We start from the raw sequence: 203,532 nt of genomic DNA on the forward strand, positions 1-203,532 counted from the left end.
AATTATGGTAAGAAAAAATAACCTATTTAGTAATTCTAAAAACATGAAGGGATGTGATATTTTATCTTTTCTGATCTGAATATAAGTTAAGAGTATGATTTCCCTCTGATGAAGACTATGGCTACCACTGATGTTAGTAGGCACTGGATTAGCCTAAAAAGTTAACAAAGGAATTGGTTCATAGCTCAAGTTCACATTCAGTCTTTGAATTCTGCTGTTAAGATCTACATAACACAAGATAAAAATAACAAAAAACTAGCAAATGCCTTGTAGAAATGAAAGCATTCAAGGTGTTCTGATATCTTTACCCTGGTAAATGGTCAATACTGCCATGTTCTGCTTTACAAAGCACGTCTTATCTGTACAGCAAACTGTGAACAAGTGAGAGGTCATCCTGGTTCCCGCTCACATCCCACCCTAAACTGCCGTGCAGAGGAACAGATCTCAAATCTGCTGATGTGAAGTCTAAATGACTAAACTTACTAAGCTCTCCAGCTCTGCGAGGTGTATTAGCAAATGTAAAAGAAGTGAAAACAGCATCTGGAAAGGTGGAAATGTGAAACAGTGGCAAGATGGTTGTTTCCTTTTCAGGCCTGATTATCAGTGCCTGGTGATAAAGACTGCTAAAATGAACTTTCCCAGTCTTGCAATCTTAAGATAGAAAGAAACCATGCCTGGCTTGCAGGTTAACAACTAAGGTACCACAATATCTTCAAATAAAACAGGAGTCTTCACTTAGAGACTGTTACAATACCACAAATTTAATTTTATATTTATGTATATTTATATTTAATACTTATTTTTATTATATTTCCATGCTTATATAGATTTATATTGTTAATGATAATCCACATAAATAAGAAGCCAGCTATAAGAACTAACCTCTCTATCAAATTCCTATGTTCTACCTTCTTATTACTAAAAATATTTCTAGGCTGGCCAGTGGTAGTTAGCCACCAGAGGGAGCCGGCACAACTTCAAGAATTCCAGAAAGACCGTAAGATTGACAAAAGAAAAATTGGCAGTTATTTGTATAGAGAATAAAGAGGACAAATGAAGTCTTTCTCAGGATCCACAGAAATGTTTCACATAGAACCCAGGCTCCAAGTGACATTATTTTACTGCTTCACTTGGAAAAGATAGGAAGCTACTCAAAGCGGATGAAGACACTGAAAAAAGTTACAGTAATCATGTAATAAAGGGGACAATAAAGAGCTAACAGGTTCAGCTTCATATAAAACGACTAACGTAGGAAAATCATAATTTATAACGTTATTATGATATATTAGAATATATTCCATCATATTCCTGTTTCTGTCTGAGTGGGGCTAATCTGCCTACAGTGGAAGTCATTTCAGAAAAGGAAATAATCTCATTTTGTATAGGCACAAGTATGGACAATATGGGTATCATGAAAAAGAAACAAAGCAATGGACTCTCTGTACTTGTACTGCTCTAAATATTTAATATTACTTCAACAAATGTCTTTATGAATGAAAAACAAATACTTCTGATTATTATAAAAATAAGAAAACTGAACATGCCTTGAGAATAAATTCACAGTTTTCACCATCCACTGGTCAGATTTGCTTCTCTGAAGAAGATCGCTGTCCTTTTGGATACCTTATATTTATAGCTGTAGCATTCTAAACGCATTCAGTGATTTCTTCTCAAGCAACCCTGTGAAATGCCAAGTTGACATTTATGAAAGCAGTAAGATTTATGGAACACTCTTTCAGAACAAATTAGAAATTTCCTGTGATGACTTTATTGGAAAAAGATCAAAGAAACATCTCTCTAATAATATTGATGTTGTTACAATGGTAACTGTTTATTTTCCTGCAGTGCACAGGAATGAAGACGCATCAAAAGGAAAGTGGGGGCAAGAGACAAAGGATGGAAGGGAAATGAAGGCAAATGGCAGGGGGGCGCTCCAGGTAATCAAACTGATCAGAAACTATGTAAAAGAGGAAAAAAAATGAGTAAAAGAGGAAACAAAAAGGACAATGTGTATGTGAGATGTCTGCATGTTGAATTCGACCTATTACACAACACCCACCAGTGAAACTACTGGCGGCTCCTGACACCTCACCAGAGAGGCCTGCTGCGGTCGTGAGTTACAGCCTTAGTGCCAACATGACTATTCTTGCTGACTGCAACAGATGCAATATGAATAGATGGCCACATACTCCCTCCCTGCTCGTCACAGAGGGCAATTAAGCTCTTTAGAGGCCTACATCCAGGTTATGATTTCTGTTCAATCCAGTAACTGTTGGATGTATGGCAGACGTCAGAAGATATATGTCTTGAGGCTCACAATTAGTGGGAACGAAAGTATTGGGGTATCCTACAGTCAAGTATCTTTGCTCACACCTTCAACTCCAGCTGCTGGTAGGCTACCATGAAATTGTGCTTGCTTACACTACTGTTGTAACGCCTCAAGTTTTATATATCTTTCCTAATGTCATCCCACACTACAAATGTCTCAGGTAATTGAAAAAATTGTCACAGGCAAAAAAAATTGAAAGGTTTGGTTTCTCATTTCTACACTTTTGAAGAAATAGCTATGATGATTGGGCCAGTTTGCCACTTATGAGTTTAAATCTGTTGGGAAAATATAATTTCAAGCATATTTCTTCCATTTCTCACCACCTACTACAGCATAGATTGGCAGAATGAGCAGTACAGATAGCTAAGAAGCTTCTATTAAAAAAAAAAAAAGTTCCAATATTACCTCATCCTAACTACAGAACATCCCTTGTGCAGTGACTAGAACAGCCTCAGTTTAATTGCTTCTGCAACTTTGCCAATTTGCAGTGTTACTGGAAAATCTCATAGTATTTATTTATTTTTTCTTATGGGTCAAGTACTGCAGTCAGTAGAATGTATGAGAATCTCAGTTTTCACTTCTAAAGAAACTGTAGCTTCTGCATGGTGCAGTTCTGACTTACCTCTATGAGCATCCAGGATTAGAAAGTAATTAGAATCAAACAGCTCTTGTACATTTTAAGTTTTGTGTGATTCTTTGGGGCAGACATATGCTGTGGGTTTCCTCTTTGCCTTTTTGATTTTCTGATGACTTTCAGTTTTCATTGTTGGATGTGGTGATGCAGGACTGACATAGCACTGATAGCCACATGGATCGTGTTTTACCCAAAGTAACCCAGGGTTCGGAGCCTCGGAGGGGTGACAAAACACCACACAGGATTTCTTAGGCTTTCTCCTTCGACTTTTCTGACGGACATTTCAAGTGGCCAAGTTACAAATGCAAGGAAAGCACTCAACTCTATGGAAAACAAAAGAATGCAGGCATGGGCTTTGCACTGAGCATTTTAGTTGCTTCGGAAGACTTTACATTGTTCAGATCAAACAAAAGATTTGACTCAGAGAAGTCAGTGGTATCTTCAGTTCCTACTTTCCTAATCCAAGTAATAAAAGAACGCAGGAGACATTAGGATCTGACATCATGGCCACCTTCCAGTGAGGCATTCATCTCTCTTCACCCAGCTGCTTCTTTGCACATTTAGTATGCATCGCAGGGTCCTTTTGTTCTCTCCCTTGCACTAAGACACTGAAATGTTTGTCACTGTGCCCCACATAAATGTAAGTGTTGTTCTGTACCCACCTGCCTTGCTACAGCTATGCAACCCACTTAAATAAAAAGCAGAATTCTTCAAATAGGACAAAACAGCAAGAAGTTAATTTTAAGAATTATTAACTTGTTACCTGCAATGTTTTAATAATTGGATTATGTCCTGAGGCCTGGCGCAGTTTCACATTACAAATTGTACTGGTAGCTCAGGACTCAGGTTGGAGTTTCTAACTCTTTAAGTTAGAGAGATACATCTCTTTAAGTGTAAACTCTTCACACCACTTGTGACAAGTATTAGAATGTGCTGCTATGTTTTGATATCAAATTGTATCTGCATATATTTTTCATATTTATACAAGAATGTCCAACTGAGATGCAATGTTTTGTTGATAGGAACACCTGCTGGGTTTCATTACAGCATACTAATAATGGGAACATGCCTGAAGTATTTAAAAAATAGAAGAGTTTTTCCCTACAGTTTAATTGGAATGGAAAGTTGAGAGAATACGGCCTTCACTGAATAAGGAGGTAACTCAGCAAAGGAGATGTATGTGTGTGCTTCATAAAGGTATCACTTTTCTTTCCAAATATAAACTGGCAGCTTTGGAGGTAGGAAGAAGTGCTATGTCTATTTATTTAAAAACATGGGCAATATTTATAGCATTCATGTATTCACATTTTTAGATCTCTACTCAAATATAATTGTCTACCATATACATAATTCTAGCTACTTAACCCAAACTTATTTTCCTCTTCAATTTTTAGACAATAAACAGGAGACATAAAATCAGTATGTGTAGCCAAAAATCCTGTGAATATATACACCACATCTATGCAGTATCCACAGATATACATAAATCTATGTATATGCTGTTGACATTTTACAAGAAAAAAACTTGTAAAAATATGTAAAACTACTTAAAGAAGTCAATTAAAAAAACCCCAAACATCTCTAATGTATTTCAATTCTGAACTGCCCTGATTTTATTTAATCAAAGATGTAGGAAGAAAACCATCCATTACAAGGCTTAAAAATACTTTCAAGGTATTGTCCAAGCATGTGTGGCCCAAATATGAAATAGCTGTGTAGTGTGACATGAATTTAGCTGGCAAAAAATGCACAAAATTGTTCATGAACAGCATAGAGATTAAAGTGTAACAAATGACTAAAACCATTACTCTGCAAACACCATTTATTCTACACAATTTTTTCAGAAATGCTTTAAGAAAGTTTATGTATATGTATATGTGTATATGTGTGTATGTATAAGCATTTTTAATGCATACATGTACATATATTTTTATATTTTGACATTTATTTTTGCATCCCTCTGTATCTAAAGCCAGGTCTTAAGGACTGATTCAATATCCACGCTGACAAGAATCTTTCCACAATTTTCAGTGGACTTGATTAACTACATTGGTTTCAAAAGGAGAGAAAAAGAATAATTAATAAAGCACACCAAAATTCCAGAAAGAACAGTTGTCTGGAACACAAGTATGCCATTGTTTCTAGGTTTACTATTGCCTGGCTTTTTAAGCTATATCTTTCATTTCTAGTTGCTTTAATCAAACACTAGGAAACAGACATTGCACCATAGCTTCCACTTAAGCTGTCTGCCTCAACATTAATTCTTATTCTTTCTCTTAAATCAACACTAGCTACAACCAGAGACAAAACCCATATGATTAAATGGCTCCTCAGTGTTCACCATAACTCTAATTTTGGTGATAAAACCATGGCTATAGCTTTGAGGATTTCCAATATACAATATTGCATACAGTTGCTGCACATCTTGTCTCATCTTCCCTGTTCTGCACATACATCATGGGTTAAATGGCTCAGAGGAACAATAGTTTGTTTTCTACACCACAGAAGTCAGCAACTGACTGCCTTCACTTTGTAGCATTTATTGCATTGCTTGCTTGGTGTCCAATAATCCCTATGAGCCATGATGCTGGAGTTTCACATCTCTGAGCCACTTTCACACAGCCCACTCACCACTCAGCATCCTGCTGCCACAATAGTTATTTCAAAAACCTGTTTTGAAACAGTGTATTTAAAAGGCAAGCCCCACAGAACTGCACTGTACTAACAGACAACACAGCACCATTTATTCTGAAACAATGGAACATGACAGGAAAGTCAGTATTGCCTGAATCCTTTGACTTTGTATTGGCACATGCACCACAAAGCTGCACAAGACTGAAAATTGCATAAACTGTTTGTTTATAGGATACTAAAGTAGGTGGGTGAGAAATATCACCCTTACAAGACTCTTGCTTGCAAGAATATATGTATGTATTCCTGCATATATGAACTGATGGAAAAAGGTATGATGAATTACTAACAAGGAAGCAAATCTAACTTCTGTTCCCTGCTGGAGCACAGAGAAGCAGAAAAGAACTGTACTGTAATTCTGTATTTGACTTTTTGTGCATCCAGTCCAGAACATTGCCCCTGATCATAGTTAGCATTAGGATTTTGAAATAAAGGTGACAGATACCTTCCGTCATCTATATCTAAGGTCTTGTCCTAAACTCAGTACCCCAAATTCAATCTCACTTCCAAAATTTTTATTTGTAAGTACTGTAACTTGAGATGTGTTTCCAACAGTCTTCAGATCTGCCTAATTTTTGACCTTGATACCATTCTGTTTAGCTAGAAGTTGCATGAGAATATTTAATGAAAGTCACTTTTGGTGAACTATGACTCAGTGGTGTAGCTCTGAATCACTGTGCCCCTGAGGGTTACTCACAGGGTATGATGAGGACAGTTTCTGGCAACGTGGGCTTCCCAAAGTCTGGAAATAGATAAAGGTCAGTGGTTTCCCCTCCCTTACAATACCGCATCCTTTTTCACTTCAGCTTAGCCCGTACCATGCTCTTTTTCCCTGAACCATTAATACACTCATGCCCTGGTCCATTAGAGCTTGCTCTGTGTTGTGGTTTAACCCCGTCTGGTAATTAAGTGCCACACAGCCACTCACTCACCCGGAGGGATGGGGAGGAGAATCGGAATGTAAAACTCAAGGGTTGAGATAAGAACAATTTAATAATTGAAATAAAATAAAAATGAAAGAGCAATAATAATAATAACAACAATAACAGTTATAACGAAAAGGAGGGAGAGGGGGAGAAGAATGAAATCCAAAGGGAAGGGAGGAAAGAAAAAAAGTGATGCACAATAAAACTGCTCATCACCTGCTGACCGGTGCCTAGCCAGTCCCTAAGCAACAACCAGCTTGTCCTGGCCAACCTCCCCAGTTTATATACTCATAATGACATCCCAAGGTATGGGATACCTCTTTGACTAGTTCAGGTCAGCTGACCTGGCTGTGTCCCCTCCCAATTTCTTGTGCCCCTCCAGCCTTCTGGCTGGCAAGGCCTGATAAACTAAAAAGTCAGTGACTTACTGTAAACATTGCCTAGCAACAACTAGAAACATCAGTGTGTTATCAACATTGCTCTCACACCAAAGCCAAAACATAGCACCGCACTAGTTATTAGCTACCAACAAGAAAATTAACCTTATCCCAGCTGAAACCAGGACATGCTGTGACTCTGCACACTGCAAGACATGGCAACACTCAGGTTAGATCAACACTGGTAGGCCATGATCTACCAGTTCCCCTAAAAGAAATGGGAAGGAGGCAGCATTAAAGGTAATACAGAGGTAAGAAGAGTGACGGAGAGAGACAACTATTGCACAAGGTCTGTGGAGGCCTTGGAAATCCTGTTTTTTTGCCTAGTTACAGCCCTCCTGTTGTCAACCACTGCAAAGCAGCCAATCATGTGGGTACATTGCAGGCCAAAGTTAAGTCAATTGAAGTAGCATTACAGGGCGATTACATTGCTTTGCCCATGCTGATTGCATGGGCAGGCCGCCATCAGCACAAACCACAACTGCAACTGCTGAATCAGCTCCTTCTTTAAGGAAAATTAAGCCAACCAACCTGTAAGTCCCAGCAGCTACCCCATTACAGTCCAAGAGAATTACCCCCTCACAAGCCCTTCCTTCCCTTTTCATTTAATTGGCAATGAAATGCAGGGAGGTTATTCATCGGAAAATAACTCATTCAAATATTCACAAGGGCTGTTTGATAGCTGGACTCCAATTCATACACAAGATGCCTGCATAGAAAAAGGAGTGCGGTAAGGCAACTACTTCCAAGCACAAGAGTGCTGTGCTAGAGGGTGGTGAAAAATTGTTTGGATCATCAGCAGATGGCATCTATTTTACCTTCACATCACTAAAAGAAAATAAATGGTTGTTAGTCCCACTGCCTGAGACGAGTTTCCCTGGGTGAAATCCTTAAAGTCATCAAATTTTGTTTTAATTTATCATGTATGCATATTGGAGAGTTGAGTCTTGCTGTGATAATTCCCCTGGAGTCTTTGGAAACTTTGCTTAAGGAAGCTGTGACAAAATCTGGCTTTTGAGACAACACCTCAAAACTGTATGGGTTTTGAAGGAGGTCCTTTCCACAGACAATGATTTCTCTGTTTCCAGTGCAGGAGCTATAGGATGTGTGAAGCTCTCATTCTAGTCTAGTTTTTGTAGCTTGCATTTATCTTCATTTGTATTGTCTGCCTTTTGCGTAAGATTCATAGCTCTTCTGTGTAACAGTCCCAGCATGAACAATTCTGCCAGCAAAAATGAAAAACTACAAACCCATGTATTACTGTAAAAGCTACAACTGATTCATAGAATGTAAACAAAAATGCAACCATCTGAAGGTCTCCATGTAAAACTAGTACAAAAAAAAAAGTTAGGTGAAGATTTGGGCAGACATATTCTGTTGACCGTTCATTTTGTGATTGTAGATGTGTCGGATATTAACTTTTATTTACTTTGCCTTACAGAATGAATCCAAGGCTGTTTGTCAATTATAGCACATCCTCCTCAGAATATGAGAAACAAGCAATGGACATTCCCCGAGTACATTCTTCAATATGAATCTACAATCACTAGCCAACATCTCAGCCATCTATGATGGGCTGTTCCCATTTTGACATAAAAGGAATTGCTGCTGGCATGCTGTGTTATGTATCTCTCTGATTTTACTTCAGAAGCTCAGCTATTAAGAATATCAGGCAATTTTGGTTGTCTTCATCATTTGCTCTCTAAACCTGTAATTGAGAAAGAATCCAACAGGCAACTACAGCACCCATCAAACAACATTAAAATCTATTGTAAAGAGATGGGATGGTATGAGGGAGTGAGGGACAGAAAGAGAGATCTCCTAGAACACACTGTGCCATGTGGGAAATTATATAATCCAGGCAAAGCATGATACAAATATTTCTTGTTTGTGTCTGTGTGTGAAGGAAAATATAGCATCACCTTCATTCGTGTTCACGCCTCCTCTTCATAAAGCAAAAATCTTGTGGTCCACTGTAATAGAAGGTTCGTGAGCATTTCATGTACTGAAATGCTACCCATAAACAACAAAAAGGCAGCATTTTATTGCATTCTGTCTGGGTTATATAGTACCCAATGCTATAATGTGTTCTCCAGTGGCCTAGATATCAGGGTGTAACTTGGATGTAGAAGATCTTTAGTTTTTAATTAATAATACATAGTGCAGAATCTGAAAGGCTATCTATAATTTATGTATCAGTGTCTCAAAAGCAGTCATTCATACATTATATATTCAGACAGAAAATTATCTCGCTTTTATTTTCCAATAAAAAGTATATTAAGATGTTATTATGTGCCCGCCAAAATGGATCAGTGCTACCCAGAGCTTCACAGCTCCCAAAAATGCCAGGTTCTGTTGGGTTCTGCTTGCTACAAGACGCTGAATGTACAAAAGCATTACCGACTGAGCACCTCTCCTGCTCTTCTGATGGGCTTTTAAAAATGTTCAGGCCACCTCTTGGATATGTGCTCATTTACCCATAGAGGGACAGATAATGTCAGGAAAAAAAAGTTTATAAAAAGGGAAGGAAATTATTTACCAATACGAGGTTTCTAAACTGGACTTATGGACAGTTACCAAACTGATTATGGTAATATATCACAACTCCTATAAAACAGAGGAAGAAAAAAGTCATTTTTGAAATACAACTTTTAGCAAAGCTACTGCATATAAAGCATGTTTGATATTAACAGTCGTTCTCATCATGCTGTCCCATTTTGCAAGCACCCACCTACTTATGGGCACTTTAAAAAGTAAAAATAAAAAAATGCATAGTGTATGCCGAACATGCAACTCTTAAGAGTTGCTTTCAATGCTATATTTTCTCCCTGTCTCTATCAAGCTACAAAGCCTAAAATAGCGATACCAGGCTACATGGTGCAAAGTCAGTCAGCCTCTCTTAAAACTCAGTCTTTGTTCTGCCCCTTTTATGTGTAAAACAATGCCAGCAGGATCAAACAAGCCCTCCCTCCTGCCTCAGGCGCTGGGGAGTCATTTCTGGGTGGCTGGGAGTCCCAGTTACCTGACAGACTGTCTGAACGCCTTCACTCCAGGACAGAGGCAAATGAGTCACATGCATACTGGCTTTGCTGCATCTCCACCACAGCAGATGTGGGACCAAACAAAGTATGAGTTGTGTTTCTTTCAGATCTCCCTCTCTTCCACGTTCTGCACTCCTAAAAACCTATTCACTTTTTTTCCCTAAAGTACTGAAATAATCCAGCCTCAACAGATTTAATAGAACTGAGATAAACAGTTTCCAATCTCATATGGGCAAGGAGATGATAAACTAAATAATATTTGTGACGCATCTGGAAGTATGATGATTTGTATGTAGTGAGACTGTGAGCTAGGAGATCAGAATTCAAAAGACAACTTTCAACAAAGTGAGAAAAGGAGTAACAACCCACATAGGATACAAAAACTATATATTTTTAAATGTGGATCTAAAGTTGCTGTCTGAATTTTATTTCCTCGGTACAATAATATTTTGGAGAAAACAAAACAAAAGAGTTCAACATGACCTACAAACAAACAATCTAGAAAAGAAACATAATTCCTTGAGATTAACATACTTTCCTTTATGAGAAGAGCCAAGCATTAAGCTGCTCCTGCAGGTATGTCATGGGGGAAAAGACTGGTCATAGATATTTTTGGGTTAAACCTACATCTCCCTCTCTACCTAGCACAAGACAAAACCAGTTTGTGCAGTATGTACAACTAAAATTATCACCTCTCAGAACTGAAATTTGGGGATGGAAGGGCTTCTGAGAGACGTGATTATTAGTAGACTGAGGTGTTATCAAACAGAATATTTAATTTGGGTAGTCTAAAATCACAGCATATTTTTCCCCCACAATTTGTGGCTCAATAACTAGGATTATCAATTGGCTCTTGGCAGTTATTTTGAACATTATGGTAATTACACTTCAATGAATCTCTTCATAATCATCTGCTTCTTAGTATAATAAAATTTTAGAATATTACAGAGTATGAATTAGCAGGTAGTTACCACAGATCTCTGAAATACAGCAGGCCAAATCCACCTCTATTTGAGTTTTGAAATACTATTTCTTAATCTTGTAAACTGTCCACTCTGGTGGTGAACAGTTTTTCTATTTATTTTTTTATTCTCTGCTGCTAATCTTTTGTTTCTATTCTGTAAACTTGCATCACTATGTATTTTAAATAATGTTTTTTCTCATGGGACCTTACTGACAGTTTTTGCACAGTGGTCTATGCTATAAAGTTGTATTTCTGTGATATGAAATTAGTAAGAGGAAAAAGGACACTGAGAAAAAAAATGTCTATGTTACATTTATCAGTTATTTTTTAAAAAAAGCTTTAAAAAAGCCCTGTGAAACCTCAAGCTGAGGCAAATATGAAAAAGAATTGTATCTTTGCAAGTAGTTAACTGCAGGCAAATGGCAAGGTAATGTATGCTGAAATTGCTTCTGCAACAGGAACTGTTAGATTTTTCTCATTAGTTAAAAAGTAAAATATTGGCAAATTAGACTACAATTTCAGCAAAAAACTCTTAAGTCACATGGTCTATTTCTTCTATTCTGACAGGACTGAGCTGTTCATTTTGAAGGAAGTGTTTTGTACAACCTCATTTTGAGTAATTCCAATTAAAAAGTGAGTAAGATCATTCCAGTGAAAGGTTCTTTACAATTCATTTGCCACCTGACAAGGTGTCTTTGAAGACTATCACAAAGTACTTAAACTTCATGCTATTAGAAAATATTCTTTAATAGACATGTTATTGGTTTCTTCATAATACTTCAGTTTTATATGAAAAGGAATTTCTTACTTGAAGAATAATGCCTATAATCTGGATTACATTAATTCTGTAGTCCACGGTCAAAGGTATGCACATTATTAAATTAACAGGAAGAGGCTGTAAATCATTATTGTTTTAACAAACCATTACAGTACAATAATGGTTTTCTTAAAAATTACAAATAGTCCTCAATGAATCAGTTGTCAGGACTGCATAATGTTACATGGGCTACTGAGAAGAAAATAATGTTACCTTAGTCTCTAAGGCACATGCAATCAATACAAAGCAAGTGCTGACTATTGGTCAGGAACTATGCATCACCTTTGCTCTGGTTTCATTCTTGGATAGCTCTCTTTCCAATCCCAAACATTGAAATCAATAGCCTCATTGGTTTTAAACCTCCACATGTTGCTACAGTCCTATTAAATTGTTTTAAATTAGTCCTTCCCTGTTCACAACACATACATTAGCTATTTTTCAAGAATGCAATCCAAATGTCCCCTTCCTTTATCTTCCAGACCATTCTTAACAATTGCTTTTAAAGAGGAGCCAAGCATCACTCCTTTGTCATTCAAGCAGTCGCTACTTCGCTAAACATATTAGCAGATATTTTACTAATTTGAAAAGAACATACAATATGATAGAAAGGAAGAAAGAGTGATGTATAGGAAGGTATGTCCATAGACTTTGAGAAGAGTGAACAGGGAATAAACCTGACTTGCATCAGCCAAGAATACAGGCCAAAGACTGTGAGTAATCTAGGTCTAACAAATCCAGTATGTATGCATCCAGTTACACTTTCAGTGAAGCGAAGAAACACTGAATTCTGCTACTGGGGATCTGAACTGACTTCAACAACTATTAATTGTCTTTCCAGTCATTCCTTTGTTAGAGGTTGCATATGGGAAGACAAACCAGCAGTTCATTTATGACCAAGCTTTACTTATAATCCATAAGCCACTCTGTTGTCTATCTAGTAGGATTTGAGTCCAAATCAATTCAATCTCAGTTTTACTAGCATCCTGTGGGGCACTGCATCAAGTGATTTATTAGCAGTGTAGTTCTTCAATACAGATTTCCAAATAAAGGTATAAAACAACCATGATGGCAGACATTAAAAATTCATCTTTACCAACAATTACCATAAGGCATAGACAAGACACATCAGGTATTACCTTCCTAAGTATGTAAGAGCAGTTTGCTATATAGCATTATATTGTGGCATTGACTTTCTTATGCTATAACCAGTATTTGAACTGATTTCTAATCACAACATGCATTAATTCAGTTTGTTACCACTGAAGTAATCCTTAATCTATGAGGACTGATGTGACATGTACATGCATAGCAAAAATTAAATCACAATAACAGGTACATGAGATTCTATTCTGGGGGGGGAAGAATTTCATTTCTGCTCTGTTACACCTGTGAAGAGACTTTTTTTCTTTAAATCCACACAGATGTATAATGTATCTGAATTTCTTCAAAACTACATAAAACCCTGTTGTGACCACCAAGGACCCTATGGAAGGCAATAGATTTTTTTTTTTATTTAAGAATGAAATTAAAGAATGACACAATTTTTATGACATACTGGCAGTGCTTTTATGTTCCAGGGCACCTATTTTATATTCTCTTATATTTCACCTGTGTCATTAGCCAATTTAATCATAATGGTACTAGAGAAAGAAGCTATTAAATTTGTCTCACTTGACCCATTTTTTCCTTAACTGATAGTGTTACTGTATACAGTAACATTTTCTTTTGGATTCATCTTCCCTTCTAGATCTTCTTTATTATTATTTTAGCAGGCATTAACTTAAGTAACAAAACGAAGGTCTCAAGCACTATTTTCTTGCTTCCTTGAAAGCTATCATACAAACTGAGTTACATTCTTAACGCTTTGATATCCCTTCATAAGATTTAACCAATATTTAGAAATATATCACATACTTAGTTTCTTCTTTTTTTCCATTAGACTTAACGAGAGTGGACACTCAGCTAATTCCATGTTAATTCCTATAGTAACGTCTGAAATGAAGTATCTGTGTGCACAAGCAGATAAACTAACATGATGACAGCATGTATCTAAAAAACCCCACATATATGCAGACCCCCGTTAAAATACAAAACCAAATAGTATCCTGCAAAATGCAATAGTCCCAACTGCTTGTATTAGTGATTATATATATATTATTTTCATTGTTGTATAACCTAGAAATATTATCAGTGAATTTTACAATGAAAGCTGCAGATAAAATTAAGAGTTTATAATGAACTGTGAATAAATCTTCCAAGACTACTTCAGCCTCTTCAATAGACAAAAAGCTGTTCCAAATTTAGCAGATCTGTAGGAAACAAATGTGTAATATATGCATGAAATTATACTGGCAATGTATTGAATATTAATTATATCCAGTCCAGAAGCCACTATTTCAATAACAGCAGTATATTCATTAAAGGAAAAAGAAAACCAGTATTAATAAGAAATCAGTTCTGAGAATATTAGTGAGAAACCAAAGCTAAAAAGCATTCTAGAAGTATATAATTATCCCCAAATTAGTGCCACGAATCTAGGACCTTTGGAGGTAAGCTTATACTTGAAGTAAATTTATTAAAATTGAAGCTTGAAATTCATATCAAGCACACCCAGACAACTTGGACACAACACTGACGTAATTCCCAAGACATGTTCTTCATGTTTTAACATGGGTTTTCTGTTTGTTTTCCCTCTCATATAGCACTGCTGCATGACAAGTACTGAGGTTGCTTAATAATTTAACTAGTTTGTCCTTGCCTAGAAACAGTGAGTGTTCTTACACATCCAGTGTGAATTATAAATTCCTTGAATTTATGACACATACAAAGTGCAGTGATTAGGAAGCTAAAGAACTGGGGAAACCTAATTCTTCTGCTGGGCTTGTAGAGAAGACCTCAACATGAGAGACTTCACAGTAAAGTTATTTTGTCAGCAGGAGTATTTGCTGGAAATGGCATTGGCAGTAATATCTAGTCACATGCAGACATTACACCTCATCAGAGAAAACCTTCATAACTGGGCTGGTATAGGAAGAAGTATAAACTGATGGCAATAACCCTCCTTTGTTCTTAAAAATAAGGCTGCTGGTTGTAGGCCTTCCTATGCCTAATACTATCTTGAGTTGCAAATGGTCCAGCTGACCAGCACCACACTCACTGTTACCTCTGTTGTTCTTATTGTTGTCCCAGACAGGCCAGTATCACTGTCTCAAAAGCTGTGGTGGCAGCACCATAGCTCAGGAAAACCATATTCAAGTGAACACTAGTTCAGCTCAGTAGCAAAGGCTGAATCAGATTCAACTAAAAGCACAGACCCAACACATCCAGCCTAATCATCATCAGATAGGGGTTAAAGTGCATGTACCATGACAAATGATTTACACTACACCAAGCAGTCCTCCTTAAAACTGCTACAATCCCCTCCAAGTTTTATCCTCCTTTAAACTGTGATCTAACAACACAGCTCCTACATTATGTTCCATCTCTGTCTTCATCTTCTCAGTAACCTGTCCTAGGTGGTCCCCTTCCAGCCTTATCCAGATCATCCTACACATAGCACCACAGTTCCTTCTTCCCCCCAGATGAGAACAAACATTTTGCTCATACCATTGCAAGCCTCCGTGTGTGCCATACGCATTGACCAATGTTCCAGCAAGGCCTCCATGTGGAGCAGAGCTTCTTGCTTTTGGACTCTGCCGATGGCTAATCTTTCTATGACTAGTAGAAGCCTGCCTGTTCTTGGTTTAAAAATATGAGTAGGACAAACCTTATTCTTCCTTTTAGGACTCATTTCCACAGTGCTGGATTACTTTTATTTCTTCTCAAAATGTAAAGAACTGGCTTATCACAATTCCATTTTGCCCCTCATCGTAACACCCAGTGAAAACTAGTTTTGCTTCGGTTTAGTAGAATAACAGAGTTCCAAGCTTCATTTTCGTTATTTTTATTTTTAAATACATTTATATTAATTATCTTTTCTATTTTTCTGAATTCTTATTCTTATTCTTATACAGTGAAGACCATCTTCAGACTGCTAAATCATCCCAACTGCTTCCAACCACATTATCTAATCTGTCTTTTAAGAAGCAGAAATCATTATTGTCTTGGCAAAATAGTCAGATACAATATTTCCAAATGTTTAACTTTGACATATTGGTTCTTCAATTATATCTCATACCTGTTCATCCCGCTCACGACTCAAGACTATTGACGCTCTAGTGCTGCGTCCCTTGTGTCTAAAAATACAGTACTGGAATGAAGTATTGTTGAGATACTTGTCACTTCAATGAATGGAACATGAAGGGAAAAATGAGCAGAAAGGAACAATGGGAGGTATTCCAGGCTCCTCCTGATGCATCTGTAGATTGACACAATTGGTTCTAGTTTGGATTTTTCCTGTCGTCCTGGTTTCAGCTGGGATAATTTTCTTCTTAGCTGGTGCAGTGGTGTGTTTTTGATTTGGTGTAAGAACAATGCTGATAGGACACTGATGTTTTTAGTTGTTGCTTGGTAATGTTGATACTAAGTCCCTCTGCCAGGGAGAGGGCTGGAGGAACACAAGAAGTTGGGCGGGGACACAGCTGGGACAGCTGACCTGAACTAGCCAAAGGGATATTCCACACCACAGAACATCATGCTGTGTATATCAGCTGGGGGAAGAAGAAGGAAGGGGGGGACATCCAGCATCATGGTGTTTGCCTTCCCAAGTAACCATTATGTGTGATGGAGCCCTGCTTCCCTGGGGATGACTGAACACCTGCCTGCCCGTGGCAAGTGGTGAATGAATTCCTTGTGATGCTTTGCTTGCTCATGTAGCTTTTGCTTTACCTATTAAATTGTCCTTATCTCAACTCTCAAGTTTTACATTCCTTTCTGATTCTCATCACCATCCCTCTGGGTAAGGGGGGGAGTGAGCGAGTGACTGTGTGGTGCTTGGTTGCTGGCCGGGGTTAAACCACAACACCTGCATATACGTAGCTAGAGGTTTTCTTGTTTCCTCTGTGTGGTAGGCCAGGCCAGAAATTCACCAAAACTACCCACTCATTAGCAAAAGCATACTGACCCACCCCAACCCCGCTAAAAAAACCCCACATACCAAATAAAAAACCAAGTATCATCTACCTGTGCAAGAAGAGAAACAGGAACAGCTCACGATGGTTCAGTTTTTTACATATTTCAGTTGGACACAGGCCCTGAAGCGTGCAAGGGCTTTACAGAAGTAGTTCTTTGACTGAAGTCCAGCCTCCTGCAGCTGTGTGGTTTGTGGCTGATAGCAAACGGAAGGTTTAAAGACTGCCTCTATGTGGATTTTCCTTTCTCTAATACTGCTTGAAGTTCACCCTGCAGCCTTTCCTTCAGGCAGAGCTGCACATTTGTCTCCTCTATTTTGGACACCCATCTTCCTGAAACTTATACTTAGCCACTTCACCTTTGAGATCTCTTAAAACCTTTGATAAATTTCAACAAAATCAGTCACAAGGCATTAAAGTTCTGGTAGGGAAGGGGAACACTTCAGGATGTTCAGATGGCCGAGAAGCACATACTCATGCATAAAGTGCAGTTGGTTAAGCTTTGCTTCCTTTGGACACCAGCTCAACACTTCTTTCTTCCAGAAAGTACTTTCAGTTTTCCTGCAGTCCTATTTTAAAGGGCAACTCCGGCTCCTCGTGGTAGGTCAAACCTTTATTTTGAACTTGAAAGATGCTACCTTGATCGATGGCTCCTGACTAAATTTTGCAGACAGAACAGCAGTGAGCTGGTGCTTGCAGTCTCTCTCATTGGCTACTTCATCTTACTTCTTTACATTTTGGTTCTCTTCTGTGCCACATTAAAAAATAAATATATGGCACAGTTATCACAGAGATACTAAGTCAACGCTGCATCACGCCACCTTGCCAGCAGGGCACAGGGACCGCCATACTACGACAGAGATCTCTGGGGACTATTGCCCAGGTGCCCTCCGCCCTCGGGCTTTCTGTGCAAGGCGGCGGGTCCCCGGGATGACCTGGGGTCCCTGCTGCAGCAGCGCACTAAACCCAACTCTCTGCGGAGCTAGAGAGGCTCACCTGCCTTCTCATTTTCTCTCCGCATCCCACCAACTTCGACGGCCGAGGGCTCTCGACCGGCGTCTAATGAGGGAGGCGGGGGCGGGGGGCGTACTGCCGGGGTCCCCTCACCCTTCCCACCAAGAGCCGGGCGCAGGCGCTGCCCGCCGGCGGGAATATGGGGGGGGCGGCGCGGGCAGCGGAGCCCCATGGCCGGGAGGAGCCGGGGGCGGCCCCACGTTTCCGGCCCGGAGGCGGCAACCTCAGCGGCCGGGACAGCGCGCTCTGACCCGGGGCCGAGCGAGGAGCGGCGGCGGCGCCATGCGGCCGGCAGGTCGGTGAGGGGCGGGGGGGCTGGGCGGGGGTGTGAGGGTGGGCGCGCGCCCGTCCCGCCCGCTGCCTCAGCCGTTGGCGCAGGGCCCGGGGGCCGCCCCGCCACAGCCGCCAGCCCGCACGGGGGCGAGCGGAGGTGGGTCGGGTCGGGTTGGGCTGGGCTGCGGCCAGGCCAGAGCCGTGCCCAGGTAGGCCTCGTGGGTGAGGAGTAATTTCGTGAGGGGTCGGCGAGCAGGAGGGCATGCCCGCGGGAGCAGGTGCGGTGGTTTCCTCTGGGGCTGCTGTCGGGCTGTCGGTGAGGGGCGGTGGCCGTGGTGTGGCAGTGAGGTTCCTGTGGAGAAATGGGATGCGCTGCTCCCCGGGAAGTGCCTTGGCTTCCTCAGGTTGTCGTCCAAGTGTCACGTTGGTGCGTGGAGAAACCTACCTGAGGTATTATCTGCTTTTTCTTGATAAGGCTGCGTGCTTATTGGGTGCATACCCAGTTAGCATGGCTGGTCCAAAAAAAATTTTTTTTCCTTTTGGTATTTCAGCTTATGTTACCAGTTTTCATGACAAATTATGCCAGAGCTTTTATTGAGGTAGCTGGTCCTGGTACCTCAAGGCAGTTTTAGATAACTTTTCCTTGAAAATAACCCTGAATTCCAAGTAGTATTCAATGCGCCTATTACTGTCTTGCAGTACAGAACGTAACTTTTCTGAAGAGCAGGAAGTCTGGCACTGGAGAGTTAGGACATGAAAGAATAAAAGTTGTATGAGCAATGTTAATTCTGTCTTACCTGTATATTCACTCTGGGATAGTCTCAACTGGCTAATCATATGCTATGGTATTAATTAAAAACTGATCATCCTTTTCCAGTCTTTCAGCATTCAGGATCCAGCCTTATTTTATACCATACAGTAAAACCTTGCTAGACATTGTACAAAAATACTCATTTCCTTATTTATGTTTTTATGGGTGTTTGTCACGTTATCTTGTGTTCCTCAAAACTGTTACTGTACCTTCCATTAGTCCCTTGGTAGTATTGGGCTGTATTATCATCCCATTTACTGGTGAAAAAAAATTGATGAAAAGATAAATGACTTACAAAGGTCATGTGTAAAACAGAGGCAGTCCTGAATCAGAACCAGAAAGCCCTGACTCCATGTCCCTGTGTTCATTCTTCCCAGTCATGTTTCCTTATTCACAGAAATACTGTGTATTTACTGCTCCTGTTTTCTTCATGTGCGTTTGCAAGGCTCAGCAACACATAAATCAAACCAGTGACAGCAAAGCTGGGCACTTATTAAAGGGGAAATGAAAGATGTGCAGCTAGATGCTAGAGGTTTGACATGCTTGCAACAGGGAGCTCAGCTTTACCTTTGTGACTCCTCCATTAGATGGGACGATGTTTTATCCTTTCTTTATGAATGAGGAATCAAGAAAGAGAGATCTGAAAGCTTGACTCTGCAAAGGTGACTCAATGCATTGGTTTACTGTTCTGGTTCACCATTTTAAATGACTACTTCAGATGTCAAGGCAGGTTTTTTCAGAGTAACTAATATTTTATATCCTTTTATAACATCAAAGTAACCATATAATATATTAATTATCAAATGCAGCATTCTAATGACGTTAGCATTGCAACCCACCTTTACCTACTACTCTCATTATACAGATGAAAACACTAGAGAGGAAAGGCAAAGTGATTTTCCCAACTGTTGTGTAATACATTCGCTTTAGATAAAATGCCAAAATTCAGGACTGCTTTGATTTCTGCCCAAGGCTGGTTGTAAAATGGATGTAGTTGTTTTACTACTACCTAGCCTTTGACAGGTAGGATTTTCTATCTAGACTCGCAGTATTTCACAGTTCTTTAAAGAAAAAAGTAGTATGCATGAGCAAAACCACATGTTTAACAGCATTTCTAAATATGCATGTACTATCCCAGTTATTAGGCAAACATATTTCTAGATGTGACTGGTCAGTTGTATTCTGATAATCAAACGTTTGCTTAGTGATCATTTTGTATAAATGATGGTATAGAATTGTGCATGGCCTGGGGACATCCAGTTTATAAAGTCTGTTTTTTGTTGAATAAAGGCAGTCAAGCTCAGAGTATGCATGTGAAATTGTTGGAGTAATTGCTGAGCAAATACATAAGGGCACCAAAGAGGGATGTCTAGTTTCCCAGCTGCTGGCAGCCAGTTCCACACATTGGCAGGGAAACAACTAACTGTAGGTTCATCCAGCAGTGAATATGCTGGCCTTCTACTCTGTCGTCATCTGTCTCTGTCATTTTTTTTTCATGTATTGCTCTGCACAAGCCTCAGTCACCTGGGTCCTCAGTGCATAGACCCCTTTATTGCAGTTTTACTGTGGCACCAAACCTTTCTTTCCACAGTGATAAGAGGTCTGTTTTCTCCTGATGAAACACTAGCTGTGAGGTATTGAAGTTGCTTTGGGTGGGTTGCCCAAATTTGGGTGGATTTGTCTAGCACAAATCTGAAACCTGTTTGGGATACTTGATGTGAGGGACAAACTTGTTATTTGTCAGTACTTTGTAGGAAACTGTAGCCTAGATAAACTCCTTTATGCAAATTCCATTAAACATGCTGTACCTAGTAGAAATAAAATATCCATTATGCATGATCCTTGATGACATCTGTCTTCACTTGAGGTAGGAGGTAGTGGCAGTATAACTTGCAAATGGCTATGCTGTGTTTGAGTTGTCACTCCTCTCCATACTTATGAACATAAATACCAGCACTGAGGTCTTCCATTGTGAACTCTTTTATTTACATGATGTACATTTCTGTGCATCCAATTGTTTTTGGGGCAGTGTTTACATGACAGATGTTCTGTGAGGGAATCTGGCCTGTGAATAGACACAACTAATACTTGACTTTTGTTTTTCCTGAGAATTGGGGATCACTTGAATTTTTAATAGCCTTAAAAAATTTTAAACCCTTTCACTTTCAGGGACAAAATAGGTCTCAGACCATGACTTGATTCAAAATCTAAGGGGTCTAGTGGTGGAACTTTGAAGCATATTCAGCAATAACATCATAATATGAATAATTAATATTACTACCAATAATGTATTAGTAATTTGAGTGTCAAAGAAGCCCGTACTGCAAAAAGATACTGTCATCTGTTTACAGTCTTATTATTCTGAAAGGAAGTTCCTATTTTTTGTTATTGATGAAACATTTTGGTATTTCTGCAGTGAGAAACAAAGATATAATATTCAGATATTTTAAAGCTGAAATCTGTCTCCTTAGAATGTATAAATAGAGATCTTCACTGTGGGTAAAGAAATTATTCCGGTGTGTACTCCAGGCACACCATTTTCAGGCGAGTGGTGGCTAGAAACTAGATTTTGATATTTTAAAAATACATTGCGTAAGGAAGAAGAAAAATGGATCCATTAAGCTTTGAAACTCAAGTACCTTATGATTAATACAAAGCTACCATTTGTCCTCAGAAGTGTTGGGTTGCTGATTCAAGTTCAAAAGTTGATTCTAAGGCATTTTCCTAATGATAATCCTCTCTGGTCTCCCTTCTCTTCCAAGCAGTGATTACTGAAGTTTGCATGCAAGCAATTGACCACTCACATTTGAAAAATTGTATCACTGATGCCACAGTAATGGTGGAAAAGCAGTAATCTCAGTTTCTGAAAAGAAGAGTGTTTGTGTCCAAGTGTCCCTATTTTCTTGTCTGTGTATCTTTTGAAGCTGGTCTTTGAGCATTAGGTTAGCTTATATACTTGCTTGTAGGTAATAAAGAATGTTTTAACTCCTCTAGTAAGCTTAAGTGCCACAATGCAAACAGCAGCAATAGCTTGTGATATAATTATATCCTCCTGGAAGGTCCAGTCATTTCTGGCTATCATTAAAAAATAAAGTTGACTTAACCTTTTGTATAAATTAAAATCAGACTATTACAATGTGATCTGTGATAAACAGCTAGGTTTTATTAAATGTAAACAAAAGTAGTAAGTTCAGAATGTTATTTTAAATATCTAGGCATTTTGAAACCACTGTGAAGATGATAAGAGTCACAAATACCAGGATCTAAATTTTAAACTAGGACCTATTTCATGTGATAATATTGATTATTATTTAGAGTTTATTGGCTCCCTGCATAGTAAGAAAGCGAGTCGTTGTACTAAGCCACAGAGTATAATTTGATGCAATTGCAGGCCTGCCAGTTAAAGCAAACTAGTCTTAAGCAGTCCCCATCATTACTTTATTTTTCAATGTTTTTGTGAGTCTTTGTGTACAATTAAGGCTTACACATTTTTGATGTTGAGATAGTTCAAGCAGAGGTATAGCTGAGTCTGGAAAGCACTGTTTTGCTTTCAGATCACATGCTTAACAGCTGTAAATAACTTGCTACTTTATACAGGAGATTATAAATAGCTTCAGTTTGTGGCTGTGTTTCATTGCTCCTTGTAAACTTAGGGGTGATGAGCAGTCATTTTTATTATATGACCAATTGCCAACTAATGATGCTTCATTATTGCCAAATATTACATGCTATTAAAAACGAATTTACAACAGTAAGTATAAATCATTTTAGCAGTATCTTGAAATTGCTTTTATGGTGAATGAGACCTCAAAACACCTATAGGAAATACAGTTACTGTCTGAGTATAGACAATTTGGAATATCTGCGTTCAGTGATACTTTCATCAGAGAGCAATGTTTTACTAGTATACCATCTGAGCATTGATTCAGAGTATTTTAACCCTGAAGTACACAGTAATGTATATTGCAATTAGGAAAGGAAAGCTTCTTCCTTTTTGATCATGAAGGTAGTATCAGTGTAGTTCAAAAATATAAGTGACAGATGTTATTGAAAAGATGCCAAGGTTTTTTAAGAGCATGTAGTGCCAAGTAGTTCCCATTATTTTCAGGAGACGAGCTTTTTTGAAAATGTGGGACAGACAGTTCATGAATAGATTTTCTTAAATGTCCATGTTTTTTAAAAGCCTGTTTGTTTACCTTCTTTGAAATACTTGGGATTTCTTTTCAAAATACTTAGGAATTACTGTTGCATTTTACCACAGGTGTGTTTGTGAGTACTCAGTCTTTTGAAAGTAAAATCTTGGATAGGTAATGCAGATACTGAAAATATGCAGGTCTGTAGTAAATGTTAACTGATCAGCTGCATGAGAACTTTCAGGGCAGTACCTTTCAACCTGTGGGGAAACAAAACACGAAAAGGATAAAAATAGATTTATTTATTCATTTATTATTACTTGCTTCTGCTGTCTGTTTATAAAAACTGACTTAAACATGATTGGTAGAGTTGTAGCTCTCTTATGTGTATGTAGAATGCTGGAAAACTATTGTTAATGTTGGGGCACATGTAGAAGATACATTTGTGTCTTCTGTCAGGTCAGAGCAAGAATTGTTGTGAATACACTTAATTATAGGTCCCATACTATTTTAAGCAAAGAAAACGTAGTTCTGGTGAGGGTAGAAAGAGTCAAATGTTCAGGGTGCTGTAATAGTGTGCAAAAACCCAAAGGGTGAGTCTTTGTACAGCAGTTCTTTGCTGTGCAGATAGACCCAAAACTAAATCTAGATAAAGAATATGATAGTTGTAGCAATAGGAATTCCCTTGGGTGGGATGCTGCACAGAAAGATTTTGATCTTTTTGGTATTTATGATGGTCCATTGAAACTTGTTGTCTTGGTGCTGAATTACTCTCTTTAAGACTATGATAATATTTTTTAAAAAGGAAGAAAGATAATACGTCCTAAATTAAACAGCTTGTCTAGGAATGACATAGAAAACTAGGAATGTTACCCAAGGTAGGAATGTCTTAGTGCTACAAACCCAGGACCCTTATTACTAAGTAAAAATAAATATATAAATAGTAGTAATAGTAATGTTTGCTTTTAACTGAAAAAAACAAACCTATTTTCAAAGCCTATTCAACTCTTTGCAGTCTTTGAGCATCTATGCAGAGTTTGGACATAGTGGTGGTTTGTAATGTGCAGTGCAGGGCTTAGCTTTCCTGTCTAGAGAAGCTCTTAAAGGATGCTGAGATGAAAGGAGATGGTTTTACAAGTGTATGTTCCACCTTTCCAGTGGTCAGTGCAGTAGTGGGTTCCTCAGATACTAAGAGTAGTGAGCTTCTCTTGGAAATGCTGTCTGTAGCATGTCCAGCTGTCTTGATGTATACTACCTTATAGTTTTATTTCTGAGTTCTATGATTATATCAAGTACAGATTCATACTGCAATACTTCATTATTATTATTGTTAAATACACTGTTCAAATAAGGAAATCAAAAAAGAAAAGCAAATAAAAAAAGGGTGAAAAATTGTTAAAACTTCATTGGTGACTTGGCATTTTAAATTTTTCATTTGTGTGTGGTAAATGTGATGTGCTTATGTCTGTATATGCCTAAGGATGTTCTTTAGAAAAAGGGAATAGGGATTTTCATAACTGCTGTTGCTTCTGTTTAAGAGCTAGACACAATTAATGTAAGGCTGTGAAGCTGAAATGCAATATCTTTTCTCAAGTTTTGTATTTTTCTCTCTGTATGTACTGGTAAACTTCAAGTGAGTTGCTGAATCTTGTGGGTTTTCATAGCTGAAGAAAAGAACTGCAAATATCTTCCCCCTTTTCCAATAGAATATTTTAGTAGGTGTCTTTATTTCTTCATTCCTTTATTTTAGAGGAAGAAAAGTTTTCTTGTAGCTCTGAAGTCCATAGGTCCTGTATGCATTTATTGTTCTTCTCTTTACCCTTGTGAAACATGTTCTAGCAGTTTCCTGATTTTGCACATGACTTTAGGGTAAAGAATTTGGAAGGAATGAGGAGAGTACATTCTTACAAGGTTCTCCATCTTACTCTATTTAGCAAAACCTCTTAAAACCACAAGGAAAACACCTATCTCATCATTCAAGTGACTTAATAGCTGTGCCTGGTCTTCCTGCTGAAGTGTACTACAGCTTTTGTCCAACTTGCATTCTTGGGTTTTCTTTCTATGGAAACCAACATCAGATGTGAGAAGGAAGAAAGTTTTTCATGGATGCCTGAGTTTTGCTGTGACACCAAGTTAAGGTGCAACTGAATACTGCAACTGGATCTAGGAACTAATACCTGATCCAAGATTCCCTACTCTATATATACCATATTAACCAGGTAAAACACTTATTACAAGAAATAGACTAAAAGATAAGCAATATTGTCCCTCCAGACCTCACTGAGATCCTGTCAAGGGCTCTCTAATCTATTTAAGTCCTTGTGTGAATACACATTTCAGTTCATGCCTTAAAATACTTTACCCGCCAAGTTTCTCAGTGTTGAGGACGTGCATGTGTTCTGTCTCTCAAACAAAGCAAGCTATTTTCCTGTAAAAATGTAATGAAGTAATATTTTTCACTCGCTACTTATCATTATACTTTCTTCCAAATAACCCCCCCCGAATACTACATTTCTTAGTTGTTCTCAATGGCATAGGGGAATGCTAACTCATGAAGAATAAATAATTCAAGTTTGACTGTATTCAACAAAAAGTGGTGGGGTTTTGTTTATTTTTTTAAATAGCAGATTAGAGGTATGGTTGAAATAGTAAGCATTATTTATATTCTAATGGAAAATACAAAACATTATAAAAGCTTTTTTAAAAATAGAAAAATGTATGGTATAGCGTTTATGAATTGAACTTTTAGGAAATTGAATAATATATGTTAAAATATACATTCATATAGTACACCCTTCTATTATTCATAATTTTCATTTATTCATTAAACATTTACAGTTTAAATAGCTGAAAGGAAAAAAATATGCCTGGATTGAATTGAACAAGGACCATTTAGAGCTATTTGAGGACTGAAAATAAAAGCCCCCATCTTAAGTAATGCCAGTGTCTTCTGTAAAAATGAAAGGCTAAATACAGTATAGACTTCAAAGCAGTTTAATGCTGATATGATAGTGGGAACTAAATGAAAACAAGCAGTACTTATAGCAGAAGCCCACAAGTGTGGTGTTCCTCTGATTTATTAAGATTTATGTGATTGAAAAGACTTGGGCACTTGCTCTTTCTTAAACTGTAATATGCATGACTGACAGAAATCACTTTTTTTTTTTTAACAAAACCATACAAACAGCAAAAACCAGGTATCTTCTGACTTTGATTAGCTTCCTTTTTAAAAATAAGATTTAAAAAAAAAAATTAAAAAGAAATGGTGGGAAATTTGGTGAATATTAAGTATTCAGTATAAAATCAATATGCAGAAGAATGGAAGCTTACAACAGCAAGTAGCCCTTAGGAGGAAGAGACTTTCCCCAAAGCCTGAGTTGCCCTTGCAGAACCACTTCACTGCTCTGCAGACTGAAGAGGAAAGACCCGTCACATCAGGAGAGACACTAGAGCTGAGTAAGGCAGCCTGATCTGCTCCCCCTATAACAATCAGCACAACTAAGAGAAGGTGACAGGTGATATTAGTAGGTAACTCAGAGGGGTATGGAGGTGCCCCTCAGAGCTTGAGAGGTGGGCCCGTGCAAACCTCATGAAGTTGGGCAAGGCCAAGTGCATGGTCCTGCACATGGGTGGGGGCAATCTCAAGCACAAATAAAGGCTGGGTGGAGAATGGATTGAGAGCAGCCCTGAAGAGAAAGACTTGGGGGTGGTGGTTAACAAGAAGCTCAACATGACCCGGCAGTGTGCACCCGCAGCGTGGCCAGCAGGTCAAGGGAGGCGGTTCTCCCCCTCTGCTCTGCTCTCGCAAGACCCCACCTGGCAGACTGCTTTCAGCTCTGGGGCTCCCAACATAAGGAGGACATGGAAGCTGCTGGAGTGGGTCCAGAAGAGAGCCATAGAGATGAGAAAGCTGGAGCACTTCTTCTATGAAGACAGACTGAGAGAGTTGGGGTTGTTCAGCGGGGAGAATAGAAGGCTCCAGGGAGACCTTACTGCAGCCTTCCAGTACGTAAAGGGGGCTTACAAGAAAGCTGGAGAGGGAGTTTTTACAAGGGCCTGTAGTGACAGGACAAGTTAATGGCTTATTACTGGAAGAGGGTAGATTTAGATTAGATATTAGGAAGAAATTTTTCACTGGGATGGTGGTGAGACACTGGAACAGGTTGCTGAGAGAAGTTCTGGATGCCCCATCATCGGGAGTGTTCAAGGCCAGGCTGGATGAATTTGCTCTTTGAGCAACCTGGTTTAGTGGAAGGCGTCCCTGCCTTCCACTCGATGGAGTCATCATAGGAACTCGATGATTTTTAAGGTCCCTTCCCACCCAAACCATACTGTTCTGTGATTCTATGAAAATCCTTCATCACACTGATTTCACAAAGGTTTTGTTACTGAGATTTTTTTGAAGTGTTTGCAGTAGCATTCACAGAATTTAATTATGACCGATAATCATGTATCGGTAGCCAGGAGTGTGTGCTTGAGCATATGTATGAAAAAATTTTAGAAGGTGGCCAATATGGTTAATGGTGTATGAGTGGACTATATCTACCTTGAACAAGTTCTTTGCATTATATGCTCAGTTTAGCTGAGCATTAAAAGAGAAGGTGGCTCAATCAGTTCTAAGATGTTTACAACTTTAGATCCAACTTAAAAAAAAAATATAAAAAGAGCCCTCTGAAAAATAACTATTTGATCATCCTTAATTTTCAAATGCCTTTTTTTTGTTCAGGAAACTGAAGTAAACAATCGGTGTGATTTATGAGTCTCCATTCACTTTGATTTCAAAGCAAGTCGATTAGGCCTTTAAGTAAACCAGAGAGACCACACAAACATCTTTATGAGTGTCTAAATGATTTTAGTTATATCCAGAAAGTAATTTCTAGCAGCTTAATTTTACTTTTAATATCTAAAGATAATTTACGTGTCAATTTTTTCTGAATCTTTTAAATAGTACTTTTAAAAGGTAGGGATACGTTACCTGAAAATTCGATAAAGGTTGAATCAAAGAATTAAAAACATCTTGCTTGGAATGAATGTTCAATATCATCTAGAAAATCCAATAAAAATGCAGAGAACTCAATAAATCTTTTTTCCTCCCTCCCCCCCCCCGATGTCTGCTACTAGAGCATTTCACTTAAGCTGATTCCCCAGGCTAGTATGTCAGAATAACTCTATTTAATCAATGAAGCTTAGTTGCTGTGCACTGTCGGGGGAAATTTTGCCAGTTTTTAATCAAAACTTTTTAAGGTTTTCATACTTGCATTCTGGTTTTATAATGCTATAATCTTATCATCAAAACTTCCAAATTTGTTCCTTTCCCTTATAAATTCTGTTCCCTGTTCAAGATTGACAATTTTAGAGGATGCCAAATCTAATTTGGCCTTTAATGCATGAAAGAGTCTGTAATGATTGAACTGGAGAAAATATATTTTCTGTGGAAGTTTGAGGCAGATCCTACATTTATCAGTTTGGAAACAGAAATATTTTCTGCTTACAGGGTACATTCAGAACAGTTTCATTTTAATGTTCTTGTAGTGCTCTTGCCAAGCTATTGTCAGTTGGTTTTCTATGGGAGTTTAAAAACAGTTCTGTTTCATTGGCAAGCTTGCAGCCTGTATTTCAACACCAAAGCTTATAGAATTCATTAAAATGGCAATCCATATTCTTGTGCTTTAGCTTGCAAGCAGATAGTGTATACCAGAAATTTTGTACTCCCACATTCTGTTAAGTCCATGCTGTTCATGGTGGAAGATGTATAATGATCATTATTATTATTAATCTTGTACACAACCCCTTCTTTAAAACATGTATTAAATAACGTCATAAAAAGGCAGAACTATCCTTTGAAGCTGTGACAAGTCATTCATTGGATTTAATGTTTTGGAGACTTTTGTGAAAAGCTAGTGCTTTTAATCAGAAATCAAGGGTTGAACATTAATTTAAACTATCATAGAAGTCAATTATACTATTTTATTTCTATCGCCACGTTTATGTCACAGATGAGCACTGTAAAATTTAAATTGCCAAAATGTATATACTCTCCTCAAAAGTGTATTTTGCTCAGTATACTGAAAAGGGCAAAGTTTTCACACTCACCTAGCAAAAAAAACCCCAAAACAAACAAAAAAGCTTGCCTGAAACAATCCAGTACTGAATAAATTATAGTTAAGAATCTAAGTCTTCATTAAAGCAGTAGGAGTCTTTAGAGGAGTGTTTCCAAACGTAAATTCCTCTTTTTTTCTGTTTTCTTTTTTTTTTTTTAGTCGTTTTATGTTTCTTGCTGGCAGATCAGGTTGATGAAAAGTGTCATAAGATATTTAAGCAACTGTCAGTTCTTGAAAATGACTCAAATATGGTTTCTTTGTGGATATTTATATTCTTATTATATTGTTAAAGTCTTGTTCACTGAATTTTAATGTCTTAATAAGCGTTTCATTTAACAAGTGTTTCATTTTGTTATAGTCCTAATTAGCCAATCCAGGTACCTATAAATGCATTAAGGACTACAGGATCATATAGCATTACAGTCTGTACAAGCTATGAATTGAAAGTAGCCGTGTTACTTGAGGAACCTGCTTTGGCACAAACATGCAAGAGTGAGTGGGAGCTCTGATGCATGCTCACATTACCTGCAGTTTAGCACTGAGTGTCTGTGGCCAAGTCAGCGAGCACTCTCAGGTCTTAGTTTCCCAGATGCTGTAAGGCTAGTTCCACACTGGTAAATAGTGTTCCATAAAGAGGGGGAGTTGTACATGCCAGCAGTAGGTGCTAAGGACCTCAGACATGCAGGATACATTAGAGGGAGCTTATTTTGAACTCGCTGTAGTCTCACCCTGTGGCATTAGAAGGTGGTGAACATTAGGTGCAATTCCAAAGCACGTTGTTTGGCTTTACTTTCGTCTGAATGGTATGCGGTTTATGTGCTTTACGGCTAGTTGGTAAGGTGAAGCAAAGCCTGGTGAGGTTTAAAACTCTCATTTTTTTTATGAGATATAAAAACAATGGTGGATTGGTTTTAAAACATTCAGATGATGTGTTTTAAAAGTATACGCATGATCTCAACTGAATATTAATGTTGACTAAGCCATAGTTGTTGCTACAAGTGGCCATCTTCCTCTCTCATTAGTTTCAGAGGTTTGTATTTATTCCATGCCTCATTTTCCCTTTTGTCAACTGAAGTGCTTAGGCAACTGCAAGGCAAAGCAGGCTGGAGAGTTGATCAAAGTGGTGAATAAAAAAATAGGTTGCCAGAATGGGTATAAACAACTGTATATTAGAAATGTGTAGGATTGCCTCTTCTGATAGCAGTGAGGGTTTTTTTGTGGTTTTGTTTGTGCAGTTCTAGCAGTAAACTATAACTAGTAATTATATAACTAAGAATAATCTGTAAGATGGAGCATGGGAGGTATGCACTTCAGAGGAGGAAATGTAAGACTGCACATTTTATTTCATATCTATACCAAACATGCAAGCAGTTACTGGTGAGCAGGTGGCATATAGTAGCATGTTAAACTGTTGTATCTTGAGGAATCTTAGATTAGACAGTAATAAAGTGTATGTGGAAAGAAGGCGGTGACAGACCTATGTGGTGGGTTGACCTTGGCTAGATGACAGGTGCTCTGTCACTCCCCTCCTTAGCAGAACAGGGCTAGATGGAGAAAATAAGATGGAAAAAAACTTGTGGGTCAAGATAAAGGCAGTTTAATAAAGCAGTAGCAAAGGTTGTTTTCCTTTGTTTCCACATACATAAAAGATGTTATTCTCTACTTCCCATCAGCAGGCGATGTTTGGCCACTTCCCAGGAAGCAGGGCTTCAGTACGTGTGGCAGTTGCTGTGAAAGACAGATGTTGTAAATAACAAATGCATACACACACCACACACACCCCCCCCACCCCCCCCACCCCCTTTCTCTTAGCTTTTATATCTGACCAGATGTCATAGGGTATGGAATATGCTGTTGGTCAGTTTGGGTCAGCCATCCTGGCTATGTCCCCTTCCAAGATCCTGCCCACCCCCAGCCTACTGATGACAAGGGGAGATGTTGGAGAGCCAGCCTTGATGCTGTGTGAGCGCTGCTCAGCAGTGGCCAAAACTCTGATGTGTTATCACCACATTTCTAACTACTGATACAAAGCAGAGAGCACTATGAGGGCTGCTATGGAGCTCAGCCATACCCGATACAACCTATGCTATCTTCAGCCTGTTTTTTCTTTTAAGATTTTTCTTTTTTTGGATATTCAAGAGGGAAGTAAAGATTTGGTTATTTAGATTTGGTCAAACAGTGAAGGGCTTGATCATGTAAAAAACCAGCACGTTTCATCATTCCTTGGTCCTGTTCTGTGCCCCTCAAGCTTCTGAGTTTTACTGTAAATTTGAACTATACAGGTTCTCTGACTGTAATGAGGTAAGGGTTAGTTTTGTTGCAGAACTGGTTCAAGAAGGATTTGGTTTTCCTGTTTCTATCCAACAGTGAGAATATACAGCAATGACAGTAAAGTATAATAGGTATGTATATATGGTGTGGTAAATCTGTTTGCAAGAATCAGAACATACAGAAGTTCCAATTGGTTCATTTCCAGGAAGCAACCCATTTGGTCAAAGGTAGTAGTAATTACATTAAACTTTTCTGTGAGGGCTGTCTGCTAAAGGAGGACTCAAAATGGGTGCTCAGGTAACTCTCTGGTTTGGTCCTATTTTCGGACTGGTAATAATTTGAGAATTTATATTTTGCAGGGAGGAGACATAAATTGTATGTATTAAACTTATACTGAGGAGATAGGCTTGCTGGAAAGACATTTTTTGAATCTCATGTAAGCTTTATGGTATTTGGGCATCACGGTTAATTTTGTAATCCTGTGGGTGAATTGTGTGAAGGTAGGCTTGCACTCATGTGACTAACTTGATTTCTTTCTGTCTGACAGGCAGAAATAAAAGTAGTTTGTAACATAGCTAGTGTCGAGGATCTTTGTCTTAAGGCAGTAAAGAGGAAGCTGAGATGGGTTTAATATAGAGAGGTCAACTTTCTATTGAGGTTGTTGCTGAATCTTTTATTTAGCTTGGTTTCTAACTCACTGTTGGCTCTGTCATTGCTCATTTTATGAAGCCACACATATTTATGTAATAGTTTTATACTTCATTTACTTTCTTCTGTGTGAATCATTACCATAAATGCTGTTGAAAAGGTCAACACAAAAATATAAAGTGCTTGCCCAATGCTGATTAGAGATTTGTCTTGTTGGTTTTGGGTTTTTTGGCTATTGTTTGGGGGGGAGGGGTGTTGGTGACTGTCACGTATTTGTCAGAAAGGGACAGAAGAAATGAGCTGAAATGGGAGGACACTTCTACAGCCTCATGGCTTAGACATGTTATACATCAAATTGAAACTGCTTCTCACACTTCCTTTAATTTCTGAGTGAACGCTCAAGTAAATGAGATGCATAACAAATGAATTTAAAACCAGTCTGCAAAAGGAGGAGAAGATCAATCTATTTGATTCATGGGGTGTCAGAAGCCCTTCCTGGATACTCTGCTGACATGCAGCAAACAAAACTAGTTTTAGAAACCTAAAGAAGTATGGGTGAGACACCGGAACAAGTTGCCCAGAGAAGTTGTAGATGCCCCATCATTGGAAGTATTCCAAGTTAGGTTGGATGGGGGCTTTGGACAGCCTGATGTAGTGGAAGGTGTCCCTGCCTATGGCAGGGAGGTTGGACTAGATGATCTTTGAAGGTCCCTTCCAGCCCAGACTGTTCTGTGATTCTGTGACTGCTTTAAGAGAGTTCTACCAGACAGTTTTCTTGTGTCAATGATAGTCTTAACTTGGCAACTGTTGAGATGTCATCTATGGTTAATTCAGTGCATTTGACCACATTACAAATTCAGGGAATGCAGAAATATCTCAGCAGAAATTGCAGTAAGTGGTGATATTTATTGAAAAACATTGTCATATAATGGTGATTGTCTGATGATCGGTGTCTGCCCAGTCCTTGGTGTACAAATTACACTACTTAATGTGTAAGACACCTTCTTTGTGTTTGATACAGCAGTGCTACTGTGTGTCCTCCCCAGATCACAGCAGTTGGAACCACAGCAACATGCCCAAATTGTTTTGCTTGCAAGATTAGCGCTTTCTGTTTTGGTACTTAGGCACTGTTTTCTGAGGTATGTTCTCTTGTGATAGAAGTAAATGTACTGGATTTTATGAGACTGTTTCCTCTAGCATAGTTAGTATCTGCAGAAAATGTTTTCCATCCTCTGTTTCTTATTTTGAAGAAATTTGAGGTAAGAATTTGTGAGGAACTGAAGTAACAATGGAATCAAAGGTGGCAGAGAAAAAAACAATAGAAAGCAGAACAAAAAGCTAAGAAGTTGAATTTAAACGAGCAGAGTTTAAATGTAATCGTAAATCCAAAAATCCCTGGAGTAAGTTAGACATCTAGAGAGAGCCTGAGAAGAGAAACACTGGCAAAAAAACCCAAAAAATAAGTAAGGTCACTTTGGTATACCCTAACAGTGAAATTTTGAAATTGAAACTTCTAAAAAGGTTTCATGTTTATAGATCTATAGTTACAGTGATAGTATAAGGGCATTGGTTGTTCTTAGTAGCAATAGCATCAGTTAATACAAACTTGATACAGCTTGTTCAGGTTTTCACGTGACCTAAAAGACTTGTTCCACAGCAATCATAAAAAAAGTAGTGTATATACTTCCTCTTTATCCTGTCATTATAGTATATTTTTCTCTTCATGATTTGTATGTGTCTAAAGCATTTCTGAATTATCCAATTATATTGTGCTAAAATCTACCAAAGGTGTGGTTTTTCTCTCAAAGAAGTGACTATAGTGACCCAAAATTTTGTCTTGTGGTGGTGGTGGTGATACAGGATGAGGTATACCTTGAAATAGAGAACTGAGTTCTGATCTCTGTATCACATGTTTATGTTTAGTCTTGTTCTTTAGAAATGAGAGCACGTGTCAATCAGTAGGTATTCAGCTGTGAATGACAAGATGTTCACAGGTGAAGATGCTGTGATAATCATTACACTTGCGTATGTATTCACAGAGAGGCCTAAAGCAGGGAATAAGGCCATTTCACTCTTCAGGAGAAACAGCTTTTTGGGCTGTCATGGTTTAACCCCAGGCAGCAACCAAGCACCATGCACACACTTCCTCACTCCTTCCCACCCCACCCCCCCCACCCCCCCCCCCGAGGGATGGGAAGGAGGATCAGAAAGGAATGTAAAACTTGAGGGTTGAGATAAGAACAATTTAATAGGTCAAGCAAAAGCTGTGCACGCAAGCAAAGCAAAACAAGGAATTCATCCCCCACTCCCCATGGGCAGGCAGGTGTTCAGCCATCTCCAGGACAGCAGGGCTCCATCATGCCTAACGGTTACTTGGGAAGACAAACACCATAATGCCAGTTGTCCCCACCTTCCTCCTTCTTCCCCCAGTTTATATACTCAGCATGATGTCATATGGCATGGAATATTTCTTTGGTTAGTTTGGGTCATCTGTCCTGGCCATGTCCCCTCCCAATTTCCTGTGCCCCGCCCCCCAGCCCTCTGGCTGGCAGGGCCTGAGAAACTAAAAAGTCCTTGATTTAGTATAAACATCACCCAGCAACAGCTAAAAAATCAGTGCGTTATCAACATTGTTCTCACATCGTAGCCAAAACCCAGCACCATACTAACTACTAAGAAGAAAATTAACTCTATCCCAGCTGAAACCGGGACATGGGCCTAATGGTAGCTTTGTCAGGTTGGGTATCTTTGTAATCAACCTGTGTCAGGTCCATGCTGTAGAAAGGTACCTCAGGAACTTATCTGGCTCTGTGTTCCTATTGTGACTGTAGGGAAGGTCAATGAGACTTCTTTACAGAGAAAGCCCACAAGACAAAGCTTAAACTCATCCCATTTGTAGGAACCTTTTCCTCTCTGTAGAACCTCATTTTGCCCACTCCAGACCTCACTGAGCTTAGTGAGAAGAATGATGAAGACATGAGGCTTGATTTTATATAGAGCAAGTACTTGTTTTCACACACTGCTTAGCAATGAGTGATAGATGGTATGTAAACAACGAAAATATTCTTATTATGTGCTAGTTAAATAGGCATCTGAGAATAGAAGTGCAGCCGCTCTGCTGGCTGATAACAGTGATGGCAGGAATGTCCCATGGTTTAGGATAATTGCTTTAATTGAAACAGGTGTGCCACAGTGCTGCAGCAATTTAGGTGCTTTTTGATCTCACTCTAAAGTTTACAAGCAGGCTTTTATAATTTTCATTTCCATTAGAGGAACATCTCTGAGAAGCAACATAACGTTTTCCATTATCTGCAAGTAGTTCTAAAGTGCTTTCTGCTGTCCTTCCCGCGATGAATCCATTTTGGCTTGCTTCAAGGGATTTGCCTTGCAGGATTCCAGCAACCAAGAGCTAGAGATGCATTTTGAGATATATTTACTGGATGTGTGTCCGGTGTGCTGCCTGGGAAAATCAATGCTTTCTTGATGGGTGAGGGGCAGTTCATTATGCTAAGACAACTGATTAGTGCTGAATTAAATGTTCTCATTCTGTTTCCAAATACTAAATTGCAGGGGTTGTTTGAAGTCCTAGTGGAACTTCTTCCATAGTTCCTTATATCATTTTAAGTAATGAGGGCAAGCAATATGAGGAGATGAACGGCTGAATCCTTGTGAAAAGATTGCAAAGGGGCCAAGAGACTAAAGGACTTCTGTTTCTGAAATCTTATTTGACCTACTATATGTGGTTGCCATTCTCATCCTACATACAGCCCGAATGGAAATGGATCTTCTTGAGATTAGAAGAAGGGTTTTGCAAATGTCTGAGCTTATGTTTCTCATGCTCCGGTCTTTGTCATTGTGTCATTACCCTTGACTATACCTTTAGTTTTATCCTACAGGGCAAAAGCAATGTGGGGAACAGAGAGAGCAGATGAAATGCCTCAGAGGGAAAACAGACATTTTTCAAACCTAGCAGTCTTAAAAACCATCTACTTAAGATTCTCTAGATGAAGAAGGCATGTTTCTGTGAAATGGGAGCTTATGGAACAATGTTATTAATTTTCTTTGGGTGACATTTGATTTGTAAAGTGAAACGAGAATCTTAAGATACATAGGAGTCTAATCAGGTAAGTGTGGTTAATTTTAAAATCTTGACTTTCCCTACCCTGGTTCTCTTTGCCTGGAAAAAACTACTACTTCTTTTTGTGTAAGTTTTTAACATGGGAAGATACTCATGGTAATCCTAGAGCGTAGTCTGCTATTCAAAAAAGTATTGAAGATGCAATGGGTGTCTTTCTGTGTTGCTTATGTCACCTCAGGTTTTCATCAATATGTTACGAGAAAGTGACCAAAAACTTTCATTTTGTGTTTTTCCACTTCTTCTTTGAAATATTCAGCAACTGTACTCCAACAGATTTTTGCTGATGGACAGTAGCTCATTACATACTGACAGAATTAATACACATCTTTCTCAAATATCTTTTCTTTCAAGACTGGCATTAAAAAAAACAACAGTAAAACAACTTCCCCTTCCCCAAGTGAAAATGTCTGTGACAGGAAGAAATAAGAGGTGAATTTTCTTCTTTCTCTAGCAGTTGATCCTCTCCTTTCTCAACACAGTGTTTGAGAACAATTTGAAAGGGAGTTTTCTTCACACAGATATCAAAAGCCAGTGTGCTTGAGGCAATGATTTAAGGAAACTTGGATAACTTTTTCGTTAGAGTTGACTGTGGCAAGCTTGTTGGGTGGTTACAGGAACTCTGGGGCAGCTGAATGAACAACAGAGAATGCCAAGGTCCAGCACCCCAAGTGCAGAAGGCTGTAGATGACCCCAAGAAAGAAATTGCCATGAGAAATGTTGCTGTTCAAATGTTGCTGTTCAAGTGTCACCTTTTTTTTTTTTTTTTTTTTTTAACAAAGCATCCTAAGGCAGTGGGACTGTAGAACCAATTTTTAAACCCTAGCCTAATTGAAACCAGCCTTACTTAGTCAAAGTACGTTAATGCTGAATTGCTGGAAAAAACTATAGTAAAATGCAGGCATATACAAGTAAAGCATATCATCTATGAACATTAAGTCTTTAAAATGTGGGGAATAAGTTGGCATCTGTGCAGAGATCTTGCTTTTCTGGATCTAGCAGTGTTATTATCAAAGGTGTGTTACCAAGTACTACTTGATCACTTCTAAACGCACAGAAATTCTTTTACAAGATTGCAAGATTCATAAACAGAGGTACCTGTTTAAGAGTAGCCACCAGCCCCCAATCTTTGATTTGTTTCCTTTGCCTGCCTGATGTTTAGTGCATTACAGAGTTCTGAAGATTTCCTTTCATTTTCTAATATGTTTGCCTTTTTTTTTCTCCATACTGTGTCTTTTAATTGTTGCCATAAAAAGATGTTCTGTTGCCTTATGTAAGTTCTTACTGCTTGATCACACTAGTCTGCAAAGATGTTTTCATCTCATTTGGTTCTCGTAACATTCAGAAGGTGTTTTCAAAGAAGGTTTCAGGTGGCATGTTTCATGAGATGTGCTTTTTGGGGCAGCTACATTCCAGTAACTAGAGAATAGTTTTGCTTGGCAGAAGAACCCATTCAGGTTGTGGATGACTGCCTAAATTCTCTTAGTCTTTCTCATTGCCCGTTTCTCACTGCTGAACTAATAATACATTTTATTTCTACCTTTGAGTCAGTTTCCAAGCACGAGTAGTTGAAGCATGGCTTAATTTTTTCAGGATATGATAGTTCCTATTACATTAACTTTCAAGGGAACAAAATTCATCTCAACTTTTATTATATTCCAAGTGCAGTAACTTCAAAGAAATATTCAGTGAAAGATGAAAATAACGAAGGGAAAAAACTCTAGCTGAGAAGTTAAGCATTGTTACTGTGTATTCAGTATTGGGTAGTGTCGCATTAAAGATAGGCCAGTTTTTGTTGTTTGAGGTTAAAATGGTACTGTTTTGAAGGCAGAGTTTTAGGTGGGCTTTAATTTTCAAGTAAGATGCATTCAAGCATCTACACGTTTGCAAAATTTCTGAAGGCAAAACCATTATTTAATTGGAAAAAGCTAAAGGCACATGGAGTAGGTTTTAGACAGGGGACTTCATAACTATCCCTAGGGTAAGCTTTGACTCTACATTTAAAGTCAGGCAAGCATTTTGAAATACCGATATTTGATCTCTTAAAATAATTTTGGGGAAGTAAGATGTAGTTCTTGCATTCCTGCTTAATATCGAAGTTAACTTTCAATACAGAAGGCAGATCAATAGCAGGAAAAAAAAAAATACAAGCATGTAATTCAAAACAAACCCACATTTGGTTTCCCACAGGTGACTTTATAGCACTAGCTGTTTTCTTCAAACCAATAAACATTGCACCAAAGTCCACTGTGAAATACCTCACTCATATGAGTCTCTCCTCAACAGTATGGCTCTTCCCTTTACGTATAGACAGACAAATTAAATATGGCAGCCATATTAAATTAGTGTTTTATGAGATGTATGTTGCATAGTCTTTCTTCCATCAAGTATGGTGTTAGGTGTATTTTGCTCCCTTTTCTTATATAAATAAAGCTTTCTTATATATAAAAATCAATATAGTTAAAAAGAAATAAAGTCGAGCCTACAATAAACGTCTTAAAACACTCATGCATACTTAGCTAAGATCAAAGCTGTGGACTTGGGTGTAGATACGCTGAATGGAAATAGAATTACTGTGTCTTCTTTTAGCATTTCAATGCAATTTGCTCACTTTTATCTTTAGCATTTCTTGAATGCCCAAGCCTTGTACTGTCCATTTGCACAGGGGTGAACTTTATACCTTATGTATATTTTTATTATGATTATTACATAATGTTAGCTCTTTAAGAATATTTCTACTGAAGGAATTACTCCTCCATGCCCAGCACACAGAGAGCTCTTCAGCTGTGCCTGAATGTTTGAGTCCAGCAGTTAATTCCTGCTCTGGCATATGGGAATGCTTCGTGGGTGCTTCCAGTCTTCACAGGGACGAGGCGCAGTTGTGCACTATTTCTTACTAATGCTCGCCTTCTACATGGAGAGGATACTTAGGCTTTTGGTCAAGTGGGAGACACCAGCAGATCCCTCTTCAGCACAATCAGGACACGAAGATTCTGTGAGGCTATAAAAAAACCAAACATTTTTACCATTCAATTTAAATATGCTTTTTTATACCCCCCTGCAATTCCATTTAGCTATGTCTTTACCCAAGTCCATGATAATAGAAGGAAACACAGATGTGCGTGAACTTAAAATGAGACTTTTTAAGTTAAAGAGTTAGTATGAACTTTCCATGAACATCCAAGGTAATCTCAAATGAGATTATTTTATTCTTCCCGTACACTTTATCAAGGAGCTTCAACGCTGTATATGTTTTTGGGTTCCTCAAAAAGTATTTTGAAGGGGTGGGAGTTCACAAAAGTGCAGAAAGAATGGTAGGAGTTCTGCAAAGCCTCTCTTGTAGTGGGAAGAGTAATAATTCCAATTTACAAACTGTAATGAAGGAAAGGCTAAGAGTCACTTCATGGGAGTCTGAAGACTTTAGGGGACAGATTTCTGAGAGCAGGTACTTCTTTAAGCTTGCAGAAATAGATAAAATTATATTCTGTGGCTGGAAGTTGAAACTAAGCAAATTCAAGCAAAATGTAAAGAATGAATTCTTGAATCTTCATGGACTAAGCATCCTCTTTAAATCCTTATTTTTGAAGGACCACTACAGTACTTTTAGTAAACAGGGACTGAAAATAGAAGGTGCAAGGTGATTCCATTTCCTGTGATGTGGAATGGTGTGATAAGACTGGAAGAGCTTCTGGCCTTACAGCTCTGTTAACATAATTTCTTCTTTTGAAACTGTGCAACAAGCTTCATAGCTTTTTGTCTCTTTATTGTGAGACAAATTTATGGAAAACCAAATGAGCTGCTGAAAACAACATTGCAACAAGCAAGGTTTCTTATCCTAGTGTCAAAAACCACATAGTTTTGCTGAGTTAAATGAGAAATATGCTACTATTTATTTTTATTTCAGCAGAAACAGGAATTTGTCAGAATGCTTTTACCATTGAAAATGTAGCGGTTACCTTTCCAAATACATTTTGACAAATACTACCTTGCTCTAATGTATTGGGCAGGGTCAGTTATCTTGAAATATCATCACCCACTACCATATTGAGCATGGCCCTATATGATTTCCAATGACTTTGAAAGGAGGAGTAGTCACAAATGTTTAAAAGATAGCAGCAATTCTCCAAGCAGTTTATATACATATAGCAATGTGAAGAGACTAAGCCACAGTGTCCCCCTATGGTACAAGTTTTAGTCAGCCTTCAGGTGGGTAGACTTTGAAACATCTCCTGAGTAAAAGATGAATGAACAAAATTTAGATTATATTAAAATTTAGAAAGAATGTATTCTAAAAAGAAGGGAAGTCCAATAGATAAAGCACTGATCCTAGACTGGAGATATAGGTTCGTTTTCTTCTTTTGTACAAAGACTTATGTGGGATCCTTGACAAGTTTTTATTATCATTAGCTACATCAGTATTATGCTTCCAACGGCGCATCCCACTATCCAGATCCATTGTGCGCCCAAGAAACACTTTAATTCTGTGTATGCCCACCATTTCCTTGCTTCTTTGTGACTATCAAGAGACAGCTTAGATGCTCACCTGCAAAGAAGCTCTGGTGCACTGCAGACAAGTGTCCATCGGGTTGCCTGACCCATCAGGAACCTGGGAGACACAGTCAAGTTCAATGGAGGGTTAAGTGCAGCAGCTACTTCTATTCCCGAGTCTCTTACTGTTGCTCGACAGGGCTGTTACTGTGAACTACCCCAGGGGTATTTTAGTGTATACTACCATGGTGTTTTAATGTATATTTTATTGGTCAGCAAATCACAGGTTTTCTATTGTTTCACAGAATCACAAAATGCTAGAGGTTGGAAGGGGCATCAGGAGGCTGTCTTGTACAACCACCCTGCTGAAGCAGGGCCACCTAGAGCCAGGACCATGTCCAGGTACCCTCTGTACCTTCAGGGATGGAGATTCCACAACCTGCCAGTGCTCACAACAAAAAAATAGTTTCCTGATGCTCAGAGGGAGCCTCCTGTGTTTCAGCTTGTGCCTGTTGCCTTTTACATACTGTCACCCTAGTTAACATGTGGAAGAGTATTAGTCATGTTTTACATTTTGTGGCATCATGCTTTACATCTTGAAAGGAAAGCAGAACTAAAAAAATGTAGTTCTAGATTTATTTTTGTCAGGTTCGTAAATAATTTTGTTAGAATAAGGACAGGAAAGAGAGATCGATAACAACTGTCTTAATACCATGCTGCCAAAATATCCTGAACATACAAATCGTGTTTCTAATGAAGTCAGATCATGTCCAGTGTTCAAATATATATGCTTTACCTTTACCATTGATAGCTAACTGTTGCATTTTTAATAGTATCACCTATTTGTCAAGAATCTAGGAGTAAGCAGAATGTGTGAATACGCTCTGCTTTCTACACTGCAATTTCAGTATTTATTCTGAAATACTAGTTGAAGCTATGCTAAACATATATTATTTTGAGGTATTTTACCAGCATTTTTGTGGGTGATCTTTCTGCCTTGGTCTAGAAATAAGTAGATGGTTATCATTTCAAGGTGATAACCTGTCCAGCACCTCAAGGTTTTTTAAGAGGGGGGGAAAACATAACTATCTGTCTTCTGATATTTATAATCGATTCAAAATGCATTTGAAATTATTTTTTAATATTTTTTTTCTCTCTAGGAAATACGAAGGATATTCTCGTGATATATGAACAAGAAGCAGAAGAGTGGGCTTTGTATTTAAAATGTCTTTTTGGACACATAGTGAATGAAGGAGGAATCTTACTCTACAATCTAGAGACTTCATCTTTCAAGCACCAGGAGCTGTTCTCTTTACCCTGTTACAAATGTAAACTCCTGATACTATCGTGTGGACTTCTTAACTGCCTGAATCGAAAGAGGAGTTATTTTCTGGAGCAAGTTCTAAAACCTCCAGATAACGTGGTGATTCTACTTTGTGGGGTGGAGAACTCGGAGATTCTTTATGAGATACTGACCTTAGATGGAGGCAGCAAAGAGATTTCCACTGATCAGGAACCTGAGGAGTATCTCTCTGTTGTTACTGGAATTATTCAACCAGGTAATCTAAAACTGAAAACTTTGTATGGTTATTAAAAGTTAGCTGTATTAGTATCATTTGGAAGAAAAAGTGATATTTTTTCCAGAAAATCTGAATTATGTCTCTTCAGCTTGGTCCAACAGTTTTAGTTCTGTGATGCATTTCTTATTGAAGTGTGATGAGATAGTGCACTCTTAGTCCAGCTTCATTTTTGCAGCAAAGCAGTTTTGGAAAGCCTCAAATCTGCTGCTGGCACCTGTGATCCTACCATCGCTTCATGGTCAGATTGAAGACCTGATATGCACTTGTTTCTCTGTTTCTTGGATTTACAAATCTCAGAAACTGTACAAAACTAGGGGTTTATGTTTTATCTCTTTCAAAATGCCGTAATGTGACAGTGTATATATCTCTTTAGATAAATCTGACAGTGAAAAATAATTACTAAGACCCAGTTTTGTGGATGGCATCATTTTCTGTGTGACACAGAAAATAAGAGCAGAAGTTTCTTCCCCTTTTGCCAACCCAAGTAGTAAGGACTAAAACTATCCAGTTTGTATGTTTTCACACGTCCATGGAAACTACAAAGAAGCATTGTTGTAGAGATTAGCACTTCTGGAACGTAAGTAAACCTCCTCTCGTGAGAGTGAGAGGTACTGAAATGGCAGTCTGTACACATGGTTTAGTTTAACCTGCAGTTTAACTTTGTCAGGCTGCACAAATATAAAGAAGAAATAGCTTTAGAAAGATAGATGCATGGGCCATTTTGGCAAGGTGATATAAGTTGTGTACAGGTTTCAACTAAATAGCTGTGTGTTTTGCTTTAAAAGCATACTTACTACTAGTTCTTTGTAGTCTATAGATCTCTTACCTCCTCTCAGCTCTTGCTATGTTATCATGATTTTATCTAAGCAGAACATTGTGTTCCTGTCTTTGTTACCTGCAAGGTGCCATTTTACTGGAATGGGAGTTTGGGCTTGAGAAAGACATCCTGCAGTTCAGGGTTCTTACTTAGAAATTAACCAGGTTTTGGGTGCAGATGAACAACCAAGAATATTCTTTTGAACACAGGGATAGAGAGACCCTAGTTCAGTCAGTGTGACCTATCTAGATGTCCCTAATGCCTTGTGCTTGAGCGGATAAACTTAAGCGTACTATGAGGCTTGCAAACCTGCCCAGAATATGTCTACACACAGTGTGGCTAATATCATATCAGTGTTTTCAAAACAAAGTTTTAAACTTCTCCTGCCTAACCATCTCCTGTTCTAACATTTCTTGCTGTCCAGTATTTTTTAACCTTTTCCTCAGTATATCTTTTCAAGTGTCTCTCAGACTTTTTAAGTTTTGGGGGTCATTACAGCTTTTTACTGGAATGAAAACAGCGGGTCTATGCTCTCTCTATGTGTGTGTATACAGCAGGGAGCTGGGTCCAGAAGCAGTCAGTTGCACAGGAAATTGCAAACTTTTCTGATAAAAGTGTTTCCTAGAAGACAGATGATGGTTCTTTTCTTAGGTCTGTGCGTTCGCAGAAGTATTTATTGCATGTGCCCTTACTTTGTAATGTCGAAAGACTAATTTTAATTACATTGTAATGTCGAAAGACTAATAAGTGCTCAAATGACCTTTTCTTTGGCAGTGGTCACTATCAGTAACTTCAGAGACGAGTACAAAGCTCAATTAGTGAATAGTTGTTGAAAGCCTCAGTGTCAATGTGTACACCTATACCAGGGATGCACAGACTGTAGCTGGGACAAGTTAAATTGACTGAACTAGGTCCAGGACTGGGATTAGTGTTGCTGCCTGTGGTGCCTCAAGCTGTAAGCCCTCCTCCATACACATAGTTGAGAACTGCCTTGGCCCTGTTTTTTCTATATTGGTGTGCCCCGGTCATCAGGCAGGCCAGCTCAGATAGGTGCTTGCTAGGAGACCTCTGCACTGCTCTGTGTTGCACAGTGAAAGTATTCCAAGTGCTAGATTTGCTGTCACCTGGGTGTTGATTTAATCTCTGAGGGATGAAGATGTGCGTATTTTATCATTATTTACCTTTGCTTAAAGGTAATGGTGACTGTTTGCAGTGTCTGTATTTATGATACACTTTTGTAGAACCCTGTTAAGTTTTTAGCCTTTGTGATATCTGTGGCAGGGATTTTGACAGATTACACATCTGGGAAGAAGATTTTTCCCTTGTATTTAAAATGGCTTGCTAAGGGGTTATTAAGTATGCTTGGATTATTTTTGCTTTGGAGCAAATTTTATGCCTTTCTTCAGGACTATGCATTTACGAGATTTCCCATATCTCTTCATATGGATCATCATCTTCTGTCATTTTAAATTGTTTTCAGTGCTTGTCCCTTGTCCCTTACATTGCTTTTGGAGATACTGATGAAAACACTTTTGTGTATGTTCTTCATGCTTTCCCATTCCTTTTTATTTTTTTCCCCCATAAACTCTTCATTGCTGTTAACTTCTTCCTCCATGCATTTGCACCTCCTTGTCTCCTCGGTATTAACAAGAGCTATCACTTTACCGAAGTCTAAAAATTTAGTGATGCACTTTAATTACAATGATTACATGGCACTATGCTGCTCTACACCACTGCAACTAAATTCTGTTAATCCCTTAGGGCAGCATGGTATTGAGATCCTAGGTCTAATTGATGCCAGGGCTCAGGAATGACTTGTAGGTAGTTAGAACAACTGGAGACGGATGCTAAATCAGGTTGTTACCTCACAGTCTTGAAGAATTTTAATAATAGCTTAGGTGCTAGTAATCACCACCCTTCCACTACAGCTTTCTCCGTACTTTGCAAATTTCCTAGGCAAGGTAAGTTCTCAGCTGTGTCTTCTCTCCTAGATGGTATTCTCTTTGCATTGTCTTTATAGTCTGAGATGGAAAGAATGCAAACTAAATCTAATTTTATATGCCCCCCTCCCCCCCCAGTTATTTTGCTGAAACCTTCTACTTACAAGATGGTATTAGTTTCATCTTGTTGGAGCAGGTAGGGCTCTTTATCTGCTAAAACTTCTTTCTACCTTTTAAAGTAGTATATATGCAAAAAATTCTAAGCCAAACCCAATACTAATTAAAATGTTCAGTAAAACTAAATACAATGGAAGATGCAGGGGGGTTTGTACCCAATAGAGAGCTTGTTTGCCCTGTAATCTGATTCAAACACAAAATCTGAAGGGTTTGTAATTTCTGTTTGAACATGTTCTTGGAGGAGTAAAGGGAGAACTGAGACATGGCAACTGGCCTAACATATGTTTCCTGGATGGTGACAGATTTTATTATATTCACCTTATGCATGAAGAGGAACATAAATATTTTTATTGATGTCAAAATATTCCTTTAGCAGGACTTGTTCACAAAATACTTCACTGTTTGAAACCTCTACCTTTTAGATTTAGAGTTGGTTTTGAATTTTGTGTAAGGGCCTATTGTCATAAAAAAAGATAAACCTCAGGGAAAGAGTAGAACACTTAGAAATTCTTTTATTCAGTGTTAACATTTAAGATGGCCCAGTGTGACTCTAGAATTCTGACTTAGCTTTAACAGCTTTCTCTAATATTGCTGAAAGTAGAATCAGGAGACACATTTTGTTTGCATCTGTCTTTTCCCTTCCCTTTTTCTTTCTACAGCTTCTCCTTGGTCTGCTGAAGTGTGTACCCCTTTTTATATTAAATTGACATACTTTCAATGTACCCTGGTGGATTTTAGCCTAGACATAGCTGGGTTTTTTTTGTTTAGTCTTGAAACACTTCCACTTCAAATTCAGGCGAGCCTTATGTTTAAGCAGGAGATTTGTAGATACAGATAGATATTTGCAGCTGGAGGTAGTTACTTGGCACTTTAAATGTCCTGAATTCCCTGTAGTTATTCGTGCCTCTGTACTGATGATTCAAAAATAATTTTCTGTGACACTGTTTCTAAAGTGTGCTGACACTTTTATGAGACTTTTTTTGTGGGACTTTCAGTACAGCTCAGGAATCAGAAGTATCCATTAGTGTGCTTGCTGTTTTATTAGGTTTTGTTGTTTACAGTTCAACTAAACAACACTTGTCACTTCGACTTCCAGCCTTTTCTCTAAGCAGTGTTATCCTTTTTTTTCTTTCTTTTTTTTTTCTTACACACACCCCCCCCCCAAAAAAAAAAAAAAATAATGAAGAGAATCTACTTCTAGAAAATTTGATATTTGGGAACTGCTCAACAAACTTATGTGTATCTATTCATTACCTGCTATTTTATCAAAAAGTGAGAAGAGGTATGTAAAGTGACATAACCCAACTAGAAAACTCTATGTACTGTTTTGAAAGCCCAGGAAAGATTCTCAGAATGAATATGTAACTTTTATCTGAGACAGCAATATGCTGTTCATTTCTGATTGTTACTTAAATATTCAGTGTACCTGCACACAATTTTAATCACCATGAAAAGGAATGTTAAGAAAACTCTTTTGCAACTATTAGTAAGGTTTAGATCTGAAGTAATGAGATACTAGCTGGGTATTTGTCTCTAATAGTAAATGAAGGACAAAGAGGCTGGGAGCTTATGATAGGGCTTAACATACAAATCTTCAGCCTGCTTCAAATATGGGGCTAATTTTCATTGTGCAGGTCACAGAAAAAGAGGAATAAATCACTATATTTTTACCATATGCTTTTATGGTATCTCTTGTTTCATTTCTAGAACAGTGGCATAGGTTTTATTGGAATTGTAGCAGGCATTTGGATATAATGTTGAATACTGAAGTAATACTTCACATTCTGAATCACTTCTTTGCTTGTTCTGTAAAATCCTCTTCACATTGGTACTCAAATATGAGTAACCAATAATGATACATTTTCCTAGACTGTCAGCAAGACTTGTGCTGATGAGCTAAACCCCTTAATTTAGGTGGGAACTTTATCATTCTCTTCAGTGGGCAAGTGTTTCACCTATGTTTTCACAATGACTTGCAATCTACGAAGAAATGAAGCTGACAAGCACGAAGTGCTAATAGGAACCACCGTTGAAGAGAAAACAGAATCACTAGAATTTTGGGGTTGGTTTGTTTGTGAGCACTGAATACACTGTGGCTTTGTGTGTGTGAATTAAGTGTCTTGATTGTAAAGATTTCTTACAAGGTCACACAAGATTGAGTAAATGGAGGAGGGAGGAATGGAGGTATTTCTGGCCTCGTTCACTGTAGAGGAATGAAGGCAGTGGGTTGATTAGCATTGATAACATGCAGCTGTGACCTTGCCTCAGAGGCAGTGGGTTGATTGACATGGAAAATGTGCAGCTGTAGCTCGTTCCCACTAAGTGGTTAAATAGCCCTGAAGATTGTAGGAGAGGGGGGTTGGATGGAGGAGGAGTTGTGTGGTCTGATTGCTGGAGGAAGAAGATACAGCACAGACAGTCGAATCTGACCAATGGTAAAGCCTTGTTGCAGCCTGCTAGTTTGTATGTGCTGCAACAGTTTGCTGCTGTGGAAGTTGCGGTAGATGAGACTACTCAGTTGTGCCTCCCTTTCCTCCTCCTTCAATGTATTTACAATCAGGCAGTGGATACCACTGTTGGTGCTTTAAGGTAATGAGGTCATCGGCTTATTGAGGAGCACCTCAAATGCCAATTAAATTTTTTTATTAAAACAAAAATAATCGTATGAATTCATCATAGGCAGAAGGACAGAAAGGACATTTTGTTAGCAGAAGTATGCTCCAGTATAGTCCTAGTTTCTGTTTTGCCCTGCCAGTGAGTCTTTGGACCGCTGCGAAGATTACCAGATTGATAATTTTTCCTGAGAAGTTCTGTTTCTCCATCTCCACAGAGGATGATTGCTGGGATGCCAGTACCCTGATGGGGATTTTTAATGGGGACAACTGTCAACAAAAAAAAAAGTTAGTGTCGCTTTTTTTCATCTGGTATGTGATCCTGGCTATTTCAAACCAGAAGAGAAACTGAAGTGGCAGCCTGGAGGTGGCAGCCACAGATGGGATTTTGAAACTACCACCCCCTGCTGCTTAAACTGTTTGAGTTCTTTGTTTTTTCTCGTTCCTGCAAAATCCAGAGAAGACTTAGTTAATTATGTAGTCAGGTTTCTAGGTAGCTCGTGTTTTGATCTGTCTAGCCAGTCGTGGTGACCTGTACCCCTGGATTCTGAAGTATGCATCATGTATGTGATGTGTTTTCCTCTTACTTTTGACACTAAACTGCTTACACTTGGAAAAGTAAATACACTGACATCTTAAAGTGAATGTTTTTTAACACTTAGGACAACCTCATAAAAGGTTTTATTAATAATAAAAAATGTGGCTAGAACAAAAACATTATTGCAACAACATGTACTAATTTAATGTAATCTGATTTTACTGTTGCTTCTTTAGGTTATATATTTTAAAATTAATTAATGGATTTATTATCATTAGTCTGTTCTTTCAAGGTTGCAAGTGGACACCATCCAAATTTATGTCTTGTTTATGGCACAACCATGATCAGTTAGTATTTAGTTGCAGTTGTGATGTTATTTCTAAAGGTTACAAATAATTCAAGATTTCCAGCAGATATTTTGCAGCTAGAACCGTAATATGGCTGTATGAATCTGTAGTTTTACACGTCCTTCACATAATGCATTACTGACTCTCATCATGTTTTGCACTGTGGTTATCAATCACAATTACTGAAAAGTTGTTGGTAGGCATCTAGAGAAGTTTTCTGGAAATGCATTCCTTGTATATTTTGTGGCACACACGTTTTGTTACAACAAAATTGCTATTTGCAATTTCACCATGATGTATTTCTGTTGAGTTAGTGCCAGCTTTTTGAAAATAGGATACAATGTGTCATGTGGTTTTTCAGATTTGAAAAGTTGTAACACCTATGTAGCACCTACTTAATTTCATACTGAAAAAAACAACTTTTTTATTTAGATTCAGATTTTGCTCTTGTTAGGGTCTCTCTATACGTACTTAAATGGCTGTAAGGACAGATCTTGGTCCAGAAAATGTTATTACAGTTAGAAAGTTAGGTGTTCAAATGTCAAAAAGATACAGGCACAAATTAGCCTATTAAACTTTAGGTAGGACCATTGTTCATTGCATTGATTGCCTTTAATTATGTACGTGCATTCTTCCTCCCCCACGAAGAACCTGCCCTCATTAGTATACAGGATAAATAGTGCTCAGTTAATTACCAGTTATTTGATACTTTGTTTTGTGTTTGAGTTTGCAGTTGCATTATTTATGTACTGAATGCCATTCAAATCCTGTTGAGAAAACAGAATTATTAATTTCCTAATATGCATTCCTGTAGAACTCTGTTCTGTATTGAGTACTGTCAAACAGTGGGTTATCATTTTATGTACTAGTATTTAGCATGATCAGGGTGAAGCATTTCTTCCAGTTCTGAAATCACTTTAAGACATTACTTCTCATAACACATAACAGTATACAATATTTTTTTATGTTTATATTCAAACTTCCTTTAATTTCAAATGCATTTGTGACTGCTGAGATGTCTGCAGGTCAGCTGTAACGTCTTTCGTATAAAGTGCAATGCAAAACTAATGAGCACGTCTGAAAAGCATGTTTTAAAAGCCTTCTAGCTCTTTGCCTGAAAACTTCAGGATGGGAACCTGAAATTACCTAAATTCTCTAGATCAGCAGTCAGCTAATATCACTGCCCTTTCCCCTCACTGGAATTCTCTCCTCATTCACTGGACTTCTGTTATTACAAGAATAACTGAATCAAATCAGGTAAACAACACCACCTTTAAGTACAAAACCACAAGTCAATGCCAGAGTAGGTCTAACTTGTGCACTGTCCACAAGATCAATTTAAAAGAAATAGTCAGCAATATACTTCAAAGGAGAAAGACTGCTTTTGAGTGTTTGGGTTTACGCAACCTTAATGAAGTCATTTTAATGCAATTGCTTTCCCAGGCTCCTCTTCACATCCCAGCCTTGGTGCCCTTACTCAGTGACTCTTACTTTTCAGACTTGGTCCATTGTAGTAATATTAGTTAGTCACTTCCAGAGTACCCAGCAATATAACACAGGATCTTGACTGGGATCCCACAGATGCTGTGTAACAGCATGTTTGTTGAGTTAGTTGGATCTCACAATATGGAGCTCAAGAAGGCCTTGTATCTCTTATGTGAATGTTACCTCAGATGTGGAAAACCAGGTGATAACTTGATCCAGCATAAAGAAAGAGTGGCATAGACAGACATTGCTTAATATGGCAGAAAGTCTCCTGGTGGTTATTAAGCCAAAAATAATTTCAGCAAATCGGAACTGACAGTTTTTTAATATTGGACCAGTATTTTACATGATGTGGCCATCTTTTTTTTGACCCAATACTGGGAACTCTGTAGCCAGATTTATTGTGTTATCAAACACAGCCCTACACAGTTGTCTTCCAAACCCTAATGCCTGCATCCATTTTCCATTTCTCACTTTCCTGCATGGGATTTTTTTCTCTTTCATTTTTGCCCCACTCCTTTTGCATTGTTTGCTATATTGACTTTCAGGCAAACTTCTCTTCTTCCTGAAGTCCATTTTTCTTACCTGCTATAGTAAATTGAAAAGATCAGTCACAGGAATGTTTATTGAAAAAAATTTAAATACAGTTCCATCTCAAGATCTGTCTAGGCTTGTTCCTCTCCGCTAGTCCTTGGATATTTTTTTTCCTATCTGCAAAACTTTAGCTTTAAAATAGTTTTATCTTACATCTTAAATAACATACAGAATTACATCTAAAAAAAGAAAATGGTAATTGCTATCATGGTATTTCCTTATTTCTGAGAGTTTAGGTTGCTTAACTGTTTTATTTTACCATTTTTTTTCTTTTTTTTTTTTTTCCTAGCTTGATTTCTGATGTTAAGATCTTCCTTAGAGCAAAGTAAAGATTCTATGAAACAATCAAGTAGGATAGTAGTGAGATGAGATAGTGTCATGAAAGTCGATGACCAGTTAGGGATATTTCTAGGTAGATACCATTAAAAGAACTTAATCTTTTTTCCTAGGTAAGCCACAGAATGAAAATCTTGGAGACTCTTTGTCTTACATTTATGAAGCAGTTCTTGCAGATGGTGAGTTGAATTCCCCTTGCATTTACTTGAATAAAGCCAGTACTCTTCAGAAAATTAAATTTGTTTTCTTACATCTTGTCAGACATGAAAGGCAATAAATTAACCTTACTATAGCATACAGTTGTGTAGAGGAACATGCCTTGTTCTCAAACATCCACCCACAGATCTATACCCACACATTCTCGTGAGGAGTGTGAAAAGGGGACAGAGATTCAGCTGGGACATTTCCTTTTTTTGTTTTGTTTCGGAGTAGAGAAATGGAGAGCTTTCTTTTTGTGTTCCCAGCTTGTAGTGAAGAGAGAGCTGATAGGAAATTGCAGATCAGTCCTACTCGCATTACATTTGTAGCATCGCTCATTGTCAGACAGTTTTTGGGAGAAGCCCTGCATCATGACTTCAGTGCCTGTTGATACTTGTCATTCTGGTTTATTTATATTTGTGAAAGCCCATAAAGAGTTATAGTAGAGAAAACAGGCAAAATCTCCACTTCCTAGTGAAGAGCTACATAGCATCTTTCCTATCCCCAGTTCTTACTTAACTTGATTTCTGGGTTGACACTGTTGTGTACTGATCGGCTTAACAGCAGCATCATGCTAACTGATAGAAAAGCTTGGGTAAGTTATTTTGGAGTTCCTGGTATAGCAGTTCTGTGCTGCTGGACTCTAAGGTTAGTGACTCTATGGGTCATCTTTGCTGGCAAAGTGGAGCGCTGCAAGCTCAGTGACTCTTCCTTACTGGCACTAATTTAGTGTACATGTCAATGATGTGTGGAGTTTAGAATTTTAGCTGCTTCAGTTAATTTCAAGACACCAGCATCAACCTGTGTGCTTTTAAATGCCCCAGTTATTCCTGCTCACCATGCTTTCATTCACAATGCAGAAGAATTTTGGAGCATGCACGTTGGTTTCTTTTCAGATAAAGCTAAAAGGGAAAATGCACTTATGGTGCTCACTGGGTTCACTTCAGACACTGAAAGGTGTGCATTCTACAGGTCTAGACCAGAACTAGTTGGAAATATGCCTCTTTGAAATGTGGAAGGGAGTATTTAGCACCAACTGTTTCCCTCTACTAAATTTTTTTCTATTGGTCTCCCGCTCCTTTCTGATAGGAACTGTTTATGACTTTCTTGGTACCTTGAGTGCACTGGTGTGGTCTCAAGCAGAAAACTCCTGGAAAGCTGCAGTGTTTTATGCCTACAAACCTACTGTCAAGGCTTCCAAGGATATCTCTTTTGATTGTGTGTTGAATGTGCCATGGGCCAGTGCGTTGAAGAAGTTTGTTGATATAAAGAAGGAGTTTTGTTATTACTGACTCATCATCCAGGTGCTCAATAAGCTGGCGTCACTGTTCCTGTCATTCATGAATGTGATGTCCAAAAAATGAGACAGTAAAAGAGGGAGTGGTCAGAGAGAACAGAATCCTAAGAAAAGAAAGGACTAGGGAATTGTTTCTCCAAGCTACTCCCATGTTAAACCCTGACTCTCTTTATATGAATCCTTTTCTGCTTTTATAGGTGGACTTGAAGAGCAGCTTAAGTCCAAGTTTCCCATCAGCTGAATGGTTGATGTTGTATTAAAGTGAACTGAGGATTTTCCAGCTAAGAAAATCTTGTATTAAAATCAAAAATTTCACTTAATATTCACTCAAGTTGCCTGGACCACAGTTCTCAGTCAGCTTTTGGTAGTCGACAGCATTGATTGTATGTAGCCTGTGCTGGTTAACAATGTTTAGTTACTGCTAAGAGGACCAAAAAGATTCTCAATTGCTGTGATGAGTGAAAAGGCCAACTAGAAAAGTGGGTTTCCCAATAATTGTATCCTGTATGTGAGGTTCAGACTGACTCCCGCATGAGTGTAAGGCAATACGTGGTCATTTCTTCTGTGGTGGTGCAATAGGGAGCAGTGATTTGATACCACTGCAGAACTTTGGAAGGAAAAGTAGCCCAAGAAGTGAAATGATCGCAGTTTCCAAGATTCAGCATGTCGGTCTTTACAAAGCCAAGAAAGGAAATATGGCAGCTGCAAATGAGCCAGTGTTTGTGCCCTGTAGAAAGCAGGTTGATCTTCAGGTAACCAGACAGGATTTGGCTTTGGATGAATTCTGAAAAAATGTTTCCAGGCACTTTTTGTTCTTCTTTTTTCTTTACAATAAGAAGGAAATGTATGCAGTGCTAAATTGTATGTGTGACACAAAACAGAAGTGTCAGGAGGAATTATAAACCAAGAAAGGATTTTTGCTAGAACCCTATAAATTCACAAAATAACAGCACTTTATGTAAAGTCTGAAGTGGAGACTGGCATGCTGAAATCTGAGGTTTGTTTTGACTGCACAGATATTGTACAAAAGAGGGATAAATCAAGGGAAGATGGAATTTAGACTTTAACTGGAATGAAAGTTAAACAGATCAGAAGTGTAAAGCTAAACAAGAAATCTAAAGCAACAAGGGTGGGAAGAGCAGTAAGTGGATGACAGGACACATAAAAAAGCCCTAGACCATAACAAATTATATCCAATAAAGCAAAGATAGATGGGGAATGAGCAAGCACTAACAAATCAATAAGAAGTGATTGACTAAAGTGCAATTGTGCAAGGCCTTGAGGGAAGAGGTCAGACAGTACATTGGAAAATGGAAAAACAATATGATCACTGAGATCCTTTTGGGGAATATGAGCTACAGGCAGATGTGAAAACAATTGATTTGCCTAGTGAGTGATGGAAAAGATCCAGTTGTGGAATGCTAATCACCGTGATATGAATATATGAGCACTTATTCCTGTAGGTGATAATAGAGCAAGTCAGCTCTTTAGCCACTCAGAAATGTTATGTGTTTGCTGTGTTTCTTGTTTCTATATAAGAAAAGTAGACTTATTTTTATTACTAGATAGCTGTATTTTGAGAAGCTGTTGTGGTTCCTCAGGAAATTTTTTGCTCCCCAAGGAATCATTATTTATAATTTGTACTAAGGTTGGAAAAGTGAAGCAATCTTACTAGAATCTGGGAGTAGAGCCTTGTACCCACACAGATAAAATGAGAATGCCTTATTGTAGAATTGGCATTCAATATTTTACCTGCAAAATAGAGCTGTCCTCGGATTTAGATGCTCATTAGGTAATACTCAGCTTCAGAAAAGTCTGTTCCCCAGCTGTGAAACAGTTCTGTCTTTTTTTAGCATGTGCTATTGAAGCTTGTATCCTAGCACTAATTAACTGGACCAATTAAGGACAGGCAAGCAGAGCACAAAAAAGGTGGTTTTAAAATATAATAGCTGTCTTCCTATTAAGTTTAACAGCAGACATCTTTTGGTTCTGCTCAGAGGTCTCATCAAACTCACTTAAATGTGCATGTTGTGTTACCTGTAGCCTTTACCAAACTAAACCAGAGAAAGGCCAGGCCTTTGTAACAAAATAGGTGGCATCCCTTCTGCAGATAAAGAAGAGCTATAGGAGTACCTCTCTCTGCTATACTGTTCTTTCCTATAATGCTATCTGAAATCCTGTTTTACTAAAATGTGGCTCTTCTGGGGTCTAGGTGTTGGGTTAAAGGACAGTGTCTTAAAAGATAAAGACCTCACATTACTTTCCTATTCGTAACCCTAGAAAAAGGAAAACAATCAGGAGTTAGAAAGCAAGCATAGTTTTCAGAAATGTCTAAAAAACATCACTCTTGATTGTGTTCCTGAGAAAGTAGTGTACCTTTTAGCCTGCTTTAAGGTTCAGTAGATTTTAGCTATTTCAAACCAAAGGTGGGAGTAAATTGCAAACCAGCCTGTCCCCTAGTGAGTCAGTCTTGCTGACAACTGACTTTTCCCCCCACCCCCCCCCCTTCTTTAATACCAAATGTGTCTGGTGTGAATCTTTCTGCTGACAGCAGCTGTGGCAGCGTGGCACAGGGAGACGTGGTCTCTTAGATAGACAAGTTCCATGTAATTTATTGCTGTACAGATAAAGAACAGCATCATAAATTTCATCCAGGCATTGGTAAGAGCCCTGTGCAGGTATTGGAGCTCTGCTGGTCATATGCAGGCTAAAATACACTGTTTGAGCTGCTGCAGTCCAAGCTGGCTTGTGTTACCAGAGTGATTCAAGGGATGCTGTAACATGGAGTATACTTGTCTTGTGTCAGTAAACATTTTCATGCTATTAATAATATGTATCCTGTACTTTGAGTAGGGCAAAGGCTGAGAATGCCAGCTACCAGCATTTCTCCCCCAGCCTCTCCCAATGCAGTTGTTAAAGGACTTCTCATTTATGTTAAACTTCATGTCCTTTCAGCCATGTAATTTTTTGAACTTTCATGACTGGAAAGAATATTCTTTATCAAGAGAATAGCTTCAAACATGGCCAAGAGGGGAAGGTTTGGCTGCTCACTAGTAGTTCCTTGAGGGTGGTATCTGTAAAAACTTTAACCCATATTCAGCCTGATATGTGAACACTTGGCCTGCCTGCCAGGTGTGCTTCCCTGAAGTATGGCTTGATTCTAAAGTGCTTCTCTCTAGCTATGTTCTTTTAGATCTATGTAATTCAAAATATAACCTCGTGTCACATCTGTGTCCAAGCACAGTGTGCAGTTTGTGCCAGGCCAGTTATGAGAGGCTTGAATTGTAGTTATAGAAATATAGAGCCACTAGGCAGCTACAGCTAGCCCCTCTGGAATAATAAGGAAGTTGCAGGACCATTTTATCAGGCAAACACCTTTTGGAGGTCTGCTCACAACTGTGGATGCCTCTGCGTATCAGTCCTTTTGTCTTCAGTGGTAATTTGAGTCAGCAGCAGGAGGATAACCTGTTGCTGTTCAAACAGCACATCTCAGATTTGGGGCAATGTTTAGTGCTGTATAATCCTTCACTGAAACAGAGGTGAGGGGTGTGTGTGTGTGCGCTGATACCCCAGAGAAATGGAATAGAAATGCCAGCTAGAGTGTTCTTACTCTGGTAGAACTCCAGTAACTCTGAAGTGGATAGATGGACTCTTCAATAAAACATCAGGCTTTAATAACTGAGAACTGCTGGTACACACAGAGGGCCAGACTTCAGTTTGCTTCTCCCTGGAGAAGAGACAGGATAAAAGCATGCAGAATGTAGAAAGTGGAAATAACAGGCTTGGGCTCCATCAACAGTTCTGCTCAGCAGCTAAATGACCTCAGGCAGGTAGCTGTTATTTCCAAAATAATCAGTGTGCCTAGCAGTTTAGGAACTTCTTGGGACTGTCTTCCTATGTGTCTAAAGCTCACAGAGCAGTAATGCTATTAATACTGCTGGTACAGCTGAAAATCATATGTTTGACTGCTGTAAAAATAATAACATTAATTGATAATATAGTAAAACACAAACTTAGTCCCAAAAAGCCTCTAAATGTATGCATCCTAACCAAAGCACTGATTGTTGAGTTTAAGTCAAATCTTTCTTCCAAGCCACAGACCAGTTACAAACTAGTTAGTTGTCATAGCCTTGGATAGTCTCTGAATATACAGTTACAGTTATATAAAAGTATATATATAAAGAAACATCTAGTTTATGTGGAAATTATTTCTTAAATATTATTGGTAAATTAATGGTAAGTTGCTTTTTACTGTTTTGGGGTTATTTGAAGGCAGGATTTTTTGGTTTAACTATCAGATCCAATATGGCTACTCATAAGAAGACTTACATTGTGTTTAGATGCTTACATGAATCAATCCATTAGGCTACAATTATATCAGAGTGGGGTGTTTTTTATTGTTGTGTACAAAATTATACCTAATAATACAAGAACAGGTTGGTACGCACCTTTGCAATCAAATCAGCCTTTGCCTTACATGTATGAAGTGATGCATAAAGTATTAGATGTGGGGGCTGTTCCAGGGATTGCTCTGATAAGGGAGAGAAATAGATGTGAATGAAAATTACAGCACCATCAGTTGCTTAGATGACATAAACACCAACTCCAAATATTCAGAAAAGGAAAACCTGTTCTTCATAGCTTTTAAAGGAACTGTCAACTTGATGCTTATTTGGAAAAAAAATTGTTCACCGTAAATGAAGTAATAGAAACTTTTTGGAAACATGTGCAAAATAGGCCAACTCACAGAAATCTACTGTTTTTGACAGAAGAATGCAGCCATGCAGGAGGAACTGGGACTGAGAATGCTTTTGAGAAAAACAAAGGTAACTGTCAATCTATTTAAAAAAGATAGATGATTCAGCATAGAGAGAAAAATTATTTAAAGCTTGTTCAGTAGTGGATATGTTTACCTTGGTCTGGAATTTACTTGATAGGAAACAAATGAAAGAAGTTAAGATTTAAGTCAGATGTTTATATGTTTTAGAATGTATTTAGTATTGTTCTGTGATTTTTAGAAACCTTTCTGTTCCTAAGTCCTCTCTCACCATCAGTAAAAGAAAATTTTTCAGCAGAGCAGGAAAAGGGATTTGCTTTGAAATCATATCTTAGATAGGGTTTATGGTAAAAAATAATAAATCTCATCCTCATGCTGAGGAAAACAGGCTCATTGAATGAAGCCCAGTGTGGTGAATGTTTTCTGCCTCCATGTTTCTCACAGCCTTTCTCAAGTCATTTATAGAGCAATCCATGCAGTTAGAGGCTGCCTTTCCATCCCACTCTGCTGCACTTTTCTGAGTTCATGCAACATTTACAAATACCCATATTTTAAGAGGATTAGCTTTCATAAATGTGTATGATAAACTCATGGTTGATAGCAGAAAGAATATGACGTGCGTAAGTCTTGTTTCCTAATTTTTCCACATAACAGAAGGTTATTTTGGTTTTTTTTTGTACGGCTTTACTTTCATCCGTTTTTCTGCAGAGCACACATCTGTGTTTGGCTTGAAGGTTTTGAATTGCAATGAAGCTATTTACACATAAGCACCTTTTCAATTATACTTCACAGAACCCAGTGGGACCATCTCTGCCTTTACCTCATATTGTCTTGAGGAGGGGTCCTGCCATATTACATGGGATGACTCCTGCACTTACATGATCTGCTGAATTTAGCCTGAGTGTTCTTCCCTGTAATCCCCTTTGGCTTACTCTTTGACACTGGAACACCCTGTCTTTTCTTTCATGTGGCAGGTTGGCCACGCGCTTCATTACTTTTCCATTCCCTGCCATCTGCCTAACCAGATTTGCCCATATTTCTCATTCTCTTGTATGTTGTGTGATCTAGGGATGAGGACCTTGTTTGTAATTCAGTTGCAGTTCTTCAGCTAGCATTGCTTTAGCAAGACTTGAGGAAGAACTGAAATTTGCTAAGCTAGCAGGTATTTTGCTTTTGTAAAGCCAACTAAATTTTGGCTGTGAGATTCATTCCATGGGTAGCCTTAGAAAACACATAAATCTTTCATAAGTTTGTTTCTGCTATTTTTAATACCCCAAATCTGTCACATACATTGTTGACTCAAAACACATAGCAAGTACCAAGTAATCAAAGACAGAGACGGTTTATAATACTCATGTAGGCTGCAATATGGATAGCTAAATAGTGTATTTGAAAAGTTAGAATTTGGGAGCGGGAAGGAGGTTGGATGTGGTGTGGAAGTTGTTCAGAAGCCATGGTGAGGCATTAATTGTTGAATCCACAAGAGAGTAGAGAGGCTTCATTAAAAATTCTGAGTTTATGTGTAGGAATGCAATTTCAAAGTCATTTAATGAATTCGGTTAAAAATGTTAAATGAAAAGCAATAATGCATTCCAAAAGGCTTTGTGTAAAATATACCAAATTGATGTATTGAAGTTGCATGAATTAAGGGAACATTGAAGTAAAATTGAAAACATCAGCACTGTGCCCAATTAAGTGAATAACTGTTACAGTAAATGTGTGTGATTTTATTATTTAAATATGAACTTAAATTTAAGATCAATCCTTTCAATATGACCATCAGCAGTAGATATTTGTCAAAAGTAAGCCAACAAAAGTAATGTGATGGAAATAGAGCATTACCCTCAGTAACAGACAGTAATTCCTGGTGGGAGAGACATGAATACTCAAGGGAAGATTATAACAGATTTTCCTTTCTTTTTAGCTTCTAGCTCATAGTGCTGTCTAAGGATCATTAGATATAGTTAATAATTTCTTAGACTTCAATCCTACAAGAAAGGGTCCAATTTTATTAATCCATTATTTTAATTGTTACTGCTCCATTTTAAGAATCTCACAGATAGGTCACCATTGTATAAAATGTTAAAAGAACACATTCACCAAGCAACAAATACCCTTTAATAAATCCTCTCTCTGATATTTCAGCATTATAATGATGTTCCTTTTATGTTTCTTTTAAGCTAATCTTCGCCTACAGTTTTAAATCCTTGTTAAATGATCATTTTTCTGAAAGCCTTAGCAATTAGTGGAGCTCCTTAGCCATTGCTTTCAGGTTAAAAGTGAGACTGTAAAGAGGATTCACAGTGAAGATGTCCAGAATGTAGGTGTTCAAAAGACCTGTACATCAGGCAACACCTTCTACCCACAATTAAACAAATACTGGCTGTACTTGTTCCATTTGTGTTACTAGAATCTTATTACTTTAGTATTAAACGCTTATGAGCTACATTGTTTTAGTTAATGCCACCAAGCCAAGTATTGCTTAATCTCTGATGCAGTGTTTGTTCAGCACTGACAAATAACACTTGACATGGTTGTTTCATGTTCTACATTTTAGGACAGTGTGTGCAACTGCTGGTAGGAATCTGAGTGCTGGAGATGGTTGCTCTGGAGTTTGGTTATTAAATATATAGTAGCGATAATAGAGATCCCTGTTACTCTTGGACTGTTGTACGTGTCTTTCACTGATTCTCAGGTAGACCTGACATTTAGTGAAAGAGGTTGTGCTTGATGGTTTTTAGCTAATAAATTGCTAACTGCTTTCACAGTCAGTAGGGGAATTGCTGTTTCTCTTGAATATCCAAGTCTGATGCAAAGGCTGCATTTTCTTCATAATTTGTCTGAACTCTAGGGCTGTGTAATCCCAATACTGACTGAGTTGAGGTCCTGATACTGTAGTTATATGTCACTAAGCATAATAAAAATACTAAAATGCAGTTAATGTGGGAGGAAAATATTATCCTAATTTGAACGAGCTTGTTAGCACTAGCATTGACCTTCCTAGTAGATGAATTATTGTGGACATTAAAAGGTGGAAGTTAATACTGTCATCTTTGATAAGCAGAGTGCAGGCTAGAAATAAAGCTGTCGTGAACTTCACATAGATTAGAATGCATCCACACGATCCCTGAAGAATGATCACTGACAGAAAGCTGACATCGGAAAATCCAGTGCCTACCAGATTTGTTATTCAGTCCTTTCATTTTGTCAATCTGATAATGAAATATTTCTTGTCTTTGCAAGACTCCTTTGCTTAAAGTGGAAGACAAATTTTCAGAAGAAGCATGCACCTCATATGAGTTGTCTTAAGTAAATTCTATATGATTAAAATTGATGGGAGACTTAAAATATGAACACGTAATATTCCCAAAGTACGCGCTGTGGGCATATAGTATCCTAGCTGTTCACATCAGCAAGGGTTCAGGCCTTCCATTTTCTGAAGAGCGGTGCTAAAGTCTAGTCTTCACAGTGATAATCATAGAAACTAATGTACTTACTTTTTGAGCTAGAATAGTTAAACTGCATTGAATTGTGCGTGGATTCTCATTCGGAATCAAAATAGCCTCTGTTCAGTGAGCCTATTTAACTTTCAAAACAAATTAAAACAAATGGAATTAAAACTATTTCAGTAAAGTATGTTTGCACGCAGGTTCAGTGTAATTTTATCAGTCTACACTGAATTCACAGTTTAAATTTAGAATTAGTTTGCTTTAAAGGCATGAGACTATAAGCAGGAGTAGGGTAGGAAAATTTACTAGCTGGTGACCAATGCTGAACCTGCACACCTTAGATGTTCAAAGAACTTTTAGCTTCCTTAATGAAGCAAGGACAAATGATGCTACTTTTTTTTTTTCCTTTCTTTTTTTTTTCTTTTTCTAAGATCTCTCCAACAACCAAAGCACACTTCTGGGAAAAAAAAAAATCTACATCAGACATAGCATACCCAAGTTTCTGTACTGCATTGTCTGGCATAACTTCACTTAGTAGGCACATTTATTATAGAAGTTTATGAAGTCTGTGCCTTCTTAAGCAAGGCAAATTTGGTAAGGAAAGGAAACATTTTGTATCAGACAAACTGGTACATATGGGGGAAATAAAGGCAAGCAAGAAGTGAGAAAACTAATTGTAAATTACCAATACTGATGCTAAATGTAAATAGTTCTGTGCCACTTAGGAGTACTGTGTGGTTTGTATAGCTCAGTCACTTGGGCACTTTTGGAAAAACCTCAAAATGGCTGCAGTACTTGTTTGAGCAAAGCCAGATTGCTACTGTTCTGTATTCTGCCCATCACTAATTTATATTAATATTCTACATTCATTTGAGAGGAAAATATGTGCCTGAAAAGTTATTTATGTCCTTGAATGTAATTGACTGTGAATATTCCATAATTTACAGTAATACAAGATACTCTTGATGACTCTCAGGATATTTTCTCACCAGCCAGTCAAGACTTTAACTCTGAGCTGCTCGGAATGATACTATTAATCTAACTACGTTACTGCAATATGCTGGGTAATCCTGTGTGATGAAGAGCTGCTGCAGTCCTTTGAGATGGGTGACAAGAGCGTTTTGTACAGGGTAATGGAGTGTCTGGAAAGGAGTAGTAGTGATACAACTGTAAAGTGGCAGGTGTGAAGAATAGCTTTTCTGAAACGTAGGCTTAGTCAGAGCTCTGCAGATGCAGTTGTCAGTTCTTTTATATTTTCTCATTAAAATTCTGTGATTTGGTGAAGGAATCACTATGGCTTTTGGGCCTTTACTGGTATAGCAGAGCAGAAAAGAAACTGGTTGCAAGCTATCTGTATGACTGGCATAGCATTTCCAAACCCAGAATATCCTACGCAAAAAATGTATGCCTTCAGTCATTCATTTTGTCTGTAAAGGAAGGCAGAGACCATAGCCTGTGTTAAGATCTTTGTCTACCGTCATAGTCACTTGGTCACAGGTATCACTGCCTTTACATAAATCCTTCCTGCAGCCAGGCAGGCTGATGTTGTAAATGTGTAGCATGCCCTTGTTTACATACAGAGAAAGCAAGAGTGGTAAAAATCCCACTTTGTCCCAGTGTATGAGAGTTTGTTGTTCTGAGACTAGAAAACTGGCTGATCTTGTGACTTCATTGGTCACAATGTTTTTGGTGTAAAGGCCTTGTCTTTGACTTCACAAGACAAAATGTATGAGAAGAATCTGTTTATATAAATAAAGGCTGCAGGTTCAGGACTTCAGAGGTGAGCTCTGATTATCAAAGGGGGGAATCTCATCACATTTGCAGAAAAAGGAATATTGCCAGGCTTTCATGCAGTGCTCTTAATGTGACTCCAAATGCCATATGAGCTATATATTGGAAACAACATCATTGCTATGTTTTGTTGCTGGGTTTGTTAACGATGTCCTCATTCCGCATTATATATTTCAGGTCACCACACTAGCTCTGATGTTAACTTGACAGATGTCAGGGGAGTATCAGAAAAAACGGAACTCTGTTTTAAAACAGAGATGCTTTCTGAAACGTTAGAAACTAATGAGCAGTCAATACTGGTGCTTCCAGGAAGAATATCATGTGAGGTAAGGTTTTTGGGTGCTAAAATCGTTAGGATAACAGTCAGTGCTCTTCTCCTCTTCCTGCTGTAAACTCATTCATACTATTAACAGTTTTGAAAACCGATAGCAGGTAACAGGCCAAAATGAGAGTTCATCAAGACTGCAGTGGGGTTTATTTTGCCTTTGTCACATCCACGCTGCAGCCAAAAGATTTGTAAATAAAATAGTTTTGAGAGAGCCTCTGAGGGATTTTTATCTCTATTAGAATTTTTTGGCAGCTTGAGTAGAGATGTTAACTGTCATGTGGGCCTTGTAGTTTAGAGGGAGCGTGTCATCAGGCACTTCTTGAGGGATACGGAGTGTCTCATGGCAAGAATCCATGATTGGTTTATGGGTACATGCATATGTGGCCATACCACAAGTTACACAAGCGGTTGTGTGAGCATATACCTTGTCTAATTTTAAATTAAATCAGAAATATTTATATATACATATCTCCATGCATATCCAATGGACACAAATATTCATATGTGTTTGTTTTTAATCTGAGTTTCTGTGAGAAAATATATGAAAATATAAACAGAGGAAGTACAATATCCTGCATTAATTTATATAAATGACTGGCCACAGTCAGATTTTGAGGTTGTGGTGTGTATAGAACGTCATGTATTTTGCTTGCTATCTGTCTTTCAAAGATGGCTTACATTATTTCATTATTGCGACCAGTACAGTTCTAAGGGAGTAACATTCGCTCTCGTTCAGGAGGCAGTAGGATGGTATTGTATCACATTACCTGCTGCTTCTGTCTGTCTTTACTGGCAGTTCACTGTAAAGAATTTGAGTCTAAAGTATTTTAGGTGGTTCTTATTAGGCTGAATGTCATTCTCTTGGACTATAAAGTAGAATGTTCTTAGAAAACATAACAGTTCAGCTACATATGTATTTAAAATACTGTCTTAAAATTTTGTTAGATAAGATGAATTTAAAATACTACATTAATTGTGTCATTTATGTAAGTAAAATACTAAAGTATAACACTGAGATGGCAGCATGTTTTGGTATTACTGTTTTTTTGTATGAAGGAACTTTTCTTCCCAGTTATGTTTTCATTTGCATTTTACACTTCCAGTATAATTTTCTGAAGGACTAACAAGAACATATTTTAATTTTATAGAATCCTGGTGAAATATTCATTCTGTTGAAAGATGAAATAGATGATGAAACATTAGAAATTGAATTCATAGCAGGTAATAAACGAATTAGGATGCAGCCAACCTCTTGGAATAAAAAGGTCAAGTACGTGAAAGCCTTAGGTAAGAAAAACTTTCTTTAAGTAAACAGAAAACTTTGGGCTCACATCACTTTTTCTGATAAGTAGTTTTACTTCCCACTATTTTGTAGGTGTTTCCTGTACATGGGTTTTGCACACAGAACATTTATTAATAATGCAGAGAAGAAAGGCCTTGTGATTTATGGGAAACTAGGTTCTCTTAGGTTGTTTTTGTGTGGTTAAATGGCAGGTGGCAGTCTTAAAATGTCATTGATTAGTCACAGGTTAACATTCTTCAAAATTACTGCCATAAAACGCAAAGCTAATATTCTTTTCTTATTACTCCATTACTAAAATGTTTCATTTGGTATTTAATGCAGTAAATTTGGTTATATTCCTCTCTATAATTCTTACTGATTAGGAAATAATTTATTTTCTTTGTTTGTATCCATGCCATTTCTCTGTATCACTCAGCTCTGCTGGTTTCTAATGATTTTTTCAACTGCTTCATCTATAACTAGTTGTCAACAGTTTTAGCTATGTAACAACAGTTTCTTTTAGAAGGTCTGTGCAGATTTAAGTGCCACATCTATCCCTACTCACATGATGTGAGTTAAGAATTAAAAAAATTTTCGCGTAAATATTTAGAGTGTAGCTTGCTACTGCACTGCATGCTGTGAATTCGCAAAAGAACTTAAATTTTATTCTAAAAGCATTAGAATACAACATTAGATAGAAGAAATATATACGTATAGGCTACAATTTTCAACAGTGGCTTCTTGGAATTACATTTGGGTAATTCTGTGGTCTGATTTTCATCCAGAACACTGTCCTGAGGTGACAGCCACATATGATCTGAGTTTTTTTTATCACTGTGATCGTGCAGAGAGTTTGTTTTTAGAGACCTGATTGGGAAATACATGACCAACAGGAAACTTCCATCTGCAACTGATTTCAGAGGAGAGCTGAAATCCTCATTCACAGATCTTGAAAGATTCTTCCAGAATTATACTTTGAGAACATTGTTGATTACAGTGAGGTTTCTATAGTGCATGAGGAAATAAAATATGAACAGTAAATGAAATATTGTGAAAAATCTGGCAGAGACCTGCAGCCCAAGTTTCATTTTGTTTCTTATATTATTGGTATTTAATGCTTCCCTCTGTAAGCATTTTTCTGTTCCAAAATCTGGAAAAGTTGGAAGTTAGGGTGTACCCTGTTTTAATAAGAGTTCAGCTGACCAGAAAATGTTTTTGGTTTGTTGTTTTTATTAAAAATGCATTTGATCAGTTTCCATTTGAGTGATTTAAGGTGATGTTCTATTTGTTTTGTTTCTTTGGCCCTATTACTCTTCTCCATTTTCAGGATTGTGCATTTTCATTGCTTTTCTGTGGGCAGAGTTTGAATTTTAAGGAAACTGTGCTAGTGCTGGTATGGTACAGCAGGATGCCTGGCACAATGAATACTAATGAATTATAAAATGTGCTCATGAAAGGGGCTTATGCTGCGTACACAGAGCAAGTTACACTTAAGTAACAACAGACTGTACAAATGCCTGTTTCCTTTGGTTTTACTAGGTAAACAACTGGAATGGAAATAATTACACTGCAATTTCTGCAGCCTAGTTCAAATCCAATTTTGAGAACCTTGTCTACAATTAAGAAAAATGTTTCAAAAGATGAAGAGCAATTCCACTATTTGTAATAAATGAACTTTTCCTTAGTTTGTAGGCATAGGGGATCTGTTTATAGGTCATCAGTATATCAAAGGGAAGTTGGAAATTTGAAGCATACTCTCTTCATCTCCTTTCTAACGTGAAGCAATACTATAGCTTTGTTTTATACAGATTTACAGATATGTATTTTCTTCTGTCAGCTTTTTAATGTTAGACTGAAAGACCTGGATAAAAAACTGATTACACTGAATCATGTGTGAAATGCAAATCCATTTAATTGACTCTATGCATTTTCTGTGGTATTTTCCTGTTCTTTTACTTATTCCCCAAGACCTCTGGTCTGGGACTGGAAAATATTTTCAGCTACTGTTCTGATTTGTGTTTTAAAAGATTTTTGTGCTGGCCCTGTATATATAAATGTCTACTGTGGGGGAGTCATTAAGACCACAGCGCAGATAGAGTACTATACTGCACTAGAGGAGATTGAGCACATTTTCAAGAAGGTGGCTGACCCAATAGCTTTCACTTGTCAGGTAAGTTGACTTCTGCATTTTTAATTAAAAAATACAATATAAGTGCCTGTATGAGCTAAGAGATAATGCACAGTCTTTTGATTGCACAGTAATGAGTAATGGCTCAGTAACAGGTTTACAATTACAGAGGCCTGTCTTTTGAGATGTCTAGTTGTAAGCAAGTCAGGCAAGTGAAAACAAATTTTCTCTTTTCTTGTTTTTGTATAGAAAGTAATATAAACATCCTTTGTACTGTATATGCCTAGTGGACAATATCCTGCATTACAGAGAATGAAAATAATAACAGTAGCAATGTCCCTCTCCATTTAAAGTGCCCTTTTTAGTATGTTCTAAGACCAATAGAAGCAAGTAATCTTAAATCACATTGTATTTGGAGGGTTATTATTCATTCACGGTCAAGCAGGATTTTTCTGGCATAGCTTGTATGGGAGACAGTAGGTTGCTATTCATATAGAGTACATTTACAGCTGCTGAATTATCATTCATGTGGTTTGCTGGTTGCCATGCAGATTCTTTGCATATATTTAGAAGAATTCAGGTTTTGAGCTGGGTTTCAAATCCAGCACAGCAGGCTGCAGTGCTCTGCAACGTGTCCTTTGCCAATAGCACATACAAAATAATAAGAAAAGAAAGCATCTATTAAGAAAGGACGGAATCTCAGTTATCATTTGTTGAATGGTGGATAGCCCAAGCAGACTTGTCATGATGTCTATATTGTAACTGCAAAGCCAGAACAAAAATAATGGTCTGTGTTTCCAGTGCAGGCAGTCTCATTTTCCTGTGACAAATCTACCTTACCTACCACCTCAGGCATTACACTCATAATGAAAGGATTAATAAAAAATGATGTATTGCAATATTAGTGTTCTATTAAGGGTGGGGGTAGATTCCTTCCCAGTACAAGTCACTTCTGTTTTAAGAAAACAGGCTATTGCACAAGAAAAATAGTGCAACTCCAAGTACAAATGCATTTTTAATATCCATCATTCTTTAGCCTGTGTTTTGAAGGACATCAAAGTAAGCTTCTAACAGGTTTCATTTACAATTTTATGCGTAAGAAATATCATAATGATTAAAAAAATTATAATTAACATGGTAACCTAGATACCTACAACACACCTGGTACTTCCACTGGAGAATTATTTGCGTTATTCAGGAGTTTGACCCTTCATTTAACCAGCATGACTAATATTTAGTAAGACACATGCAATTCAAATTATATTCAAATGCAAAAATAATTCTAGGCAGAGCAGTAGTGCACACCAGGAAATACAGCTGTAGGTTATGACTGCCAGGTATGTTTAACAATTTCCTCAGCTTTACTCATCTGGATAATAAGCAAGGGTTTAAATGAGGCAATGCTGTTTGCCTGCTCTTAATTTTTTGGTTTTAGCATCTGAAAAGTTAATACCAAGAAGATATTTATAATTGGATAAGTTTTACAAGCCACACAATATAATGGCTGCTCTGTGGGGAAGTATACTAATGGTAATTCTTTTGTAAGTGTACATATGTGTTGGAAGATTTGTCATCGCACTTAACGTCACCTGCTGGGCCACAGATTGAGGTAAACTAACTAGCTAGGTAGCTAAAGTATTTCCACAAACTTTTAAAATACTTTAAGCTCCCATGTAAACCTGATTTAATGGCAATAAGATAGATCATAAAGCTGCAATTTACATAACATGAATTACCTTAATCTTTAAAAATATGTTCACGCAAGGAAAAACAAAACAGACTTGATAGTAATTAAATTCCTGTCAAGTCGCAGGAGTAGTAGTAACTTTTATTTAGCCAGGATAATTAAAACCTTTGAGACTATCAGCTTATTTGCAAAAGTATCTGGGGGGCAACAGTGCAAAGTAACAATCAAACACAATGGAAAACAAAATTAAAATAAAATAGAAAAGCTTACAGCAATTATTGATCAAAGCAATATTACTCCGTGGTTCAAAGAAAAATTCAAGATTTTCACAAATGCTTGCAATCTGAGAAGTATCTCCTTATTAGAATTCTGTGATGAAAGCAAATTGCTACAGTAATGCATACCAAACCCACAGTGCTTTGGTAAAATGCTTTCATTGTACTGTATATTGTGTTGCCAACCCTTCCAGCTAATTTGAGGTGCTATTGTTGTTAAGATTATTTTCCCTTTCTCCACTTTGTCCTCCAGTAAAGCCAAGCAGATAAACAAAACCCAACACATAGGCTTACAGCTAATCCATTCCTTTTACTGATGGTCGGGGCAGTTCATATATCTTAGTGGGAGACCAATGAAGTGTGGTACTGTTGCATTTGTGAATTCCTCCTGTCAGAGAGCAATTAAAGATTAACATTGGCCACATTTCAGATTAAACATATTCTAAGGTTTTTACAAATTAAATTTTTGGATTAAATTCTTTGCCACATCTGTTCGGTTGTAATTTTCTGTGTTGCGAATTTTTCTGAATTTAGAAGTAATTTATCAACATTAGCAAGACATTTAAACAACTGAATAAATATTTAAAATGTAAGGAAATAAATAGAGTAAAAAATGAAATAAGTTTATTTGCATAAGCTTTTCAAGAAAAAACTCTGACATTTTATAGTAAAGTAGGAAGCGCTGGGGTCATAATAACTGAATCATAATGCTCAATGAACTTGCTATCAGGACATATGAGGGTGGGTGCTGGCTAAAGGCTGTGAATTTTTTTGTTCTCTTGTTTTCTTATAATTTTGCATTAAAGAAGCTGTTTTAGGGAGTTTCTGTAATAACCCAGTATACAGACTGATTTTAAGGTTCTTATAATTCATAAATAAACTTTTTCATATCTTTTTTTACTTTTTATCAACTTCTCATTTCAGCATTCTGCTGGATTTACATGGTGTATTGATTTTTCTCTCAGACGTTCTACTAAATGCAACTATTGATTCAATTAGTTAGTGTTGGGGTTTCCTGGTACAGATTTCTTAGGTTTTTTTAAAAAATTGAAAATATGGTCATATCCTTATTACTGAAATTAATGATTGATAAGGTTCATGTTTGTTTGAGTGACTTAGAATATCTAGAGATTCAGAAAGTCTGTATGACAAGCTTTGACGGAATAGTACTGCTATGATTTTGAGAGACTTGATATCTTAAAGGATGTTTTTATCATAGTCATCAAACAGGATTCCGGTTACAGTGTATGTTGAAAAAGAAGAAGGAAAATAAATTGCAGATCCTCTATGGAAACTTGTAAGAAAACACTACATGACTTATGTGGTCATATTATGTATGCGCCTTTACCTGATCCCCAAAGATAATTTGAAGCTTCTTAATGTTTCAATCTTCTAAGCCATGTCAGCAGCAGTTACTTTAAAATGTTTCTTTATTTTCCTCTAGGTATGAAATCTCTCCATGTTCTGTCAGTGGCTAAAACTGTCAGAAAAGCCTAAGTGATTTTTAAGTCTAGCCCATTCTTTTTGGCAGAAGTAATCTAGATATTGACGCGCATATAAAGTAGTGTCTGATATATAAGAACTACTGAAAGAGTTCATCTTTATGTAAATCTAACCTTGTTAGTACTGCTAAAGCCAGCAAGAAATATGTTAATTTACTGGCTGTGTGTGCTGTGTTTCAGTGGCACATATTTTCAGGCTTTGTTAGCAGTTATTGAAGAATGTAGACCATCTCATTCACAAAAGTAGCAAGATATGTGCTTCATTTCCTTTTTCAAGGATGTTTTTGGAAGCCCATGTGTGATGGTCAGCAGTTGGGGTTCCTCTGTTGCATACAGCTGTGTCATGTTGCTGTGAAAAGGGAGCGAAGGAATGCAGGTAGTGCCTACACCTGAGGAGGTGGTACTGAGTGAGGAGGACAAGCTACTGGTGGTGAGCTCTGGGGCAGGTAGTAGCACTTGCAGAAGGACCAAGATTGAAAGGTGGAGCAAAGAGCAGCTGGCTGTGCTTCAGAGACCATAAGGATTACCTACAAACTCACTAGCTTAATTCCGAGTGGCTCCTGGAAATAACTTGTCTGCAAGAACACAAGGAGAAAGTAGTGCTTTTACTTCTTTTCTGTCATGTTTTAAATCAATATTCGGATAAAATGTGGACTTCCTGAAACTCCTGAATGGCTCAGTGTTCCCTTGCAGTGTGCTTAACTTCAAATACAGTTCTACTTCCCTTGGCTTTGGTGAAGATTCAGCATGAACTTCAGGCATGTACTGTTGGGATTTCTTGGGAAGATTTCACGGGCCTTTAGAGACTTGTGTAGGGTGCATCAAAATATGTAAATGCAGCTTACTTAGAGTCTGTGAGTGCTTTGGAGCAGGAATAGGCAGTAAAGTAAAATTCTCTAAACTGAATTCTTTCTTGGGGGAAGTGCGCTTTGTGTTGGTATGGAGCTAGATAGTGCTAGATACTATTGCTAGTTAGGTTTCGCTGTTGTTTCTGCTGTTATCTTCACTTAAGTACTGGAACAAGTGCTCCTGTATGTGAGACAAAAGGCATCAACCTAGACTTTTAAAAATAACTAACCTAGATTTTCCTGCTGTGCCTTTGTTGCAGAGTAGCAGAACAAAGCTCCTCGTTATGGTTTAGTTAACAAGATAGCTTGTTAAATCATTGCTTGAGCCTTCAGATTTTAGATCCCTGGAGCAAGAGAAAAAAATAATGAGGTGGAAAACTTTGAGCAAATTGCACTAATAACTGTGTATAAGAAGTGTATTGTGCCTGACTTGGAAATCATAGAAATGTATAGACAGGCCATTGGAAGGCAGGCCTGTTAAAGCATGAGAAATTTAACTGTAAATTAGTCTGTTCCCTTTGGGAGATCAGTCTAACTTCTGTCTCAGCAGCTTGTCAAAATTGAGTTAGCCTGATGTAGTTAAGCCATGCAACTGTTTATGGCCTTGAAAATTTTGCTGCAAGTTCCTGAAGTTGTGCATTCTCATTTCAAGAACTTGCTTGATCTCGGATTGTGAAACATTGTTTTATCCCATGTAAATTTGGTTGTCTGAGTGCAAAATAAGAGCTAAACACTCCTCAGGTACTTCTCTACCAGATTTCTGCCTGAATAAAAGGGAGAAGGAAAGGTTCCTGCCTCAGGTCATTAAAAAGCAGAGGAGCTTTGCTGGCAAGATTAACGAGCATGCTTGCTGAAAAGAGGCTGTAGGGTGTTTATTTGGCTTTGATATACAAGACAGTCTGAAATGGTTTTGGTTTGAAATTGCTCCTTGAGCATTTCAGGACAGATTTATTATAAGAGGCAGGTGTTGTTGGGGTGTTTTTACTTTGTTCATTTTCTTTTGAACAGGGAAGGCTAGATAGGTAGGGGTATGGAATGTGTAAGGGGTATCCCTGCTATTTTAAAAGGAAATTATAAATATTACTTCAAGTTCAGTTTGTCTAGAAACCCACCTCTATGATTATTCTCTATGTACTGGAATTTCTGCTATATAGTTGTTTCAGTGAATACCAGTGGGTTTGAGCCTCTTTCTTCATGGCACAGTACCTGCACATACTCTCATCTGAGACAGTTCCTATGTTATTACTTCTCTCTGTCCTACTCTAGATTGAACTCTGTTAAGGTGGTACCAATGATGATATTGTATCTAAGAAGACCTACTTGGAATAAGAGAGAATAGTATGGTTTCCTAACTGAATTACTCCCCTTAATTTTTAAATGTGGTTATTCATGTTAATAGGTTTTTTTTTTTCTTAGATATTTGGGAGGTTTTGCATATCCTTTCTCAATTCACACTGTAAGTCTGGTACTCCAATTAGATCTTTGTTCTAGAACAAGTCTTCAAGATTTTTTTTTCTAGGTAGAGTCTTTTTTTATAATACTTACTGCTTTGGTTACTGAGGACTAAATTATGTATTTGTAATTATTGAGTAACAAATACAGAGAATATAATTCAGCAGTACAGAAAGGGTGAATTATGGAAAGAAATAGGTGACGAGTTACTAAATGTGATGAATTTGATGTGTCATAATCAATATTGGAAGGGCTAGTATCAATTATGGGAAAAATAATAATTTTATTATTGGTAGCTCCCTATCTGCGCAAACTTGTCTTCTAATTCTGGCTAGGACTCAGCTGAAAATTGTATCTTGCTTGTGTACTCAACATTTTCTGATCACGTCACACTTATTTTCTTACTCGCTTTTAACAGCCTCGGGAGTTAAACTTTGTGTTTCATCAGTAGACCCCTCTGTGTCCTTTTCTTCTCAGCATGTCAGTCACAGAGTTTCTTTTTAAGTTTATATGCTAAGTGTATCTGCAGATATTCCCTGTTAGTGATCCCAGAATTGTCTTGACCAGAAACAGTTCAACTGTGGAAAGGCAACCTTTAACACACAGCTGCTGCCATCTGACTGGAGTATGAGCATGGATGACCATCAATGAGCATCTTTTGGCACCCAGTGCAGCACAGACTGGACTAGTGCCATAGTAAACAGTGTAAAATAACCTTACTGCTCAAATCTCTGTAGTCGTGCTTATCATGTAGTCTCCTATCACACCAAGCAAACAAACTTAATTATGGCTGCCTTGAGAGTCATTAGGAATAGATCTTGGCCTTCTCTCCAGAAAGAGGCAATCAAAAAAAGATCTTGTGGCAAGTCAGTGAGGATTTCTCATGTCTAAAGACTATGTATTTAATAGGAAGCTAATCTCACTGGTTGCTATCAGTTCTTAATCTATCAGGAATGTTAGGCCTCTGCAGACTGAATTGAAGCCGTTTCCTACCTACCAAAGTACACAATCTTAATGTAAAGATTTTGGGTAACAGAAGGCTACTGTAGTCAACTCATCCTGAATTACTGCTGTAGTAAGATCTTGGATTTATTGGCGACTCGTGTCTGTCAGAACAGTTCCTGGTTATCACCCAGCATTGTTGTACACAGCTAAACCAAGAAATAATCATCCTGTCCTTACCCTTCATTCAGAAGGTTTTAGTCATGGCTGAACTTCATAAGTTGTTATACCTGGTTTTCTTCAGTTGGATTGTGTTACCATGATCCTTCTATCTATACCGGTATCTCTTCTGTAGCTTTCAGAAACTGCTTCTCTTACTAAAAGTGAATTTGTAATAACACTGTTTTCATTCATTTGATTCAGCAGCACCCTGAGGATAAAGCTAAAAACATATGCAATAAATAAACTATTTTTTTCCTTTGATTTTTCTTATTTTAAACAGGCTTTTAAATTTTCTTCTGTAGAGAAGCTGGACAATGTTCTGACTTGGTTATTGAAAAGCAAAATATCTACTTATGAATTCAGCCCATTCCAAAGTGAAGAAGAGCACCATCAACAAACTAGTGAGTCACTTCTTGTATGCATTGATTTTTATTGCTGATGCTATGGTTATTACTTACAAATGTTAATAAGACAATCATTAAGTATTTAAAACCACTAGTAAAATGGAGGAATCCACAATAAAGACAACATAGCAAGGAAAAGTGGAACAAAGAATTCTATAAATCATTACTTTGAGACTCAGTACTATATATTTATAATTGTCTGGATGTTTTTTAGCTTTAGATTAACTGCAAATTGACAAATTTGCAGCTGAGAAAATTTATATTTGCAGAGAAAATGGGCAGTAAGAGACCTAAAGAGATTGTAGAATCACAGAATAGTCAGGGTCGAAAAGGACCTCTGCAGGTCATCTAGTCCATCCCTGCTACTAAAGCAGGTTCACCTAGAGCAGGTTTCACAAAGCCGTGTCCAGGTGGGTTTTGAAAAGAAACAGATGGGGCTTTAAGTATTTCTTTGGTTTAATTGATATTGACACTGTAGAAGTCATTTTAACTGTCTATTTAAATTGCTAAAAAAGAAGTAATGTTCTGTGTCAATAATTTGGGAAATAAGAAGGATGTCTTCTAAGAGCTGCAGAAATATCACTTTAGGCTCTTGTTTGCTTACTGCAATTTTATGAAAATTCCCACAGACTAAGACAGTACTACAATACTGTAATATTAGATTTTCTGCTTTTTTTATAGCTGAGGTGTTCTAGAACCCTCTGCAGAGAATATCAGAGAAGGGAATATCACATGACAAAACATACAAAACAGCAGTTCCCTCTTAACCTTGTGCATGTCAACTAAAACTTTAATTAAGACAAGCACTGGCCTCAAAGTTAGTTGAAAGTTGAAGAAGCCACCTTAACGCACTTAAAAATATGCCACTTGTCACTTTATCTTTAACCTTTCCTTCCTGCTTATGATCACTAGCTAACTAGTTCTTAGTGTAGGTTCCAAACAGCAGCAGCTTTTCTCTTTTAACGTTCTTCATTAAAATACTGCTACTGAGTAAAAGTGGTTCATTTCTAGTTACCCTGATCACTACTACTTTTGTTCAGTTCTATATATTTAGCTGAAATGTATCAGTTGTTCCAGTTTCACAGCTGATAAAAGTTCAGCAATTTTCCCCAATTCAGTTTGTCACACAATTCAGTGTGACAAACTTGCAAGTTCAAGAATGGTATTTTCTGCCTGAAGCATGTGTGCTTTCAGATAATTACAGCCTCTTCCTACATGTATAATACAAAACTTCAGTTAAAGCAGTTAAACACGGTATGGTGGAAATTTCTTTACATTAGAACATTAATTTGTCTTAAGAGCTCACTGAATTTTGTGAATTGGCAATTAAGTGAGCAAATACAATTAAAAAAAACCCCAAACCCCAACCAAAACCAAATGCAAATAGATCTTGTAGTCGGTTATTCTTACCTGATAATTTTGACACTGGTACCCTTAGTTGCCATTGACTTTTGCTGTAGAACCTGAAAGAAAGAGGTAACTTCTTCACCTTTGTCAGGGGACGGGAGGGAATTAAACAGTGGTGCCTCTTTTCAGAATTAGGGCACAAAGAAAGACCAGTAGCCTTCAATCATCTCTTGTGAGGTCATTAACCTTACTATATTTTTTAATTAATCAAATATGTATTTAGGGGAGGAATTTGAGAGGTCAAGTCCAACAACATCCTTTTCCCCTCACTGCTTGGGTGGCAAAGCCATTATCTTATACAGGGCAGAGAATGGTAACTGGTACCACAGCTGCATGCAAAATGGGCATTGAAGTGTTCCTGAGGTTGCTGAGGGAACAGCAGCCATCTTAGCTGTTGGTATAGTATTTGCCAAGAGAACAATTGTATCAGGATGGCCTCAAGTAGTTCAATAGTTCAGAGTTTTCTATCAGCAAGACTTGGAAAGTTTGGCCCTTGAAGGTTGCGTCCTACTTTGTGTAAGTGCAGGGTGCTGCTGGTTGTTGCCTGAAAAGGCTTCGTGAATCAGAGTGTTTAAAGCTGTCTTAAATTGGTGGAGCTCAGTATCGTCGTCTGATGGTCCTCACAATAACTTTTTGCCTTGCGTCACAACTTGATGGTACCAGGCTTTTGTGTAATGGTCAAGAAATTAAATCTGTCCATTTGTACCACTCAGTAAAGCCTTTGCATGCATCTGCACTAATGGACAACCAATCCCACATGACACTGAAACAAGATATGAAGGTCCTCCCTTTGAGAGTAAGGCTGGTGGTGCTGTAGCAACTGAAGATGACATGAGATTAGTACCTGAGGATAGAGGGCTTGCTTATTTTCTGTATTTTCAATATACCACCGTATAGTGATACCTAGAAAAGATGTAATTATGAGGCATTTAGTGGGTGGAGGGGCAAGGTGACAAGTCAGGGGCCTCCTAATCCCAGCTGCTGATTTACATGACTAAACAATGCACATCTGTCTTGGACCTGAAGAGACCCTCGTAGTCCAAAATCGTTGTGATAATTAAATGAAATGGAATGTCAAAGCCCAGGACCAATAGACAAAGCCGCATACCTGCTTTCCCCACGAGTTTCTGATGTTTGTGTGGCCTTCTCCCTTCAGACCACATGGTATGTATGAGCCATCTGTGGGAGGAGCTGGTACAGTTTGATGTCTGAAACTGCTCGTGACTGACTGGAATGCAGAAACAGCAGTCATCATGGCTGTAAGCTTTATCCTCCTACATTGTTCATGGCTGAATCTGTAACTGCAGCAGCAACTGATTAATCTCATGCCTAGCATTAATTCATTGAGTGGAAGGGAAGAGAAGTCTGAACAGAGCTTCTTCCATTTCTAATCAGAACCTTGCTAGTACACAGTCTATGCTGGAGATGGAATATTACCATGTTCAAAAGAAAGCGGTTTAAGTCCAAAGTAAGATACTGGGAATAGTATGATGATGTGGTTCAGTGATGTTTGGATTCCTTAAAGGAAGAGTCACCCCAGGTGGTGTCTTGAGTTACCAGTCTGTATTTCTTGTCGTCAGAATTTTCAGTTGTTCATTTGGGAGTATGGACACCTGGCTGAGGAGAGCATGATGCTGTGGGTTTTTTTTTTTTAGCTGGGATCACTAGCTTAGGGTGGTAGGACTTGTGTGACAGCAGTCAGCTACTTTCAGACAGCTTTTTGCTCTTAATGCATCTGTACAATAGGAAGCCCCAGAAGCCACGAAGCCACGTGTATGCTCACCTGATGTGCATTTTTTTTCTGGAAGGTGGCCATGCAACCACCCTACCATATGAGGTCTGTGTAGTTCAGATTTCTTTGCACAAGAAAATAGGTCTTTGGGTTCTGCTCATTTTGAGCAGAGCAGAAGTACCAAGAAGTTCAGTAATATCTGAAGGGAAGGACCTGAAACTTTTGAATGTAGTTACACATTGTGATGATCATGTCCACTAGCTAACAGTGATACTAGGTATTGTGTTGCATGGCCTGCAAAAATCTGGATTTTTGTCGATAGTGTATTTTGCTAAGTATTTGTTGGGAAGATCAGCGCATTTATACAGTTACATTACTGAAAAGAAACTGTGTTTACCTTCATGGAAGGCTCATAGCTAAAAAATCCAGTCATAGAAAGCTCAAACTGCATATTTAGCTATGCAAAATATTTCAGGCAGCCAGTTTTACTCAGTTTTACTTGTAATAACAGTGTACCGACAATGGTGCAAATGTGATGATTTTTTTTTTCACCCGGAGTATTGAATTACTGTTAAAATTGCTATTATCCCATCATATTTTGTACTACTGAAACACTTTCAATTCAAGGGTCAGTTATTTATTTATAGATAATACAGCCATATTTATTATAGAAGTGGGTTTCACTATAGTATTCAAATTTGTCTGTAACAATAGATGTTGCAGAGAGATCTCTTGAATGGAATTAGGAGATAGGCTACAATAATTTTGTAATTCCCATGCAACATATGTTATTTGTCCTCTCTGGACTTAGGGTTTTTTTACTTTTGTCTGTTGCACCTGTTTTAAGCATGGTGTGGAAATTCATACTGTGAAAGTAATCTGAATTACTCTGCGAACAGAACTTTCCTTGTAATGCTTATTTTTGAAGTGGATGCCATGAAAAGGTAGGAAAGATGAAATTATTTATGACTATCAGTAGATTTATGTTTTAAGCAAGATTTGTTTCCTGGAATTAACACTTCAATACTTAAGTTCAGTCTTTAGATTTAACACAATCCCAAGAAAATAAGGTAAACCCTCTACCTTCTTTTTCAGAGATGTAATAGTGATGCTAGCATTGATGCTTGCTTAAAATTAACCTTGTTGGAAATTGCCTTTTAGTCTAAGATCCCATTGGACCGTGTACAAAAATAAAATCCCTCTGCTATTGAATAAAACAGTCCTTCTTTTATCTGCATGTATGTATGGAATTTTGTTGCATTGTTGCACAAAGTTGCAAACAACAGGTTTGTGTATAGCAATAGCACTTTCCTCAATGGCTCCTTTACCTAAAATCACAACTAGAACCAACATTTTGAGGCTGTATGATATTATGAGAAAGCTCACGTAGCCCAAGATGTTGTGAAGATGTACAGGTTAGATTTATCTGAATACTCATTCTCAAAATAAGAAATAAATAAAACTATTTATCTACTGTTCTTGGTCAAAGTGCTGTAATATTGTTTATGTGGTGTTAAAAATATTATGTCTTTTTTGAGTATTACATAAAAGATCTCGCTGCTAGTGCTGCTTTTAAAGTTTTCATACCCAAAGACAGCCTTTTATTCTGCTTACTGCAAGAAATAATATTTTTTTAAAAGGTTGTTTTAGGAAATTAATTTATTTCATATATTTCATATATGATTTTTACCATCCTCCATAGCTGGCTGAGGTATTTCATTTGTTAATGATACAGTCTCCTGTAATGTTCCAAGTATGTAAGTGTAGCAGTCCTGCTTGAATATCAAACCTAGCTAGGGAGGAGTTGAGTGGTAACCAGGAAAAAGCTTAATTGTGAAGGAGCTGAAGGGATTTTGGAGTTGGTTCTGGGATACCTCTGTTTTGTGTTACTTTGAAAGCTGAGATAAAAGCGTAGAACAGGCTTATGAATACCACTGACTTTTTATATTGATGGAGTAATCATAGCATCCAGTCCATTGGTAATAGAGACTTGATTTCCCTTTCAGATTTGTAACCAATTGTTTCAGGTTTCGTTAGCATGAGTGGAAATTCTTTTAGATCATGTTATTAATACTTCATGAAGGCTCTTTGTACTGACTATATTTGACCTTCTAGAGTCTGCTAACAGGATGAAGACTGTTGATTAGAGTTCATGTAATTTGCTCTTCTTTAAAGTTAATGCTAAACACCTATTTAATTGCTGGATATCTCAAAAAAAAAGAAGCAAAAGACAAGCATTAAGAAAAGCAACTTGATGATTTGTGGATGTTTTTTGAAGTATTAGCTTGGGCTTGGGAACTTTAAGAGAATTCTGTGCAATATGTAAAAGTACACTTAGCTTTGATGCGGTTGTCCCAGCCCTAAAATCACTTGCATACTGTTCACATGACTGCTTCTTAAGTTGGTACATGTCTACATCAAGGGTGTGTGTGTGTGTGTGTGTCTGTGTGTCTGTCCCTGCAGTTAGCAAAGTACAGACAAAACCCAAGAAGTCCAAATGGCTATATTCTGGGATAACACTTAGAGTTCTTGTAATTTGTGGTGGGTTGACCTTGGATACCAGGTGCCCACCGAGCTGTTGTATCAGTCCCTTCCTCAGCAGAACAGGAGGGGAGAAAATAAGATGGAAAAAAACCTGCAACAGCAAAAGTCATGCACATGGAAGCAAAGGAAAACAAAAGATGGTATTCTCTCCTTCCCATCAGCAGGCAATGTTCAGCCACTTCCCGGGAAGCAGGGCTTCAGTATGCATAGCAATTGCTCCGAAAGACAGACTTTGTACATAACAAATGTGTCATTCCCCCACTTCCTCCTCTTTTCTCTTAGCTTTTATATCTGACCAGATGTCGTACGGTATGGAATATGCCATTGGTCAGTTTGGGTCAGCCATCCTGGTTACGTCCCCTCTCAAGATCTTGCTCACTCCTAGCCTACTAGTTGTTGGAGAGCCCATCTTGATGCCGTGTGAGCGCTGCTCAGCAGTGGCCAAAACACTGTGCGTTATCTATACCTTTTTAGCTACTGATACAAGCACAGCTCTGTGAGGGCTGCTATGGGGCTCAGCCAGAACAAATACAATCTCCATGCCTTATTCTGTACCATTTGCATTATGTTCAGGTTCCATATAACTTCATACATACATATATATGTCTTCTAACCATTCCATTGTCATGAAATTCCTTCTTATCAACACTTAAACCGCATACTTAAACCATCTTTATACCCAACATATGGATTTATACCTTCTCATTAACTACGGTGCCCCATCCTTTAACAGATATTATTCTTCTGTTCCATGAGCATCCTCTTCTCCTTCAGATGTTTACAAAAGGCTATTACTTGAGCCCTGTCTGCCAAGATGGGTACTCAGGACAGGAGAAGCAGTATGTTCAATTGTTGGGTACCAGCACCAGCTTTTTACTGTTTACCTGAAAGGAGCTCAACTTCTTGTGTGTAGGAAAGCAACTGGGACAAGAGCAACGTGGCTTGAAACACACAGAACTGAAATGGTTGAGCTGATGTGGTTCCCACCCCTGGGGCAGTCAGTTCCAGGTATATTGAACACCCCTCCATGTGAAAGCAAACTGTGACCTGCGCTCTGCCAAAGCAGTTGAGAAAAATGCATTGGCAATGTCAGTTGTAGCACACCACTTGGCTGCTTTCAGCTCCAGTTCATATTGGAGCTCTAATGGGTCTGATACAGCAGCACTCAGTGGTGGCATCACTTTATTCAGCCCATTTCGTTCAGACTGTCTGGAGTTGAAGCAATCAAGAAGTTAGAGCAGAAATGGTCAGGTTGAGCACAAGAAATTGCCAGAACTAACTGGTATTCATTAACAGCTCTGAGGAAACAGTAAAATAGCTGTATTTCTAACAGTACTGTGCAATTTTTCAGTTCTGTAGTGCTAGAAGGTGTAATTGTGATTCCAAAACCCAATTTCTCTGCAGACCTGAGAACTAGAAGCAGGTTAATGTGTTGCCTCTACCAGACAAATTAATAGAAATTGTAACCAAATAAATTTTCTGTAATGTGAAGTCTTGCTTTATAGATTTCTTGTTGGTTTTTTGTAAGAGTCAGCAAACCTGATTAAGTCAGTAATTGGTTGGGTATGGATGAGTAACTGGCCAAAGACAGGAGGCAGACAGTTGGAAAAAACTTACACTAGTGATACAAAGTATTCAGAGTAGTAAGGAAGAGGGCTAATTGAAAAAAAAGTATGGGAGGAAAGGCCTTACAAGATTTAGTAATTATGCAGTAAAATGTCAGATGATATTAATTGTAGGTAAAAACAGTGATGCAAGTGGAAAAAGCAGTCCTATGTTGTCATACAAAATAAGAGGCTTTGAGCAGGCTGTTAGCACTGAGAAATAAGACCACGCAGTTCTATGATAACATCAACTTGTTGCTAGGCAGCAGATCAAAAAGCAAATGAATTACTAGGAATTGTTAGAAAAGGAGTAAAGAACAAAACAGGACATAATTATGACAATGCATAAATTACATGGCTCACCCACAAGTTGTCACGTGCAACTCTTTGCCTATCATCTCAAAATAGTTACATTAAAGCTGAAAAAGGTAGAAGAACACTTGGGTGATGGAGTTTATTCTCTGTAAGGCACGATTAAGGAGACGTGATCTCTTCAAGAAAGAAGTTCTGGGAATTAGTAAATCACTAGAAGTGAAGAGAGGGCAGACAGGGATGGAGACTAAGATTAATTTTAGGGACTATCAATTGAACCTGGCAGGAGCCAGGCTCAGAACACACTCGAGGAAGCGCTGCTTCATGCAGTGGGTAGTAAAGACCCTGAGGGTGCATGAAGTTGATGGTGCCTGGGGCAGATTGGATGCATACTTGGAAGAGAGATACACTGCATGCTGATATATAGACAAATCACTACACAACAAACCACAAGTGGTTATAGAGGAGAGTATTAAGGCAGTGGGAAGTATTGTTTATGCTTGAGCTCTTTTTTGTTGTGGGGGTTTTTGTGGGTGTGGGGTGGGGTTATTATTCTATGTAACTCATAGAATTAGAATAAAAGACTATGCTGAAATTATTAACTTCACTTTACATTTGTCCCAGTCCTCCAAGCTGAAAAATAAAGTCTGTGATAGAAATTAGTATTATGCTATTTCAGATAAATCCCAAAAACCATTACCCAATACATTAATCTTTAAATTCTCTGATTTTTCATTACTGGGGTAAGCCAAATTTTGCAAGTCTCTGGTAGACATGGGAATTTTCAGAAATTTCTTTTAATATGAAAACATAGCACCATAAGCCTATAAAAAATGTCCCATTCAAATGTCTCAAATGAAAATATTCCTAAAGCATTAAATCGTATACATCTAGAGCAAAAGCATGTTTTGGCTGTAGAATTTTCTTCCCCTTGCAAGAACACTTATTTCTCAATAGAACTAAAGTGTTCAAAATCCCTCTATCAGAAAAAAAAAGAGATTTCTCAGTTACGCTAAAGGCTTCTTTATTAAAATACTTAAGTGAATTGTAAAACTGTTAGTTGGAGGAATTGTTCCTTGAATGCCAGTTCTGCATTGGCAGTTTGATAACTGTGATTCTGTAGCACTAATATTCAAAGGACTTTTACAAAAGAAGGTGGAATATGTTCCAAAAAAGCAAAACCGTTCTTATGAAAACTTTGTTTCCATATGCAGGTAGCTATTTGGAAGAATTTCCTACTCTCCTTCACTGTGCAGCCAGATTTGGATTAAAGAACCTTGCAACATTTCTACTCAGTTGCCCTGAGGCCTCATGGGCTTGCAAAATAACCAACAAACATGGAGAAGATCCAGCAAATATTGCTGAGAAGCACGGGCACAGGGAACTAAGAAAATTAATCACAGAGTTGTCAGTAAGTCCACATGCTTTTTCATGTCATCTATAACCAGGGACCAGGTGTTGTACTGCTGAGATCCCATAGTAACAACTCTTGTAAAGCCTCATACGTTGTAGTCCTTCTGTCTGAAAATACTATTACACTCCTCCTATCTCAGAAAGGGGTCAAAATGGAGTACAGCCCCTTTCTTTGTACACTGGTCATAATGGAGATCCGAGCTTTTGTGCTGATTGAATTTGAGGCATGGAATGAAGGGAGAACAGTGAATCAGAAGCTCCTCCTGTGGCCTAGCTATCTTGGTGCTGTCAGCACCCAATGATTATATTTTAAGTAGTTTAGCCCAACCACCTAGAGTAGGAGATAAAGACTTCTTTCAAAGTCACTTTAGAAATGACTCTGAACTCTCTCAGGATTGCCACTCTTAACCATTCAACAAAGAGTGGTTGCCCTGCCTTGGCTGTCCACTCCACTGTGAAGGAAGGCTAAATTTTAGCACCCTTTGTTAGATGGAGTAAATCTTTCTTCAGCCAGGTATGCAGGAGGAGTTTGGGGCAATAGTTGCCTTTCTGCATGAAAGATAATAATAGAATAACGGTCTGTGTGTAGTTCTAGCATGCAAACTATCATCAATGAAATCTAACAGAATTGGCAGTGTAAAAAGCAATATACTGTAGCAATATTTGAGAGCTTTAACCTGTTTTAAGTCTTTAGTGTGCTAATTATAATGTAAGCAGAGATGATAATTCTTGTCCTAGAGGTTTTAAAGCCTAGAGAACAAATCAGATAAATCATATATCAAAAGAAAAACAAGGTGTGATTGTTAGCATAAGTAAGCCTATGTTGAGAAGACCTGGTGCAGCTTTGCTGATAGTGTCGGGTTTTCTTGGTTTTTTGGTGTTGGATTCCATGTTCACAGACAAATGGTAACAACAGACATGTCAAGAGTAGAAAATGCAAGGAGTGAAAGCCAGAAGTTTTGCTTTTCTGCTAACCAATCATCTTGATGGATAGACATAAGACCAAAGATAGCACTTGAAGAAATACAATACCTGTCTAGATTATGTAAGGGAGAATGTTTTACATGACTGAGGAGGAAAAGGCAAGAAACCTAAGGGTAGTTTAATGTAGAAAGAGATATCATAAGGAGTGGAAACACTGGCTGACTGAGTTAGTTATTAAAATCCTAGAGCAAGGGCATAGAGATTTGTCAAGTATTTTCTTTGACAGAATTGGTATCTAATGTAAAGGTGTAGGAGAGGGATTGAGAAAACTAAAGACAGGCCTGTCATGATGAGTGGAGAACCATGAGGATAGCTTTAGCGGTGTTTTATGAGTGGTTTAGGTTTGGTTTTTTTTCAATAGGTTCAAGAGGAAGAAAACTGTAGACCCCAGAGACTGAAAGTAAGGCAATTTGGCAGTGGTCAAGATGCTGAATGAGAGTGTACTATTTAAATTTTGTTGTTGAACAGCTATTGACACAGGTGCTGAAAAAACTGAGGGTGACAGAATATCTGCAATCTGGTATTTCTCTTTTCTCATACTATTAAAGAAAGTTCATACCTAATTAAGGAAGTGATCTGGTGTTGTCGTGGTTTAACCCTGGCTGGCAACCAAGCACCACGCAACCACTCACTCGCTGCCCTCACAGTGGGATGAGAGAGAGGATTGGAAGAGTAAAAGTGAGAAAACTTGTGCATTGAGATAAAGACAGTTTAATAGGTAAAGCAAAAGCTGTGCATGCAAGCAAAGTAAAACAAGGAATTCATTCCCCATTCCCCACTCCCCATGGGCAGGCAGGTGTTCAGCCATCCCCAGGACAGCAGGGCTCCATCACACATAACAGTTACTTGGAAAGACAAAACACCATGATGCTGAATGTCCCCCCCTTCCTCCTTCTTCCCTCCAGATTATATATTCAGCATGACATTATATGGTATGGAATATCCCTTTGGCTAGTTTGGGTCAGCTGTCCCAGCCGTGTCCCCTCCCAGTTCCCTGTGTCCCTCCAGCCCTCTGGCTGGCAGGGCCTGAGAAACTGAACAGTCCTTGACTTAGTATCAACATCACCCAGCAACAACTGAAAGCATCAGTGTGCTACCAGCATTGTTCTCACACCAAATCCAAAACACAGCACTGCACCAGCTACCAAGAAGAAAACTAACTCTATCCCAGCTGAAACTAGGGCAGCTGTATTTTCTGAAGTGATAGAATATTTCCTTGTGTTTAGTGGACAATTAATCTGATCACAGAATCAGAGAATCACAGAATGGTCAGGGTTGGAAGGGACTTCTGCAGGTCATCTAGTCCAATGCCCCTGCTAAAGCATGTTCACCTAGAGCAGGTTGTATAAAGCCACATCCAGGTGGGTTTTGAATGTCTCCAGAGAAGGAGACTCCACAACTTCTCTGAGCAGCCTGTTCCAGTGCTCTGTCACCCTGAAAGTAAAGGCTTTTTCCTCATGGAAACACAGATGGAACTTCCTGTGTTTCACTCTGTGTCTGTTTCCCCTTGTCCTGTCGCTGGGCACCACTGAAAAGAGCCTGGCCTCATCCTCTTGGCACTCGTCTTTAAGATATCTGTGTACGTTGATAAGATCCCCTCTCAGTCTTCTCTTCCACAGGCTAAACAGGCCCAGCTCTCAGCCTTTCCTCATAAGGGAGATGCTCCTGACCCCTCATCATCTTCATATCCCTTCACTGGACCCTCTCCAGTAATTCCTCATCACTATTGAACTGGGGAGCCCAGAGCTGGACACAGCACTCCAGGTGCAGCCTCACCAGGGCAGAGTAGAGGGGGAGGACAACCTCTCTCAGCGTGCTGGCTGCACTTCTCCTAATGCGCACCAGGATGGTACCATTGGCCTTCTTGGCCACCAGGGCACACTGCTGGCTCATGGTCAGCTTGCTGTCCACCAGGGCTCCCAGGCCCTTCCTTTGCAGAGCTGCCTTCCAGCAGGTCAACCCCAGCCTGTACTGGTGCAGGGGGTTGTTCCTCCCCAGGTGCAGGACCCTACACTTGCCTCTGCTGAACTTGATTAGGTTCCCCTCCACCCAGCTCTCTGGCCTGTCCAGGTCTCGCTGAATGGCAGCACAGCCCTCTGGTGTGTCAGCCACTGCTCACAGTTTTGTATCATCAGCAAACTGCTGAGGGTGCACTCAGTCCCCTCATCCAGGTCATTGATGACTAAGTTGAAGAAGACTGGACCCAGCACTGACCCCTGGGGCACACCAGTAGCTACAGGTCTCCAGCCAGACTCTGCACCGCTGATCACAACCTCTGAGCTCTGCCATTCAGCCCGTTCTCAATCCACCTCACTGTCCGCTCCTCTAACCCACACTTCCTGAGCTTACCTATGAGGATGTTATGGGAGATGGTGCCAAAAGCCTTGCTGAGGTCAAGTTAGACAACATCCACTGCTCTCCCCTCATCTACTCAGCCAGTTGTTCCATCATAGAAGGCTATTAGATTGGTATGGGATGGTTTCCCCTTGGGAATCCATGTTGACTGCTCCTGATGACCTTCTTTTCCTCCACATGCTTCGAGATGACCTCCAGGATTAGTTGTTCCATCACCTTTCCAAGGATGGAGGTGAGGCTGACTGGTCTGTAGTTTCCTGGGTCCCCCTTCTTGCCCTTTTGGAAGACTGGAGTGACACTGGCTTTCCTCCAGTCCTCAGGCTCCTCTCCTGTTATCCATGACCTTTCAAAGATGATGGGGAATGGCTCTAGAGCAATTACATCTGCCAGCTACCTCAGTACTCGGGGGGGGTGCATGCCACTGGGGATATCAAGTTTGCTTCAGGGATCTCTAACGTGATCCTCCTAAACCAAGGGCAAGTCTTCCTTTCTCCAGACTTCCTCTCTTGCCTTCAGGGTCTGGGAGACCCAAGGGCTGGCCTTGGCAGTGAAGACTGAAGTGAAGAAGGTATTCAGTACTTCCACCTTCTCTGTGTCCTTTGTCACCAGGGCACCCACCTCGTTCAGCAGCCTGCCCACATGTTCCCTAGTCATCCTTTTCCTGCTGATATGCTTGAAGAAGACCTTCTTGCTGTCTTTGACCTCCATCACGAGATTTAATTCCAGATGGACCTTCACCTTCCTCGTCACCTTCCTGCATGTTCTGACCACAACCTTATATTCCGTCCAAGTGGCCTGTCCCTTTTTCCACATCCTGTAAATGTCCTCCTTCTGTCTGAAGTTTGCCAGAAGCTCCTTGCTCATCCGCGCAGGCCTTGAGGTGGCTGAGGTGGCTGGCCTTCTGGTACTCATCTTGGGAGGCAGCAAAGGAGCACACATCAGCGCTCTGGTTGGCCTGGCTTATTCCCCAGTTGGATTCGGTGGCATATGCATTGCCATGTTGGACCCCTCCCCCTGAGCCCTTCAGTTTAAAGCCCACCTTACCAAGCTGGCCAGCCTGCTGCCAAAGCTTCCCTTGCCACTTCTAGACAGGTGGATCTCATCCCTCCTTAACAGGCTACAGTCAAAGAAGTTCCCATGGTCATAGAAGTGAAACCCCTCATGATGGCACCAGCTGTGAAGCCACAAGTTAGTGTGCGTTACATGTCTGTTTCTGGCTGCACCCTTTCCTCTTTCTTGAAAAATGGAAGGGAAGATAACTTGAGCACCAAAATTTTTCACCTGTATGCCCAGGGCTTTATATTCTTCCTTTATTCTGTCCAAGTTCTAGCTTGCAGTGTCATTCATGCCCACATGAAAGGGTACCAGAGGATAGTAGTCCATGCTCTTGACCAGTAGTGGTTCCCTCTTAGCATTAACTTGGATGTTAGCTCCCAGAAGGCAGCACACCTCACATGACTGCTGGTCAGGCCAGCAGATGGGTGCCTCAGTGCCCCCTAACAGAGAGCCCACTGCAAAGCACCAGATAGTTCTTTTTGCAGTAACCAAGGTGTGCTGCTGGCACAGCATGTCCATGGAGATCTTGCTTATGGGTGTCTATAGCTGCTAAAGCTTCATATTTGTTTCTTGTTGTAATACAGATCTCAAAAGTACTGCAGAGCTTTTTTCTGTTGATGGAGGGGCGTTATACTACAGAGGTGATGCTTTTACGTCAGTTTTTGATACAGCAATTGGGATCAAATTTAACTGAAGAAAATGTGATCCTCCTTATTATCCAGCATAAAGATGTCCATAAAACCAGGCTGTCTTCCTGGATCAACATGTTAGTAATTTCACATTCAGAAATTTCTAATTGTTGCTGTTGTGTCCCGGTCATCCTTGCACTGGTCAGAGAGGTCCTCCGAGTAGCAGTCTGATGCCTTCAGCAGTCAGGGCCTTCAGCTCTTGGGGTTTACCAGTTTGCCTTGAAGAGAATGGAAGGAACTTAGTTCCCCAGTATCCCTACCTGTCCATCTGGCCAGATGTCATCTTTGCTCATGTACTGCCAGTACGGTACAATGTATTTGTAAAGGCTTGTTAAGAGTAGGCAGAATTTGAATAAGGTGATATTTTAGTTTCAGTGAGATACCTAGATTTCTTTTCTGAGATGGTCGTATGAGTCAAAGGGTTGAGCATGGGAACATAGTTTCCAAGGGTAATTTATCATGTTTAATGAAATGGTTAATTCTGTAGGACATCTGTTTTTTGCACTAGTGTTTTAGAAACTAATCTCCCTGCACCTCAGATGTCTTTGTTTTGCACCCCAGATAGGATTGGAGGCTTCAGAAAATCAGTGATTTTCTTTTTATCCTCAGGAACACAGTCATACTCAACGTCATGATATAGTTTAGAACCTTTGTAAGAGGAGACATAAGCACATATGGTACCGGCAGACTACAATTAATAGGGCTTGAGAGAGTACGTTACACTTCTTTTTACATGCCTTTTTACATTTTGGTAGACACTGTCTGCTGCGGGCATTTCGGGCGAGCGGGAGTCAGATTCAAATACTCACAGAGTTCAAGATCTGATCCGTTTATTGTACAAACCAGGTAGACTTTTATAAGGCATTCTATAAGCGTGCAATAATGTGGTTGGCTATTTTACAAGCGTATAATAATATGATTGGTTAACAATTGTTTACTGGGAAGATTTCTGTTTCTGCTTGTTCTGGCATGTAGGCTCCTTTCTGCGGTTTCCCAGCTCCTCTTATCATGTCCCGTTGGCCTTGGTTTTGAGCAAACATCTGCAATTTGCTCCTTTTTCTTCATCCCACTGTTCTGGCCGTAACCTCGTCTTATTTCTTCAGTATTTTTCCACTTGCTTCAGAGTTCAGTATAATCATTCAATACAGCAAGAGCCCCAACAACTGTCAGTGGCAGAAGACAGTTTTGTGAGGGTGTTATATTTCACTCTAAAAGGTGTGCAAATTATATGCATACCTCTGATAAGCTTTTCTGTTTTAGTAGAATTATTAATTGTCCTAATAAAGTCTCAGTATAAAAGTATCAATCTAGACATGGATTTATAATGGTAACTGACTTCATACAATGTAATTTTTTGTTCAAATGGTTCCTTCATGTTACATATTTGCTATTGTTTGCACGTAAACAGTTAACAATAGTTGTTTTCTGCTCAAGATGGCTGGTCTCCCAGGTGTGAATACTTATACCAGCACTGAGGTAAAAACAACTCTACTACCATCATAAGCTTGTGTAGTCTGGTTAGGACATGCAGTTGTACTACCCATTTTCAGTTGATTCAAATGGCACAGCTTACTAATGCAACACATATAAAAATGGGAGCTTTAAGTCTGCCAAATGTGTAATATGGTATTTTAGAAATGTTAGCTCCAACCACTGGAAGAAAAATGGCTTATTTGTGTCCCCTGTAATAGTCCACTTAAGAACAAAAACACTTACTGTATTCTGTAATTGATGGGAATGTAGAAAAGAAATATTTGCATGGCTGTGAGCCAAGCAGAATTTAGCTTAACCATGTTCCAGGAACTTTCTGTTACAGCTGGAGTGTTGAAATTGCTTGTTATTACAATAGAAATACTTTTGTACTTGGCAGACCTCTCACTGTTCTAAAATTGTTACCTGTGTTTTGCCACTTCTTTAAGGAATACCCCCAAAATAATACACAGTAATTCATCACTTCTATCTTAAAGAGCAGTAGGGTTCCAGAAGAATGAGTGTATTAAAACATACGTTCAGTTTGTCCAAAATCCTGGAAAGCATCTTCCATTTGCCTTTGTGCTGGAGAATCCTTAGGGTAATAACAATTTCCCAAGGTGCTTAGAAAGAGAGAGAGAGCAGCAAAAGAGAAAGTGGCAACACCACAGCTACTGTTTCTACCTTCAAGCCCAGAGCTTTGCTGTGCAGCCCTCTTTGGTGGCTGGTGGGCAGATCTGTGCTCAGAGCTTCTTAGTGATGCAGCTTTGCTGGTAAGGCCCTTCAGCTCCCATGTCCAGCAGGCTTACTGAAAAAGTGTTCACGGCTCTGTTTACAGCATTGAGCTGTAGGAGCTGGCTAACTTGCACAGTGGGTCATCTGTATGGCCCAAGTTCCCTGTCCTTGTTTAAAGGGAAAACCTCTTTTCTGGAACTGGACACCAACAATGTTGATGTGGGAGTGTTACGCCCAGAGAATGCAGATTTGAAACGTCTGGTGGGTATGCTGGGAGCTGATCTGATTTGTGTCAAAACAAAGTACAAAGAAAGGATCATATAACATATGGCATGCTTCTGTGATACAGGTGTATGAATGGGGGGAAGATATTTTCTCCTTTTAGTACCAGTGTCATATGCAGATTGTTAAATACTAAAATATCACGCTCTTTAAGAACCCGTATAGATGTGTGCTTCCACAAGTGGTAGTATCTGCCTTGTCTGTCAGAAATCTTGCACTTCAAACACTCATTGAAAATGTGTCCTTTGTGCTGAGGGAACACTGCAAGCTTGAACCGTTTGTGTTAAAGGTACTAAATTGATGGAGCTGTCCCTAAAAGAGGCTTTAATAGTGATTATGGTAAAGTGCAGTTTCAAATGTGCCAGCAGTTTATTAAGCAAATGGTATTTTTCTTGCATTTTAGCACAAAGCCACCTTAATGGACATTCATTTCCAATTTCTACATGTTTCATAATAGTTTAGATTAAGTAATTCCCTCTTCTATAGCATAAAAGATGGATATCACTTAACATTCTGCAATAACATCCTGAATTGTTAGTCTTGTGATTTGATTCCTCTATAGAACCAAGTAGTTGAATATTTTCTATAATTGCTCTTAGGTTGAATTGCTTGAATCAAGTGTGTGAATTTAAAACTAGTAAGAGTCATTCAATAAGAATACTGGCAGGAATCCTTGTCTCAGAGTATCTGAACAGGGAAACAATGAGTCTTTTGAGTTTAATTGCTCCAGATGATGGCTCTAACACCAGTAAGAAAGGCCAAAGTACTTTTGCTTTCCATTAGCCAGAGGCTCAAAACATATTGTGGCCAGTTGTTACAGTACCTGTGACAAGTAGTAGTACCTTGTTAAGTTGCAGTTGTTTAGTGGGACATTGGAACCCTATTTCAGATAGTCTGTCTTTTGCATATGCTTTGTCCCTGGAAATTGCTTTGGCACTAGCTTGTTCTTGTCACCAGCTGTGGTCTTCTAAGCCTATGTAAAAGTTCTGCCTCCAGAAAATAAAGAGATCACGTACATGAAGTTCTTATCCAGCACACAAAGGAAGACTTTAAAAAACAGATGAGAGAAAATTTCTAAGCATTAAGTGACTAATGAGGGGAGTATGATCAATTTGTGACCTAACAATTTCAAATTGAAGGTCGTACTGATAGCCAGTTTAGGCATTTATGTGTTTGTATGGGTGTAATTCTTTGTTCTAGCACTTTGGGTTGCTAATTTCTCCCTTCTTTTACTAAGAACTGTGCTTCTCAATGTGTCGTAGTCAGGAAGATTACTGTGTACCACTTGTAGTATACATCACAGTTTCTAAGAAAAATACAATTCAGAAAGCATTTTATAGGTTGTTTAATGCAAATAACTTCTGATTGTTGGCTTTAGCCTTTAAACCAGATTCCTAGGGGGGACATAAATGTTATTTAAATATAAAAATTGAAGCAGTCATTTCAAGTTGCCACCACATGATCAAGACAGCACAAATTCATTTTTGTTCTTAAAATACCTTCTAACATTTCGGAATTGATTGCCTTGAAATCTAAGGCAGAAAATGCAGGTTATTGGAGGGGGTTTTTAACCTGCGCAAGATCTATGGCCAAACCTGTGCCAATCCATGGCAGAACAGTGGACTCATGGAAGAATCTTCTTCCTCTGCCACCAGCAAAAGTCTTGTCTGGATTTCTTGTTTAATAGAATTTTCTGCCTGCCTGCTTCAGGCATCTCTTAGGCAACTATTGAATATATAATAGCTATGTAATTCTGTACATGTTGGCAAAGTTCCTTTAGAACTGCATAGATTGACACAGTGCCCTAGACAGGCTTTTCACAAGAAGCTTGTTTTTTTCCAGAAGGGAGTTATATAAATTCCTTTCTAACTATGTTGAGGTACATCCTGCAATGTCTAGATCCATAGCTACGGAGTTCACTGCTCTTCGAAGTTCCCTCAGTAGCATAGAGAAATGTAATCGTACAGGTGGTCATAATTCTCACTCAGAGCCTGTTTTATGGAAGATATGTTTCAGACAGGTGGCAGGGTGAAGGAGAAGGTTTTTGTTTCTGAAATGCCAAGCTATATTTTTATAAATTGTAGTGAAGGTGTATATCTTCTGTATCATGATTAATATTGATTAGGTGAAGAAACAGGAAATTAAAAATTCCCGTTGCTGTCAGTGACCGTCCAAGAAGAATTTCCCACCAGTGCTGTTCTCCATTCTTCTTCACTCTGGAAGACTTAAAGGATGGGCAGGGATGTAGACTGGCGAGTAATTCATCATTGACCATCTCTCTGCCTCATCTCTTTGTCTCTATCTTTTTTTTAATTGAATGGTTGAAGCAGAATACAGAATTCTTCAATTATCTTCAACTTGATGAAATAGATAAGAATCTACAAAACCAGTGTATTGTGGAAATGGAGGGTACTTTTTTTTCCTTGGATGTTTTATGCAGAAGGAATCCTACCTGGCTTTGTAGCTACTATCACCAAATGACAATAAATCTTTAGATAGCAGGAATCCCTTCAGCAAGGTTTCTCATTATTTGCTGTGGAGTTCTGGAAGCTCATCTGGAATCAGCTTTTTTGAACACAGTGTTATTCTTACATTTACATTTAGCTTTGTGTTTCTGTAAAAGGCTATATGATATGGCAGAGCTCCTCAGCATGAAACAATTATATTTTTAAATCTGGTTGCAATGTCTTCCTGAGCTATTAATTTTCTGCTGTGTAAGGAATGTGTAGAAAGATGACGTGCATATATATTAAAGAATCTTAAATTAAATGAATCTGCTATCAATATTTGTTTAATTAATTTAAATGCTACTGTAGTATTGCACTGGCCCATAGCTCATTACTTTCAAATAGCTGGTAGAGTATGTGAAAGAGGATTAGGCTGGTTTCTGAGATCCATGCTAATCCACTGGTGATTCCTTGGTGAAACCTGCTGGGATTGTATTCTTGCCACAATATTTTAATGTTCAGAAATGTGTGCTACATATATCTTTTGGTACACTGGAAGTTACTTAAATGAATAAGTAAATGTATTATTTGATACTCTTTTAATAACTGGATATTCACAAATCAAATCCTTAAATTTCTTGAGGAATTTAAGCTAAGACCTGTGAGCTTCTGCCAGCAGATATGAAAATGTTATCCTATGGTTTCCACCAGACATTTGTTCGCTGGGTTCTCTTTTCCAAAATTGCTTGTGGAGAGGCTTCCCATTATCAGTGCTTGGTGTTTTACGTTTAAGATTTGATTTCGGGAGTTTATTACTGGGTGACGAGGTTTCCTTCTTTTTTTCACATGTTATTAGAGGACATGCTCCCTGTAATAATAATTTGCTGGCATATACTGCCCTTTGGGGTCTGACAATTTATGTTTTAGTGAAGAGATAAGGTACAGACTAAGTATGGAAAAGCTTGGCTTTAAGGAGAGAAGGCTAGATTTCTCATTTTTAAAAAGTCAAAGTCATTAAACACGTTTTTAAAGTTTCTATGTAGACTTTTATTCAGGCTCGAACCTTGCACCTTAACTGTGACTAAAATATTCTGTCATAACTACGCAATTGAGTACAGCCTTGTTGCAAAAAGAATGATAAATGGAACTGCAGGTTTGGAAACTTTACTTCTGTATGAGATGCCTGTTGAAATTTGTGTGTAATGTAAAATGGAGTGGGATGTTTTTTTCCAAAGAATTGGCTGGTACTTTGTCTCATCTTTTGATATTCTGTAACTATAGCAGTGACACAGTAGAAGTCAGTTATTTACAATTCACTGTTTTAAAAGCCTTTTACAATTTTTAAGGAAAACTTGAATACTAATGGAATTTCAGGCAAAATGCTTGTGAATTAGAAGCAGGAAAAATGAAAAAGGGTTTTGTGATGATATATCTGTTCTTAAATGTATTTAGGACTGTAAAACCAAGGGATTACCATAGGTCTTTCTGACTGTTTTGCTGACATGGCAACATAAGCAAAGATACTTACCTAAGGGGCTTTTTGGGAAGGTGGGATGAGGATTATCCACTTTTTCAGAAGGAGTACTTAGGGTGAAAATAATCAGCTGGAGAGACCTTATTGCAGCCTTCCAGTACCTAAAGGAGGCTTATAGGAAAGCTGGAGAAGGACTTTTTACAAGGGCCTGTATTGACAGGGCAAGGGGGAATGGCTTATTACTGAAAGAGGGTAGATATAGATTAGATATTAGGAAGAAATTCTTTACTGTGAGGGTGGTGAGGCACTGGAACAGGTTGCCCAGAGAAGTTGTGGATGCCCCCTCATTGGGAGTGTTCAAGGCAAGGTTGGATGGGTCTTTGAGCAACCTGGTCTACTGGAAGATGTCCCTGCCCATGGCAGGGGGGTTGGAATCTGATTATTTTTAAGGTCCCTTCCCATGCAAACCACTCTATGATTCTGTGATTCTGTTCAGCTAGTTAAGATACCACTGAAGCTAGGATTCAATAGGCTAGAGATTTTTGTGGGTATTGAGAATTTTTAGTCCCTATGTAGTATGTTGTTTTCATCATAAGGGCATGAATCCTCTACCTAAGTTACAAATAAATTGCATGAGGTTAAGGAATAAATTTTCCAAGGGAGAAACTAACCTATAGTTGTCCATTAAAGCAGTCATTCCTTGCACCTTTCCATTAACGTTCCTGCACTGACTATTCCACCAAGTTTATGATTAGGTGAGAAGGTTGCCTATTTATTTCTTCTTCCTCAAATACAGATATCTCAGAAGCCCTTACAGTGCAAAGGAAAAGGTGAAGTGGTCAAAAACTGTACGCTGGCTCCAGGTTTACTACAGAAGGAAGGATTGCTGGGGCATTCCAATACAATGTCTGGAAGCAAGTTTTGAATCTTGCCTCTGTCAGTTGAAGCAATTTGAAGGTATATGTATAGCTGTCAAAAACCAGGTTCATCTTGATTTAGTATATGCTCTCAATGAAACTACCTGGAGTATGCCCTTTGGCTGCCTCCCAGTGATCTGGAAGGAATCAAACATCTGTCATATCTTACAAGTTGTTGAGCACAAAGAAAGATAGTATATCAACAATGTCTTTCTCCAGCTCCTCAGAAGGGAAAAAACAGAAACAAAACCAAAACCAGAACGTAACAGTAATAAGGGTGTTTCAGCTTTGGGGAGGAAAATGACGGAAAATTAGGAGAGGAAGGGTTATTGTGATAAATATAACCTGTGAGCCAAAACCGCCTACCTTTTGAGTGACATTGTGAGGTCTAAAGGGAGCTTTTTGATCTCAAACCCCTAAGAAAAACTAGGTGGAGAAGCAAGAATTAATGAGTGAAGTTAGGTAAGAGTCTTATCGTGTCCTCAGCAATCCAAAGATTCAGAGCTCTGCACAGATCTAATAGTGACTTACCAGACAGCTGTAATTTATTGCTTAATTAGAAAAATTGTCTTTAGGCACTATGTCAATAGAATGACCATTAGGGAAAGGCATTTCTCAAAGCTACCAAGCCCATTATATGAAACTGCTTAAGAAAATCCATTTCTGCCATGCATAGTGTTAGTTCTGTTTAACACAGCCATGCATAGACTCAATTTATAATTCTGTCTGAGGACCCTGCACAGAAGGCACACTCTTTATTTACCTTCTATTCTTCCCACCCCGTATATTTTTTTACAATAAATGATTCAGTATTTCATCGCCAGGACTATAGGGTGTCTAGCAGTAATAATTTCCTTTTCTTGTGTTTGATGTGAACTTAAAAGTGATTTCTGAGTTCCCACAGTCTACCAAAGTCAGAACATGCAGCGACTGACATACATATGTTCACTTTAAGGAAGAAAGCCAATATATTAATAGATTGCTTCATAATATGTGTTTAATAACCATTACAATCACTTTATTTGAAATTGTATGTTGTGTCTGTAACAGACCTTGCTCAACCCCATGAGCTATGTACCAGAATCTTTGTGTAGCTAGCAGCAGTAGTATACATACAGCAGAGGTTTGGGAGTTGTTCTCAGGCTGAAGTTATTAATGTTTCTCTATGGCTCTTACTGTGAGTGTGAGGCATATAACTGGATCTTAGCACTCTCCAATGATGCCAATCTTATGAGCCAGATTTGCTTTATTTTACTTGCTCCTGAGATTTCAGGTTACTCTGCTGCAGCTGTATAGTCTTGGGGTGACCTGGGAGCCATCCTTGATATATTAGAGAATGGCTTGAAACCTGCAGTTGACCACCTGTGACCTTCTGAATTCCAAGTGAGTTCATCTGCTGTTAATAAATACCACTTTCTGAGAGCCACGAGAATGAAAGTAGGCAGGATTTTCTTCTGCCCTATGGAAGACACTAGCAAATTCCCTTTGGGCTAGCTAGGAAAACACAGAAGCTAGTGTCTGTACCAGGCATGGAAGTAATATAAGTGTGATTCCTGATTGGATCACTTAATCAAACCTTCAAAGATCTTTTTTAATGAAGTATATTTTTTAAAATGCTGCTGGTTGATAGCTTGTCCTGTCTTACATAAATGGGTTGAAGGACTAAACAAAAGTTTCCATGGAGACTTTATATGAATGCAAGGTGCTTTCCAAATTACTTAGTCTTGTGTTACAAGTAAAAGAGTTTAAAGGAGACAAAATCTGGTACTGGTATATAGATCTGCAGTCAGTTCTGGCCAGCTTATCCTAGGGACACCTGTTATCATTGACAACACAATCAGTGAAGTTACAACTGTAAAAGCTAGTGATTTTTATGGACTTCTTTGGTCCTCTCTTCATAGAAGGTAAACAAGACAGACCTAGGTACAGGTTTGAGCTAAACATGCACATACAGAACAAGAAAAGAAAGCCTCCTTCTAGAAAATCCAAAATAGATAATTTCAGAATTCTGAAAGCAGTAATGACTGAGCTCATGAGCGAGGACCGTTCACTGTCTTTTTTTCCATATTATTAATTAAAGAATAGGGGTTTATTTGTAATTTCTTTTTATTTTATTCATATTAAATGCATCCATATAATGCAAAGAGAAAGATTATATTTCTTACTAGTGTATACATGTACAGTACATTGGGACTGCTTTGTGTTGTATTGTGGCTCACGAAATACAATGTCTTTAGTTAGAGCTTGGGCACACAGTGAAACAGGCTTCTGTCAGACCCTTGACTGTGAATCATTACTGAAGAACAAATAATGCACAGTGCCAGGAGCAAAAAGCAGCACATTGTTCAGGCAGTACTTAACTAGGAGGAGCAGTTAAAAGACTTACTGGAGTTGAAAATCTCCAGAAAGGTGGTAAACAACTGGGTAAGGTTTTAACAGTGATTCACTCTATATCTGGAAGCAGTAGGTGCCAGCAGAAAGGGTAGATGGTAGAAGTGTATCAGCAGAGGCTTTAAGCAACCTTGGAAAAATGCAGAGCTGGTGGGCTACTGTTGAGTAAAAACAGTAGTTCCACAGAGCAGAAATAACATGCCCACGGCATAAATGAACAAAACTATACCTTTTTTAAGAGCTGAAGTTTTAACTGCCTGCTACAATAGAGTTGAAAAAAGTAAAGGGATTTGAAACAGAAGATACGGGGATTTGCACTTACTTTGAATTGCAAATTTGTTCTTAGGGAATTATTTCTGATCTAATTTTTCCAATGGCAACTGAAGATCACCAGGGGTGAAAATATACATTGGACAAGGTATGCTGATCTGAGTAGAGATGGAAAAGCTAAAAATGATCACTAAAGTGTCTGGAGTTCTGACAGTGAGTATCAAGCGAAGTTATACTGTGACACCATGTTCTCATAAGCCTATGGTCAAAATCTGGTGCTTGTGACTTATGTAATATGGCCACTAGCAAAAACAAATGGCATTATACCTAGCAAATGAGAAGGATTTAGCAGACTTTCAAGATTTTTAAAATATTAGTATCCTTTTCAAAAGCTTGTGTTAAGCAAAATGGATCACACACAGCTTTTTCGTTGTTGCCTAAGTCCATGAGGACTCAGGGGGAAGCTAGCTATGGATATGTGGTCTGAACACCATACGCAGAAGTCTGGTTATAAAACACTAAATTCTAAAAATTTTTTCTATTTGGAGAAAGCAAACTTTGTGATCTACTGTAAAAAGGGCTGTAGACCGTTTGTGGATAGTAATGATGACAATACTATAAAGCAACAAAAGTTGCATATTCCTAATTTTTACTATAAGTTTTTCTGCTATATAGGTGGGATTTCTTCTCCTTTTTAACTGGATGAGACTGGAAACTTTTATACTCTTGTGTATCAATACATTGTAAAGGATACAAAAGAATACAGATGCATTTAAGAACAGAAAAATCTGTGGTAGGCGAGGCAGAGATATTTTATACTTGCATTGAATGAACCATATGATTGGAGACACAGATAAGACTTTTCATATGTGTCAAAAATAGAGGCCAGGTCAAGTGAAAGAATTAATTGTTGATAGTTTAAGAAGAATTGGCTCCCTAGAGAAAAGCAGACATAAGTTTGTTTATATTGCTGGGGACAGGGGGAATCATGTATTCTATATTTTTATTCTTCTCATTTCCTTAAGAGAGCTTCAAAAGATCTTTCAATAGCTCTCATAGAAAATGTAGATAAACTACTGATTGGCTTGCTTGACTTTGCTGGAGAATACCACGCTTCACATAATATATGAAAATTGACCATATTTATGTGGGCAAGAGTGAAAGGCTTTGCAATTAAATATAGGTTTAAAAATTTGAGTGCTGCTATTCATTATTTTCATTCTTAAATATTAGTGAAAAATGGTACTTAAAGTAGCTATATGCTAACGGGCTGTTGAATTAATACTTGGCTCTGTATTAAATCCTGTAAGTTAGCAGAATAGTGCAAATGAATCATGGTTTGTCATATTCTGTAACCAAAAAGGTTGTGCTCCTGGCAGCAGAGGACAGTTGCTGTAAATGTAAAGGGTTACAGCAACAGACAGTGGTCAGAACTCAACATGAATTGGTCATCTAGCAGCTCTCTACACAAGACTGTATTTAGAGTGGTCTCAGTGACTGCAGAATTCTATGTTTTCACAAAAAATAGTGGACTATTTAGCAGGCTAACAAGAGATTACTTTAAAAAGCCGAAGCATAAGAACTGCAGGATCTAACCCATCCAGAAGAAACAAATGGATTGTTGCTACCTGACAGCAGCAGTGTTGACATATATTTTATAAGACTTGGAAATCTAGCCCCATTTACAAGGAATCACATGGAGTATTTGAATGCTACTAGTTTGTTTAGTTAATAAATTGACTGTAAGAATTTTAATTGCCAAGAGCCCGAGCTTCATGATACTAGTTTCAACATTTCCTCTGATATTTTGTGAAACTTCATCGTAGCCTCAAGAAGTTTGTGAGTCATTTTTGATATTCAGAATTGTAATTTGACCTTTCTTTTGGATTTTTCTAGTTACAGGTATTTCCATTTCTAATACTTAATAGTTGGGAAATTTTATTGTGTTCATTATAATTCAGATTGCAGTGAAATGTTAATTGAATACTGCTAGTTTGTTAGATAATAGCTTTAGATTAATTTGCAGATTTTTCTTATTGTAGCAAGTTTTGTGTTAGATTGGTACACAGATTATTACAATGGTCTTATAACTTTTATTGATTCTATTGGTACTACACCAAGGTCATAACATGCTGGTGTATCGGATAGGAATGTGGTTAGTAATAGTTCCTGAGTGATTTGGGGAATAAATGCTTCCATGGTTACTGAATACTCCAATTGGTGTCAGCATTGAGAGGGAATTTATATGAGCATCCCTATCTCGTAAATCGTGTCAATACTGTGATTTAACAAAATTATTCTAGTGTTTGGCTGATAACATTTGCATTTCTATGTTTTTAGGAAAGCATTTTGTGATTTTAAAGGTGTTCTTGATTATATCCTTCAAATGTTGTTTTAGATGTAATATTCACATATCAGTGTAGGTTGTATGTAAAAGTACATGGTGATCTTTCCTAGAGCTCAGGCACATGAAATATCGTGCATTAAAGTGTGATGTTATGAATAACAACTAGAATTATCTCACATTACAAAAATCTGTCAGTATTTGTCATCCTATATATCAATGTTTAATTGCCAAACTGTATACTAAATTTTTTCCCCAGCTCCTACATGTTTTAAACATTGCATCCTCAGTGTGTGCTAACTTTTTTCAAGATTTAAAGCTTAAATTTATTTGGTCAATACACATATTATACAGATTAGACACCCTCTGTTCCCACCACCTTGAATGATCTGCAAAAAGTAACTAGAGACCTAAGTTCAGAAATTCTGACAAAATCATTCCCCTGATCCATTACGCTCATGTTGTACATCTAGATACAGCAGAGGGATAGAGACAAATTGAGTACAGACTTTACATGTGTTATTCCATGTTTTAGCTGTCTGTAGCTACTTAAAGGAGCACGAAGACGTTTATTTATAAGAAATGGACTTACAGGATCTCAGCCTTCCTGGTTTCTGCAAACTTCTGTTTTGATCTGGCTTTCTGTTACTCCCATCACAGCTAATCTCTGAAACAGGCCATGTGGGTGTAACATGCCTGACATAATAAAAAGTCAGATTCCATTTGTGATTCTGATCTATTTCTAATTATAATCACATTTTTTGATTTCATGCTGATCAAGGATGAGGTACAATTTCATGACAGGTTTTTCCCCATTAACACTAATATTGGGGATATTTTAACATCATAAATAAGGAACGTATTCTACCCAAAAAAGAATACCAACAATACCCAAAACTGTGATAGTGGTGTGCAGCTTTTGAGTAGTGTTTGCAGGAACACAAAATTGTGTGTGTCTTTTTGTGATGGTGAATCCTGTTTCCCTCATTCAGGCTGTATGTAACAGGCATTATTGCTAAGTTGGCTAGTCTGAGATGGAAGAGGCCTAACTTTATTTTTAGAGAAGCTCTAAGAGGCCTTTAATAAACGTGTTTCTGAGTAACGTGATATTTTTTGAGATCCCAGTTATATTCATGTGGAAAAGCTAAGATTTTGCTCAGACTGGCTCTTTAAGATACTCCTTTTATCTTTGTCAGTTCTTTTCTTCTGTATTTTTACTATTTTTTTACCTCCATGCAAAGGAAGCTGGTAAAAAAAATTGAAAGAATGTCAGATGTCTTTACACCGGCCTCTATCTGGGCTTAGTCTTGCACTGTGCTTTGCACTCTGGCTCTTGCAGACTTAATCAGGCTTTGAGAATATGCAGCAAATGGAATATTCAAACCCTGAAGCATCACAGGTTCAGTGGATGTCACTAGGCCTTTGGAAAGGAGTGTTTTCAGAAAAGTTCTTCAGTCCTTTTTCAGGAAAAGCTGCTTTCCCTAACCTTTTATACAAAAAGGACTGGAGTAAGTAAGAGAATGAAACGGAAACAAAACACTATTACTTTTTTTTTTAGTTTGTTAGTTTGAGAGTCCTAACATTATTTCCAAAGCATAGAGCAGTGTTGAGCAGAAGGCAGATTAGTAGAGATGACTAATCTATGGACTAAGCAGAGATCAACAGCAGCAGGAGGAGGATAAATCAGTGCAGAAATCTCATATTTATTTTATTAATGATGTCTAAAATATCAGCCAGTTCTGCTTCATGGAAGTTAGATACGTTACATGTGTAAAATTTAGATTGGTAATCTGATCATTTTGTTTGTTTTGTCTTTCCCACACCAAAATTTCTGATACTTAATCCCAAAGTTGCTAAGGTAATAGAGATGAATTTGTGGGCATCTACCCAATTCTTTACAGTTTTGACAAGTAACAGGGCTACAGCTTGTCCATGACATGAGCTTGTGTCACTTCGGGCTGAGTGAGTAGGCGATTCTGTCCCAAGGAACTTAGTAGATAAAGAATCAAACCTGCAGTTTAATACCAAGTTATGAAAGTTAACTCTGGTTATTGTTTTTTGTTAGGCCTAGTTGCAAACTATTGTTTTCATTGCAAAGTATTTATTTATTTTTAATATATATTAGGTTTATGAATTTATTCAGATCTAGTGAAACATGTCATAGTTCAGGTGCTTTCACTGTAATTTTTTCTTTGCCACTTCTCTCCTCAAAGTTTTGTTCTTTTTTCTGTTGATCGGAGAAGTGCAACACCAATTAAGAAAAGGATGAATGCCATTGGGGCTGTCAGTTTGTCAGAAATAACAGGAGGGCTGTTCCTAGGGTTAGAGAAAGATAAAGGGAGTAGAAGTCAGGAAATTTTGTTGTATGTATATGTGGGACTTTTATGTTTGTAAGCTTTTTGTTTAGTGCTACTTAAATTGTGTCTGCTAATAAAATTATGGTGCTTGTATGAGGCACTTTTGTATTAATTATGTATGATAGGTGGATATGTTAAAAAGGTGTAAAGCTATTTTAGTCTAGTGTTAATATTCTCTGGCCTCATAGAGCACTGATTGGTGGACTTGGAACATGTTAGAGCTCTTGTTCAGCCTTACGTGTTCTTACTCTACACAGAGAAATATTTCATACCTTTAAATGAGAAGAGTCTTTTATTTTGAGGTGTGGGTCTCTCACCTCTCTCTCTCTTCCCCCTTGTAACTCCACTTACTGCCCTCAATGAGGTTCACAGTACACATAAATGATGTTAACCTTGGACAGTATCCCTGAAATAGCTTCCAGGTCTGGAAAAAAGGCAGTAAGTCTGACCTTTTGAAATTCCAGGTTATTCTATCCAGTAGTGCTCGTGTTGCTTATCAGCATAGAGGAAAGAAGAAAAGAAGAAATAGCTAGAGCAGAGGTTCAAGCATAGCTTTGCCTGGCATTTTCAGTGACAGCAAGCCACAGTGATCTGCTACAACAAGAACAGCTGTATTTTTGTCTGTTTTCTGTGCTTTAAGGAATATTAAGGCAGACAGGCTTTGGTGTTCAGATCACCAAAAAACTTGACTTTTTTTTAGCACAGGAAACTTGACCTAGGCAGTTACCTAATTGGAGGGTAATGCAGGTTAGAACACTATTTCTGAAGAGGAGAAGGAATTTGTCTGTATGACACATGCCCTGTCTGTCTTTCTGTGGAGAGAACAGCAGATAATGCTCTGGGAAAATAATGCAGATAGCCTAGAAAAGAAGGAAAAGCAGGGATCCTCAGGTTAATAGCAGTGGACACAGAAGAATGCGAAGCATTTTGAAGCAGTTTTATGTGCCAGTTGTGGGAGTTCTTAAAAATTTTGCAACCGTATGCATTCTCCAAGCAAATGAATATATGCTACAAGAAAATGGCTAGAAAGATTCACAAACTTAAATATAAAGGTGACCTGACTGCTAAATTCAGAGTTTAAATTCAAGTATAGCTTATTTTCCTGTGAATTCATGCAGAAAGTAGCCTTTTTCCTCTAGATTTTTGTTCCTTGTTGTATACAGTCTTGCACTACTTTGATCTTACTGGTCTTCTGAATGAAACAGATTATTCTGTAGGTAATCAGTAGCTGTTCCACATACAGGCTTTGCCATTAAACTTCCGTATGGTCAAATCCTGACTCAGCTGAATAAACATAGTATCCGTCTCAAATGATCTCAGCCACATTGTAGCTGGCAGTGCAAGGCATTCCTGCCTGTGTGTCCTTCAAAAATACTTATTTACATGACAAAATAGAAAATTAGTTCTAAATACTATAGATAAATCTACAATATTAAAAGCTGGCAGGCAGGAAGATGATATTTGGCAATCAGTATTTTTTAAGTGCTTCCAAATCTTAGTCCTGCTGTAAGTCTAGTTGTGGACTGGAGATGAACAGCTAGAGATGAGTACAGCTAAAAATGCTTACGTAAACCTCTGTTTGCATATCAAATACATTATAAAAGAATACATGTGGAGGTGGGCTCAGAGACTTGGGAACTTCTAATGGGAAGGACTGATGAAGTAAATACTATTTTTACAGAAGTATTTTTTTAATTATTTTTTAGTTAAATTTAAAATTTAAAATGTTAAAAATATTTTAAAACTTAGAAAAAGTCTAGATAGACTTTTGTGTTTGCTTCGTGTGTTTTGCCTGGTGTGATTTCTCTTTGTGCTTTTCCCTGCCACGAAGTCTGTGGACATGTAAGTGGGTTAAAGAACTATAGAATGAGATGCTATGGTGTATTACAGTGATAGTTTGAAAACATTTTATAGATTAATTATGTTGTTAAGTGCACAGTCACAAAATTCACAACCATATTAAAGGAACAGAGTAGCTCCAATCACAACTGAGCTGTTATCCATTTGTATATATTTAGATGATGAATTATGTATTCTGTAATTTGCCAAGTCTTTAACTAACAGCAAAGAATAGCTAGATTTAGGTGATGAAAAACAGTAATAATCTATTAAAAATAAACAAACAAAGCAAGACAAAATATCGGAAGGAAACTCTTCAGAACAAAATTAGTCCTGGAAGCTATATTTGACGTCCAGTGGATACAGCATGACAAGGCTCCTGTTTGGTTTTTGTGTTGCCATGACCAATAAAATACAGTCAGTAAAGACGGTAGTGAAAGGTTTGTGCTTTTTTTCAGTTCTGAGTCGTGGTCAAAATTGGTTTGTGCATGTTATCTCACCTCTCATTTTCGTAAGGAACTGTAGGCTGTTCTTCAAAAAGCTGGGGGAAGTGGCCAGTGTGTTAGGCCATGTACCCAGCAAGATGGCAAGGTTTTTTTGAGAAGCCAGACTGCATGAGGAGCTTGAGGAGAAGTTGCATACCTGTTACTCCTCTCTGATCTCCATGCTCAAAAGATTTTGTTTATACAACAGAAGAGTTGTATAAGAGGGAAAAATTAAGCTAAAGGAAATGAGCTGCTTTCCCTGCTGCTTTATCTGTCTTGCTCCTCCTTTCTTCCTTTTCTGGATGGTTTTGAAAAATCCAGAGAGCAGCAGATTGTGCAAGTCTAGGGATAGTCTATTTCTGTGTTTGAAGTTCCCAAAACTTGCAGTATTACCAAGATGTTTTGATTGGGGCTTTCTAAATGGTGTTTACTGTAGCTGATGATTCATTCACAGCTGTTTCAGTAACTGTTACTGTATCATTTATACATTTCATACAAAACAGACAAATTAAGTTTGGCAGGGAGTCATGCAGTAGGAGCTCAAGATTTGTAACTGATGCAGAAGCCCTGTCTCTTTGGTGAAACCATCAGATAAGGAAGGCCTTTTGACTGTGAAGAATTTTTTAAAATTTCTGCTATGTGGATCTGTCCTGCTTCCTATGAATAGAGCAATGGAGGGAGAAGTCTCCCTGTCCCTTTCCTGCTTGAGTGTGAGGGCAGGAATAGTTTACTGTTGTCCTATCCAGGTTCCCTTATGTTGCAGTGCACACTCAGAACGTCCTTGTTTTGGGATCAGAGAAAAAGTCAGCATACAAACATTGAGAGAAATGTAAGGGTGTCTGCAGGCAGGCCAGTGGGATTTTTACCACCCTGTTTTAACACTGGTAAATTGCAGAATCAGATAGTGATTTTTATACTGCAGCAGTTTGGAACAACTCACAGATTGATATGCAGATGTTTACTGAGGATTTCAGAGTAATAGCATGGGATTTGTTAGTATCAGAATTGCTGGGGCGTGTGCAGAAGGCTCTTTCTGGCTCCATTTTTGCATGCTAGTATGTGTATTTTTTATCTGATTTAGAGACCAGTGCCTGTCTGAATTTGCTAATCTGTCTGCTAATCTGTATTTGGGGTTTGGGATTCCCCACTCTGTTCTGGGTTACTCACTCCATGAACAGAGATGAGTCATACTGTTCCTGTGAGTCTGTTAAGGCTCTTGGAACTGGAACTATATCACACAGGAGGTTGTGGAGAGTTGTATGATCAGAAGAGTGCATGCTGGTTGTCTCTAATTCAGTTGCTTTGGGAAAAAACTGCAGCACTTAATGGTTCAGAGTTGAAGAGACTGAAAGAAAAGCCTTGATAAATGTGATTTTAAAATGCAAATTACTATTTTTTAGGGTAATGGTAATAATTACTGGGGTTTAGTTCTTAACCTATAATAATTTTAACTAATATAGCACTGTATTATGCCCAGTCATTGGTAAAATGCTCTAACATTAGTGATGGTGATAATGTATTATCCTTCTGATTTATTATTCATCAAACTAATCCCTTGGAAATTTCTTTTAATTTTATTTGCCTTTTGTATGCAGGAAATCCATATACCTTTTAGCAATTTTTGCAGATTTCTCAGTAAGAAAGAATTATTTTTTGCTTTTCCAGTAAGGCCTATGCATTAGTGGAGAACTTCCTCTTTAGAGATACATTTTAAGGGAACTGCAATGTTAGGCGTACAAACCTGCTACAGATACATTTTTGAAAACATAAACCCCAAAAATCAGTATTCGCAAAACATTTGCCCATGGTTCTTCATTAAGAGTTTTGTGTTTTCTTCCTTTTTTTTATTTTATTTTTCTTTTCTGTGGGAGTTCTACAAAGTGCTTAAACACCAGAAACGGCTAGAACTTGATGCAAGCAGAGTAAGACTTTCACAGAGTGAAATATCCCATTATGGAACCATCAGCATTATATGTTATGGCACCTTCAGGAGAGATATTAGTAATGACTCTCATTTATACCCATATAAGAGATTACAACCAAGGCAAATACGGCTAGCCAGGAGTGTCTTCTCTGTAAAGCCCTCTTCTCACTCTCTTACTATAGAACAATATTTTAAAAAAATAGCCTTTCTCTGGATACTTTAATAATTGCTAGTTGAGAAACATCACTTTCAGGCTTTGCATAGTTGTTTGTTTACTTTTAATTTTGCATATTTGTTTATTTGTCTTAAGCTTTGAGCAAAACAGCACAGGGTTTCAATAAAACAAATGCAGAGATGAAGGTGAACTTGTAAGGAATAGACAAGCTATCAGAGAACTTGAGTATGCTCAAATTTTAAAGCTATTTGGCATTTTTTTAAAAACTCTTAATGATTAGATCAAGTTTCTTATTTACAGTTCTGTGCATGCTTATATATGCCTAAAATGCTGTGTTAGCTGTGATTTTGAAGATGGCTTCAACTAAAAATATTTTGTGCTGACTCAAAATACTGCTGAAGGAACTGTCTGATTTCACAGGACTTGATGATGTTTTGTAAGCAGATGTTTCCAGTTTTTATAATACTACTGATGTTAATTCTAGCAACACAGTTTGAACCGGTGCAAATACGTTCAGATGGCATATGTATGTGGGAAGTAGTTTTGTCAGAATGTTCCAAGGATGATTGTTCTAGAGATGTGTATGACAACAGGTCACTATTTAGCCTTCAGTATTCATGGCTGAAGTATATCTTAGAGCATAAATTTAATTTGACTTGACACGTGGCAGAAGACATCTGTCATCTCTTGTTTTTATCACTTCCCCCACTTGTATATTTTTAAAATAATAGAAAAATAGGGGAAAATGTGTATTAAAATTTTTCTGAGAAGAAAATGTTGTAATTTTACCTCTTAGCCTGATTTCACAGAACTTTTTAGCCATTTTTAATTTTTTCATTTTTATTTTATTTTTATAACTTATTGAAAAGAATTGTCTCCTTTTTTCAGCTCAGGCATTGATTAATTTGATCGTAATTTTTGGAACTATTGCTGGTAATGCAGTTCTTTTCATTCCATCAGACAGGCTATAAGATGACCATTTTCTGCACTCTATTTTTTTATCGTTCTAGTAAAGCAGTGCAGTTATTACATTTCTCCTATTTTTAGAAGAAAAGATTGCACAGAAACTTTCAACATTAGCTGAAGGTATTTTTCATTTGGAGATGAGGAAGTTCCTGACCTGGTTCAGAAGTTAGCTGAATAATAAGATCATTTCCACTAACCTCTGCAAAAGTTGTAGTGTGCAAAAAAAATTTCATCATTCTAATACGTATATAGCACAGTACTGAAGTGCAGATAGAATCTTATCCTCTTTATTCATGTCTCATTAAACTGGGTCCTGTTCATATATGGATTTATCATAAATATTCTGTATACATGGCTATAGAGGTAGTCTTGTGCTTTGTATTTGTAACAGTACTTCTGTATATAGCAATATATACAGTTGGAGAGCGCCAGGTTGTTCCTTTACATCTTTAAACATCTTTAAAACTGAAAAAAACCCCAACTTTACATCTTGTTTCTCCTACAGGAGTACCAAAGGATAAGACTAGAGTCTGTTTCCTGGAAAAAAAAAATGCTTTGGTGGCATTAGACAGAGGAGTAGGAGCTCGTTGTGGAGGCCATAGGGAAGAGTGGTTAGATATTCTCCAGTGTTTGCAGTCGGATACTATTTAGATTCAGAGCCAGGCATCCATCGGGCTACAGCACAGTTCTCTTGAGCCTCCATGGAAACACTAAGGCAGAGGTTTACATGTGCCCTCTAGCTATGCACTTGTGGGCTACTCAGTCTGGTTCATGCATTGAGGTTCTTTCTTCAGGAGTGTGCAGCTGATCTTCTGTTTCACAGATGCCAATACTTTCTGGGAAACACTGATGCAAAAATCAGGGAACCATATGCAATGTACTGTAGGAAATGAGAAGACTTCCCCACCCCCCAGCAGATGTAAGTCCAAGACAACATCCAGTTAAGGCAGTAACTTTATGGTTTACATTGTAGAGGATTTTATTGGAATGATTGTACAGCCTAAGTTCACATTTGAAGGTCAGAAGAGATAGTGTTCATTATCTAAGTAGCCTGCATTGTTTATACATCTTGCATTAGTGCTGCTGTGCTGACCTTTTAGCTCTGGAGCTGATGTAGCCCCCAAGGTTTAAAGGCAATATCCTTTCTCCAAATGCAATTGCATCTTACAAAAATATTTGCACTGACAGTGCTTCCACAGAGCTTGTGGGTAGTAGGAGAAGATAAAAGTGTCATGAATGAGTGATGTAGATCACTGAAAGTATCACTGTCAAAGGTATTAGCAAAAGTGGTTTTAATATGATGTTGTAAAATTGTGACTTAACAAAGTTCAATGGCAAGGTTCACTCTTAACCATACAGCACAGTCATTTGAACAATGATTCAGTTACTAAGGCACCAGTCAAAGTTACCATACTACAAGGTTACACATGATATCTGTTGCTACCGAAGACTTGCCGTTGGTAAAAGGTTTCTCTGCCTTAAGGAGCAACCTTGAGGGGCATCCCAGCTCAAGGGGAGACCACCGCTGTGCAGTTACGCTGCCTAGCAGGGAGAGCTGAAAAGTTGGCTATCAGGCTTTAACCCCAACTGGCAGCTAAGTACCACACAACCACTCGCTCACTCCCCCCACAGTGAATGAGGGCGAGGGTCAGAAGGGTGAAAGTGAGAAAACTCGTGGGTGTAGGCAAAGACACTTTTATAGGTAAAGCAAAAGCTACATGAGCAAGCAAAGCAAAGCGAGGAATTTATTCACCACTCCCCACGGGCAGGCAGGTGTTCAGCCATCCCCAGGACAGCAGGATTCCATCATGCCCAATGGTTACTTGGGAAGGCAAGCGCCATAATGCCAAATGTCCCCACCTTCCTTCTTCTTCCCCCAGCTGATATACTCAGCATGATGTTCTATATTATGGAATATCCCTTTGGCTAGTTTGGGTCAGCTGTCCTGGCTGTGTCCCCTCCCAATTTCTTGTGTCCCTCCAGCCCTCTGGCTGACAGGGCCTGAGAAACTGAGAAGTCCTTGACTTAGTATCAACATCACCCAGCAACAACTGAAAGCATCAGTGTCCTATCAGCATTGTTCTTACACCAAATCCAAAACAACAGCACTGCACCAGAGAAAATTAACTCTATCTCAGCCAAAACTAGGACAAAGGCTTACTTAACCTGTTTTATTTATGGAATAAAGTGGTTGGCTCGTAGTCAGATTACATGCAGTGTCAAAGGTATGCGTGAGACTCCTTGTACCCACAACTTTCTTTGCTCCTTGATAAGTGAGTCTTTGAAAAAACACCCACTAGTCATGTGTTAATTGCATGATCGGTGTTCCAAGTTCATATGCATCGATGTTCACAGTGTGACTCTGCTCCTTTGCGGGTTTTCAGAGAACAGATTGAAACTAGAAGAGTTCTTGGCTCAGCTACAGCTGAGACCTTTACCTCCTTCAGAGCCTGTACCAAACTACTGCTAGTTTGGTTAAGGGGTCATGTGCTTCCATCACACATCTCTTGCTTGTGTGTCGTAAATATGTGACATATATCAGTGGTAGGAGTCCAATTATTTCATAAGCTGTTTAGTTTTAGTGTCACAATTAATATTAGTTCTATATCATTTCACATACAGAATCAGTTGATTGTACACATTTTACTGTTGGATTGATGTAATTTGTTTCATCTTTTGTCAAACTTTGGTATACAGAATTATAAGCAATAGACACAATAAGGTCAAAACTGCAATTGGGTGCAGCATCAGATTCAAAATTCCAGATACTGTTGCTGACCATTCAAAAAGAATTTTCCACCATTGATGTTCTCCGTCTTTCTTCACTCTTCTAGGACATGGTGCATCTTTCCTGTCATGATGGATGGTAGTCAGGGTTCTTTGTTGTTCTGAGTTAATTTTAGCAATTGACTCAGGTCATCATGTTGCAACAATTCTTTGACCAATATGAGAGTCATTCCAATAGGGTTAGGCAATCAGTCTTTATACAGTGTATAGTTAGATTGTAGCAATTGGTGGGTTGTGACAGGAGCCGAATAGCTAAAAGTTGTATCCTATGATTTTTGTAAAATTAGAAATACAGATATTTGAGTGATTGTGTGTCTGTGCAGTGCTGTTGTCTGTAAATATAGACTCACGAAGGGTTCCTATACAAACACAGCCATTTGCAACATACACAAGCACAGTTTCAGGGGTTTAATCAGTATTTCAAAATTACAGACACTTTGTTCAGTGTCAAGGCGAATGTCTTGGGCCTTAATGGTATTACTTTCACAAATAAATCCCTGTTGTTCCCATACAACACATGCATCAACACTGACAGTTTGCCATTTGTTCCCATTTTGTTGGGCCCATACTCTATGTTCTAACTAATACAGGACAGTTCCACTTTGATTCAATCTTAGCACAATGATTGGGTATATGGCTTTTTGGCACTTAGTTGCCACAAAGCATTGCATATTGATAGAATAAAATCTGTGGCTTTACTGTTGGTGGGGTCATAAGTGAAATTAATTAACCACCAGGATTGGAATTCCCTTTCATATTCAGTTGTGTTATCCCAGATTACCTTTTGAATTACAGTGGGTAAGGTGCCCTCTTCACTTTCTCTTACAATCACTGCCACAGTAGATGATAGCCATAGTTGAGCCTGAATACAACTCAGAGTGATAGAGACATTAATTTAGGCTGCACCTAGTGTGTTCACAATTAGTTGGTGTTCCTTTTCATTAATTCTTTCCCATTGGGGTAATATATTAAGTGAGAGCCATTGGTTAGTTCCCAGTGCTGATAGAGAAGATTGCAATGGATGTTCTAATTTGTGTAAATTACTTGTTGCTGAGCTTATTTTGTTTGCTAAAAATTCAGTGTCCATGCTGTTTAATATTCCTAATCCTGTTCCTAAGATACCAGTCACATCTCTTCTTGATCATTTTAGAGAGGTGAAGGTTCATCCGTGCAACTACACTAACCATCCTGCATAGGAGGTACTTAAGAATAGCAAGCAAGTAGGTTTAATTGCAGAGATACTGATCTGCATTGATAGTTCCACTCGTCTGAGGGACCACTACAGATTAAACAACAGTTGTTGTTGGCCTGTGTATTTAATAGTGTATGGTCCAATTGCAGAAGTCTGTGAGGACAGAGCAGTAATTTATGGGGATAGAATTGTCTTATCCTTTACAATCAGGGTGGATGTTGGGGAGGAATGGGTCAGTAATGTCTATTTTAAATTTAAATTATAGTCCCATGTCCTTGTGAGCCCAGAGGCAGATTATAAAAATGGGTTGTACTAAGGTAGAATTGTACCAACAGCCCAGTCTTTCAAAGCCCAACGTTCTGTATGTGATGTTTGATGTAATGTTGTGCACAAAAATCTCAGTTGCCTTCTCATGGGTAGAGACATTGATCATGCAGTATCCTATTTTAATTTCTTTCCCTGCTGTTCCCTGAAGTCGGGGAACTTTATTAACATCAATTTCACTTTTATCCCAGCTCCATTCATTTTCTAAGTATACTTTAGTTCAGTGCATGACCACAATGGAAAGGTTTAAACCTCCCTTACTAGGGAGTGTTCCCATAGTCCTGGTATACTTAACACAAGCTTGAGACCATGGCCACCCTAGGGTTCTTTGGCCACAGGTTGGGAGAAGAAGCATTGTTAGGATTTGGAATAGTAATATGAACATATCGTTTCTCTTTGCCATCCTGCAGGATGCTGTAAGAGAAAAATAGACTTGTTTCAGTGGGGAGAGTCTGAACAGGTTAGCCCATTAAAAAGAAGGAAAAACCCACTGTGCGCTAATTCTATGTTTTGTACCACTGCTATCAATAGCTTCCCAGGCAAATGGGCCATGAGGTTTAGTTAAGAGTCATATAGGTACAGTTCCAATTTGTGGTAAATTTCCCATGACAGGTTATCCTTGCTGTAAAATTGTCAGCTATTGTCTTTTGTCAGAAGGTTCATCAATTTCAGATTTTGCGAAGAATGCTCAGCTCACAGGGCTCCCAGTGGGCCCATACCAGTTATTGAATTGATCAAGTACTTTGGAAAGTCAAGTGTCCCAGTGGGCCTGGTGTGGCTTATGGCACTTTTTCAATAAGCCATTAGGTCTTTATACCATCCTGTTTGATTGAGGGTAATATGGTGTGTGAAATACCCATTGAATTTCTTGTTTTGCCCATTCTTGCACTTCCATACATGAGAAGTGTGAGCCGTTATCACTGTGGATGACATCAGGAGGAGGCAGACTTAAGAACAAAAACAGTAGCCCTTGTACTGTATTTTGTCCTTTGGCTTTTTGGCACTTAGTTGCCACAAGCAAGTTGGAGACTGCTTCCACTCCTGTGAGGATATACCGATATCCCGCAGAGGGTTTGAGTGGCCCAGTGTGATGTTTACCATGTAGAGCTTAAAGTTTTCCCTTCATTGATATGTAGAGGTTGTGCCTTAGCGGGATAATCTGCTTGTAATTTCAATCTACTCTGGGGACATTCTGTAATAATAGTTTCATGAGTTTTTCTGTTTATAGGCCAACCCTTGCAGCAAAATAAAGCACTTCTTTACCTATGTGGCCTAATCTTTGGTGTAGTCATTCTCCCAACCAATGCCACTTGGGATTTAAGGAGTTTACTAATTTTATTTTCCTAGTTTTACTCTGTTCATCCACCTTTTGGTTCTAGTTTGTGGCTGGTTTATTGTCCTTGGCATGAGCTTTTACCCATCCCATCTTACATGATGTTTTTCTGGCTATATTTAGTAATAGGTGCCAATCTTGAGTTCTCCAAATTGGAGATCTGTTTACTTCCCAGTTCAGGGATTCTTATTGACAGAGCTGTTGTGTGGCTTCTGCCCACGTGGCATAGGACTCAACAAAGATAACTGGCTCCAATCTGTGCTGTTAGAATAACTGCCCTTAAGTCTCCTGCTTGTGCACTACCTTCATTTTCTTCTATTACTTGTTCGCTGGTGCTAATTTCTAATGTGGTGGCTTTATACTGCCATTTACCCTCTTTGCTGAGGCACTGGTAAACCACGTCTTCAGTTGGTGTTTTCTCAGGGAGGAGAGGTGCGTTTAGAATCAGTGATGGTTTAAATGGCTGTTTTAGTACTAGTGGGTCAGTGTTTATAGGCATTTGTAATTTGGAAATTTTTGTATGTCCTTCAGTCAATTGCATTTCATCTGCTACTCCCATCAGGTAGGCATACCGTTACCTGGTGGTAGGTTTATGTGCAATTCCTTCTAAGGGAGCAGTTCCTTTTAGGATTGTTTCTAGCAAATTAAATGGCCCTCTAGTCTGAACAGGTTGCCCCTGGTGTATTTTCTCAACTTGTTTAACGGCTTGAACTAAAAAGACAGATGTCCCTTTTCCCACTCAGAATATCTCTGTTCTGTCTCTTTAAATGCAGTCAAGCTAAACGTTAAAGGCCTTTTTGGCCTGCTTAGCCAAGTACCTGCAAAACGCCATTCTGCTATAACAGGGCCACAGGGGTGTACTGGCCCCAGTGACTGATATGTTTTTAATTCCTCTATTAGAGTTTTTACTGCCTGTTCCTATTCTGGCTTCAATTTCCATGGTTTTCCCTTCCATAAAAGTGAGTACAGTGGGTGAGCAATGATTGAAACTCCAGGTATATTTCCTCGAGTATCCTAAAATACACATAAGTTGTTGTAATTCTTTCCTATATTGGGGCATGTGTAATTGTTCTATTTTACTTCAGGTGTCTGCTGGAATTGCCGCACTACCTGCAACCCACCAAGTACCTGAAAATTTTACTTCTCTACTTGGTCCCTGCATTTTTCAGTTGGAACTTCAACTTCTGCTTTATATAGTGCCTGCCACACTGCTTCTGCCACTTCTCCCAGCTTTTCAGGGGAGGTCCCTCCAATCAGAATATCATCTATATATTGGTATAGTTTCATATCCTGAGGAAGTGAGATTGTCTGTGAAAGTTTAGCAAGCACAGCATGAGCAGTCATGGGTGAATGTTTATACTCCTGTGAGAGCCTGTTAAACGTTCATTGTATACCTTCCCAAGTAAAAGCAAATTTCTCTTTATTCTTCTCCTGCAAGAGGACCATAAAGAACATACCTAACATCTAGCACTGCCATCTATGGATGTGTGGCTCCTTGTAGTGCAGCAATATTAGGTAATTAGTTGCAATATTAGGTATGGCAACTGTTAGTGGAGCTGTGTTGGCATTTAGGCACCAATAATCAACTCTCAGGTGCTGTCTCACATCCAACTTTTGGACTGGCAAGACAAGCGAATTGTATGGCGAGTGGGTTCTGGAAATCATATGCCATTTTTTGAAGTCTGCTATTACACTAGAAATTCGGGGGGGGGTTCAGCAGCAGAAACCGGATGTCACAGTATTTTTTAATCGGGGAGTGCAGGGTCTGCATGGAATACACACACTGTAGTCTCCTGATTTCTGCTGGGGTTGGCATAGGTACCTGAAGAACCACACACTGCCATCTGGCAAGCAGCAGTTTTTTCCGGTTAAAACATGAAAATACAGAATATTTTCATAGTACTTTTTAATCAAAAAGCTAGTAGAGGACAGGCACTTCTTGCCCAGGAGCCATAAATTAAATTCTGCGGTTTAGCAAATAACACATGCTCCATTTTCTCTGGTGACTTTAACTCTCTGCTGTCCAGGTCGCACACCCAGCTTCTCAGCATCCTGTTGTGTTAGTATTGATATCTGTTAGAGATTTCAGCAGTTGTCATTGATGACCAACTGGAACCAGAACGTATTCTGTTTTAATGATGGCTCTAGCCTGATATTTAGGGGAAACTGAGGGGATCAAGGGGTCATCATAATCATCAGGATCACCTCAAATATCACCATCCTGCTCCTGGAAACACTATTAATTTCCTAATTTTCATGGGGTTAGGCAGGTGTGGGGCCTGCCTCACATCATCTTGATTTTTTCTTCCAACTTTTGTTTTTGCTCCTTTTCTTCCTGTAACTGCTTTTATAGTGGTTCAATTTGCAGGGCCAGTAATAACACAGCTGTCTTCCTGCCTTCTATTTCCTCTCTCAGATCTTGTCTCTCTATATTTTGTTTTTTTGTATCCTGACAGGTGGCTTCTAGGTAGGTGCCTAACATCTTAAAAATAATTCCTTTACCTTTATCGTCTTTAATATTTCCTCTTGCTAATGTTAATTGTTCTTCAGTAACACCCCAGTCATGCCAGTGGTCACGAGCCCATTCTTCTGAGGATTTGGGACCCAGACTTATTCCGTGTTTCCCTAAGTAATCAGTGATACTACTTGCCATCCTGCTGACTACACTTATTTGTGTCAAATGGGTGATGTAAATTGCTGGAAGGACCACTGTCAAAGTGTGGTGGTTTTTACCCTGGCTGGACACCAGGTGCCCACCAAAGCTGCTCTGTCACTCCCCTCCTCCTCAACTGGATAGGGGAGAGAAAATATTACAAAAGGCTCATGAGTCTAGATAAGAAAGATCACTCAGCAATTACCGTCATGGGCAAAACAGATTTGACTTGGGGAAATTAATTTAATTTATTACCACTCAAACCAGAGTAGGATAATGAGAACTAAAAATGAAAATTTAAAAACACCTTCCCCCTTCTTCCTGGGCTCAGCTTCCCTCCTGATTTATCTGCTTCCTCCCGTCAGTAGTGCAGGGGGATGGGGAATGGGGATTCCAGTTCATCGCATGTTTCTGCTGCTCCTTCCTCATACTCTTCCCCTACTCCAGAGTGGGGTCCCTCTCACAGGAGACAATCCTGCATGAACTTCTCCAATGTGAGTCCTTCCCACAGGCTACAGTTCTTCACACACTGCTCCAGCGTGGGTCCCTCCCATGGAGTGCAATCCTTCAGGAACAGACTGCACCAGTGTGGGTCCCCCACAGGGTCACAAGCCCGGCCAGCAAACCTGCTCCAGCGTGGGCTGCCCACGGGGTCACAGCCTCCTTTGGGCATGTACCTGCTCCAGCGTGGGGTCCTCCATTGGTTGGAGGTGGATATCTGCTTCAGCATTAACTCCATGGGCTGCATGGGCACAGCCTGCCTCACCATGGTCTTCATCACGAGCTGCAGGGGAATTTCTGCCCCAGTGCCTGGAGCACCCCCCTGCCTCTCCTTCCTGGGTGTCTGCAGAGCCGTTGCTCTCACATATTCTCACTCCTGTCTTCCGCTGCAATTTTGTTTTGAACAGATTTTTTTTCCCCTTCTTAAATACGCTGTCACAGAGGCGTGATATCACGTCGCTGATGGGCTTGGCCTTGGCCAGTGGCAAATCTGTCTTGGAGCTGGTTGACATTGGTTCCATCAGACACAGGTAAAGTTTCTAGCAGTTTCTCACAGAAGCCATGGCTGTAGCCCCCCTGCTACCAAAACCTTGCCGTGCAAACCCACTACACGAAGGTATTAGCAAAAGTGGGTTTAATACAATGCTGTAAAATTGTGACTTAACAAAGTTCAAAGGCAAGGTTCACTCTATTACCATACAGCACAGTCATTTGAACAATGGTTCAGTTACCAAGGCACCAGTCAAAGTTACTAAGGCACCAATCATAGTTACCATACTACAATGTTAGGCATGATATCCGTTGCTTACCGAAAACCTGCCATTGGCAAAAGGTTTCTCTGCCATAAGGAGCAACCTTGAGGGGCATCCCAGCTCAAGGGGAGACCACCACCATGCAGCTACGCTGCCTAGCAGGGAGAGCTCAAAAAAGGCTCATTTAGGCTGTCATATTTATGGAATAAAGTAGTTGGCTCGTAGTCCAGTTATGTGCAATAGCAACAGTATGTATGAGACTCCTTGTACCCGCCACTGTCTTCACTCCTTGATAAATGAGTCTTGGCAAAACCACCCACTATTTGTATTATTCATGTTAATCACATGATCAGTGTTCCAAGTTCATACGCATCGATGTTCACAGTGTCACTCTGCTCCTTTGTGAGTTTTCAGAGAACAGATTGAAACTAGAGGAGTTCTTGGCTCAGTTACAGCTCAGACCTCTACCTCCTTCAGAGCCTGTACCAAACTCTTGGCTCAGCTACGGCTCAGACCTTTACCTCCTTCAGAGCCTGTACCAAACTACTGCTAGTTTGGTTAAGGGGTCAAGTGCATCTGTTACACAAGATTTTATAGAACTATGGTTTTATTCCACTTCTCCTTTCCTGAGTCCCATAGAGCACTGAGTATGTCCCAGCTATGGCAGAAAGGAAATCCTGTAAAATCAGAAGATACAGGAAACAAAGGGGGGGGCGGGGCAGAAAGAAGCATCGTAGCTGCTTTGGATATTTTCAGGTTTCGTTCCTCTGAAGTCTGAAAATGGGTGTTGGTGGGAAGTTTCTCTCTCCTTCAGTTTTAAGTTTGTAGGTGGAGAAGGAACAGATGATGGACAGTAGCAGCTCAAATTTCTGTACTAGCTAAGTCATACAGTAGAGTGCTGGGCACTCATCACCAGTGCTGACAGCAGCAGAGGTGGGGGTGGACAAATGATTACTAGAATAGCATGTATATCACCAGGAGCATGTAGTCCACCAAATGTGGGAGCTATTCCTGCTTTTTGAGATGCTAACCAACTCCTTTTAATAGAGATTGGCTGTGCATTACCCAAGGGGTTAAGCCGTTCTGTGTTCAAGCCATCCTTTTACACTATTGTAGGAGAGTAATATCTACATGCAAGGTATTTAATTTCCTTGCCTAATTAGGAGGAAAATGAGTGCTGTTTTACAAACAGTAAACTCCTCAGTGGTTTGCTTCATGTTAAGTAGATTTGTGTAGAAATTCTTCTTTGTGGTACAGAAACTAGATGGTTTCTATCTGCAGAGCCATCTGTCTAGATTAGCCTTTCAGATCTAGCCCATGTCAGCAGAGACTGAAAGGTGGCAGCCAAAATTTAATTTAGCTCTTGTTCTTTGCCTTATTTTTGCAGAATACTATCACCACTGCAGTTACTTGATGTCTTTGTTGAATGTCTCGGTGGAAAGGCCAAAGCATGTTCTCTTGAATGATGGACTTCCAAGCCAGAGTTTATAGGCAGAGCAGGGTGGGAAATCTTTACAGTTTCTCTTTCCCAGCTAAACAAACAAATAAATCAGCCTTCAACTGACAATTTACCGTCTTTATGAGAAATGCAGTGGATGTTTCTTAAGTGTGAAAAGAATAAAGTTCATCTGGGAACCATCAGAATACTTGAATAGATTACAGGCAAAGCTACATTGGGATGCTATAATTAATTCTTATTAATATAAGAATGTATAGAGCAGATTTTCAGAATATTAGTTACCTAGTAACTTGACTTAAAGAAAAAATGCACTTGTATTGCAGAATTGTAGGGAAAGACGAGAGGTAGCACTGAGCTGAAGAAATAACCCTGTATAGACTCATGGATCCAAAAGCAAAGAAATGGGTTTAGTCTGTGAGAGCATATAGGGCACTAGAGTTCCCGTCTGTGACAATAGCTTTGCAGTAACAAAGCAGTTAACTTTTAAGTTAACAGTTTGGTTTAATTTTTCACTAATTTTATTGAGATTCTTACTGTTCAGTCACTGGTACATGGAAGAAAAGGGCTTTCTTCCTGGTTTGATTTTCTTTGCTGGAAATTTCTGTACTGGTTTGGGGCCTTTATTTACGTGAAGATGTTCCACAGTAGCATGCTTACTTTTGCTTATAAATGTTTTTGGGTTATATTAAAGAAGTAGCAATAAATACAGGCACATAGAACTTTGCCTCAGTTGGGTTTATGTTTACTATGCAAAAACAGAAAGTAAAAGTTTGATGCAGTTTGTGAGCAGGGGGAAGTAACAGGGAAGAAGTTTTCATACCTACATTGTTTTAAAGGTGCCAGAACAAGACTGATGCATCAAAAGACATCATTATTGCTAATTAGCCAATGACGTACAAGGAGAAATCAGTGGTGTTAAAATGTGGATTGACTACCATGCTCAGAGAAGTATGCTACTCCTTGAAGACCATAATTAGATAACTCCAGTACTGAGTATGATACTGTTTGGGCAGATGATCCCCATGAATTATCCAGTAAGGACTCAGTACAAAACTTCATTGGAAGGGTCCTTCTCTGAAGAACCCCATGGGTGCCAAGTGAAGCAATTGCACCTGAAAGGCACTTGAGTGCTTGTCTGTTCCCATTCATCTCCAGGTGGAGGTGATTAGATTAACTCGTTCCAGTTGACATTGATGTAGTTGTTGTTCAGAGCTTACTTGGTGTTGTAAAGCAATCGAATGAAGAGACTGGCATTGCTTCCATCTACTAGATTAAGAAAAAGAACATTGAATGGAAGTCTGTCAAAGACTAGTGGACTTAGAAGAATTTAAATCACCAATTGACAAATGGGGTAAGGGAAAAAAATTTGAGACCACAGTTTGTTTAAAAGCTGTTGCTTTTGGCCATGGGGGTGAATGCTGCTTGCCAGAGTTCTTTTCTCTTCCAGAATCCACCAAAGCTACTGCTGCTTGACAAAATGACAATGGTATGATGATTCCAGCATTTTATTGTGTCTGGCAAACCTTTTATTAGTTATACTAGTGTGTTTTAACATACTGAAAGTAATGTTCTTCAAATCAGAAGGGTGTGAGTCAGATTTCAGGATGATAACATTTCACTTAGATACCATTGGTATTTAAATGTCAGGCTTGAATTTAATTTTCTGTTCCATTTGGAAGGCTTTTGGGCAATGATTTTTATACACAAGCACTGAAAAATAAGCTGGCTGCTAGAAACTGGCTATTCCTATTGTTCTTATTCACTAACCACCAAACTCTCAGTATGCCATAGTTCTGTGTACAGTTTAGGGTTTGATTACGTTGATTTTTCAGTTTTCTGTTCTGTCTTTAGTCTGTATTGCTTACATCAGCTGAACTGGAAACTGTTAACCGTGAAAATACAAAGTTGACTGTGTAAACAACTCGCTAGCAATCCAAATGGATCCCACTACTGGCATTTTACTGTTGTCTCAAAGGTAACACAGGAAAAGAAGAAAAAGTAAAAAGAATAGAAAGTTCTGATCATTGGTTAGTAAAAAAAGATACATTCATAACAACAGCTGAGCGTGTGCAGAATAGTATAGATTTGGCTGTTGAGCTTGTACCTTTTTTGTCTAGGTTGTTACCTGTATGCTAGGTCAGAACAAGATATATATTGCAAAAAGAAAAAAAAATCTATGAATATGCATATGAGTTCAGCATTTGTCTGCTTATTTGTTCTTTTTTTTTTAGATTTCTTCTGTGAGCTATGTTCTAAAATATAAAATGAAGTGCTTCTAGTCATAATTAAACAAATTAAAAAGAACTTTAGAATTTAACCATTCGCAGAACACCTACAGTCTTTTCTCACAATCTGTGTCAAGGGTTCATTCAGGAACATCCTAGAGACCGCACATCCACTTGGCTGGATCTCCTGATGTTTATAGATAATTCCTTTGGCTTATATACAGTAGGTAGCAGTAAGGGATCTATGAATGGATAGGGAACACTTTCTCCTAGACTTGTATTTGAAGTATCAAGTTTTGATTTTTATTTTTGTTTGCTGCCTTTTGAAAGCTGTGTTTGCTGAGTGTTGATATGGCAGGTGAGCATATTTGACAAGCAATCTGGCTCTCCTACACCTCTCTAGTAGGACAACAAGAGAAAACTTTGAGATATTTTCCATTGATAAATTGTATTCTTTAGGTTTTTACCTTTGCATGGTATTGAGGAGTAACAGATCTCCTAGGTTTTTAAAAAAACAAAACCAAGGCCAGGTTGGATTGGGCTCTGAGCAACCTGGTCTAGTGGAAGGTGTCCCTGCCCATGGTGAGGGGGTTGGAACTAGATGATGTTTAAGGTTCCTTCCAGCCCAAACCACTGTATGAATTTTTTTGAAGGCTATGTGGAAAACAACCTGACTTGAGAACCATGTGTGTATCATTGACGCAATCCTCCTTTTACTCTGCTTAGTGTGAACTAGTAGTATCTGTACTAGTGTTAGTTTAACTGCATTGTTATAAGCTCTTGAGCTACCAAAACATTAGTTTTCAGTGGAGCTGGTTTCCTGTGTCAGGTGCTTATACACTGTAGCTGCATGGCTGGCTTAGAATCTGAAAGACAGAAGAATAAAATCTTCAGAGGTTAAAATAAGTGTTTTTAATGGTATGTTCCAAAGAGTGTATATTGTGTAAAAATAGCAAGCTTGCAGATCACAAGGAAATAGTAGCTACAGCTGAATTTTTTCAAAACTGTTTCTTGTATTATGTAGAAATACAGATGCTTCCGGTGTTACATAATCTAAAAAAAATAGACTTTTCAACAAAATTACATCTTACATGTTTTACATTTACTTGGCAAGCAGTTCTGTGGTGCAGTACTTACGAAGAAAGCAAGTTCGTCTTTGATTGACACCACAAGAACAAGGTAAAAATGATAGGCCATCTTTAGGACTTGTGTAATGCAGCTATACATTAGAGAAACAATGCCAACCTATCAAAAAATATTAAAAAGGTAGATGCAATTATAATTTACCTGAATTGTCAGCATTGTGAATTATTTTTTTTCAGAGTTTTCTGTCAAAGTAAATCCTAAAAGCCAAGCCTGAAGAAGTCATGTTTTGACATGTCTCTTTCTGTCTAGCTGCTTGGAAGAGTGCAGCAGCTCACCTAATGAGTTGTGACAGAGGAAGGCTCATGTGGCGTGCATTATTTGCCTTAATAGTATGATAAGTGTTTTCTGCTTTTATAAAATGCAAAGCTGGATAAACACAGAAAATGACCTGCCACTAAAACCACTTTTACATGAAGAGAAGACTTGCAACACATGTTATTGCCTAATACCACCACATTTAATAGATAGTTTAGAGGAAGAAATTCAAACAACTGAGCTGTACAATAGCTCAGGTATTCGCAAAGGTAGCATAGCAAGAACGTTGTGTAAGAATTTGGTTTTAGTCATGGTATTATAATGTAGAACCGTGGAGTATGTGTTTCAGCTGGAAATACATAATGGGTTGAAGCCACTTTTATTTTTGTATTATGTATATTTCTTAAGGGACTTCAAGATGTTCAGTACAGAGTCTTTTTCCTGATCATTCACAATGGTTTACATAGAAGTTTTGGTAATCCCCAATAAATGCATAAGCATAACTTTTTCCATTTGCTTTTTGCCATAACTATAAAAGCAAACCTGGGGTTAGGTTTATCTGGCCATTTCCAGTTCACTGTGATGAAACGTTTAGTATTTGGTGGAAAGGAATTTAACTACTGTTATCTTTTAAAGATGTTTGCTTTTTGCAGATTTTGTAAGAAGATATAGTAAGTGTTGAGGAGAGACCCTTGGGATTGTGCTCCAGGGAGGAAAGCGTTTCACTCATGTGAGCTCATGCTCTGTTACTCAGTACACTCACAAGTTGTTACATGCTCATGAGGAGAAAGCTTTGCTTGGAGTTTGACCATACCAGATACAGAAAGTTCACTCCTTATTCCGGTTTTCTCTTTTTCCTGTGATGTGTGGCCAGTTCTAGGGGGGGGCTCATGTTGCAGATTTAGTATTGGTGGATAAACAATACCTTTAATAGCAGAGACCACAACTAAATCCATTTCCATTAATATAATACAGGTAGTCATATACAATAAACAGATCACATGCCTTAGCTGAGCCCAAGGCACAGAAAAAAAAAGAAAAAAAAAAAAAGGGCAGAAAAAAGCAGTAATTCCTGCTTCTCTCACTCTCTAGTAAATACAATCCCCAATTAAGGATCGCTAAAATAAAGTGTATTTACTGTAAGACATAACAGAGAAAACCAAATATAAAATACATTAAAAAGCAATTATACTGAAATATGACCTTTTGCAAAGATGACATCTTTTTCTTCTCCTTTGTGAACTGTGGGGGAAAGTACATTTGCGTTTATACTCATTTAGTACTACCTTGCTACAGTCATTTTCTTACAAATAGTAAGACACCGTTTTCTTTATTTGTGTGTGGTCAATTATCTAAGTTTATTTCAAAGAGTCTTTTGATCTTTAGACATGTCATAAAATGTGAAATAAGTCTGTATAGTGTCTCCACAAGATTCCTGCAGCAGTATGTACCTTTTCCAGTGGAGCAAAATTTAGGTGTGAAAGTAAGACAAAACAAATATTGGGTCTGTTCAGTGGTGATTTAAATAGTAGTTTGAGCTGTTGATTAGGTCTTGAGTTGGTAAAAAACAAGTGGAATAGAAGGGTGATGTGACTAGAACTGATTTTGTGTTTAGTATGTGTGTGCAAAATAAGTATCTTAGGTGGGGAATCAAACTCAAGCTCTGACAAGTGAGCAGTGTTCCCTGTAAATGGATGATGCAAACATGGAATTTGGTCTTAAACACAGAGGGCCAAGAAAATGCACAGGAGCAGCTCATCGCCTCTTCTGCCTCCATTCCCTCTGAATGTTAAATCAACTCACACCTATTTTCCACTCAGTTCCTATACTCATTTACAGCAATACTGAATTTAGCCCAATTATTTTCACAAAAGTTGCTTGCAGTGGACCCTTGTGCTTTCAGCAAAGTGGCTCAAATTAGGTGCAGCTTCAAAATCTAAGTAGTGAAATTACCATGATTAAAAGGTAAGTTGATGTCAGAACAAGTTTTCATTTGTAATCATTCTGAAGTGATCTCCCATGTGACCCAGGTGACCGAAATAAAAAATAGGGAGGAGTCAAATATTGACATTTCCAGGCCAAAGATTAATTCAGATGGCCAAATCTGTCAGATGTAGCGATCATGGAAACTGCATGTATTGTCAGCCTGAAATGGTATTTCTATGCTTAGGCTGTTAAGTCTATCAGAAAATTGTGAAACAACTGGAAAGTTTTGAATAGTCTGCTCCCAATTCTTACACAGTTACTTTATGGATTTGATATCCTGGAAAATAATGCAACGGGAAAGGTTAGTAGGCTATAATGTGTAGTAATTTGGAATTAACATTCAGAATCATCACCACTTCCATGCTATGCAGTTAAGAGATTTCTTCATTACACCCTTCTTATGAAAATACATTCCAGTCTAATTAGCGGAAAGCTATACACTCATTCTTTTAGTTACAAGAACAAAGGTAGTTATCAAAGATTAGAACTAACAAAACCATTTCTGTTTTAAATGAGGACTGGCTCTGAAAGCCCATTTATTTTTCCCACTCCTTACAATACTTGTTCCTGCCTCCCTTGTTATGTTAATTTCTGAGCTCACTGTATATCACGGTGCTTGATTTCACTGGAAGATGGCAAACACTCAGGCTTCTGATTTTCTAGGCTAGGGAGCTCCTAGCCATGAAATCCATTTGTTGATTGTTCTGCCCTCCTGGGCCAAAATGTAGTAATATTTGATATCGCTGAGTGTGATTTTGCAACAAAATGCTAAATTAGTGCAGTGCTGTATTCTAGTGGAATGATACTTAATATCATTTTGTGTACTTGAGAAAAATCAATTGGGAATATGCTAGCACCAAAACACAGCTGCATTGCCCACAGTGTTTTTTAGTAACAGTTCACTGGCATTGTCTAAGGGTCACAGCAGGCCTCACTGTGGCAGGTAGTTGATGAGGCTGATATCAGAAAATGTGGACAGAGCTATAAGGAAAAGAAAATACCATTGCCAGCTTTCACTGAATTCGTATGCAAGCTTCTGACTGTCAGGCGTGTTTTAATGTCTTGCTTTCAAAACCTTGATCTGATGCAGGAAGCAACTGGGCACTTCAGTGATTCATAGCTTTCTATGATATTTAGAACAAGATAAATTGTGTCCATTTCAATGAAGTTATGGTACCTTGCTTACTGGCAGCTTTAAAAGTATTTATTCCTGCAAAATGATGAGCTCTGATTCAGCAAAGGATCTCTATCCTAAGTTCATTGCAGCACTGCCTGGTGACATTAAACACAAAGCATACAAAACTCATAAATTCATGTCTAGCTGAATGCAGTAGATTAGCAAAAGCATCTATGACTCTAAAAATGATAAGCTATTTTGGTGGGACTTGGATATCTGAGTTCTTTGGATGATTGTGTTTTTTAAAAGCTTTCCCTGATTTCATCACTATAGCTGATCTGTAACCTTCGTATTCTTTTTAACTGGTAGACTGCTGATAAAAGTGAAATCAGAATTAGTTGGGTGTTTTGCCTTAAAAGTAACTCCTGATTTTTCAGAATGGAGTTTAGAGGAGAAGTCCACAATGATTGTTACACACAAAGATGGTGATTGTGGTGGTTTATTTAGTTCTAATTTATGGGGGAAATCAGGTCTAGAGAGTTTGCTGCATTTTCTGGACTTTCAAAGGTAAAGAAGCAGAAGCTGATACAGCATGACAGCTCAGTGGTGTGAAGCGTTAGGAACTGGTGTTGATTTATTTACAGTTCCTTGGTCTGCAGTGGGATTGGTCCTTACTTATACTGTGTATAAATCAGCTGAGAATTAGGCTGAAAGAACATAGACAAGGCAAAGCCACAAGTTTTGTTTGATAATGTAAGCATGTACACTTTAACACAGTATTTGTAGAGTAACGTTGAAATGATGATTTGAGCCCTATTCACTACTGCCGTGGAAATACTGAGATACAGATTCCAAGTAAGGGCTGAGAGGGCAAAGCAACCAAAATAATTCTGTTTGGTTTGTATTACCCCACATCACCATATTAAAATTAGAAGTAAAGTTTTCTAAGGAGTGTGTGGCATAACATGCTAGATTTAGAGCTGTGTACAATGAGAAAATTTTCAGTTAAGTGAATTTTAGTGACCAAAGATTGTCATGTTGACAAAAGTTACTCCATGATTTTATGACTGTTAGAAAAAGTTGCTCTATAATGCCAGTCCCAGGAAAATATTTTATGAAATCTTTTGAACAAGATGTGAATAGAACTGAAGAATGTTGTTTGCATTTTTATATTTTATAATTCAGAAACAGCAAGAAGGATTTTTATGACACTTTTTTGAAGTTCAGAAGAATAAAATACAGTTCTGTCAAGAACATGACAAATCTGTCAAGGAGAGGTTTTAGCAGTAGTAGTATTTTACAGATCCTTGAGTTGCTTGGTGCAATTTACTTAGGAAAGGAGCAGCTCTCAGGGCAGGATATTTTTGTCAGCTAACAAGCTCGTAGTTTATTTTGGAAAAGGAGATACTATTACATGAGTGCTGAGACAGGGCTTTTAATCAATTTTTAATCATGGTAAAAACAGCGAATATAGGTAAAATTAGGATTCCTTTATCAGTCTTGGGCCAAGGCTGATGCAATTCTGTCAGAATATATGCTTATGGAAGAACTTGCTTTATGTGTGTGGTGTTCATCAGTAGGTGGGGAATATAAGAGGGGAGGGACAGAGGCATCTTGAGGGGCAGGCAGTGGGGAGATAGGCATCCCTCCATCAGCCTCTCTTCTGGTCCAAGAGCTGGAGAGCACTGGGTGAAACTGGTTAAGAACAGAGTTCAAGACAGATTATTTTTCACAGAGCAGGCAATATACAGCTGGAAATCATTGCCACAGGCTGCTGTGAATGCTCAGAGTTTAAAGGTGTGTCCCTTAAGTCAGAGGGAGATTGGGATAGTACTAGGAAGAGAAAATCATTGTGGGTGAATACATACAGGGAAACCATATTTAGCTCAGGAAATCTCTTGAGCCCACAACAGTGAATATGGAGAGCACTGCAGGTGTTTTGCCCCATGTCTGCTCTTAGGACTGGGTTGATGCAGTATATTCATATTTATTTTCTAATGGCATTAAAAGTTGTAAGGCAGTTTGTTTGCCTGGGGATTCCAGGAGGGTTGGTAAGTAGTAATAGTGGCTAATGTGGTAATACTTTCTAGTAGAGCAGTGCAATGAGAGCCATATCAGGCTTTTAGAAAAAGGACATGCAACTGGAGCTGATATCAAACCCTTTCTAACATTGGCCCTTGACTGACTTGTTGGGTGGAGAAGGAAGGTGGGTTCAGACTCACTAATATTCTTTGTTTCATGTGCTCTGACAGCAGAATTTGCCTATCTAGTTTTACCTTTGTAAAGGTGATACTCAATTCCCCAAACTAAAAGAAGCAAAGACACTTAACAGCATTTAAATTTCAAAGAGAAGAACAGGATTATGGCTCCTTTTATAAGATACTATTTCAGTATTTACAGCAGAATTCTTTGACAGTCCTCCAGAGATGAGTGCTAGTTGTGGATTTTCATAAATGACTATGTTTATAGTTCCCTATAAAGTTTCTTCCTGTTTTGTTCAGGTGGCTATGTAAATTCTGTTACTGGCCAGTTTGCTGTGTATTTTAAAATCTGTGGTTTTTTCTCATTTGCATATGTACTAGAACAAGAAGCAAAAGATAACTTTATAGGCAGTCAGTTTTTTGCTCAAGAAATTTTGGTGCAAAGTTCCACACACAGCATTATCTTTTGAGAGACCTAGTTTATATGCTACCTTTATTGTGATTGTAACTTTGCCATTATTTCTTCTTGTCCGCTATTTTTTATGGAACTGTCAGACCCCCAGATTACAAAAGCCTATTTTGGCTGGAATCCTCCTATTAATCTTCTTTTGCTACTGGTTGCATTTTTTCTGTGAATTTATCATGGAATTTATTGTTTGAGATCAGAAAACTTAATTTAAGCTCGCATCTTTTAGTATATGTCTTTCTTGTTAAGTTTATATTAAAAAATATTCCCTCCTTAAGGAAACGTGTGCATAAAATTATAAACAGGAAAGCAATTAAAATAATTGTAGTAGTCATTATCAGTAAATGACACAAGCCCTGTGCTGTTGCATTACTTGTACAGAATTCTATTTTGGGTCTCGTTGTTCAGGGCTGAGATTTGCATTTTGGGGGGGGGAAACATGAAACACAGACAGACCCTGTAGCTGTTGGACTGTTAATTAACAGAGGGGCATTGTTCAGAGTGTTTTGTTTTAAAGAGCTGGTGGTAAAGCAGTGTGGGACAGGTCTACACTTTCTGTCGCTGCAAATAAGGTATGTAGGCATATGTGTGCATGATACATACCTGCACCTCTAAAACTTTACTGTTCTCTTCAACTGTCTGCTTTAACAAAGCTGAATTGGACTGTGGTGTGTTGAATAAAAATTGCTTCAGTACATGAGAGGAGTGGAAAATGCACTGTCTATTGCATATCAAAGTGGGCATAGAGGCAGCTAAGGTATTCTGCAGAAAGGCACCCTGGCAGCTACAGCTTAATCTCTCAACTTCAAAATGGGAGAATGACTTTTAATTCCCACTTCTTCTTTTAATTGTCCCCAAATTCTTCCCCATAGGCTTCAGTCTTTGATGGCTGCATACCTTTATCTGGATTTTACTCTTCTTTAGACTGTTTTTAGGGAAATGAGGAAAACCTCATCCTACTTTTGCATGGCTGTGGGAATGTCGTGTTAAGTCTTCCACTCCTGGTCACCAGCTGGGCAGAGATAGCACATTGGCTGTGTGTTTCAGACTGTGCTACATGTAAGCCTCCAGTGAGCTGATTTAGATGTTTCTATACAGCAGTGATACTCCTGTGCACTTTGTGGTTACCTCACATTGATTTTGAAGTTCCAAGTGGCCTTAATTGTAGACAAAGACAGAGCACAGTAGTGTTTGCTGTATATCACACAGGTTATAATATTTGCAGTTTCTTTGAATGTTGAGAGAAAACAAGATTATTACTACTCTCTTGCTTTAACTAGGATGCCAGTTTTCCTCCCAGTACACTGAATTAATATTTTGGTAAGAGGGGACTCTGAGTGTGTGATACAGCTTAATACATAGGCTGAATACAAAGAAAATCTGAGATCAGAGAAGAATTTGTATGGAGCTTTGAAGTTACTTTTGTTGGTCAAACCCTGTACTAAACACAAGGCATGGTTTGTCTGCAGCTCTTTGTCCTGAGACTAGCTGCCTTCAAGAAGATACGTATACCAATCTGACATGGAGACGTTGCATTTTGTGTTTTCTTGTTTTCCCTAATATAAAAAATAATGCAGGATAAAGGTGCATTTTTCAGGAAACAGAAAATCTTAGTGGCGATGTGAACATTACTCCACTCTGTCAGAATTAGCAGTCTGTGTGTATGTGTGTATTGGGGGAATGAATGTAACCAGTCAAGAAAATAATGTATTGGGACAGTGGGGTATGCAGCTACTTGTAGAAGTTAACTTTTTATACTGTGGTGAATAATTTAAAATAGCACATTGAACAATATCAGGAGTCATGAATATAGTCCATTAAATCCCTGGAATAATAACTGGACCTCTAGTCAAGAGGTACAGAAGTAAATAAGTGTATTGGTATTCTCAGTTTAATTTAAGCTTCAAACTCTCATAAAGCAGCTCCTCAGCTGACATAATTCATTTCAGGACTCCAAATGGCTGTCTGAGGATCTGCCCCACAGAATATAATACAGTCAAGGGTTGTGTACGCAGTCACAAATGTTCAACATCTTTAAGCTATATGTTGCTTGTTCTATTTTAAGTTTATATATTATCACTCCTTACTGTATTATCTTCCAGCTTTCAGTGTAAGAGTTGATAGCAGTAGTAAGGTCCCTTGTGGAAGCTTTCTCTTTTTTCACTGAAAATCTTCGTATTTCTTCTTTTTTATATTGTTTCATTGAAATTTCATTATTGTTTCACAATGCTATTTTTGAGGGGTGGAAGCACAAATACAACAGACACGTAATGTGAGTATGTCAAATGCCACAATATAAATACAAAAGGAATGTGGTTGGATTTGGAAGGAGAGCAAACTTTGTATTTAGCATAAGCTGAGCTTCATACTTTATTGTGCCCTGCTACCCTTTTCATTACCTTGTTGATAATCTCCAAGAATCTTAACAACACTCCTAGAGCAACACATCTGAGCCTTGTCCTGAATTTCCACCTGGCCCACAGTCCTGCTAATGGCAGTGGTGGCATACCTGGGTGCACAGAACACAGCTCCTCATGGTCCTTCACTTCTGGGCAATAAATGTTTTTCCAGTCAACCTGCAGGCCTCATTCTCTTTTATGACTGTAAAGACATTAGTTGGAAAATACATGGCCTCCAGAATAAAAGTCTCTTATGAGACAGCATCTGAAAAATACATAAAGGTTGTATTTACATTACAGGGCAGAGACCCTGGAGCGTGTTCCTCAGCCTGGATTCCCAGACATGGTCTCTGGAAGGCCCCTCGGTGGGAAATGTGGACATGCATGTGGGAAGGGAGCAATTGTTGCTTTCTGGTGGTTCTCATCTGTGGTCACTGATAGCAGTCCAGACAGATGATAAAAACTGCTTTCCAGAGCAAAAATGGCCTCTAGAACAGCAATTTCAAAACAGTTTCCTGTGTGAGCTTATTCTGTGTGCTTCCAGCTTTTTAGCTATTTTAAGTTACTTTTGGTTATCTTTATCAGCTAGATTATTTTTAATACTGTTGAGGCTAGAGTTTTCATGTCTTTATTCACTGTCAGTAGTCTTTTATCTTGCAAGCATTTGCACTGTATAATACAAGAGTATAATGCTGTCTCATGAAACTAAGGCTGTTGGAGATAGTTCCTACAGTAAACATACTCATTTTTGAACTTTGCACTGATATTATGGCCCAGATGGTTGATAAATTCATTTTCTTTTCCTGTTGTTTAAATTGTCATTTGCAATTAAGGTCCTGATGTTGTTTTCTCCTAAAACTGTCTACAAAATTCAGCTCCCGATGCAGTAGGAGTAACATCAAATACCTGCTGAAGACAGTACAGTGGAAGTATTTCTATTTACTTACTTGATAGATGGGGCCAGAAACAAGGTTTTGCCATAAATCTTTGTCAGTATGTCTCCCACAAGCAGCCTCCTGTCTTTGTTTCGTAAGTTATTCCATGTGCTTAGTTGGAGAAAAGAAGGTAGCAACTTTGTGAGGAACACGTGTTGGGTGGCATATCTGCAAGGTAAACTGGCAGCATGTTAATGGCCAACACTGCTCTTACCAGCGTGAGCTAGAAAAAAAAAGTTGAGGAATGCAAAATCAAAGCAAAACAATATTTTTTATTGCAGTTGTTAAATTCGTGGCTGGACATAGGGAGAAATTTGAGAAATCTTTTGTCACAGTCTGGAACCACTAACAACCTTCCCAAGAACACAGACTGAGACACAAGTCTAGTGCTCCTCAGATCTCACGTTGTAGACAGTTGTTTGTCTGTAGGAATCGAGGAAGAGAAAAACACTTTGTCTCATTTTTTGTATTTTTTTCAGTTTCTTGATTCTCCACTCATGGATGCTTAGGGAATCCAGAATAATTTAGCTCAGGTGGGGAAGTTAGTGTGGCTTACAACTAACAACTGGGAAATAAGAATCAGGCCTGTAAATGCAGATTTTTGGGGAAAAAGTGGTATGATTTGGGGAAATTTGAAAGATGCTGTGTTAGAAGGTCAAATTGTAATGGATTTGAGTTCTTTGGAAACAGCAGAACACATTTGTACGTCACCTAGCAGCATAGAGTGTAAGCATGTTATAAGTGGATTTTGAGACAGCAAAATACAGCTGTCACAATTAGCTCCATGTAAAACAAAACCACATATTTTGAGCGTGTTCTCCAGGTTTGTCACATGCTATTAAAACAGGAGGAGGTTTTTCAGGTTTTGTGCAGCATGAGACTTCTCTTCAGTGCTGGGAACAGAGTCTGCATCAAACTGTGAACGCCACTTGGAACATTGAGGTTGCTTTCTTTCTTGGCAGTCTCTCTTCCTATATTGTTATAAAATCTACCAGGGAGAAGAGGGAGAGTATCTGCAGTGCCAGAAAGCAAAAAGAACAGGTCATTTAAACTACAGTGAACATGTATTTAAATAGAGCGATATTTTACAAAAAGTTGGCTATTGCCCCAGACAGATCATTTTTGAGTCTGAAACAGAGGAGCAGTAACTAAGCAACAGATCGGCTGGTGGGACTTGGATCACCTAAGGAGGCTGATGGAAGAGTCCCCAGGTGAAGAGGATGAGGGTTATAAAACAAAAGTGCTTGCAGTAGGGAGGTTTGGAAAGGAGAAGAAAGGGAAACAGATTGCTTTAAAAAGGGGAAACTGGTTCCCTTTTCTCAAGAAAAGCTGTGCGTTGAACCTCTGACCTAGCCCCAAGGAGTGCTGAAACGTGGCAAGGAATTTGAAGCATAGTAGGGCATATGAACATGTGTTGTTTCACAGATATCTATAGTTTTTAAGCTACTGCTTTAGGTAAAGGGTCTGGACTCCTGAAGAACTTAGAGGCTGCGCGGGCTTTAACTTTTCCCCATATGCACAAGGTTGAAGCCCTTGATAATGCCTAAGAAATTACGGGATCTTGGGAGCCAACATTCCTGACCTATATATTGCTCTTACAGCCCTTGTACTGCATTCCTGAGAAGGTTGTAGTAGCCAGTCTCTACCTAGCAGGAGCACTAGAGAAGGGAACTGGAATTTTTTGAGAGATCTAAGAAAAATGAAAAAAAAAAAAAGCCCTAAGCATTATAGGACACCAGAGATGTGGCTATCCAGCAGGCAGGATATAATCAAGACCGTTGAGCACCTTGTGTAGATAGCTAAGAGCTCTAGCTTACAGAAAAAGAGCAGAATTTGATTATTTAAAAAAAAAATACCACACATTTCAGCTTCAGGTTTTTGGTTTTTTTTTTAACCATCTCAGAACACAAGAGGAGGATAAAAAGCCACTTTATGACTGTATTTGCCAGAACCTTTTTCTACAGGTCTGCTATGATAAAAACATAGCAAGATGTTCTCTATACTGTGAGTCTGGTAAAAGATAACATGCTTTTCTTCACCACTATAGAAATTTTCCAGTGCTAACTTTTTGGTTTTGAAGAGGAAGTTTAAGTGATGATGTTTGTGGGTGACAGGAGGTAAAAATTGCATCAGTGCTATGAGATCCATTGAAGCCAGTGTAAAACTTGTTTACCTCAGTGCTGTTGGATCCTGGCTTGTATACTTCTCCTGTGTCTGTGTCTTGGTAGGAAGTTGCCTCCCTGCATATATACCACTGTTCCTGTTTGTTGGTCAAGGAAGGTCAGCTGCTACCCTTCCTTTGCATGCACGGTATCGCTCTTATGCATCAAATTTAGTCCTGGTACACTATCAGGATGGTTCTTCAATTGCTCGCTTACTCAAGCTCCCAGAGTATCTTCTGCTTTCTGTTGTTTCCAGTTCTTTCACAAGAGTCACTGCAGTTATCTCCAGATACTATCAATTTCTTTTTTCTTTTTCAGCCCCACAAAAGAAACAAAAACACTTGTCTTTGTATGGGTCTGCTAAGTGCGAAAGACTGGAGGTGACTCCGCTGCTCCATTGATGTTTAAGGAATTGCTACATTTGTGAAGTACTGCTTGTAATGTGATGATTATTCACCTTCAGCCACAAATGTCATAAGCGGCTTCATAAATACTACACGTGTGTGTACATACAAAACCATCTTTGCATATTGAGATCATTAACTAACTTGCTAAATTGGAGTTGTGAAAGTTATCTTTTCTTCTGCCTGAAGAGGAGGCATAATACACTGACTATTCTGTTGAAAAGCACCATAGCTTGATTTAATGTTGTTTTTGCTTTTCTATTTCTTTCTCTTTCTCACTCTCTTTCTATGTAACCCTTTCATTTTGTCTCTTTTGGGTGGCTATATATAATTTTGTGGCACATTCTTTGGAGGGTTGGGGAGGGTACTTTTTTTGTTTATGAAAAATGCCTTTCAAGTACTGAATTCTTCACTTAAATGTTGCAACAGTTGATAAGTGACACCTTTACTACTGTAAATGGAATAGAATTAGGCTGCTCAATTTCTGCTTTGTAATTCAGCAAACGCATGTTTGCATATACACGATACAAAGACTTGGATGTGTCTCGGGTCTTCACAAGGTGTGCTGAAGTAGATGATTGTAATTATATTGTGTTAATACGTTCTGTGTGTTATTTTGGGGTATGGCTGAAGATGCACAGTATTTTAGGCTGTCATATCTATATTTGACAGAAAACTACAATGAAAAGCATGACGTATTTCAGAGATCAATGCCCTTAGTAGATGCTTTGTGAAACAAAAGGTTTACACAAAGGATTTCTCTGACCAGTTTTTCTTTTCTGGCCATAGAGGACATTGCCTGAAAATCTATTGGTAAATGATACTCTGATACATTGACGAGATAAGAGATCTTCAAGGTATTAAATACAAAACAAGAGATAGTTTGTTCCCTAATATTTCTGTCAGTCTTAACAGGTTTCTTCTGGTTAGTTGCTTGCTTTTTAACTCAATGGATGCGTAGTTTGGACATGAGTTTTAGGATACACAATCCTGCACTGAGAACTGTGAGGACAAATTCTTTAAGCTTCCCAGTCTGTGTGGAGGCACAAGAGCATCTCCCCAAGCCCTTCTTGTGCCAATACTTTGGGGTTCTGCAGAGCTCTAGTTTTCATGGGTGTCTATTTGTTTCTTTTACATTAACAAAAACAATTTGGATGTTGCACATTTCTCCTAAACTGGATATTTGTGTCTTAAACATTGACAATATTTTATTATATAAGGCAATCAAAAAGTCAAATCGGCAAAAAAAGGGAAATCTAAATGTCTTGACTGGTTAAACAGCCAAACAGGTAGAGCAAAACAAAGTGAAATATAAAAATGTAAATGAAAGTTGTCCCTTAAGCTTGTAAATTGCCTATTTCACTAAACTAAGCTGAAAAGTCATAGTTGCTATTTCGGTATGTGGAGATGGGTTGTGATGAAGAACACTGTAATATTTCCTCGAAATATTCTGTTCAGGTAACACTACTTTTCCCTCTAAAATATGAGTCTTTTGTGTTGACTTTGGTAGTTCCTTTGGTCTACTACAATGTAAAAGTAGTATTACTTTAGGTACTAAAACTTCCTCTCCCTAGAAATATCGATGCCTTGTCATAGAAACAAGGTGTCATTCATCTATTAAGATTTCAATTGAGTCAATAAATAACCATCCTGAGATTCTACATTGGAGGACTGCTGTATAAAACATCAGTCTCTTGTGTTTAATCATTTGTTATTAGACAGTGAGTTTGGTAGTGTGTGTTCATCTGTTCTCTCATCATTCTCTTAAACGTTTTATTGCCTCTTCTCTGCTTGCTCACTTCAAGGACAAATCTAGGGCACACAGGACCCCATGATTTCCAAAACTGTGCAGCTTGAACTGCACAGGAGAGAGGTATGATTATATTATTTTTTCCTACTTTGTCTTCTCTTATGGGAAGGCAAAGTGATGCAAGGTGTGTGTTCCTTGGGCAATGGAGTCCAGTTCTGTGGTTTTCTTCCTGACAGCATGTTCAGGAATTATCAGTCTTGTGCAGACCTTGAGAAGATGATCCCAAGCAAGAGAATCTAGTTGTATTTCAGTTCTTTCCCCCTTCCTTCCAGATGTTCCAAACCACCATCATTGTTAGTGAAATGCTTTTTAGTGAAGTATCAAAAAAAAACCTGAAAACGTATGTAGTGTTTGTATTATTTTGGTATTTCCATTGCATCAGTCATGCAAAGCACCTGTATACTGCAGAATCTGCTGTGCTGAAGGGGAGGCATCCCATTTAAATTGATGGTCAAGAAATAATGAAGTCAACTGGGGTCTGCTCAGTACTCATGAGCTGGTTTTCATTTATTAAACCTGAGCTCTTCTAAAGCATAATAAACATGAGTGCAGTAGTCTGCAACCACCCTAATGTATGAAGCATTAACAAGTTTCCCGTGGAACACTGAACTGCAGGCATGACTAAGTGTCAAAGCCATGTAGCTTCTGTTTTGATGATATCTGTCACTTTAAGAAGGGGGGGGGGTCCTCGAAGCTTATCGGTTTTCCAAGAAAGACAGGACCCTTGTGTCCAACCAGCCTGTCCACTACCTGCATTTTGACAGCCCACTGTATCGGAGGGTGATTTGACTAACCTGTTTGGGGACCCCTGCTGACAGCATCACTGAGTCAAATCCCTTATAACAACTACTCAAATCTCTGGAGACTAATACAAAATTAACTTCAGCTGAAGATTTTTATTACACAAAATACAAGTTTGTGACAGAATAAGGTTCAAAGATCGCTGGTGATGACTGCAAAACAGGCTTAAAGCAGTACACTTAACAGCTAGCATGAGTTGGTCATAGAATAAAGTTCTTGCCCAACAGGCATCCCTATGGGGGAGAAGACAGGTTCAGCCCGTTGACTTATCCCAGAAGTTACAATGGAGCCTTCCCTAACTTCTCCTATTTGTTCACTTTGTAGTATATATACTTTAGAGTACATTGCATATTCATTTATCATACACAGGATTGGTTACAAATGTCTCACTTCTAATGTACATTAGCACACATCCTCAGATAGCACTACTGGAGTTGTTTACTAACTACGCATACTCTCCAAGCAGGGTTTTGCCTTCTTTTGGGGGGCTATTTGAGTCAGCAATCATGATCTGCTACTACCACAGTTAACTTTATCCTACTTTCAACTAAGTTTCTGTTGATGTATGGGGTTTGCAGCACCTTATCAGCACAAGTCTTGTCTTGCAGCCAGAACTTCCTCGCTTGAATGCTTCTTTCTTAAATAATGGTTTTCTTTTCCCCATCTGTTCTTCGTCTCCTGTCCTTCTCAAGGCTGAATCCTTTCATTTCGTTCATCAATTTTGACAACTTTAGAAGGTGTCCCAGCTTGACCTAACCTTGTGACACTAAATCAGTGTGTGGTATTTCAGGAGTTCAGACAACAATCCCATTCCCCACCCCACACCCTTTGACCAGGACCAGTTCACTTTCTTTACATTTAGGTGAAGCTGGAGTGACTCTAGTCATACATATTGTTGTTACTGATGGGTATCACAAGCCCAGTGAGGTGTAGCTGTACCTTAGAGGCAGGTAACTTTGGGATGGAGGTGTGCATTGGTATTACAGTGAGATTATTTCATCTGAGGAATGTAATTGAGCCACAATGGTTTGCTCAGCAGTGGACATCTTCTCATATATTCTTCATGTGGCAACTGCTCTGCAGCTTATCAGACCATCAAGTTCCCATTCCTGCAGGGAGCACAACAGGGCCTGGCTGCAGTGTCTCCACTGCACTCCACCCTCCGTTACTTCTGTCAGCAGGTGCTGAGATGGCAGGGTGTGTTGCATAGGGAGCTGTGGTAAAGCAGATTCCGTGCGTGCCAACCATCCTGAAAGTGATAGCTGTATTTTACTCTAAAAAGCTTTCTGTAATGCTATACTTCTATTAGCTCCCAGCTATCTCTAATTCCCCTCCAAAGTCATTTTCCCACAATATCTGTTCCTGTGTGGTTTTTGCTGCTTGCTGTTTCAGCATGAGTTAGCTAGAGACTGGTGCCTAGCAGTGTAGTAAGTCAACAACTTCATGACTCGTGCCCCAAGGTCCTTGTTCATCTGTCAGCCTCTAGCTCTCTCTTCTGTCAGTCTATCCTGTCTACCTAGCTGCTGAAGTAGAGATAGGCTGGAAATTGAGCAAAATTGTAAGTTTCATATTAATCTATCATGTGACTGCCTGTTTTTCAGGAATGCTTGAGTAGTTTTAATCAGTTTCTTAAAGATTTGGCCTTGTATATCCCTCCTGCCCTTAGGTATGTTGTTAATATTTTTTTTTATTATTCTTTGGTTCTTCAGCGCTCAACAGCACAACAGTTCATCCAGCACTCATGGCGAAATGAACCTTTCAAGCATTTTAGGCAGAAATGGAAATACTGATATGAAATACATTTGAGTTACGCTGGTTTTCATATTCTCTAAACTGTAATTTCCTTGCAATGGCATTGTCTCTTCTTTATGGTGTCTGCTAAAGTTTTTGAGTTTAAAAATACATTGAATTTTCAGGTTTTACTATTCACCCATTCCTCTGAACCAGAAAAGTTGTATCTCTCAATGCTCCACAGTTGCCTGCTGTGACAAAAAGTAACCTCTCTTCAGTATTAGAGATTATTTTAAAATGGTTTCCACCCTCCGCAATAAATCTGATTTCCAAGCTTCCTCAGCATCATACACTGTTGTATGAAGAAGTTAAACGTACTGTGAGTTTGTTCAGTGAAACATGAATATCAAAAGTTTGCCCATCACAGGAATTGCATGTCAGAGTTTATACACATTATTAGATTTCCACAAAATGGAATTTACAATGTAACAGAAAAACAAAAAGACAAGGCAGGACACTCAGGAGTCCATTGGAAAACAATACCAGGGTGCTACAGACAGCAGGTTATACAGTGCCATCTCCGTCTTGCTTTTCTTATTCCTGCCTGCCAGAGTAACTGCATTTAGTAGGAGGTCAGATGTGGCAAGTCACCGTGAAGTGATAGTTGGTAGCAGTAGTTGATTTGTCTGGAACACTTTTTTTCTGCCACAGACTTGTTTTTATAGGTGGAGTTTATAGACCTTTAGATTCAGACATTCTTCCTATCCTGCTACACATGTTTAGACAAAAAGTAGGTTTTAGAGTTCATGTAAATTATTACAATCCCTTTGAGGCTGACATACATTTTACTACACATGAAGATCTGCGCCAAGAGTGTTATCCTGCATGAGCATGTTGCAGCAAGGCGTGTGCAACGTGGCTGGCAGAGGCCCCAGAGGAAAGAGTAAAATGGGACTCCTTTTGTAACTGACTGCTGCTGATCTTCCCCTCTGCTGCTGGGGTCCTTCCAGCTCCTGAGCTCTTGTAAAGTTACCTTCTCTTTACACTCAATAGCTACTTTCTGCTCTGCGTGAGAGCAGAGGAGAAGGAGGGGAACAAATTAGTTAAAAATTGCTATGTGACCTGTTAGGGGAAAAAACGCTCTGGAAAAAACTGAAGTGAAAAGGTAGAATCCAGTTGCTTATTAACTCCAATATCTCTGCTTGCTTGTATTGCTTTACTGCTATATAGTGTTGTGTTAATGATAGTAGGGGCTACAAGGTGTCGGAGAGAGGGATGGAAGCAGAAAAAAAGCAATCCATTAATGTATTACATCCCAGGTTCATTAGCATCTTGTTTTACTCTAATGCAGCAGGTATGTCTGCCAAATGTAAAACTTGGCCCACTGCTCTAAATTATAAAACTGACTAACTAAGCTTCTGGATCCTGACTGTGAATTAGAAAAATGTAAGTGACAGCAAGGGTAATTGCAGTAGACAAATGCTACTGGTATTAAGTAAGAATGTGATGCTGTAGGAAGCCACACACTGGATGTCAGATTAAGTTGCTTTCCCCTTTTTCTCTCTTGTTTTATAGTCTTTTTCTGCCTCGGCTTTTTTGGTTTTTGCTCCTTTCTGATCTTGAGAACTGAAAGTGCTTACTGAAAAGGTAATACTTGAGATCTATATTCATACCAAGTTCTAATCTAGTAGCAGCTGCCTTTAGGATAGCTGTCAAATACATTTTTACTGAGCTGTGCTTACTAAGCATTTTCTAATACTGATGTCATTAGCATAACAGAAGGCTGATTAGCCAAGTTTGGTTGGTTCCCCTCCTTAAATTGAGAAGAAAAAAAAAATTACAGACTTTTTTTAACACAGATTACATATATTAGTGCCTTCAAGTTATAATTTGTCTTTATGTCTCTTTTGCCCTCCTGAAGCAGAAGTAGGCCTCAACATGCCATGTGATCCAAAGTAGCTTTTACGACTTTTAGCAAGTACCTGGCTGTTCCCTGCAAGCAGCAATTGTTTTTCATTCATCAATCAGGGAATGTATTTCTTTCAGATTTATGCAAAACACTCCTGTTTGTTTAACCATTCCTCAGCTGTGACAGGTTGTATGGTTTATAGCACATAGTTCGGTGCATTGTGCTGTTTAGCCCTTACGTGTTCATACAGGATTCTGGGGGAATACAGTGCTACAGGTAACAGAAATTTAGATGTGCATTGGGTCTATATGGGAAGCAGCTGCAGCTGATGACAGTCTGTGGTAAAGATTGAACAAACGCAACAACACAGTTCAAGAAGGATGCTCTTGTTTAGAGACAGAGACCACATATTGCAGCAGGTTTCACAGTAGGTCACCGAGTGCTGAAGTACATATGGCCCCTGGTACAAATCACATATATCTATTCTCAGAAAGACTGTCAAAGCACAGGCGGCTGCTCACTGTTGGTTTGTTGCTGTTCATAGAACAAACCAGGCTAAGAGGACTGGGTATTTTCCGTAAGATATGAGAGCATGTCAGAGTGAAATATAACATTACGACAAATAAACCTTTATTTCTTTCGATAGCATCTTCTGTGAACTCACATTCCACGTTGTATAATTTTTCATTCAAGCATTAGGACTTTCTCTCCATAGAAATGTTCAAGTGAAACACAGTGTTACTTTATGTTGCATAACAGATCATTGAAAAGAATTTTGTTTTGCTGAGTTGTAAGTACCTTGGTTTGACTTTTTAAAAAGTAGCTTGGTATTCTTTTCTCTGTTGCCACTTTCTCTCCTCCTTTTGGGGGTCTGGATTGTCAGAGGACTTGTAGAAGCTATGAAGATGAACTTTATATTGTTGGCATGCTGTACACAAAATGGACCGAAATTTAGGCTGGCTTTTTTGCCTCTTTTAGCTGTTTTCTGTACATGCAAGGTGTATTTCTGAGACAATGGATTACAGTTTGAAAGTAGTAAATATATAGCCATCAAATAAAACCATCACCAAAATATGTGAAAGCAACAAAGCACCTTAAAGGGAAATGATTTGTCCAGAGACAGTAGTGTAGAGGTCACTGATCAAATGCATAGATTGTCTTTTTCAGAGAGAGAGAACAGCTTTCACTTAAATTGGTGTCCAAAGGATTCAAAGCAGTTTGCAGCCTGTTACCAAGACCTGAAACTTGCTTACAGAATGAAAAAATTAACATCTCCATTTTACAAAGAGAAGGAGATGAAGTCTCTAGCAGAGCCTGTCTTCTGATTTGCTTTCTGTTGTTTTGACTACAGTGTCACTATCCTTCAGTTTATATACAAAGATATACCTGAACTAAAATAATGCAGAATGGCCAGGGTACTAGCAACAGTTTTTTAGTAGTTGAATCTGAAAGCCAGTACATGTGCCAAGTTTGTATCTGTTCAGAGATAACTAAAAATTAAGAGAAAGACCCTGGGTGGCCTTTGAAAACTAAATTCTACAAAGGCTAATTATTTATCTGATTAACTAGGGGTTTAATTTACATGATACATGTTGCAAAGGGAAAATTGTTTTACCTTTTTTCTCACTTTTATTTCTCATCAAGTGCCTGATTTTACCATATGCTGTACCAGTGTCCCCACAGAAGGAATGTTTCACTAAAATGTATTTGCTGGTGTGTATATACACAGCCTGAGAACAGTAGCTTTTTAGTTGACACAGTTGAGTGCAGTACAGATAATAACTACTATTTTAACTACTGTTCTCATTCTTTTTCTTAGCTGTTGTTTAGGAATGTAAAGATGATTTTAAGAACCTGAATATAAAAACTTGTATCTGAAAACTCTTGATTATTGATAGCACATCTGTGTGGCACATATTCTAGAAACACCATGGCATTTCACAGATTTAGGCGCTTTATCCCTCTCCTCTTTGCTTCAATATTAAAAAAAAAAAGGTTGGCTAGACAGCAAAACTCTCTCACTGGTTCTTGTGAGAAAAGAAAAATTTCTAGGCATGCAGCAGGATCAGGGTGAAGAGCTGAATCTCAGAGGTCACCAGAGAGCTTAGAAATTTCTATTGAGTGCAAATGACAAACAACAGCATCTAAAACATAGTTCTTCTGGTGCAAAATACAGCATCTGCTTAACACACTAGAGCAGCACTGTGCAGTGTATACATAGAATACAGGGCAGAAAAAGAGGGATTGGCTGATGCTGGAGAACTAGAACCCACTGATAAATCATAAATGTTCTGCCAGCAGTATAGATGCCACAATCTTTGACTCCAGCCCATGACATAATTTTAAGTAATCTGGAGCATAAGGCTTTGAAGCATACCATACTGAAAGACTCATGTTCTTTTCATTAGCCAGACCATGTTTGTCCTCATCACACTGCAAAGGGATTGAAAGACTCACAGGTTGTAGGCATGTTTGATGCATTTCCTCAGTGTCCTCTCCATCATCTTCCTTTCCTTTGAGATAGAGTCACTGATTATTTCAGTGGCCAAAAACCCTGCTAAATGCCAGTTATTTACTCTTCTTTATTAAGCATAAGCTGTTCATTTGTGCAAATGTTAAGTTGTCTACAAGTGTTGCTCTTCCACTAGCTGGTTACCCTTTCAGGTGCATTTCTATCTACCTGTTATTTAGCTGCTGTGCGCCTGCAGTATTTGAAACATTTGACACCCCTATATGATATTATGGTCATCTAAAACGTAATTATGCTTTACAAAGCCAAAATTCTTACCTGTACATATTATGGCTGTCTAAAAGAACCAAATAAGCTTTTTTTCTTGCTTTGGGTAAAACAAACAAACAAAAAAAAGTTTTACTATGTGCCATCTAGGAAAAATAAAAGCAGAAATAAATAGATATGAGATCTAAAATTCTGCCTTATTCCTGTATTATTCAGGCGCTGCAAATGCTGTCTGTCTTTTAAGCTGAGGAACCTCTGTAGTAGGTATAGCATTTTTGTTCCATTACAGGATGACTTTTGGAGGTGCTAGGAATCTAGATGAAGCTATGCCAGAGCAGTTTTGAGCTGGACAGCAGCTTCTTGAGAACTGTCATGAACTGATGGAAGGAAGTCTTCACTGCATAGTGGCTGATGCTGCAGTTGACATAGCCTAAAATGCTTTAGAAATCAATGTTACGCTACACATGTTCCTTTTTACAGAGTATACTTATAGGGGTATACAGTGTGGTGAGTTGACCATAGCCAGCAGCTAAGCACCCACACAAATGCACACTCACCCACTCTGCCCCACTCCCAGTGGGATAAGAGAGAGAATAGGAAGAGCAAAAGCAAGAAAACGTGTGGGTTGAGATAAATACAGTTTAGTATGTGAAGGAAAGAGGGAGAAAAAACAAGTGAAGCAAAGGAAATCGTTCACCACCTCCCACAGACAGACCAATGCCCAGCCAGGCTCTGAACAGCCACCTTGGAAGCCAAAAAACCCACCCTTTTCTTCCTCCACCCGTTTTTATTGCTGAGCATGATGACATATGGCATAGAGTACCCAGTGTTCAGCTGTGTCCCCTCCCAACTTCTTGCCCACCTCAGCCTGTTTTGCTGGGAGGGGGACAGAGGAGGAAAAAGAGAAGTCCTTGAGGCTGTACAAACACTCTTCAGTAGTAACCAAAACATGAGTGTGTTATCAACACTGTTTAAGTGACAAATCCATACCACACCATAGGGGCTGCTGTGAAGAAAGTTAACTCCATTCCAGCCAGGCTCAGTACATCTGTATTTATAAATCCTGTTCAGATTCCCACAGGGAATCCTTATGGAAAGGGTTCTTCATCTCGCAGCATACACAAACCCTAGATGTTACCTAATGATTGATTAATTAATTAATTAGCATTTTCTCTCTCTGCTACCATTTGGTCTGCTAAGGGAGCAGTAATTTAGTAACTACACTGAAAGTTCAAACAGTATAATTGCCATCAAGTGAAAGAGAAGCTCTCTGGAGAATGGTTATCATTCTGCCCAGAAAAAAATTAAGAAAAGCAAGAAAAATTCTTATCCTGCTGGACTGAAAAATTAACCTGTTGGTGAGATGGGAGTGCTTTTGTGGAGTTTGCAGTGATTACACAGCCTGTCAAACAGCAGTGGATATTTTGTTCAGCAGAATCAGTACTCTACAAGATTTGAAAGTCTTTCAAAAAGTCGTGTGGGTGTATGAAAAGTGAAGTAACAAGAATTGTCATTAAAGGAGAAATGAGCTAAAATGAGTCTGAGGAGGAATTTTATTTTTGAATGCTCAGAAGAAAAATCCCGTGATACTCAGTAGTTGGAGAACAGCACAAATGCTTGGAAGAGAGAAAGCAAGCACAAATTCTCTATAATAATAAATGGACATTTAAAACACAAAGGGAGATACCGTTATTTACACACCAAGATTTTACTTAGCTTGTGTTTTACTTAGCTTGTGTTTTGTTTATTGCTTGTTTCTCAGTGGTGGTGAATTTGTTCAATGGAAGAGCTTTTTTCCCAGAAATTCAGTTAAAAGCAGGAGTTTAAAAAAATATTGCAGAAAGTTTACTATGATTTAATAGACAGGCATACAAAGTAAGTATGAAGTTACACAAAATAATGATGCAAATAGGGATCAGTTCAGGGATGCTAGCTGGGTGATATGCAGTGCAGTAAATCTGATTGTAATGAAGTTAAAGGCAGATGTGCAAATGAAATGGTTTAGTAAGACAGCCCAGAAAGAAATTACTTAAGATCACAATAGATGATTTCAAAAAAAGCAATTCTTTTTGCTCTTATTAAAATATCTGAGCCCAAAGTTGGGTATTCATTGATATTTTAATTTGTTTAGTTTCTTAATATACTGCAAGTAATTTGTTTCAGTCATACATTTACTCCAGACTGATTTCAAAATCATTAGATTTTGGTAGTGGAATGGTTCATGTCTCATTTCTTTTATTCTGTGTAGTCATCTATCTGTGGTAGTTGTGTCCATTTATATACTTTCAGCACATTGACTTAAGAATTCTAACACGTTAGTATTCCAGAAAATATGGTAGCTGTTGGGACTTCTGGCAAACTATATGCAGAAGGAATTTTACAAATTATTGTGGAAGTCACAATATTATTTTTACTGTCATTCTGCATCCTTGCTCAGTTTTCTGCCTAGTTTAGTATTTTTTTTAAATTCATATTAATTTGTTAGGATTAGTCTAATCAGAACATAAGTATGCTTGTCCGTTAGATCATTAAGTACTCCTGAGTTGGACTATTATGAACAAAGCAGAAACCGGTCAGTTAAACTGAAATCTATAAAGAGAAATAAAGCAATTATACACACCTATGACCCAAAAAAGAAATCTGTGCTCTGGGAAAGATGATGATGCAGTTTTACACAACAGGAATGTGCCTTTGAAAGAAAATCATGTGTATTGCTGAGGAAGAATTAGAAAATGGTTTGGATCAGAAGGGAAATTTAAGGATCGTTTAATCCAACCCCCCTGCCATGGGCAGGGACAACTTGCAGTAGACCAGGTTGTTCAAAGCCTTGTCCAGCCTGACCTTGAATACTTCCAAGTGTTAGGAGTTAGTCGTAACAGGGGTAGGGGTCATATACTTAAGAACTGAAAACATTGCTGCATCTATTACATCCAGACATCTGATAAAAAGCCACATGGTGTAAGCAGCTGCATGAGAAACTAAAAAGGCATGAGGTTTGGGGTAGATTGTGATAGCTTGCTACTCTGAGAAGTCATTTTGAGTAATGGAGCAATCATTGCCTTTTGTTCATAGAATGAGCAGCTTTATTCAAAAATACAGTTACTGATCTTAAATACCCTTTTTTTTTTTTTTTTTTTTGTGGTCCAACTTGTGTGGCACACAGGTTTGGGTCAGTTGCTTCTCACTCAGCTTGCTAATGGATGTTAATGGTGCTGTGGATGCTGTCATCTTGTATTGGTATCATAAGGCCTCAATAAGGCATGGAAAACTGAAAGGAAATCATGGAAAACACTGAACAGCATCAGTGAGAAAAATCCTAGGAACTTTTTAGGCCCTGCACTTTTTCTGTAAACAGTTAGAGAAGGGTCTTCTAACTCATTTCTGGGTGTTGGATGTGCTGATCTGTCTGGCTCAACCGTGCTGCACATGCAGCTCCTGGGCACAGCCTGAGATGTGTATGAGTCAAAGATGCGGTGTAGAGCAGGCACTGCAGCACGCAGGCTCTCTTGTCTCTGGTGAAGCTGAGAAGGAGGAAGCTGAAGGCCCACCTTGCACAGCAGCACGCAGTACATTGGCTGTGGCTCAGCCATGCTTTTTGAGAAGGCAGAGTGCATTGCACGTCACACAGCTTGCTCTGGCAAATGGGGAGCAAGCAGTAGAAGGCAGCAGTTTTGGCTGGCCGGATAATATATGCTGTTCTTGGCTTTCTCTAAGGCAAGTCTTGCTTAGGTCAGGAGGCCAGGTTTAAGTGTTTCAAGGGCTGGATCCAGCCCCCAAGCTACTCAGCCCACACTGCTTTAAACTGCTTTCTCTTTCAGCATTTCATGGCAGAACATGTGCAGCAACCCCCCCCCTTGCTTTCCACCTGCCCAGCTTTAAAACTAGGTTAGGTTCCCAAGTGTTTTTTGTCTTTGCTTATAACATTGTATTGAATGTTTCACTGTGCTCATGCTTTAGAGAAATCTGTGTTTTCTCATCTGTTTTTTTTTTGCAAGCATGAGTTATCAAGCAAGGTAATAGGGTAGTAAAGTGCTTAACATTAATAAAGCTAATGAACAGCAATGTTGGATCTGTCCTCATGCATGCAATCAATTTTATGAAGCTGGCTTCTTCAGTCATTTCTCCAGGTGCTCATACAAGGCCCTAGGAAAAATGAGTAATAAATACTTAAACACTTCCAATACTTTGATGAATATTTTACATTGTAGAATATGTGAATATTAGTAACATTAATGCAGACTTGAGAGTTAGAAAAATTTTTATAACCAGAATGGCTTGTCACTAGGCTGTAGCTCAGGGGTGTGGGTGGAACTGAATGAAGGAAAGTGTTTGCCAAATTGTTTGCTAGCTTTTCATGAAGTACTGAGGGTGCAAATGGCAGATATTTCCTGGACCATATCTAGTTTTCGCCTTTGCATTCTGGAAAGCTGGGGCAGGCCCAGTGGCAAAGGGTATAGCACAGGGTAGACCATGGCAAGGGTCAGACAAAAGGAGCAATAACTGTCAAGATGGATGCCAAATGGCAGTACATTTGAGGTCCCTTCTACTTTGGTTGCTGCATCTAGAGTCTAAGCAGACAGTGCTGGCAGGTCTGAGGAGTGGTCTGAGCAGATCACCTGGGGCTGGAAAAAAAGTCCATCCACTGTGTTTCCATCCAGTTTCTCTGAAAGCAAGAACAAATACTTTAGAAAGCAAGTCTTTATGCCTGTGACAGGGAAATGGAGGAAACATCCAGCTAAGGAAAACACTTTCTTCTCTCTTGAGGTTCTGAGATAATTTACCCTATTTCTATACCATTTTCACCTGTGTTTAAGTTCACTCCCAGTGAAAAGATGCTATAGCTGTGGTTGTGGTCTGTTAAGCAATGCAAACCTCTGTAATCCCTGCCTGGTGAGATCTGTATCCACATCAGTCAGAAATGCACTGAAGCCCTTTGGTTGATAAAGCCTGCAGAGCACAGGAGAGGACTCCATCCCCTGAGAGGCACCAGCACCCTGCTTGGGCTACAGGACAGATCTCTTGGTTTAGCCAGCACAGTTCACCTCCCATGGAAAGAAACAGTCTGCCAAACATGTCCCTGGGTATCTAGTAACAGAAGAAAGCAGTGTTTTATTGTTGCTACTGCTTTCTGGGAGCAGATGGCATAGTGTAGGCCAGAAGGACAGCCCCTTCTTTTGGGAAAGGCTCTCTCCTCTCATCTCCCAACATCAGTTCTTACTGGAAGTTAAGGTTGTCTTCATGGGCACCAAAGTGGAAATGCTTGTCCGTCAGAAACTACCCTAAAGGACCGCATAAAGTTAGTGTTAAAATTGTGTTTCTCGTAGGACTTAAGAGAGTTGGAATCTAGTCCTGCTTTTGCAGAATTTAAGTCCTTTCTAAATAAAATGTGGATGTGTCACCCACCCAAAACCAGCTAACATTAAAATGCAGACAATGATGGCTGTGCAGAATTCACTTGGAAGCAGTGTAGGGGTAGGAAATATATCATGTTGATGCTTTAATGCTGGGTAAGGAAGAGAGCTGAGTTTCCAAATGAGCATGTTAGGGTCAAAGCCAACAAATAATTCAGTAATGAAACATGAACTAATAGAATCATTTGAGGAAATATTTTCTGCTCCCGAGATCAGAAATGCCAACATAGGGCATAGAATGTGAAGTGTGGTGGTGTTTTGAATGATACTTAATCTGTTTCTACATCTATACAGCATACGTGAAAGTGGATTTTGTGGGAAGACCAGATGAGTGTTTTCTATGAGGTTTGGTTTTTTGTTTTGTTTTGTTTTTTTTTTAATAGAGGCAAATCTCATTTTCAGTTCTACAGTTTGTGAAGAGATCAATAAGTTTTCTATTACGTCAGGAAGTCACATGGAAAAGTCCATGAAATTACTGAAAATTTATGTCACTTAAAAAAAACAAACAAACAAACAACAGGTTCATAGTTTTCTTTTTAAATTATCTGGAAGAGACTTTCCACTTTGCAGTAGAGAAGATGTAGAAACAGGGGTGGGGTGGGGATGGTTGTTTGGGTTTTTTTTAACAAGTTGACCTTTTTTAGAAGAATCCAGCATACTTCTTCAGAAAGAAGCCAGCATATCTTCTTTTGATATCCATACCATTGCTTTGAATTGAATAGATGAAAACCCATCCTTCTCTATTGGAGTAGAGAACTACTTATGATATTAGGGCTTGTTGATCTCAAATTGAGGCTTAGGTTGCTTGTGCTTTCTCCCTTTCCTAGAATCTTAAATGCTGATCCGTAGTGATTTGTATTGCTGTCTGCCAACTGGGAAGGCAGAAGTTTCTTTACAGTTTCATTTGGAGGGGATTTTTAGCCAAAGGAAGAGAAAAAGTAGGCCCGTGCTCAAAAAACTTAGGCAATTGTATAAAAATTCAAAAGATACAGAAGTTAAGATAAGGATACAGTTCTTTTATGTGACCAAACTTGGAATTAATTCATATAAGAGATAGCTGATGGAATAATTTACATGTTTTATATGAAAGAGCATAGCTTGTTCAGGAAACACAGTCAAGGGTAAACAGGAAAAAGTGCAGTGTTTGTGTAACAGCAATGTGTGGGCTTGTTCTGAGACCCAGATCACCAACACCTGCCTGGAAAGCAGTACGGCAGGAGACATTATCCAGCAAGTTTTTAAGTGCATTGGTAAGGTTTTGATGTTTAAGGTGAAGGAGGTAGCTAGAGGACTCTTTCCTTTGTAAACAAAGAAGAGAAAGTCATTGGGTGTCCAGAGAGAGTAATGTTGGCAAGAGGAATCTAAGATACGTTATTGTATACAATACGTATACAATACAGTGTTTCTGTAATGAGAACGAGAATAACAACATAATAGTGGTAGATTTCAAAAAAGCATTTCTAATTGCGAACTTACCTCACTGAGGAGAAAAGAATGGAAGTACAGTAAGTAAGAGAACAACCCCAACAGGAGAATGAAGTCCTTAGGAAGTAGAAACTGTAGCAGGTTACTAGGATTCCCAGTAGTGTAGCACAGGCACTTAAGGACTTTATGAGAAAGACCAAGGCACACAATGAAATGCAGCTAACAAGAGTAATCAGAAGTAATAAGAAATGTTTTATAAGGCTAGTTTTCAGCAATTCATTGTCAGAATGGAAGGGCTTATTGATTAGAGTCATCCTCGTTCCAGTGCTATTCAATACCCTGTTAGCAATTTAGATAATAGATTTTTCAGTATTCCTTCCAGCTCTACAATCCAGTGTGGTGATTTATGGGTGGGCATACTCTTACCCAGTTACATGAAGTTTTGAGATGTTCGTAGTTCTCATCTACTTCCAGGTTTTCAAAACTGTTGGCTTTACTTTTAAGAAAGGACTGTATGCAGTATTGAGGCCTGCACTGAAGAGAAAAAAAGAGAGAAAAACCACTGAAAATATAAGTGCAAATGAGTCCATGTCTACTTGGTTTTCTTTTATAATAGTATTTAGAGAAAATGGTGATAGTTTCTTTAGGATGCACTGACCCCAAAGACACAGGCATCCATGTACCTGCATAGTTGCTATCAGATAATTTTAAAAGCACCACTGTACTTGCATCTGAGCTATCCATGCCCTCACAGCCTTTCTAGCAAGTCCATATAGATGGTGATAGCCTTGACCAGCACGTGGCAACTTGTTTCTCAGAGACCCAGGAAAATCAGGGCTCCGGATCAGCAGAGGGAGAGGGCAGCTGTGGAGTCTTTCAGACTGGTGCACCTCAAGGAAGCCACACAATGGAAACTGTTTCACTCCTGGTGTTTGACACAGGTTCAACTCCAGGTGACTGGCAATGTCATCTTGTTGCTTAATAGTCAGAAGAAGATGCCCCAAGCTGCACTTGGAGGACAGCCATACCGAGGTGGTCCTCTGATCTGAAATGCTGAGCTACAGAGTAGCAGGACACACCTGAATGAGCAATGCTCCTCTTGGCAGAGTTGCAGACTTTGAATGTTGGGAGTGGAATAAGAAGGACTGTTGTGGTGACGTGTTACAAACAAATCAAGCAGCCAGATCTGTCTCAGCTCTGGAAGAACAAGCCTTAGTGTGACTGGATAATATTTTTGAGATATCTGACAGCAAGGCTGAAATGCTATCCAGCAGGCAGCTGGAAATGTCCTAGAGTCCAGAAGAAGATCAGATAGTCTTTGTCTTAAAAATTGAAGGCAGCACCTTCAGTTTAATCTAGTGTTTGAAGTCTTGCTTCTCTCAGAAAAAGGCTTAATGAAGAAAACCGGTAGGCAGATGGACTGACTGAGGTGTGAAAGTTGAATTAGAAATAAAGATTAGAATTAAAATTTAGATGTGGCCTGTGGCAATCCTATAAATTATGGGCTTTGCAAGACTGGCTGCAGGGAGCTGCCTTTTTTGTGCTCTCCTGCTTGAGATACTGCCTACAAGGAAGATAATTTGTACTGAAAAGGAGGAGAGGATCACCTAGCTCAGGCAGTAATGCACTGACTTTCAGGAAAGAAAATCTTGTCTCGAGGAAGGAAAACATGGTGTTTTTCACGCATCTTTTACACAGGATGCAAAAACATCATTTCATCCTGAAGAAGAAGATATGTGGAGAGAATGCAGCAAAGTATATCCTGGTAGGCCTGGCAGAGTCTGACTGACTTGTAGAGAAGAAAATTGTCTGCAGTTCCGGTGTTTAATGAAAAGATTCACTGCAGAGCCCCACAGAATACACATTTCATTTAGCGCTGTAAGTGGTTCTGCAGTAATGTGCCTTGTCCAGATTTAAGGGGTTTGCCAAGGTGGCATTTGAGCTCTCAGGTGCAGCAACACTGAATGCCAGACAGCACAGAGCTGTGACTTGAGAATACAAAGTCTACAAGAAATGAGAGAATAATGAACAGAAGGGATGACAGATTTGTCAAGACAGAGACACAAAACTGTTGAGTCCATGTCAGCATTTTAATGGTGTGCTTGATATTTAAGCCTAAACAAGCAACTCTTTGTTAGTCCATACAACAACTTAAATATTCTAGTGCACTTCTATGAGCTACCCTGCATCACGTCAGGGAACTAACTTCCATGGGCTAATAATTATTTTTTAATTCAGCTGTAACTAAAAAGAATGTCTTGTCAGAAGGATCCATAAGAATTTTACAAGCAATGGTGAGGATTTTCTCTAGCAGTTTTCCTAGTTGCTGCAATGCCGAAAAACTGAGGATGTAGGAGAAAGCATGAATTCCCAAATTACAACTTAAGAAATACCAGTACAGTAAGAGGAAATAGAGATGTGAGTCTGAACGTATACTCACGAGTGATGTAGTTATTCAGTGTAAAAGAGATGGACAGATAGATCGATAGGTAGGTAGATAGATATACACACAGTTGCCTTCCAACTTATTAAGGGCCGATTTTCTGGAAGAAAAGGACAACTGATAAGGAGACAATTGGAAAAAGCAATGGAATCAAGCACATACGAATCACATGAATTAATGAATTATTACCCTAAGCATTGTCCCGTGCCCAATTTTAAGCATGAAGATCTGATTTTGAAGCTGTTCAGCAATGTACTGTAAGGAGTTCTGTGTTACTTCTTTTCTAGGAATATAAGGTATGGATATATTTTTCTATATATCCACTTATATCTTATACATAAAGGCTAATGTGGGCTGTGATTGATGTATTTACCTGTGAACTACTGTTTATAAGTGAAGGTGCTTCTCACTCTTGCCATAACTTGATACAATGTCACTGTTGGGTTAGATTCCTCTGAATTCTTTCATGTTTCACTCCTCTCTATACACAATGGTGTGGGCCCTTGCCAGGGGGAGGATTCCCTCGCAGTACATATTCACTGGAGAGAAATATTTTTGAGGGGTAAGAAATCCTTTGCATAAGAAGGAAGAAATCTTTAGAAAACATGTCTTAAAAAGGATAGCTTTTCAGAAAAGCGTTGCAAAAAATGCTGACAAGATGGTTATAATAATTTTGCTAATGGCATTCTTGAGTAAATAACTGAGGTAAATCAATTCAGGCTTTGTATAAGAGGGACAGTTCTGAAGCTATTAAAAAACTTGGCCTTTTTGAAAGACAGTTAAAATACATAACTGAAAGAAAATGTAAGTTTTGATGTTGAGAGGTGGCATTTGGTCTTAGGACGTGAAACATCATCAGCCTCTCAGAGGACTTTCAATTCATTCCAGCATTCCTGTGGCATCTTGAGTTAAGGAAATTTTATTGCTAACTAGAAAGCTAGAGTTTCAGACCTTCAGAGCCCTTTTCAGCAGTCTGTTGTGAGCGGCTCTGTGCTGACAGCAACAACTTTTTAATACCTTTTTTTGTAATACCTGTTTCCCATAAAGCTAGTTCTTCCTGTGGAAGGTGACTTGACATCAATAAGAAATCCAAGTGTAAATCAAAGAACCTAAAAGTAATAGGCATTCATTCAGGACATCATGGCAAGGTTTCCAAGCCGAGCCATAGGATTATTGTGATTTAGCTATGTTGCTTTGCATTCTTAAATAAGGACACTCTCCACTGCCTTTGGAGGTGCTGCACCATTTTCAGCTGCATGATGTCTTTATGCCCAGTATCAGAGGAGGCTTTTATCAATAATTTGTGCATTATACAGAATCTTTTTCTAGTGCAAACATATTTAGTTAAAGTCTGTTTCCATCTTTTCAGTTTTTTCTGTGTTTCCCAGGTCCAGGAGACTTTTAGGAAATGTCGTCAGCGGCTAAACTTCTGAACTGCATCCTGAATTCCCTAAGATACAGCATTATCAGTGGAGCCACTGTAAGCTAGCAGGGCAGGAAGGCTGACCTTCAATATTCTGACACACTGAGGTTTCAAAGATGTATATTAATCATATCTATTCTGTTGTTTTCCTGCAAGTCACCAGGTTTCCATCAGCTGAGAAATATCTATGCCAAAGAAGAAAATCAGAAAGTGCCATTTGTTTCCTTGACTTGCCCTTTTTACCTCATTCTATGAACTATATATCCGTGTGTACTTCATGTTTGCAAAGATAAAAGAATTTCATGGTACTCAACTGTAATAGCAGAAGAACTTAATAGATCTAGAGCTCTGCTTGTTTGATTTCTTCTGCACACATCCTCTGTTCACAGGAGAAATGCAGAACTTATCAGAAGACCTTTTTTTTTGCCTCAACTATGCAATTACATTTAGCACATGCAGGCCTAAATCTTCTGAAAATAAATATTCTGGAAAGCTCTGACTTCAGGGCTTTGAAGAGGTATCATATTTCTGTGAAGTGTAGAGGAACAAGGCAAACGATGGGGAAGTTCAGGCAAAACAGAGTTCTGTTTGTGTGCACTGATTTGCACATTATATGGTGTAGAAGACCGAGATTAATACTTCGTTGTTGGAGGCAGGTATAGCCTTGTGGAGATCCAGGCATATTCTTAAAACAGCGCTAAAGTGGGCCAGGGAGGCACCTGATGCACAGACTGATGGCTGCACTGTCTTAAGGCTGGTATTCATGAGATGACTGTGTACAAGAGCAGCAGGGAAGAAGGCATTCTCAGTTCCCCAGAAAAAAACACCATTTCTCCAAACTTTTTCCCCTTTCACACAGTGAAAACTCTGTCCCTGAGGCAGTGGCTGTGGATGCCAGGAGACAGCAGGATATTAGGAACAAACTTCTTGAGAGTCTTGGACAAGCTCTTGGAAAGCAGTTTCTGTTCATCAGTTTCTTCTCTTGACTTCACTGTCTGTATTGACAGTGAATGAATGAATTGACAGTGAATGAATCTGCTTGTAATTCATCTTGCACTCTGGATCATGTGTGGACCATGCTGTTTCTCTGCCTGCTTTGGGGTTGGTGTATTCAAAACTCCAGAGTTAACGTTTTGTGATTTAAAATTCCTGAATAATTATTGAGGGCTCCATTGTGTATTACACTTACATGGGAATCAAGGTCCTGCTGGACTCCTTGGGGGGGAAAAAAAGGGCACCTTTTGAAATTCCAGTTGTTTCTGAAAATCAGCAATTAACAAGTGTGTTGTATATTTTAAGACAACAGAACTGTGTGTAGTTATGTTACAGGTTTGCTCTTAGTGGCTATGGGTGAGCAGAAGTTTGTACTTCTTCTGTGTGAAGAAATACATTGATAACGTTTTCGAGAACTGTTGTTCTGACCTCCTGAGGTTAATTTTGAATAGTGCTGTGTGAACATAACAGCTTTCTAGAGGAACAAAACCCAACACTTTGCCACATTTGGGCACTGAGGTAGAACTGTCAGCATGCTTTGCAGTCCCGTTTCTGTCTGTTTCATGCACGTGCGGCTTTTGGTACTAACCACTAGGCTATGGGAATGTAATGGGCTCTCCACAGATTTCTTGGATGCTGTGCACCCTTGAGCTATTCAGTAATGTCCTATAGACTTCCTGGTTTACTGGTCTTTGTCACTACCTATGAGTGCTTCACTGCTGGGAGCAGAGCTGGGGACTGTCTGGACAGCCCAGCACAGTGCTAAGGAAAGACCAATTAGCCTCAGTCCTTGCTGTGCAAATTTGTATATCACTTCATGGCAGAACCTTATGTCCTTTATATGTGCCCAGATATATGCATTCCTTTTGCCTATAGTACTTATGCCACTACATAGTTGCAAATGCATGATATTTCTGTCTCCACTTCTCCCTTAGTAGAATGCTGAATATTATATTGATAGCAGAATGTGAAGGTAGGAGATGATATCACCAAAACAACTGTTCTCCTTTATTTTTCTTTCAAGATTAACACAGCAGATAACTTCACCAATTGCAAGAAGGAAGCAGAAGAAGATGACACTTACATGCTTATGTTAGCCTCAGAAACCCAACGAGCTGTGAGTAAGTGATGTTGTTAGACAGCTTTATCAGTAACAGAGCATGCGCTGTATTGAGTGGGATTATGGACAAACAGAGGGGGCAAATTATTTTAATACTTTCGGTTTCCACATGTTACTGCAACTTCCAGGGAGGGCAGATATCCTAGGAAAAGGGGGAAGGCAGGTGAGGGACGCAGTCATGGTAACAGTCACCACCCAGTAAAACAGACCTCACTGCAACCACCCCTCCTGGTAAATTCTGGAAATCTGTGATCTCTGCTCTGAATCTATAAAACAGATAAATTCTCCAAGTTTTCAGAGAACAGCCTTCATATAAGGGGAGACTCTGCCTACAGCGGCAGCCAAGTCCTGAAGACACAGATAGTAGACATTTTGCAGCTTGATGTTCATACATCTAAGCATGTCTTGTTGACAATCTGTGTGACCATGCACATTCCCCTTGAAAAGTGCAAACAAAATTTCTGGTTTGCATTTACTGGTGGTGTGTATTTTGCATATGTTTTGCAGTATCATGGATCAATAAAGCTAAACTTTATCCTATTTGTATCTTACCTGTTTGTTGACAATTCTGTTTTCTCAACTGTCTCATATTCTGTATGAAAAGGATATTTCTTATTTGCTAAATTTAATCTGGTTGCTTTAGCACATCTGGGTAGATGATAGACACTGTGAGAATGAGAGCTAGAAACCTGGTTAGCCCCGATCACATTTTCGCTGTTTCTGTCATGCTGTACATGGGAACACGTCAGGATGGGCACATGGAAGAAGAACACGGACTTGTGGACTGGAACAGCTGGCCATGTTTGCCAGCTAAATGCCCTAACCTGCCATTTGAATCAGTGGTGAAAGCAAGGCGCCACCAAAGGGTAACTCAGAGTAGAAACCTAATTCAAGGGGTTTATGTTACCTGCTATGCATTGACTGTGAGTCTGCTGATGGACTTGGATAGTTTACTCTGTTATGTTACTGAGGCTGACTACCCAAATCTCGATGCTGTACATACTGACTAAAATGTGCGCTTTCACATCCCTCCACTATATTCTTGTTCTGCAGTCTGCAGGCCACTGAAGACAAAAGGGTTCCATTTCCACAAGCATACAGCCGTGTCTCCCAGGGACAACATTTCTGGGTTGGTTTTTTTTTCATTTTAAAAAGATTCAAATAAGCACCCAAAACCCATTGTACGAAAACAAGTTACACAGCTGCCTGAGCTACAGCTTTATTTTACTAAGTGTTGCTCTGTGCTGCACTGAAAGTCAAGTAATACAAGTCATGGAGGCAAGGTAATTGTGTGTGATTTCATTCTGACAGCAGCTCTAGAAAAGTTTAGCATTGCATGCACAAGGATGGTATCAGAGTAGCAAGATACAATAAAAACTTCCACTGTTGATTTGGTAAATATTTAAAGAGCTATTCACTGACAGTATGTATTTGACAGCTCTCCTACTGTATCAGTTCATAAAAGTTTTATTAAGCCATTGTGTTGCTTCTGTGGGAATCCTTTAAACAGGAAATGTTTCCAGGTGGCAAATTTTAAATGAAATAAAATGCATTCTTTAGCATTAAAAGCCACGCAGAACCCAGGAGATCAATGTGGACTTGGATCAAGGTGCCAACAAGAAGCTGAGATGGATGAGGGAAAGAAAGATGATGTAGAAGACAGCAGAAAGGAGACAGAACATGAAGATCAAGAAGAGGAAGATTCATACAGCTTTCACAACAGTCCTGACAATTTGTATGCCAGCATACCTGATGACCTCAAAGAGAACAGAAGAGGCTGTTTTTCCTGTAAGGGGCCACCCCCTCCTCCCCCTCAAAATCTACCTGGCATCCTAAGACAGGACGATCTGCACAATTTAGCACAAGGTATGATCTTGGGAGGAAAATAACCCCAGGTACAAACATGTGCAAGTGTAGACTAGGTGCTGCTGTAGAGATTATGTTTGATTACTTCTTCTAGCAGTGGTAGCTGGGCAGTATGGTCCTAAATTTGCAAAGCAAGCATGTGCACATGAACTTTGCCACATCAAGATCTTCATGACCAGGTATGTCAGCTTATACTGTGATATGGACTGCTGGGTTCAGGTTTCAGGTTTTTGCCATACTGCACATCTCAGAGAGCTGCCAAATAATACATGATGCATTGGATTTACAAGAGAGGCTTGAAACAAAGATTGAGCTTGTATTTTTGTCAAGTTAACTCAAGCATTTACCCTTTAAAAATATTAAATATTATCTTGATTTAATACAGCTTGGAATTTCATAGGTAGAATTAATAGAAAGTGACTGTATGGAGAGATTCACCATGTTAAAAGTATTAAACACATTTGATTTAATACAGCTTGGAATTTCATAGGTGGAATTAATAGAAAAGGACTGTGCAGAGAGAGGTAACATAGTATTTTATAGTATTTTAATACATTTTAGCCTATGTTATGGTTAGAAATAAGAGGCTATATTGTGTTGCAGAATGAAAAGTGAGAGAGAAAATGTGACCTGTAATAAAATGCTTTGCCCTTTTTTTTTCTTTCCTTTTTGTTTAAAGTGCTTCTGCCCCAGAGTAAAAACCTCTTAGTATTGTAGTTTGATTCAAGTGATGAAAAGCCCAAAATACTATTTGTATCTGTTTCAGAAAGGATGATTATAATTTTTTCTTATTGAGAAAAGTATGCAAAAGAATTTGAGCTTAAATACCAGACTTAAATAGTCACATAGGGTGAAAAAACCCAGCTTATTTGTCACGGACACTACTGATAAGCGTGCACACAAATTGCTTCTCAGTTTCTCCACTGCTTGTTACAGTTAACTCTGTTTTTAAATGTGGCATAACCTATTAAAGTCGTAAATTACATCACCAAGCACTTTGAAGTTTACATAAGTAGATCAAAATAGCTTTCTAGCCTTATAGCCTGCTATAGGTAGGGTTTTGTCCTGTTTTCTGCTGTGAAAGAAAAAGCTGGTGTATGCAGGAAGTCTAGGTGGATTCTAAGAGAAAGAGGGGCAGAATAAAAGTAATGTTAAAGGTGCAGTTTACTTCCCACAAAATACTCAACTGCAGCTATGTGTGCATAAATGAGGAGTCAGGTTTGGCATACAGGATTTGTTACTGTGGGTTTGATATAAATGCCTGTCTTGGTCACATTACTACTTGATGGTATAGCCACATGAGAGCTACTCCCTCTCTGCCAAACACCGGCTGTCTGTATGTGGGTACCAGCAGAGAAAGTTTCTCAGCTACGTTGTGTCCTGTGCTGAATCCTGTGCTGGTGAGGAAGAGTTTGTCTAAAAGCACTTCTGTGTGAATAGTTCATTTAAAACACGCTGTGAATTTTCCTGAGAGTTAGCCTCAGTTTCGTCATTGGGGAGTGGGGTGGGGGCTATCAGAATTCCTCTAAATGAGGATGGTGCTTGCTTTCAAAGAGGAGCTCTTAGGAGTCATTGCGACGTATTTTTAGTCAGCCACAGTTTTAGGTGTTGCTGTGGAATACGTAAAAGGCAAGTCTCCTCTTCGTGAAATCTGTTTTGGCAGCGGCATTAGAGTGCCCCCAGTGGGAGTTGAAAGGAAGAATACCCGACAGAGAAAGAAACAGAACTTTTATGGCAACGTGGAAACAAAATATTTTTCATATTTAATATGACAGGTGTATCAATCCCACTTGTTGTTTTAAAGCATTTTTGCATCTCAGCCAGAATATCTGTTGACAGTACATATTAATAATACATCCCATTTATACATGACACATCCCATTTATAAATGTATCTCACTTACAAAGATTGTTTAGCTCCCCTGAACCCATAAACAGATAAAACAGTTCTTTAAATAGCGGCCAAAGGATTGAAAACACCAGTAGTGACCACAGCCTAGTTTAGCAGATACACATTTACAGGCAGTAGATCACAACATGAGGAAAACGTAACTCAGTACAAGAATTTTCAGGCAGGTCTACTGTTTTTGTATGAAAGACGGGTAATCAGCACAAGGAAGTTACAGACATTTACAGGAACACCAACCTCAGTAACAGCTTCTAAATCTTACCATTTGTGGTGGTTTTAAAGACAAATTAAAACAAATCCAGGTACTGGGAAACTCTTTGATTCCTTTTAATGCTGTAAAATGTAAAATCTAAAGGAAAGCAACTTCCAAGTAGTTGTACTATGAAATACATGAAATATAGGTAGTATAGAGAGTCAGGGAAGTTACTGGGGGAGTTAGATAGTCTTAGCATAGATTATAAGGGGTCATAAATTTCATTTACACTGTAAGGGGCTTTTAAAGTTTTTTTTCACCTTGTCCTGCAGTACATCTTTGTAAAGCCCTCAAAACAAGTTGGGATATCAAAGATATAGGAAAGACAAAATCCAACATCTTCTAAAATAAGTTTCAATTCTTAAGTCATTGTTGCAACAGCTATCAAATTGTGTGACTTTCCAAAATGCCACAGGAACCACTTACGTGGCTTCACCATTAAAGAATATGTTTGCATGACTCTTGCAGGAGCAACAGGGGCACTCGGTATTTCTTTTAAATAAGCCCATTTATTTTGTGGCTAATAGCCAAGCATCTGCTTTTGATAATCCAATGTGAAATCATGAGGAGGCCCTGAAGTTGGAATTAGTCCTTTGGGGCATCCTCTCTTCTGACTTAGATGATCAGAAGCCTCTGAAAATCAGAGTGCTTTAGCTGAGAAGTGAAATGAGGTCTCTGAGATACTTTAGGAAACTATAAAGCTTTAAGTCCTAATCTCTTTTCTTTACCCTATGTATGGAACACAATTCCTTGCTTTTTCAGAGAGGAATTTTGTGGAGGACAGAAGTGAAAGAGAATGTGGTGGTGGATTCATAACGGCACGCTACAGAGAAGACCAAGATACATGCGAGAGAGATGGCGAGGAGGAAGACCCGTACACTTTGGTGAAACTGGATGAATCTCTGTATGATTTCGTACTGGCTGAAGAGGAGGAGGAGAAAAGGAAAGAACGCAGGTCATTTATCATGAACAGGCCACCAGCCCCTGCCCCTCGTCCCATGTGTTCACTAGTCAGGGATGAGAACACTCCCTATATAGTACAAGGTTAGTGCTGCTGCTTTGTAAATATTTGCTGGTAGAATACAGATGTGTCTATTCTATTTGATGAATAGTAATTTTAAAAGGCTAAGATCCTGTTCAGTTACTTTCAAACCAAGATATCGGTTGATTCAGTCAACCTATTCTCACCTTTCAAATGAGCTGAGAACATCTCTAACTAATGTTAATTTTCAATTTGCATCTCAGATAGCATCACTTTTTTGCTTTAATTTTACAAAAATTGTGATGGAAAATTTAAGAATCGCTGGGCTAGCTATGAGTGTGTCTGTTCTTAATGGTGAGATACAGAATGTGCTATTTGAATAGCCTATCAGTTCCTATCAGTTTGTCAAAACTTTTTTGCTTAACTCTGAGAAAGATTGTAGTAGGTTTTTTGGGGGGATTTTTTTTTCCCCTGATGAGAGCGGTAGGGAGAAATGGGAGTGTGAGAGCTCTTCTTTCACATATCCTTTCTGCAATGTATGGCTAGAAATGGCCACCTGAGGAAGGATTGTGTCCTTTTACCATTTCTGTGAAAATGGGGGGACCTTTTTGAGCTTATTCATGGAGAGGTAAAGCTGAAAGAGATTTTTTTATCATGTGGTCCAGTTCAGACTCAAGCCAAATTTCAAAATAACAAAAGTAATTTCTGTGAACCTACTGCAGAGATCTCTGTGTAAGCCCCCAAATCCATACTGCCTGCATTTCCAGCCTCTTCTACAAAAACCTGCCATGTAATAAGAATATGCATAAGAATAAATGGTAGAAAACCAGGCTGAGAAAGGACACCAGTAGATTGCTTACTCCATCCAGCACATGCTCTGCACTAAAAGAGGATTAATATTACCCAAATCATTCTGCCAAACACAGAGGAGCACCTCCTTTTCTATGCCTATTTCAGTCAGTGATTTATTTTATTCTTCTAGCTAGCTCTCTGCCTCCAGGCTGTATAACTCCAGGTGAGGGCCAGAATGTGTAGGCTAATGCATTCATCATTCAGTTGCTCTTTCTTCAGTAGGTTCAGGAGGTATAAGGATAAATCGTAACAGTAGTTAAAGTGTAATCCAAGAATGGATGTATACAGGGGGCCTGTTAGAACTACAAAAGTCCTGGAATGGTCGCTTTTACTAAGATTGCTAGAGCAGCGTCTCATATCTTCCTCCTCCATAATAATAGACAGGCCAGTGACTTGAAAACCCTTACTGTGAAGATAAATTATTTGGGAGATTGCTTTTACTGTCTTTTATTGCACTAGAGTGTTTCTGCTTTGTCTACCCTAACTGTTCACTAAAGAAGAGACTATAGAGGAACTGCTCTGATGGGACCATAGTTCTTTTACGCCAGATATATATATAGATAGATACATATACACACACCCCCAAGGTTTTTAGCTTTGCTTTTATAAGCAGGTAGTGGTAGACAAATTAGTTTCCTGTTGTTCTGTGAAATCAGCCTCTGGGTCAAGTTCATTTACTTACACCATACATGAGAAAAGTGGAAGTACTTCAAGAAAGCTTCAGTTGGCGCCTCAGACTTCTGTTTTGCCTGGCCATCCTACTGGTTCCAGATCTGGAGTTTCTCAGTCTCCTGTTTTGTGCACTATCTCTCACTGAGAGAGATAGTGAAATGTTAGACAGAAGTGATACATCTTCAGCTGAAAGATTTTTCTTGCGGCTTGGGTTGCCAATTTTTCTCCTCCTCCGCAGTGGTTTAAAAAACTCTGTCCAGTCCAGCAGTATCCCAGTTTCCAATTTATTATATTAAAACTGCTTATAATCAGAAAAAAAGATTATTTCACTGTAAGAACCAGAAAATTTCACTCCAGTCCATCATTAAAATCTGCATGTGTTTTCATCCATTGCTTTATAAAAGAATCGAATCACTGTAGAATAAAATTACTCTGGCTAGTGCATATACAAATTTTTCATCTCTCAAATTAATGATAGTTTCAGGTTTTGTTATCATACATTATGTTAAAAAGAGCATTGCAGAAGTTGCAAAGCCAAATAAACAAAAAGTTAGAATTGAGGTAATTTTGCTGTCTTACTTCTTTCTCCATGCCACAAACATTACAATTCTTAAATGTGTATATACATGTATCCACGTAAGTCCTTAAGTATACAGCCACATGCTGCTATTTATCACAGATACTTTGTTTCATCTGTTGTTTAAAGTGGGTGAGCATAAGATGCAAAATTCTTCATTTTTTTTTCATTCCTATTTTTGTTTAAAATAAAATTCGTGCCTGCCCTAGGTCCCAGTGTGTTGTTTCAGGCCCTCCTGTGATAAACCCTTGGATTTTTCTGGATTGATTTTTTGGATCTCCGGTATGAAGTAACTAAGATGCAATTCCTAAGACTAACAGTATTGGATAAGGTTGTACCTATTGAAAGCAGAGATTCCATTGATTTCATGGCCACTACGAGTGCTCCAAACTTCAAAGTAAATCATGAGTGTGTCTAGTCAGCACCCTCATGTCCTGGATTCACCAGCCTGATTGCTGACTGAAATGACTCATCTGGGGTTATGCTGGGGCTGTATTGGAGAGAGAAGCCCTGTTCTGCAGAGCAGCTTTTAGTTACTTAACAGAGGCATCCTTCCCTCCTCTTTGTTCTCCTTCCATTCAGTAAATACCTTTTAACTTTTAAAACAAATTAAATATTCCTGTAAGAAGCAGGTTGTCTTCACTGCACAGTTCTGGTTGATCTTCAGAACTGTTCGCTTCTGGTGTCGAGTAAGGTGCAGGTCCTATGGGAAAAATGGGTTTAGAGAATGGAGCAGGATGCACAGAGGAGGGCTGTGTTAAGGCTACACAGTCACCCACGACTGATCCCCATGTACTTGGGGAGTTCATGGAAAGAACAAGTTTCATGCCCCAAGGATCACAGGGGCTGTTGTGATAGCACCGTGCAGAGATGCAAGAAGAGAATTTTTCTTGCCCTTTATGCACCCACAGAGATGATGGGCTTATTTATTGGCAAAAAAAAGCATAAGCATTGCATAGCAGAAATGGCTTTTGCTTTTTGGCTTGCACGCTTGGTGCCTCCTTTTTAATTTGTTTTTTGAATCCATCAGGACAAAATTAAGTGGCTGAATTCGCACGAGGGTTTTCACCACACACTGAAGTCCATGAAGTTACAAAAGAGTATCTTCTCCTTTAAGTGAAAGTGGTGGGGTTTCCATGAGAACAGCATAAAAGAATGTGAGCAAATAGCCCTCTTCCTAATGAGTAGCTTTCAAATAGATGGAAGCTCAAGTATATACTAGGCAGAAAGCCTGCTCCCTGTAGGCTTACCCACTTGGTGCTCTGCAGAATAAGATAGCAGAACTGTTGATCTATAGAAAACAAACGTGGAACTTTACAAGTTCGTTTTTTCGAGTCTCTTTCAGAGCAGGATCTGCACTTTAAAACCTAGTCAGTAGGCACTCATGATGCAAGCTGTCATAACTGAACTACCACAATATATGGTTTGACCAGCTGACCTGAATTTGCGACGAATTCTGGGAAACATGAGTGAGTTGAAATATATAAAACAGGAACGTTCTAATTGCTTTTACTCTGTTTCATTTATTCTATTTTCAAATTTTAATGAACATGCAAACTACTGTATTGAACACTGCTAAACGTACTGCATCTTTAACAAACAGAGAGCACATTCAGACCACTGCAAGAATTCTGCCTTCTGTGTGAAAGGCTCATCAACCAATGGAGCTGCAAATTGGTGCCATATAGCTTGTTGTCCAGATTGTGTGACTCTTAGCGTGCTCCCTTTCCATTCCTCAAGTGCTTAGTATTCCTTTTTAGGTTATTTCAGTGTTTTCTCAATCATGTGCTGCCAAAACAACTGTTAAATAAATGTATGAAGGTGTTGCACTTTCAGTTTACAGTGCAGTTTTAATTTTCCCTGTTGAGACCAGATTTGATTGAGCTGGAAACCAAAGTCCCTGGTGGATCTTAGGACAGGTGGATGAGTTTCTATAATGCCTCCCTCCCATTCCTGACCTCCCAGGACTACCTCAGGGCTTAAGGATTACGTTACTGTCCTGGTTTGATCATTTACCTCTTTATCAGGGACCACCAGTATGAGAGAGGCTCTCTGCAGCAAGGACACCTGTCCTACCTACAACAGCTTAAATGAAATTTCATATGCACTATTTCTTTGCAAGCCTCTCACAAATCCCTGAAGGAATGCGTTTCCCTTCTGTGCACTGGAAATGTTTTACTATTTAAAGATAGCTGTCTGGGGGACTTCACACTAGGGTTAAAAGTTAGAAGTGGAAAAATATGTTTCCCAGGTACTATCCCACAAGAAAATAGCTTTCTCATTGCTCCTCAGAATCAGAAGATATGCAGAAGTAGCAGCAGCCAGTGAATATTTGTAGGTAGGCAGAATATCTCATATACAGAATAGACAACATAAATGAATTGAAAAAACAAAACCCAGAACAGATCTGTTAGTGTCTTGGAAACTTACCAGGCTGCTTACTGGGAACCGTAGTGATTGCATCTTGAGTTAGTAATTCTTATTATGCACGTTGTTTAACTGCTGTAAAGCAGGGGTTTCCAAAGTGTAGTCTCATGCAAAGTGCAAAACATTTATGTCCCACAGAGGGATTTTTTAGTACTTTCCTACAGTGAGTATAAAGTACTGCAGTGCAGATGAATTTCATTATGTATCCCCAAGTTAAGGGTGTTTTTCCATGAATAAAATACTAGGAACCACTGCTCAGCTGTCTTAGAGCACTTAAACTGTTTTTACAGACCTGGCTGGGAAGTGGTAAACCAGCGTCATCCACTGTGTTCATTCCATCAGATTTTTTGCTATCTTGACTTCGGTGGATTGAAACATGTACTGAATAAGGGGCACAGAGAGAAGATATTTGTCTTGGCTGAAAAGCAAACTGTTCTAAATAGCATATTTCTGGTAAATACAGAGTCTTCCCCTTTTTTCCTTTTCTCTACAGAAGAAACAGGACTGCAGAAGTATATTCGGGTTTTACAGGCTGGGGCAAATATTCTTGAGTATATCGCTCGAGTCCTTCCAACTTCTATGATCCACTAAGTTAAATTTCTGATAAGAGCAACAGTGGGGAAGTTCTCTGCATTGTGTGTGGCACAGCAAGCATTGACACCGCCTTCTGAATGGCTTCTTAAACTAACCACCAGTACCTATTCTTCTCCCTCAGTTTTTACCCCTCCCATAAGAAGGGTTCTGGTATTACTTTTATTATCTTGCCTCAGTGTAGGGGAGTTGTCTCTGTGTAGTCTCTTGAGGTCCCTCCCTGACCAAGGTTGCTGGAGTTGTAACAGATCAGAGCTCATATTTGACAGACTGAGAATCTCACTGCAAATTGGGAGGAGAATTGCTGGTGAGCATAAGTTTATTTTTGGACTAATGTTTTCACATTGTCATTACACTGGTTTTAAAGTCATTTTCCTTTTGGTCTGAGAAAATGGGGTTTGTCAATCTCAACTGACTAATTATGTGGCTGTGGAAGGCAGAGGCTGACAACAGCCTGTGTAAGTTGTGACCGGTGGGCGTGATGCTGTGGTTCAAAAACTCGGGCGGGATGCATTGGGCCACTGCAAATAACGGAGCAGCATGGCAGTTTGGTGTTACCACAAGTGCATTTGACATCATCTAGTTTTTATTCTGCTGAAACAACTGTTGCGGGTTCTCGTAAGTGTCTTGAGTGTCAGACAGCACATCTAGAACAGATCAGAACTTACGTACCGGTTTAGATGTGGTCACTGCTTTTCTGACACCAGTGCAGTTAAAAACTGGCCAGTCATTTTCCCCTTGCCTCGTACCAGTGTAAGTGCATTCAGACACCTGTGCTACCGTGACAGGACAGCTTCTGGGACTTCAGCCTTTGTCACCTTGCACAGCGTAACACAGCCCAGCCATCCCTTCTCCCCAGTGCTTTGACCTAACGAGACCAGAGTCACGAGGCATGCTGATACACTTTTGTTCTGTGCTCAGCTGTCTCAGAAAAATAAAGAAGTCCATACTGTTTACAGTATCCCGTTTCCATGGTTGAGTTCATGTTAAGAATCACTAGACTTTTTTGGTTTAATTTTAAGTATGTGAACTAGTTTGCTTAAATTTTAGGGGCAGTCCTTTATCATCTCTCAGAAAATGTTGGTTAGCATTGCATTGGTAACATCTGCCTAGTCCTCATGCTGAGTGATGGTCAGCGTGTCGGCAAACAACACAAGACAAAAGGGAAATGAGATCTAAAATAATGGGGAAAAAAATGAACGAACATCTGCAGAGTTCTCATCTCCAGAATAATATGTGTATTATATTCCTTCCTTTGTATTCTCTGTGTATTTATCATCCCTTGCTGTGCTACATCTAATTTACAATCTAAATCAATGTGCACACAGTTTAAGTGTTAAAATGTTTAAATAACGGGGAAAATAGAGTGGGCAAAGATAGGAGTCTCTCCCTGCAACATATCCCAAGTAGCAATTCACCCCTCCTTCTGCATTCTTCTATTAATCATGAGTTAATTGTGTAACAATTCTAAAAAGAATGAAGCAAAAAACCTACTAAGAAGGAAGAAGCTTACAAACTCACTGTAATTTGCAACTGAGCTGAGATGTGTTAATAAGTGCAACCCTAGTGTATTAATTAATTTGCATTATCACTTAACCTTGTGTTCCTATAAAGATTTTGTTCCCCTGGATTTTCATTTTGAATGTTTCCTAAATTAAACAGTCATGGCGATAGTAATTTTGTTTGGAACATCAGCTCAATGAAGCTGATGGGTAAATGCATCTTGAATTGCCCCAAGCAAACTGAATTCAAATTAGTGATATTTATTGATTGGGGGGTTTTCCACTGTGTCTTTTCTCTTTTGCGTTTGTTCTGCTGGAAAAGTTGAGTAAGTAGGTAGGTATTAGGTACAATTAGCTCACATTCTCTTCCAGAGGATAAGTTCTTTGGTCTGGTTTTATTTTAATTGCTAGTGAATAGTGGCAAACTGTTGTTGATTTTTAGAGGTGACGCTGCTAATACAACAAATCAGGCAACATTGCTCGTAGTTTAGATGGGTGAAGTAAAATGTAGACTAGAAACCATATCTTGGTTGATCATTGCCTCTTACCTGATATGAGTTGTCCTCTCCTATATTGTAACTGTTTCCGCATTTCAATTGCCTATGTTTCTAATTATCTCACTTCTTACTGGCGTAACACTAAGCAATTTTTGAAATGTCATAGCGCATCTATGATTCCTTACCATTACAGCTTTGTGTTAGAACCTCAATTAATTTTGAAAATCAAATTCCTGTTCTTTTTGTCAACCTGCCTTTACTGTAAAAAATTTCATTCTCTCTTTCTAGACGCTTTATACTCATCACAGTTTCTTGCACAGTGTGTGACTAAAATGCTCTTCTTGGTACAAAACTATACACATGAGACTTAGATTTAAAATGTTTCTAGCCCTTCTGTTTGTGGTGATAACCATGACAATATTAACCCTGTTTCAAGCCTCATAACGTTATTTATCTGCATGTGCAGACAGCCTGAAACAACATCTGTAGCTATTCTGATTGAGATAAAAAAGGCAACTTAGAGTTCCTTGGATCCCACTCACTTTCCATGCCTTCTCTTAAGGATTTTCCCAGAGTTCTACATATTTGCTACAAAATTTGTGTTTTGTCACACTTTTAAAATGTTGTTTTCTGGTTTGATGTCCTATTAGAAAATATTGCAGTAGTGTCTTACTCTCAGAGTTTCCTTTACTGGAGAAATACAGAGGTCACATTACATTCCTTAAAAGTGATCTTATACCTAAGACATAAAAATTTATTTAGGGCATGCAAAGGACTTCATCTGTGTCCTGTAGCAACTGAAGAGAGGAGAGGAGAGGAAATAAAATGGAATTACTTATTAGTTCTCTCAGCCTCCTTTAATTCTGAGAAACTGAGAGGAGATACATTGTAGACAAAAATTATATAGCATGTATTGGGTTGGGACATTTAATCTGTAGATTTTGACCTACAAGCATCTATGGGTATTTTAGCCAGTCACAATGTGATTAAAAATTCAAAAGGACTTGCCTTCTAATTATGCAGATATTACTGGAGGGCACACATAAAGCAAAAAAGTGTAGTAGAAGTACTGCAACTTTTAAATCAGATTATCTATGGCAGAGAGGCTCTGAAAAAAAAATAATTTTTTTATTTCTTCCTCAGCTGAAGGTCTGTGGCATTCTGACACTTAAAAAACCTGCTATTAATTGCTATTGGTTTACTGAAGGACTATTAACTTTATCTTCCATAAGAAATAAGGGAGCGTATCCCTGTGCAAGATTAACTGTTTCTTTAATTCCACTACGGTATTCAAGCAGTTTGTAAGTAATTAGAATGTGGGAATTAAAGGGTAAATTGCTAGAGACTTCCCTAAACCTGTGGCAGTCGTGCAGTGGTGTATGCATATGTCTTTCCAGGCATTCCAGAAACAGAAATTTGTTTTCATTGACCTCACCCACTGAGGTCTTGCTGAATACTGAGTACTTGCTGCCAACTAAAATCATTTCCGCAAGATGCGGCATGTAAAGTGGTTTTGACAATTTTACGTTGAACTGTAAGAGTAATTCCATTTCTGATTACGCCAACATTGCAAAACTCAGCAGAAATTTCAAAGCACATCAATTAAAGTGCTTTCCAATCAGGGACATTGTTGAGTATATCCCTTCTCCTCCTCACGCAGTAAAATTAGAGCTGCCTGCATTACTTCTGTGTTCTGGTTTACTTTAATTTCTTCTTTAAAAAGAGAATACTATTTCAAGTATAGAAGGAAACACTGCAACCATATTTAGCAGGATTCTTCGAGAATTACAGAGAAAAGTTATTACAAAAGTTAAACTTTAACGGTGTTAGGCTGGAGCTAGGGACATAACATCCACAGACTCTGCTGCCTGTATAGTTCTTCTAGTCTCTCCATTTAGCCTGAGAACATTTTTAAGGAACATCAAGTCCCCAGCTGTTTTCATTCATCATCACCTTCCATACAAGCCTACTCAGGAGTTAGCTGGAGACTTATTCTGCAGTGTAGAAAATACACCCTCAGGAATCGCTCCTTCCTCACCTCTGCATGTAGCACGCACAGAGTTTAGATCTCACAGCAGACTTTAGCATCCATTTTACAAGTTCCCCTGAGAGAAGTGGATACATCATACAAGGCAGGCTGAGCAGGCCAAGGTCCACTCAGTTTCCCAGGTCAGCAGGAGCAAGAAGCCAGGACTCTGGGTACCCTGCGGAGCGTGTCTGCTCTGCCACTTGAGCAGAGCTCCGTTGTTCTGGGCCTTGGCCCCTGCGCGAGTCTTTGCTCCATTGAACTGGCACCCTTGCTGCATTGCAGTGATGTCAGGAAGATTACTTAGTGGAAGGAATTATTCTAGTTATCAGGTTTTTTAGCTAAAAACAGAACTGAGACTTCAGAGGGAAAGCCTATATGGCAGTAGCTAAGTCGGAAGCCAAGCAGTTCCCACCTTCTGGGTTTTACATACGCTGCCAGCAAAAGTTTGACTGCAGCTTTTCAGGGCATGCCCAGGCTGGCTGTACTCCAGCCACCTCACAGGAATGGAGATGATGGGCTATGCTAGTGGAACAAGTGATCATGCTTTGCTGTTCCTGGTGCTTAAATAGACAAAAATGTACGCAAACTCTTTCTTAAGTAGTGTCATCATTCTCACCAAGTACTATTGTTTTTTCTGCCTTAGCTTTCCCCATAAAAGAAGAAACAGGCTACAGTGTCTGCACCATGTGAAGAAAACTCCAAAATCTAGCTGTTTTTTCGAAACAAGTACTCCATTAATGTGATAAGTCTGGTTTATTTTCTTCAAAGCTTCTTGTCATGGTATCTGTAATATCAGTAATTCTGCCATTCTGTGCAGCAGAACAGTTTTTCAAGTAATTAACATTAGACTGACAAGTGGGTTGAGAAGTACTTCTAGGCTAGAACAAGAAATTTATTCCAGCCTGCTTTCTGAGCCTACTTCCTTCATTCAGGAAGTGTGATGTTCTTTATTACAATTTTTCACCAACTTCCTTTTATTATTAATTTTGTTGTAGTGTTCCAGCAAAAGGCCACCCGAGTGCCCGGTGACAACAACAGGACATACTGCAGGAAGCCCGGTAAGGAATTTAATTTAGCTCTTTATCTGCTTTGATGCTTTTCAGTAGAACTAGTAAGAGATTTGCTGTGACTTGATTGTGACTGATTTAGTATCTATTTTCCCACATACCATTTATATCCTTAATGGTATTGCAGCATTAAGAGATCAGATTAAGGAAAGAAAAATAAAAGTTAGTCTTGTGGAAAAGATTTGTAGAGTCAGGTTACTTTATGCTCTGCTCTTTCCATTCTCCATTGTGATTAAGACCAAGAAAAGGAAGGGCAGGAGGGCTCAGCTGTGCACTAATTCCAGCCATGGAAAGGCAGCAGCATGGGGAGCAACTTGCTTACCCCAAGATCCATGTAAAAATGAATTTCTTGTGACAGTTCAGTTGTTACTTGAGTTGTAGCACATCCAAATGTTGCTACCATAAATTCCATTAATGGTACTCTAAAATAATTGACAATGTTACGTACGAAATGAACGAACACTGAGTGAAGATTTTTTCCTCCTTCTTTTAACAAGCAGCAGGTCAGGACAGCATATAAGCATCTGTTGCTGCAGCAGGGAACTGCAGTCTCCAGTGCAACTGGTAATATTTCTTATGAATGCTAAACCACTTAGGAAAAGATTACAGGACCTTCTAGCTCTTACTATGTTAGAATATTGGTAGCATACCTCTTGTAACCAACCTAGTGGCCTTTTGTGATGGAGCAACTACATCAGTGAACAAGAGAATAGCTACCAGTATTGTCTACCTGGACTTCTGTAAGGCCTTTGACATGGTCCCCCACAACATAGAATCATAGAATCACAGAATTGTTTAGGTTGGAAAAGACCCTCAAGATCATGAAGTCCAGCCATTAACCTAGCACAGCCTAGTCCACCACTAAACCACATCCCTAAGTGCCACATCTATGCATTTTTTAAATAACTCCAGGGATGGTGACTCAACCACTTCCCTGGGCAGCCTGTTCCAATGCTTGACCACCCTTTCAGTTAAAGAATTTTTTAACATCCAGTCTAAACCTCCCCTGGCACAACTTGAGGCCATTTCCACCTTGCTACAACCTCCTTTCAAGTAGTTGTACAGAGCAGGAAGGTCCCCCTGAGCCTCCTTTTCTCCAGGCTAAACCACCCCAGTTCCCTCAGCTGCTCCTCGTAAGACTTGTGCTCCAGACCCTTCCCCAGCTCCGTTGCCCTTCTCTGGACACGCTGCAGCACCTCAGTGTCCCTCTTGCAGTGAGGGGCCCAAAACTGAACACGGGATTCAAGATGCAGCCTCACCAGTGCCGAGTGTAGAGGGACAATCACTTCCCAAGTCCTGCTGGCCATGGCCACAGTATCTCAGACACAAGCCAGGATGCTATTGGACACCTTGGCCACCTGGGCACACTGCTGGCTCATGTTCAGCCTACCAGTCCCCCCAGCTCCTTCTCGGCTGGGCAGCTTTCCAGCCACCCTTCCCCAAGCCTGTAGCGTTGTGTGGGGTGGTTGTGACCCAGGTGCGGGACCTGGCACTTCTCCTTGTGGAGCCTCATACAATTGGCCTCGGCCCGTCAATCCAACCTGTCCAGATTGCTCTGATCCTGTCCTCAAGCAGATTAACACTCCTGCCCTGCAACTTGGTGTCATCTGCAAACTTACTGAGGGTGCATTCAATCTCCTTATCCATACCTCTCTCTAAATTGGAGAGATATTGATTTGATGAATGGACTGTTCAATGGATGAGGAATTGGTTGGGTGGTTGCATCCAGAGAGTAGTGGTCAGTGGCTCAATGTCCAGATGGAGATCGGTGACAAGTGGTGTCTCTCAGGGGTCCATACTGGGACCAGTATATCATCATCAATGACACAGTGGGATTGAGTGCATCCTCAGCAAGTTTGCAGACAACCCCAAGCTGAGTGGTGTGGTTGACATGCCTGAGGGACGGGATACCATCCAGAGGGATGTGGACAAGCTCAGGAAGTGGGCCCATGTGAACCTCATGAGGTTCAACAAGGCCAAGTGCAAGATCCTGCACCTGGGTCAGGGCAACCCCTGGTATCAATACAGGCTGGGGGATGAAGGGATTGAGAGCAGCCCTGTGGAGAAGGACTGGTGAGGGTACTGATGGTTGAAAAGCTGGACAGGAACCAGCAGTGTTCGCCTGCAGCCCAGAAAGCCAACCGTATCCTAGGCTGCGTCAAAAGAAGCATGGCCAGCAGGTTGAGAGAGGTGATTCTGCCCCTCTGCTCTGGTGAGACCCCACCTGTAGTGCTGTGTCCAGCTCTGGGGCCCCCAACAGAACAAGGACATGGACCTGTTGGAGCAGGTCCAGAGGAGGGACAGAGAAATGGTCAGAGGGCTGGAGCACCTCTCTATGAAGACAGGCTGAGAGAATCAGGGTTGTTCAGCCTGCAGAAGAGAAGGCTCCAAGGGAGACCTTATTACAGCCTATGAGAAAGATGGGGACAAACATTTAGTAGGGCCTGTTGCAATAGGACAAGGAGTAATGGCTTTAAACTGAAATAAGGTAGATTTGGACTAGATATAAGGAAGAAATGTTTTACAATGAGGGTGCTGAAACACTGGAACTGGTTGCCCAGAGAGGTTGTAGATGCCCCATCCCTGGAAACATTCACAGTTAAGTTGGACAGGGCTCTAAGCAACCTGATCTAGTTGAAGATGTTCCTGCTTACTGCAGGGGCTTGAACTAGATGACCTTTAAAGGTCCCTTCCAACCCAAACCATTCTGTGATAAAACAGAGTTTTTATGGGTCTGAGAAATACACACATGCATACCTGTTTTGCTGATATGAAAAATGCAGTTTTATCTAAACTAGTCTGATTTCCAATTAATTCTCTCAGGTGGAAGCATTAGGGTCAGTACACCATCAAAACAGAAACAGTTCGCCGAGATTCATGCCTAGCATGTGCTCGTATGATCAAAAGGAAGGAACGGGAGAAGCCACAGCAGCTCCTTATTAGTTTCCTTAGTGTATTTCCCTTTGCACAGTCCTTCCTCACTTAAAATGAAGATATTGGTGCACAACACAGAAAAACGGAGCTAAATCATACCGACAGTTTCAACTTTTCCCCTGGCTGCATTCCCTGTGCAGTGCAACAGGTGCTTTATGGCACCTTTGCAAGAGCCTTATAGAGGGCAGGGAGAGCCCTGCTTCACGGTGGCTCATGCGTTCTGGATCGGCCATTTCAGTATCAGTATCCTGGCGATATGTGGTGCTACACCTCCTTGGGCCAAGCTGTGACTGATCACACACGTCTCCTTGTCGTTTCCCTTCAGCTGGGCACCTGTATCATAACCTCGAGGAGGGACTGGGTTGTAGTCCTAGTGGTTTTCTTGTCACTGCAATGTATTTAATAATTTGGGGTAGGGAAATCAAGTGAAATTTCAATATGCTTTCTGACCAGATTTCAGGCCCAGCTTTTGAGAAATGTGTGAAGTTGGAGAAGGAAGGGGAAAAAAAGGCACTGTGGATATTATTTGTCTTAACATAGCAACAATTTCCTTTAAAAAGTCAGTAACAGCTTTAGCGGTAGAAGGAGTACTGACTGACACTAATGGAGAACCCGTGGATCAGGACAATAGTAATGAATGAAAAGTCTAAGATGCTACTCTGCTGCCAAAGAGTAATGGTAAAACCCTCACTGATTTGTTAAATTTCTCTCATTGAAATAAACAAACAAACCAAAAACCCAGTAAAAAAACTACAGAAAGAGGAAAAGGGAGGGAGGGAGCCACCCTGAAGACTGTGTTTTTATTGATGTCCAATTATAAAATCACTGCTTACATGCCTTTGTCGAAAAAAGTGTTTTCGTCATAAAGCAAAACAAATGAAATGGGTTAATAATATTTTCTCTTTATCTTTCTACATTTTGTACCAGCACACAGAGGCCACACTGACACAGTAATTGATAGCACTGTGAAACACAACATCCCTGCTGAACAGGAAGAACTCATCCACTTGCAGGAACAGGTGAAAAAGGGGGCAATTTCTGTGGATGAAGCGCTCGACAGATTTAAACAGTGGCAGAATGAAAAGCAGATACTACAGTCTACTCAACAGGTATGAGTCTGAAATTTATGTTTCTTGACAGGAATCTTGATCAGAAGTTCCAAAAACAAACGCTTGTATTTTGGCTCCTAGATATGAGGGCAAAAATAAGAGTCATGATTTATATACCCATCAGCTCCCAAGGAACTTGCTGTGTATGGTTCTGAATCTTCTAGATACCCATTTCCATGGTGGTTTGATTTACTTGAGAGGTTTTCTGAATTTATTTCGCCTAACTTCAGGTGCTGTTGCATTTGGTTAAAATCATGAGTTAATACGTTGCTCTTCTAAGCTTTCTGTTTTGAACTGCTATGTGACGCTTGGGTCTATGCATCTTTTATGAAACCACAAAACTTTCTGTAGCTGAACAAACCAAATGCACTATTGAACAGTGTCAGCTACCAGAAACATAACTATATCAAGCATACATTGTTAATATATATTGACTTGCACCAGGCTTGATGCCTCTCTGGAAGTGTTGAATCTACTTAGTGAAATTCACAATTGTTAGCTGTGCTCTTCAGCTCCTTTATATTCAGCGTGTGGAGTAAAGTGAGGTGCATAAACCCAGGATTTACAAAAGCCTACGCACTGAGTCACTGAAAGAACTCCATCAAAGCTACAGCCTAAGGAGTAAGGCACGGTGAGGAGGTTTGTTAATTACTTCTAAGAAGACAGCTGGAGGAAGAGGTTATGCCCTCATTTTATATGAGGTTGTGCATTAACAAAAATATTTTCTTTGCATTTGGTAGAAAGAGGAAGAACCAAAGCTAGTCTGCTACTCTAGCCATGTGGAGTGGGAGAGCTCTCAGGTGCTGTCAACAAGGAGAGATTAAATGCTCTCTGTGTTTGCATTTAATGAAGAAATAGTGTGAGCTTTGTCGTCACAGTGCAACATGTCACAGCACAAGCGCAAGGCTTAGAACAGTTTAGGAGCCCAGTTCCCAGGCTGGGCACCAGCAGCACAGCACCAGCTGTTGGAAAACCGTGTGAGTGTGGTGGGCGTCCCCTTCCAAGTCTGCCTGTGGCCAGACAGGCTGGTGGAAGCTGCTGGTATTGCTCTGTCAGGCAAGGAGGAAGCTGATACAACTTAGTGCCGCTACCTTTGCATAGATTAGGGAAGTCTTTTTTTTTCTTGGTCAACTAGAAGATGCCTGTATTTCAAGGAGGATTTACTTGGCCTGTTTTCACTGCAGGGAAAAAGCTGCTTTCTAGGGGTGGTTTATACCCTGCACTGCGTGTGTGATTGCTCTTTGGGTTTGTACCATAGAAAAGTCTTTCACTATTACCCCAATGTGAGCAGATGAATTTACTTCATGCTGTCACTGCAGTTGTCTGGTCTTCACTGGGATTTCTGAGAAAAATTGCTTGTCCAAAGAAAAAAAATAAACCTCCAAGCTTCTTTAATCTAATGCCAGAATCTGTGTAACTTTCTGGTAGGAAAAAACTCCACAAGAGTTTTTAGGTATAAATGCTAAAATTAGTATTTACTTATAGCACATCATAGACATTTTTCATTCTTTCAACATTATTTTCCTGGAGAGGGAAGCTTGATCTTCAGAGTGCTAAAGAATCCAACTTTTTGTAGTTATTCGCTATTCCTACAGTAAATTTCCGTTACTGATTTCTGGTGCTGGTTTTACGCTTGTTTTTTACTAAAGGAAAAAGCATATCACCTTAGAGACCCCACTATTGGAAACAGACTAGAAAAGGAAAATCTGAATGGTAAAGTTGCACTTTCTCTGCCTTTCACTGAAGCCTGGAACTGTAAGCATACTGCAAAGGTCTGATCCAAAGCATAAGCAGACTTTTGGATCAGGCATTGAATTTATAATGAGCATTTTCCGTATCTGACCACATTCCAGTTATCTTAGTGTAATCAGTCTTCAGCAGGGTCAAGATTTCATCTCAATGATGAGCTCACTGAGAGTTAATGGGGCAGAAAGTTTACCAAGTCTTCGTGGCTCAGCTTTTCTGCAGCCCATTTCCTACTGCTTCATCACAGTTAGCGTAGGTGATTCCTTTAGAACAATATACTTGATGACTTCAGTATTTTATTTGTAAATCAGCTATCAATTTGCACTGGCAAATTCTTGATGAACTTTCCACTGTCACAGCAGTTTAGTATTGTGAGTCATTAATAAAAGCTGTACTTCTGGTCATCTGAGATGCTTTTTCCCTTTGTGATTGAATGTCATCTGCAGCAGCAGCACCTGCATTTCCTGCAAACGATCTCTTGTTGTTATGAAAAGATTGCTTTAGATGCTGTTGAGTTTAGGCCTGTGATTTCTGTAAACTTCTAGTACATACACATTCTTGGAAGGGGAATAGTTTCTTTTTCACGTTGGACTTAGTACCATTTGTGTATTGCTATTTAAAATTATCGCCTAAATGTGTAATTTCTGTACTGCAAGAGAGAAACATAATCCACAGTACTGCTTTCATTATTCTGTTAGACAGTGTTATATTTATGTGGATCTCCAAGATACTGCAATTTAGGGAAATTCTTGCTGGCCCTAGCAGAGTTGCAGTAGAAACTTTATACTTCTATATATATACTATATACTATATATTTCAGCTTTAATATCTTCAACATTTGGTAAGGATGCAGCATCCTGAGCATGTGACAGTCCATAAGCCTTCACAAGGTGCTTGGCACCTGGGGGCCTGGGATCACTGCATTTGTTCCTGCAGTCTTTTCTATGGGCAAGGCAAAGCTCAGGATGACATGAGAGTGATTCTTGGAAAGTATTTGTCTGTAGGGTTTTCTTCTAAGGCCACATCAGTCCTGTCTCTGACTGCTCTCTCCAGAGTTTGGTTATTGAATAATACCAGCAGAAATGTAGTATCAACACCAGAATTTTAAATTTTGGAAATTATCCAGTAAGTCGGATAACAGTCACTGTGTTCCCTTCTGATCCCAACCTTTCTTCCCTCTGTTACACTATCTTGTATCCTTGCGATCCATATAAATCAGCAGCTTCACTCTGCAGAAATACAATGGGAAGAATCATTATGGAGACCCCTGTCTTGTCCAACGGTGCACTTTATTATCAAAGCTTTAATTTCTTGAAAATAAGAACTTCTGAAATATGGAACTCCCTCTACAGCTGGGAGCATATTGGTGGCAGGAGTAAAGAAGAATCTCAGGAGACCAATACCTAAGCTCAGGCGTAAATAAATTGCCTGGAACAAAAATGATAATCACATTCTTTTCTCTTTCATAGTTCCTAAGGAAAGCAGGCCAGGGAGCATTTGTTTTCGAGACCCTTTATTCCAGATGCCATTTAATAAAGCAGTATGCATGAATGTTAGCAGGTCTCAGATTTGTTTAATGAATTCCAGTTCTTACATGCCTATACAGACTCTCAATCTGCACCTCCCTCTTCAGACTCCATGTTTGAAATCAAGATTCAGACAGCCTTTTTCATAGATGGGTTTTGAAGTAGTGATTGAGGATTCAATCATGTCAGAAGCCTTTTAGAAAAGGAATTTGATTTTATTTTAATGAGAAAAGAAAAGAACTCCTATAAATTGGTATGGAACATAATTGTTAGTTTCTTGATAAGTTTGATCTTGCTTCCACTGTAATGAAAGTTATTAACGAGAGTGGCACTCAGTTCAGTCTTCCATTAAAACATCTGATGCTATCTCAAAATTCGTGTCTCATTTTGCAACAGTTTAATATCAGACTGAGTAACACCCCTCAAAAAAATTAACTGCAAAGAAAAAGTTCCGTCACTCTTAGAATGAAATATCTACAAAAACCTATTTATTTTTTCTTAAAATAAGGACTAAGCTTGTAGAATGTTCACTTGCAGAAAGTACAGGCACAATGATGTATCTCATTACTATATAATATACATAAGGCCTTGCCCATAGACATTGATAATATCTTTTCCAAGAAAGGAAGCAAGACATAGCCAACAGAACAACAACGAATAAAAAATACCTTTAATAAAATTTAATGGAAATACGTAAGTGATTTGGGGACAAAAGCTCCATTTTGAAATCTGAGTGGCACAGACATTTTAAGGTATTTTAAGATTTTCCTTGGCATTTTTCCTGACACCACCGAAGTACTGAACTAGAAGTAGTCTACTGCCTATGGGAAGCTTCATTTATAAGCGAGGCTCATACACTGTCCGGAAAGGCACCTTGCCAACCGTGAAATACTAGAGCAGGAGACAAGGAAGAATGGAAAGAACAACAGGATTGAAACAGTTGAACTGAGGAGGTATGTCTTGGCATTTGAAAGCCTCAGCCATAGGTCTCCTCTGGGCGACATTTCCAAATCAGGACAGCCAGAATTTGCCCCCAGTGAGGCAGATGTGTGCTGCTCTCCCAGGAAGATGCTGTGCTGTCACGCTAAGGTGGATGCGTGCTGCTGCTGTGACATCCCACAAGACATGAGCACCCAAATAGTTAGAGCTCAGCTGACTCTGTGGTAACTGATTCCTTACCTTACGCTTAAGGTTATGGGCAATGCTTAAGAGTCTTGGGTTTGTGCGTGTCCACTAACAGAATGAATGGCAGCAGCTTAGACAACATGTATGTGAGGATGGCTAGACAAGTTTCCTTTACAGTCTTAAAAGACAATGCAGCTTTCACATGCGTTCCATGTCCATACTTTTTAGCACAGGATTTTATTTTAAAAAAAAAAAAACCAAACCAACAACTATCTGCGCCTTTGGACATTTGAATTACCTATGTGAATATCATTTAGCTGTTTCTGAAAATGAGATTTCAAAATCTGCCTTCTATTGCAATTAACATTATGGCACCTTATGTGCCACATCCCACAGATTTAGTCATCCAGCATCTAAAACTAAGTGCAAGATTGCAGAAACTACGTAAGGTGGCTTGAATTGCTTGTAGTTAGTTATCCCCTCATAGCCAATCTGTAGAGCCTTGAACTTTGTCTTTAGGGATACAGCCAGTATAGCGTAAGAGTCCTCCTCAGAACCAGGAATGGCTGACACTGTTCTCCACTTCTAGCGTAGCAGCAAGAGCTGAGCAGTAGGCGCACTGCCAGGTAACAAGCAAGATAAAGGCCACAGAAGACCAACTGTGATTCAGATGGACTTCAGAAGACCAGTACTGCATTAAGCAAATGTGAAGCTTGACTTTTTTAAAATTATAGTAGTAGTAGTATTTCAGTGCCAGCAACTTAACGTAATAGTTTAAAATTAATATAGATCTTAGGAAACATGTAAGATTCTTAGTATTGCTCTGGTGACAAATATACCTGTGGGGCAAATGAGCAATTCGGTCTTTGCATCTGTTCCCGTCTTGGGATCCTTGGCAAGACTGGCAAGGTAGGTGGCCTGCTGTGGAAAGGTCAAAAGTTTTTTCCACAGGGAACTCAACTGAAAGCATTTATTTCTTAGCTGTTAAAATCAGTAGGTACTTACACTGGAAGTGGCCTTCATATCCCAGAAGGACAATTTTACTGTCTGTTGCTACAGGCTGCTCAATACTGACATACTGACCCGCTCCTGTACGGCACTGTAAACAGCCAGGCCATCCACTGCAGTAGAGGCATCCTCCACAGAATTTCTTCTTCCAGATTTGTAGATGCCTGTGAAAATAAAGCAGCTCTGGCTTAATTAAGTTTGCTCAACCATCTGCCAAAGACCAAATCTCTTCCTCAGCTTCATCCAGAAAACCACTCAGAAGAGCTCTATGCACCTTTCACAAACTGGCAGGTTATTGATTACGTTTGCTATCCTAAAGGTCTGGCTTCATTCCTCAACCCTCATCAGCACTTTGTTTTTAGTCCAGGCTGCTAACAGATTGCTTATTCATCAGTTGATGCCACTCCAGCTTGCAGTTAGTGTCTAAGTAGAGTTCCCTTAAAACTAAAACAGCAGCACTTAATTTTGAGCACATTAACCAATTTCCATCATCTCTGATAGGTTGATAGGAAGAAGAACAAAGACACTAATTTTGACATTTGGATCGATGGGAACTCAAGACTTCTTTACTCAACCCAGTTAGCAAAGTTGAAATAACTCAGGATCCTGAAGCATATACAAGCTTTTGTATGTGTGGGGAGTGAGGAAGTCACAGAAGATTTATCTTCTTCATGACTTCAACGGTATGCATTTCAGTCAGGGCCTCTAGTCTGGAAAATACTTGTTGGTAGTTTACAATAGTGTCCATTAGACTTGTGAAGCTGCACCTTTAGCCTGGCTTATTTCCAGTTTCTTAAGTATTCTGTAGCTTCACATGATGCTTAAATTTAAAATCAAGAAAATAACAAAAAGCTAGGTTCCTGCCCATTCGTCACCAAATCAGGTCTTCATGAGGCAAGCTCACAGTCAGACTCTTGACTGAGGAGTTCACCAAAACAACTGAATATCCATGTACCCTCCGCCTCTCCTAATTGCCACCAGTAAAGATGGCTGTTAGAAATAAGATTTGTACAAAATGCACCTCATGTCATTCTCCTACACAACACCTGCCTGTTTTTGTGGATGTCTCTTGCTCCCCTGCTCCCAGGGACACATGTTATATTCACATTTGAAGTAAAACAAGTAAGAAGTGACTCATCCTAGGTATGTGTTTTGAGAATTAATCAACTTTGAAAGACATTCCGCACTGGCCTAATTTATCATTGATATACATGACTATTTATTAATTGCATCTATTTCTTTTTAGTCTCCAACTAGGAGCCCAACAGAAGGGGAACAGATGCCTAATTAACACAGGTAAGAGCAAGTATATGAACACAGGCACAGAGACATTATTTGTCATGGAAAACACTTGTGGAAGTACCTTCCATCAGAGTGCATTTGTGTAACAATAGAATGGAAGTGCATCTCAGAAATCTGATTTCACATCAGTCCGATTCTCGAAGTCATTCTGGCTTATACTGGAACTTGGTTTTTATCAGGTGTCAACCTATTCTTGTTACTGCAGGGCAGATTTGCAAGCAGCGAGACACTTGCCTGACTTGTCGATGCAGTTGACGAGAGTTCCCGTTAGTTATTGCAATTCATTGAGCTTATGCACCTAGAGGCTGTATTCCTCCATACTGATCACACATGCAGTATCAAATGTACCGAACATCAAAATCAGGTTGAAAGGCACAGATACAAGCATGTGTCCAGAAATACTGATTAACCAAGAGACCAATGGTCACTTAAGTGCTCAAAAGCCAACAGGTGATGGTATTGTCTCGACAAACAGCAGAATTTTCTGATGCTTGTGTTAGTGACTGTGAGTTTCTTGGCTTTGGGCATCTAATGAGTTCTTTAATAGTTGGGGGGGGGGGGGGTAATTAGTTTTTGGTACCTGTGTGCTTACATGTAATCTCATAGCAGTTTTAGAACTGTATGTCTACCTTTCAATGAGGCCTGATCATTAGACTTGCTGCTAGGAGGGTAAAGTAAATAAATTGGGTTTACAGCATTCATTGAGTTTTTTGGGGGGTTGGTGGTTGCTTTCTATGGTTTGTGTTTTGGTTTTTTTAATCAGTTCAGTTTTCAACACCTGTGCTGAGAAAAAAACTTACCAGGAACTGAACTTAGATCACCTCATGAATTAGCTTGCCTTCATTTTAAGGATAGGGTACACTGAAAAAATGATCTGGAAAATTTCTCATTTTGCTAAATGAATTATGCTGAAAATGAAGGAGTCATGCAACCCTTTTTATGCATGGAAGGATGACAGCTATTAAAATTTTAAGGATAAGGACAAGGATGTCTGCATTCTGGTCATGTATGTGCAAATCTTTTCCTTGAGATCTTTAACAAATTTCCAATCCCTTGGTTTTCTTAGGCACTGAATTTCTTCAGTTTGTTGATCTCTGCAAGAACAGTCTGTGCTGAACAGCTCCAAAAGTCCAAGTTAGATTTTCTTCTTCAGTTTTCATTCCTTCAGATGAGTTTAGGACCTGAAAATTTCAAAATTAAAATTTACCATTTTAGATATGAGTAGCATTTTTAATTTTGCATTATTAGAGTTATAAAAGGGATTAAGTAATATTTGTTCACAGTAACAGAATGATGCAGTTTATTCCTGAAGACAAAGGTAATTTTATTTAAAGGCTTTGTTAGCTAAGTTACTTTGATTCAATTTGTGTCTCCAGCTTTTCCAAGTGGCGGAATGACATTTTAGACTGTTGCAGCATTATTTTTGAGGCACTGAAAACAGATAATATTCAGTGAGGTCTTTTCTGCCACCCTTCTCCCATGTAAAGGAAAGAGCAGTAGCTGCTTGTGAGAACTGTGTTTCCACATCTCATTTCTGGACCCAGCTGCCCTCCTGCTCACTGGAGTTCAGTGCCCACACCATAAAACAATAGGTACCTTCCCTGCTGCTGCTCAGCCTCTAACTCACTTGTTCAGGCCCCCCTCCTCCAAAGTTCTCATAAGAACCTAAAATTAGTCTTACGGTGTGACCTGAAAATGAAAAATTACCACTCCTTGTTCAATAGGCAGCTCCACTCCTACATGGGCTTTCCTAAAAGAGCTGTTTCCTTGAGTAGAGCTGAAGTCACCTACACTAAATGGGTAAAAAAGCTTTGAATGTTAAAAGCTCTGAAGCTGAAGAAAACTATTATGAAAAACTTGGTAACAGCAGAGGTGCTTACAAATTGCAGATTGCTGAAGTGAGATGAATCATTCAAGGTGGGGAATTACCCCTGGGATCAGAATAGGTGATCTGTCACTTTTAGAAAATTGTTACATGGGAGAGAGAAGGTGAATTAGACGTGGGAGATCATGCAAAATAGAATTTATCCAGAACAGAACATTCAATCAGTTCTGTTTGTGAATTATCCGCACCAAATGCCAAGGTTCTCCTCTTCTGCAAAGTATGGCCTCACCATAGCTTTCTTGCTCTTCTGTCTTCAGATTGGTTCAGAGGCCTTACAATACCATAACACTGAACGTACTAGTCTTCGAAAAGCAAAGAATTTATGTAGAGGCACATGTGCCACAGCTGTAAAGCAGCAGAACAGTCCTGTCAAGATTAAAAAAACTTGGTGGTTTGGAGGTTGAGGTTTTTTCCACTCTCTCTTTTCCATCACTTGCAAGGAGATCGTATTAACAGAAAAATAACAGTTGGAAAGGGAATGTTCGTTCACCCACATGCGCTGGAAAACATGTATTTAAGGCAAAATTCTAAATCATGAGAAAGTAACTGAATGTCTTTTTTTTAATTAAAAGACTTCAGTATTCTAAACGTGATGAAATATGTTCAGTGATGTACACAACAATACTGTGCATACCACATAGGAGGATGGGACCTTTCTTGATTTAAAAAAAAAAAAAAATGTGTGCCTGAAGACAGACCACTGTTTGGTTTTTTTAATGACCAATTGCAGGGAGATTTTTCAGTGGTTAATTATTACAAAAACCCTGCAGATAAAACGTTCAAAAACTGCAATTCTATTGCTAATACTCTGACTCTCCAAATGATTGAGCCTCCAACTCCAAGGCGAAGTTCTTAGTTATGTTGCTCATGCCCACCCACAGATCATCACACTTCCCTTACGTAAGGGGGGAGAAGAATAACAGAGTTGAGATCCAGCTGGTGGACCTGAAGGAGGAGGCTGTGGCTTTGATTCTTTCGTACTTGTTTCAATAAATACAGTGTTCGATCTTATTCTAAACAAACATGACCAGTCTTACTGAATAATGGGCATTTTCATTATTTCTTACAGTGGTTCTTCAGCCGTCTGTGCATCGTTTCCTCTGCTTGGCATCCAACGCGTCTCCAGGCTGCGCCCTGACAGCCTGAGGCTCCATCCAGCGCATGCTGCTGTGGCGCGGCTGCGTGCGATCATCGCTGCACTTCAGCATCTTGGAATCTCACCTGGGCCAACTCTGGACGGAATCCAGTATCACTAAAGCAAATTAATAAGACTTCTGGTAAAGTCAGCACTGAATTTCAGATTTTTTTCTTTGTCTTGTTTTTTTCCCCAAGATGACAGCTGAGGTTTTATATAAAGATATATTGCATGTTTTGGTTCATCATTTTTAAACTCATTTCAATTTTTCCATAATGCTTGATAGTTGTTTAGTAGTAGATTTTATGCACAAAAGAGGAAGATCGTGACAAGTTATGAAGATTATGAAGTTATAATACACAAAATTTAGGTTTTACTTTTTAAGACATTTTTCTATAAACTTTGTATATACATTTGTCTTTCCTAGGAATAGTAGTTGTACTCCATCACTAGTTGAAATAATTGTACTCAAAGTTAATTTCTGAAGTCAAACTATGTGTACTAATTATCTACTAATGCATTAAAGTGATTACGAGAATTGGGTTTACAAGGAAATTGTTTTGTCTAGTAAGTCGCCTAAGGTAAGTGATATCCAGACCAAACTGAAAGAATCTCTACTGCGTTCACACAGCAAAACTAAAGTAGTGGATATGGTTAATGGGTATAATGGTCTCCATTCCCACAGCTATATGCTCCAAAATTTAAGTGAGCATGTGACAGTAACAGGAGTATGCAAGAAAACTTGCCCTAATTCATGCACAAAAAAAAGACCTCTGTGTCACCTGCTGGGGGTATAAGAGGAGTTTTTAACTTTCAGGTAAGTAAGAGCTTAAATTGACTTTCCTCACCCTCGTTATTTTAGCTTTGCACGAGCCTTCTTAAAAAGCAGGTAAATATGCTGTTGGCCAAAACTGCCTTCACATAGATCTTAATCTTTACTAAACTCTTAGTTGTGCATTATTCTCAGACATCTTTATGAACCTGAATTATTCGTAGCAAGCGTTCCCTCAAATTCTCAGTGTTGAATTTCTGCTTTGCATGTACTAAGAGATGCTTGCACTTAAACTTCAGTTAGGAAAAACTGAAAACTACTTACAATCAGAAACAAATACAAATAAACGTGGCTCCTTAACACATGTTAATGTGACACCCAAATCTGGAAGAGGGGAGTGGATTTCTGTTCAGACTTAAGAGTCTTGAAGGTGTCGTGGCTTAACCCCAGCCAGCAATTAAGTACCACGCAGCCATTTGCTCACTCCCATATCCCTGACCCAGCAGGATGGGGAGGAGAACCAGGAAAAAGGTAAAACTCATGGGCTGAGATAATAATAATTCAGCTTAATAGTTGAATTAAAATAAAATATTATAAAAATAACAATTGTAATTAAAAGAGAGAGAGGAAAGAGGAATGAAATCCAGAAGGAAAAAAACCCAAGCAATGCACAATACTTGTCATTTTGACAAAAAATGTGAGCTTACTACCTGCTGACCGATGCCCAGCCAGTCCCTGAGCAGTGATGGGCAGACCTTGGCCAACTCCCCCCAGTTTATATACTCAGAGTGACGTCATAGGGTATGGAATGTGGAAAACCCTTTGACTGGTTCAGGTCAGCTGTCCTGGCTGTGTCCCCTCCCATTTTCTTGTGCCTTTCCAGCCTTCTTGCTTGAGAAACCAAAAAGTCCTTGACTTGGTTGTTGCTAAGTAATGCTTATACTAAAAACATCAGTATGTTATCAACATTATTCTCACATCAAATCCAAAACACAGCATTGTACCAGCTACTGAAAAGAAAATTAACGCTATCCCAGCTGAAACCAGGGCAAAGGGTCATATTATTTTTTCAATTTCAACAAATTACTGTGCCAAGAACTGTTACAAATAGAAATAAGCCAAAAAGACAGTGTTGGGATTTTAAAATAATGACAGAATCTTGCAAGTTTAAATTCCACATATAGCTTTAGGCTAATTACATTTCTATTTTCAACGGGTCAATTAAACATTTTCAGGAAATGATCTGTTCTCTGGGGAAAACCCCCATTTCTTCTAGAAACACTCCCACAAATAGCACAGATTTGTTGCTGTAAAGTCCTAAGTATCAGTGACTGCTGTATTAGCATGGTAACATAGCTTTGGATTCCATACAAAGGCTTGTCCTGAGCTAGTTGAACCACAGCAAAAGCTTTGAAATGTATATTTGTTCCCCAGATCTGGAAATAGTCAGTGTCTATGAACTGAGGGACATGAGACTTTCAGGCTCTATAGGAGAGGAGCTGTGATGTTTTAAAACTTACCTGACCACGTGGAAATGGAGTAGGGAGAATTACTTGGAAATCTAAATGTGTATAAGCTGTTATTTTCCCTTAAGAGGTTCGGCTTGCTTCCCCCAAAAATAACATTTATATTCCTATAAACCCAGCTAGTCAATGTATCCCCTGGCAAGCTTTCCTGAGGAGCCCACATAAACTGAAAAGAGAATACAAATCATTAAAAGCTTCTTCATGTCAGTACCTGGTGGCTTTTCTGCAGTTTTTTTTGCTTTTTTCTGTAGCAAAAGAGATGAAGGGACCTTTCTTGGGGGTGGTCAGTCCTCACAGACCTCTGGGCAGGATCCAGGTGCTCTCCATGCTGCCACGGGACAGGCAGTGGCCCAGCAGCTCTGTTGTCCCAGTGAGAGGCACCTGGGAAACACAGCGAGTTGAGGTCAAGGTAAGAAACTTAACAAAACAGGAAATGTACAAAAATAAAGCACAGAAAGTTGCATCAAGAACAGCTATGGGTTTCCTAGGGAAGAGTGTAACAATATAGCAACAGTGCCAAACAGACAAACTAGAAGCCATGCTCCGTCTATGTATGTACACGTATTTGCATCTATAATGCATTCTATGATACTCCACAACTTGCAGCCCAGGGTAATTTAGGATTACCCATAACAAAGCAACTCTTCTTCTCTGCTTGTGCTAGTTCAGCCAAGCACGGCTCCAAGCATACCAAGTACAGTAGCGCCAGTGTTAGACATTTCAGCAGCGTCCAGGCATAGCACCAGTCCACCGGGGAATACAACCAGGGAATTCCCATTGGCTAAAAATTGAAGCACAGAAGAAACTGTTGCCTTGTTACAGGATAACAACAGCAAGCAGGATTTAAGAATTTTAAAGGCTAAATTCAAGCCCCAGCAACGTTAGTGAGATGTAAAAGGCAAAAAGCTTCAGTAATCCTTGGACAGGAAGGGCAAGAGGGCAGGCAGAGGCACCTCACGTTTTTCATCAGTGAGGCAGTTAGTAGGGAGTTTTCATGAGCAAGCTTTAGCGACTGAAGACACAAATTTCAGGCTAGCCCTCCCAGCCAACACATTCTCTTTTTTTTTTTCCTTTTTAAATCTCCCCATAATTTTCTAAGGCTGTGTCATTCTTTCAGGCAGTAAGTGCACCTAGTGTTTGACAGACACAATGTCTCACTGTTGCACAACAGAAGTATAATAACAGTAAATATTTAAACTCACTAAACCTGTCACTGAAACAACTTTAATCTTGATCTGTGAGGTACAAAAATCTATAGTATTTTAAGTTCCTGTACCTGGACAGCTACTTTTGCCACTGTCACAGAAGTACAACTATTCTACAGAGCGCAGAGCAGTCTAAAAAGGATGTAAAAAAAAAAAAAAAAAAAAAAATCAATGGGGAAAACACAGTGTCACTTCAATGAAGAAATACTTTTGCTACGTTACAGATTTGCTTGCTTTTATTACTCTGATCTTCAGCTGAGGGTAGATTTGACACAAATAGTTATCTCCTCTGACTCCTGGTATTTTAATGTAGAACACCAAAAAAATAACCCACCCCACCAAAACCCTTTCAGTTTCTTTTATGTCCTATATCTCAGATAATTGTTGTTGGGGTACAAAATCTTTCTGACAAATTGCATGTAATCCACGACAATGTAATTTCTATGATATGAAATTCCACAGCAGCTAAGAAACAAGTTGAGAACAGGGCTTTTGTTCATGTTTTTTTGTTTACACACACAGAATTATCCACCCACCCACCCACGCTCTGAGGCAGACAGCCAAGGGATGGATGCTTTTTTTTTTCCCCCTCCTCCAAAGGGAATTTCTAAATCTCAGTATAGTTAATTATGTGCAAGCTACACGTAAAATCATTATACTTCTACAAAAAAATAGAAGCTTCTGTCCCCACCCCTTGGATGTTCGGTATTCACACTGTTTTCTGCTGCAGGATTTCCCCAAGGTGTGCCACTAAACTTCAGACATGTTTATAAGCAGACATTCTGACACAAAGGAAGTCCTGAAGTTTTGCTAACCAAATGTGTGTTACTAACGGGAAATGTCAGCAAGTGTCTGTGTAGCAGTGCATGATTAAGTAAATCACAAGAGCCTGAAAGCCTACCTGACGCAAGACCCCTGTTGTAGGAGCTCTAAAATATTATCTTCATTGTAAGCTAGGAGATTCACTAATTGACTGATCAGCAAAGTAACACCACTCTTACCCTTCCAGCTGCCAGTGTGTATTCTATTAAACCTCAACCGAGAAGACGTTCAAAAATATTTTAAACACGGTGACACCTAAGAGAAAGAAGACAATACAAAGAGATTCACAGTGACTGTAGTTATCAGCAAGTCAGAACTCATGTCAGGACCCTTAAGACAGCCTGGCTGATGTGCCAGGAGGAGCCTCACTACAGGAGAGGTTTCACTGGGTCATCAGTGCTCAAAGACTGTCCACTTTTTGCTCAGGTGACTCACTGTTCAGATGTAGCCTTGCTGGATGTTCACCCTATGAAAAAATACTTGTAGCGTTTCAGAAACAGTGCAATATATACGAGAATGAGAATAAACCTAAAGTCCTGCCTTCATTTTATTAAAAAAGCTATAATCCTTGCAGGAACCTAAGAGATACTGAAGATACATTTCAGTCTTGGTAGGAAACCCCTACTGTAATAAGAGCCGGAGCAAAATGACAAGAGTTGTCCTGACACTCCTCATGGGGGTGTTAATAATGAAGGGAAGGCAAGAGCATGTAGGCTGATGGCTCATCTCCTTCGTTTGCTGTAACCAACATTTGTCCTGACAAATCAGCGTTACTGAAGTGTATCATTCCAAAACCAGGCCCCAAGACAAGCCATCAACAAGCGAGGAGGAGGGACATACTCAGTCTCATCCCACTCTAGACACGCTGGGCCACAGTAACTGAACTGAAGAACTGTATCCAGAGAGTGGAGAAGAGTCTAACGGAGACAGAAAATGGTCCCAGGGAAGGGACAGTCAGCTTATGCCAGACTCCCAGTACAAGAAATCAGAAGACCTACACCAACATCATTGCTAGCTCTCAACAGTTATTCCAAAAGCTTGGATGAGCTGCCTCTTGCCAAAAAAAAAGTACCCAGGTCTCAGCTCACTTCTGCAAAGACCCTGTACGTGCAGACAGCACGGGTTCAACATAGATGAAGAATCCATTTTTTGGATTGTCTAACATGGATGCTCCCTGGTTCATACAGTACACAGTGCAGAGTTCAAAAGTAAAAAAACACGTATTAGCTGCAATTATTTGCAGATGCAAGGGACTAAAATACTTCTCGCATGGGATATCTAAGCCCCATTAGTTATCTAAAAAAATAAAACCACGTGTGAAAAACTTGTACCAGCAGTAGTTTACTGTTGCCATATGCAAGAGAATGCAGGTAGCCTAGTGGAGAAAAAAAAAAAAAAAAGGAAAAAAAGAAAAAAAACCCACAAAAATGTGCAAAAAGCAGTATTTTTAATTGGCCAGTATTCATCAATCATAATGCTAAGATGACTCATGAACCTGTGGTTTCACTCCTGGCAGAAGACAGGCCAGAACATTTCACCCAGAGGTGCTAACCTATGCAGCTTGGCTGGGTTACAGCAGCTCTTCAGAAAGTAACCCTGGATCCAGCGCGTTTCAAGGCAAGACACAGGTGGAACAACTATCTGAAGACTTTTTCCTACCAGAGCTTTGTCTTATTCAGCCCCCTTCTCTGACTCTTCTAATACCATGCTCTGCTAGATTAAGTGCTGTTACTGGAAATCTTTTCACACAAAGATATTTCTAGATAAAGAAAAAAAACCACCTTTGGAAACATCTTTTCCCTTCTTAAACTGAGATTGCAAAGCAGACTTGATAAGCTTTCTTTAGTATTTGAGGTTACAACACACAGTTCTACCTGCAAGGCATGGGCTTGCACACATCATTGCTGCTTACTCACACTACCGGAAAAACCACGTGCCTCACTCTGGAGATGAGGACCCACATACATAAATATACGGGGCGGCACTCCACAGCTGAGCTTTCTGTCATACTCAGAAGACGAGAACTGGGAACTGTAAGGTAGCAGCAAGTAACCAAACAAACAGCATTAGTGCACGTAAGTAACTGCACCTCTCTCAGATTATCACGTTGGTAGGCTTTTATACACTTTTTCACCCAAATGTGGTGGCTGTTCAGCTCCAATCCTAGACACCCAAGGAACACAGGCACCCAAATGAGTTTGGGAAATGCCACTACTGGAGGTGAATACCTGGAAGTTTAGGGTACAGCATGCAGTATTTTTGCATCAAAATCCATTTACACACACAGTGATGCTTCAGGACATCTTTCATATTCCCCTATGCCACAGAACTGTTGTGAATAAAATTGCAATATAGATGGCAGGGCACTCAAGCCTGATTGGAGAAAAAAAAAAAAAAAAGGAAAAAAAGAGCCATGTAAGTACCAGTGGTTACGCCACAAATGTAAGCTGCAGCTTAGCCTAACAATTCCCTGCCAGCTGCTAACCATGGAAGCAAACACCAGCAGCTGCCTAGCTGCCAAACAGCACCCACATGGGCTATCGTTGTCCCAAGTCATAGTTTTAGCCTCACGGCGCACAATGGCAGCATGGAGAGACACATAGTGCTCTGGTGAGGGAGATGGAGAATGGGAAAGGATTAGGCAAGAAATAAATTGCACCATTAGTGCAAGAGGGAAGCCTTCATTTAAGTATGTCCTCAAAAACTCCATCACAGCCAACAGAGCTAACAACTTACATTAGTCTTCTATTTTAGGGTGGATTCAGTCAATCTATAAGCACAGGACGTAATAAGTTCCTGATGCTGTCTCTACTGATCAATTAAATCCCTTTAGAGCCAAGCAAGCTTCTTCATTAATATCAACACCATTAAAAACAAACCTTTTCCAGCCCTAACAAACTAGAAACATTTGCAGTGATGTTAATACACAGATAGCACACAGGTATTACAGGGAAATCCACTAACTGCAGTGCATAATTTCTCCTACACAACTTCCACAGCCCTCCTCTTCCATAGTTTAAATATCAGTTAATGTATCAGGCCCAACAGTGGTGTGAGTGCTTTAGCAAGCACGATGGACCAACAAGTGATGAGAGCAAAACAGGTGAGCAACTTCTGCCCCAGCTCTACAGAGAATCCTTCTCTCCTTGATCCACCTAATGAGTTTTAAGTTGCCTTTACACCATACCCGACTCACCGTGGTTTATGAAGAGCAGACTAAATATCACGCTAACATAATCCATCTCCTGCAGGAAAAATGACTGTAGTATTTTTATTTCTCAGAATTAGACATCTGGAGTTACAGCAGAATGAAGGGAAGAGGCAGCAACATTCCTCTGGTCTGATAATTTCATTGCCATTTAGGCATTGTGACATCATATTTTCTCTTGCCCACCTAAAACAGAAGTTTACAAGATGTAAACATGTTGTAAAAGGGGTCTCAGAGGGAAAATACATTGTAAAACTTAACAGGCAAGATTATTTCTTTTCTGGATAATTTCATGCTTTCTTTTAGTATTTCCTGCTAAGTGAGCTTGAACACTGAATTTGATTGCCATCACGCAGTATGCATTACCTCAATTTTTATGGGTTTTTTTTGTTTTGCAGAAGTGTCATTAACAACTTAAGGTATTCAGTTTCTGACTGTTGATCTGAATACAGCTATTTCTTTTGCCAATTTTACACACTAGATGTCAGATTTGTGTCTAATCATATGCCTTGCAAACACGTAAGATAAACAAAACTGCACACTGGAGGCATTTCAGAGTAAAAACACATACTGTTTGCAAAACGAAGCTGAGATCAGGATTCCAGCAAAACAAGCTCTTTAGAGCATGGGTCAGCTTCCCAAAATAGTCTTAGAGAAAGCTACGCTGCTGCTCCTGCCATCCGTACCTCACCAAGCATCAGCTATTTTGAAACAGGACAGCAGGTGTGGTACTATGTTATAAAACAAGGTAAGTAAATAATACTGTGGATGCAAAGCAGGCTCCCTTCCTCCTCCCAAATGAGACAAGATGGCTTAACCCCAGCATGGGAGTTGGTGTTTAAACATCCCTTGTGCTGGGATATTCCCTCCAAGTCTTCCCTTTCCAACTCGTCCAGAGCAGTGACTGAGCTGTCATTAGTCCCCACTTAGGACCAGGGTTAACTGGATGAAGACTGAAATATACTGACAAATTTCTGATGTTTAAAGGGCAAGAAAAGCATAGCTTCCTATTTTCAGTAAAGAACAGAGGTGAGATTTGATGGTTCCAAATGTCATGACCACAACCACAATACCATCGGTCAGTTATACAGACCGGATGGTCATTATCACCCCAAAATTCTTAATTTCACAGCGACTGCTCTCTAATTCACCTTTGAATGAAAGATGTCTGACTTGTATCAAATAATCCAGATGGATAGTCAAGACCGTAAAGTTTGTAATTTAAAGTGTTTAATGTACTACTAAAGAAAAAGCAGGAGATTTGACCACAAAGTCTGACCAGATTTTGTATGGTTATAGCAAGCTCCACTTCTCCAAAGTAATTTAAGGAGCCCCCTTATCTTTCAGCAAAATATTGGAATAAAATGTGATGGTGTTCCTGATGAGGCCCATGAATTGAATTAATTACATGTGTAAGAATGCATGCATATTCTGTGGCACCAACAACAGGGTGAAAAGAAACTGCTTGCCATTGGGAGGAGGAGGCTATTTTAGTTCACAGGTTAACAACTCTAAGGTTACAAAGCAAACCACAATCAAGAGTACAAGACACTTTTTTTTTTACAGGCACTTGACAGAAAGTATTTGAGATACTGTACCATTTCCCACAGAATACCAAATTAACATAAGAAATCAAGGCTAATGAGATTAGATGGGACTAGAGCAAGTCACACACTACAGGAAAGCATGCAAGTCCCCTAGCTCAAAGGAAGCCAGACAATAATGTTTGTTCCTCTCCTGTTCTACCTTGTTCAAAGGCTTACTGCAGCTGTATGAACAGCTCAGCTTGGTGCCCCCTCCTCCCTCGATTCCCTCCCACCTTAGCATGGTACATGACTTGAGGAAGAAAAGCTGGTATCTCACCCACATACTTCTTACCCTCTTCTGCTTGGTTGCCTACCCAGGCAGCCATAAAGGACATGCTTTTCGCCATGGCACACCAGCTAACCCTTACGCAGCAACACAGAGACTGAGTTATTTTGTATTCTCCCTTAAATTTCTGCAGGCCAGCTACAGGCAAACCACGCCATAGCCCAGACAGAAACCAGCTCCGTGGTGAGAAACATTGTTCTTCCACCCCCACCCCCCACCCCGCCCCCCCTGAACAGGTCACAGTTACCATCTAATTGAACAAACTAATGAAACATCCGCATATCTGTTCTGCTTCACTGACCTAATCTGTCTGCTAAACACTTTGGGGGTTAGGATATCAGAAAATCTCACAGTCAGTTGCTTGCTCAGTCTCACAGAGCCAAGCTCTCCTTATCTAGCAGCTTTCCATGAGCATTAAGTTAAGCAAGATTCCCTACACTCACCACAGGAGCTGCAGCTTACTTATTCAGGAAATCATGCTGTAAGAACACTGGCATCCAGGGCATTTTCCCTCTTCCTAAAGAGAGCATAGAAACAAAAATATGCCCAAAACAAAACCACATTGAATTCAAACAGCTGGGGGAGTAAAGACCCCTTCACCCTTTTCTCACTTGTATACATCATTGTAAAAAATGTATTAAAGTGGTGGGTGAGCCAATTTCAATCCTTCTCTTTCCACCCACATCTTTTGTTGCGTTTACCTCTGTTCAATCATTCATTCATGCTCGCTCAGCCACTCGCCCACATATATTCCTTGCTGACAGCCCAGCTGCACATATGCATTCAGAATTACAGTAACAGCTTTTGTGATTCTGGTATTGACAGAATAAGAGAAACAGCGTGGAGGGATAGCTCTGAAAGGCTGTACAAGATGGACCGTCACAGGTTTACATCACACACACGCGCGCACACACTCGCGCGCACACACACATGTATATGTAATGTGCCAGTGTTCCAGCTAACTGATACAAAGCCACTAAAACAGCCCCCAGGGGCTATTTGCAAGAGCAAGTAGTTGCTAGTTTTAGATCTGGAGCCAGCATCAGTAACCACCAAACATGGAAAGTGGGGTTTCCAAAGAAGCTGAAGGCAGGTGAAATTAGATAGCTTGAAGAGCTCAGCCTTAACAGCCATGGAAAAGGCAGCTCCCCATTACAGCCTCTGGGTTGCAGGTACCCCGTCTCACTCAGCAAACCCATTGTACGGGAACACCAGGACAAACCACGCCACCCTTTCCAGAGGCAAAGGCAGCTGCCAGGCCCTGTGTGCTCAGCTGCAGGTGCCCGTGGCCTCACTAGCATTGCACGCAGCAGGAGCCTTCCACTGCCCAGCCCGGAGACCCACACTGAACAGCTCGCTCTTCCTAGGGCGGGCGCGTGCTGACAGTGCCTCCATCCCAGCTCAGGGATTTTGGTATTCAACAGGCCGGCGACAGCCCAAATGCACGAGCAAGGACAGGCAAAAGGGACAATTCATCTCTTTTCCTTTTGAGTGCATTTTCTCTGCCATAGCCCCAATCCCCCCACATGGGTGAAAAGGACCCCTGACCCGTGTGACAGACTACACCTGGCTAAGCTTTTGCTTGCCACTGTCTCCTCAGGCAAGAGAGCTGACACCTTCTGCCCTGGAATCAGACAGAGATGACAGCTAACCACGGCCTCTTGTGCCACGTGTTATCCAGCCCTTCTCTTGTCCAGAAGAGGTGTTATCCACCTCTTACCCTGCTCAGGAAGAAAAACCCTGTCTTATCTGAGAGAGGCCTGGGCCCAGGCATTCCACTTCACATCGTAATAAAGGATCATTACTGAAGAAATTCAGTGCAACAAAATTTTAGGAGGCAAAGCAATCATCTTCTATAGACACCGTAAGAACTATGACACCTGGACACGTCTGGGCCCGCTCTTTTTTTTCCTTATGTTTTTCTAGCAGCCTTTTTTCCTCTTTCCTTGGGGTTCAAGGCAAGCTTCAAGACTGTACAGTTCTGTTTCACACAGCAAAGAATCCAGCCTGACCCAGCAGTGAGCTACACAAACAGCCCTGACAGCAGTATTTCAAGTTCTCAGAAACCCTCTTCATGAACTTGGGCATTACCAGCACGACATGATATATGCAATAGCAAAGGGAAGACATAATGGTGCACCGTGGAGCATAATAGCAGGAATAGCATAATTCCCTTACTTTATCTTCATTATTTGACAGTTCACCAGCTCTCCAAGATGAAACTCACAATCTCTCATCAGCTGATGTGCTCAGCTGATTGCAGTGACACAGACTACAGTAAATTCTCCCGCAACCAGACTGTTACGACCCCCACTGCTGCTACAGATTGAAACTGCCATTTTAAATTATTCGGGTTTTTTTAGTAGATATGGGTTTCTTATGAATCATTGTGTCTCAGTGTAGCAGAGGGGCTGGATTACAACGCAGCTAGATAACCAGCAGTGAACATAAAAGACTGTATAGCAACATGATATGCAAAGCATAGAAAAATAATGATCAAGCAAAGGCTTTCAACCCTGAATGCATGAAACCAAGCTTCTAAATTATACAGACCATTAAATAAGTATGCCAATGTCAAACGTGGTGACTACCTGCTAGGACTATATTGCAATATTTACTCTCGTTTATAACGAAATGAGGAGGAAGGAGAAGGATGCTCTTGCTATTAAAGCACCACCTGAGACTTGGGCAGCAGGGCACATTATCCTAGCACAGCAGCTTTTGCACGTAGCTTAATTCTGTGTTGTGGCTGTAAGCTGTCGACTGGATTTTTCCAGGGGGGCTGCAGTCAGTGTGGCTGCCACCACCCTGCCACAGGTGCATGCATATAACACCCTTGAAAATGTTGTCCCTGTGATTAGTGCTCTCACAGGGGATGAGAAGATTAAGCTCGGGGATTCATCCCAAATCTAAGCAATGCACTTGGAGCCCAAAGGCCACGGCTGTCCTATAACTTGAGTGCTTTGGCCACACAGCAGCACTTCAGGCCCACTCTAAGGCGTCGAACTCTGCGTATTATGTAGGAAGGACAAAATACCTATTTGTAAGGAATTAGAGATGCAACACCTACAAGTTCAGTGCTGAGAAGCCAACTATCATAGGTCCTATGATCGTTTAGAAATCCAGCCTTCTCAGGACTTCTTCAGCAATTAGCAGTTTTCACCTAACTTTTTAAAAGCATAAAGCTGCTAAAATAGAAAGCATGTACTTGCAAGGTTAAGACTTAAGAGCATTACAGCATATGCCAGATATCTTGCCCAGGGCAGAGAATACCAGAGAGCTTGAGGTAAGGGGGTTAAAAGCTCCCTTTTTAGCTATTCTGCATTAAATTGTTTGGTTATTGCTGAAATGTGTGTCACTTTTTCAGCTCCACAGCTGGCCGCATTGCAAAGATGGGTGAGTTCATGTTATCATAACCAAAGCAAGACTCCCGGAGTCAAACTTTTCACTGTGAAAGTCATCTAGCAAATATAAGGTATTTCTTAGTAGCAGCAGGCAAAGTAAATAAGAGGAGAGTACTCTTTGGATGCTTTAAGATATTTAAATAAATGAGGCTTAAAAGCCATTTATTTTGAAACCACTGTTGCCAATGATTAACATCTTCTAACAACTCAGCCTTGTGTTAATCTCTTTAGGCAGACAAAGAAACATTACATTAACCTAGACTGTTTGTTCATATTTTTTAACTGAAATCTCAAAAGATACTCTGGGATGCAGCAGTCTCTAGAGATCCAATGGAAATGGAAATTTTATTATTTTTTTCAGATATCCACATCCTAAGGAAAGCAGGCTTCAAATTAGTACCTTGCATTAGATGAAACGGCTTCTCATTGTGCTCACTGCAAAATCTGAATTAACAGAGAAACAGGAGTAGCTGTGCTAGCAAATTATTTTAGAATAAATCATATTGTCAGAGACACTCTTTGCTTTCTCTCTTCAACATTCACACAACTGCACTGAAGTAACACTGGCAGAGGCTTGCCTCAACAGAGCGGACTATGCTGAAGACCATTTATTTTAGTGATTGTATCAGGAGAATTCAGACATATGCAAGATTCAGGCAGGGATAGGGGTGCGGGTGGGGTGGTGTATGGTGTTTAAATCAATAATATAATGGATAATGCAAGAAGTCCTCCCAGTCTGTAAACTAAAAAAATTACTTTGATTATGAAGACATGGAGAAGACTCAACTCAGCAGATATAACTGCACTTGTCAGTCCCAACACTTGATGTGAAAGCATAATTTATGATTAACATTTTAGCCAACCCATTCTTTGTTAGTCTTAGTATTCATCCAGATAATATATATCTGCTCAACGTTAGTCTTAGTATTCATCCAGATAATATATATCTGCTCAACATTCTTTTTTAATTTTGGCAAATTGGTTTTGATCAATAGCATTCTTGCTAATAGCCAACTTCCTAACTGGCACCACAGCATAACTTCAGCTTCTTGTCAGATTTGTATTGGGGTGGAAAGCTCCTTCAGTTACATCTCTTTTCCAAAGTGCTTGCAATGCTTGCCTAGCATGCCAAATACACAGACTCCCCTCCTTGTCCCATCTGCAGATCAGTGTGGCTAACACCCACACACATTATACGTATCATTTCATATACATTACACATGAGTAGAGCCAATTAGACTACGTGAGGCAGCCTAGGAGTACTGATTCCAGAGCCCCAACCAGCTTGCAAAACTTCTGACCAGCACTGGGGTGTAATGTGTTGATAAATCAAGTCTCTCAGTAAGCCTAGAAGAAAGATCCTGACAAGCTTCAGGACTGAAGTCACTAGGTAACAAGATGGCAGGTTGGGTTCATGTTCTGAAATCAGGCATATTTTTTTATCCAGCTTGAATAAACCACACATTCTCCAGAAGCTTGGATGAGTAACTTAGAAATCACTTTGAGTCATTCAATGAGAGATTCTGCTGAATCTGCAATTGTTGCTAAAGCATCAACAAAAATCTTTCACTGAAGAAAGAAAACAATGGAGGATAAAGCTGAAAACACATTACTATTTATACAAAAGTCAGTTGTTTCCTCTTTGGATAACATGCTTTAAGCCACCTCCACACACCCAGTCTTCAAAATTGTTGTTCTTTTCCATGTCTTTCATATGCAAATGATTTGCACTATGGGAAATTGCTGGGAAGGGCTTGCTACTCTAAAGATCAGAAATTCAAATAAGAAAGGATAACACCTGAATACGTGTAAAGATACAGAAAGAATGAACTTGACATGTCTATTAACTGTACCTTCAAAATACAAAAGAGTGAACCCAAAAGGCAATTTTAATGGAAATACATATAGATTAGTTGCTGTAAGCATTGCTAAAAATATAGTTGATGCCAGGAATTCACAAATTCAAAAGAATATTTGACATAGGTAATAAGATTTACACATACATAAAACATACCTCAGGACATACCTCAGCCACTCAATTTGGGGGAAAAATAACCTATAATGGATGTTTTAGACCTATTTGCATCACAATTCTTATGTTCCTGCCTATTCTTTAGAGCAACTATGAGATTAGCTTATGGTTATCATCCCAACACCCTGCTAACAGTAAAAAAAAAAGCCACTTATTCACAGAGACTGCTGCACTCTGCTCTCATTTTATTCTGGAACCAGACATATACAAGAAAATAATTAAATGTAAGGAAATCCAAATCTTGTTTAAATTCTACCACAGGATTAATTATGATGTGCAAAATATTTCAGCCTGATTTCTTAAAGATAAGGGAAATGGCATTTTTAGATTAAAGTAAATCTAAAAAAAACCCAAAACAACACAAACAGAGAGAGAAAGAACACTACAAGCCCTGGTAACATGCAAGCATTCAGATGCTCTTTCCAAATCCATTGGAAGCTAAGAAGTAACACATGGCTTTGTTACCAGGTGTCAGTGCTGGGAGGCACATTTTGAAAACAGCAGGAATTTAAGAACTTCCCCTGCCCCTGCTGAACTTGCAAGAGAAAACAAGCACTGTGGCGCACTGAACCACAAAGGGCTCCAGAACGCCCACCTCTGCACTTTGGAAATAACACATTGGCTACTAAACCTCTCAACAATAATTAAAGCAATTTATAGGAAGGCAATGAAAAGGCTTAGCAGAACAGTAAATGCAGATCCCATTCAGAGAAAATGCAGATTTGCAAGGCTGTTTGCACATTACACTGGATGCTTCACTGGCCACAGGATTCCTATATTGGAATTTCTTTGCCATCTAATCTTCTGGGTTATGCCCCAGAAGCAAACAGATTGATAATTAATTTGTTTCACTGGAATAATTTAAGAGTTACATTGAGTACCTGTTAAAGAAGACCAAGTGCAAGGTCTTGCACCTGAGCCACGGCAACCCCCAGTACCGACCCAGACTGGGCAGAGAATGGACTGGGAGCAGCTCTGAAGAGAAGAACTTTGGGGCACCGGTGGACAAGAGCTCAACATGGCCTGACAATGCGCACCTGCAGCCCAGAAAGCCAACTGCATCCAGGGCTGCATCAAAAGAAGCGTGGCCAGCATGTCAGAGGAGGTGTTTCTGCCCCTCTGCTCTGCTCTCGCAAGGCCCCACCTGGCAGACTGCCTTCAGCTCTGGGGCTCCCAACATAAGGAGGGCATGGAGCTGCTGGAGTGGGTCCAGAGGAGGGCCACAGAGATGAGAGAGCTGGAGCACCTCTCCTGTGAAGACAGGTTGAGAGAGTTGGGGTTGTTCAGCCTGGAGAAGAGAAGGCTCTGGGGGGACCTTATTGCAGCCTGCCAGAACCTAACTGGAAGAAACTCCTTACTGTGAGGGTGGTGAGACACTAGAACAGGTTGCCCAGAGAATTTGTGGATGCCCCATCCCTGGCCGTGTTCAGGGCCAGGCTGGATGGGGTTTTGAGCAACCTGGTCTAGTGGAAGGTGTCCCTGCCCATGGCAGGGGCTTGGGACTACGTGATCTCCAAGGGTCTCTCCCAACCCCAACCATTCTATGAATCTATGAAATATTTAGGCTTCTCTGTCTTCTGAATTGACTTCAGGCATTTGTTAAGTGATGCACTCCCGCTCATCCTTCTCTACCAGTTCTCCAGTACTACGTGACCTCAGGAAGCTGTAGTCATGCCACATCTCCCTCAGAGTTACGCATGTTTGGGAAAGGAATATTTACTGTGAGTAAAATGTAATTGTCATTGACACATGCTCTATTTGCTTTGACATGCTTCATCTAGATCCCTCTCACTCCACTAAAACAAAAGGAAACACTGTATTGTTTTCACTTCAAGAATGGAAGACAGCTCCAAATACCTGCTCTTTGTGACAGAACTGTCATTTTCTTCCCTTTTAACTGCTATTAGATTTTTATTAAGGTTTTGGGCATTTAATGGTCATGGTTGAATATGTATACACATGCACAGGAAGCTGGCTGATCTAAATAATCCATTATACATAGGACAGCCACCAGATTGGTGTAATTTATTGTAGTAGGGAGGCATTGAAGAAAATCACTGTTTTATTCTACGTCCCCAAATCATGCCTGCTATGCCAAGAGGCCAACAAAATCCTCAATAGGACGTTAGGACATACAGAATCTAGTTTGTGTACAAAAAATGCTACAGTACTTGTGTAAACGTGCTTTCAGTAAAAGCTGGCATAATTCATGCTCAATTTAGGATCCTCTGACAAAAGGGGTTTTCTAATTATGCAATATACATATAAAAGTGCAGTTCCATTCATATAATTCTTATCATATTAAAATATTTAACTAGCCCATCCCCAAATTTTTCTTTTTGTTCCTCCCATCAAGCTTTTGCAACTAGATTAGTCCTAGAATATCTGCAATCTCTGCTTTTTCATTAACCCTAATGTAACATTTATTAATTGCATATATATGACAACAAAATATTAGTCCCAGAATACACACTGCAAGCATGTTTTCCTTATAAAATGGTCTGTCGAGCACTGGCTAGTACATAGACTAAAGCGTCTAACTGGAGCCTTAACACCAATTCTCCCCATCTTACACTCTGGATATTCATTCGTAGTTGTGCAGTCTGGCATCAAAATATTGCTGTTTTTCTTTAATTTTACTGTTGTATATGAACAGTGAGGCAGTGGTTGGTTGGTCCTTTTTTTCCAATGAAGATGGCAAATCGGGGGAATTTACCTAATTTCGGTGCCAATTACAGATTACAGCATAGGGACAAAGTTTGTAAGGAAATGGTCCTACAACATTTGACTCTGATAACATGAAAACTCAGAAGAGCTTCAAGGACTACCAGGAGGTATTTTACATTAACTAGAGCCTGCTTGTTGGAAATGCAACTCCCAGCAGGTGACTGCTGTGCTTCTCCTAAGCAGACTGACGATTCCGAACTGCTGCTTAAATCGGTGAGGAATCAGGTCCCGCTGCATGCAGAAAGACTGCACTATCCTTTTCCTGTTTTTTTCTATTCCCCCTTCCCAGCCCTCCTCTCCAATACTGAAATACTGAAACCACTTTTTCCCTGTTCACTCACCTTCACAATTCTAAATGTGGTGCATTTTTGTATGCATACTTTTCAAACCTTTTGGTGAAGAGGCAGGGGGGAACACCCCACTATTTAACACTACTAGAGTGAAAGCCTATTTGGAGAGGAGCCATCCACTCATAAAGCACATGCAGATTCCGTTACTCTACCTCAGGGCTGCTTTGGAAATAGGATATAACTAGTTTTACGGATTTCACTGAAAGCAGTTATGCTGCTGCTGTCATAAGTTATTACCTACAGAGAACAGTGATTTAACTTACCCTGAGAAGAGGAAATAATGTGATAGGATGGAATATAGGAAATATTTACTATAATTCAGAGCCACTTGAAAATGAGGAAAAAAATTAAGTTTGGTTATACACATCATACTGGTGGTACAGGGGGTTGGTTGATTCATTGGCATTGGTATTCCTGTCCTTCCTAGCCCCTGCAGCCCTTCTTTAGGTGAAAAAGATATTTTTTCTTTACTTTCTCTTCCCTCCTTCTCCTCCCGTGCTCCAAAAGTCAGCTAGGTGAATTGCCTTTTCTAGTCAAGAGATTTCATTTCCAAAGATTA

General features: G+C 39.2%; 1 protein-coding gene and 1 long non-coding RNA gene across 2 annotated transcripts; one reads left to right on the forward strand and one right to left on the reverse strand.

The window, feature by feature from the left end:
* The first annotated feature begins 18,144 nt into the window (after nt 1–18,144).
* On the forward strand, nt 18,145–185,094 carry BANK1 (B cell scaffold protein with ankyrin repeats 1). Its single transcript, XM_037380134.1, has 16 exons — nt 18,145–18,217; nt 41,943–42,341; nt 51,322–51,387; nt 62,898–63,046; nt 64,197–64,335; nt 66,358–66,500; nt 73,667–73,787; nt 82,604–82,800; nt 155,967–156,063; nt 157,623–157,928; nt 160,852–161,133; nt 171,214–171,276; nt 175,147–175,328; nt 176,978–177,041; nt 181,980–182,029; nt 184,990–185,094. Exons 1-15 carry the CDS (start codon nt 18,205–18,207, stop codon nt 181,988–181,990), a joined length of 2,232 nt encoding a protein of 743 aa, XP_037236031.1. The 5' UTR covers nt 18,145–18,204; the 3' UTR covers nt 181,991–182,029; nt 184,990–185,094.
* LOC119144609 lies at nt 177,056–185,095 on the reverse strand. Its single transcript, XR_005103172.1, has 5 exons — nt 184,988–185,095; nt 182,097–183,216; nt 180,731–181,177; nt 180,565–180,643; nt 177,056–178,303 (listed from the first exon to the last, which is right to left on the reverse strand). It is a non-coding gene; the product is annotated as an uncharacterized LOC119144609 (long non-coding RNA).
* Between the last annotated feature and the right edge of the window lie 18,437 nt (nt 185,096–203,532).

This window comes from Falco rusticolus, chromosome 1 (assembly GCF_015220075.1).
Source record: "Falco rusticolus isolate bFalRus1 chromosome 1, bFalRus1.pri, whole genome shotgun sequence".
NCBI lineage: Eukaryota > Metazoa > Chordata > Aves > Falconiformes > Falconidae > Falco > Falco rusticolus.

Excerpts from the sequence above, each read along its gene's own strand:
- BANK1 (XM_037380134.1), top strand. Across the intron at positions 66,501-73,666 it reads CAATAGCTTTCACTTGTCAG|GCTTTTAAATTTTCTTCTGT; the intron begins GTAAGTTGACTT and ends TATTTTAAACAG. Across the intron at positions 73,788-82,603 it reads AGAGCACCATCAACAAACTA|GTAGCTATTTGGAAGAATTT; the intron begins GTGAGTCACTTC and ends TTCCATATGCAG.